This window comes from Eupeodes corollae, chromosome 3 (genome assembly GCF_945859685.1).
Source record: "Eupeodes corollae chromosome 3, idEupCoro1.1, whole genome shotgun sequence".
Taxonomy (NCBI): domain Eukaryota; kingdom Metazoa; phylum Arthropoda; class Insecta; order Diptera; family Syrphidae; genus Eupeodes; species Eupeodes corollae.
In genome coordinates, this window is record NC_079149.1 from 61,002,145 (window position 1) to 61,290,502 (window position 288,358).

The 288,358-nt window shown below is 33.1% G+C and overlaps 15 protein-coding genes, 1 long non-coding RNA gene and 1 other non-coding gene across 18 annotated transcripts; 8 read left to right on the forward strand and 9 right to left on the reverse strand.

Annotated features, from left to right (window-relative positions):
* Positions 1–66,474: 66,474 nt before the first annotated feature.
* LOC129950297 (crossover junction endonuclease MUS81) lies at positions 66,475–67,929 on the forward strand. Its single transcript, XM_056062194.1, has one exon. It carries the CDS (start codon positions 66,550–66,552, stop codon positions 67,813–67,815), a length of 1,266 nt encoding a protein of 421 aa, XP_055918169.1. The 5' UTR covers positions 66,475–66,549; the 3' UTR covers positions 67,816–67,929.
* A 4,727-nt stretch (positions 67,930–72,656) lies between these two features.
* LOC129949168 (patronin) lies at positions 72,657–78,824 on the reverse strand. Its single transcript, XM_056060452.1, has 2 exons — positions 78,302–78,824; positions 72,657–78,203 (listed from the first exon to the last, which is right to left on the reverse strand). The coding sequence occupies exon 2, from the start codon at positions 78,123–78,125 to the stop codon at positions 73,431–73,433; it is 4,695 nt and encodes a 1,564-aa protein (XP_055916427.1). The 5' UTR covers positions 78,126–78,203; positions 78,302–78,824; the 3' UTR covers positions 72,657–73,430.
* A 2,912-nt stretch (positions 78,825–81,736) lies between these two features.
* On the forward strand, positions 81,737–83,299 carry LOC129951948 (serine protease HTRA2, mitochondrial). The gene is made up of 2 exons (XM_056064318.1): positions 81,737–82,948; positions 83,011–83,299. The coding sequence occupies exons 1-2, from the start codon at positions 81,834–81,836 to the stop codon at positions 83,174–83,176; spliced, it is 1,281 nt and encodes a 426-aa protein (XP_055920293.1). The 5' UTR covers positions 81,737–81,833; the 3' UTR covers positions 83,177–83,299.
* A 3,595-nt stretch (positions 83,300–86,894) lies between these two features.
* Positions 86,895–87,503, forward strand: LOC129949575 (39S ribosomal protein L52, mitochondrial). The gene is made up of 3 exons (XM_056061124.1): positions 86,895–87,027; positions 87,086–87,234; positions 87,293–87,503. The coding sequence occupies exons 1-3, from the start codon at positions 86,982–86,984 to the stop codon at positions 87,479–87,481; spliced, it is 384 nt and encodes a 127-aa protein (XP_055917099.1). The 5' UTR covers positions 86,895–86,981; the 3' UTR covers positions 87,482–87,503.
* Positions 87,428–88,860, reverse strand: LOC129949574 (decapping nuclease DXO homolog). Its single transcript, XM_056061123.1, has 2 exons — positions 87,827–88,860; positions 87,428–87,766 (listed from the first exon to the last, which is right to left on the reverse strand). The coding sequence occupies exons 1-2, from the start codon at positions 88,739–88,741 to the stop codon at positions 87,521–87,523; spliced, it is 1,161 nt and encodes a 386-aa protein (XP_055917098.1). The 5' UTR covers positions 88,742–88,860; the 3' UTR covers positions 87,428–87,520.
* A 1,210-nt stretch (positions 88,861–90,070) lies between these two features.
* Positions 90,071–90,782, forward strand: LOC129951784 (mitochondrial inner membrane protease subunit 2). Its single transcript, XM_056064101.1, has 2 exons — positions 90,071–90,247; positions 90,300–90,782. The coding sequence occupies exons 1-2, from the start codon at positions 90,154–90,156 to the stop codon at positions 90,725–90,727; spliced, it is 522 nt and encodes a 173-aa protein (XP_055920076.1). The 5' UTR covers positions 90,071–90,153; the 3' UTR covers positions 90,728–90,782.
* Positions 90,747–91,516, reverse strand: LOC129951783 (threonylcarbamoyl-AMP synthase). Its single transcript, XM_056064100.1, has one exon. It carries the CDS (start codon positions 91,514–91,516, stop codon positions 90,785–90,787), a length of 732 nt encoding a protein of 243 aa, XP_055920075.1. The 3' UTR covers positions 90,747–90,784.
* Positions 91,517–91,519: 3 nt separating this feature from the next.
* Positions 91,520–92,064, reverse strand: LOC129951785 (DNA-directed RNA polymerase III subunit RPC10). The gene is made up of 2 exons (XM_056064102.1): positions 91,778–92,064; positions 91,520–91,721 (listed from the first exon to the last, which is right to left on the reverse strand). Exons 1-2 carry the CDS (start codon positions 91,916–91,918, stop codon positions 91,536–91,538), a joined length of 327 nt encoding a protein of 108 aa, XP_055920077.1. The 5' UTR covers positions 91,919–92,064; the 3' UTR covers positions 91,520–91,535.
* A 942-nt stretch (positions 92,065–93,006) lies between these two features.
* On the forward strand, positions 93,007–94,208 carry LOC129949745 (E3 SUMO-protein ligase NSE2-like). Its single transcript, XM_056061380.1, has 4 exons — positions 93,007–93,466; positions 93,526–93,653; positions 93,713–94,002; positions 94,064–94,208. Exons 1-4 carry the CDS (start codon positions 93,379–93,381, stop codon positions 94,176–94,178), a joined length of 621 nt encoding a protein of 206 aa, XP_055917355.1. The 5' UTR covers positions 93,007–93,378; the 3' UTR covers positions 94,179–94,208.
* LOC129949746 (mediator of RNA polymerase II transcription subunit 29) lies at positions 94,166–94,980 on the reverse strand. The gene has a single exon (XM_056061381.1). The coding sequence runs from the start codon at positions 94,872–94,874 to the stop codon at positions 94,263–94,265; it is 612 nt and encodes a 203-aa protein (XP_055917356.1). The 5' UTR covers positions 94,875–94,980; the 3' UTR covers positions 94,166–94,262.
* Positions 94,981–97,961: 2,981 nt separating this feature from the next.
* LOC129949912 (protein disulfide-isomerase A3) lies at positions 97,962–105,624 on the reverse strand. The gene is made up of 4 exons (XM_056061634.1): positions 105,275–105,624; positions 99,390–99,827; positions 99,212–99,325; positions 97,962–99,150 (listed from the first exon to the last, which is right to left on the reverse strand). The coding sequence occupies exons 1-4, from the start codon at positions 105,424–105,426 to the stop codon at positions 98,385–98,387; spliced, it is 1,470 nt and encodes a 489-aa protein (XP_055917609.1). The 5' UTR covers positions 105,427–105,624; the 3' UTR covers positions 97,962–98,384.
* A 3,146-nt stretch (positions 105,625–108,770) lies between these two features.
* Positions 108,771–109,691, forward strand: LOC129949788 (proteasome assembly chaperone 2). The gene has a single exon (XM_056061437.1). The coding sequence runs from the start codon at positions 108,922–108,924 to the stop codon at positions 109,648–109,650; it is 729 nt and encodes a 242-aa protein (XP_055917412.1). The 5' UTR covers positions 108,771–108,921; the 3' UTR covers positions 109,651–109,691.
* A 4,273-nt stretch (positions 109,692–113,964) lies between these two features.
* LOC129952907 (elongation factor 1-alpha 1) lies at positions 113,965–117,658 on the forward strand. Its single transcript, XM_056065862.1, has 3 exons — positions 113,965–114,100; positions 115,155–115,842; positions 116,251–117,658. The coding sequence occupies exons 2-3, from the start codon at positions 115,170–115,172 to the stop codon at positions 116,967–116,969; spliced, it is 1,392 nt and encodes a 463-aa protein (XP_055921837.1). The 5' UTR covers positions 113,965–114,100; positions 115,155–115,169; the 3' UTR covers positions 116,970–117,658.
* LOC129952908 (uncharacterized) lies at positions 114,223–114,908 on the reverse strand. The gene is made up of 2 exons (XR_008782413.1): positions 114,771–114,908; positions 114,223–114,592 (listed from the first exon to the last, which is right to left on the reverse strand). It is a non-coding gene; the product is annotated as an uncharacterized LOC129952908 (long non-coding RNA).
* On the forward strand, positions 114,996–115,072 carry LOC129952997 (small nucleolar RNA snR61/Z1/Z11). Its single transcript, XR_008782428.1, has one exon. It is a non-coding gene; the product is annotated as a small nucleolar RNA snR61/Z1/Z11 (small nucleolar RNA).
* Positions 117,659–122,332: 4,674 nt separating the features above from the next.
* On the reverse strand, positions 122,333–159,217 carry LOC129949657 (uncharacterized). Of its 2 annotated transcripts, none has more exons than XM_056061242.1 (9): positions 158,690–159,217; positions 158,288–158,492; positions 157,994–158,218; positions 157,737–157,929; positions 141,817–141,960; positions 141,651–141,736; positions 140,073–141,582; positions 122,814–123,032; positions 122,333–122,741 (listed from the first exon to the last, which is right to left on the reverse strand). In XM_056061242.1, exons 1-9 carry the CDS (start codon positions 159,093–159,095, stop codon positions 122,409–122,411), a joined length of 3,321 nt encoding a protein of 1,106 aa, XP_055917217.1. In that variant the 5' UTR covers positions 159,096–159,217; the 3' UTR covers positions 122,333–122,408. The 2 variants fall into 2 exon arrangements, with proteins under 2 accessions (XP_055917217.1, XP_055917218.1); XM_056061243.1 differs by having other exon boundaries at positions 158,621–158,727.
* A 7,044-nt stretch (positions 159,218–166,261) lies between these two features.
* On the reverse strand, positions 166,262–215,472 carry LOC129951421 (uncharacterized). Its single transcript, XM_056063551.1, has 7 exons — positions 214,771–215,472; positions 176,506–176,687; positions 167,978–168,135; positions 167,674–167,914; positions 167,231–167,599; positions 166,800–167,148; positions 166,262–166,730 (listed from the first exon to the last, which is right to left on the reverse strand). Exons 2-7 carry the CDS (start codon positions 176,611–176,613, stop codon positions 166,726–166,728), a joined length of 1,230 nt encoding a protein of 409 aa, XP_055919526.1. The 5' UTR covers positions 176,614–176,687; positions 214,771–215,472; the 3' UTR covers positions 166,262–166,725.
* Positions 215,473–288,358: the final 72,886 nt, after the last annotated feature.

Sequence of the window (288,358 nt, forward strand, 5' to 3'; positions counted from 1 at the left end):
TATGCAAGATGTGTTCATAGTTTATTTATTAAAACACCTTCCATAAAGAGGAAAACTTGACCTGATACCATTACTCGAAAACATCAGGGTACATTTATAAATCTTAAATTTAAAAAATATGATCGGTACGCTACGTGTAACAGATTAAATGCACACATTCATTTAATCTTCTTTTCTTTTTCTTGAAAAACAATTTTCCACTTTAGTGTAATAAGAACCTTTTTTGAATTATTATCCTTTTTCAACAATCATATCGTCAAACTTCCATGCCATGGAAGAAAACAAATATTATGATAAACAATAGGAAATAATGGGGGTAAAACAATTTGCATAGAGAAACTCCTTATAGCCCGCAATCATGTGGAAAAAGGGAAAAAAATATTGTTACAGTTTACTAAGTATATACTCGTAGGACTTTAAAAGTCAATTCAGCATAACAGAGAACACCCATTTGCTGGCTTCAAAATGACACTTTCCGGGAATATTTTTATGCATGACGCTGTTGGGTCTTGAAATAGAAGTAGTAGTAGATTTTATTAATATTATTGTGCTTATTGGTATTCACAGAGGTATACGGAACTTGAAACTTCCTGGATCCAACCAAAATGCAAATCATAGCAGTTGAAATGTCATACTTCTAGAACGTCACCTTCAATTCTCGTCGCCTTTGAGTTTTTTCATTTGTGAAGGATTTAGTTTTACATATTTGAAAAAATTGCATATTCAAATTTGCGATGACAACGAATTTGTTGTTGTTTTTATTTTCCTTTTCTGTCTTTGAAATGTATTCAAGTTTTTTTTTTTTTGCTTTCAAGGATAAAAAGTGTTAGCAATTTGTTTTGCTAATGAGCTTAAAGAAATAGAAGCAATTATAGTTTATGTGTGTTGGACACTGTTTTGAAGGCTCTTCATAAAGGAGAAAATATTACTTTTAATTTTATTCCAGTAACTTTGTCATACGATATACGAATGGGAAAAGACCTTGCGGCAAATCTGACAATTTTAATTTTGTTGCTAAAGTGTTTATAATAATAAAATGTTACATGACCAAAATTTTGACAAAATGGTGATGTTAACACATGTAGATGTTTAAAAACCAGAACTTTAAAAAGTTGATAAAAATGTTTTCCGATACAAATGTCTCGAGAAAAAGTAAATTGTAATTTGACTTGAAATGCATTTAAATTTATACGTTATATTGTTAATTAAAATCGGGTAGATTTTTTGCAAAACATTAATAACTTGTTTAACGATTATTTCGAAAACCACTTATCATTTTGAAGTTTAAAAAGTATATGGCTGGAATTCGACATCTGTCAAACTAAGTTATTGAACCATTTTTTTTCAGTTAAAGGTATAATATTTAAGAAAACGTTTCGCTTAACTATCACACAACGCATACAAATTGTTAAAACCTAATACAAAAATGGTGATTCTGCCACAGTCACATATCATGTTTTAAGAGGAGATTATGGTTTACATAATTGTACAACTACGCAAGCAATTGGAAAAATTGTGAAGAAATTTGAAGAGACTGGATTGACTACAGATATTGTAAGACCTGTGCATTATCGTTTCTCTCGTACCAGTAAAATAATTACTGCTGTAAGTGAAAGTGTTGCCGAAGACCCATATGTGTCGATTCCTCATCGTTCTCAAGAATTAGGACTGTCTTACGTTACTTTATGGTGTATTTTGCATATGGATCTACACCCACATCCACATAAAGTCCAGATTACAAAACAACTGAAGTCGGATGATCATTCAAAACGTCGCGTCGTGGATACGTCAAATGGGTGCTTTAACAATAGGCTGCAACTTTTCGAACAAAGCTTTCTTCAGCGACAAAGCACATTTCTCATTCGGTGGCTATGTTAATAAACAACACTGTCGTATTTGGAGTTCTGAGAATCTTCCAATAATTGAAGAGATGCCATAACATTTACAAAAAGTCACTGAGCGCTCTTTGGTCTGGAGATATGATTGGACCTTACTTCTTCAAAAACGACAATGGAAAGACTTTCTACATCAATTCAGAGCCTTATGGTGATACTTGGTGATACTTACTTTTTTTTTGCCTTATATTGAAGAATACGACTTGGAGAATATGTTGTTTTAAGAAGACGGTGCCAAATGCCACACAACTCAAGCGAATGTGGCCTTATGGCAAGAGACATTTCCTATCCGCGTAATTTCTCGTCGTGGCGATATTAACTGAACACCAAGATCATGCGATTTTACAGTGCTGGACTTGTTTTTTTTTTGGGGGGGGGGCTACGCTAGAGGCCTTGTTTATGCAGATAAACCTTGAACTCTTGAGCACTTAAAAACCAACATTCTGAGATGCCGCTCAATATGTCTTAAAAATTACCTTAAAAGAATCAATGCTTGCAACAATTTAAATGGTGTAGTGTTTCACACATACTCGTAATGCCAACGTTCAAACCTTACAATAAAAAAAAGGCTGGGATGCGACCCACACTGGTTTTCGTGATGGGTTAAGAAAGTTGCCAGTTGAATTATTCTTAAAAATTTTACAATTACCAACAATATTTTTTATATAAAGAAAATAGATAGATAGTTAAATAGATTTTTAGTCGAAAAAATTGTTTTACCAATTTTAGTAGCATTACTTAAATTTTTATAAATTGGATGCATGCAATTAATTTGAGAGTTATTAAGAATCGAACATCAATTTTTACCAAATTAGCGTACTTTTTTTTGTAGATTTTATTTTTTTATGAAAAAACGGACAGTTAGATTTTTATAAAACAAAACTACTGAATATCGAAAACAATATGTTTTGTGATGTAAACAAAAGTGCGAATTTCAGTCAAAAGTAAATTTTTACCAAGTTTCAGTATCATGTTTTTTTTTTTTAAAAAAACTGTCAATTCGATTTTCTTCAAAATTTTACTGAATGTTGAAAACAATATTTTTTAAAAGATAAAAAGAGTTTAAAGCAAATATCTCAAAATTTTGAAAATATAATGGAGTCAAAAATCAATTTTTAATAACTTTTGTTAAATTTTTTTTAGGTTTGTACTTTTTGTAAGAAAAACTGTCAATTCGATTTTTCTCAAAATGTTTTCGAATATTGAAAACAATATTTTTCGAAAGATAAAAGTAGTTCAAAGCCAATATCTCAAAGTCTTGAAAAGAAATTTGAGTCCAAAGTCAATTTTTACCGAAATGTTTTAATTTTTTTTAGGTTTGTATTTTTTGTAAAAAAAAACTGTTAATTCGATTTTCATCGAAGTTCTCCTGAACGTTTAAAATGATATTTCTTATAAGATAAAATTAGTAAGAAGCCATAATCTGAAATTTTTGAAAAGATATTTGAGTTGAAAATCAATTTTTACCAACTTTTAATATTTTTTTATTCAGGTTTTTACTTTTTGTAAAAAAATTTTCGAGGGGACAATTTTTTTCAGTTTTTTTTTTTCAATTTATAAAAAATAGCGTTAGTTGGATTTTTTTTCCACAAATATACTGGTTTGATATCACTTTACAATATGTTATATAAAATTTAATTCAAGTCTCTAACGTCATTGGTTCGTGAGATATTTAGTGGTAACCAAAATGTTCACCTTTTTTTTAACTACTATGGTCAAAAAAAACCATACACATTTTTCTTGAGAGCCCTTTTTGCATCTTTCTGCCTTTTTGTCTGTATAACAAAATTTATTTGAAGTCGATATCTCTTCTGGTTCTTGAGCTATGGACGACGAAAAAAACGTCGCGAACGTACGGACGTACGAACATACGTGCACACGCACGCACAGACATCTTTTCAAATCTAGGAACCTTGAAACGTCGAGAAATGTCAAAATTTTCAATTTGACAAAGCGGACCCATTATAATAATAACTTCCTCTGGAAAGTTAAAATGGATAACCCCGTATATTACAAAAAAATATCATGAATAAATGTTAAAGGACCAGCTATCAGTTTGTGATGCATCCCAGCCTTATTTAGATTTAGAATGCAGTTAAAAGCTTCTGCCTATGCTTATCGATTTGTGTTCAATATTTAATTCATATGTTTTATAACATGTCTAGCATTTCATCGTCACCGTTTTCACACCCAGTAACGTCAAAACACCGTGATGGCAGATAATTCCTATAATTTTACCATTCCCATTTGCTTTCACCGACTCTTAACTGTGCAGCTTAAACAATGGATTGCCAAAGTGTCACCAAACTTAAATCAATGAGTATTATTTTTCAATGCTAACCACTAAATTGATGCAATCGCTTCATACCGCAACTGATTTATAGAGAGATCCAGAATGTACATTTTTAGTTGGATTATTTGAAAGTAGAACAAACCAAAATTCAAACAAATGAAATTATTTTTACTCCTAAATTGATTTTGAAATTAGATGAACATAAAAAGTTGTTGAGTTTGAATGAGCTTTAATTATGTAAGAAAGTTGGTGCATTGATTTCAAAGTATCTATTTTTCAATAATCAAGACATAAGGATATTTTTTCAGAAAAGTTGTGTTGTAGACATCACACAACATTTTGAAGTATCAAAAATAAATAAATTTTTAGCAGTTTTTTTTCGAATATTTATTTCTATAAAAAAAGCTTTCATCATTTTTCATCCTCTTTAAAATTTAAATTATTTCCTAAATTCTCACGTACCATGGTTAAAATTTCCTATTTGAAAGCCTCCACATGTGCGTTACACATCCAAAGTCTTTATTCTTCATTTATTTAAACATTGAGGTAGTTTATTTCGTACGAGAATTGTTAATGTTGATGTTTCTGGAGAACAAAAACGAAAAAAAACCATTTTAGTACCAACCATAAATTATTCTACTGCTAGCTGTTCTTATTACAGCCAAATTTACGAAGTTCTTTGAAAACTTAATAGCCTGTTACGTAGTGCATTCTTGCGTTAAGTGAAATAAAAAAAAGACTACTCGTAAGCACTTTATAAATAAAACAACAATACAGTTTTGTTAGAAAAGTTAATGATTCGAAATTTATATTATTGTAGACTCGTACATGTACATAGATGTATAAATCACAAAACACATTTCCGGTGTGTAGGATATCAAAGGGAAATAAAGGTTATCCTTAAATTTGTGAAATTATATAATGTGAAAAAATGATTTATGGTTTGAAAATTATATTTATCAAAATTGTGTATTTTTTTTAACTCGGAAGAAACAATTGTTTTATGTGTGCCATTAATTAGGCAATTAGTATCAACAAGGAATATATGTGGGAGGGAAGCGCGGACAAAAGACAGTTTTGTTCAGTAAAACTGATTTAAGAGTTTTATTTTAAATACTAAAATATAAGTACAAATTCGGCTTTTTATTGAGTTATGAAAAATTTTATACTACAGTTAAACTTTTAGCAAAATATAAAAAAAGTTCGATGCGTTGAGATGATGTCGAAACCGTAGTGTGTTCGTAATTGTTCTTCTTCCCTGGTCGTTTGTTCTTTTGGTCTCGCTGGTGTTTTGATTGATTATTGTATGATTTAGCAACGGTATTGGCACATCGTTTTCCGGCACACGGACTAGGGGTATTGACAGTAGGCACATCCTACATGTATCAACAAAAAAATAGGACATTGATGTTATATTTGCTTAAGTTGTTTTGAATTTAAAAGTTTTAAGTCAAAGTCTAAGCTGTCATGACGAAAAAAAAATCACAAACTCATCTTAATCTGGGTAAATTAATTTGAAATATCAACAAATTGGGAGTAATATAAATTTGGCAAAATCAAATCGAAGGCCTGTAACTAGATTAATACATAGTGTCTTTAATAATGTCCACACTTCCGTACGTCCGTACGTTTTTTTCGTCGTCTATAGCTCAAGAACCAGAAGATATATCGACTTCAAATACATTTTTTCATACAGATATTAAGGCAGAAAGATGCTGAAAGGGCTCTCAAGAAAATTTCGTGTGGTTTTTTTACTATAGCAGTTTAAAAAACTGGTGAAAATTTTGTTTAAACCTAAATATCTCCCAAATTAATGTCGCTAGAGGCTTGAATTAAATTTTATATTTATATTGTGACGTACCAAACCAGTATATTTTTGGAAACAAATCTAACTAACGGTTTTCTTATAAATTAAAAAAAAAACTGAAAAAAATTGTCACCTCGAAAATTTAACGAATAAAAAAGATTTAATCTCCAAAATAATGTTGTGCAACGAAAAATAACGTTTTTAACATCTGGTAAAATTTTGAGAAAAATCAATTGACAGTTTTATTTATAAAAAATAAAAACCTAAGAAAAACTTTAGGTATTTAAAGTTGGTAAAAATTGAATTTCGACTAAAATATCTTTTCAAAAACTTGAGATTATGGCTTCGAGCTTATTTTATTTTATAAAAAATATTGTTTTCAACATTCGGTAAAATTTTGAGAAAAATCGAATTTACAGAAAAAAACTTAAAAGAAAATTTAACAAAAGTTGGTAAAAATTGATTTTGGACTTAAATATCTTTTCAAAAATTTGAGATTATATCTTCTAACTAATTTTATCTTATGAAAAATATTGTTTTCAACATGTAGACAAATTTTAAGAAAAATCGAATTGACAGTTTTTTTTTGCAAAAAAAAAACATAAACGAAAAGATTATTAAAAGTTGGTAAAAACTGAATTTCGACTCAAATATCTTTTCGAAAATTTGAGATTATGGCTTCAAGCTTATTTTTTTATAAGAAATTTTGTTTTCAACATATAGAAACATTTTGAGAAAAATCGAATTGAGAGTTTTTTTTACACAAAATAAAATCATATTTACAAAAATATTAAAAGTTGGTAAAAATTGAACTTCGACTCAAATATCATTTCAAAAACTTGAGATTATGGCTTCGAGCTTATTTTATTTTATATGAAGTATTGTTTTCAACATTCGGTAAAATTTTGAGAATAATCGAATTGACAGTTTTTTTACAAAGAAAAAAAAACTTAAAAGAAAATTTAACAAAAGTTGGTAAAAATTTACTTTCGACTCAAATAGCTTTTCAAAAATTAAAAATATTTTTTTCAAACTTTTTTATTTCAAAGAAAATATTGTTTTCGACATTCAGTAGTTTTTTTTTATAAAAATTCAACAGTCCGTTTTTTCATAAAAAAAATAAAACCTACAAAAAATAGTTCGAGTAAAAATTAATGTTCGGTTAATTGCATTCATCCAATTTATATTAATTTAATAAATGCTACTAAAATTAGTAAACATTTGTTTTCGACTAAAAATCTATTTAACAAAACCAGATTTTCAAACTTAACTATTTCTTTATCTGAAAAATGTTGTTGGTAATTGTAAAATTTATAAGAATAATTCAACTGACAACTTTTTAACCCATTACGAAAACCTACAATCTTTTAAGTAAGACAAATCGACAGGCGGGATAGGAAGTTATCAGTGTGGGTCGCATCCCAGCCTCTTTATTTGCAATCTGAAAATCTGGGAAGAAGTAAAATAGCAGTTAACTTTTCACCTTCTTTTTTAATAAGAGAACGAAGTATGGAGGAATAATAAAATATACTTTTTAATTACATTACATTCAGAGTTCGATTAATTGAATATTTGTGTGATCTTTACACTTTTTATATTAAACAAGCGGCTCGGTACGTGCTTTGCTACGTACAAGGCATAGTAATACAAAAAATGATTATAAAGTTCATTTATTCAAACAAAAAATATTATAAATTGCTGGCTATTTAAAAGTCCAAAGGACCCAAATGATATATTGTTTATATTATATTTATCATCAAAGGGTAGAAACTATTTGACTATATGGATTTGTCTAAAACAGAATAAATAAATAGTTGGGTGTACCGACTATGGAACAGGCAACATAAAGTTGGCCATGTGATTCCTCCAAATTGACACCACAAATGTGAAGTGTTGCCCTTGGGCCTTATTTATGAACATTGCAAATAATAAAAGCACAGGATATTCTAATCTTTTGAATTCAAATGTCACCTAAGTTGGAATCATAGGGATACGTGGTATCAAAAACACTTTTGCTTTTGATTTACCAGTTAAGAGTGTAGCTTCAATCAAATTTGGCAATAACTTTTTTACTGCCAATCTGGTGCCATTACACAGTTTTGGTGGATTCATATTTCGCAATAATATAATCAATGAACCAATTTTCATATTCAAACAATGCGGTTGCGAACCAGCCGGTTCCAATGAATCTAAAAATTCAATTGGATAATTCATTGCCTCATCTTGATTCATAACACTGTCAATTGATGTATATGCCGTGACTACAACTGGCAGTTTCGCTTGAATTTGAAATTTAATGGCATTGATATAAATGTTTTTCGGTGCTAAAATGGTGCGTTTTCACAACCAATCATGATTTCTCTAATTGTGAAGAATATTCGGAACAACACATTCAATCAATTCAACTATAGATTGCACAATTGTACAGAAATTGTTAGGTAAAGTGATCAATCCGTTGGTACTGTCAATTGGTAGTTTGCTATCACCAATTTCAAACAATTGTTTTGATAACTCATGGGCAGTTGCATCATTATGTAGGTGAATACGCATATTAATGTTCAGTATCAATTTTCGTACATATCTCCAAAGAACTAAGGAATTCAAACAGGCGTTTATTTCATTAGTAAGAGTTGATCGAGGAATGATAGGCAATGTTTGACGAAAGTCCTTACTTACTTACTTAAGGTGGCGCTACAGTCCAGGGCGGACCTGGGCCTCAACCAACAAGTGTCTCCAGCAAGCTCGGTCCCTAGATAGCTGTCTCCAATTTCGCATGCCAAGTTGGTTGAGGTCCTCTCCCACCTGAGTGCGCCACCTGAGTCGTGGTCTTCCTCTTCTGCGCCGTCCCTCTGGATTGGATTCGAAGACCTTTCGGTCTGGAACGTTGATGTCCATCCGCTCTACATGACCTAGCCATCTAAGCCGTTGGACTTTAATTCTGCTAACTAGGTCAGTGTCGCTGTACAGCCCATACAGTTCGTCGTTATATCTTCTCCTCCATTCTCCATTTATGCGTACCGGACCAAAAATCACCCGAAGAATTTTTCTCTCAAGGCATCCTAAGACCCACTCATCTTTCTGAACCGGGATGATGAGTGTCTTATGGATGGTGATTTTAGATGCTCGAGAGAGGGCTGTACTTCTCAATTGCATTCTAAGTCTAAAGAAGCAGCGATTTGCAAGAGTTATTCTTCGTTTCATTTCAGAGCTGGTGTCGTTACCTATTAATTGCGGTGCCTAGGTAGACAAAGTCCTTAACTACCTCAAAGCTATAGCTGTCCATGGTGACGTTTTTTCCAAGACATCGTCGTTCAGTGTCCTTTTTTGATGACAGCATAAAATTGGTCTTGGCCTCATTGATCACTAAACCCATCTTCTTCGCTTCCGTCGCAATGCTCAAAAACGCTCCACTAACATCACGCTTTGATCTTCCAATTATGTCAAATCATCTGCTTATCCGAGTAATTGGATGGACCTTTGGAAGATTGTGCCTATAGTGTTGACAGTTGAGTTTTATACAATTCCAGGACAATGTTGAAGAAGTCGCATGACAGTGCATCGCCTTGTCTAAAACCTTTTTTGACATCAAATGCATCGGTTAGATCTTTTCCGACCTTGATAGAGCAGCGTGCATTCTCCATCGTCATTCTGCACAAACGGATAAGTTTGACAGGGTAGAGCTCTTCCCTATAGATGCTGTCATACGCGTCTTTAAAATCCATAAAGAGATGGTGATTATCGATTTGAAGCTTCTGGGTTTTTTCCAAGATCTGCCGTAGTGTGAATATTTGGTCGATAGTGGACTTTTCTGGTCTGAAGCCACACTGATAAGGACCAATCAGGTTGTTGACGAATGGCTTCAGACGTTCACATAATACGGCAGAGAGGATCTTATACGCAATGTTAAGGAGACTGATGCCTCTGTAGTTGGCGCAGTTTAGAGGGTCTCCTTTCTTATGTATCGGGCACACTATGCTGAGATTCCACTCATCGGGCATGCTTTCTTCCGACCATATTTTGCAGATGAGTTGGTGCATGCTCCCTACCAAGTCATCGCCTGCTGCTTTGAATAGTTCGGCAGCGATGCCGTCAGCTCCAGCAGCTTTGATTGACTTAAGTTTAGATATAACTGTCTTCACTTCGTCAAGGTCGGGTGGGCGGAATTGTTGATCTGCGTCGCTGAGGTTGAGTGGTTCTATCTCCCTTACAGCGGAATTCGATTCGTCATCGCCGTTATATAATTTGGAGAAGTGATCCTTCCATATTCTCAGCATCAACTGCGGTTCTACTACGATGTTCGCCTGATCGTCCTTACAGACTTCGGTTCGTGGCTTGTACCCTTGGGAGGTTTTTTGTACCTTTGGGTAAAATTTACGAACCTCATTCCTGTTGTGACGTCCCTCTATCTTCTCGATCGCGTGCTTCTCATGCTCTCTTTTTTTCCGTCTAAGAAGCCGGTGTTCCCCTCTCCTCTTCTACTCGTAGAGCTCGTGAGCAGCTCTAGTCCTTTTGTGCAGCGCTGTTTTTTATGCCTCTTGTTTTGCTGCGTACGCTTGCCGGCATTCGTCGTCAAACCAGGGGTTTCGTTGTGGTGGCCGTGTGAAACCTAGCACTTCAGAGGCGGCATCTCTGATGGCTGCAAGGCAATGTTGCCACTGGTTTTCAATGCTTAATGCAGGAAGCATAGGACTCCTTAAGAGGTTATTAGAGTCTCGATCGGAAAAGGACATGGCAGTCTCTTGCGATTGTAGCCGTCTAACGTCGAATCTTCTCATAGTACTTCCTTGTTTTGGCTTGGATCGGGATATATGTAGACGTACCTTTTCTACAACGAGGTAGTGGTCCGAGTCAATGTTGGCCACTCGGAATGTTCGGATATCCTGGATACTGGAGAAGTGTCGTGCGTCGATCGCAATGTGGTCAATCTGATTGATCAGGAGTTTTCCATGTCCCCTTGTGGATATTAAGATGCATGAACTGCGTACTAGCTACCAGAACGTCTCGTCCCGCAGCAAAATCGACCAGCCTGAATCCGTTGCCGGAGGTGGTGTCGTGCAGGCTGTATCTCCCGATTATGCCACCAAAGATGTCTTTTCTTCCTAGCTTGGCATTAAAATATCCTAAGACACTTTTAATTTCATAGCCAGGGCACTGTTCATATGTCTTGTCCAAGAGCTCGAAGAATATGTCTTTGGTGTCTTCAACTTTCTCCTCTGTTGGGGCATGCGCGCATATTAGGCTTATGTTGTCGAATTTAGCCTTTTTGCAATTTTAATCAGAGTGTGCGGTCCGACCACCTTCTAATAATATAGCAGCAATTCCCGAATACGCAAGTGCCAATTCAATTTTCTGTTTCGATCGAATAGTCGCTTAAATCAATTATACAACGAAAGTTTTGCCTGTACTACTAGGTCCATCCAAGAAATATAATCCACCTGTATTATTGAAAACGGCTTGCATGATTGTGTCATACACATGTTTTCTTTTAATATTCAATTTTGTTACATTCCATTGTACAAATAAACATAAATCATTAGAATTAAACTCCTTCTCACGTTGCAATTCACGATCAAAAAAATCATGTATCTCACGATTTGGTTCGGTCATACACAATCGTTAGACACATATCCTCAATTATTATTACAACTTCGACAACAACCAAGATAATCAACAAATCGGGATTTCTTTAAGGATTAGTACAAATTGTTTGTATATGGGAGTATAGAATGATGCCGATTTTACACTTTTACAAGATTTTTTTTTAATTTTCTCTACGTACAAACCTTCTCCAGACTTCCACGAATAATTCAAGACCAAAGCCAAATCGGTAAAGGCATTGTTGAGTTATAACAACGAAAAGTGGCATTGATTTGTTTATATATAGATGTATAAATTGTATGGTGGGTTTAAACTAAACTATTAACTAACTGATTTTATGGAAATGCAAACCCTAAAAGTCATTAACATACACAGAAAGACATGTGCATCTCTTAAGGACATTTTGTATATATTCACATAGTTGTACTAGTATGTCATTTAGATGCCTAGAAGTGTAATTATACTTGTTTGTCAGGAATGCTCACTCCTTTTAATGAAGCTTCAATTAAAAAATCATTAAATTTTTATTTTACCGATTGAAATTACATTCCATAAATATTACTTACATTGGGGTGGTCCTTAAATGTGAAACGTGTACTCTTTTAGACAAATAATTTTTTAAAGATTTATTTTGAACCCAATATAATTTGTTTAGGTATGTACAGCTGGAGAGACTAATATGATAAGGAATGTTAGACTCTTTTTGTACTAATTAAGTACAATAATTTCAAATTCGAGGTCTTCCCCAGTTTGACATTTCACTCTTACGTGTCTAGTTTTGTTATTTGTTTCCAAACTTAGAGTTAACAAAATCTATTATATTACCTAAAAATAAAATAATAATATGCACAGATTTACTTTATTGTAAGATATTTTTTGGCAAGGCTTTGCAAAAATCACATCCTGATAAGGCAAATTATTAATATGATAAATTAAGATTTTCTGTCTTAAGGAATTTCCCAAAAATCAATATATAGACCACCGCAATTCCATTTACACTGCACTTGTACGAGTATATACCTATAGGAAATAATTGGATAGCCCCATATGAAAGTCGGATTTATAATCTTCTTCTACGTAAATATGTATATCGTTCTTCTGCTCTAATTAAAAATTGAAGCACCTACTCAGCTACCTTTTTAAGCTTTTAATTGCTTTAAAAGGTATATTTTCGTTGGTTTCACAGTGTGTAATTTTTTTGAAAACCATGTAAATGTTAACGCTATATTTCAGGACGCTGTTTTACAAGATATGGTTAGGGATGATTCTTATTCTTGCCTTTTTTGATAGTACTAGCCATGGTGTCTTGAACCAAGTTCTTCTTTTGCATACCTATAAGTGGGGATAACGAATAATTTAGCGACCAACAGGTGTATAAGCATACAATTTTCATATTTGTTGGCCCTGAAAGCATCTTCAATCGCAGGAGTTAGGCACACACAATATCTAATATTTAAATACATCGTTCTTGGCGTTGATGTATTTTTAATTTTACTTACTTAGTTAATTTTATTAAACAAATACAATTTTATTGTACGTCCCTCTTTGGCATAAGGACGTTCATTTAATTTTCCTTTGTCCCAACTTGAGCTATGCTCACGTAAGAAAATAATATCAGTCTTCAATTTATCATATCCTCAATATAATTTTTTTATTTCAAGGTATTTGCTGTGAATATTTCATAAAGCAAATGTAAATCGTGCAGAAAATTATGAACATCACAAAATATATGTATGAAAATCACTGTAGTAGAAATTTAATGTATGTATACATTGAGATCCTTTGAAAATAAAATAAACATACATTAATGTAGGTATGAAATGTATGTTATGTACATTACATACATATGTAAATACGTATGTATACTGTATATGAGAACATTAATTTCAGCTCAATTCCTTTGGTAAAATGAGTGAGTATGTAAGAATGAAATTTACAATTGCAGCGTACTTCCATTGAATTTAAATTATTTGTTCAACTAAAAATTAATGGTAGATATTTTGTGTTCTGATCCTTTTTGGATTTTTCAAATGCCTAATAGTAATGTTTTAAATGAAAAACTATTGAACTGAACCGGTCATATGAACCCACAGAACTCTAATACATATTTTTGAAAATATCTTTTGAAATAATAAATAAATGAATTCTTAAAAAAATTTGCTTTTATCCAACGAAATTTTAAGCAAATTCTTTTTGAGATCCACAGGTAAAATACTAGCGAAGTGTTATTAAACTGTATTTCAAAATTTTGTATAATAAATAGAGTTTCATCAAAATATTTTGTGTTTTAATTTTGTTGTTTCAAAAATCCTTAACTCGTATTTTGTATTTAAAAAAAGTGTATGTAATCTAGATTTTTTCTTTACTTTGATTTGATTCATATATCTTTTAAACTGTGCAATTAAAATAAAAAAGAGGCTGGGATGCGACTTACACTGATAACTTCCATTCCTGGCTGTCGATTTGTATTGCTAAAATGTTTGTAGGTTTTCGTGCTTTGTTAAGAAAGTTGTTAATTTAATTATTCTAAAAAATTAAATTAATTATGATGAAATAGTTTTATTTCAAAATCTATTTTTGTTAAAGAGATTTTTTTCGTTAACCAATTTTTACCAATTAAAGGTTTGTATTTCGTATATAAACAAATACAAATTGGATGAATGAAATTAATTTAAAGTCAATACCTTTTATTGTTCATACAAGTGAAACACACGGCTGACAAGATATAACTGACTTTATTATGGTAATGTTGATGTCATATAAGCATGTAACTACTTAGTTAGTTTACATGTTGTTATACTGTATAACACTTACTCTAACATCTCCCTTTTAATATATATTTATATAATACTAAGCTTTTTAATATATCTAATCATAATAATGTAAAATATATACCTTCAATAATATATATCATAATTCATAGCAATATATGTAAATTTAAATATTATGTAATATGTGGTACAAGATTAAGTATTTTATAGATTTCGATATTAGTATTAAAAAAGTGTATTTTAGTTATAATATGTTAATCGATCTGGTGGCTTGAGTGGTCTTCCAGATCTAGATGTCATTGATTTATTATTTTTTGAAGCTAAAATATGATCTTCGTTATCACATTCAGGACTCAAAACTGAACCATCACTTGATTGACTACTTTGTGGATCCAACAAAGTTTCAACAATTGGTTTGTTCGGCGGCGAGGGAACCTTTCTAATTTGCTGCCTATTACGATAAATCTGATTATTTTCATCCTGAATTAAATACGATCGAGGCTCTGAACATTTCTCCTTAACAACTCCCGGGTACCAAATCGATTTAGGAGTTTTCTGATATTATATATTTTCCCCATTCTCTAATTCTTTTAAGGGTTTTGTTGTTCGATTATAATATTTTTTCATTGTTTCATTATTAGTTTTAAAGGTCAAATTAACCTTTTGCTCATCTACTCTAACAGGCTTTAAATTTTTAAAATTGGTTGGAATTTTAGTTTTTAGTTTTCTATTCATCAACAATTCTGCGGGTGAGTATGTAGTAAAGTTCGGTGTTGCCCTGTAATTTAAAAGTGCAATATATGGATCGGAATTACTTTCTAAGGTTTTCTTCAACAATCGTTTTATAGTTTGAATTGATCTTTCTGCAAGACCATTTGACCTCGGTGTATAAAGACTAGATGTGACATGTTCAATGTTCCAAGATTTGCAAAAGTGGTTAAATTCTGTAGACGAAAAAGGTGGTCCATTCTCACTTACCACTATTTTCGGAATTCCGTGCCGAGCGAATATAGATTTAAGTTCCAAAATTAGTTTTTTGCTAGCAAAACCACTATTTAAAAGAGCGATTTCAATATATTTATTTATTTATTTATTTATTTATTTATTTATTTATTCAATCTACGATAATTACATCAACAGATTTATGCTTACGGACTAGTTATAAAATTAAGTATTAGTTTTTTGGTATCAATAAAAATTACAATTGAAGCAGATTTAGTAAAAGAGCTTTAAAATGTAATCTAGGCAAAAAGGTATCTAAATCATCATAATATATATTAAACAATTTACAACAGTGAGATATTGGTTCCCGCTGTCCATAGTTAGTAGAATGAGGAATTTCAAAAATAAAATGTCTCATCCTTAGTTGCCGGCTAGGTGTGTAAATATTTATATATGATATTAAATCTTCACAAATTATATCACTACACAAAATATCCCGAATAAACATTACACTGTACATATTGCGCCTCGATTCAAGAGTATGCATTTCAAGCAAAAGGCATCTGCTTTTATAATTCAAATTTAAATTACCAGACATTTGAAATTTTTTCAATGCAAATCTTAAAAAGTTTTTTTGAACACTTTCAATTCTATCAGATAGTTTTTTTACTGTAGGATTCCAAATAATACAATTGTATTCAAGTAACGGACGGACAATCGAACAAAACAAGGCTTTAAGAGTATAAGGGTCTTTAAAATCCAAGGAATTGCGTTTTAGAAAACCAAGCATAGAATTTGCTTTCGAAACAATACGCATCACATGCGGTTCAAAACTTAATTTACTATCGAAAATTATACCTAAATCATTAGATTCAGTTACCCTGGACAATTTCTTGCCACTAAGAGAATAATCAAACAAAACACTACTTAACTTACGAGTAAAAGTTAAAATTGAGCATTTGGTAAGATTAAGTAATAAGTCATTTTTATTACACCATAAGTCAAAATCATTTAAGTCGTTTTGAAAGGTAAGACAATCATTTATATTTTTTATAACTTTAAATATTTTTAAGTCATCAGCAAACATAAGACACTCTGATGTACAAAACACAGATGGAACATCATTTATAAAGAGATCAAAAAGGGGAGGACCCAAATGACTTCCTTCTGGAACCCCCGAAAAAACTAATATCGGAAACGATTCAAAATCGCCTATTTTTACTATTTGTTTCCTGTTACTGACATAAGATGAAAACCATTTGAGTAAAGTACCGTCAAAACCGTATGCTTTTAACTTTTTAATTAAAACCTGGTGATTGACTCTGCTAAACGCTTTAACAAAATCCGTGTAAACTACATCCATTTGGCATTGTTTTTCTACTGTGTCAAAACACAATTTAGAAAAACAAGACAAATTAGTTAAAGTTGATCGGCCACTAAAAAATCCATGTTGACGATTTGAAATATGATTTTTTATAATTTTATAAAATTGAATTTTTACAATCTTATCAAGCAATTTGGGAATGAAAGCAGATTTAGTTATAGGTCGATAGTTTATGATGTTCATTTTATTACCTGACTTATAAACGGGATTGACATAAGAAGTTTTCCAGTCATCCAAAAACTCACCACTTTCTAAAGATTGGTTAAATAAAAACTTCAAAGGTAAACTTAGAGTTTCAGAGCAGCTTTTTAAGACAATTGAGAAAACTCCATGACAATCCGGACTAGTAGATGGCTCTAATTCACGAAGAGCATTTATCACCTCATCATCATCAACATAAATGGAACAACAGTCAGTTATTGGCGATAAACTACTAGCATCAAAGTTATTTCCTACAATTAGATTTGAAGATTTATAAATGCTTTGAAAATTATCGGCGAACCAATCAACAATTACTTTAGGATCACTGGATGAAGTGTCCTTATAGTTCATTTTAGTTGGAAAACCCGCAGATTTCTTCTTAAAATTTATGAAGTTCCAAAAAAAATTAGGATTTTGTTTCAAATTACTTTCAACTGTCTGAACATAGCTACTGAAACAGAACTGTGACAAAAATACATACTCTTTACGAAGGCGAGAATACAAAGAGAAATCTAACTGAGTTTTTGTTAGTTGATATCTTTTAAAAATCTTATTTTTATAATTTTTTAACTTTCGCAACCTAGCATTTGACCAAGGAGGAGGATGTGAACTTTGTTTGATTAACGATCGAGGAACAGCGGAATCCAAAACTCTTTTAAAATTATTTATAAATATATAAAAATTATTTTTTAAACTAAAATTAACATTCATTTGCCAATTTAAATCACGAAATTGATTATTCACAACATTCAAGTTTTGTGCATTAAATTTATATTTAAATTTATCAATCTTATTAAAATTTCTAAAATTTTTGAAACAAATAGATTTAAAAAGAATTGAAAGAGCGACATGGTGTATGGAATTAGAAAACAAAGGTATACACTCCGAAACTTCAGTTTCAATATCATCACTTACGAAAACTAAGTCAAGTAATCTATGTAAGGAGTTATGAACAAAACTTAATTGATTTAAATTTAAAGCAAATAGAGAATCAATGAGCTCAAACTCTTTTTCAGAAGACAGAACAAATGGTAAAACTTTGTTTTCACTTTGCATCCACCGAATATCACCCAAATTAAAATCTCCTATTACACAAAAAGAATTCAAATCATTAGACAAATTGAATACTACGTTTTCAATATTTTTTAAATGGTACAAATAAGTTGAAAGTGAAGATTCAGGTGGAATATAACTTAAAAATATCAAAAATTTACATTCATTATCTCTTACAATACATACACATAATTGTTCAATATCAAAGTCTTCTTCAAAATTGATGGAATAAGCAAGCAAAGGTTTTCGAACTGCAATTAAAACACCACCACCACGTTTGGATCCAGTATTATGGCGACCACGACGAAATATTGAAAATTCATTTGAATTAAGAATTTCATCATTAGCAATATCATGAAAAAGCCAGGTCTCAACAAAAGCAAAAATATCATACTCTGAGAGGTCAACTAAATCAATAAGGCTTTTGAGTTTACTTCTCATTCCACCCATGTTTTGATAATACATGGTCATATTAGTTTTGTTTTTATAGATCAGTTTATTGCTTCCTGTGCTGGATCTGAATCCACAGATCCCGGTAGTTTGGTATTCATCTCGTTTTTTGAATTGTTTTTCGGGATAAATTCCCTAACAATTGTATTTTTAGGCCAATTAGAGTCAATGAATGCTAATTTAAAGCTGTTTGTTGGGATTCCAACTTTAAAATTAACATATTTCAAATCAGTTGCATCTTTCTTAGACAATTTAAAGCATTTAACATCTCGGTCATCTAAGCACATTTTAGTAGCAACATACTTAGTAATATGTTCCACAGACGTAGAGACATCAAACTTAGACACATGTAGCCACTTATGTGTTACAACAACACCCAGGTCATCAGCAGCATCTTTCCCATAAACTTGCATTTTGTTTTTGTTTTGATTTTGATGACGTTTTCTCACTGTACGCCATTCGCTATCAGAAGATGCTTGAGCATGAGCGTGCGCGACAGATGGAAAAGAAAAACCGGTTTTGGATTGATTCTCCCTCCCCATCTCCATTGACACCCCCGCATGTGCATGTGCATCAACTGACATATTCTTTAACTGCATAGAAGATGATTTAGAATTCGAACATGATTCAATTATATTATTTTGAACTTCAAATCCGACGTCCCTCTTCTCCTTCCCCAAAGCAAAATCCTCTTCACAGCCTTTTGCTTGAAGGTTATTTTCTGGCACAACAACAATATCAAGCAACTTTTTTAAATCAGCATGCAAGGCATCAAAAGAATTCATTTTATTAGCAACAACTGCCACAACAGATGATAACTGATCAAATTTATGGAACAGCTCACTCATGGACAATTTAAACTTAGCACACTGAGGGCAGCGAAAAACAATGTTTGAACTCTCATCAAGAACATGATTTAGAAAATTTTCATTCAAGTTAGCACATAGTTTATGAAAAAAATGTCCGCAAAAAAAACCACAAGTAACACCATCATCGTTTATTGGGTTTTTGCAAGAGAAACACTTTCTTTTTGTCTGATTAGCCATTATTAAAACAATATAGAAAGAAATAGAAGCACAACCGCACTCTTCAAGCTCAATGCTCTTGAGGTTATTTAGAGTAATAGTCAACAACTAGCATGTAAACTTTTTTTTTGAAATTCAAAAAGATCAATTCCGATTTTGTGCCAAGGCAAGGGGAAAATTTCATGGACATCAACGGTTCTTTGACGTTTGAAACTCTATACTTTAAACATATTTCACAATTATCGACTATGTTCCTTATATCTGAATTCAAATTTGGCCAATATACCAATGATTTAGCCAGACTGATACATTTTTTAGAGCCCATATGTCCTTCATGTATAAGATTCAAAATTTCTGAACGCGTTGACTTTGGTATAACAATTCTGTTGTTCATAAAAACAATGCCACTGACGACGTGAATTTCATTTTTTATTTTAAAATAGGTCAGTACTAATGGATCTATGTTATTTTTTATCTCTGGCCACCCTTGCCTATTATATTGTTTAAGCTTAACTAAGATTTCATGTACTAATGTTTTTTTACGAATTTGATCTAGTTTTTCATCACTGACTGGCAAGCTTGACGACACGAGATGGCAATGTATTTCCATTTCATTTTCTAATTGAGGTAATACTTTTTCTAATGAGGCTGTCCTTGACAAAGTATCAGCAATGACCATATATTTTCCTGGCTTATAAATTTCTTTTAGATTGTTAGCTTGCAAATTCAGCATCATTCTTTGAAGACGCGTAGGCACCTTATACAAAGGTTTTTCAAACAATGGTATAAGAGGCTTGTGGTCTGTTTCAACCAGAACTTCTCTTCCAAACAAAAATTTGTGAAAGCGACTGCAGCCAAAAAGAATGGCGAACAATTCCTTTTCGATTTGCGCATAATTTCTTTGGCTTAACGTTAAGGTGGCTGATGCATAAGCAATGGGTTTATTTGCCTGCTGTATGACAGCTCCTACAGCTGATTGAGAAGCATCAACAGAAAGTTGTATTGCCTTACCATTGTCAAAGTAAGCTAAAACAGGAGCTTTTGATATTAGGAGCTTAAGATTTAGAAACTCATTTTCATGCCTCTCTTCCCAATGCCACTCAACTTCTTTTTTAAGCAACTGCCTTAAATGCTCATCTTCAATTGCTAGCTCTTTAATAAATGAGCCCAGATAATTAACCATACCTAAAAATCGTTGAAGGTCTTTAACACAACTAGGACGAGGCATTTTCATAATAGCTTCTTCATCGGGTCGGACCCCAAATTCATTGAAAATATGACCAATGTATTTTATCTCTTTAACTCCTATACAAGACTTCTCTCGATTAAATTTTAGACCTATTTCCTGAGCTTTTTTGAGAACAATATTCATATATTTATCGTGCTCCTCTTGCGTGGCACCGTATATTAAAAAATCGTCTATATAAATTACAACATTTGGTATATGAGAAAAATGCTTTATCATTTCTGCATGAAATATTTCAGGAGCCGCATTGACTCTAAATGGTAATCTAATAAACCTGTATCTACCAAAAGGTGTATTAAATGTACATAGCTTAGATGATTCTTCTTCCAAGGGTATCATCCAAAAGCCGCTATTAGCATCCAAACTACTGAAATATTTTGCATTTGAAAGACGAGATTTTACCTCATCAATATCTGAAAAAGGAAAATGGGGACGCATTATTACCTTGTTCAAGTGTCTAGGATCCAAACAAACCCTCAGGTTTCCATTAGCCTTTCTAACTAACACAATTGAGTACCCACTTTGTTGGTTGATTTTCTTGCACTATCACCCCTAAATTTTCCATACGTTTAAGCTCAGTTTTTAGTTCCTTTTGTAAATCAAATGGTATTTTTTGTGGTGGTTCCACTACCGGTAAAACATTTTCTTTTAAAACCAATTTACACTTGTTTTTAGGACAGCCCAGTCCATTGAAAGCCTATTTATATTTTTCCAAAAGCATATTTGAACCTTTTATTCCTTGATCTTTAGCACCACGTACAATATTAATATTTTTCACCAAATTCAATTCAATAGAAGTATCTAAACCTATTACAGTTTTACAATTCATTTCAAGTATATAAAAATCAAGATAAATACCATTGTTCTTAAAAATACAATATAATTTACATTTTCCTTTAACTCTTAATTTTTCTCCCGAAAAGGTTAACAATTTAGTATTAGTTTCTTTAATCAAATTTTTGTCCAAATTTAACATTTCAAATTTCTTTATTGACATTATGTTATGTTTCCCTCTGCTCCGGTATCTACTTGAGCCACCACCACTTGATTGTTGATATCAATGTCTACATTCCATGCCTTGGTGTATGTTGAACTCATTATTTTTCCTATAAAAAGGTCTTCTTCAGATGATTGTGTAGCTGATTCCCCTTCTGCTTCTACGTTACCGATTGTTTTCTTAATTTTATTTGTGTTGCACATTTTCGCATAGTGATTCTTTCCCCTGCACTGCTGACATGTAACTCCCCATGCAGGGCATTTATTGTAAACTGCCGTTGGCCACATCTTCGCATGTATTTAGTTGATTATTTGACCCGCTACGCTCATGCTGAATTTGATTTTTGGTTTTGCGGAAGTTGTTGTTTCTTTTTCCTTGGTTGCTCCATTGCTGTTGTCTCTCTCTTTCTCGAATGCTGCCAATATACTCTACTTTGCTGTTGTCTTCTCCATTACTTCCATGAATAAATTCTTTAGACTGCTGCTTTGCTACTTCTAGAGATTTAGCAATTTGGATTATTTCTTCGAGATTTTTTGATGATTCATTTAATAATTTTTCGCGAATAAATTGATGACTTTGGTTTAGACCATAAATAAATAAGTCTCTAACCAATTCATCTTTAAGAGTGCCAAAATTACATGTTTTGCTTAGATTTTTAAGTGCCGTTAAGAATTCATCAATCGACTCAGATGTACTTTGACGTCGCGAGAAAAAATTAAACCGTTCCATGATAGCATTACATTTTGGAAGGAAATATGCATCAAATTTTGTAATTAAATCGGCATGCTTTATGGTTTCCTCATCCACATCGAAAGAATCAAAGATTTCAAAAGATTCAGGTCCTATGTGGTGAAGAAGTAATGAATTTTTTCTGAAGTCTGAGTCACTGAGAAGATCACTTGCGGCTAGAAATATTTTAAATTGCTTTTTCCAAATTTTTCCAAGCCGCCGCTTAAAACCGTCGGTACTTGAGTAATGCTGTATGGTCCTGTGAACTGCTATTTTGGATATCTTCAGTTTTGTGACGATTTCTCTTTGCGAATAGCCTTCATTAATGAGGGTCATAATCGCAGATCGAGTTTCAATAGTTAATTCCTTAACTTTTCCCATGATGCGCACTTTGTTTACTGGAGAAGATCACAGTCTTAAATAAATTTAAATTGGATCAAACCTAGCATTATATACAAAATCCTGATAATATTACCCCCAAAGAAGCCAAAAACCCAATACTGTTTTTTTTACTTTTTTTCACAAAATTAATCATAATTTACAGAAAAGGATTAATATCTGTGGTTGTTTCACTTGTATCTTTTATGAATGGTCTAAATTAACAATGCAGGTAAAAAAATCCTATGTTCATTCATAAACCCAAGCGCCAGGTCCAAATAAAGCAACCCTTTGAAGGTGGTCTCAAACTTTTGACCGGTAGTGTACACCCGCAGGCACAGACATCTTTCTTAAATCTTGGGACCTTGAAACTTCAAGAAATGTCAAAATTTTCAATTTGACAAATTATATCATAATATTTTTAAAGTGAAATTTCAGGTGATTTAAGTGTCATACTAACTCAAATTATTAAATTCAAAAAATTTGTTTGCAATTGGCTGTTTTAATGAACTTCCTTGAAATTCTTAAGTTTTAAAAATGTTTTTCTATTTTTTTAAAAATATGTTTTTTTTGAAAAACCTTCAAAATTAAGTATGCAGTTTTTGGAACACTACTTTATATTATAAAAATAATTTTTTGTTTGTAGTATATTGAGAGAATTTTGACTTTAAATGGTTCTACCACTTAGCCTTTTGTATTTACAAAAATGTTTGTACAGTGTTTTGACATACAGGTTTTTCAAAAGTATTATACTATATATTATTTTATCAATACAGAGAACCCCCGAAAAAGGAAGTGCTGTTAATTTTCTATTAGAAACAAATATCACTGATTAGAGTAATACTTTTTTTAAATTATTAATATCTCCTAAAATCAAATCTTCCACCTAAATAACATTAGGTTTTTTAAATAAGACCCTTTACAAATGCTAAAAACAATCAAAAACGGTAAGTTAAATCTCAAAATATAGTTTCTGGAAATTCTCATTAGTTGTGATTATTTATTTGACTGAATTTGATTCTTTTATAGTTTTGAAAAATATGTTTTGGACTTAATGGTTTCTGCTGATTTTGAATCGAAACTTTAAGTTTTCTTACTGGTCAAATTTAAAAACAGCCATTTTCAACATTATTTTAATATTCGTTAATATACTTTAAAAACTAAATGTTATAGAATTGTTTAGACAATAGATTCGTTATAAGAACAAAACTTATACTATATCGTTTTAACTTGTTGGTGTTGAAAACCGTTTTAGCATTCTATAAATAGTATAGTAGAAAATTTCCAAGAAAACCCATCGGCAGTAGCCACATTTTTGTATTTAAAAATTGGTACAACTGCAAGAATACCTGTCAGAGTAATAATAAAAAAACACAAATAGAAGAAAGTTTTGTGAAAATTAAAAGTTAAAATTAACTTCAGCAAAAAAAAAAACTAACTAAAACTAAAAAATGGCAATTTTCAAAAAGAAATTGTAAGAAAGCATCTGGAAACTCAGATTCTATAACAAAGTTCATGCAACAATTGCAGCTTTGACATAAAATGAAAACTTCAAGAAAGGGGCTAGTTCGTAGAATACTACATTACAATGTGGTGTTGAAGCGAGCTTGAAGCTCGTCTCAATTCTTTATATAACTGAATCGATTTCAAATGAGCTTGATTCGACTCGATGCCGGTCGTTGATCGAAGTCGATTCAAAATTTATGAAGACCTGTGTGGAAAAGTTGGTTTCACAGATAATGCATTATGGTATGTTTATTTGCATGTTTATGTACAAAAATATAGTTTTGTTTTAATCAAATTTAAAAAAAATAATTCACATGGAGTAAGAAGCATATTATTCTATGGTGCTGAACTATTGAGTTCTTCATCGTATAACACGATTAAAACTATCTCACTTGCACTTCATAAGAAACATCGAAACGTCATTTGCATTTTATAAAGTGCGGTCAAACTTAATCATTTTTAAACTTTCTTCTACGGTGGATTTAGATTTATTTAATCTAAGTTCAGACAAACCTTTGGTGCAAACATAGCAAAACTTAATTATGTTTTCTATTGTTTTCTCTTGCAAAAGAAGCCAAGTTAGTCAATTTTTATTAACAAAACTAAGTAATATCAACAGTAACAGATTGACTTTTTTCCAAAATGGAAAACACATGATTCAAAATACACAAGAACTTAACGAACACAGGAATCGAGATACAAATGCAATGTCAATCATACCAACATTTAAAATCGAAATCACATAAGATTCATTCGAGACTAGCATAAATGTCGAAAACCCATCCGTAGTAAGATTCTACTTTAACTTTTATCATACCATTTATACTGCGGATATTGTTTTTGTTATTTGTGTAAAATTTTACTATGCTATTGATAGATTTTCCAACAAAATACGGGTAATGTTTTAACGTTAGTTTCAGATTTTTGTAAAACAGGTGAAATCCAAAAACTAATGAAGATTTTTCGAATATTACATAAAGATTTGGAAAACCATGTCGGATTTTATTAAAAACAAAAACTATTAACAAATTTAGATGGCCTCAAAAAGATTTATATTCACATGTTTTTTTTCGAATTTTGAAAAGTAATATCTCAAAAACCCGACGTGATACTTTTATACGATTGAAGTAGCATTTGAATTAAGACCATCAAAACCCATTGGAAAAGTGCAATTTTATTTCCGGAAATAAAAAGTTGCCTGCCAGGGCAAACTTAAAATGCTTGAATTTATTTGGTTTAAACAAAAATTAAGCTCGTTTATTTTACACGAACGACTCTCGTCTCTTCATTGCATGTGTTCATTTATGGATAGCTTTGAATCAGGTGGCATATTGTGTGTAGCCATAAACATTAAAGGATTTTAGATGTTAATTTTCGAAAGCAAACGTCATAATAAGTAGGAAGATATGAAAGTTTTATTAAAGCATTAAAAAGTTTTTCACGCCAAGTAATATAATATAAATGAAACCAGCCGTAATCCAGCGTACCTACCCCTACATATCTATAAACCAAAAAAATCACAATAGCACGCAATCAAAACTCTAGGGCTTTTTATACTATTGTTAAGAGAATCTAACTTTTTACATAAAATATTAACGTTTTCAATACAAATGTATTAACAAACATATACACGTGCATACAGTGGATAGTGGATATATATAGTATCCTTAACCCATCATATCATGCAAACGAACTAAAATAGGTTAAATCGATATCTTTGTATCAAGAGGATACACTCGTAGCAACCCCTCTTGCAAAATATTTAATTCACACTGACTATAGTTGTATCCATGTACATTGTACAGTGCCAATCACACCGAATCCCAAACAATTTCATGAATTCTAAAACACTTCCGTTTGCGTTCATATTGTTTGGATTGTGGAAAAAATAATAATTTTCATATTATACCTACATAAGTATAGGTAGACCAATCGCACTACTTCACTTTTCATAGCTATTGTTATTATTTAATCCTCCACATAAAATCATCAAAAAAATAACCTATATTTACTAACTAACGTTTTGTGAAAATGTTTTATGATGACCTTACATGGCAAACATGAGTCGATAGTATTTGCTTTCCATTTTTGTAAAAATTATAAAAATCATTAAAATAATTATTTTTACTTTTTTCCCAATTAAGAGTTTTATTTTGAACAGATCGCTTTTTGGGCTGCCGTGAGTCTTAAAGCTTTCATCTTATGACATTTTACAAGTAAAATCTATACGCCACTGTTTTTAATAAAACGATGAATTGAAATTGTTAAAATTCACTATAAATATGGTAAACTTTTGGATCTTCTTAAACCTTATTCTAGGCAGGCAAAATTGAAGCTGGTAACAAAATTTGAGCTGTTGGGATGATGTATAGTTATGAGACTCCGAATCGTGGGCTTAAGAACAACTATGAGAAAAGCCGTGTTTTTTTTTGTATTCCATATATACAGTGTCAAATTGTCAATCAAGGGGATCGTAATGAAATCCCGCAAAACAAAATCCCACGTAACGAAATCCCGCCAATTAAATTTGATATTTTTTGTGTGGATTACAGTCAATTACTTTTGTTTAAAAAAGTTGTTGACATAGATGCCTGCCTGGCTACTTTACATGCCCTAAGCGAAGCGGAGCAACGGAGTTGCGTGAGCGGGTGTGACCTCGAAAAATCGAGTTTAAACAACATTTGTTCACTCAGATCAGAGTTTATTTAAAAATAATACTAATGCAGGCAATTTCCAAGCAGAGGTATATCCTCATAAGTAATTGGTGGTCTTGAAAAGGACGGACTGTTTCTCTTTAATTTGGAAGGCCAGCTACCTTCTATGCCAGTCTAAGATTGTGAGCAACATTTCTTAAAAACTGGACTTTATTGCCCGACATCCTCCTGTTCAATACCCTCTGCAGCTTTTCGTTCCTCCTTACTGCCTTGGTTATTGGTGGCTCTTCTCCCCGCCGAACTCTCTCAACTGACAGTTTTGCAACAATGTATTCTTTTGTTTGGTCCCATGCCATGCTTCGATACAGTTTTGGGTTCTAGGAAAACTAGTTTCACTAGCAGCAGCACCCGTTGTCTAAAAGTCCGGACGAGAAGTTCCTTTTGAAGCACTTTGCCAGCGTCTTGCTTTCGGCAAATTCCAAGGCCCCGTATGCTGCCTCAAAATAGGCAAGAACCTCGACTGGGGGCACAAAACCCAGTGCTCTAATGATCCGTATTTCCTTTGCGAAATTTTCATTTTGCCCATATTTCACTTGAAAGCCCAAATTTTGGACTTTCCACCAAATTATTTGGCCAAAATGAAATAGACACCCGTTGGTCTGGGTGTTAGGAGAATATGTTTGGGCTGATCATATGATGGGTATTTTGAAGTCCGAAATTATCCTTTCTGGCGCATTTGAGGAGTTGGAGCCAAAAATGTTCATACTCTTCCTTCGATTCCGGCTCATTAGGTAATAGACAAGGGGGACAACAATTCCATCAATATGGCCATGGACGGAAAACAATTGTCCCATTATTGTTGGCACCACTCCAAATGTACCATCCACCAGCCAGCATTTTGCCTCCGACAAAAGCTGGATGCGTATCAAAAATTAGAAAAATTTATAAACTATTGATTATTATTAACCTGTAATATGCATTGAAGGACGAACAATTTTTTGGTTTTAAATAAAAATATTGCACTGACTAATTTTAAATAAAATTATATATTTTATCCATTTGTTTTGGTCCTTGGAATATCTATGTAGCAAAACTTTTCAACTTAGAACAAAAATGTAAAAGAAAAAAACAAATTATGGAATTTACCGAAGCATTCTATGAAGATCTATGGAAAAGGAACATTTTAACACTCCATTTCTGAAATTATAAAAAGCTTAAACGAAATTTTAAGCGTTTTCACTTTTTCACGTATCCGGCCGTCTACTAAATAAAAAATATTCTTATTTAAGTACAATTTTGAAGTGACACATTTTTTTCCTTCTTTCCACAGATTTTCACCATTTGATACACCAAAACCAATACAGTGCTGTCTTTCAAACAATCTAAAAAGTATCCATGATTCTCATCGAAGAGTGTCTTCTTTCCTATGAAAACAGCGGTGTCGAAATAATTGAAAAAGGGAGCGAAACGGCGGCATTTCGTTACGCGGGATTTTGCCAACCCTAAAGTAAATTCTTACCAAGTTTTGGTATTATTTTTTTGTTAGGTTTTAATTTTTTGTAAAAAAAAACTGCAATTCGATTTTCCTCAAAATTTGTCCGAATGTTAAAAATAATATTTCTTGTGAGTTAAATTTAGCTGGAAGCCATAATCTCAAAGTTTTGAAAAGATATTTAAGTCGAAAATCAATTTTTATCAACTTTGTTTTTTTTTTTGGGTTTTTATTTTATCGACAACGAAAAAATAAAGGTCGCGAAAGTACAGACGTACGGACGTACGAACGTACGAACGTACGTACACACGCACGCACAGACATCTTTCTAAAAATCTTTCATTTCTACTCTAGGCACCTTGAAACGTTGAGAAATGTCAAAATTTTCAATTTGACAAATCGGACCCATTACAATAACTTCCTATTCGAAGTTAATAATAACAGTAACAGATTGAATTTTTCCTCAATGGAAAACACATGATTAAAAATGCACAACAACTCAACGAACACAGCCATCGATATACAAATGCAATATCAATCGTACCAACATTTGAGAACGAAATCTCAGAAGATCCATTCGAGACTCGTATAAATGTGAAAAACCCATCCGTAGTAAAATTATACTTTAACTTTTATCGGTAGTATTCATACAGCGGATAATGTTTTTGTTATTCGTGTAAGATCCTATAATACGATTATTTTTCGAATTCAAAATATAAATTGGTGTTCTGAATTTATAAAATAACGCAATGCGAATAAAAAATACTATTTTATATTTATTTTATTAAAAACCACAGGCAAAAATATGAACATAAGAAATTATACTAATTAGGACAAATTATTATAAATTATATAATTGGTTTTCATCATTGAAAATAAACATTGGAATTTTTTTGACAGGTCGTTTATAGCTATCATTAAAAATGTAAGTCATTGAAAAAATGTCCTGATTGAAATCCAAAGAAGTATCAGTTGTTCAGGAAAATTTCCGTCCGGAAAAAAAATAAATTTTTAGAGAAAAATAAATGCGTAGTTACACTTTTTTCTCAAAGAAAATTATTCTTTGTGTGATTACCGATCGATCAATATATAATTTGTATTTCCAATCAAAGGGAAACAGCGTCAAATGTCGATTTAAACATTTCTTCGGATCGATTTCAATGAAGATGAAATTAGTGAAAATATCCAATTGTTCTTAGAAACATTTCTGAAAAGAATATATCACTGTAACCTTATTAAGTCGTGATGGCTATTTAATAGATTTATGTATGTAGTTTTTCATGTTTAATCGAATGATTTACTCTTAAAAATTAAATTAAAAATTCCATCCATTGATTTCTCATAAAAAATCCTCGTTTTTTAATATCACCTTTTATTTAAAACACTGTACATAAACAAATTTAATTAAAAGTTAAATTAACCTCTTTTTTTATCAATACAAAAAATAGGCCCAAAGGGTGTTCTTCACTTTTCAATCCGAATTCAGTGAAATAGAAAAAAATTAACTGATAGTTCACTTAAATTATCCTATTGTTGGAAGTTATATCGATGCTGCTGTGAAATTATTGTAAAACTGTGGTTTTGTTAATAAAATACAATTTTATAATCACTCTTAATGCATATTCCTATAAAACATTTTGACTTAATACTTTTCCGGAGAATAAATTTGTATTTGCACATAGAAGAATTTTACTTGATTTAAAAACGTGTTAAGGCTCTTGCTGAAAATAGTAGAAGCTTGAATTTGAAAAATCATTAACACGGTAAAAGAGATAATTTTAAATAATTTTTTTTTTTTCAAATCCAGGATTTGTCCTAAAAAATATACCGACACATTTAATGAACATTGTAGTATGTAGTTATATGAACAAAATAACAATAATTCAACATTGTATATCGAACGAGCTTACGAGTAAAATACACTGGCACGAAGAATGATATTTAAATGACAGCCAAAGTATAACCAATCCCGTAGTCAAAAAAGGAAACCCATTTTATCAAGGGGAGTATTTTATTATTGAACTTTTAGGGAAATTGGATAGTGCTCATAATTTGGTATATAACATGTACATTTGTATAGTATTGACTCGTCCCAAAAGCAAATGATTTGAAACTATCAAAATCCTTGCTTCCTTTTATACGAAAATCTTATTAATTACTGTTTAATTCTGTAATTCTGTTATCAAAACACTGATTATTCTTACTCCGAAAAACCCCTATCCTGGTCTACGGTTTGGGGAGGAAATCAATTTAATATCTTTTCTATTTTAGTCCTTCAAACGACCAGGCTAATACGGTAATGGTAAGAAACGAGTACATACATACATAGGTACATACAAATGTATATAATATGATAAATTATTATTGAAAATGGCCCAAGTGATGGTTTATAGAAAATTTCCTATATAAATTAAGAACAATGACGTCCTTATTCTTTTGTAGCGATGTTGTTTTTTTATATGTCAACCAGACCATCCATACTTAAGTACATAGATAATAAAGCCTTGTTTTGGTGGTTAAGAGTTTTTTGTATGTATTATAATTTTATTGATTAATTTTGTCCTGATAAGTGGAAATATTATAATATCAGCTTAATATTGAAAACTGTGCATATTTTATATTTTCCCATATTGTAGACCTTTATACCTATGTACATAAATGTGAAAAAGAGTTAATTACTTTGAATGGATGGAATTTTATGTAAATGAATAAACGACACTTGAACATGCAATCAAATATTAATATTAACCTTATAAATTGTGTTATTTTTCGTTGCCTATTTTAACACTGAATTATTTTAATTTTATTTTTGAACTACAAACAAAAAAGATTGTGCATAAATAATTTCATTTTAACTGTACCTATGTACTTTAAAAGATACACCCTTCAGTCAAATCAGGAAAGAGGGTCTATTTTTGGAAACCAATTTTTTAGACTTTGATTTTCTTTTTCTCTTGAAAAATTAAAACAAAATTAATTTCCTGTACAATCGTTAGTATAGTCACATTTAAAATTTAATCTCTTAATCCATATCTTTCACATTTTAAATGTTTTTAAAATATCACAGAAGGTAGGGAGTATCTCTAACAATACCAAAAATACACAAATATAATAGTCCTTATACATTAAATAAAAGCTTAAGAAATTATCTTAATTAATGACCTTTTAATTTATTTTTAAATCACTTAATTTTTCAATTGTTTGCACGGTTCCATAAATATTATTTATAGATTTGTTGTACTTTGACACTGGATTTAACAAAATAAGCTAACAATTAATTTAAATTTTTGATTTCGTAATGGACACATCACTGCTGTCGTTCTTGCTACTACAGTAGTATTTTACTCCTTTCAGAGTCAACTGCTACTCTACTACCCACGGACGAAAACTACTCCCCAAAATAAGAAAAGAAATTTCTATTTGGTTTACAATAAAAACCAAAATTTAAAATTCATCGGTTCTTTAATCAGTTTGCCCCCATCGTAGTGCAACAGCAGAAAGAAGATTTTCAGATGTTAGCCTTATAAAAGATAAAAAAAGGAATTCATTCAAAGTAGAAACGGTGAATGCATTACTAACTGCTAAGGAACTTCTTAAAAACAATTTCACCGAAAAATAGGAGCCATCGAAAACTTTAATCGAGAAGTATACAAAACATTGTATAAGGTGCCAGTTATAGCTATCATTGGTTTTCATCATTGAAACCAAACATTGGAATTTTTTTTGACAGGTCGTTTACAGCTATTCCTAAACATTTCTGTCATTGAAAAAAATTCCCGATTGATATCCACCGACAAAATTTTACTGACAGAAATCTATCATTTGAATTGTGCGAAATTGGAATCAGTGGAACGATTTGTTTCACTTTTTGAACATAAAATATCAGCTGCTCAGGAAAATGAATTTCCGTCCGGAAAATAGATACATAAATTTGTAGAAAAAAATAAATGCGCAATTATATTTTTTTCTGAGTACATAATTTTTATTTTCAATCAAAGGAAAACACCATCAAATATTGATTCAAAATTTTGGTCGGATCGATTTCAATGATATCTACACTACATCAAAAATTGCACGTACAGCAATTAAAAATAAATGGGTTTCCCTTACACTATGAACATCCTACTACAAATCTGAGCTTATTGACTTTATTTGATAAATTTATAATGTATAATAGGAACTGCAACTAAACTGCAACAAAATGTTCGAGCTTTGCCCCATGGTTTTTTTTACTAGGAATGTCGAAAAATTGCTCGTACATCAAAAAAATGTTCGTACATTGCTCTTTTCTCTAACAAAATGGAAATAATGGTTCTTTTTGAAATTTAAATTGTGTATTGTAATGATATTAAGAGATCTAGGCTCAATATGGGGTGGTGTATTGATCAATATTTCAATTGTTTTTTTTTTTTAATTTTGCGAAGTTTATTTTGAAAATGGAGGCTTCTCATAAAAAAGTACCTCTTGAAGTAAGAAAACTGATTTTTAAACCTTGAAACCACATTGAGCATCTTTGGGATTATTTCTCCCTACAAAGATAACCATATTTCATAGCCCATAAGTGATACACATAATTTACACGTCAATTCAACGTAGGTTATCTTTCTAGAGTTAAGAAGAAAGGTCCGAGAATCAAAAATAAGTAATAAAAACAAGCTAAAATCCGGTATATTGGAAGAATGGAACAAAATTTCGCCGGAAGTCACTTCAAAACTAGTTGTCTCTATGAAAAATCACTTTCAGGATGTTATAAAAGCAAAATATTATCACACTCGCTACTAAAACTTACAAATGTATTTATAATTAAGTTATTTATCACTGCACGTGCAATTTGTTGACCTTTGATTTCCTACTTTTCTTAATTTGTTGCATTTTGTTTTCGTCGTGAAGTTTGTACTAATTTATTTTGTTTTGTTTTTAATCCTCATATAATAGACAATACCAAATTTGAAAAAAGAATGGTTAAAAATCTGGTTTTCCTTAAATACCTTAGCTATTATTTTGAAGAATCACCTGTACGACCAATTTTTTGATATAGTGTATAATTGGACCCTTAATGTTTGTAACTGAAAATATGAAACATCGATTTTACAATAATGAATTAAATTTATTCATGAATTCAAAAATGTTAGTTGATGGAAAATATAATTTCAATTGTCAATTTTTTATTTAATAAACAAAAAGTTATGAATTGAAATTATTTATTTTAACTATATTATTTTAAAATGTTGGCCTTTGAGCAGTGAAAGCAAACTTTTGTACGACATTACATCCTTCTATTTGTCTGTTTTCGGAACATTAACCTTCGCAGTAGGCCAATTTACTTCGAATTTGGATATTATTATTTTCAGTTTTTAATTTTGTTCATGGGCCAAGCATGTGTTTGTGGTTTTTTTGTTTCACTCCTCAAGTAAAGAAAATACTCCCCAAAACAATAAAAAAAATAATACTCTTGAAATGTTTAAAACGACAGCACTGGTACTCATACATTTTATATCCATTTTTATCAAAGCTAAATTGATTGATTTAAAAACAGCAAGTATTTAGTTGCTATCAAATTACAAGTAATGACAGAAGTTTAATGCTATTGAAAAATGTAGACTACAAAACTCAACCCTTTTTTGCAACTTCAAGAAAAGATTTTCGTAAAAGAAGTTTTAGACATCATAAATTAGTATCCTCCTTTTTACCAAGGGCCTTTAAGATGTGTGACTGTTTTCGTAATTCTTTAAAATTTCACATTGTTTAGTTTTTTTCTGGCTTTAAATGAAATGCATTTGCACTCTTTTGTTCAATTTCATTTAAAAATATGGTCTCAAGAATAGAACTAAGGTAGTAATGCCCTACACCTGTTGCCCTGGATTGTCTATACTAAGGCTGGCTGGCATTTACTTCATGACCGTGTGAATTTTGCACCTGCATTTGTTTTCAATTATTCGAAACAAAAACGTCATAACAAAACTGTGACAGTACAAAATTAGAAATTTCCTATCCCATGTTCACGGTTGCCAGTTTGGTCGTTTATGACCATATTTTTTCTTACTTGGTTGCATGATCATTTCTTATTCCGTGGTCACTTTTTTAAGAAATTGAAAAAACTCGACTCTATTCTAAAAATACAAGCCTAAAAAAACTATAAATTCGGTTTTTCTTAAAATTGTACCAGATGTCAAAAACGTAATTCTTCATTGCATAGAAATATTGCGAAGATATAACCATTTTTTGTTCGTCAAATATTCGAGGTGACAATTCTTTTTTCTTGTCAGTTTTTTGATTTATAAGAAAAAAACGTAAATTGGATTTTTAAAATACTTGTCTATTATCACATTAAAATATAATATTTTAATATTTATCTCTAATATTTAAAATTCTTCTGTCAAAGTGTTAGTTTCCATACTCCTCCGAAACGGCTTAACCAATTTCAATGAAATTTTGCATGTACATTCAGTATGCCTGAGAATAGGTTTTTATCTATTTTGTATATTCCTAAGTGCTATTGTGTAATTGCATCAACATCGTACACGGTGCAACGATCTTACGCTATGTACAATGAAGCATTCATTGCTATTGAGGACCTTCGCGTTATCATTGCCAACTTAGCACTCAATCATTTCGTTATGCATTCACCAAATCGAAATGCATCTGATTTAATAGACACTGAATTGAATCGTGAACTACAATACAATACTGTAGAAATGGTAGCGATTGTCGCTCGCAATGTCCCACTAATCAATGAAGAACAAAGATAAATTTATGACCACATCATGCTCGCAGTTTCCGCATTACAAGGTGGATTCTTTTTTTTTGATGCGCCAGGTGGAATTGGCAAAAACATTCCATATTTCGTTGATTCTTGCTTAAATACGATCAAATAATGGTGTCGTATTGTCGTATTGGCTGTTGCATCTTCTGAGATTGCGGCAACTTTATTGGATAGAGGCAGAACAAAATATTCAGTATTAAAACTACCACTAAACATTCAAAATAACCCAGATGCGACAGACATTTGCTTCAGACGTTGAACAGGACATTACAAGATATAAAAAACAATGACAGACTCTTTGGCGGCACTCTGCTATTCCTTTCAAGTGTTTTCAGACACTTCCCGTTATTCTGCGTTCAACGTACGTTGATGAGATCAACGCGTGTTTAAAATTATCGCCATTGTGGCGTAATGCTGAAAAAGTACAGCTGAAAGTAAACATGCGTGTTTAAATGCTTCAGCATCCATCCGCTGAAACATTATCAAAACAACTGTTAGATATAAGCGGCGGAAAAGTTACTACAGATGAAACTCGATGCATACAATTACCGGTCGATTTTTGCAGGATTATTGATTAACAAAATGCTCTCATTGACCAAATATTTCCAGATGTATACAGGCAATATACAAATTATAGGTGGCCGGCACTAAGAGCAATTTTGGCAGCAAAAAACGTGGATGTCATACAAATCTATTGTTATAGTTTGTGATGCTACCAAAGCTGTAAATTATCCAACAGCATAATTTACAACTGAATGTTGGTTCTCCAGTCATTTGCAGTCTTTGTGAAACGGCACGCTATTTGATTGACATTTGCAATGATTAAGTCTAAAAGCCAAGCAATGTGGGACTTAGATTTAAGCACTTCATGTTTTTCACACAGACAACTATGAGTGACGTGCTCTTCTAGCAAAATATTCTCTAGAAGTTATTTATATGACAAAACAACGTTTGTCGGGTCAGCTAGTTTTATAATAAAAGAGGCTGGGATGCGACCCACACTGATAACTTTCCATCCCGTCTGTCGGTTTGTCTTGCTTAAAAGTTTATCTATATGTACTCGCATCAATTTTTACCAAATTTGCGTACTATTTCTTGTGGATTTTATTTGTTTATGAAAAAACGGACTGTTGGACTTTTATATAAAAATTACTGAATATCAACAACAATATTTTCTGTGAAATAAAATAAGTTTGAAACCAATATTTTTAATTTTTGAAAAGCTATTTGAGTCAAAAGTAAATTTTTACCAAGTTTTAGTATCGTTTTTTTTAGAGTTTTATTTTTTGTAAAAAAACTGTAAATTCCATGTTTTCAAAATTTTACCAAATGTTGAAAACAATATTTCTTATAAGATAAAATTAGTTTGAAGCCAATATTTCAAATTTTTAAAAAGATATTTGAGTCGAAAATCAATTTTTACCAACTGTTATACATTTTTTTTGGTTTTTATTTTTTGTAAAAAAAACTGTCTATTCGATTTTTCTCAAAATTTGTCTTTGTGTTAAAAACAATATTTCTTGTAAGTAAAATTAGTTAACAGCTATTATCTTAAATTTTTGAAAAGATATTTGAGTCGAAAATCATTTTTTGCGAACTTTTGTTAATTTTGTTTCGGTTTTTAATTTTTTGTAAGAAAACTGTGAACTGGATTTTTTTCAAAATTTTACTGAATGTTAACAACAATATTTTTATAAAGATAAAAGTAAATTAAAGCCAATATCTCAAAGTTTTGAAAAGATATTTGAGTCGAAAATCAATTTTTACCAACTTTTATTAATTTTTTTTTTAGGTTTTTATTTTTTGTAAAAAAAACTGTCAATTCGATTTCTCTCAAAATTTGATTGAATGTTGAAAACAATATTTCTTATAAGATAAATAAGCTTGAAGCCTAAATTTCAAATTTTTGAAAAGATATTTGAATCGATATTTAATTTTTACCAACTTTGAGTAATGTTTTTTTTTAGATTTTTATTTTTTATAAAAAAAAAACTGTTAATTCGATTTTTCTCAAAATTTTATAAGATTTCAAAAACATTATTCCCCGTTGCTTAAAATTATTTTGGAGATGAAATCATGTTTCAATCATAATCATGTTTTGAGGTGACAATTTTTTTTTCAGTTTTTTTGATTTATAAAAAAAAACCGTTATATTGATTTTTTTCAAAAAATATACCTATTTGGTATCACGTTACAATATATTATATGAAATTTAATTCAAGTCTCTAGCGTTTTTGGTTCGTAAGATATTTAGGGTTAACCAAAATTTTCACCTTTTTTTCAAACTGCTATGGTAAAAAAACCACCCACGCAATTTTCTTGAGAGCCCTTTCTGCATCTTTCTACACGCACGCACAGACATCTTTCTACAAATCTTTTATTTCGACTCTAGGGACTTTGAAACGTCGAGAAATGTCAACATTTTCAATTTGACAAATCGGACCCATTACAATAACTTCCTATGGGAAGTTAAAAATTAGTGACAAATTCAATCGAAGCCATAATTCTAAATTATATTATACCCACAGATGTGCAAATACAATTCACACGCCTTCAATTTCCAATTGGATTGAAATTTTCAATGATTATCAATAAGTCTCAAAGCCAAGCGATGTGTATGTGTGGCTTAGATTTAAGCACTTCATGTTTTTCATACAGACAACTATGAGTGACGTGCTCTTCTAGCAAAATATTCTCTATAAGTTATTTATATGACAAAACAACGTTTGTCGGGTCAGCTAGTTTTAAAATATAAAATTTAATTCAAGTCGCTAGCATTATTGGTTCGTTAACTATTTTGGGTTAACCAATTTATTTATTAATTGCTGCGGTATTTTTTTTTCTGTATAACTAAATTTATTTGAAGTCGATATCTATACTGGTTCTTGAGCTATGAATGAGGAAAAAACGTAACGAACGTACGAATGTGCGCACACACTCTCGAAACCTTGAAACGTCGAGACTTGTCAAAATGTTCAATTCTACAAATCGAACCGATTACAAGAACTTCCTATGGGAAGTTAAAAAACCGTTACTGAGAAAAATCATTTTGGTCCTTTTTTGGTACGATTGGTCATTTTTATTTTCACCTTAGGTCATGCACATTTTTTGCAAGTGACAATTGTGATCATGTCATGTGATGTTTTAAATTATTAAATGCTTTTATTATATTAAGCTTGGTGTTTTAAATTTTTTTTTTTTATAGAAAAAATATCATAAAAGTTTATTAGGATGTGTAGAACCCTTACTGGAGAAGCTTTTGTGTACAAATAATCGAATTCAAATTCGGAAAATTTCCCAAAGACAAGAATAAACCCTCCATTGTTCTCATGGTTTAATTAAGTAGAAATTAGACCTCTATAGAGTGCTTAACAGTATACGTATGCTTGAAATAATATAATAATCTCATTGTCTTTAATTTGTTAGCTGAACACATTGATAAGAGAAACCGAATGTTAAACTATTTTACGAGGAACTATTTGCATAATTAGTTTGGTCACCACAATACCAAATTGGAGAACAGATAGGCAATGCATCGTTTCCTACAAATTGATGATAAAATCAGTTTTCTATTCTCGATATTATTGATCTTAAGAAATTTTAAATTAATGTGCTAAAATAGATTACTTATGTATGTTCCAAAATACATTTAAACCAGTTTAAATACGATTTACTGTCAACACTAAGCCTACATATTCTATTTCCGAAAAAAAAAACATTTTATTTGTAGAAGAAGAAGAACGGAAGTTTCAATGACTTCTTGGAATTTCAGTTAAAATATTGGATATAAAATTTCATACATGTTATATACATGTTGATTGTTTTTTAGGCAAGACATTATAAAATATTTATGAATACTGTAGAAAAATCCAAAAGTTAAGTCTACAAGGTATTCGAAATAGCCTTCCATAGGACGAAGATATTGCTTGATACCTACAATACTTTACATTTTGTCGTTTAAAAGCTTTATGAAATAATATACGAGTATTGATTTTTTAACATAACATCTTCAATTAGCACAACTTAATCACTTACATTTATTATTAATAAATACAAAGTGTTAGAAACAGAAGAAATTTTGTGTTCAGTCTTTAATTACTTTTTTTGCTATACGAAATTTGTGATTAAAAATTGTTTTGATAAAAAAGTTAAAAATAAAATTGTTTGTCAGAAAAATGTATGATATAGTTATGATTACTTAAGTTTCTACAGTTTATTTTATATATATAGAAGACAATTTTTTTCCCAACTACCATGTGCTGAGAAATTTTAGATGTCTTTATATTTCTATATCAGTTCACACTCACGTGGATATTGATAGTACTAAAATATGTGGTGAGAAAATAAATAAAATTATACAAGTAACCAGGTTATAAAATAACCAAATTTAAAAGATTACCAAGGTTATTAAAACAACGAAAGCTGTACAAATATCCAAGATTATAAAAATAATCAAGGTTCTGCAAATACTCAATTTATGTATGTTCAAGACATTTAGAAAAATGGAAAAAATATCCACGAAATAGTAAAAACAAATTAAATCGCATAGTGAGGTTATGAAGATATTTTCGAGTATGATATTCAGTAAACTTACTTCGTGGGTGAATGTGAACTTCAAGATCAGTGAGCTGCAAGCTGCATTTTACTCTGGATATTTTTTGGATTTTGTACTACAGATCAGGCATTTCTGTTCCTTGATACATATTGCAAATGTGTACTTAAATCGTGGACATAAACTATATGCCTTTTTTATAGATTTTAAAGCAGCATTTGACAGCATTATCAGTATTTTAAGAGCCCTTTATACTAAAGATTCAATAGCAGTTTGGAATGGAGAATGCCTTTCCGAAGATTTCAGTTCTTCAATGGGGCTAAAACAAGGATGTGCGTTGAGTACTCTATTATTCACTCTATTTATTGAGGATTTAGTGGAGCACACGGGAGGAGCGGTGATCTTTACGAGAAAATGTTCCCGGCTTAAGCTGATGATATCGAATCACCAGAACAACTCCAAGAAATTATCGTCAAACTTGGAAAATACTGCAATACATGGAATTTATCAGTCAACCTTAGCAAAACTAACATAATGGTCTTCAGAAAAGAACATGGAAGATACACTAGTTATGAAAAAAGGAAGTACCAGGATCAGGAAGTTCAAGTTGTTAAGGAATTTAAGTACCTCGGTGTGACCATAACAAGTAACCTTTGTATGAAAAAACATATCAAGTTAAAACTTCATAAAGCGAAGGCTGCCCTCTGCGTGTCCACCACTCAGCAAAATATAAACTGCTTCAAGCAGTGGCAAAATCTATTATGCTTTTCTCGTCGCAAGTGTGAGGAAAAATTAGTATGATTCTTTTTGCTCTCCCACTAACAAAGCCTAATTATTTGTTTCATATCGAAACAGGTTTGCCATCGTTGTTCATCGACACGCTCGATTACGTTATCAAAATACCCCGATTGGATTCATCAAGGCTGGTCAATAGAGTATTCAAATATATCATCATAAATCGGCTTAATTTTGTACAAACTTGGATCGGTCTTGCTAATTTGCAGGTAAATCGACCGAATTTGATTTGGATAATCTAACGGGTTTAACAGAAAGTCTTTAATCCCTTGTTGAAAAATTGGATGAGAAATATCGGCAAAATTTCATTAACCAGGCCAAAGCCTCGCAGTATATAGACTTCTATAGTTAGTTGGAGTTTAATCTAGAAGAATTAAACTAATTCGACGACAAGAACGCAACGGATATGATTTCTTCAATTCTACGAGCCGGACGTGAGATACTTTCTCTGAACTACATACCTCACAGACCAAACCTCCCTATCGAGTGCAACACCCATGAGAGAGAGAATGTCGGACACTTTTTAGGTTTTTGTCTAATTATCCGGAAAATTCGTCGCCCTATGCGCAATGACGTACAGAAAATGAATTCTTACAAAGCATTCAGCTTTTAATTTGTCCAGTGCATCTAGATTTGTTTTTTTTTTTTAGCTGTATCTTTTCATTGAAATTTTAAAATGTTTTTTATATAAACTTGTTTAAAATTAACTTCCATTAATAAAATTTTGTTAATCCATTTAATCCAACTTTTTATCTTTATTGTTTTGTTTGTTTTCGCTATTAGTATTCATATTCTGTCAATCTGACCGACGCGTAGTGTGCGATTTTGCCCATCTAGGTGGGCAAAATTAAATTTTCGAAATGCTTTTTTGGTCCTTATTGTTGATTTTCTATGAGATAGATAATGAGCCTTAAATATTTGAATATAATATAAAGCAAAAAAAAGAAATAAAACTTAACGGTATACTTTCTCAAAGTTACTGTTAATTGTATTGAGAAAGGTAATAATTAAGACTTGTCCGTTATAAACTATGGCTAGTGAAATAACATATAGATCAATTTTTGATGTTTGGTATACAGTCTCAAGTTCAAATAGATTTAATGCAATTAGAGATCATATTTTACGAGAGTGTGGTGATTTAATTTTACCTAATGCAGGACTTTAAGAAATAACCATAAAAATAAGAGGTTTGTGTCAAAAAATTGGTCACCACGGACGGTTTTTGCAGTACAATAGTTTATGACTTCAAAATTGTCTTCAATGTTCTTACACTGTGACTGATGCGATTCCAAGTACATCTCAAAATTATGAAAATAAAAAACCAGGAAGACCACAAAAAGATCTTTATTCATGTAGTTATTGGTCTAAGAGACGTAAGGTTGATGATCTTGTGAAAAACAGAAATCGAGGAGAACTGTCGTTGGCCACCGAAATAAAATTAAGAAGCGAGGGTAAAAATGATTCGGCTTCAATTGTGAGACTACTTTCTGCTGCTTCTCCTCAAAGAGGTACAAATTTTAAAGAAGCATACGAGTCTTCCTTCCAGGAAGAGTGCAAATCAGGCACTTGCCCTTATAGCTGATGCAGATCTTCCAACACACCAGTATAAAATTTTGCGTCAGCAAGCCGAAGCACAACACTTCAAATTCTATCCAGCTTACAATAAAGTTCAGGATGCCAAAAAATTATGTTATCAATCTGGTATTGTTATAACAGAACTAGCAGCCGAAATAAACCTTCAATCTCTACTCGGCCACAATATCATTCGTCTTTGTGAAGTTCAAAAGGAAGTTTTTCAAGCTTTGAACTTAGCGCAACACTCAGCTATAAAAACTATCATAAAGTTGGGATGTGATGGAGCTGAACAATCTAGGTATAGACAAAAATTTCCTGAAGAGCAAAACATGGATGTAAGCTTACTCAGCATATCAATAGTTCCTATATAAATGTACTGTGGCGATGACGATCTAAAAAATATAATTTGGCAAAACCCTTCACCATCTTTGACTAGACATTGTCGTTCTATTAAATTTATATTTGCTAAAGAATAAAAATAATAAATAAATTAGGTGGCGCAACAGTCCATGAAGAACCAGGGCCTAGTGACTTACAACTCTCAACCATTCCTGTGTGCGAGTAATGTTGTCAGAGATGGAATCAGCTGATGTAATAACTAGGGAAGGAACGCTTATTGAAAACCAAGATCTCTCTCCAACAAAAGTGACAATTTTTAATACAGAAGTATCTGTTGAATGCATAATGATATTATGCATGATTGACATGTGCTACAGCATAAAGATGCTATTTGTGTGGTGCAAAGCCCGTGAAATGAATAATCCTAAATGCATTGCAGAAAAGCCCGTGAATACCAACTTCCTCTCTTTTGGACTATCCCCATTTCACTCGTGGATACGATTTTTCGAATGTTCGCTCCACATTTCCTACAAATTAGAAATTGAAAAATTGCAAGTGTGTGACCTAGAGAGCAAGCAAAAATGTTCAGAAAAAAAGAAACTTGTGCAGTACAGGTTTAGAATGGAGTTGGGCCTACTAATCGATATGCGAAAACAGCAAACCGGTAACACGAACGATGGCAACACGGCTCGTAAATTTTGAAGGAATGCTGAAATATCTTCCGATATATAACTGGTGTCAGTTTAGAGGTTATCAAGCGGTTTCATATTGTGCTAGAAAGCCAAACTATGGCTTCAAAATAAATGTAGAAAAATTCCATGAATACTCCAAAAAAACACGTGAACTATATCTTGCAGAATATTCTTGGTATTTAATGCCTGATAGCGTGCACAACGTACTTTTCTATTTAAAAGATATAATAGCATCATCAATTGTTTTGATTGGCCAGCTCTCTGAGGAGGTAGAAGAATAGAGAATCATTCACCAGGAAAACATCATTGGCTTCTTTTTACGTCTGATCCCCTTATAACAAGCTTGCGAGCACTTTCACGGACAAACAAAAAACAGGTTAACTGGAGAAGTACTGCAGCTTTTGGAAGATATCACTGCTCTGCAACAATACAATAACAAACTGTTCAAGGTCAGGCTAACTTTTCGTCAGTTATGTCGAATTCAGATGATTCTGATATCAAATAAAATCAATTTTAAAATGAAAAGTTTGTTGTTTATTATTTTTTTATAAGATCATGATCGTAAAAGACGTTTTCCATATTTTTTATAACGAAAAATAATAGTTGCTCAAATCGCACACTTTGCGACGGTTTTAAACTAGGTCTTAAAAGACTTGTAATCATTTATTGTATAACTGAATTTTATATATAAATAAAGTAATTTCTATTCTATTCTAGTGAGGTTATCCTTAATAATTTCGAAAATTTTAAATTGAAAAAAAAGCCTTAAATCCACTGTAACCTTAAAATTAAAATTTTTATGACAAACAAGTTGATTTTACACTTTTATCTATCCAATATATTGGAACCTAGATTTTATAAAAAAAATAGCAACAAGATGTATTTGTGACTTACCTTTCTCCATCATCGTTAAATGAAAAATCTCCAAGAAGTAAATCACGAAAACGATATCTCGGTGCAATCATCTTTCCAGAAAGTCCAGTTAGTGAATCCTTATCGGCGGTGGCGGCAGCAGCGTTGGTGGTTGTAGTGGCTGGGGTATTAATAATTAAATCATCGGATCCTGTATTTTCAACTACATCTATATTTGATGTACTTGTCAAGAAGTATCCGCCACTAGCCCTATTGGGCCGTGGCGTACGAAGACGAGACCACAGATTGAAAATGTTGAATTATTTTTTCACACTTCTTAATTTTATAATTAGGCAATATTTTTTTTTAAACTATTTTTATTCAAGGGGTAATTAATTTTTTGGTAAATAATCACTTATTATTTTACACATTATTTAAACACTTAAAAAAATTATCAATTTAAATTTAAACTGCTTTTCGTGTATCTGAAATTTTACAAAATTAAAAAAAAAGCGTTAGAAAACAAACAAAATACAAATATAATTACAATGTTTTGGAATTATTTATTTTTAATTGTGTAAACTAAGTTGAAAGTGTTATTTTCCTTGCCTATTGTTACACAATTCCTTTTAATTTGTATACTTATACTTGGCCATGGAATGAGTTAGTTAGTTAGTTTAGTTATTGAAACTTTATTTATAATATTTCAATTATATCTACAATAAATTTCATAGTTTAATATGGTTTGGCTTAAAGCCGTCTACCAGAATGACATTATAACAATATACATTTCTTACTAAAATAGAAAAATAAAATAAAATTTAAAAGTCGCCTTCGACTATTCGGGTTCTATAATTCAGTGCCATCGTTGTGTATTTATACAATTTCTTCCAACCAAGACTTCCATTAAAAATACATAAAACTTCGCTCATAGTCATTATGGATTTACCGAAGAATCTGACTCGAAATTCACTTAGAATCGGGCATCTGGCAATAAAATGATAAATATCGTCTCTTTCCTTGAGATTGCAAATATCGCACAAAATAGGTAGGTCCGGACGATGTGGAATGTAGTTAAGGTTGATCATTTCCCCTTTTACTTTAAATATCGTACTTATCATTGAAAGCGGTAATCTGTTTAAGAAGAAGGAGCTTCCTTGTAAGTTGTAGTCGAGCTGGCTATATATCGTCCTATACTGAGAAGTTTGAGCTTCCAAGGTATAACCACTGTGAGCTGAGCGCGCTACACCATCCAGTAAATTTTGAAACATGTTTCTCAGAATAGTGGGTCCGATACCTGGTTGAATCTGTAACCTTTCTCCACACTCAACGCCTATTTCTTCCCACTTTTTGACGAGGTTGCCTCTTAAAGTAATTATCGACTTGAGGATCAATTTGGGTAGTCTTGTTTCATCCATCTCCAGCAGCTTTATTATATAATCGAAGTGTAATTTTAGCGTATTTAAGAATAACGGTGGCATTGTAGTTTCAAGGTGGACCATGTAATTTGGAGAACAGGCCGGCACCGAAAAATGCGTTTAAGACAATATCTTTGAAACTTTTCAACAACATTAAACTGCCAGCAACCCCACACTTGAGCACCATACAACATGATGGAAGAAGCAGTGGCATGAAATAACTGGATCTTTGCGCTGTGGTCCACAAACCTACTCTCTATACAACGTCCCCAGATTGAAGAAATATCTCTCTTTGCCTCAGCTAATTTAGTTTCGAAATGTTTTTTAAAGATAAGGTTAGCACAGATCAATACACCGAGATACTTATACTCTCGAACAATTTCCAAATTCTGACCCTTGTAGGTCCACCTTTCGTTTCTCGAGTATCTTCCACCTCCATCCCTGAAGATCATTATTTTAGACTTTCCAAGGTTAACAGTCAGGTTCCAAAGATCACAGTAGCGCTCCAGACGGTTGATCATGAGCTGCATTCCGTCAACTGATTTCGCCAGAAAAACTATGTCGTCAGCGAAAATGAGGCACGGTATTCGTAAACTTCCGAACTCAATACCCCCTCCCACTTCCTCGACAATGTTATTTATAAAGAAAATGAATAGCAAAGTATTCAACACACATCCTTGCCTTACTCCCATTTCCGCTTCAAAGTCCGCTGATGTAAATTGTCCGTCCCAAACATAAGACACATTGTTTTCATACATTGCTTTCAGCAGATTCACAACTTTGCTTGAGATACCCAAGGTATAGAGCTTATAGAATAACGCTGCACGGGCAATGGAGTCAAAAGCAGCTCTGAAATCTACGAAGAAAGCATATAGCTTCTTCTTTTTGCTTTTAAAGTAATCGGCAATGTGAAATAAGGTGAAAATCTGATCTACAGTCGAGTGGTTTTTCCTAAAACCAGCTTGGAACATGTTGAGTATGTTTCTGTCGTTAACCCACTCTGTTAGCCTTTTAAAAATAAGTGCACTGAATAACTTCACTGAAGAATTCAAAAAAGAAATGCCCCTGTAATTCTCGGGATTATCGTACGCACCTTTCTTATGCAGCGGATAGATAATTGCTTTTTTAAACCAGGCTGGCACCTCTGCGGTTTCGAAAATGGAATGATAGATCTTATAAATTAAAATTAATCTAATAGTAAAATTTGGAATTTGTTTCAATATTCAGCTTAAGCTATAACTTTTAAATGATATTGATCCTTTAAAAAAAAAACTTCCCCTCGCGTCTGTCGATTTGTCTTGCTTAAAATGTTTGTAAGTTTTCGTGCTTTGTTAAAAAAGTTGTCAATTAAATTATTCTAAAAAATTGAAAAATTTTGCATACGATTTAATAGTCTGGTTTCAAAATCTATTTTTTTAGTCGCGAACCAATTTTTACCAATTTTTCATTTTTCATTTCTTAAATTTTTTTATTTCGTATATAAACAAATACAGATTGGATGAATGAAATTAATATGAAGTCAATACCTTCTATTGTTCACGTGATATAAAGAACCGAACATCATTTTTACCTAATGCTCGTACTGTTTTTTGTAGATTTTAATTTTGTATGAAAAAAAAAAAAAACATAATTTACTGAAGGTCGAAAACAATATTTTCTGTGAGATAAAATAATTTTGAAGCAAATGTTTTTAATCTTGCAAAAGACATACTTTTTCTAGGTTTTTATTTTTTGTTAAAAAACTTTCAATTCGATTTTTCAAAAAATTGTATCGAATGTTCAAAACAATATTTTTCATAAGACAAAATTAGATACAAGCCACAATCTCAAAGTTTTGAAAAGATATTTAAGTTACTCAAGAACAATATTTTTGAAGAAATAAAATTAGCTTAAAGCCAATGTCTCAAAGTTTTGAAAAGTTTTTTGAGTCGAAAATCAATTTTTACCAACTTTTATTAATTTGTTTAAGGTTTTTATTTTTTGTAAGAAAACTGTCAATACGATTTTTCTCTAAATTTGACTAAATGTTAAAAAAGTAATTTTTTTCCTTCAAAATTGTTTTGGAGATAAAATCTTTTTTTATTCGTAAAATTTGCGAGGTGAAAAATTTTTGTTTTTTATAATAAAAACCGTTAATTTTATTTTTTTTTTTTCAAAAATATACTTGTTTGGTATCACTTTACAATATATTTTATACAATTTAATTCAAATATCTAGCGTTTTTGGTTCGTGAGATTTTTAGTGTTAACCAAAATGTTCACTTTTTTTACTTGCGACATATAGGAACAATATGGCAAGTTTTGCATTCGTGCAAAATTTCGAACTCGAGATTTTAATCAAACATTATATTACGATGGTATAGAAGTCGAAAAAAGTGGGTCCCGCGATTCCGTCCGGTCTGTTTTGTCTGTCTGTCCATGCTCCTACAGCCTAAGCCGTTGGGCCGATTGAGTTCAAACCTGAAAGTTAAGGTTTTGAGCAGATTCGCGTTAGGCATTTTTTTTTTCTTAAGATCAAAACCATACAATTTCGTTGGTCAAAAAACGAAAATTCGAATTTTCTCAAAAACAAACCAACAGATTTTTTTTTAATTTTCTCTAAAATTTTATTTTTTAACTTGGCTTCATAATGGCTACTTTTGCAGATGATACCGCAATTTTGGTACCCGACAAATGTGTCTCTAAGGCAGCAGTAAAACTACAAAATGCCATCAATACAGTGAGAGCTTGGACCGAAAAATGGCGTATCAAACTCAATGAAACAAATTCTTCACATATAAACTTTACAAATAAAATGATAAACAGTATTCCAATAATCATTAATAATCAAGCTGTACCTTACGCCAATACGGCGAAATACCTTGGAATGACTTTAGATGCAAAGCTTAAGTGGAAAGAGCACATCAAAAATAAAAGAGAAGAACTAAACTTGAAATATAGAAAAATGTACTGGTTGCTTGGTAACACCTCTGATTTATCAATCCAAAACAAAATAATGCTGTATAATCAAGTACTAAAGCCTGTTTGGACCTATGGAATCCAATTATGGGGCTGTACAAAGAAAACAAATACCGAAATCATCCAAAAATTCTAAAACAAAGTCCTTCGTGGAATAGTTAATGCACCTTGGTACATAAGAAATACCGATCTACATCGTGACTTATAAATAGAAATGGTTACAGAAGTTGTTAAAAAATTCGCTGTATCGCACAACCAGAGACTGCAAAGTCATACTAATTCTGAAATGGAGTCCGTCTTGAATATAAGAAACCATGTTCGGAGATTAAGAAGAACCAAGCCTCATGAGCTTATGGTCTAAAAAAACATGGGAAAGTATTAAAAGTTTAAACTTCCCCCAAAGTGATTGTACAAAATTAAGAAAGAAAGAAAGAAAAGTCGATCCTTCAAGATTGGTCCTGATGAAGAGGTGGTTTTAGTGGTTAAAAGTCCCACACTACTTGGTGTCGAATACTGACAAGTGTCTTTTGAAGATTTCCTCCTGTCAAAAAAAAAAAAAACTTGGCTTCTTCCAATAAAAATAAAACATATTTTTGTATTGCTCACTAAAGGTACCGCTCATAGAACCGTTATTTTTTTTTTTTTTAATTTTCAATAATTTTTTTGAATAAGCTCTTGTACTGCTTTGACAATATTTAATTATCAAAAGTGAAATTTTTTTATTTTTGAATTTTTAAAAAAATATTGAATTTTTTTTAAAAATTCTATACCTCAAAAACGGGTCAACAGTTTTTTACGAAATTCAAATGTAATATATTTACAATCACTTAACAACTGAATACCAAAAATATTTTTAGAACAAAATTGAAAAATTTTATATATAAAAAATTAATCTAAAAAAAAACGCTCTATCGATTTTCATAAAAAAATTGAAAAATTAAGGTTTTTTTGATTAATAAAATGGAATGGAGGACACACTTATTTTTTTGGTAAAATTTTGAATCTTAAAATTGTTTTTTTTTAATTATTTTAACAGTGCATGAGCCCGAAAGAGTGCAATATTTTGCCAAAATTTTAATTACATTCCTGTCTTTTATCCAAATTAATGCATTTGGTTCATATTTATGTATTTTTATAACTATTACTATTGTAAATACCAACGATGGCTGTGTAGCGCCACTGCATCGGATTAACGAATATGATATATTTAATCAACAATCTATTTTAAAGTGTTTATCAAGAAGTATTATCTGGGTACCTTTGTATCTATGATTTTAAAATTAAGGTTGTTTCACACATATTTGACTTGCCTTCGCTTATATAAAAGAATAAATAACTTGTACAGGTTAAAGAAACGGGCCAGAAAGAGTATATGTATTTTCTATTGGAATCACTTTTCAATGTATATACATAATATCTATATAGGTATTACCTACAACCTCTATAACTACTGCTTACTTGTCACTTCGTTACTAAAATCCAAAACGCACAAGAGCCTGCCTGCAAACAACACATGAATCGCAATTTCTTGTACTTGTTCGTATGCTTGTTTCTTTTAAACTTTAACGAACAAAATAAACTGAACATAATAACTTCATGTTTGGGCTGAAAACTTGTAGGAAAGAACGAATATGATTGGATTGTAGTAAGTACCTTCTATTTGCATACCAATAATCATTATCATCATAAACAATTTTGTATCTATCTATCTACATAAAGCTGAGAACGCCGATTTAGACACCTACCTAACTACACAACCAATAAGCGATCGCTTTACTATTTAAACATACATGTTCTGCCTCTTTCTTATCTTCAGATAAATTACTTTCCATCCTGGTTCTTCAAATATAAAATTTAAATGAAGCTATCCAAAGGAAAAAGCTTTGAACGAAATAGTTGAATACACAAACAATTGTTTTCGTTAAGTATGCTTACAAGTATTTTTCGTTTCCGGGATCAAATGTCCTAGGATGAGTCTAAAAATCTTTTATTTCCACTCCAGGGTCCTTGAAACGTTGATAAATTTCAAAATTTTCAATTTGATAAATCGGACCCATCACAACAACTTCCTATGCGAAGTTAAAAAAAAAATTAGAATCAGCAACAAAACAAAAATTGTGTTTCCTTAAAAAAATATCTGCTAAGAGCTTATTTTCCTAGCACACTAAAGGTAGCTAGCTTCAGCGTTTAAATTTGAGTAAAGCTGTAATTTTTTTATAATTATCGAATAAATTAGGCCATAAAACTTAAGATTTTTACTTAATGTTTTCAAACACAGTAAATCTGGTGAAGTAAGTACCCTTGATTACTGGATTAAATACGTATTACCTTTTGTTAGAATCTTTGGCTCTCCGCAGCAGCCACATACAGAATTTCGAATTTCTGTTCTTTAAATATTGTATTATCCCTTTTAACAGCAGAGGTAAGATAGCTTATCGGAAAATCACCTCTTTGGGCTTATAATACTTGATTACAAAATTAACAACTTTAGTTCCTAAAAGCAAAACACAGGGGTCTACTCCAATGAAATTTTGAATGCATTTAATAAGTAAAATTACTTCAAAATTCTATGAAACATTAATACAGAGAATGTTGTCCTCATTCAATATTCATTATAATTTGATGAAAAACACAAAATTGTTTTATATAAATTAATACATTGTTCCTTCTTTATAATAATATAATATTCTATCGTTCACATGCAAACCCTCAAAATTTAAACAACAGGACATACAAAAAGGTGACAGAGAAGATTAAAATAGATAATACTAAAAAGTAATAGCTAACCTGTAACTTCACCCATATCTGTAAGCAGGGGATGATACTCGTATAATTGGAAAAGCCACATTGTGTGGAAATTGTTAAAGCTAAAATAAAAATACTACAATTCAAATACAAAGTGGATTTTCTTAGCTCTGCGTGTTGCGGACAGCTTTTAAATTGGTTCAAAACAATACACAAAAAATGATATTGAGATTGTATTTAATAATGAATCAGAAGATATTTCTTTCTTATTTAGTTAGTAATGCTTATACAAAACTATTAGAACCTCCTATCATTGATGTACCAAATAAATGGCTTGGCTTTATACTTTTCCGGTTTAAAAAGATGAGCTATGTTCAATTTTTCTATGTGAAATATTAATTCATTTGATTGTAGAAATTAAAAAAAAAAAAAAAAATCGTGTACAAAATCATTTTCTTGGAAAATTCATTCATGACTTTATTACTTAGGAAGTCATACAAGACATCAATAACCTCGGGTTTGACACCAGTGGATAGGATCCAGTAGTTGTTCATCTATTGCTGGACAGAATGGACAAGTATACCCGAATGTTATTCGAAAAACCCTACAATAATCAAAAAGCAGTCCAACTCTAAAGCAGCTACTTGAATTAACGGAGTGTAGATTCCAAGCTCTTGAGGCGGTGAAGCCAGACGAAAAGAAGATAGAAAGCTTAGAACCAGTGTTCCGCTATCGTAAACGTCTTTATTTTGTTTGTACTGTAATAATTTATGTTAAATGTTAATTATGTTTTGTATAATTGTATTATTTTCTTACTAACAACTAACACATGCACTTATGATGAGCCTCTGATCGTTGTTTGACGCTTGCTAAAAGCTAAAGTCTTTCTAAAAATTCTGAAATGTAAAAAAAGCTGCAACCATAGCTTCTGATAGTTCTATTGTAGTTTTTTGTCAATTTTGTTAATCTAATAGTCATACGATCTTTAATTTGCAAACATTTCATTTCTCTTAAGTCAATAAGAAAGTCCGGAAACTTAAAATACGCACCAACTTTAAGCAGCATCGCAGGTGTTAAAAGTGCTACGTTAAACACAACACCTTACTGCATTATTCCGCCAAAAAGTTTAATCCAGCTTCCGGTAAGTGTGATCGGGTGGGTGAGTCTCCGTCAGGATCATTTTTTTAATACATCGTTGGGAGTTGTATCAAAAGGTCGTGAGATCATTTTTAGGTACTGTAATCGTGAAAATTCTATGTTCAAACGATACGCCTTTTCCTTGTCGTGCTCATTTTGACTCAGGCTTACTAAATTGTATTACTACTTCTTTAACTCAGCAATTAGGTTACCCAAAAAGAAGATAGGACATTCCAATTTCGTAATTGGAGGCAAGGAAAGTCAGGCTTATTATCAAAAAAAAAAAATGTTTCAGTTGATTCTAAAACCTCTTCATTCCAAAGGATAGCCGAGGCTAGTATAATGCCAAAAATAAGTAGTGCCTATCTTGCAGCTACACCTTTAGACACTCAAACTTGGGATTTGCCCTCCAACATTCTACTTTGCCCTGGCTGATCCTTATTTGATTAATTCTTATCGCCCAGACCTTCTAATCGGAGCAGAAATATTTTTCGAGCTTCTTTTGCCAGGAGAATTTGAAATTTCAAGTAACTTTTTACTATAGAGAAATACAAGGCTAGGTCGGGTTTTAGCAGTGTAGATTTTAATCATAATTCCTTCTGTCTTCATATATCAAAACATAGTCTGAGCTTTCAAGATAAATTGGTTCAGTCTTTATTAAAAGTTTACAGTGCGAAGAAGAATTTAAATGTGAAGAACACTTTAATAAGTACGTGGAAACGAACGTGGTCAGTACATAGTACGACTCCCCTTTGAAAGGGTACCAAATCAAACATTGGGAAGTTTAAAAAAGTTTTTTTATTAATTCGAAAGAAAGCTTGTGAAGAAAGTTGAAAGAAAGCTAAATATATAAGTTTCATGGAAAAATATGAACGTCTAGGTCATAGGACTCCGCATCCCATATCATTGTCCTTCCATATCATTGTGTAATTGAACCTGATAGTTCATCTAGGAAGCTCTGAGTAGTTGTCGATGCGTCTGCAAAGACGACATCTGGGTATTCACTTAATGATACCCTCATGGTTGATCCTAGGGGCACTTTAAAAGCATACAAGCTGAATACAGTTACGTATGGAACGGCTTCTGCTTCCTACTTATCGACTAGATGCTTGGTAAAATTAGCAAACGACTTTCAACATCCTATATCCTAAATATCCTAATGCATCAAAAGAAGAAATGTATATGGATGACCTTGCCAGGGCGAATTCAATCGACAAAGTATCTTAACAATAATTTAAAACCAAAAATACTAATTGGGTTTGTTAAGTGCTTCGAAAAAACAATCTTAAAGTAGCTTGAAATTTAGTACCATAAGTCCATATTCCTCTAGTGTCGTTCAAGAAAAAGCCTTCATGTAAACCACTCACCAAGAATTTATACATAGTTATCCATTTTGTGGTTTCAAAAGTTATTTTGGGGCAATATTCGACCACTTTATGATACATATTGGGTGGTATCTCAGCCATAACTTCACGAATGTTAGTTTTTAAGTGCTCAAGAGTTAAAGCTTTATCTACATAAAGCGGTCATTCGCGTAGCCCCACGAAAAGATTCCAGATGCCACGACGAGAAATTACGCGTCCAGGAAATATCTCTTGCAATCTATATTTGATCTTTTTGTGTGGCATGTGTCGCACATATTCTTCAAGTTGTATTCTTCAATAGCAAACAAAAAAGTCTGTAATCATATGACGATAACGCTCCGAATTGTCGTTCCATCGTCGGTCGTTTTCGAAAACGTAATCACACCTCCCGATCAAAGAGCGCACCAAACCGTGACTTTTTGTGGATGTAATTGTCTCTCTTCAAGTACATCAATATGCTCAGAACCCCAAAACGATAATTTGGTTAATTATCATACCCACTGAGTAAGAATTGCGTTTCGAAGCTGATGGAAATTGTGTTCGAAAAATTGCCGTCCACCGCCTGTTGTTCAAGCACCCAATCGACGTATCTGCGACCTATACATGTCGTGAATGTTCACCTGGCTTAAGTTGTTGTGTGAGTTGGACTTTATATACGCCATAATGTGCCGCAAGACAGTCCTAATTCCTGAGGACGATAAGGAATCGACACATTCAATCCGGGCAGCAAAACGATAATGCACAGGCCTTAAAATATCTGTAACCTATCCAGTCTTTTCAAATTCCTTACAATTTTGCTAATTGCTTGCGTAGTTGGAGGATGATGTATCCATAATCTCGTGGCTGTGCAGAATCACCATTTTTGTAGTAGGTTTTAAAAATTTGTATGTGTTGTGCGATTGTTAATTGATCCATTTTCGTAAATGTCAGACTTTCAACTGAAAAAAAAGGTTTCACTACTTAGTTTGACAGATATCGAATTCCACCCGTATACTTTTGAAAACGCAAAATTAATAACCCGTTATGTAGTTTGTAGTTGGACTGTCCCTGACCCCTTGCATGGGTCTTGGGTTCAATTCCTGCCTGTGTCACCTAAGTTTTTTCACGGGTACTGCCTCTTGCGAGGAATTGACAAATCCTCCAAAAAAATATTCACTCCTGGAAAAACCCAAGAACATCAAATCGACACACACCATCTTTTCATCAATTTCAAGGTGGCATATGACAGCATCTACAGGGACGAGCTGTATAGAGCCATGTCTAGTTTCGGCATACCTGCCAAACTCGTCCGTTTTTGCAGAATGACAATGGAGAATTCACGCTGCTCCATAAAGGTTGGAAACAACTTAACAGACCCTTCGATGTCAAAAAAGGTTTTAGCCATGCGATTTTTTTAATATCGTACTTGAAAGAATAGTGCAGAGCTCACACGTCAACACAAGAGGCACTATCTTTCAAAAGTCTCTCCAATTACTGGCATATGCTGACATAATCGGAAGAACTCAACGTGATATCAATGGAGCTTTTGCGAGTATTGAGGCAGAGGCGGCAAAAATGGGTTTGACGGTTAATGAGGGCAAAACAAAGTACATGCTGTCGTAAACAACGAACCTCTTGGTAAAAATGTCAGCATCGACAAACGTAACTTTGCGGTAGTCAAGGACTTCGTCTACCTAGGCTCCGCTGTAAAGGCAGAAAACAACACCAGCGCTGAGATCAAACGAAGAATAGCTCTCACTAACCGCTGTTTCTTTGGGCTAAGAAAGCAATGCAATGGAAAAGTCTTCTCTCTGAGCACCAAAGTGTTGCTATATAAGACCCTTATCATCCCCGTCCTGATATACGGTGCAGAAAAGTTCTTCGTGTGAAGGGGAGTAAAGGAGAAGATTGAACGATGAGCTGTACGGGCTGTACAGCGACGTACACTTAGCCAGAAGGGTAAAAGTCCAACGACTAAGACGGCCGGGTCACGTAGAGCGCATGGAAACCAATACTCCGGCCCGGAAAGTCTTCGAATCCACACCCACAGGATAACGCAGTAGAGGAAGACCGCGAATCAGGTGGCGCGCACAAGTGGAAATAGACCTCACCCAATTTAGAGCGTGAAACTGGAGACATCTGTAGCGCCACCTTAAGTAAGTGAGTAATTGATTTTATAATATTCCTTATAACAATTTTCATCTGTCAGTTTGACGAATGTGTTTATAATTTGTGAAGTTTAATTCGTTTATGAAAACTGTGTTCAAAATATTTAAAACAAAAAACCTTCTTTTTCAAATAAGTAAGGAATTTGGAATTAACTAGTTGGATTTAGAATATCAAGTTGACACGTTCAAGTAACTCAGTAGCAATGACCTTAAAAAACGTCAATAAAGTAACAAAGATAAATTGTTTTTCCATCGTTTTCCATATTCACCCAAAAAATATTAATTTTTGTATATATCTAAGCTTACCAATGGAAAATCCCATGAAAAACTGCCCTTAGAGTCACAAAAATCTGCAGTCATTCCATAAAGCTTAAACAACATTTCCTGAATAGCCTCAATCAAGTTTAGACAGATATTTTGTATGATTTAAAAAAAGAAGTACCTTAGGGAAATTGATTTAAATAGATTGTATTTCAACATATCCAAATAAACAGTCAAACACTGAATTTCGGGACTTATTTTTATGCTACAATATATAAATCGATTTTTAGTTTTAAATAAAATAAAACTTGAGTTTCAGTATTAATACATAGCAAGTAAGAAAAATATAGAAATACCGTCGACCCACTCTACTAAAGATTGATTTTTCGATAGTTGATATTTTTATGTACCGACTTATGCATATAGAACTCCTATGGGGCAAAAGAAAAACGACAAATATGAGAAAATACACTCTCCCTTGATTGAAATGTGCTGAAACTTAAGGCCTAATATTTGATTAAGCCACTTAGGGGAGCAAGAGGAGCCAAAAGAGTATACCTAAGTATAAAGGGTAAGCATTGAAAATGAAAGTGAAAGTGACGTTTCAAAAGACCATGACAAGCTTATAAATTTCTCGTGTGTGTAAATATACTGAAAGTTGAAAACAGACAAAATTTAATACCATTTATTTTTTTAAATAAAGCGAATATAATGGAAAGGTAATGGGCACCAAGGGTATTGAATATTTGATGAAATCCCAGTAAATAACCAATGTTAAATCACACCCAGTGGAAATTAGTCTTTTGTCCCTGTTATATTTTCGAAGTGAAATATTTTGGATTGACGTTTTTGTAGGGTATTCCATTCTATAGACGTAAAGTCAAATTATAACGATTTCTGTTACAGATACATTTTCAAACATATTCAACAAAAAATTCCTTATTATTAAAATAGAAGTAAAGACCACCAGTGGAGCGACGACAATGTGAAGACGATGTTGACCCTGATGATGTCCTGAAAAGCATTATGTATCGATGTACCTATACCTAACCTACTTAAAACAAACTCTCAAAATGATTGAATATCATTTTTCGAGGTAGTTGAATTTTGGCCCTCAAGCTTTCTACCATTTTAATGGTTTTATAAAATTCTGTGGTCTGGATGGTAAAAAATTCTCATTCAACATGAAATGTTTTAAAAGGATATTAAAACGGGGGACGTATGCAAAGCAGATACACCACGTACGCAACATTGTATTTGTTTATGTTCGTTTTTAAATTTACAATAAAGGTGGGTGGAATATGGAATTCTTTTTGTCTACCCTTAGGCATATATTGAATAAATGGTTTTCGTATTTGGTATCTGACATAATATTATTGTTGGACACCAACCTATAGATTTGTATCTTCTTGGACCTTTTTTTATTTGTTGATGGTAGCTCAAATTTAAGGTTTTCAATTAAAGCTTCCTCGGCCTTGTTTTCTTTTGTTCGAATCAATAACACAACCTCCACCCGGTAGCTGGTAACCGGTACCATATTAATATGTGTGAAGCTGTTACTCTACAATTGATTTATTTTACTTAAGGTTAAGGGAGGCTACAATAACTGATACTGAGACTGACATATTTCGAAGTTTCGTATGGGCTTTCGTTCAATTAGGACCGGAAGTTATGTTGGTTTGGTTTGTTCGTGAGGTAATTGAAATAACGAATTGTATCTACCTACTGCACATGATTATACTTATTATATACAATACATATTACACAATATAAATTCAAAAGAAAATATGGACATCCTGAGGCGTAACGCCGAAATAAAAGCAATCCCATGTAAGGTTTACATACGTTATACGTATCTTTTGTGTGCTTGTTTTATATTTCTTTTTTGAATTTATTGTTGTTATATTTTAATGATGAGTTACATATAAATTTGTAACATTTAAATAGTCTTAAATTATTGAAACTTTGAACATCTATTCCTACTTATTAAAACGAAACGAACTTTTTAAGATTTCGTGTACAAAGACTTTAAACTCAAACTTAATAAGATTGTGGAGAAGATGGAAAAAGATTATTTTATCATCGATAATGTGCTTTATTTCTTTTTTGGAATATATAAATATCTTCTGTGCTGAGTAAAGTGGCTTTAAAGGGAAAAAATATTGTTTGGTAAGAAAATTAAAGTCTTATTTATGAAAGACTTTTGGCAGCTCCACTTAAGATGGAAGGGCTGTATTTTATTCGGCTTAAAAATATGCCTTCAAGTTGAAAATAAGATTGTTTTTATAACTAATATATGAAGTTAAGCATCCAAATAAATATCCTGGATGAATTTAAATAAAATAAAATAGGTGGCTCAACAGTCCGTAGAGAACTTGGGCCTAGTGGCTTATAACTCTCAACAATTTCTTTATTCGAGTATAATGTCAGGGATGAAGGGAACTTATAGTTTATATGCACTTTTTATGACAGAGATTACTTTTGGAGGATTTTTCAATACCTCACCAGAGGAAGAATACCCGTCAACAAAACTTAAGGAACAGGGAGGATAAGACCTAAGACCTCCTACGCACTTACCATCACGTCACGGATACTAAATCTTTTTGTTGTCAATTATGAAATTTTTCTCTGTTTCCCATACCGAATAAATTTATTGGTTTCCCAGACATTCACATAGGTAGAAAATGCGTTACTGGTTTTAATATAAAATGTCCAATTGATAAAAATGTATAAAAAACTTGACGAACATTTTAAAAAAACAACCAAAAATAGGAAACAAGGACATTTCATAACTGTTTGAAAGCATTCACCCAAAAAACAAAACAGAAAAAAAGAGGCTGGGATGCGACCCACACTGATAACCTGTCTGTTGATTTGTCTTGCTTAAAAGGCATGTAGATTTTCGTGTTTTGTTAAAAAAGTTGTCAATTGAATTATTCTAAAAAAAATTAAAATTACCAAAAATATTTTGCATATCATGAAATACGTACGTACACACGCACTCACAGACATCTTTCTAGAGATCTTTTATTTCAACTCTAGGACCTTGAAAAGTCGCGAAATGTGAAATTTTCAATTTGACAAATTGGAACCATTGCAATAACTTAATAGAGGAAGTTAATAATTCTGAAATATTTCTGCAAAATTTTTTCATATTTTTTTTTTTAAACTAAACGAAAAGTAAACATTTTAGAAAGGTTTCAGTAGTGGACACAGCCTTAGAATTGAAATTTCTAAATGGCTTTACAAGAACTAATTTTCAAAATTTGCCTTCTTTTGAAATTCTCTTAATTATTGTAAAATATAGTTTTGGTAAATATGTTTTTTGAGAGTTAAAAAAATTATCATTTATTTAGAAAATATGCTTTCAATATTTCAAAAACATCATATTTTGAGTATTATCATTTGAAGAATTTTGAAGAATGATTAATTAATGTAATCTTTTTTGAAGCTTAAGTTTTTTTTCATCGTGATTATCGGAAAGTTAAGTGAACCGATAATAAAAACTGTAGATTTAATTTTTCTTTTGCAAAATTTAACAAAAACTTTTTTTACAGAATGAAATATAAGTTTGCGAAGTTAATCCTTTTCTTTGTTTCAAAGATTTGGGAGTGGATAATTAATTTTTAATTATTTTGAGTTCTTTATTTTATACAGAAATGTTGATTGAATTTTTCTGACAATCTCACCAAATTTTTGTATATGAACAAACAATTTTGCAGTCAATAAAATACTTTGTTCTTAAGATTTGAGGTCAAAAATCAATCTTCAACATTTTTTGGTATTTTTTTTTTATGTTTTTTTATGTGGAAAAAAGATTTTTCTAAATTTTTACGAAATGTGAAAAACAATATTTATAAGATGAAATAAGGCAAAAACCCCAGTAGTACCCGTGGCATAATGGTTAACGCGATGGACTCCGTTGGCTAGGGCCACGAGGGATACGTGTAAGAATTGGCGCAAGATGGTCATCGTTGATCTTCACGGGCAGCCATTGGCGAGCAAAAGTGTAGTGAAGTACCTTGGTATCTGGTTAGATCAGTATTTATATTTCGACAGACATATAAATGCTGCTCTGACCAGGCCCAGAGGAGCCTTCGCTCTGACGAAACGAATGTTTTTTAGCAGTCGGCTTGACCCCAGAGTGAAGGTAATTTGCTACATGGCCCTCATACGGCCAATGATCGTTTATGGTTGTCCTGTGTGGTTCAACGTTGCCCCTTCCCAGATGGAGAAGTTTCGGGTGTTCGAGCGGCAGTGTTTAAGACGCTGTACCGGCTTATATCGAACAGCCGAATCTTCTTATGTGCATTACTATTCAAACGAGGTCCTATACAACGGGGCTCGAATCAACAGAATTGACAATTTCGTGATAAAACTCGTTCGAGGTCACATTGCAAGAGCTATGTCTTCGACCAACAATTTAATTTTCGGGGCGTTCTATCCGAACGACGAGTATTTTGAGAGTGCACGCTTGAGCGGCTTCATTCCCCCAGAGGCATTCCTCTTTTTAGATAGATGCGGTGTGATACAGGATAGATTGGCAGTTCCGCTAATCTACCACGTCAGATGACGAACTGTGGATAAGCAACTCCTGTACAATCGGGACGTCATGGCAAAAGGCGGAGCAGAGCTCCTTTGGTTCAGTAGAGCTGTGTCCGAACGGGACCGAACTGATAGGTTAAAGCAGGAGAACCTGTTTTGGTGGCTTCAATCGGCACTTGACAGTGGGTAGTCGGGATTTGGTTTTAAGCCTTAACCAGCTTACGTACTTGTTTTATACAAAAAAAAAATACAATACATACAAATATTTAAAAAAAATTAATTAAAAATAATTAAAAAAAACATGATATAAGAAAAAACAAAGTATGAAAACAAAAAAGTTATATAGTTTTGAGTAGTTTATAGGTAGTTTAAGTTAGTTTAAGTTTTCTTTTAAGGACCTTATTTTAAGTAGTTCTTAAGTAAAAATGAAAAAAGATATTGAAATTAGCTTTTTTTAGAATAATAATAAATAAAAAATAATTAAAATTAATTACAGTAACATAGATCTTAGGGCCGAAAGGCATTAGAATTAAGTATTATTGTTTAACTTAAAGTGTCCGTATGGGACCAGTAATTAAGTTAATTAGACTAGTTATGGTTTTTCGTCTATAGCTTTAAGATAGTTTTAAGAATTAATGAATAAAAATGAATTTAAAAAAGAGTATGTTGACCTGTCATGCCAGAGGTCTTGGGCTTCCAATAATATTTTGAATATATGTAATGAAATAGATCGATTTCGAAATAATTTTTTTTGTTAACAAGGTTTTTAGTCGAAACCCAATGATTACCAATTTTAGTAGCATTTTTTAAAAAAAATTATTTCGTATATAAAGAAATACAAATTGGATGAATGAAATTCATTTGAAGTAAATATCTTCTATTTTTCACAAGATATCGAAAACCGAACATCAATTTTTACCAATTTTGCGTACTATTTTTTGAAGATTTTAATTTTTTTATGAAAAAAACTGACTGTTGGATTTTTATCAAAAATGTACTGAACGCCGAAAACAATATTTTCTGTGTGATAAAATAAATTTGAAGTCAATATTTTTAATATTTGAAAAGATATTTGAGTTGAAAATCAATTTTTACCAACTTTTAGTAATGTTTTTTAAGGTTTTTATTTTTGGGTAAAAAACTGTCAATTAGATTTTTCTCAAAATTTTACTGAATATTGATAACAATATTTTTAAAATTATAACATTAGTTTAAGGCTAATAACTCAAAGTTTTGAAAAGATATTTGAGTTGAAAGTAAATTCGTACTTAGTTTTAGTATTGTTTTTTAAAGTTTTTATTTTTTTATAAAAATAACTGTCAATTGCATTTTTCTTGAAATTTTACCAGATGTTAAAAACATTATTCTTCGTTGCACAAAATCGTTTTGGAGATAAAATCGTTGTTTTGTTTGTCCTTTTTTCGAGATAAATAATATTTTTTTCAGTTTTTTTTGTATTTATAAAAAAAACGTTAATTGGAATTTTTCTAAAAAATATACTAGTTTGTTATCACGTTACAATATACATACATATAATATAAAATTTAATTTAAGTCTCTAGCGTTATTCTAGGGACCTTGAAACGTCACGAAATGTTAAAATTTTCAATTCGAAAAATCGGAACTATTACAATAACTTTCTATGGGAAGTTAACAAATACATTATTAACAAAAATCATGTAGAAAACTTTTAATTTATATGGGACTAGATTTTGTATTCTATATTCCCACAAGTACACTCTTTTCGCGTAAGGATACTCAAGGCCATATAATGTCAATGTTGAATAGTGTCTTTGAGGATAGCTGACAATTTATAAACACAATTCTAAAATTTTGTACTGATAAACAATTTATTTGCTTCAGTATCTGTTTTCACTTCATACTATTTAAAAATGAACTCTCAATATTTCAAGCGATATGAATTTATTTTTTTTTTTGTATTAAATTTTATAATCCTCAGTTTTTTTTAACTTTTAATCATTTTTTCGTTGGAAGGATTCATTAAGCTTTCAAGTGGTGGTAGATATAGTTACTTTCTTGGACCTTGAAAACAAAATAAAGTGAAAACTAATAGAAAAACTTAAAAACCAACAATCACGTATCATTTGTTGATTTTATGGAATTTAATAAATTGACTAGAGAACTTTTTGATCTTGAACATTTAAATAAATAATTTATTTTCAAATAAATCACAATTGGAGGACTAAAACGAACAAACCTTATCTGAAAATTATATCACAATTTGTTTATGAACATTTCTTTTTCAAACTTTAATACAAAACTAATACACACGTATTTTTTTAAAAATAGTATGGAAGAAGTCAACAAATTGTAAATTATAGTAAAATTTTAAACACACCAACAAATTATAATTTATTAGAAAACAAATAGCGCCAAAATTTAACTTCATTAATCCCCAATTTGTCGAATATATACTAACTTACTTTTTTTGCTAAGTTAAAAGTTCCCAATCAGCTTTGAGTTTTGTTTTAACGATATCCTTTATTATGATTTTTTTAAATTTAAATTTTGAATAGATTATATTCCAGAGAGGTACACTCGATTTAAAGTCAAATTTCAAAGAAAACTTCAACAATTCAAGTATCGAATTTTATTCCACTATCGTTGTTATGAGGCTGCATTTTTAATCTTATTTTTTTCTTTATTCAAAAGTTCCTTGGGTAATCTTTTATTCTTGCATAACAACACTATTAACAACAACACATATTCCTATCCTTTAGATTTACGCTTGTAAGACTTATGCAGCGTTGTCACTTAACTGGCCCTTGACCCGATTTCGCTTCAAATTTAGCATTCGCATTGGACTGTATCACAAAGGGTATAAGGCAGGCTTGCATAACATTTTTGACACCGGCGGCGACGTCACAAGTACCACTTCAAACAAGAGCGCTCTTAAGGAAATTGCAAAAATAAACAGAACTTCTTTTCTTTTTTATTTTATTTACAATGCAAATAAAAAACCCTAAGGTGAACGTTAGAAATAATTCTCTGCAGTTTTACTGCAATCGGATAAGTAGAATTCAAATTATAGGATTTTTAAAGAACTTTCATTTTAGGACAGATTCCAAAACCAAAAAAAACGTCAATAATTACTCGTATTTAGAATAATTATATCAGTTATAATTAATTCTTAATTTTTTATCACGATCGAGAATTTTATTCCAATAGGTACGAAGTTCACGCGTAGACGGTTAAGATACAACTGAAGGCTGAAGGCAAAGAATTCAACCATGACGGCTGCCAGTTCTTCGGCGGTGGGTGGTTTGGTTATTTAGAGTTCTGTTTCTTTTTTGTTTCGAAGAGTAAAAAAGCCTGTTGGGGTTGGTGTGGTACAATATTAGGATGTGCCAGACAGGAAGTTTAACCGCTTTTATTGTGAAAGGAGCTTTCAATCCAATTTAGATGGATGGTATTTACAATAACAAAGAAACCGGCAACGGCAATTGGACTTGTAACACTTGTTTTATTGGAATTTAATCAGCTGTTTTTGTTTTTGATTTCAAAGACAAACATTTATTTAAATCGAAAAAGCACAAGGTCATTGAGAGTGGAACTTAAGTTTAAAAAAAGCTTTTATTTATTTTGAGCTTCTTTATTAAGCTTAACAAACTGTAATTATTGTGGACGACATTAAAAAGTTGAATTGAGCAAATAACAGTTAGTGCGCATTTTTTTAAACGTCCTGCATAAAACTACGCTACTTCGTAAAATCGCTTAATTTCGATCACTAATTGATATCGCCAAAACGTGCAATTACGCTACTGGGAAACTTTTGAAGCAATAAAGACATAGGGCAGGTTCAGACGACATAAGGGACTTGAAATGCAGTTACGCCTGAGCCTTCAGCTGTGCCCCAAAACCCGTTACCCCGGACACTCCCCTTTGCCTAACGACTTTGCATTAACGGTTTCAAATGCCATTTTTACAAAACATATCCAAACCGGATACACCCCCTTTTCCCTCTACACAACACACGCGCGCATCCCGTTACATTTAAAACTATAAAATCCTGGGAAAGTTAATTTTACATATTTTGCAAGATCAACATTTACTTTGATAGTAAAGTAAGAATTAGTTCTAAGTTAGTTGTAATCCTCCTCTTGACACTAGAAGTGCAGCCTTGCTAAAGACAGCAGCTTCTCTTGTCAAATAATTAATAAAATAATCATGTAAATAAAGAAATTAAATAAATAAACAAAGAAAAAGAAACAGTTAAGTTTTTTTTTTTAAAACTAATCGCGAGGATCACGTCAAAACTATGCAAAGAAATTGCCTTTCAATTGAGGCAACTTTATTGGAACTATCAAGTCAATGGGCAGGTTCAGACAACATAAGGGACTTCATTTGCATTCAACTGCGTTTTTCGAACGCAAATTTAAACCAAGTCAAGAAGTTAGTTTCTCAAGTGTCATAGACTTCAACTCAGAACTTTACTTCACCAGCCTATACCTTCAGTGGACCGTGCAAAAATTACCAAAAACATAATTGTCTACAAAACACCTCTCAAGCATGCTACAATTCCATCTCGACCTGAATTATGAATTCTAAGGAAAAGAACTCTTTTCCATAAAACATCGAATAGAATCGTGCAGAAAAGGAAGATTTTTGTTGACTTACATACTCTCCAGTCAACTTTCCAAAAAAGTTGCCTTAATTGGAACGCAATTTTTTGGCAGCTGACCAATCAGATGCTAGAAACTTGCCTTACTTTTAAGTCTATTATGTATGTCGCCTGCCAATTCCACTTATGTCAAAATGACAGGTAATCATAATTTTTAAATCAACTAAAAGCTGAAATCGTTTATGTTGTCTGAACCTGCGCGAAGTTATTCATGGTGAGTGGAAGGACTTATTGCTCAAGTTTTAATCATGAAGAGCCGGCAAACACGTTTTGCGAACGGCAGAAAATTGTTAAATTAGTTTATAAGTTTTTTTCTTCAGCAACACTTTGTTTTGAAGAAGCAATGTTTTTGCCTGATCCTGCATTTCGATGATGAACAGGCCTTACTATATGGGAAACGGTTCCATTCTCTTACAAGTTCTTCACAAATTCACCGCTATCGTAAATAGCAACCATTGAACTACGAAATGAAACTTTCAAAATTTTCTCAGTCATCAAAGAATATATTAGATGTAAATGGTGATAAGAAATAAGTTTGACTAGAACTGTCCAGTTTTTGCAAAATTAAAACATCAATGTCAAATTCCAGACAATGTATAAATTATTGTATTGGTTTCTTGAAAGTTAATTTCTATTTGTCTAAGATATCATAGAAAACATTTATTTATCAAAGAGCATAATTAACCTTATAGAACTGATAACTTGGACCTCGAGTAACTGACACATTAAAACTTTTTGCAATTCTAAGCCTTTACCGCAGATAATTTTTCTTTAAAGAGTTTAATTTGAATTTCTAAAGGAGTATACGGGCTTTACTTTCATTTGCCGCACCTAATTGTTTGTTTTATTTGTTAGATATGCGAAAATAAATTATAGTTATCGCAATTTTAGGGTGGTTTCTATTTTTATTTTATTTTCAAAGATTACATTTGCATAATTTATTTTGACATTTTGATTTTGCCTTGGTCATTTTATTGAAAATTGTGCATGTTTTAAGTTTTTATTTTCAAGTTATTCATAATTTTTATTAAATCAAAACAGAAAAATACTGTATGTCTTCTGGTATTCATGCAATAAAATGTGTTCTATTTTTGTAACTTCAAAAAACTTACTTTAGAAAAATTTAAAATCAAGAATCCTTTTGTAGTATGATGCAGCGCATCTACAATTATTACTGTAGAAACTATTGCAGATTACGTTACAAAACATAATCACCCTGTGCGAAAAAATACTTTTGTATGTAAACCCATTGCCATGATGGTTGATTGACGTTTGTTTGTTTATTTTTTGCGATTTCAAAAGATGTTTTTATTTCAAAAAATCTTATCAAATAACTCGCTAATAAATGGACGATCAACGACGAATAGAAATAACTCTCAAGAATCCTAATCCCACATTTGAAAAATGGCTAGAGCGTTGGCTGCAAGAAGCCATCACCAAACGCCACAAATCTGAGCAGAAAATTCGCGAAGCTCTGGAATCCCTCCGGCAATTCCCGCTGCCGCTGGCTACAGGCAGAGATTGTGCAATTTTACGAGGATTCGGTCCAAAACTATGCGATCTAATTGACCAGGAACTACAGCAACTACGCAAAACTAATCCTGATTCGATATTACACACAACTGCTAGCACTTATTCAAATGACATCAAAACCGTTGTAAAATCTGTTCAAAAATCTAAAAATGCATCGAAGGAAAAGAAGAAGAGAGAACAAACCGCCAAGCAAAAAGCCAAACAACTAGAATTCGAAGAATCTCAGGAACAAATCATAGCAAGTCCCGGTACTTTTCGCATACTTCTACTTGTAGACATTCAGGAAACAAATGGAAAAACGAAGAAGACTTTCGACAAAACTCGGGCTTACATTGAAAAACTTGAGATCCCACACGAAGTTCGACGGCTCACAATTGGAGATTTCACTTGGATATGTCGTGATGAGCGAGGCAGGGAACTAGTTCTACCCTACATAGTTGAACGAAAGCGAATGGACGATTTTGCAAGCAGCATTCGCGATGGACGTTTCCACGAACAAAAATTTCGACTCAAGAGCAGCAAAATTCAGAATTTGATCTATTTAATAGAAAACTATGGGAACAATGAGCATGTTGGTCTTCCAGTGCCAACACTTCTTCAATCTGCGGTCAATACCCAAGTTCATGGTGATTTTCAAATCAAATACACAAACAATCATTGGGAATCGATATTGTACTTAAAAGCGATGACTAATTCTCTTATCCGGCACTACAAAGACAAACTACTCATAAGTACAGCCAAAGAGGACATCCAACCCTGCACTCCATACGACTCAACCGTGGGTTTATTGAAATTTAAGGATTTCTATGATGATTCCTCACGCAACAGTGGTCTAACTGTTCGTGATGTCTTCATAAAACAATTATTGCAATTGCGAACACTCTCATTGGATCGAGCGATGGCTATTGTAAGCAAATATCCTACTCCCAGAAGTCTCCTGTTAGCCTACGATTTGTGCTCCACGCAGGATGAAGCCGAACTGTTGCTAGCTGCACTTCCTTGTGGTCAGCTGGGCAGACCACTAGGTGTTACAATAAGTAAAATTATCTATGATTTTTATACAAGTGCTTTTGAATAGATTAAGAATTAAGTCTAAATAAACATTAAGAACAAGGACCGTGTGCATTTTTTAAATACATTTTGTTTTGTATAGATCTTAAATTCATGTCGATTTGATCTCAAATACCTGAGAGTTTTTTTGCACCTACATTACCAAAAATTATTATCTTTCGTTTGAATACTTCTGTTTTATATCTGCACGGAATTTGATAAAGAAAATAATTTAAACTTATTTCAAAAAAATAAATATAATCATTGTTCGATTAAAAATTTGTATTCTTTATGCATTTTTTCATGACAAAGATAAGGAACTAAAGTGGAAGAACTGTACGAATTGTATACGAATACAAGGAGATATGTTCCAAAATTGTGGCTATCTGGCATTTAAATATTCTGAAAGATTAGTCATTTGAAAACTTATCGAAATATTTGTGTACACACCCTTTTGCTCTTTCAAAATTCGAGTATTCCACAAACGGATCTTGCGATATATTCTGAATATACAGTTTCAACCATTGGAAAAATTAACTTTTTTCTTAATACATTTCACTGGAAAACGCCAAGAAAACGACAGGTTTGAAAAATAGCATAGTTTTGTTCTGAATTCAACAGAATTCTTCCAATTTTTGAAAAGCTTTAGAAGTAACATTTTAAGAACAGGCCAAAAATAGTATTGAATCCAGGTTAACGAGGTTATGTGCAATATTTCATGGAATCTGGATTTCTGAAAGTGTTATACGAAAAGCTGATCACACAAACTGCAAAAAAAACCTTAACATCAAATCGGAGAGGCATATCAATCTTACTTACTTATTTACCTAAGGTGGCGCTACAGTCTGGGTCGGACCTGGGCCTCAACCAACATGCGTCTCCAGCTAGCTCGGTGGCTAGCTAGCTGCACCAGTTTCGCACGCCAAGTTGGTTGAGGTCTTCACCCACCTGAGCGAGCCACCTGAGTCGCGGTCTTCCTCTACTGCGCCGTCCCTCGGAATCAGATTCGAAGACGTTCCGGGTGATCTCCATTGGCTCTACATGACCCAGCCATCTTAGCCGTTCGACTTTAATTCTGCAATGTCGCTGTACAGCCCGTACAGTTCGTCGTTATATCTTCTCCTCCATTCTCCATCTATGCGTACGGGACCAAAAATCATCCGAAGAATTTTTCTCTCGAAGCATCCTAAGACGTTCTTATCTTTCTTTGACTGGGTCCAGGCCTCAGCGCCACTTTACTTCTCAATTTCCTTCTAAGTCAAAAGAAGCAGCGATTTGCAAGAGTTATTTTTCGTTTGTCTGTGTTAATAGCGGTGCCTAGGTATACAAAGTCCTTAACTATATCGAAGTTATAGCTGTCCATGGTGACGTTTTGTCCAAGACGTCTTTGTTCAGTGTTCTTTTTTAATGACAGCATATACTTGGTCTCATTGACCACTAAAACCATCTTTTCCGCTTTCCACTAACATCACGCTTTGATCTTCCAATTATGTCAATGGGCAGGTTCATGCGACATAAGGGACTTGAAAGTAAGGAAAGTTTCTAGTATGTATCTGATTGGCCAGCTTCCAAAATATGCTTTCCAATGAATTCACCTTTATTGGAAAGTTGTCTGGAAAGTTAGTCAAGAAAAATCTACCTAACTATCAAGTCAACACAGCTTATCTCAAAATGACAACTGATCATCTTTTTTCATTCAAGTGAAAGCTGAGCTTTACTACTCTATAATTTATTTATTTTCAGCACAATTCCATTAAATGTTTTTTGTAAAAAGGTTTCTTGTCAATTTAAAAAAAGAAATAAGTAATATTCCTTTACAATACAAAAGACAAATTGTAATCGACTTGTAGCTTGTTTGAGAAGTGTTTTTTAGACAATAATGTGTTTGGTAGTTTTTGTACTATGAACTTAAGTAAAAATTTGTGAAGTAAAGTTCTGAATTTGAAATTCATGACAGTTGGAAAACTAACTAGTTACCTTGGTCAAAATGTACGTTCAAAGAATGAAGTTGACTGTAAATGAAGTCCCTTATGTTACCTGAACCTGCCCAGAATCATCTGCGTATCCGAGTAATTGGATGGGCCTTTGGAAGATTATGACTCTAGTGTTGACGGTTGAGTTTTGCACAATTCTTTCCAGAACAATATTAAAATAGTCGCATGACAGTGCATCGCCATGTTTAAAACCTTTTTCGACATCAAATGCATCGGTGAGATCTTTTCCTACCTTGATTCAGTGCATTCTCCATCGTCATTCTGCACAAACGGATAAGTTTGACAGGGATGCCAAAACTAGACATTGCTCTGTAGAGCTCTTCCCTATAGAAGCTGTCGTACACGGCTTTAAAATCGGTAAAGAGATGGTGGGTATCGATTTGAAGTTCCTGGGTTTTTTCCAAGATCTTCCGTAGTGTTAATATTTGATCGATAGTGGACTTTCCTGGTCTGAAGCCACTCTGATAAGCACCTATCAGGTTGTTGACGAACGGCTTCAGACGTTCACATAATACGGCAGAAAGGATCTTATATGCAATGTTAAGGAGGCTGATGCCTCTGTAGTTGGCGGAATTTAGAGGGTCTTCTTTTTTATGTATCGGACAAACTGTGCTGAGATTCCACTCATCGGGCATGCTTTCTTCAGACCATATTTTGATGATGAGTTGGTGCATGCTTCCTACCAAGTAATCGCCTGCTGCTTTAAATAGTTCGGCAGCGATGCCGTCAGCTCCAGCGGCTTTGTTTGACTTCAGTTAGATATAGCTATCTTCACTTCATCTAGGTCGGGTAGGCGGAATTTGATTCGTCATCGCCGTTATATAATTTGGAGAAGTGGTCTTTCTATATTCTCAACATAGACTGCGGTTCCACTACGATGTTCCCCTGACCGTCCTTACAGGCTTCGGTTCGTGGCTTGTACCCTTGGGAGGTTTTTTTTAAACATTGTGTAAAATTTACGAACCTCATTCCTGTTGTGACATCCCTCTATCTCCTCGATCCATCTAAGAAGCCGGTGTTCCTCACGGTTTCGGAAAGGAAAATCATCAAATGAGTGGGATCCAAAAATCTGATGATTTTGGAAGCTTCTCGTTCTATGGAAACTACTACTTTTTTTCTTTTAAAATGAAAGCTGTTTCTTGTCTCGATTAGATACGATGTCTTTTCAAATTTTTGTACCCATTTTCAAAAATTGTCGTAAATAAAATAGCAAGGCAATGGGCAGGTTCAGGCGACACAAGGGACTTGAAAGTAAGCAAAGTTTCTAGCATATGATTGGCCAACTGCCAAAAAAAAATTGCCTGCCGATTAAGGCAACTTTGTTGCAAAGTTAACTTTAAAGTTAGTCAAGAAAAATCTACCTAACTATCAAGTCAAGTCTACTAATGTCAAAATAACAGAAATTATGTTTTTTTCATTCAACTGAATGCTGAACTTTATTACTCTATTACTTATTTATTTTCTGCACAACTTCATTTAATCCTTTTTGTAAAATGGTTCTTTGTCAATTTTGAAAACAAATAACTTATATTTCTTTAGAATACAATATATAAATCGTGAATGAAGACTGCAAATAAAGTCGCTTATGTTGTCTGAATCTGCCCATCGTCCTTAGAATGATGTTTGTGTGAAACAAATACTACCACTGGAAAGAAAACTTAACTTGTACTTCTTTTACTGGATTCATTTTAGCTAACGCGAGTTTAAATATATTTTGTACTACCATATAAATATTTCTATTTTTTCAATAACTTAAATGATTTTAAAAATTGAAACATTTAAAAATTTGCTAAATTGTTTTATTATAAAATTTCATTTTTTTTCAGATTTGATAATAAAATTATTTTTAAGGACATTTTAAAATAAAGTGGCTTTTAGATTTTTATGTATTATATTTTGTCTAAGGCGCTAGCGGCTTCGACTATAAAAGCAATTTTACACGTCCCAGTCATGTAATTTAATTCTCATGTATTATTCTTTTCATCTAACTAAAATAAATAAATTAGGTGGTGCAACGCCTCGTAGAGAACCAGGGTCTAGTGACTTACAACTCTTAACCACTATTGTTTACGAGCCATTTCAAGGATCGAGGGGACCCTGGCTAATTTGAGGAAACACTTCTTATGATATGAATTAGAATTTTAAAATTCCTCGCAAGAGGCAGTGCCCGTGAACAAAACTTTAGGCACAGGCAGGAATTAAACAAGGAGCTCGGCCATAACATTCCTATGCACAAACCATCTCGGATAATATATCAAATTACTTTTCGTTACATCGTGTATGGGTCAACATATTTTACATTAAAAAAAGCTTATAATTACAATGAGAATAAACAACGAATCCCTGTGTTTTTGAGTTTACTTCATCACGCAAAAGATGAACTTTGTACTTTATTTGTGCTTCTGGAATCAAGCAAAATACAAAAAAATTCCACCATCAATTAAAAAAATAATGTATTTAGGAAACGGTAAGATTTCTACAAATAATTTTATTTCTCTCTTTTTTTTAACAAAGAATTACTCCTGAATATTAAAAATAATAATAATACTAATTGCCTTTTGTCATGAGAATGATTCACTTCTACATACACCTTGGGTTTACGCCCAAAATGTGTACCTACTAGAATTCTCAAAGCTTACACTAACTTTGTAACAGTAACATTGTATTCATTTGGTTTGGAATTCAAAATCGATTTCAACTTAACTTAAAAATTCAAAACACTTGAACATTAAGTATGCTGCGGGACACTTGTTGTCCATAAGAACTGTTGGCATTGCTGCCATACCACCCCCCCTCCCCTTGAGAATCAAAGTAAACTCAATGAAAAAAAAACTACTACCATTGATGCTATTCAGTACCAGTAAAAAAAAAGACATTTTAATATTTTATTAATATTAATATTTGTTATTTATTAATATTTCAATAACTTTGAAATACAAAAATTATAATTTGATTTACCAAATAACGTAAGTTGTTTTTTTTTTTGTTTTGTTTTTGTTTTAAATAATGTCATATTATATATCATTGTTAAATTTGTATTCAATATTTCTTCTATTGTGTTTTTGTGCCATTTCATAAAAATATGATCCCAGCGAAGGAAGACGCGCAAGCAATCCCTGAATCCAAACGTCATGTATCACATACAGATGTTGTTGTGAGTGGGATATCCTGTGTTTCATTGCCAATTTTAGGGACCATAGAAGCCGAAGAGGAACCACATTCGTCGAATAACACAAAACATAGAAATCAACTTGGCCAAAAAAGAAATTATTATTATTATTTATATTTATATTATATTCATTAAACGACAGTCCTGTTAGTTTTTAATAATAATTATTATTTTTTTTTAAAATATGTTTTCTGTTGTTGTTGTTTATTACAATATAAATCATAGTCTGTTAAAAAAAAAGAAAAGTAAAAACAAAATAATAATAATTTACGATCGGCATAGGCAGCAAATATTTCTGAAGAATGCGTATTAATTTTCAAAGCTTATTAAAAGAAACTAAACATTCTTTTTCTTTCTTTTGTTTTGCTGTGTTTTTGTTATTTTTCTTTGTTTTTTGAATATCGTACTTCACTTTATGTTTATTATGAATTCCACATTGATGAAAAATGTCTTTTTTTTCTATTTTTATGTAGGTATTGTTTATATTACGAGTGCCATGTCCTTTTTACTTGGTAACTGGACTTTCTTTCCTTGCCAAAGTGAATTATGTATTGTAAATGCATCGATTGTGACTGTCAGATGCTTTGTATGAATTTGGGAGAAACATTTACCGCCTGAGTTATATTTAAAAAACTTATCAAACATGACTTCGTCGACATGACTAGGCCCAGTACCATACAATTTCAAAACTTGTTCCAATTCTGGCACAAAACTGTATAAAGCTCTAAATTGACAACCAGCATCGCGGAACAAAATTAAAAAGTGTTTTGCCTCGGATCTGGCAATCTTTTCGAGAACTTTTTGTTTGGAATCGCGATTTACAGCGCCAGGAAAGATGCAGTATTCGACGGCATTTAGAATGATGCCGCGATTCGATTTAGCCGCTGGTTGTTTATAGAGCTTCGGACCCGAGTATTCCATAATGGAATTTGGGTTCGATGAAGATATATCACTTGAACTATCCTCGATGCCACGACGTTTGGACACCAATCCGGGAGGAAGTGAACCTGGTCCTGTCGGCGAAGGCATGTGTCTACCCGATGAGCCCATTCCGGGCGAGGGTGCACGTCGTGGGGGTGTTGCTCGACCCGCACCAGTGTTTTTCATTGCCAAAGAGTCTTGTGAGCCTCTATATAGATCTCTAGTTAGTTTCGAGCGCTGACTGTAGTCGGCAAGATTTGTTATAGAGCCTTTCTTGCCGCGACTGGAAGTTAAAGTTGAGGAGCCTTCAGTCAGATCCACCGAACTAGTTTCGACATGGATGGTTTTCGGACGTGGACGAGACGGTTTTTGCATGCGAATGCGTGCTTGATTCTGTGATGGCAAATCCGAACGATCAATGACCTTGCCCTCCCGTTCGGCTTCCTCAATTGCCTTTTTCAGTCTATGTTGTTCGAGAATTGCTGCCCGTCGTGCCGCCTGTTCCTCTTTCTTTCGCATGCGTTCTTCCTCTTTCTCTTGCTCTTTTTCTCGGCGCTGCATTGCCTCAATTTCTTTTCGTGCTTTAGCTTCCTCCTGCAATTGACGCCGCTGCAGCGAAAGCAACATGATTTTCTCCTTTTTACGCTCCATTTCATCCACAGATTCTGGGTTCAAGTTGGAAATCTCTGTTTCGATCAACAACGCTTTGTTCTCTTTTGGCTCGTTCAATTGCATCGAGCTGAATGACTTTTGCAATTGATGCTGCTGCTGCTGCTGTGATGAATTTTGCATTTGCTGCTGTTTCTTTGTAACATCTTCTAAATGGCGTCGATCGAGAGCTTTCGAATCGTGACTTTCGACAATCTGTCGCAACTGAATGGGTGCATCTTTGTATTTGTTGTAAGTGGCATTGTTGTTTTCGAAGTTACTATTGCGCTGAATCTCAGATTTATCATAGATATTTGGCAGCTTTTGCCCCCTGTCAATTGTGTCCGTGCTCTTTTCGACCTTGGGCGAGCGCTTAGCCCGCAATGGAGGCTTCGGTCTTTTTGGCTGGTCATTGTCGAAGGAAATGTAGAACCCTTTCTCAATTGTAGCATCTTCTTGGGGATCTTGAAAACTGTTTGCATTTAGACTTGGTCTTGATGGCGATGGTATTCTATAGGTAAGACTTCCACTCGTTATATTCAGACCCCTCTGAGGACGCATGCTTTGATTAAAGTCAGCCATCTTTCGCATAGACATCGTTTCGATGTTCATTTCTATCTGGTCGGAGTTATCATCCTCATCGCCAATGAAGCATATACTCTGGGGTGCCATCTCGTCATACGGGACCGGCACAGGCGAAGACTTCATTTGACGGCTCTCCATATGATTGGCCATCATTGCTCTGGGGGGTGTCTGTCGGTTTTGAGTATTCTGGTGAACCTGGAACAAGTTTTGATAGGACTTCTCCTGATGACAATAATCGTTATCTTCGTTTTGATGCAACATAAATCCACTGCCACTGCTGTTAGTCTGATGGTTCGATGGAGAATTCCATGTAGCAGGCTCGTTGCTATTGACCTTTGGCGAAATAGTTTGGGACTGCCATGCGTTTATGTCGATTAGCTGTATCGGCTGTGGTTGATAGTGGGTCTGCTGGAGATGCACCTGCTCGGGCTGACCCCAGGTTTTTCGGTGTGTTGGCTGCGGCGACGATTCGTATAAGTAATATGGATTTGGCGGCTGTGGCGAGTTGTGATCGCGCACATTTTGTGGTTGGGGAGAATAATGATCGTACTCTGGTGGACGGCTGATGTATTGTTGTTGGTGTGATTGATATTGAGTATGCTCGACTGGGTATTGTATGTGGTGTAGTTGCTGGCTCCCGTGCTTATTATAGCCACCGTTTTCCAGTTGACCGTCGCCGCCGCCACGATTGAACATCATAGCCTGCTGCTGACTGTTTTGAGGCTTCTGCATGAATGGCGACTGGTTCTGCATGGACATTGACACTGGACGTTGACTAATATATTGGCCATTCTCGTTTATATACTGAATATGTTGTTGCTGTTGTTGTTGTTGTTGTTGCTGTGGCTGTTGTGGATTAAGTTGCTGTGGATGCTGTAGTTGATGTTGCTGTTGTTGTTGTTGATGAAGTTGTTGAATTTGATGTTGTTGTTGTTGTGGATGAGGTTGATGTTGTACATAGGGCTCGGAATTGGTTGGCTGGGAATTATAATTTGGGGTTGAATTGAAAGCGTGTGGAATTTGGGGAGTCGATCCAAAGGCCTGCTGTACAGGTTGACGACTAAATTGATCAGGAATATGCTGCTGCGACCCGTAAGGTTGTTTTATAGCTTGCAGGAAAGCAGCTTTGCCCACCTTTTCTTGGTGTTTTGAAAGGGCAACTTCTATCTTACGTTTTTCTTGTTCGATTCGGCGGCGTTTTTCTTCGAGTTTCAATCGAATCGTAGTCAATTTCGAAGCATCAACTACCGATCGGCTTTCGTCTTCGGGATACATTTCATTGTCGTCGGACTGTTGCTGCAAAGCGGACTGTTGATGCCAAGTTGTGGTGTTGGATGGTAGTTCTGCGAAGGAGGTCTTTCGCTTGGGTGTTGTTTCCTCCACCGAATTACTATTGTAAATATTTGTTTTCGAACTATTCAAACCGCTGTGCGATGACAAATCCCCATCGGAAAGCTCTTTCTTGTTGGAATGTTTGTTGTTGCGGGGCGATATATTATCAACGCTTCCTTGACGTCTAATCGAAGTCTTTTCGGTTTCCCGGTCCTGTTTTTCTGAACCGGAATCGGTATCATAGCCAAGTTGTAGAGTGCCCCTGGCATCGGCGATAGAAGATCTGACTGCTACAGCCGGTTCGATACTTGCATTGGAAAGTGTTCGCTCGCGCTCTCTTTCACGTTCCCGATCACGATCTCTTTCGATTCCTCGACCTATCAAGTTCAATTGATCCTGGGAACCGCCAAAGTTCTCAATGGTCAGCTGTGAATCCTCACTAGAAGAGTTGCGTCTTGATCTTCGTCCCGCATAACTGGGACGTCGCTGATCTTCCCAGTTGCTGGGTCGACCAGCCGGTACGAAGTCACCCCTTTCGTCCGCTTTAGTTTCCAAATTGATCTTTTCTTTGGCCTGGCGCAGCCGGGCGGGCACCAGTGGCTCTTGATTCTGCACCGATGAGAGAGTTGCTATGCCGCGGCTTTTGTGAACCACAAAACCCTCGTCGTTGTTGCTCGGAAGAGGATAGTTATTCTCCTCGACCGAACGGAAGTCTCTGGGTGGAGTCGGCCTGCGTTGAATAAAACTCTCAGATGCTGAACGTGTGACTTGGGCATCCATTCCAGGATAGCATACGCACTTAGCCGGATGAATCTCGAACAAATTGAACAGATCCGCAAGGAGGACAATCAAATTTGGCCTCATCGAGCCACGCATGTAGGTTATGTCCTCCGGTGTCATGTGAAAAACAGAGTATGGCAAATGTTTTTGAGAAAAATTACTTACTAATAAAACGTTGTGAATGGAATCTGCAACAGCTGGCAAATAATTTATCCTCACACTTGTCCAGGGAACGACTTTGGGGCAATAGTACGAAATTAGAAGAGCCAAACTAACGCCATCGCAGAGGTCTTGAAAATCGCGGATAGGAGGAATGTCTGGTACTTGGAGGCGGACACCATTTTCATCAGTTGCACCGCGTTCGACTTCTTGGGCTATGCGCTTCTTCAAAGAAGCACAAACGTGCGATATCCAAGCCAAAAGATATTGCTCGCAACCCTGACCGCTAGCCATCTGAAAACTACCGCCACCACTAACTCTCTTTATGGCGTTTGGTATTCTATCGCCAGATGTAATCTCTTTTGCATACAAAATCATCAATGATTCTATCACAGATATGTGGGCGTTGATTCGTAATGGATTTGTTTGAATTAATATGGTTTCGGTTATTGGCATATCTGGAGATTCTCTAACTGGTACTCCTTTGCGTGCTAATGTTTGCAATATCGAGCAGTGATTCAGACTTTGATAATTCGGGTCCAAGTACAAGTTCGATAGCGTTTGGCAATACAGTGTTGAATTGCCCATTTCGACCGTGATCTGGGGTTTGAGTCGCTCTTGGTTCTCATTGTCGCGATAGAAGGGTTCTTTCAGGTTGTCTGGCACACGGTTGTTGAATGCTTTCGAGAGAAGCCACTTCACAGATGCTCTTTGTCGGGCCAGACGAATTTCTTGCGTTTCGATGTCCATAATTTTTTCTTTCTATTTTCCTTTCATACAATTTTGTATCCAGTTTTTTCCCAATTGGTTTTTTTTTGTCGAACAAAACTAAAGCGGAATGAAAATGAAAAATCCGATAAGATTTTGATTTTGATCAAAAACGCAGAATCATAATTTTAAATTTAATGCAAAACAAAAGAGTTTACTTGATTTCTTGCTGCTACTGCTGCTGCTGTTGCTGCTGGTTTTCGTTTTAAAGATTTTTTTCTTTTCCATAAATTTTTAGGTCATTCGTCACACAATGCGTCGGCGGGTGCTGCTGCTTCTACTGCTGCTGCTGCTGCTGATCATTATTTCCTCAAAATCATTTTTCTATTCAATTAAAATGGAAAATGTTTTGTTTCTAATGGTTATGTTTTTGATAAAAATATTATTTAATCAAAACTGTGTTTTGATTTTTTTTTTTCAATGATAAAAGAATAATAAAAAGTTTTCTCCCCGATGAATCAATTTTTTTTTTCTCTTCCGTATGAATTTTTAGTGCACTTTTTTCGGGTTACTCTTTGAGAGTTGTGTGGGGAAAATATCTGAATCGTATAAAAGAACACTTAAATTTATTAGTAAAATGAAAATTAAGATTAAATAGTGAGGTTTATGGAGGAAATTTGCGACACTTTCTCGTTTTAATTACTGATATCTATATATAAATGGATGGCGTATCCCTTGAAAAAATTGCAGTGATGGTTAACGTCATTGAAAATTTGTAGCTGTCATTTTGTTGACATTTTTGGGTGTGGGGACAGTGTTGTTATGAGAAAATGTTAAGTAGATTTTCTTCAGTCCGCGGAATCCAGATCGAATTTGGAATGCAAAACAAGTTTTCCTACACAAGGAGACGGCCACACTAGCAGGTAAAGGTTGTTAAAAAAAAAACATTGTATGGTGCATGTAGCCATCTCGCTCTGGCGCAATTCTGTTTCAACTTGAGGTCACACAACAAATAAGCCATAATTATATAAGTTGGATAATAGTTATTGAAATAACGCCGAGCTCAAAAAGAATTTATTATTGTTTGAAAGAAGAAACGGGATAAATAAAAATGACAAGTTTAAAAATGTTTTTTTATTTTTAATATGTTTTGTGATCAAAATGATGTTTCTTAATGTCTTAAAAAATGAAGGAGAATGTGTACAACAAAATTTTTGATAGTCAAATTGACTAGTTTTTGATAGTCAAATTGACCTAGTTTTCCTTCTGTGTAAAGCATCTTGCACATGAGCTACGAACTGCGAACTGTGGATGTTCCCATACTTTGACTTTTCTTTTTACACTTCAGAATTTAAGAAAGTAGTAAGCTTATAGCAAGCGTCAAACTACGATCAGAGGCTCATCATAAGTGCATGTGTTAGTTGTTAGTAAAAAATAATACAAATATAGCCTAACACACGCACAAAATACAAACCAAAATTAGCATTTAACTATTACAGGACAATAAATTACGATAGTGGAGCACTGGTTCTAAACAATGATTTTAATCCCACCTTATTTAAATTTAAATCTATCGATGAACTGTTTAAGTTATATAAAATGCTCATTCGACTTAAAGCTTCATTCTTGCCATAGTTAGTTCTATGGAAGTCAATATGTATAAAATCAAACGTGCGCAAGTGATGAGTTCCGCCCCGGTAATTCAAATGTACACAAGATAGCAAATAAGGTGCATCAATTTCACCATTAATGAGTTGATGAAAAAATACTAAGTCATTATTAACACGCCTTTGATGGAGAGATTGCATTTGAAGAAGTAGAATACGATGTTCATAGGGAGGCAGATCATAGGGATCTTCCCAAGGAAGACCTTTTAGAGCAAAGCGAATGAAATTATGTTGAATTGATTCAATAAGTTTTCTATGAATTTCGTAATAGGGAGTCCATACCTGCGATGCATATTCAAGATGAGGACGAACATGGCAATTATACAAAGAAAGGGTAACATAGGGATCATTGAACTCCTTTGCCCAGCTCACATGAGCTTTATTTCTATTCGCAGACAGCGACGAATTGCCAATTTATAATAACCCTTTTCAACAAAAAAAAACAAAAGTGGTATAAATATAAAAAGTTTAGCGCGAACAATTTATTCGTTGCAGTGTGGATGGTATGTGGAACGCGAATAGAGTTTTGACAGTTCGTAGCAACCAAACGGCATTCGATACTACCAAATTGTTTTTATAAAATTGTCTTGTTTTAATTGGTTTCTTATAATTTAAATGTGTTTTTGTTTGAAATTGACTTTTTAAAATGTGTACAATCACGTTTGTTAGTTCATTCGTTGTTCGCTCTCATGTGCAAGGCACTTAAGATTATTCAACTCAATTCAATTCGATAGAACAATTTCAAATAAGAATTGTTACAATTTATAGTTGCTATGGTGAAATGTTTAAATAATTCCTAATAAATATCTAAATAAAAGTTTAAAATTGGCTGTGTTAATAACATTCTTACTACTAAGATCAAATTTGATTATTTTGACTGTCATTTATCAACAATCACCTTAGCCGATTTCAATCTAGAGGTAAAATTCACAATAGCGTTTTATAGTAGCTGGGTCTAACTAGAAGTTTATTTGTCAAGTAAATTATTGGGAGGATAAAGTGCCCAATAAAGTAGACAACTGACATTTAATAGAACTAAATCCAATCAAAAGCCACGACATTCGTTATTTTCCTTTGATTGATAGATGCTATCGGCTTTACCTAAATGCCTATCAAATCTCCAATTAAGTTTGGTTGTTTTATAAATAGCTTAAATTAAATTCGTCATTTATCAGGTGGAGATATTGCTGCAGATCTTAGAAACCGAAAATCGCAATTTCATTTCACCTATGAGAGACAATGTTATATTTTTGTTTCAGGTCTGGTAATTAGTTATTGAAAAGCAAAAACCAAGTTGGACTTAACCTCAAATCACACAAAACGTTTAATTTTAACTTTGATTAAATGCGAAATAAATATCCGACCAATTGACAAGTGATAATGTATGATAATCCTGGGAATTATAGAATGGAAATAAGAAGACAAATTTAAAGTTACGTCAATATGCACACAAAAATAACCAACAAAATATCGAAAAACACTTGATTTGAATGGAAAAAGGTACAAGTTTTATGATCTCTGAGCAAAATAATTATGTTTAAAGTACATAAATAATATAATATATATAATAAAATTAATTAACTAAAAGTAATAATTATTTACTAGGTCTTACAAAATAATGGGTTATATAATTGTGTTGTTGAATTTTACACTCATTTAATTTAAAATGGCGAGATATGACATTCCATAAGACATATTTGTATATAAAACCTTTAGTACTGTCTGCCTGGATTTTTACTGGGGCAGTACCAAATGGCTGCGGTGATATAAGCTATAGCATTTTGCAATTTTTTGATTTAACTTTGTATATTTAACTTCAAGCGCCACATTGAATCTAAGGTGAAAGTAACATAAAACCTGTCCATGTTTCCATAATGCTATTGATTCATATTCATATACAAAGACGACATCCCTGGCCTAAGAACATTAAAACTATCGATACTCGAGTCGATAGTTTTTTATAACTATCGATATTTAACCAACATTAGTTGTCATCACACATCATATTTTATTTTTTAGTTTTTTTTTAAGGACTTCTTATATACGTCAATATTTATTCACAATTCCAATAAAACGATGCGAAATGAATTTTAACAACTTGGATCGTCTAGCTTTCGGTTTTAGTTTTTCAAGAAAACTTTTAACTCATCGACTAGTAAATTACAACTACAATGCAAACTCAAAACTGCACAAAATGTATAGCGGCCAAAATATGAAAAGGGATCGTCTCCAGCAACTTGTTTTATCGAATGCAAGGAACTATAATTTCCACTATTTAATACCGAGTATAGGAATCCTTGCCGCGGTTTTCGGTTACCAAGTCTATAAACAAAATAATATACCTCTCAAAATTCTACCCACCATACAAGCAAAGACACTGCCTTCAATAAATGGTCATCGAATCAAATATAATTTTATTGCCGACGTCGTAGATGAGTGTGCCAACTCTGTAGTCTACATAGAAATTAAAGATAAAAATTGCATAGATTACTATACTAGACAACCAGTTACGGCTTCAAATGGGTCTGGGTTTATAATTGAATCAGATGGACTGATTTTAACAAATGCCCACGTTGTGATCAACAAACCACATACCACCGTTCAAGTGCGGCTCGCCGACGGGCGCACATTCCCTGGTGTAGTTGAAAATGTCGACCAATCCTCTGATTTAGCCACTGTTCGTATTCAATGTAAGAAGTTACCAGTAATGAAATTAGGACAATCATCTTCACTGCGAACCGGGGAATGGGTTGTGGCATTGGGAAGCCCATTATCCCTTAGCAATACAGTGACAGCTGGTGTGATCAGCAACACACAAAGGGCATCCCAAGAATTGGGGTTGCAAGGTTCGAATATCAATTACATTCAAACAGACGCTGCAATTACGTTCGGCAATTCGGGAGGACCACTTGTAAATCTTGATGGAGAGGCTATAGGTGTAAACAGTATGAAAGTTACATCTGGAATAAGCTTTGCGATTCCAATTGACTATGTAAAACAATTCCTTATTCGAAACGCAGACCGTAAAAATAAGACGGGTGACCAAGGATATCCTATTCGACGTTACATGGGAATAACAATGTTAACACTGACGGATGATTTGATGTATGAACTCAAGACTCGTAGTCGAACTGTTCCCAGTGATCTGCAACATGGTGTACTTGTGTGGAAAGTGGTCATAAATTCCCCTGCTCACACGTACTAAAAACAAATGATTTCAGCTAAGAATAATTTATTTTAATAATTTTATATTTTTACAGTGCCGGTTTGTGTCCGGGTGATATTGTTACTCACATTAATGGCAAAGAAGTAAAGAATTCTAGTGACATCTACAAGGCTTTAGCAGAAAACACAAAAGGTCTTGAGATGATAGTGTTCAGAGGATTTGAAAAAATGAAAATAACTGTGATACCAGAAGATCCTTAAGAAATGTACGTTTCTTCCCCGAAAAATAAATAACAAATTTTATTTAGTTCTTATCTTTTTAAAATCACTTTTGTAAAATCATAAGAAACTTGAAAGAATTTAATAGAAGTGACACATTTTTAACTCAAAGCGTTTTTGTTGACCTGAATATAAATAAATGAGACCTTAAAAGAAGAAATTGCTACTGCAAAATTATGCTAATTAGTATTCTATCCAGAATAACTTCGGTTTACTGACAAGTACAGAGAATGCTTTACAAACTATTTCTTTCACTGTAACTGCAATATTCAGGAATTCCAAACGAATGTTTAAAGACAAGTTGTCTCGTGCGCTCTTTCTTTGCTAAAACTAGTAATAAGTTGTTTGCATTAAAAGAGTACTAACAAAAACATTTTTTTTTATAATAAATGAATAAAATGCTGTTTTTTTATTGATTTTTTTAGATTAATCTCAATTTAAAATTGAGAGTAAACTATTTATTTATTGCGTTCGTTAAACAAACTAACGTTAGAACTTAAGACTAATATTACATTTATTCTTAGATTGATAGATTTACAATGCTTTAAGCAATTTGCAAAAAAAAGCTTAACTGAAGTATTGAAAAACTTTACTTAAAAGTTTTAAAATAATCGCTTACGTAATATACCAAAAAGTAATACTTGTTGTAAACTGAAATCATTTGGTTGAGGGGACTGTTTTTACCATAGTTCGATCTGCTTGATAGAGGACGTAAGGGAATTTGTCCTCTACTAATTGAACGGCTATAAATAAAGTTTAATTGTTCCAAAATTGATGGTGATACGACTGACCCATTGAAATATTTTATAATAAAGCACAGCTGAATGTACTCTCTCTGTTTAGAAAGCGATGGAAGATTTATGAGCGTGAGCCTATGATTGTACGGTGGAAGTTCGAGCGTATTGGACCATGGGAAGAAACGGAGGCAGAAACGCATGAATCATCTTTGTACTCCTACTTTTCTGTTTATATGAATAAAATGGAGCCCATATTATGCAGCCATATTCCAATATTGGTCTTACAAATGATATATAAGGAAGTTTAAGAATATTAAGGTCGCGAAAATCATGTGAAAACCGTTTTATAAATCCGAGTGTCTTATTTGCTTTTTTAATAATGTAGTCATAATGATTTGTAAAAGTTAATTTTGAGTCAAGAATTATACCTAGGTCAGAGAAAGTAGAGAGTTTAATCAAATAAGAGTCTTATTGATAATTGAAAGTCAAAACATTTTGTTTGTGTGTAAAACACATTTATCTATGTTTAGTAAAAGGTTATTTTTAAAACACCATTCGGGAAAACTATTTAATCTTATAGAAGTAAATAGTCGTCAAATGAGTAAAACAGATGAGCGCTTTATAATAAAAGGTAAGTCGTTAACGTACAAAATAAACAGTAAAGGTCCTAAGTGGCTACCTTGTGCTACGCCAGAGTTGGTATAAAAATATGATGACCGCTCATTTCCAAAAACTACACAGTATGATCTATTATATAAGTACGACGAAACCCAACTAACAAATTCATCGTTAAAGCCTTTTGATTTAAGTTTGGAAGTTAATGTGTTATACCTCAATTTATCAAAGGCCTTACTAAAGTCTATGAAGACACCGTCAACTTGATTCCGTTTTTCAAACGAATCCAAACAAAAAGAACTGAAATGATAGAGGTTAGTAACTGTAACTGACTTATTTTAAACAAAACCATGTTGACTTACACAAATTATAGGCTTACAATTAAATGAGGGAAGTTTTGTAAGAAGGCCAATGACTCAGGCGTTTGACAGGAGTTCGCTACTTCGAAAGCATCTTTGAAAAAAATTTGAAATTTTTTCAGCGTCATGTCAAACGCCTGAGTTAAGTTTGTTGTTGAAAGACATGCTGTTTGGATATCTGTCAGTATTTCTCTTACTTTTAACACAGCTCCAAAAGTTTTTTGGGTTGTTTTTTAATACGGTTTCAGTATTTAAAATACACTCATTATAACGTCACACCACTTTACTAAAACAATTTGTTTCATTTAAATTACTTTTCTTCAAAATTCCAAGAATAAACCCATTCTTCTCGCCAATTTGATGTGAACTATGTGCATATTAAATAAACAAATTTTATTTAATGAACAAATTTTAATTATATTATCACTTTTACTATCGTCTCTAGTTTGTTATACTCCTCAGGTAAGCTAAAAGTCCAATGCGATTTGTATTTTATGTTGTAAAGATATAACACTTACATATTTCTTTTCCAATTAACAAGAAACGCTTTTTCACAAAACATCAAATAGAATCGGGGAAACTTTCTATTACCGCAGCACAAATTTCCTTCTGATTTTACAGTTCTTAGGGGTCCCTATAGAACATGTTTTAAATATTAAGGCCAGGAAGCACCTTTAAGTCATAAAAAAAATGTCTTTTTCGGACTTAACCCTACTTTTTCTGTATTTCGTTTTTTGAGCCTAAAACAAGTTTCTTTTTTAATTGATAGCACTGCGCTGCGTACTAACAGCTAGATATGTAACCCACCCTGCTTGGGATCACTATAAGACTCGGGGTGGGTGCGAGTTTGGGTATATACAAAGTAGAAAACCCAAGCAAAAAATCAAATATGGCAATACTGAAAAAAAAAACAGGAAGAAATGTCAAAATCAACCATTTTTGCGTGTGTTGTATGTGAAAAAGTGAACTTTGAAAATTAATTTAAAAGGGAAATAAATGTTTCCCAGGGCTAAAATGTCTACCAATTACAAAAAACGCGGTACGAAATTCGTGCTGAGCTATTGGAAAGCTGAGCCCTTCATTCTTATATCAAATCAAATGGGGTGGCGCAACAGTCCGTTGTGAACCAGGGCCTAGTGACTTACAACTCTCAACCATTCCTGTGTGCGAGTACTGTTGTCAGGAATGGAATGGAAGGGACCTACAATTTAAGGCCGAATCCGAACGGCTAATTTGAGAAAGCACTTTTTCATGACAAGAATTAATCTTGAAGAAATTGTCAATTCCTCGCAAGAGGCAGTACCCGCGAAAATTAATTTTTTAAATTAAGGTGGCACAGGCAGGGATTGAACCCAAGCCCCTTGCATGATAGTCCAACGCACTAACCATCATGCCACGGGCACTACCTTCATTCTTATAACTTAACTTAATTATGAAGTCTCCCTCTGATACCATATTAAAAATTTCATTTCATAAACCTTTGAATTTAAAAAAATGCAATGGATATTTTTGTTTTTGTATATTATTTTGTATTGTCTGAATGTTTAACGGATATCATTTTTTTTTTAGAACGAAATTGTTTGGGCCAGTTATAGCTAACATTGGATTTTATCACTAAAATCAATCATTAGACATTTTTTGCCAGGTCGTTTATAGCAATCATTCAAAATTTTTGTTTAGTAAGCTGCAGAGGGAATTAACTGGTATTTTGACATTTGTTCTTGAGTTGAAGTGTCAAAAACTTACTTCATAGGATTCTGAATCAGTTTGAATAAGTGAAATAAAAACAAATGTAGAATTCAGGAAGTTGCCCATTGGTGCTGTTGAGTAACTTCGGTTGATTTATGTCTTCGGCAAGACTGTCCTTTGGATGGAAGATGCAATGTTATTCTCCTCGGTGGTGTATTACCCGCCTTAAATCGGGGTGTAAATGTAACCTTCCATTTTACCATCACTGCTCGAAATTCGAATTGGCAGCACTTCATAATTAAACAGCTGATTTCTGTTCATGTCATAATTTTGAATTTTTGCTTTCAGGTTAACTCTGATATTGGTGAATAGTCTTATAATTGAAAAATGTTGAAAATAATTGGTTATTCTAAAGTTATACTCAATACTGGCGGTAAAATAAGAACATAAAACCTATTCCATATAAATAATCATCTATGCCATATATCTAGTTATTTCCAGAAGTTTGTCAACCACTCCTGCATTGTCAGATCAACATTGGCGAGAAGAGAATGGTTTGCCCCTCAACCCAAACTCATATGGGCCGCTAACAAACCTACCCGATTATTCCTACGTTGATGGACGACCTACACCATTAGGGGTTTGTTATATCACACACATTTATTTAAACCCATTTTAATTCCAATTTAACTTAATAGACAAACCAAAAGAAGCGAGTACAACACCAGCAGGAAATTGCCAGAAAAATGGTTTCTGCCCTTAAAGAGCTGGACTATGCAAAACAGCGCTTTGTAGATATGAAATCTAGCAAAGAGGCCGAAAAGAAGAGAATCATAGATAATAAGCTCAAGCCCAAAGGTCATTTATTGTTGAAAAAGAATAAATAAAAAAATTGATTTCAAAAGCCAACCAATGTACTGAACTAATTACATATTGGAAACAGTTCTTGTCAGCCCTAAGTTGGATCGCTGTTGCAACATCATCACATACCAATCTGGTAATATGGTGTGCAGAGACCTTCCCCGGTAGATCCGATAGCCAATTGCCTTAGATCGAGGATCGAAATTGAATTCGTAAACTGTGTGGGGGCAGTTTACATCTCTTAATACATTTTTGACCATTTGGAGGAACCTCACAAGGAAATCAGCACATTGCGAAGGAGTCCAAAAATTCTAGAAACAAAATATTTTTTTAAAGATTTTTATTTCATATACTCATATGAATTGACTTACGGAAGACATCTTTGGTAATGAACGTACTTCCATATGTTTTATTTCGTCTACAAACCCCTTATCATTCCGATAGCCAACCATGAGATCCTGAATTCCAACCAGAAAACTCTGGCACCACCAATTCCTACACTTGAAGCGGTAAAAGTTTTGCTGCTGTCTTTCATTGGACGGTCTCAATGAGCACTTGAGTTCTACCAGCTTCAAAGAGTTCAGTACATCTTTGTTTTCGATATTCTTGCAAACAGTGCTGCTTATCGCACCATCTATTTCAGCCCCAAACAGCAGTTCCATACCTTGAATCTTGGTCTTGTACATACAGCAGAACTCTTCACATTCATCTACAGGAGCACTTGTGTTGGGTTCTTCAGACGGGTTATACGTCATGCAATATTGCTCAAATTTGAAACCATATGCGCAGAATTTTTTCTGATTCTCATTTTGATTGAGCCGGTCATGCCTTTTTTGCTCCGTCTCCTTCTGACTCAAGTATATATTACCCTTGTAGCGGGTAGCATGCACACACCAATCTTCTTTCCATTCATATGGCGTGCACATCAGCAAACGGAGAAGCCCGCGAAAGCAAATAAAGTCAAATTCCCCAACTCCCCTGCTGCTTGGCAGGTCTGATTTCGACACAAGCTCATCCTTATGGCTGTTTATGAATTGCAGAATATTGTCAAGTCGCTCATCTTGCATCAGCTCTTGTTTGGATTTCGCCAATCCATAACCAATGTTAAGATCCAAAGGGAATTTGTGTGGCATACGAAAGTAACGGAAGTTTTCCGCTGATTTTTCATAGTCGCGGTTTGTGTTGATGCTGAAGCATCCAAGTATCTGGGGTTTCTCTATTTTAGGAAAAGGTATATTATCGTCTGGGTTAAGTCGCCCACTTAGGCCGGTATCTACCAGTGTCATTTTTGTATTTTTATTTCTAATTTTGTCTTATTGTTTTTATTTATAATCAAAGAATGGACGTGTGATATAAAAACACAGCAGTTTGAATCTGGGTTTAATTCAAGTTCGAGTTCTTGTTGATGGGTTGTATTGTAGATGTGTTGAATAAAAGACTCGTTTGATTTGAAATATGAACAGATCTGTTCGTTTGTAAATCGAAAATATCGTCGAGAAAGGCGTAAGGCGATTAGTAGTAGTAGTAGTAGTAAAGTTAATTGAGTATTATTTTTTTATTTACATTTGACACTTAGAATTATTATATAAACATATTATATAAACATATTGCCGACTTAGATTTGGCCAAGCTAAACAATTCAATTAATTTTTGTTATTTATGAACAAACAGAAAGATATTAAAGAACAATGTCTTGATTTATTTTAGAAATACGTTCACTCAACAAGACGACAAACTATTAAAGATAAAAGTAGGATAGAAATAGAGGAAAGAGATAACAATGTTTAAAAATAAAAAGAAAGTGAGATAGAAACAAAATTGCCGCATCTATCTCAGACACAGAAACTGTGTGCACAAAGAGGGCAGAAAGCCTAGCATAGAGGAAATACATTATATATAACCAACGAATGAACGAATATTCGTCGATTTTGACATTTCTTTCACATGACAGTTTTTAATTCGTCGCGAATAAAGTTTGACTTTGACCACCGAAACCACAACAAGAATGATTCTTTTAGGTTAAGTACGTGCGATTATTTTATTCGTTGCGAGTGTGGATAATGTGGAACGCGAATAAAGTTTGACAGTTCGTATCAACTTCAATTTTTTAAAATTTTTTCTTAAATTTATTAATATATGATGTTGAAAAGTAAAAGTATGCATCATAAATCAAATAGAAGCTATATTAAATATTAAATTGGGTGGCGCAACAGGCCGTCGTGAACCAGGGCCTAGTGACTTACAACTCTCAACCATTCCTGTGTGCGAGTACTGTTGTCAGGAATGGAAGGGACCTACAATTTTGATCCGAATCCGAACGGCTAATTTGAGAAAGCACTTTTTCCTCGCAAGAGGCAGTACCCGCGAAAATTATTTTTTTTTAAATTAGGGTGGCACAGGCAGGGGTTGAACCCAAGACCCCATGCATAACAATCGTTTTGTTAAGAATTTGTGTGGAAATATGTCTTCAAACGTATATAACCTCACATTTTATAAGTCATTCGTCGTTCTTGGTCGCGCTCATGTGAATGCTGCTTTAAATCAAAAATTTCACCAATCAGAGTACAAAAGTACATTCGCTTAAAATTCTCCCAAAAAGTAAACAAACATACCTCTTAGATAACATGTCAAAATTGTTCTTTTTTTTAAGTTCGTGTCCTCTACATATTTTGTATATAATTTAATTGAACGAAATTAAATGAATTTAACAGCGTTTGTTAAATCAGTCCTAGTCGGAATACCAGTAGGAATTACATTTTTCGATTGCGTCGGCTATGTTGCCAAAGTAGAGGGTACCTAAATTGTTTGCAATCTAAAATAATTCAATTAACAATTCATCAACAGGGATTTCTATGCAGCCAACCTTAAATCCTGACACCAGTAAATCGGACTACGTATTTTTATCCCGATGGGCTGTACGAAATTATGATGTGGAACGCGGTGACATCGTCTCACTCATGTCGCCCAAGAACCCGGACCAAAAAATAATAAAGAGAATCGTTGGTTTAGAAGGAGACGTTATCTCCACATTAGGATATAAGACTGATGTTGTTCGGATACCGGACGGACACTGTTGGATTGAAGGTGATCACATGGGCAACTCATTGGATAGCAATACTTTTGGGCCAGTCTCACTGGGCTTGATGACAGCCAGAGCGACTTATATTGTCTGGCCACCATCGCGATGGCAAAGTCTGCAGGCAGATTTTCCAAAACCAACACGGATTCTATCATCGTCAACAAAACAATATTCACATTTTCAAGCCCATTAGTGTTCATAAAAATTTAAAGTTGTTTTAGGAAAAATATACAGAAATTTAGAATTTATTTCATAACAAAGGCTTAATATTGAAGTTATCCATAATACTAAGGGTTTTCTTAAGAGCTACTCCTTCTCTCACTACTTTATACCTTCCCGGAATAGAGAGATCGATCACTGTTGAAGCAGAACGGCACTCTTCGGTCACACCAAGCTGCCCGCCATCAAAAACTCCCCCCAACTGTGACCAAAGACATTCGAATTCGTGAATGTTCAAACTGCTTTGTTCGGCTGATTTATTTGCACTGGTAAGCGCCAAAGGCTGATCAAACTTTTCGCATAGATTTTTTATGAAATCGAAGTCGGGAATTCTTATTCCAATTTTTGAAGTACTAGGGTTAAGGAATCTATTATTTAAATTTGCGGAGCGTTCTATAACTATAGTTATGGGTCCGGGAAGCAATTGCTCAAGTAGCATGTCATCTATGTGTTCTGCTTTTCCCCAGTTTCGCAAGGAATCGATATCTCTTACACATATCGCTACCGGTTTACGAAAGTCTCGGCCTTTTATTGCGTACAACTTTTGGATGGCTTTCTCGTTGTTGGCACTACACGCAAGGCCATACACGGTATCTGTAGGAAGAGCTATCACATCCCCTTTGTCTAGATAATATTTAGCTGAATCCAACGCAGTTGGAATATTAGTTTGGTAAATTTTGTCTACCATTTTTCCAGCTATGTTGTGCAATTGCCTTAATGATTTTGAGATTTTGTTTATACGAAGAAGTTTGATAAAAGTCATGAATAAGTTTTGCTAGGATTTAATCCCTCCACGTATGAGAACACAATTGATTACAACATCTGTAGAAAGTGGTCATAGGTTCGTCGGCAGAACGTGTCTGCATTTGCATGAAGTAGGCGCGCTTGTGATAGCAAGCCGGGCACTCGGCGTCTGTTGAATCTACGTTTTCCCAAGCAGCAGCTCCTCCCATTACATGGTCCACCTCCTGAAAAAAAATAAAGATTGTTATCTACTGAAGAACCTTGATGGGCTAAGACTAACCTTTAAGTGTGGATAAGTTCTCGTTGAGATTTTTTTATTTATATTACAAATATAGGGGCATGTGTTGCATGAAAATCGGAGGCCGTTTGTGTCTTCTTCGACCATTAAAATGTTTCCACACGTTGGACAAAATAGTAGCATATTAAAAATAGGACTAATTCATTTAACTGGTTTCGCTGTTATTTCAAAAACCCGTGATGAATTTAATTTAAACGCAAAAATAAAAGAGCAAATCCACATTACTTTACATCAAATACAAGTTGAGCTAGCCTAGCCTGTGACAGTGACGGAACGTGTGTGAAATGTCATTGTCAAGTTGACAGAAATCATAATTTATTTTGAATTTTTGTAAACATGGGTTGAGTCGAAATGAGCCTTGTTCGATGAGCTTGTTATTGAGAAATTTCGAAATTTTCTAAATAACGTCAATCTGAAACAATTGAATTTCGATATTTTTATTTGTTTCCATTTGCGTTAGTTTTTCATTTTTATATTTTGCTCACTTCCGTTTGCCCAAGAACTCACATTTTACTCTTTTTCAGGCAACGCTTCGTTAACCATAATTTTATCCTCTAATATATTTTTCAAACGATATAATAAAATACATAATAAGACACGGAACATCAAAATAAGTTGTTTGGAAATATTTTAATGTAACACTAGTGCTACGTCTTTTGTAACATCACAGCTTTTTTCTGATAGCACTTTTATTGCTTCGATGCCCAACAAATTTTTTGTAAGACATATATAAGAATGCATCCATTTACCTATTAATTTAAACAACTCTTTCTTCAGCTCGTATATATTAATTTACAACATATTTTATGGATTAACCTAATCAGCTGATTTCAAACAGTTTTTTTTTAAGCTGTATTCAGTATTCATGAGCGCAACCAACGAACGACGAATGAATTACAAAATGTCAGTTTATATACGTTTGAAGACATATCTCCACACAAATTCTTAACAAAACGATAGCAATATAGTTTCTATTTGATTTATGATGTATACTTTTACTTTTCAATATATTAATAAATTTAGTAAAACAAATTTGTTCGTCGCGAACAAAATTGTAGTTTACTGTCAAACTTTATTCGAGTTCTACATTATCCACACTCGCAACGAAATAATAATAATCGCGCGTACTTAACATAAAAAAATCATTCTTGTTTTGGTTTCGGTGGTGAATGGTGTTCGGCTGTGGCTCCTTGTTCCTTGACAATTTAAAACTCTCATGTGAAAGAAATGTCAAAATCGACGAATATTCGTTCATTTGTTGGTCGTGTCATGTTAATAATGCTTTAAGGCAGTTTCCGTCATACTGTTTTTTGTATATTTATTGCGTTCCCAGTACTATGTTGAACAACCTATCATAAATTCGATTTAACCCTCCGCGAAGTCCGATCGAGTTGAACCAAGCCCTTTTGAACTTGATGCAGATTTACAAACGTCAGAGTCAATCTTTAGTCTAGCTTGAATACCTACTAACTTACATTTGAATTTGAAAGCAATGTGAATGCACTTCGATAAATTCCAAGTCATTTTAATAAAGTGTTAATGTTAATTTCGCATTTTGAATAAAATTAAAATCTCTTGCAATAATGGCTCAGCTAGTTAACTTACAAGTTGATGATGCTATTCAAAGTTTAATAAAAACAGCGGAACTAGTTGCGCAGTATGGTGGCGATGGTATGTAAAGTTTCTTTTTGCTCAAAACAAAACGATTCAATTTGATGGTTTATTTCAAGAACAAAAAAATATAGAAAAATTTGGCAAAATGTTAGAGCAACTCATATGCATAAAAAACGATGCTAAAAAAGCCGACAAAGCTTTCGAATTATCTAAAGACAAGGAAACAATCGCAGAATACGATAAAGTAAATAATAAAGATTCATTTAGTAGATAACTAATTTTAAATAACCAACTGCTTCCCAGACATTTTCCCACGAACTGAGCAAACAACCAAAGTGCAAACCTAAGAGCACCGATGAATACAAACGTGTGATGGAAGAAATTGGAACTCTTCTATCAATGAACATGGAAGTTGTAGCTTCTGGCAGCACCAGTGTAGTACAGGATGATGACTTTGAAATGGAAATTGAGATATCGGATATAGACCCTCTAACCAAGCGCCGAATGACACATCCCGTTAAAAACTCTATTTGTGGACATTACTATGATAAATCTACAATTCTAGAGTCTATTAAAGTGAATCCGAGGCTGCGGTGAGTTAAACATAAATCGTGGTGTCCTTGATTTATATCAAATTAACTCTCCCCGAATCAGATGCCCTATAGCAGGATGTGGAAACAACCAGTTTGTACAGAAAGCTCACCTTGTTGAAGACCCAGTTTTCAGAATGAAGCTCCAAAGAAGAAACGAGATGAATGAGAATAATTAGTTTTTTAATAAACTCTCAAAAAAAAAAAAAAAAATACATGTACATTGTGTCTAAATCTAGTAAGAGTTAGACGGTCTACTTTTATCAGTCACTCGGCGAAATATTTTGGGCTGCGCTAATGAGTGTATCATGAATATCCTTGGCAGATTGAACGTGACCACGAACCGTTGTTAAGTACTGAGGGTAAGACATAGGGCCATTGGTATTGTCTGGGGGCATGCAGGGATCAACTCGGACAGCAGTTACTGCTCCCGGGAGATAGTGCTGAGCCGAAGATAGTTGCTGAACACACTGAATAGCTGTTTTAAGATGCAATTCTATTTGATCACAGTAAGAGTAGAAATCTTCAAGATGTTTGTCAAATCGTGCTGGGTTGCTGGTGTCTCTCTTAAGTGTATCCGCCAAATTGTTCTGTTGTAGTGATACAGCTCCATGCTTGAACGTAAGTGATAGTGATTCCCTCAAAGGACCGAAGAGGCTCTTGACTTTCGATATATTGTCAATTTTCTCGGCTTGTTGTTGCTGCTGCTGCTGTTGTTGCTGTTGAGGATTTGCTTGCTGCATCTGTTGTGGAGCCATGACGCCTTGCATTTGCTGAGCTTGTTGTGGTGAAGCTTGTTGCATCATTACTGGTGATACTCCAGCGGGCATCATTTGTCCACCCATTCCAGGTTGAGGCATTCCGTGCATATTCATTTTTGGACACAAAATTCAAATAAAATATTAAAAGGATCTGCTCAAATAATTTGTTCCTTTCTCAAATTTAGAAATTTGCAAAGCGATGATGACAGATAAGTTTAAGTGATACCAATTTTTTTTTCGGCAACATACACAAAGACATGTTTAATAACCTGACATTTTTGAAAACCTGTTGTCGAAAATTGTTACTCTGAAAATTGATATCTTCTAGGATGATTTCGGTATCTTTTTCAATAATTTACCTGCTCTTAACTTATGATTAAAAAAAGATAGGGAACTGATACAGACATTTGTTCAGTAAAATGTCGGAAACGTGATAAAATCATGAAACGTCAAATTGAGTCCCCTCAAAGAGACCAATATGACTAACGTTTTGCTTATGTTAAAGATGTAGTATATTTTAACAAAAATCTCAAAGAATCAATTATAACTACACTCACCGAAATAATTATAAAGGCAGTATGATTTTTCGAAGTAAAAAAAGAAAATATAACACTTTTTAAAAAAATTTTAATGAAAAACGTAACAAAAACACTTATTCTAACAAAATAAACACTTTTGATTTTTTTTTTTTTAGTTTAGAGGAACAAATTAACTAAAAATTAAAATTTCGCTACGAAATAATTATAAAGGCACTTGTTTTTTTCGTGTTTAACAATTCTAATACGAAGTATGGTTGCCTTTTTTGGCTATAACTTCTTCCATTCGTCTAGGCATTGAGTTAATTAGGGTTTGAACATAAGAATTATCTATGTTTTTCCACTCCTCTTGGATTGATTGCTATAATTCCTTTACATCCTTAAACTGGCGGCCATGATGGAAAACTTTTGATGATAAAAGTGACCACAGGTTCTCAATTGGGTTTAAGTCGGGACTTAATGCTGGCCAATCAAAAGTGGGGATATTTCGGGACGACAGGAACTCTTTTGTGGCTCTTGATCTGTGGATTGCAGCGTTGTCTTGCTGAAAAATGAACTCTGGTGTGGCTATTTCATCTCCAAAATTGATTAAAACATCATCGAGGAGTTGAATGTAGTAAACAGAATCCATTCTCGTGCTCACGAAGCAAATGGGAGTAGTTCCATTGTACCCTATACCCCCCAAACCATAAGGGATCCTCCACCAAAGTTCGCCGTTTGCGCACTATTTTGGGGTCGTTTTTAGAGCGCCAATATTTGTGTCCGCCGTCTGGACCATCTAAGTTAAACTTCTTCTCGTCTGTAAAAATCACTGTTCTCCACTCCTCTCTCCAGAACCGGTGTTTTTCAGCAAATCGAAGCCGGGCTAGTTTGTGTCGTGGCAATAGCTCTGGTTTAGCACATTTGGTTTCGTATGAAAGCTTCAAATCTTTTTTTATTATTTGTTGGACTCGTCGCACTCCCACTCCTAAGTCCATTTTTGCCATTAACTCCTTAGCACACAAGTTATCTCTAATAAGGAGTCTTTTCATTTCTCTTTTGGCACGATTGGTGACGAGCGGCGTCCTTCCTGGTCGTTTTTTTGTCCCATATTGCGGACCTTTGTTGATGAAATTGTCAATGACGCAGCTCGACCTTTCCAAACGTCGTGAAATTTCGCGATTGGATAGGCCTATCTCATGGTATACCTTGATTTTTCCTTTTTCTTCGCCGGTCAACGACTTTCCACGCGGCATTGTTTAGAAACCACCAAAAAGCTTTTTAAATTCAATAAAAAAAAACAAAAATTAAATAAAAAATTACTGTTAAAACCATAATAATAACTTTAACCCACTTGCGCTCTCATTGAAGGTCAAATTAGATGTGTAAATCATAAATGCCTTTATATTTATTTCGCAGGAAAAACGGTAAAAACGGCTGTTTCATTTTAAAACAATAAATATACATGTTTTTATATACATAGGAATTGAGGGTTGCCAAGTACTCAAAACCATGTATAATTTGTTTTCTGAAAAATAACTCCTTTCATATTAAAAATAATAAAATCAGCCTGCCTTTATAAATATTTCGGTGAGTGTATGAAATGTAGCATTTGGTTACATTTTCAAAAATAAACGCATTTCATTTTCTTTTTGACAAATTATAGATAAAGAAACTACAAAAACTTACTGTACCTATCCGATTTGTTAATAACTATTTAAAAATTATGTTTTAGGTATGTTGCAACAGAGGGGTTATTATTAAAAACGATCGGAGTATTTGTGAAATTGCGATTACGAAAAACGATTGCAGAAGCGCTAATTTGTAAAATTGCGATTACAAATCGTAAAAAAACAATACTCGTATTTTTATTTATGAGTGCCTTCAAGCACTCGCTCAGCTTTTGTTTTGGCTGGTTACTGTCAAGTGTCAAACATTATTCTGTTTTGGTTTTTTTTTTGGTTTGGTTTTCATTTTGATGAGGGAAAAAAAATGTAAGTTAAATAATAAATATAATGGTGAAAAATATAAAAATAAGATATTTCTAATATTCAGGCCTACAACGAATGCTAAACAAAGACTTGATAGTAGCTTTCAATGAAAGTAAATGTGTGAAGTTAGTTGCGTTTAAAAAATTTTTGGCTGGTGACATTTTCTTGATTCCATTTTCGTTTCTCATAATCGCTCTACGCCATGAGTTTCGTATTTCATAAGGGCCGAGTACAGGTTTTAGCATTACTCGAGGTCCTAGAAGGCAGTATGACTCTACTCTAAATGTTGAATGTGATTACTTTTAAAAGAATAAAATAAAACGTATTTTTCTTTGAAAGAATTATTCCATATTCCTTTTTATTGTTATTTTTTACTCTGATCAAATAAAAAAACATGGCGATCATTGGGCTACGTAATAGTAGTTTTGTCGATAACTTTCTCCATATTTTGGCCTACGTATAATTGGGCTACGTAATAGTAGTTTTGTCGATAACTTTCTCCATATTTTGGCCATTTTTCCAACTTTCACTCTAAAAAAGAAAGTATATATTCTCTCATAATATTTTAAATCACATTATCCACCCCATTAACCTTTTTTTCTTTGAAATGGTGGTCTCTTCTAAGCAATGGGTCCAAGCACCTTTTCTTATAAACGTTGACAAAATTTAATAAATTGAAAATAAAAATAAAGTCATAATTTCCAATTTGTTTTATTATAAAAGATTTTATTGTTTTTTATTCTAAATATCTGTTTTATCACTATTCATTATCCAGAAAAAAAAACTAACTGATAAAATGGAAAAGTGTTAAGATAATTTAACATTTTACAAATAAGATTAAATTAGATGTAAAAAAGTTATTTCAAGTCTGTTTCGATAGATGGAATTTTTTTAATGATAACACAAACATCGACTTTTAACGACAATTAAAAGCAAAAAAAGAAACTAAATGAAAACTGACTTGACTATACGTTTTTAAAATGAGCGGTTTAATAAAAAACCAGTGTCCAACAATGATTAACATATGCTATTTCACTCGATTTGTGGAACTTAGTGTTTATGAAACTTAACTGAAAATACAATTGATTGGATGTTTTATTTTTCGAGCGCCAATCTTCTTACAACTCGGTCTTTTTCGGCTTTCCGCTACGATCGTAGGCCTTCAGTTCTGTGGTGGCGTGCTTGGCAATGTATTTAATGAAGTCATTGACTTCTCGGCCTTCATTGTATGAAACTGGTTTGTCTTTGGCGTCTTTGGGCAGCCAGAACAGAGTTGGGAAACCACGGACATTGAATGTTGGTGGGACATCGTTAGCGGTGGCATCCATCTTTACAATGGCGACTTCTTCGCCTTGCAGTTTGTCGGCAAGTTCTTCGTAGATGGGAGTGAGCTTCTTGCAGTGGCCACACCATGGTGCATAGAACTCAATGAGTGTATCTTTGTTGTTATTGATTACGAGTTCGTCAAAGTTCTTTGCTACGGCAACCTTAACTGGGGCATCATTGCTCTCTGGGATTGGCTCTGACTTAATGTAGGGTTCCAACTCTCCGTCAATCAATTTCTGGGCAAACGTTTGCAAGTTCTCAACAGAGAACTCATCCTTCATGGTGTATTTCAAGCCCTTTTCGTCACGAGCCAAAAGCACTGGCTTATCTCCAACAAAGTCATAGCCGTACTCGTTCAATTCGTGTTGGAATTCATCCTTAGCGGCAATGGCAAAGTTAAGCTGTCCAACAAACTCCTTGGCAACCTTGAGAACACGATTCCTCCAGTAGTTGGTTCCCTTGGGGTTCTTGGCGTAGTCGACAGAATAGTAGGCAGTGATAATGGGGTTCTTGAAGTCACTGGCAACATCTTGGGTCTTGTGGCCAACCAAACCGTGGCTGTAAAAATATTTGTTTATCAAATTTTGCTTATTAATTGTGTATAAATTATCAAACTTACAAGTTAGCTTTGATAAAGTTTGTCAGGTCCAATTCAGAAGATCCATCGAATTTAACAAAAGATGGTTCAAATTTGTTTGCCAAGTGTGGTGCACGGAACAAAATGATGGCATCACTGTTGAAAAATTAAATTTTTTTAGAAAACAAAATAATAAGAGTGAAAATCAAAGTATAATTACGTTTCGCCTTGTTTTTCTAAAACAGTCTTTGCACTGGAATGTCCAAAGCGGTACTTCTCCCTCATTTTGTCAGCAAATTTAGTGAAAATGTTCTTCACCTTTGAATCTGTTTCGAAGAAACCAAATATCGCGGCTTCCTTTGCGGCTAAGAATTTGTCGAATTCTTCAACGCTAATGATTTCCTTTGATGCTGGGCCAACTTGTGCTCGCATGAACTTAGCAATACCAGCTGCTTCACGTGGACCATTATAATCTTGAGAAACTTCTCCATTGCGGAATATCTTCAGAGTTGGATATCCACTAACCGAGAACTTATTACAAGATTCCTTTCCACCTTCGGTACAATCGACTTTAGCAAGAGCAACTGGTGGATCGTCACCACGAAGAAGCTCAGCAGCTTTGGCATATTCGGGTTTCAGTCTTTTACAGTGGCCACACCTGTAAACAAAAAAATAAAGTTAAGAGTTAGAAAGTTTTGCAACGATTTCTATTTTTTTTTAAAGTCCAGTTAATGACTAGTTTTGACGCTTTTAAAAGCTAATGCTAAATTTTTTAGAAGTGTTAATCTGCTCTCTTAATTTGTATCTCTCATCCTTTGTTCAATATTGCATAAGTCCCGACGGTCGCATTTCAGTAGCAGTATTTTTTTGTTAGAAAGATAAGATAGATAAGCAATTTAACTTGGAAACATACTCCAAATTTTTATTTGCACTACCCTTTTTTCTACCCTATTTATCTTTTTCTTACTTATTTTCAAAGGCAATTATGTATCAAGGTATCAAGTCTGATGTGACTTCTTCTGGGTAACTTGTGCCTGTTTTAATATAGCTACCAATTTATGTGTATACTTTTTATTGGCAAAAAATAGTAAGCTTAGCTATGGGCGCATTCACAAAGCTTGTTTTGTGAATGCAAAATTGCACTACAAAGCTAGTCAATCCGGAACTGTCATATTAATTACAAATACAAATATATAAGATAAGAAACATTTGTGTTTTCAGAACGTTAAATAATTTTTTGTATTTCTAAATTCAGTAAAACCAAATAGAAGATATAATACAAATGATTTATATTTGTATTTAATTACCGAAAAATTCATTTCATTTTGAATTCTTGTGTCCTCGTCAAAACCACTGTGCACTAACTATGTAGCCGAAATTTGTACACTACGTGGGGGGGGGGGGGGTAAATTTCAACTACTTTTGTAGTTAGATGTAGTACCCGTGGCATGATGGTTAGTGCGATGGACTGCCATGCGAGAGGTCTTGGGTTCGATCCCTGCCTATGCGACCTAGTTCTTTTCACGGGTACTGCCTCTTGTGAGGAATTGACAAATTCTCCAAGAGTAATTCTTGTCATGAAAAGTGCTTTCTCAAATTTGCCGTTCGGATACGCCTTAAAACTGTAGGTCCCTTCCATCCCTGACAACATTAATCGCACACAGGAATGGTTAGAGTTGTCAGTCACTAGGCCCTAGTTCTCAAACGGACTGTTGCGCCACCCAATTTATTTATTTATTTTTGTAGTTAGATTTAGCCAATCAGAATTCCTTGACTCCTGGTTGCTCTTTTGATTTACCCTCAACTCGGCTTCCAGCGTGTAATTCTTTTCCTTGAGAGTACCATTGATTTTTGATGCAATGCCTTAGGGTAAGCTAGCAAAACTCGAGCCTAAGCTACCTAGAAGTAAAATTTAATTGTCTCCTAGATGATAAACCCTTAATCAGGAAATTGAAAGCTAAATGAAATCAGATTGGGATCTGGTATGAATGTTTAGAGAAAAACTTTTTGAATACTTAACTTCTTAAGTTAGTTTCACATGGGAAGGTAGGTAGGACTTACAATTATTGCTAAAAGAATGAAACATTTCTTACTTTTGAGTTTAAACTATTTTTTTTTTAATTTAAGTAAAGCTAACACGTCCTAAAAAACTAAATAATAAGCTCATTGTGTGGTCAAATTATAATTAATTATCAATTTCATGAGTTCCCAAAGGATATATTTCATAGAGTGCATTTGGTTTTTAGAGATTTACAATTTATCTCGAAGAATAATATTGTTTTGTTAACATTCATATTTTTTGATTGACCAATTTCAGATTAGAATTGTCAAAATTTATTGTTTCTATGGTGAAACTTTAAAGTGGTTACTAAAAACTATCTAAATAAAAGTATAAAATTGGCTGTGTTTTAATAACATTCTTTGGTGTTGCAATAATGTTTTTTTTATGAAAAGCTAACTGAGAAAATGTTTTAGTCGTTTCTGAAAGCGTCTAGTAGCTCTATTCATAAATGTTTGTTGGAAAATGCCATTTTTGTTGGTATAGCTTCAATTTGACTATCACTTTTCATAGTTGAAATTCGTTCATTTAGATTGTCATTAATCAAAAATCACCTTAACCGATTCCACCCCTGGAATTTAAAGGATGAAAAGAAAAAATACAGACACAGTTTATCCCGAACTCATAAATCCAAAACTTGGAGTTGACTATAATAGTAAAGGATTATTTCTCTTGGGTGACCTATTTTAAAATATTTTGGAAAAGTAGTTTACGATGACGTACTATAGAATATGTTCAGCAGGATAACGAGACTCCAAATAAATGGAATAATATTAGTGCTTTTGGAAAGTATTCTCAATAATTTAACATAAATCTTATAAGAGACACATTCCATTGAGAGTAAAATTAAAGATAGTAGGGATAAGCTTTCTAACAAAACGAATCTTTAGAAAATTATTACTAAAATGTTGCACTCCACTCGTCAAGAAAAATATAAAAAATAAAAATATATATGAAAAAAATAATGAAAGTTAAAATAAGGATTTTCAAATAATTAAAACACTTTTGATCGAAATGTTTGTACAGTCAATCAAATTCATATTCGTACACTCTATTCTATTTAATACAAACTTAATTTTTATTCAAAATTGCATTTTCATTCAATAAATTTGAATTGCCAATTTTTCTTAAGCATTAACTTCATGTATGCAATTCATAAAAAAATAAGTATGTAATGCATTACCAACGTTATTCTTCATCTAAAAATATTTTACTAAGAACTCACAACAAAATCATCGATATTGTGTCTTAAATTTATAAAAAAAAAAGTAAAAATTAAAAAAATGGGGAGAAAACAGTGCGAAACATCGGTTGAGCAAAATGATAATAAAGTACCCTAATGATGGTAAATCATTGAAAGTATCCGACCTTGTTGGCAGATCAAGATCAACTATCCAATCAATCTCAAAAAGGTATCGTTCGGAAAATCAAAGGATTTCGACTATTGGAAAAACGTAATGAGTAAAGTTCAATATATCTGGCTCAGATGGACGACAAATGGTTTGGCGGAAACCCAATACGGACCTACTTCCGGAAAATACTGTCGCAACTGTCAAGCATGGGGGCGGATCAGTGATGGTTTGGGGTTGTTTTTCTGCGAAAATTACATGTAATTGAAGGAATTATGGACCATAAAGAAATATATGAGATTTTAAAACTTAATTTGGGTGAAAATGCACGTAAATTGGGTCTGAAAAACCAGTTCTCTTTTTACCAGGACAATAATCCCAAACATAAGGCACATAATACCTAATTGTGGCTGCTTTATAATTGTCCTAAGGTCATGGAAGCTCCACCCCAACCACTGGATAATGGATATTAACCCTATCGAAAATTTATGGGACAATTTGGACCAGGAACTGAGGAAACTGACAATAAGGAAAGCAAGAGAGCTTAAAGAACAGATTCTGCAAGAATGGGACAAAATATCTAACGAAACAACGAAAAAACTTGTCCAGTCCATGCCTAATCGACTCAAGCATGTTAATAAGAACAAGTTTTATGCTATAAAATGTTAAAATTTGCTTATATTTATGTTTTTTTACTGCGCTTATTGAAATGTACGGAATATGAAATTGTTACTTTGTTTGTTGAAATATGGCGTTTTTCTTGTAGACAATAGATGGTATTCAAATCTTTAATATAAGAAATAAATTAAAATATGATCATGAGTGGTTCTTGACAAATCCGAAAAAAAGGAAGTTGTTAGCTGCTGCACGAATATGAGTTTGATTGACTGTAGGTTTTGTTTTTTTTGAAGTGTTCATCAAATGGACTATAAAATCTTGACAGATAATATTACTTTCTATTTCTAAAAGTCACAAATTAAGAAACATTAAAAAATATTTACCATTGAAAATAAATAAATATATTTTATTAGCAAAAAATGCTAATGAAATAATTCTTAAAAACTACTAAAAAACCTATTTAAATATAATATATTCTTAAAATTATCCTTTGGTGAACTAATAAGAAATTAAAATCGTTCGATCTGCTAAAAATGGTATTTCATGGTCTTTCGTAGTGGATCGACCAAAACTAAAGTTGAAACGAATAAAAACCGGTGGTGATGATATTGTTTCTGTTATTGATTCAGCAAAACAAAATTGTTAATATTTTATATGTTTTATCAATAAAGGAAGATCTAAAAGTAAGCCTTTGAAAAAGAGGAGGCAGAATATTTCCACCACTAACCCAAGGAAGTAAACTGCGACCATAACCTTTTCGAAACGCTTTATTTCTTATTTGATGTACAGAATAATAAGGTGTACATTCCAGAATTGGCTGTGCAAATTAATGAAAAAAAATTACCTTAAAAACATAAGGATCACGGATATCGATACCAAATGCCAAGGAATGTAATTGTTTTTTTTTAACAACAATATGCTTAGTAAGTTTCGAGTCTAAGACTACAACAATATTGCAGTACTGCTAATATTTTGTTTGACATAACATGGTAAATATACGTAGCTGCATCCTAAGATCTGTCATCTCATAAGGTTTCAAGAAGTTGTTGAACAAAACATTTATTTCAGAATAAACCGTCTCATCTTATTTTTCTAAACCTTTAGTTTAGTTAGCAATGAATAAATATCAATTTTCTTTCAATTTCGCTCCTGATAAAATGGACCGGTTCGAAATAATTTCAAGAGCAGTAGACAGCCCAAAACGTATAGACGCTTTGCCACATTTGTAAGCTTATGAAAGCAGTACGGGAAATAATACTGCTTAAGCAACTTCGGGTGTAAGGTACAGTTGACCTAAGTAGTATCAAAAATATCAATAGAAAGACGCACCGCGTCACTATAGGTCAATGGCCACAACGTTTAAAGGGTGGCATAAAAGCAGGACCGTCATTTTGAAACTATTTAAATTTAATTTAATAAATGAAATAACAAAGAAAAATTTTAATTTCTTAACATAGGTATCGTTTCATAGCTAAAAATTAAGAAAACGATAAAAAAAAAGAACGAAATTGTTTTTGACTTGGCAACTAATGGTTCAAACGAGTATGAATATGAATCATTAATGGTCATAAAACTCTTCACTAAAGAACAAATATGAGTGAATAGTGCTGCTATGGAAATTAAACTGTTGCGTTTCAATAACAATGCAAAACTTTATGTGGCATTATACCTACTTTCTATATTATCTACTTGGGATTCAAAAACGCTTTATCTTATCTTGTTAAAACAACTTCCATGTTCACTCAAAAAACCGGCAATAAAGAAAAAAATGAATGTAAAAAATTGATGTTTTTTTTATCTAGAACATCATCTATCGATTTTTCTTCCAAAATTTTTAATTGAATTCCTTTGGGTGTTGTTAAGAAAAAAAAAAATTGTTGGATAAAATTCCACAGGAAATAATTTAGTAGAAAGGTTATCGATGGTCATACGTGGCGTTGGCGATTACACTTAATTCCGAATTACATTTCGGCTTTTTGTGTGTATAACGATGCGGTGTTAAGGGAAATGCTTTTCATTTTCATTTGATTATCCAATAAAATCTTTGTATAAAATTTAATTATTAGAAAAAAAACTTACCATGGTGCATAGAACATGACCAACGTTGTTTCGTGTTGTGCCAATGTTGAATCAAAGGTGTCATCAGTAAGTTCCAGAACATCTTCTTCAGCGCCGTTTACCGATGCAAAAACGCAAAGGAGTGCCACCACGACGGCTAATTTCAGGGACATTTTGTGTTAAAATTACAATTCGAGTAATATTTTTTGAAAATAAACTAAACCGCTGAAACACAAATCAATTGTGTTATTTTCTTTTACCAAACGCTCTTGTGGCACTTAAGCTGAGGAGCAGGAAACTTCTAACAAAATTCACCGGCCAAAATAATCTCAGCGGAACGAAGCAACGAAGTACGAAGACGGGATGTGAACTTTTTTATTTTAATGGTTTTTGTTCATTTCACCACGTCGTTTTCCAGTCATCTTCCAGTGTGCGACGTTTTTGTGTTGGCTGAATTTGATTGGCTAGAATGTTCTATGTTTCGATTTGGTGTTTTTGTCAGTGAAGCCAAGTCGAAAGTTCAATAGCTTCGCTTACACTTCTCCCATTTCATTTGGCTTGATAGCCAGTTTTAAAATTAAACAAAGCGGAGACTTAAGCGAGATATCAATGTTATGTAAATCACAGGAAATAAATTTTCAGCTCATATTTTTTCAGGATAACTTCGTGTAAATAAAGTAGGCAATCATTTTTTAATGTTCGTAGGAATGCAAAACATGTGCTCCTGTAAAATTTTGCTATTGTGTTAAGTTGTTAATAGGAAACATTGGCTGCGACAGAGAGGGTATCTGGTGTCAGTCAGTGTTTTACGTGTGAAATAAAAGCTGATCAAAAACAACTGAGATGTCAAAATAGGAATCCAAGGGTATCCAAGAATTGTTGGTGTATGTAGGTATCTGACACAACAGCCGATTTAACACATGGTTGAATTTCAAAAACTTGAAAATTAATTTTTGTATTTGTTTTTTAAACAAAATGGAATAAAATGTTACTTGAAGTGTATTTGAGGATGTTCTGTACATAATAGACGAAGAAAAAGCTATTTAACTCCGAATTTTAGAAGGAAATTATGATCTATTTTTTAAAATTGACTTATTTGTTTTGTAGATGACCAATCCGACGAATCAGTTAAATTATCCATTAAATGTTTTATTTTACAGCAATTATGACTTCGAAACTTAAATGTTTCTCTGCTCTTTGTAAGCAGCTGAAAGTTCTTTTTTTATTTTTTGACAGCTATCTCAATACAGCTATCCAACTCGTTCAACGAGGTACCTACAAATTTCCCTATCCAAGATACCCTATCCAACACGAGATTGAACGCAGCCATTAAGGTCACATACATTTTAAGTGTAATAAGGCGCTCATGCTTGGTATATTGGTAGCAAGGAATCAAATCATATAATATAATTTCGCACGTATGTATGTATTAAATAGAATGGGGCATATACACAGATGTCTGGTTACTTGTAACTAAGCAAGTCCAGAGTTTATAAATAAATTTAAACCTAATTTTAGGTCTTAATTTGCAATCTAACTATAAACATAGGAAATGCTGTTTTTAAGTAGTTATTATCACAACCAAATGTCATATTTCATCTTTGTATTGAACTCTAAAAATGGAAATCATAACAAATAAATGTAACGTAAATTTGCTCTCCAGAAAAATGTAGATTGATACCGCAATTAAAGAATATATATATAGATATCTTAGAGGAGTGTGAGTTATGTAGTGATCTGCAAAATATGGCGCCAAGAAAAAGAAAAATACAAAAAAACACGGTTCAATCCATTTATATTAAGCGAGAAGGATTTCTACAAAATATATCATTTGCATATAAAACAGTCACTACGAAGTGAAAGGGGGTAAGACGTTTCTGACAATCTCCAGGTTTTAACAGCATCTATTATAGCCAGCAGCCCTCATTTTGAACCAAGATCCTTTTTTTATTATAATCATAACATCATTTCCCCTATCGTGGACAATGTTGATGTGTCGACATTCAATTTGAGAAACGACAGCACAAAATAACAAGTTTGGAAATATAACTGTTAATATTGTAATTTGAAGTATAATTGTAGTAGAGCACAACCTTAACCTGGGGTTTTAATTAACGCAGCAAGGAAATTGACTATGAATAAGAGCTGTGTTTATTTAACCAATAAGCCTTAAACTATAGATCAAGAAACTTTAGTTACTCTCTATGAATACGCCTCAATTAAGTCATAAAGACAGGTAAGAAAAAAATTTGATTGCAATAAATAGAAATATTCAAGCTAAGTGACAACAAATTATCAGAACAAACAATTTCAAGACTGTCAGAAATTTGTTCAAAAGTACTTACAATCATGGGAACTAAAGCTAGCCATACATGACAAAGCCAAAGATCTAAATGGATCCAAAACGATCCAAAATCAACCGTGTTTGGGAAACTGAGGTGGCTCGATTTGGCTCTGCCGATTTATTTGGGTTATTAGAAAGTCAAAAATCAAAAAGACAACTAGCCAAGGCTGAGCTCCTTCGTATATAGGGAAACAACGACCAAAGTAGACATGCTTATTTAATCAATCTTATCTCGCCACCTAACAACTATCTAACTTTCTCAGTCCAACCCACACAAAATTAAACAAATCCAACTGTGAGACCAGATAATTTTGATTGGGGAAGTTGGATATTGAAAGCTTTTTGCTAGCTGGAGCACTGACTGATGTTACTTAGTATAGATCGTACAATATTATCACATCTGCCAGTAAAAAACATTCTTGCAAACAGTGTGGGAATCTACAGGAAATGTATCAGACACTAAATTGTGAGTACTCCTACAATCATGCTGATTGATTATAAGATGATTAAATTGTTAGTTGGTAAGTTAAATGGTAATAGTAATGTCATGCAAGGGGTCTTGGGTTCAATCCCTGCCTGTGCCAGCTTAATTTAAAAAAAATAATTTTCGCGAGGAATTGACAAATCCTTCAAGAGTAATTCTTGTCATGAAAAAGTGCTTTCTCAAACTAGCCGTTCGGATTCGGCCTTAAATTGTAGGTCCCTTCCATTCCTGACAACAGTACTCGCACACAGGAATGGTTGAGAGTTGTAAGTCACTAGGCCCTGGTTCACAACGGACTGTTGCGCCACCCCATTTGATTTTGATTTTTGAGTTGGTAATAGTCTGACAATATTGTGAGACCTATACCAATCTGGATAGGTGTGGGTTAGAACTATACTAATTTACATAACAAATAAATAAACTAAACTAAATAAATACTTCTATCTTGAAATAATTAGCAAGTTCGAAATAAATTTTTGAAAATCGGAGAAAAAAGATAATTTCTTGAAGTGGCACATTTTTTACCAAAAAGTGCTGAGTTGCCTTAACATATAATTTAGACGTGTTTCTTGTCTCTTACTCGGAAGGAAAATGTGTACAGCACTTAAAGACAGAACTAAATGAGAATAAACTAAAAACGAACAGATCGATTGTTTTTTTACTGTGTATTGTTTTTGCTGTCAACAAATTTATTTTTTTTAATCGAACACACCCCATTACTTGTAGTTTTGTAGATTAAGAATTGTTTATGCAAATAAATTTTAATTTTTTTTCGAATTGACGAAGCTAAAGTTCACCTTCATACATTGCTTCAAAATATAAATAAATATTATCTACAAAATGCTATTACTAAAAGGCGAAGCCGATTCGATAAACTTAGAAGGATATACGGCAATTGTACCGAGTATCGGAGTGGGAAATGCCGGCCAGCTTGCATGTGATCTAATTATCTCGACGTTGAAGTTGAAAAGAATTGGTAATATTTGGCATGAAGCTCTGATTCCAATAACTGGACCCTCTGCCTTTCAACACGAACCCAATACAAAGGCTGCCTCATGCGAGGTCTACGTCGATGACTCAAAAAAAGTGCTCGCTATCCAATTACGTTCACCGCTCATATCAATGCACCTGAACGACTTCCATGAAGAGTTAGTGGGATTGCTTCAAAAATGTTCCAGAGTGATTATACTTACCAGTAGTTTTGGCTACGAGAAACACACAATAGAAGCCAGTTCATTTGAATACATTGCCAATAAAGAATTCAAACAAAATCATGCCGACCGGCTCGGAGCCTTACAATGGACTGAATTTTCTGGAGAAGTAGTACATGGGGGAGGCAACGCACTTAAGCTTTACAAAGCCTTAGAAGCCAGCAATGTGCCGGCGCTATTGCTGTTTAAATATGTTTTGGAAGGAGATAACACGATGGATGCTTCGCAATTAGTAAAAGAATTGGACGATTTACTCGAAGAAGAAATCAAAATGAAGTCTGGAAGTTCTTTGAAGTTAACAGCACCAGTTTCATGGAAGCTCATGTATGGCAACGAAGTTGGAGATTTGATTTTCTAGGATAAATTTTGAAAGTGTAATAAAAGAGGGTGCAAAGTTAATGTGTTTTTTTTATTTATAAGGGCAAGAACTGCAATTGAATCACTCAAAACAATAGATACATATGAAAACAAAACCAACAAAATTTCAGACCTATTAATTAAATCGAAAAATAAAATAAGATAACTATAATTTTGATTTACATATTACGATGGTTGTTACTACATAATTTCGGCATGAGTGAAATGGAAATTGCTTGGTGCGCTATTTATACTCAATTGGATATTTTAATTTTTGAAAATCCAATCATTCTGCCGGACTCAATCAAATGTACGACGGCTCAGCCAAGCCACTGATCCGAAATGGCTCTTGAGGCTGGACTAAGTTTACACAATAGTGTTTACATGCGATCTTTTTCCCCAAGGCCATAAGCGCGTAAAACAAAAACCGTCGTTCGATAAATTAACCCTGTAGTCGTCGCGCGGATTACTATTGTAATCCACTCAAACAAAATGGAGTATTCCTAAGAAACTAGTGGTTAGAATTTTTCATCTCTTTTGAAATTTGAAAAAATTAAAGCATTTTGGTTTTATTCTAATTTTAAAATACATTACATATGTAATCCACTCGACACGACTGGTGTAACATTTTGTTGCGCGACGACTGCAGGGTTAATAGTAACTTTGACGATCGCCGTATCTAATATATTTATAAAGAATAATAATCAAATCAACTGTCAACAAATTCGCAACCTTAGCCGACTGTCAAAGTGTTATAAATATTTAAGTTATTTATCTTAAAATTCTTACTTACTTCTGTTATTTCAAATGTAGCCTTTACATCATGCTGACTTTTTTATTAAGTACAAATTCAGAATGCATAGATAACATATTTTCTCTATGGTGTTTTCTTTAGTTCAAATAAGTTGTAATTTGTATATTTCATACGTCATCACAACATGAGTAAAAATGTTGAGCTCCTATATGTATATCTGAGGTTAGAAAACAACTGTTTGTTTTGACAGTTCCGTGATCTGTTAAACAGACGTAAATTATTTCTTAAGTGTCAAAAATGGATCAAAATATCAAGAAAGTTGTGTTTTATAATCGATGCGTGGTTCAAAAACTTAATTTTACCAAATTCGTTTTATTAACTGAGATAAGATTCAGATGATGTGTAATTACACAAATTAATTTTAACTTCATGTGTACACATCTTGAACCGTACTTAATCCATAAAAATCGGTTGGTTTCAGCAAGAAATACATCTCAGAGTACAATTGCCTTATGTTCAATGTTTTATTTATAACAATTCTTTACAGCTAATAATTTGCTCGTTTCAAAGGGTTTCATAAAGCATGAAATCAGTTAATTTAAATTTCAGAAGCATTTTGTCTAACTGAAAGTATTAAGAAAATAAAAAATCCACGAACTACATCAAATGAAAAATCTGCGGATTAAATCAAATGCCAATTTTGACATTTTCGTCGTATAGGAAACGTCAACAAATTATAGGATTCTGTAATCGGCATTTATAAAGCCATCGGCCATGCACGACACAAGCCCAATATACAAAAAACATCGCAAATTGGAATTTCCGTATTTATTAACTGAGATGTTGGGAATGGGATAGTCTCTGCTGTTTGCGCAATTGACTGTGTAAAAATTAAGTCAATTTGCGCAGCTAATTTGTATTATCCCTATTCCAGCCTAATTATATTCCAATATTTAAATAAGTAGAAATTATAAATATATGTTGATAGGTTATTTGTCTTTAAGGTCTCATTGTATGAATATCTCTAAAAAGAAAATGATTATGCAAGAAATAAAAAAAATGCTTTCGTAGACAAGGCACACAAATTTGTAAAGAATAACAATTAAAAAGTATAAGAAGTTCTGCTTTTCCTTATATACATTTTTTTGAAAGAATGTTTGAACATCGTGCAGTCACAAATCTGAAAAATCCATCATATAAGGTAGGTAGGTAGAGATGGCGATCTCAAGGCAACCTAGCCTGTGATCCAATTAGCGCTGTAGTGCGCCGTTTTGATACCAAAAACTCGTTTGACCTGTAATAGAAAGGGGAAGATTTATAGAGAAGCTTCATAGCGATTATGTTAGAGCTATTTTGTCGCATTGAGAAAAAAGATTAAGTATCTTATCTGTGTCTCAGATAGATCATCAAGTTCGTGAAAGAATGCTTTTCCAAAGTATTTCAATCTAGGATATTTGCAGAGGAAATTGAATATCGTTTTACTTTCTATTTGGTCACTACAACTACGGCAAAAGGTGTTGTAGGAGATACCCAACTTCTCCGCATGAACTCCTATAGGCCAATGTCGGGTACAAACCGCAACATTCCTGCCTATGTCTTGCCTTGGCCTGCATAGAAGATCGTTTGTATGGGTTTTATTATATGTGGGCCATATCATCGTAGATATAATGCAGTTGGGTAAATTGCTCCACCTTCGGTTTGATTCAGTTTGGTAGATATAAAAGATTTTACCCTTCATAGCACCAAGAGGAATGTTAACCATTTCCGCAAGTGAGCTATGAAGGGCCAATCCTTGCCTGGCTAGCTCATCAGCCCGTTCATTTCCCACGATACCACTATGACCCGGAACCCAGATCAGGGTGACACCGAGGTTAATATTTAGGCTCGCAAGCTCATCGCGACATTGCTAGACCAATTTAGATGAGGATGTGGCCGAGTTAATGGCTTTGACAGCTGCCTGACTGTCTGTTAAGATAGCCGCATTTCGGTTTTGGTTTGGGCTTTGTTTAAGTATCTTACATGCCTCCTTTATTGCCAGCAGTTCAGCCTGAAAAACACTAGCAAAGTCAGGAAGCCAAAAGGATTTAGCTAACCAACTCCGCACTCCATCTTTGAGCCGTCAGTAAAGATGGTTGTGTCGAAACCTATCGACGCGATGTCATCCTCACAATCTTCTCCGGATGAGAAAATAACATTAAAACCCTTACTATGGCTCAAAGTAGGAGTGCAGTAGTCAGTGTCTACCGAGATAATATCTGAGGGAATCAAATTAGTTGTGTTGCTGTGACCATAAGGTTTTGACAACCAGCTGTTTGATTCCTTCAGTCTAATAGCGCTGCAGGAAACTATGTATTTAATAAAAATGTCGATTGGTAGAAGATCCAAAATAACGTTTAAGTCGTCCGTTGGGCAAAGAATCTTTCGTACGTTTTACCCTCCAACACCCAATTGTTTATATTGTTGTATTTGTTATTTTGACATTACGTCCATTTTGAAATGTGAAATCCAACAACAATTCGATGAGGTGTACTTACTTGTGTGAGAATTTTAGATTTGATTTTAGCTATCAAATGACAAAATGAATTCCAATGTTTGCATTTTTAAACATTTTTGATAGGAAAATACGAACATTAGAACTCAATTGGACGTGTTCTTATAAGTTCTTTGGATTTTTACTAAAAAAGTGTGAACGCAACGTTTTTACTCACACTTCAAATATTCCAGGAAGGTATAAACCATTCCTGTAGGTACATTATTGTACCAAGGACACCACCAAATGAATTCCAATGTTTGCATTTTTAAACATTTTTGATAGGAAAATACAAACATTGGAATTCATTTGGACGTGTAAGACGTGAGACGTGATATTAGACTTAAGGGTGCGTGAGAATTGACGTTTAAGCTTGTAGGCAAACAAGAATGCGTAAAGAGCTTTTAATAGCTACCACAACCAAAGTCTTTGTAGAGACCGCTCACACATGTGCTTTTAACCAATAGACTGCTTTTTGAAGATGAATAAAAGAAAAATCATTATGACTTTTAGAACTTGGCCGCAAGCAACAAGTGTTTCCAAAAAATACATTTAGAATCAAATTTTGAAATTTTTGTGAATGTATTGAGAAGAAAAAATCGCTTCCGACAACAACAACAACACCAAAATATACTGTTTCAAATTTTACTAAACACTAACCTTTACAAAGTTTTACAAAACAGGCATTCAATTGTGTAAACTTTGTCTTGTGTCTTGTACCTTCTGTCGTTTCTTTTATTTCTACTTCCTAGTTGCTTTAGATACAAGCAATTTTTTAATAACAAGAAATAACAACTGACAACCAATAAGATTAAAAGATTCAAAAGTGGTTGAATAATCCACTTAATCTTATTAACATTATTGAGTTAAGCTGACCATATTGGATTAAATCAAATTACATCATGATGAAATATAGCAAAACTTCGTGTAAAAGGGGTCTAATTAGATTTTAACATTACATATACCGAACGGGAACAAACCCAAAGTTCCTTTTCGATATCGATAACAACCGGAAATTACTGCGAACATGTCCAAAACGTGGCATCCGCTAGACCATCTTCGATATAGGTATATCGTCGACCAACAACGGATTTCTCGTTCACTTTGTTCGGGTCTGTTGCCGAAATAGCATAGTCTTTTGATTTTTCTTTCATTCAATTGCAATAAGTAAGTGTTAATAAAAGTGATTCACCTGTAAAATCTTAAATATGTATATATTTTATCTCTTATTGGCCTATATTGCAAACAATTTTTCAAGTTAATTTATTTGTGATTTAAAAGAGTTATCAAATATTTATCAGGTTCTTCAAAGTTTTATTCAAAAATCAACAAAATGTGACAGTGAAATTCAAATGAAAATTATTCTGAAAATGAATTTTTTCTCCAGTAATGTGGTTCTTCATTGCACGTGGCAGTTTTCCTTGATCGTGGATAAGACAACTAAGCCATCTAGAACTGCATGAGCTAGCAAAAGTGCATTTTCAAAACGATCAATCTTGTTTTCAGTGTTCAAAAATGGAATTTACCAAACTTTTTCTGCTAAATTTTGTGTATAACTGTTCGGTAGAAAGTTCCAGAACACGTTTTTCCATCTCCATCTGTTCCTTGCCATCTCATATCTAATTAGAAAGTGGCAGCCATATTTGGTTGCGGTAATATCTACAAATATTTCCTATTAATTTGTGGTAATTTACTGTTACTTATATATTGGGGACGGCTGGAGTTATGGTTTTCCTTAATTCTATTTCCCCATAATTGGGTTTTTATCTCGATAAAACCGGTTGCTAACTGCACATATGCGTTTTTCAATTAAACGATAACGAAACAAGATGGCTACCTCTTTCTTTGACTTGGAATTTTGCCAAGCCTCGATTTTGTGTATTCCAAAATGGCGAAATTCAATATGGCGACACTACGGCCACACCGAACCGGCTGAGATTTTGACTGGAGCCACGCTGTTCTTGATATATTTTAGCTTTTTCCAATTTGTTTCAATTTTAATTTACATTTAAAATCGTTTAAGTAGTAGGTAATTGTTTGCAATTAAGTTAGGTGTTTCTTTACTAAATGATGATCAAATCAGTTCTGCTACAGAATCACATTTCGTGACGAAAGCAAAAATACCAAACCCACTGAAAAAAAATAATCTTGCATTTTTTTACTTGCATACAAATTTTTTAGACAAAAGCCTAACCAAATGTATTTTTGTTTTGTCTTGTAGCTCTTTAATACCAGAATGGGTAAAGAAAAGGTTCATATTAACATCGTCGTCATTGGACACGTCGATTCCGGTAAATCTACCACCACCGGTCACTTGATCTACAAGTGCGGTGGTATCGACAAACGTACCATTGAGAAGTTCGAGAAGGAAGCCCAGGAAATGGGTAAGGGATCCTTCAAATACGCATGGGTGTTGGACAAATTGAAGGCTGAACGTGAGCGTGGTATTACCATCGATATCGCCTTGTGGAAATTCGAAACAGCAAAGTACTATGTTACCATTATTGATGCCCCTGGCCATCGTGATTTCATCAAGAACATGATCACTGGTACTTCTCAAGCTGATTGTGCTGTGTTGATTGTTGCCGCTGGTACTGGTGAATTCGAAGCCGGTATCTCTAAGAACGGTCAGACCCGTGAACACGCTCTTCTTGCTTTCACCTTGGGTGTCAAGCAATTGATTGTTGGTGTTAACAAGATGGATTCATCTGAGCCACCATACAGCGAGAACCGTTACGAGGAAATCAAGAAGGAAGTCTCCTCATACATCAAGAAGATTGGTTACAATCCAGCTGCCGTTGCATTCGTACCAATCTCAGGATGGCACGGTGATAACATGTTGGAACCATCATCCAACATGCCATGGTTCAAGGGATGGAAGGTTGAACGCAAGGAAGGAAATGCTGAAGGTAATTATAATTCATATTCTATTCAAAACCACATTTTAAACTAAACCACGTTGCGGAAGCACGTTTTTTTTTCAATACTAGTTTCTAATTCTATATTCTTTTGTGTAATAATTAAATTTAAAGAAAAAATATTTACACGCATGCTCTGCCATTTTGTATGGCATAGCGGTTGACGGGCATTCCAAAGCTCTGACGTTGCAAAAATTCATTCCTGTGAAAATCAATTTCATCACATATTAGTCATTTAGTATAGACACTAAAGATTAAGTTACTTCCGCTTTAAATGAAAATGCGCATGTCAAAGCATACACATTTTAGAATGCAAATTTATTTTTCATACACCATAAATCATACACCGCCCACGTGAATCTAATTAATTTTGTTTTTTCTGTTTGTGTTCTCTTTTAGGCAAGTGCTTGATTGAAGCTTTGGATGCTATCCTTCCCCCATCCCGCCCAACAGACAAGGCTCTCCGTCTGCCACTCCAGGATGTCTACAAAATCGGTGGTATTGGAACAGTACCAGTCGGTCGTGTGGAAACCGGTGTGTTGAAGCCAGGTTGTGTTGTTGTGTTCGCCCCAGCTAACATCACCACTGAAGTTAAGTCCGTTGAAATGCATCACGAAGCTTTAGTGGAGGCCGTTCCCGGAGACAACGTTGGTTTCAACGTTAAGAACGTTTCCGTCAAGGAATTGCGTCGTGGTTACGTCGCCGGTGATTCCAAGAGCAACCCACCCAAGGGAGCTGCTGACTTCACCGCTCAGGTCATCGTGTTGAACCACCCTGGCCAGATCTCGAACGGTTACACTCCAGTGTTGGATTGCCACACCGCTCACATTGCTTGCAAGTTCGCCGAAATCAAGGAGAAGGTTGATCGTCGTTCTGGTAAGACAACTGAAGCCAACCCCAAGGCTATCAAGTCTGGAGATGCTGCCATCGTTACATTGGTGCCAAGCAAACCATTGTGCGTTGAATCTTTCTCCGAATTCCCACCTTTGGGACGTTTTGCCGTACGTGATATGAGGCAAACTGTTGCCGTCGGTGTCATTAAGTCTGTGAACTTCAAGGATGCCAGCGGTGGCAAGGTGACCAAGGCCGCCGAAAAGGCTGTCAAGGGCAAGAAATAGCTGCAACCAATGCAGATACTTCAGCAGCATCATCAATGCACCAACTCAACCAACAGCAGCAACATGAGCGACGCTTCCAGCAATAACACCAGCTCAACAACAACAACAACAGCATCAACAACAACAACACTAAAAAAAGATAGAAAATATCATTGCTTCCATCGTAAAGAGTTTCGCAGGAAAGGAGGAGACGGGTCTCCGTATTCATTCCATCTACTACTACTACATTTAAAAATAACTATTTAAAACTATTTTTTACTCATTTATTTTTTTTATGAAGAGAAAAATACAACAAACATTACCCACACACTACTCAAGCATTTATATAAATAATATTAATAATATAAATATTATATATAGTTTATATAATGATGAAATATTTGAAAGTATATATTTACATGTCATAGTTTTCTACTCTTGATTTAAAGATAAAAATATTCCTTTTCGTACAAACAAAAAACAAACGAGTGGGGTGGAAAATGTGCGTGTGCGTTTTGGCTCCATATTGCATTCCCCAGCAACAACAACAACAATATAACGAAAAAGCACAATGTCTAGACTCAAAAGGAAAGTGTTTGGGCCAAATACTATTTTTTTTTTTTGAATAATAAATGAAAAAGAATTGTAGTTCAAGAAAACAAAAAAAAAAGAAACAAGGTAAAATACATGCGATTTGGAAGCTTTAAAAATTTGTCTTTATTTCATTGCTTGGAAATTTCGTTTTTCTTTTGGTTTGTTGTGGTTCAGGTTCAAAAGGGAAGTTCACCTAGAAATGCATTTGATTACTTAAATTTGGCAAGATGCCACGTTTAAGCGTGCGTATCATAGGTTTTTGCCAAGTAGGCGAACGCGCAATTGTAGCATTTCATAATTTTGGTTCTTGAGAGAATACTTATTTTTACGTATACTTATACAGTGCATTAACACGGCTTCAGAAGGCGTTTATTTTGTGCTATCGTCATCTGTTGCAGAAGTTGGCACGTGGTACTCTCATTTCGAAGTTTTATTGAGACCATTTATGCTTTTCAATAAACAAACACTTGCGCAATCCGAAAAATAAAGACGTGTGATTTAAATCCCTTCGTAAATTACTCTACCTACTAAATTGTTCACTAGGTTTATCACTCGATTGATAGATACCATTATAGTGCATAAACATAGCTTCAGAAGGTGTTTATTTCGTGCTAGTTTTATTCAGACCATTCATGAACTTTACTATACAAACATCTACACAATCAATGATAAAAAAGTATCCGTTCGTAAATTGTAAAGAGAATTCATGTTATTGCTGAGAATTCATGTTATTGCTTTGAGTTTTTTAGGTTGTTTACTTTTTTCATTCGAACGATAAACATTTACCAAGTACCAACATTTTCCAATAAAAACATTTTTTTTTAAAATATGCCAAAGACAGTGTGAGCATAAGGAAAAGAGGGAAGGGTGGAATATTGCAATGATAGGGATAGAGATGAGAGTTATATTCAAGTTTCGGACGTATGTATATATACATAGGTTTTGTAGATTGTAGCCAAATCAGACGGAGAGACAAATTTCTTCAATCGTCTCAAACCTAGATATCTTGCGGCATCGCGTAAGTGATTGCTCCACAATTATTTGTAGAATGGATGTGCATAGTAGAGCCCCTGAACTAGTTTAAATAGATAATTTGTTGTAGGCTCGATAATTGGGGTCTGTTCCTGGCCTCCTTCAACAAGTTTCTCAAAGTTCCTTGATCGTCTTGAGAAGACATGTTAATACATAGTTGATTGTGCAAAAAAATACATAGCTCAATAAATCGTTGTTTTCAACGTTTTCTGTTGTACTCTGGTGCCTGGTAAGAAAGGCGTTCAGTTAGAAGGAGCACACCCCAAACAATAATTTTAAAGGCTGAATTTAAAATTTCTCAAGTGCAAGGTTATTAAAAAATATACCTTTAAAAATATTTTTAAAAAAAACACAACGTATTTCTTAATAATTGACTAGTTTGTTAAGTTCAAATGTTGGCCTTGTCGATTCTCTCATTTAATATGAGTTCTTATTTGACTACATAAAATGTATGTATGTAAGTATGAGAGTATTGAGAAATAGGTTTTGGAGTTAATGTTGTGATTTTGAATCCAAACTTCGATTTTAGGTATTTGATCTCATTGAAAAAAAGCGTTATCATTATAATTTTTACATTTTTTCAAATATATTTGAATGTCTTGATCTGATAGCCTTGTTTGGACGATAGATTCGTTATAAGACCATAAATTACTTTTAAACTATTTTGCTTTTTTTTGCTGGTAACATCCATATTTAAGGGTAAATGAGCTACTGAAAATATTGGAACTGAGTTTTAAAGGAAGATACATATGTATATACAGTGGTGGACACGAAAAGAGTACAAGTATTTTTCTACTTTCAATTATTTATTACTTGCAAGTAATGGTTCATTTTTATTTTGTTACTATGACTACCTTATATGGTAATAAAAATTTGTAAATAATTGAAAAGTAAAATACCGTTTTGGAAAAAATGAAGATTGTTTGTGATTTGCGTAGTTTTTAGCTGGACATTAATTTAGCCCGTTTTGCAATCAAAGAGTGTATTTTTAATTTTTGTGTTTTTTTTTGAAAAAGAAAATAATAATTTTTGAGGTAATTCAATATTCCTTTATTGATCTATATTAAAAAAAACAATTAGCTTCGGCAAAAGATATATGGTGCTCAAAGGAAAAAAGAAATCTGATCTTGAAAATGAAGTCAAAAGGACGGACGGTAACAGAAATTTCTAAGTTGTTAGAATGCTCCAGGAAGCTGGTTTAAAATGCCCTTCGTCATTTCAAAAAGTTTGGATTGATTGAGAACGTTAAACAAAACCCCCAGGCAAGAAAGACAACTACAAATGAAGATAGAATTATTTATAGGTTATCGACCAAGGATCCGTTTAAGACCTCCAGTGCCATTCGAAGCGAACTTTAAACGAACTATCGATTAAAAGTTTCCTCAAGGACCATAAGACGCCGATTAAATAAAAATAATCTACATGGGTGCGTTGCTCAGAGAAACCCGCTTGCATCAAAAAAAAATATGAAATCTAGGTTACAGTTGGCCAAAGCTCACCTGGACAAACCAATTCGTTATTGGAAAAACGTGTTCTAAAGCGATGAATCCATATTCTACCGGTTCAAACAGGGAATATGATCCAAGGTACGCAATTAAGATGGTGAAACACGGTGGAGGCAACGTTATGGTCTGGGTTGGTTTTTCATGGCACTGCGCGGCGTTGGCCCCATCGTAAAAATTGACACCAAAATGGACCAGAACATGTGCAGAGATATCCTGTTGGATCATATGATACCCTACGCAGAAGACAATTTTCCGTTATTATGGTGCTTCATGCACGACAACGATCCTAAACACACTTCAAAGATAGTGACGTGTTCCTTAGAGGTGAATAAAATCGACGTTTTGATGTAGCCAGTACAATCACCCGATCTTAACCCGATCGAGAGTTTGCGGAATGATGTTGAACATCACATTGAGCAAAAAAAACAACCAATTTAACATAATTGTGGCAGGAGATTCAAAATGCTTGGTATGCAATTCCAAAGTCACGATGTGAGGCTTTGGTTGAACGTTTACCAAGAACAGTTGCTTCTGTACTGCAAAATAAAGGGTTCCCTACCAAATGCTTAGAAAAACTTAGAATTGATAACGGTAAGGAAAAATTTATCAAGAAACTGTTGGATGTGTTAAATTCGTGTCCAGGCGAAAAATTGATGTTTCTACATTCCATACTTTTTTCTTCTTCCAGATGTTAAATATATTTGATGAAGTACTATGAAAACATAGTGCTGTGTATATGTAATGTAAATAAAATATAACTAATTTCATAATAAGAAAACAAATTGAAAACTAAATTGTTTTTATTTTCTTTAACAAGTGTGCTAAATTCTTGTCCACCACTGTAGGTTCGTCGAAAATTCGCAAAGAATTTTACCATCTTCGATTCGAAACTCTCCAACTTTTCGGCACCATTCCATACCGCTACCTTATTTTCGTCATAGATGCTTTCTAGTAACTTCCCAAATTTGTCTGTCATCCCATAATTGTAAAGCTTGAAGAATAGTGGTCGGCGTTCAACGGTATCAAAAGCTGCCTTTTAATCGACAAAAAATACGTAGGGCTTTTATTTTTGTTCAATAGAGGTTGCCGCTATGCTGTGCGGTACAAAAATATTGAGGTTGAGGAAGGATACCCCACGGTAGTTGGATGGATTACCAATGTTGCCTTTTTTATGTATAGGAAAAATTAAGAAATTTGTCAACTGTTCTGGTAGTATTCCCGTATCCAGAATTGTATTAAAAGCCCCTATGTTAAATTTAAAGTTAGCCTTTCTGTTCCATATTTCAAGAATTTCAGTGTTGTACCATCAGGTCCTGAAGCTTTTCCGTCCTTCAATTTCACTAATACGGTTTTAACTTCATCATGAGTCATGACACTATCCAAAATATCATTCGAGTACGAAGGTTTAGCGTATTGGGTAGGAGCGTAAGACTCTCAGGGTTCAAAAGTAACTTGAAGTGATATTTAGTTTCAAACCGATTTTTGGTTTTGCTCCATTTAATTGGTTAATCGCCCTCCAGAATTCCTTGGAATACTTCCAGTTTGTAAGTTTAAGAGCCTCGGTTTCTTAAAACTTTGTTTTTTTTTCCTTGTATGTTTCTTTGAATTCTGGGTTTGTTACTAAATACATTTTTTTGAAGGAATGGCAGCTGAATTTTCTAAAAGCTTTTAACAATCCGAATAACTTTTGGCGCGTTTTTTGCAACCTTTTTTCTTTACTTTTAAGAATTTTTCAAGTTTTATAATTTATTCAATGTCGCCTATTGGTTGCACCGATACTCGTGCGCTCTGTCTTCTTTCCAATTTAATTTTGGTGGCAGCTTTAAAACCATTATATTGTCTTTGTCTATTAAGTTAGTTCGGAATTCAACTAATAATGGCAAGAGATCGGAAAACGGGACACTTGACCATGAAATCTGAAATTACAGGAATCCAATTTCCCTTTATTAGACAGTAGTGAAGCTCTGAACTACCTTACTGGCAAGGTATACCTGCAAGAATAAACCTACAACCCTACATTGCAATACACAGGATGGAACACTGATTTATTTTTGAAAGTTGATACTTCTAACAGGGAATCTTCACAAATTCTATTTCCGTATAGAGTGACACCCGATAGTAAAAGTACGTTCTATTCTTAGCTAAACCATTTTGGAGAAAACAAGAATATGTAAATTCTTTTTTTATTTTCTGCTTTGGTTGCTTTATGCCCGTTTTTATGTTTAAATTGTTGTAACGTTCAAAAGAAAACCATTCAATTAAAGAAATTAAATTTTATTACAAAATTTATAAGAAAGGCCTTTTTGCAATTTTGCACTACTTATTATATCTAATTATTATCTTCGCTTTTCTTCTCTTGTTCAGTCGATATATTTACAATATATTTATTTATCCTTTGAATTGAATTATTACTTATACTATCTAATATCCATTGTGGTTGGAGATAAATTTTGTCTGTTAATGTGGGATTGGGACTAGAATCTCCGATAATGTATTTAGCTCGTTTACGGGTCTCTACTACACGACCTGCGCACAGTGTTACTAATTCCGCTAGATTGTTCTTTGGAATATTACTCTTCGATGAAATGAAAATCGGACCTAGAGCTGAGAATATATCCATTTTATAGTGATTTCCAAAAGCTTGTCTTTGTGAACGACAAATCTATAAAAAATAAAACAAAATTGTATATCTATGTAGATTATGTTGCTGAAAAATATATAAGATTACTCTTACCTCAACTGCTGTGGAAAAATCTTGCATTTCATATTTTTCTTCATTTAACCATTGGCCAGCTTTAACAGAATCAATAACCCAATTATAATTTAATATCCATAAGCCACGAACAAGGCCTCGAAGTAGATTGAATGTGCGTCGTGGCTCATAACTGACTACGTGTGTCGTATTTTCGCTTACATTGCTTTCAAGTTGAAATCCTTGAAGTTTTGAAATTGCCTAGGAAAAAAATAAATAAAATTAATATTATTTTGAAATAATTTGAGTAATCTTTTGGTGAGCAACAAAAAATATCTGTTTATTGACTAAGAAGATGATTTAATAGTCTTGTAGAAGGTTTAACTCTAAAGACACTTAAACATTTTTAAAAATAAAAAAAATAAGTGGCTCTAGTCCGTTGAGAACTAGGGTCTAGCGACTTACAACTCTCAACCATTGCTGTGTGCGAGTAATGTTGTCTAATTTGAGAAAACACTTTTTATGACAAGAAACACTCTTGGAGGAATTCCTCGCAAGAGGCAGTACGAGAGTAACGTATATTGACCCTACCAAGAAAAGTGATGAGTCTATAAATCAAGACAATATTAATAAATTGCAACCACTTTCATGGTAAGGTAAACACCTCACTTCCGTTGCTTTATTTCAACGTTGAAGCAATATTACTCAGCATAAATAAGTTTGTAATTAATAATATGAATTGTACCTACATGAAAAGCATTAATTTTAGATATGTACTATGTACATATATAAAATAATTTTCTTTAATTTAATTTGGCTATAAAGAATTGAGTTGAGTTTGGAACTCTAAACAATACGGTCGTTTTTTATTCTACTTAAATATATAACTCGCGTGAAAAAACTTTAGATGGCACACGAAGAGATTAAAGCCAAACCCTCTGGTATGACATTCCTACACAATAACCAGCACGCCACTGGTACTACTAGAGTTGATTAATCCTGCAAATAAAAAAATGAGCAGATATCTAAAAAAGACTTTTTCTAGTGGAATACGGAAGAGCCTTTAAATAAAACATCAAACTTCCAACAGTTTGAATTAACTTGGGTTTATTTTGACCACTACAAAACTGCCTTGGGGCGTTGCTATTTGGATTTGCTTTCAATCTCTTGGATCGTTTAATTTTTAACGAAAGAAACAAATTGAGCCATGGAAAAGAGACCACATTCGTGTTTGTTTACAAAGATTTTTCAAATTATTAATTTTTCGACACAGCAGCGGAATGAACTAAACTACCGTAGGTCGCTACATTACCTTCCCTGTAGAAAATCATCTCGAAAAGCATGCATACTTATTAGACAATGTTTAGTTATAATGGAGGAAATTAATCTTTTCTTAATAGAGAAATGATTTGCTTTTGAACATCATCATAGTTTTGTTAACAGTTAAGCAGTGGTGTTAGTCCATCCGCTTTATTTATGGTGACATGCTCAAGCTTAAGTAAAAAAAGTACATTTAAAAAGTGGGACTAAGATCCCTTTCAAACTAAATAAAACTGAACAACAGGACAAATTTTATATTTAAGAGTGGCTTTGACCATTTTATTCTATCTAATTTAAATACCTAACTAACATCTAATAAAGCATCTAACTGATGAGCCCAACTATTGTATCAGGGCGGAACGTACAGACAAAGTCCACAACAACAATACAAGAATATTTGCTCTTTTATTTTTGTTTTATTCTTATCTTCGGCCAGACTCAGGCTTACACTTAATTTAACTAGAATATTATATACAGTGGCTCACAGCTTATTTGACCCACCCCTTATTAATACATTCAGTATACTTCCTTAACAATAAAATTTATTAAAAAAGTACAAACGCAGGAACTTTAATACGGATTTAAAACAACAATTTCACAAACGTATTTTATTTTGAAATCTTAAATTTTACCTAAGAAGAACGATATAATTAGATTTTTCAACGCCACAGCTTAATTGACTCACTGTGTATAAGGAGCAACTGCTCAATCAAAAACATGGGAATATCGGTGTTTATTATGTCAGTCTCTTAGTTGTTATATTTCCAAATAAAATTATAAGTTTCAGTTATTTTTCATAAAAGCAGCACGTTTTTTAAACATGGGAAAGCGAAAAACTATTGAACAACGTGAAATTGTCCTGTTTCATCACAAGAATGGACTTTCTCGGAGGAAAATAGCGGAAATTGTCAATATTCCAGACGGTACGGTCAAGGCCATAATACACATTGGAAAATAAGGGAAGAAATGCTCCCAAAAAAATATTTACTGCGTCAGATGAAAGATACATTGTACATTGTGCGTGTACCCCCAGCACACTTTCCAAATTTAAATGTTATGGAAAACCTGTGGTCCATTTTGGATACAAACATTCGAAAACGCTACATTTCAAACAAAAATGACTTCAAAAATGCATTGACTGCAGAATGGGCAAGAATCCCTCCAGAAACTTGATGGATTCTTATCAAAATCGGCGTAAGGCAGTATTAGAAGAAAAGTGTGGACGTACAATATATTAAAATTAACATTAATTTACGTAATCCTTTGTATTAAGTGTTTATTAGAAATGGGTCACATAAGCTGTGACGCTGTATAATTGAATTAATTTTGTTATGTGAAGAGATTTTGTTTACGTTATAAACCTACTGGACCTTTCTGCGTTTTTATTTTTCTGATACCTTTCTTCGCTTAAGAACTATTCTCTCATAAACTTGTTAATATACGATGGGTCAAATAAGCTAAGAGCCACTATATGTACATAATTTACAGCTCGTCAATGTTGTTAATTTTATACAGTTTCGATAGCCATAGACTAAAGCGTGCGCCTTAGGAAGTTTTGTCAGCATCTTACTGATGGTTCCAACTGCGAAACGCTTTGGACTAAAATGCAAATTGCGTACAAATTAAATAGAAACCTGACAATCCAGTTCATTCAAAGCAAAGGGAACAATAAAGGCTAAATCGGAAAAAGGCGAAAAGTGTGAAAATCAAACTTAGATTTGATATTTTTTATTTTAACTACAGAAATAATTTATACTTTCCAAAACTGTCAGAAAGTCTAAAATCGGTTGAAAAATTAATAAAAACCGTTAAAATTACCTGATAAATATACAAAAATACAATTCTTGAAAATAAAAATGTTAAAATCTAAGTAAATTCGTTAACACGTTGGAAAAGATTCAGGCAGTTATTTGTTGAATTAAGCTCTTGTAATAAATGTCAGGATATTCCAAGGAATCTGGAGCCTAGTTTCGTTGTATTATAAAATTTCAAAAAGGACAAGTATTATAGATTGTTAATAAAGGGTTGTTAGTTGTAGATAAAAACGATTGAGCCGGGCTTTAAGATTATTTAAAGCTTTTCATTCAAACTCATTTCGGCCAATTTTTGATTTTGGGCTCTTCCATATGAGTGGATTCGTTAACAACCAGTGTTGCAGCATTTGGGAAAATGAGAATCCACGATTCATTGTGTGAAGGCAGTGTATTCATAAACTGAGTGCTGTTTTTGGGCCGGCATGGCGAAGGCCGGTGTCATCGGGCCATACTTCTTTTAAAATGAGATCGACCGTGAACAACGAAATCCTAGATACGGACATTAATTTTCAATAATTAACACTAGGATCTCTTAAAAATGGAAAAGCGGCGGGTGCATGGATTATTTGAGGGGTATGTTTCCGTAAATGAATTTCGAGATGCTATAATCTTCCCGATACATAAAAACAGGATTCTTGTTGAATGCAGCAAACTATTGTGGAAATTTCCTTTCTTAATTCGACTTATAAGATTTTTACAACTCTGTTTCAGAAGAGACTCACAACGTGGGTTGCAGATCTGAACCTGTTAAAAAGGACTCAGGCGGGCTTTAGATCAGGGCACTTTACCTTAAATAAAGTTTTGTCAGGAGGCTAGCTGAAAGCAGGGAAGAAAATTGTATGCATTCTTTATTGACTTCAAAGCAGCATTCGACTCAATCAACCGAGGTGCTTTATTCTACAAGCTATATGGTCTGGGCTTGTCTCTGAAGTTCGGACGCGTTCTCGAAGAAGGAGCGGAGCTGAACTTTCTGATTGGTTCACAACAACCTCGGGAGTAAGACAGGCGTGTACATTGAGTACCATCCTGTTTTCGCTCTTCATAGATGCCCCTGTAGATTACCTTCCAGGTGGTGTTGATTTAGCAGAATTTCGTATTAAGGCATTAATGTTTGCAGATGATATAGTCATTTTTGCGTATTCCCCAGAAACACTATAACTTATGATTAATAGAGTATACCACTATTGCTACCTTTGGAACCTTACAGTCAATGCTCAAAAATCTAAGGTGATGATATTTAAGAAGGGTGGCGGACCAAATGCATCGAATGAAAAGTGGAATTTCAACAGAGAAGATATAGAATGTTTTAACGAACGTAAATACCTAGGAGTAATTTGTTCAAGAAACCTGAATTTGAAGAAATATTTTAGCGAGAAACTCCAAAAGGCAAAAACTGCAATTAATATTTCATGGAAAAGATGCTTTATGAACGAAAACATAGCTCACAGTAGTAAATATATGGCATTTAATCAGTTGCAAAAAGTATCCTTTTGTATGGCTTGCAAGTATGGGGATGCAAAAAGTTTCACAAGGTGGAAAAACTCTTACCACATTAGGTGAAGAGAATATTTTGTCTGCCAAAAAATACAACAAATTACGTGATTATGCTGGAAACCGAACTATCATCTCTATTTATAAAGACCCTAAAGATGCAAGCGGATTATCTCCTGCATGTTTTTAGTATGAACGAATACCGACTTGTTAGAAAATTAGTAGTAAAATCTGTAGAACACCAAAATCACTGGTACAGTGAGTGGGCGAGTCTCGCAGAAGGACGCAACTTACATTTAAATTTAAATGTGGAAAATGTATCGCACAGTAAAGATCTGTATGTACAAGGTTATAGCAGCGGTAGATAAGAAGTGTACAGCAGAATATACAGCTGAAGTAGTGGGGTCCTTGTTCAAAAAAACTTACATTAGGAATGATCATTGCATTTTTTTTGTGGGTATGTTGCTTACTGCAACTGACATGACTAAAGAGTCATATTTAAAACGTCAACTATAGCCTTATGTTGTTGGTAGTTTAGAACATTCTACTTTACATTAATCAAAGAAAGATGAGACCGTCTTAGGATGATTCGAGAGAAAAATTGTTCGGGTGATTTTTGGTCCCGTATGCATAGATTGAGAATGGAGGAGAAGATATAACGACGAACTGTACGGGCTATACAGCGACACTGACCTAGTTAACAGATTTAAAGTCCAACGACGTCATGTCGAGCGGAAAATGGTCTATAATGCTTTAAATTCGGTGAAAACCGATCTAGAACTCAGAATTAAAAATAAAATTTAGCAGAAAGTGTAAGTCGGATCGATTCGTCAGAAAGGGTGAGTCCGATACATTTAAATCCTCCCGCATCATTACGGCCGAAATTAATGAAAAATTGGATGTTAAAGTATCCAGCAGACTAGTAAGAAGACGGCACAACGATGCTTAATTAAAGAGCGCTATGGAGTGATGAGACAAACTGTAACCGCATCGGATCAGGTGGAAAAACTTCAAAACGAAAGAAGGTCAGGCTTACAACACAAAATACACTTTAAAAACTGTGAAACATGGTGGAGGAAGTGTGATGGTCTGGTGTTCTTTTTCTTGGCATGGGTGTTTTTTTAACATATTAAAAAAACACAATGGAACCATTCGTATTCGAGACAATGCCAGGCAACTGGATTTTCATGCATGACAATGATTCAAAACATGCAGCCAAGGTGGTCAAGGATTGGTTTACCCACGAAAATATTATGGTTTTAAGCTGGTCTACCCGAAGTCCCGATATTAACCCAATTGAAAACTTGTGATGTTATAGTTAACAAATGTAGGATTATAGTGGAGAGTTTAACAAGAAGATGCCAAGCTACTTTAAAAAAACCGTTTCTGTTTTCCATAAAGTAATATAAATGTTAAAGTTGTTTATTAGGAAATAAACTATGCTGTTACAAAAAAAGGCTTGAGTGTACTATTTGTCTGTCCATAACTGTATGTAATACTAAACAACAAAAATCTCCATTTTTTTAAATCCCAAACGCACACAAATTTTGGACTAAACAAAAATCTAGAATTGCATAATCTTAAAAAAATTGTTTAATCCAGATTTTCTGTATTAAATTATGTTAAATTTTAATTATGTTTTGTATTTTTGTGCGTGTGTAAGGCTTTAATTGTATTATTATCTTTCTAACAACTAACACATGCACTTACGTCGAGCCTTTGATCTTAGTTTGAAGCTTGCTATAAGCTAACTACTTTCTGAATTTCTGAAGTGTTAACATTTTGTTTTTACCTTTTTGATGATTATGTTCAATGATAAAAAACAATTAAAACATAAGAAAGTATTCTTGTATATAAAAGAATAAAATAACCTAGAAATATAACGATTGAAGCAAACAAGAACAAACAAAACTACAAGTTATAGTTTAAGGTAAGTCCCGATTGATCCTTGTTTCTCCGCCTTTATGAATTTTTTAAAGATCCTTAACCTTAATGTTCAATTTATATTTAAAAGTCTTTCTACTAAAATTCTTCTCTGCTATTAATCAACTTTGTTTTTGTGTTCTGATTAAATTTAGTTTAATTTGATCAGGATAATAATATGACATTGATATTTTTGCATTCTAGATTTTTGCTTTCATTGTTATGGTTTTGTAGATTTTGAGCCTCAAATTATTGAGTTTCTTCGAAACAAGTTTTGTTAAAAAACTACTTTTAAAGGGGTTTTGAGTTGTAAGTTGCTTTTCAGGATATTTTGTTTACGATAGTTATAATATCAAACTTCTACAAATTCGGGTGTAATTATTTATTGAATTCGTTAAACAAACTAACATAAGACTAATATTACATTTATTCTTATATTTATAGATTTACAATGCTTTAAGCAATTCGCTGTAGATAACTTCGAAAAAACAACAAATCAATAACAACTAACGAACAATCCACCACAACAAATGCTAAAAGTCAACCCCAGCGAGTCAATTATTAATAACGAAGACAATTTTATAATGGATAAACTGAAGAATAAACCTCCAACCCGGTCGGCCACCGTGGAGGATTTCGGCCAACACCCCCCCTTTTATAAATTTGCGGAAAGCATCTCACTAAACAAAAAACATACAAACAAAAACTACTATACTAATAAAAGCAATACAGGTACGAAACCCTTATACGTAGCAACTCTTAAACACACTAAGTCTCCAATCAAAAGAAAAATTTGTTGAACTAGAAAACGCGCTTAATAAGATACACTGGGATATAATCGGTTTAGCAGAAGTAAGACGACAAGGCGAAAGCATACAAGAACTCAACAACGGAAATATATTTGCTTACTTCGGAACTAAACAAGGCCTTTATGGCGTCGGTTTCCTTATAAACAAAGAGTTAAAAAAGAATATTCAAGAAATTAAAGGATTTAACGATAGGATAATAGGAATGAAAGTCAAAGTAGAGAATTGTAACATATCCATCATACAAGTCTATGCACCAACTGAGAAAGCAACTGATGACGAGATGAATCGCTTTTACAAGACACTGGAAATAGCAACAGCACACTTTAAAACAGAGATTTCACTGATAATCGGTGATTTCAATGCTAAATTAGGTTTCAGGAAAAATGGTGAAGAAACCATTATGGGAGAATATGGCTACGGTAATCGAAATGAAAGAGGTAGTCGTCTTATCCAATATATTTGGCAACAAAAACTTATAGTTGGAAACTCGTTATTTAAAAAGAAACCGCAAAATCAATGGACCTGGAATTCACCAGGCCAAAAGTACAAAAACCAAATAGATTTTATTCTTTGCAATAAAAGATCAATCCTTAAAGATGTGTCCGTACTTAATAACTTTCAATTCGAATCAGATCATCGGATAGTACGCGCGGAGTTGTTAATCAACCATAAAACTAGGCAACTACATAAAACTACAAGAAAAGTATTAACAAAATCGATAAATACAGATATAATCAAAAGTTATAATGCTGATCTTCAACAACGATATAACATCATATCAAGGTTAAATGAACCTACTCAAATAGCATATAACAAAATGGAAAAAACTATAAAAGAATCTGCAGCCAGGTATATTCTCACTGCTGTATCTCAAAAACAGCAAAAACTATCGAGTGAAACTTTAAATATGATAGCACTTCGTGATAGTATTAGAAAAAAGACTAATCTAAATGCCCAAGAAAAACAAGATTTGAAAAATATAAGGAAGAACATCAAAAAACGTTGTCAAGAAGACATCCAAAAATTCAATGACAACCTCTTAAAGACAGTAATCGAAGAAACGAGATCAATAAAAAAGGCAAAGTGTGCAATCCAAGATTATAAAGAGTGGATAACAGCAATGGCGGATAATAATAAAAGAATTCACGAAAGGAAGAATATTAACCAAATAGCTACAAACTTCTACATTGATCTATACAAAACACGCATAGCAGACACTGATGATATATTTCTAGAGCGACAAAACCAGGAAGAAGATTTTCCACTATTTCTTAAAAGTGAAATAGAGCGAGCAATAAATAGTTTAAAGAATGAAAAAAGCAAAGGAAACGATGGGATATTAGCTGAATACCTAAAGTTCGGCAACTTTTCACTGGCCAACTGGTTGACTACTATTTTCAATCAGGTTTTGGTCACCGAGGAAGTCCCAGAGCAATGGACGAAATCGGAAATAATTCTCATACATAAAAAAGGGAACAGGGACGATATCAACAATTATCGCCCGATAAGCATAATATCATCGATATACAAGGTTTTTGCGAAGTGTTTATTTGAGAGAATGAAAACCACTCTTAATTTAAATCAACCTTTTGAACAAGCCGGTTTTAGATCAGGTTTTTCAACAATAGACCATCTACAAACCGTTAATCAAATAATAGAAAAATGCAAAGAGTATAACATCACAATATACTTTGCCTTCATCGATTTTGCAAAAGCGTTTGACACAGTAGAGCAAAGATTTATTTGGAAGGCGCTTCTCAATCAAGGTGTAGACGAAAAAATAGTTCGAATCCTAAAGAAAATGTATGACAGGAGCACATCCCACATAAAAACGGAATGCATCGGATCAGATTTTAAAATATCGCGAGGTGTTAGGCAAGGAGATCCAATTTCACCAGCACTGTTTTCCGCAGCCTTAGAAGGAGTATTTAGAAAGCTAGACTGGGAAGACAAAGGATTGAAGATTAATGGCAAATGTCTCTCAAACCTCCGATTTGCCGATGACATTATAATTATCGCAAACAGCAGTGAAGAACTTCAAACGATGCTAAACGAACTATGCTCGGAATGCGAAAATATTGGGTTGTCAACAAATCAACAGAAAACTAAAATTATGACAAATGGTGCTTATGATCCAGTTAGTTGTAATAACAATATACTAGAATACGTTGAAGACTACACATACCTTGGTCAGATTATCTCATTCAAAGATAAAGAAAAAAAGGATATAGAGCAGCGAATGACGAACGCTTGGAGGCAGTTCTGGAACGTTAAGCATCTTCTTACATTGAATATTTCTAATAAAACAAGGAAATATGTGTTTGACTCAACAGTTCTTCCAGTCCTCACCTATGGGTGCCAAACTTGGCAAGTCACGAAAAACACTGAAATGAAACTCCAATCATGTCAGAGAGCAATGGAGAGAGCTATTTTGAGCGTTCATATTGCCCAGCAAATTAACCATCAGAATATAAGAAGTCAAACTAATTTTGAAGACGTTAGACACAGGCTTAAGAAACTCAAATGGGAATGGGCAGGACATGTAATACGTACACCTGATAATCGATGGACAAAATTAGTAACCGAATGGATACCCTTAGAAAGCAAAAGAAGCGTAGGTGGACAACATAAACGCTGGAAGGATGACATCCGAAAAATATGCCCACTTTATTGGAGAGAAGCACTAGATAGAAGAAGATGGAGAAGTCTGGGGGAGGCTTATGCTCAGATAACCTAAAATTATACCTCTCTTTTCAAATTATGTATATATTTAAATTAGTTTTAAACCTTCATTGAATTTTTTTTTTCTTGTAATTTAATTAATTTTACGTACACATACTTGTTTAAATGTAATGTAAATATATTCAATCAAATGGTAATTATAAAATTATTGTAAATTTCAAAGTATTAATGAGTGAATAAAGCTTGGAATAATAATAATAATAATAATAATAATAATAATAAGCAATTCGCAAAAAAAAGTTAAACTGAATTATTGAAAAAATGTACTTTAAATGTTTTACTTTTAAAATCATCGCTTACGGAATATACCAAAAAATAATACTTGTTGTAAACTGAAATCAATTGGTTGAGGGGACTGTTTTTAACATAGTTCGATCTGCTTGATATAGGACGTAAAGGAACTTGTCTTCTAATACTTGAACGGCTATAAATAAAGTTTAATTGTTCCAAAATGAATGGTGATATGACTGACCCATTGATTAATTTTATAATAAAGCACTGCTGAAAGTACTCTCTGTGTTAAGAAAGCGATGGAAGATTTATGAGCGTGAGCATATGATTGTACGGTGTAAGTTCGAGCCCATTGGACCATGGGAAGAAATGGAGGCAGAAGCGCATGAATCTTCTTTGTACTCCTTCTATTCTGTATATATGGACTGAATAAAAGGAAGCCTATATTATGCAGCCATATTCCAATATTGCTCTTAAAAATGATGTATAAAGAAGTTTAAGAATATAAGGTCGCGAAAATCATGTGAAACCCGTTTTATAAATCCGAGTGTATTATTGGCTTTTTTAATAATATAGACGTAATGATTTGTAAAAGTTAATTTTGAGTCAAGAATAATACCTAGGTCAGAGAAAGTAGAGAGTTTAGTCAAATAAGAAGAGTCTGATTGATAATTGAAAGTCAAAACATCTTGTTTGCGTGTAAAGCACATTGATTTACATTTGTTTATGTTTAGTAAAAGCTTATTTATTAAACATCATTCGCGAAAACTATTTAGATCATCTTGTAGGAGTAAACAATCGTCAAGTGAAAATGAAAGAGGTTAATAACTGTTGACTTATTGTTAACAAAACCATGTTGACTGTCAAAATTATAGATTTACAATTAAATAATATGACTTTACAAATAATGGACTCAAATATCTTAGGGATTTCTGACAGTTTTGCAATTGGACGATCATTTTCTATTTCATTTTTACTACCCTTTTTATGTATCGGTGTACGAACTCTTCCAAATTTCAGGAAAAATTGAAAATTTGAGCCATTCATTAAAAAGAATATGAAGAGGATAGGATAAATAGGATGCGCAATTTTTCAAAATATAAGAAGGTACAACATCTGTACCAGGGCAAACAAATGTAAACTGATTAATATATTTACCCCTATTAACAATGTCGTAAACGACAGCAAAATATACGACACGACAAAATCTGCATTCCATAAGTCGTTGTCAACTTTTGCCACTCGTTTTTTTGTCGTGTGTAAACGGCCAAGTGTGTTGAACGCTTTAATTAAGTATTCTGTAAGACGAAAGGAAACGATGACAGTGAAAAAAAAACGACGGTATATCTTGTTTGACAATGTGCTCACGACGAAGAAATGGAAGTTCGCAAAACTATAAGTTTCCTTGTTAAATCATTTATTTTATGTAATTTATAAGTATACTTTTATTGCGATATTAAAATTAACGAACCAAAACCAATACGAGGGGCTTGTCCAACTGATGAAAAGCAACGAGCAGTTGGCTAGGGGATTTTTGAAATGTATGAACAAAGCCGAGCAAAGGTCCTCCAATAAGAGAAGGTGATGGTTGTCAAAAGTTTTGAATCAGTTTATTCTATTTACATTAACACATTTTTAATATTTGCTTTTTCTGGATTAAATTTAAAGTTAAAAAAAAATTGTTCAGAACAAAAAAGAAGTGAAAGCAAATAAAGGAGGACAAACCAATCGCACATCCTATCTGCGCTTGAGGATGTTGTTGCAAATCTACTTAAATATAAACAGATGGTTAAGTTCGAGTAGAAATGCAATAGGTTTATCGCAGCTCCCAACCACTTTAACGTCTTCATGATCAGGACATACATAAATCAAAGCAAATTCAGGCTACAAATGCAGATGCCGATGCTTCACTGTCCTATTTGTACCTTGTCTATAGTCTGGAAGATAGGAGCACTTACTTGCACCTCCACTCGGTGGCCCCTGGGCACAAGTAAGAGAAATAAGTGTAGTTTAATGATGATTGATACTGTGCAATTAATAATAATTAAAAAAGGCACGGCGGAGAACTGCACCGATTAAATTCTCTACTTGTGAGCGAACGCAAAAAGTTATGTTTATCTTCCTTCCTAAGATTAAAAACCTTAAGATCTATGATAACGAGGGACCGTGCGTCGTCATGGGTTCGAGGTTGACTTGCTGATATGAATTATAAAAAAATCCATACAAATTAGCAAATATACAAATCGGCAATTAAGCCGGTATTTATATATGATAAAAAGTCTGGAGTGGAAGTAAAAATCATTTTATAGTAGAATGATGTAAATGTAGATAAAGCTCGGTGGATTTAATCTCACATGAAATCGGGCGGCCACTTCTAGGGTTATATTCCCTAGATGGCACCACATCAAAGACCTAAATTAACACACCATTATAGATATGATACCACGGGATATGTTACAGCCCCATGCTTAATTCCATGAACATATATGGGATGGCCTCCTTGTGAGAAAGGGTATTATTTTCTTCAACCCTAGAAAAATCATTATTTAGATGGAATATACCAAGACCAAAGGTTAACAAATTGGTGTATTTGTTAAGTCGTGGTAGCTTAGAAAGAGGAATTCACTCGAAACATTTCGCCAAAGAAAAGAGGGTAAATCTTGTGAAATACTTTTAGTGAATTTCAAAAACTAAGCGACAAAGCAATGCAAGGGGCAGCAAGTTTAAAAGCTTGCAGACAAATAAGGGCTTATAACAATGTGTTGTTGTTGCGAGTAATTATCTTAAAATGTCCTATTTGTACAATTAATTGTGCCTTTGCAATATTTCGCTCTCTACCTTCTTCATCACTATCGCTGCTTGTGTTGTAATACATTTCAACACTTATCATTTTAATAATTTATTTATTTGGTAATAATTTAATAAGAACACATTTGTTGAATATTGAGTAATGAAATGATTTAGAATTTGATATCAGTTTGACAGATCTCTGATACATTTTCATCGTTTAAAAAACTGCTACAAAATAGTCGCGAAGAAAAAGTTATAGAATGCCACTTAAAAACCAAACGACAAGAAAATGAGAGTCGTCGAAAAAAGGAGATGACATCGGTAATAGGTATGGTTGTTCCAAATCGGGCCAGTCACTTTTTTGAGTACATTGCTATATATGTACAAATTTCAAAATTAGATGCCAGGGGACTGACGAGGTAACACATACATACAAATACATGTTATACACAGTTTTGAAAGTATTATAATGAAATTTAATACAAATTAGTAAAAGTCTCTTAGGATTTAATAAGGATCGCTTAAAATCACTTAGCGACAATTAAAAATAATTATTAATATATAGTACTGGGAGAAAATACTATATCAGTTTTCAAAACAGACTTTTGACATTTAACGTAACGTTATTCACTTATCTTTTACTACTTTAACATAGATTTACTTAATATTTCTAAGTAATCAACAAACAATATAAACAAAATCAAACAATATGCATCTCAAAAGTACTAATGATCATGAAATGAAGAACAATAACAATATACCTAAAACAGGACTGACGCCATAGGACTGACGAAAAAGACGAAATTTGAGATTATAATCAGGACTAATGTTTTTTTTTGTAATTTCGAATATCAACGAACTACATTTTAACAAATCAAAGTCTAATATAAATAAATAAAAATTAAATAAAATTGACTAAAAAACAACGACTCACCATAGGACTGACGTGTTGACTGGCTTAGTACGTATATAGACAACAAATATAACCCAAACTCCGGTACCATTATGGTGGCCATCAAATTGTTATTAACTTTATTAGCAACATTGAACTTCAAAGTAGGATTTGACGTTGAAGATATTTCGTACTAATTTTAAATTTAAATAACATACAACTGACTACGAATGAAACTGAACACAACATTTCTTATTTTTTTTAAAATAAAGTGAACACTGCATTATAAAAGTTGTAGTATATATTAAACTATATACATCACAGATTGTATTAAACTGATAAGTTTTCTCAAATCAATGATAATGTTTAATAAACAGTCACTTAATTGTTGGTTTTCGGGGTTGTGACATGCCAAAGGACTGACGTTTTAAGAATTAATAGTGTTTTTTGTTTAATAAATCGTATTCAAAATGAAGAACTGAAATTGGGTGACTAAATAAAGGTCTTTCCATTTTTTTAAAATAAATTGTAATCTCAATAAAATATAATAAGACTTTCTATAATTATATTGGTTGATGACATCGAGTTACCCAACTTTTGTATAATCACCCTTATTTATTTATTTGATTTGAATGACATCCAAATTTAATTCATCAAAAACTTAGAACTCGCTTGGTACTTGTTTTGACGTACAACTAATTTGAACAGTGTATTTGAATTAAATGACAAAATATCATTTGAAAATTATACAAATTTAATAAAGATAAACGAATCTCTTTGTAGTGGTGTGTTTCCTAGTTCCTGGAAAGAATCAATCGTATAAATCAATATCGGTCAACATGCTTATGACGGAGAGTAAGATTCTTGAAAAAGTTGTACATAATCAGCTGCAGAATTATAAGGAACTGGTATGCTTTCGGAGACCTGTCACCAACAACAGCCGCTGTAGATCGGCGGCAGTGGCCCGTAACCTTGTTCTGACGTTCCCGGATGGAACCCTCACTCGAAGGCTGTGATAACAAAAGCCAACATCGCACTCCATCGAGTTCATCCCCTCTTGAAGAAGAAAACTGGATTAAGTAAACCAACGAAAATGTCCGGTTATCACCTACGGTTTTCCGATATGGTTCAACATATCAAAAACTGCAATGGAAAGACTTAAAGTCTTCGAGAGGAAGATACTAAGGATATGCACCGATCTACAATTCGACCGTCAACGACAGAAGCACTATAGTAATCGTAGAGTCTACGAAGAAGCTGCAATCAAGCCACTTGACCAATTCCTTGCACAGGCAGCAAGGAAGATAATCACCAAAGTTGCCAGCCACCCTAACCAATTAATGAGAAGGATGACCAATCAGGAACGACACCCGGACCCGAGATACCTTTGTGGTATGGATATCTTGGACAAATTCCCCACTGACGACGGCGTCTCCTTCTATGCTGGACTGGAGTCAACATACTACCGCGGCTGAACACCGCCACCCCAACCAACCTCCATCAGGACAACCGGGACTGAACAGCCCGAGATGAACCTCGCCAACGACACTCTTTTTTTTTCACGACAAGAGATTTACTGTTGCTGTTTTTCTGAATCTATAAAGGGCTTTTGAGACAATTGATCGAGATATAATGCTAAAAAAAAATAAAGCGATGTGGTATTGAAGGAGTGGAACTACAATGGTTTACAAGCTATTTATCAAACAGAACTCAGAGAACCAATGTGTCAAGTAAATTATCAGAAGTTTTGGATGTAACGCTGGGTGTACCTCAAGGAGCTGTGTTGGGGACACTTCTTTTTATAATTTACATAAACGACGTGGAAAATGTATTAAGACATGCGATGGCTAGGCTGTTTGCGGATAATACCTTGTTATATGTGTCTGGAAGATCTGGACGAGTTCAGAGGAATGTAGATGAGTGTAGAGTGGAGATCAAAATAGTTTTTCAAAATGAATAAATTAAAGCTTAACACTTCAAAAACAAAAGCTATTATAATTAATGGAGAATCTTTGCAAAATATTATTATTAATGAAGTGACAATTGAAAGAGTTGAAGAAATTAAGTATTTAGGAGTGATTATTGATACAAAATTAAGTTTCGAAAATCACATTAACAATATATGTAATCAAATTGCTAAGAAAATAGGATTTTTCCAAAGAATAAGAGGTAAAGTATCTATGAATTAAAATTTATAATGTAAAGATCAAACCACATTTTGAATATTGTTCAACAATACTGTTTCTGGGTTCTAGACAAATGTCAGAAAGGTTACAAACAATGCAAAATAGGGGAATGCGCTGTATTCTCATGTGTATCAGGTTAACACCAATACAACTTATGTTAGATACTCTAAAATGGCTTAACTTTAACCAAAGAACATTAATGAATGTACTAATTTTTATCTTCAAAATAAAAAATAATATGTTACCTAATTATCTTTATAATGAAATAGTTTATGTATCTGATGTGCAAACACATAATTTAAGAAATGGTGGTGAATTCAGGCTACAATTTTTACAACAAGTAGGTCGCAGAATATGTTGTATCATAAACGTTTTAAATTATTTGATGACTTGCCTTTTGACTTAAAGTCAGATAATAATTTTATTGTTTTTAAAAGAAAAATGATATTATATGAAAAAATTAATTATATTTAATTAAAAATATTAGTTTTTTTTCCTTAAATTAGTTTTAAGTTAAAGATTGTAAAAAATAGCGGAAGCTAAATAAAGAATTAAATCAAATGATATTCAAAAACGGTTTCCTATCTCTATCTTTTGTTTAAAGACCATTAATAAAGATCAAGTTGAGATTGAAAGGGAATTAAGGAGAATACAATTTAAGATTACGTCAATAATTTGTATACTTTTTTAAATGTTTGTGTGGTTTTCCATTTTGAGATGACTAAATCAAATTCTTGTTTCAGCAGAATTTTTGCATTTTTGTTATCAAGTACCCCTCCTACCTTCATCCCTTGCCAAAAGAACAACACGAACAAAGAAGAAAAACAATGCTCATTGTTGGTTTTTCATAATGAAAATTCAATGATATTTAATGGTAAAATTCAAAGAATACAATAAAATAGTAATAAAAATCAATAATTCAATTAATAATGAGAAGATAAAATAAAAAAAAAAATAATAATAAAAAGATACAATTTACATAAACAAATGTTTAAAATACTCAAACAGATCAACAAGAACTAATGAAAAAATAAAAGTTTATAGTATAATATTGAAAACAACAGGATATACCAGAATAATTGTTGTTATCTAAGCGTACCAACCTCTTTGATAAAATCAATCTGCTCTGTGTGCATGTTCGTGTAGACTAGAAACGGATAGGGTTTAGGTTTGCTAGCAGTGGTTGTGCTTGTTGCGGTATTTGATTGATTCGTTGCACCTGAAGACTTATTGATCACAGACTTTGCTTTTTTGATTGCCTCAAAGTCCATTGTACTTCGTCGGTTTGAGCGAGCGCCGCCGATGCCGCCACCGTTTACTTTCAGGCTAGTTTTCTTTTGTTCTGTCTTTGGTGGCTGCGTCAAGGATGGCATGATTGTTTTGCGACGTTTCTGCGTGGCTGGTGTAGATATTGTCGTTGCAGCTGGACTAAGTATTCTCTTGGTCAAAGCCGAGGTGTCTTCTTGGGATGAGGTTGGTGTGAGGAGAATATCGTTGGGTACAAAGAGCTTTCTCTTCTTTTTCGTTACAACTGCTTCGATGGGTGTAGTTGGAAATGGTTCGACAGCTGCCTGAGAAGGTGTTGGAGCATTGGGAATTTGCTTTTGAACAGATGCTTCTTTTTCAGCGAACAGCTCCTTCCGTATGATTCTGTTATTGTTCTCCGTTGGTGTGAGGAGTGCTGCAATGGTATCAGGATCGTCTTGGGAACTTCGTCGATCGACGTTCTGCAGTTCATCTAATCGACCACCACGCACCGACTTAGCAGACTGATTTATGTTCTGTAAACGTTGACTAATAATGTCCATTGAAACATCAAACAGTGTGCGACGACGAGCGTTAGCTGGGGTTTTTGCAGAGTTGAAAATCGTAGCACTAGCGTGTTCCTCCAACAAAGACGGATATTGCACCGGCGTTTTGGCTAAATCGTCTCTTATTAATGTTGAGCACGGTACACCACTGCCAATGGGAGTAATTGGAGCAAATCCTGATAGGCTGCTGTCGTCTGACGCTTTATAAGTTGAAGTGGCAAAAACAGTTCGTCTCTTGTTTGCCGAAGGTTCATGTCTAATTGACTCTGGTTTACTTTCTTCCATTGGCTTTGGGGTGTATAAAGTGCGTCTGCGATTTTTCTGTGTACTTAATGGCGGAGGAGCTTCACTCGTTTTGGATATTTCTACAGATTTTTCTGTGAATGTTGTTTGCCGTTTTTCAACTTCAACATTTGTATTATCAGCTATTTCTTCGCTGATGCTGGCAAAAGTGGTTTTCGCAGATGTTTGTTTGTCCTTTTCGGAGGCGACGACGCTCATATTTGCTGGAATGTGAAGGGAACTGCGTCGTCGAGTTCGAACGCCTGGTGTTTCTGGGATAATTACATTATCCGCGTTATTGTTTGCCACCTCCACAACTTTATTATTTTTTTGGGGAGTTGGTGTTGCTAAAATTGAATTGCGGCGACCTGGAGTTTTCTTTGTAGATGGTGTAGCAGTTTTGTTGTCTTCGTTAACAAAATCAAGCACTTTTTTTGCACCAACATTATTCGTTGACTGTTCCTTAGTATCAGACAAACTTGATACTGTGTCAAGGTATGCCAATTTCTTTAGAGAGTCGCTAATAAGGAGGTAATAAGGGTTTTCATTTTCTGCTCTACAGAAGAATATATGATTAATTGTGCTTACCTATTAAACATGGGTGATTCCATTGCACTTTTTGGAGTTGTGATTTTCTTTGAGTCCAATTGCGAAAAGAAGCGAGTTATATCAGTCTGTCGGGGAAAGAAAAAATAGAGTTTTTTGTATGGATTGAAATAAGGGAATATATTCAAGAGCTGTTTTAAATGCGTACCTTTTTCTTTGCTGAACTTAATGTGGGTGTGATTGCAGGGGCAGTCGCCGGGATTGCCTTGGATTTTAATCCGTTTTCTTTCGCAGGAGCCTTTGTTTTTGCTCTTCGATTTTCTTCAGCATCAGGTTGCATAGATTTGTAACGCTACAAATTAAAAGCATATAATTAAGTTATTTTGTTATCAAATTTTATGGTATGTCAAAAATAGAGAGATGTGTATGTGCAGAATTTATTTTGGGTATAAACTAAACTATTCAAGGCTTTGAGAATAGGATGACTTGAAAATACACGATTTCGTATGTAGGACGCTATTATAGTGCTCATTTATTTGAGAATGATGGTATCATATGTCCGATACTTCCGAAACCGCTAATACTTTCATCGGAAAAATATGAGTTTGTCAAATTTAACAACTGATTAGATCTCTAGACTTGCTTTGGAAAAATGTTAAGGGTTTTGCCGTCTTGCTTACATACAACCTATTTATTGACTTTAAGGCAGACTACGATAGCACGTCCATGGTAGAACTATAAATATTTCAGCATCACAAGTAAATTAACATAATTATTTTTTTTTAAATTAAGGTGGCACAGGCAGGGATTGAACCAAGACCCCTTGCATGACAGTCGAACGCACTTTTTTTTTTTTTTTTAATTCATTTTTATTAATTCTTTCTTAAACCTATCTTAAAGCTAGACAAAAATTCATAAAACTAGCCTAATTATCCATAACTTACAACTAACTTAATGGTCCCATACGGACACTCTAAGTTAAACTATAACACTTAAAACTAATGCCTTTCGGCCCTAAGATCTATTTTACTTCATTTAAATTTTATTTATTTTTGTATTTATTAGAAAATTTGAAAAAAACTAATATCAATATCCTTTTTTATTTTTACTTACAAACTACTTAAAGTTAGGTCCTTAAATAAAACTTAAAGCTAACTTAAACTACCTATTCTACCTATAAACTACTTAAAACTAGAACAACCACAGCAGCAAATCTAACGTTTTTTGTTTTTATATTTGACTGTGTTTTTTGTGTATGTTTTTTTTTGTTTATATTCCATGTTTTTTTTTGTTTTTTTTTTTAATTTTAATTTTTTGCATTTTTTTTTGTGCCACCCTAAAACTATAAAACAAGTATGTAAGCCGGCCAAGGCTTAAAACCCCATCTCGACTATCCACTATCAAGTGCCGATTGAAGCCACCAAAACTGGTTCTCCTGCTTCACCCTATCAGTTCGGTCCCGCTCGGACACAGCCCTACTAAACCGAAGGAGCTCTGCTCCGCCTTGTGCCATGACGTCCCGATTGTACAGGAGTCGCCTATCCACGGTTCGTCGTCTGACGTGGTAGATTAACGGAACTGCTAATCTATCCTGTATCAGACCGCATTTGTCTAAAAAGAGGAATGCCTCTGGTGGAATGAAGCCGTTCAAGTGTTCACTTTCAAAATACTCGTCGTTCGGATAGAACGCCCCGAAAATTAAATTGTTGGTCGAAGACATAGCTCTTGCAATGTGACCTCGAACGAGTTTTATCACGAAATTGTCAATTCTGTTGATTCGAGCCCCGTTGTATAGGACCTCGTTGGAAAAGTAATGCACATAAGAAGACTCGGCTGTTCGATATAAGCCGGTACAGCGTCGTAAACACTGCCGCTCGAACACCCGAAACTTCTCCATCTGGGAAGGGGCAACGTTGAACCACACAGGACAACCATACACGATCATTGGCCGTATGAGGGCCATGGGGTCAAGCCGACTGCTAAAAAACAGCCGTTTCGTCAGAGCGAAGGCTCCTCTGGCCCTGGTCAGAGCAGCATTTATATGTCTGTCGAAATATAAATACTGATCTAACCAGATACCGAGGTACTTCACTACACTTTTGCTCGCTTATGGCTGCCCATGAAGATCAACGATGACCATCTTGCGCCAATTCTTGCACGTATCCCTCGTGGCCCTAGCCAACGGAGTCCGGAACAGAATTGTCTCCGCTTTCAGCTTCCAGTCGTCGCAATATCGCTGAATCTTGTAGAAATCACGCTGCAAGAGAATTCTAATAACCTCAACCTTTCGGGCCGTTCTGTACGCAATTAGATCGTCGGCGTACGCAATTGCCTTTGTAAGACTACCTACCAGATCGCTGGTGTAAATGCTGAAGATAATCGGCGAATTCACCGCTCCCTGTTGAAGACCATTTCTAATTGAGAATGTTGTGGTAGACGTTATATTGCCACTTTTGACAACAAACTTTCTACCGTTAAGCATATCATAAAGTATATACAACAATGGCTTGCTTATGCCAAGCCTGCTCAGTTTTAGGTAAAGACCCTCTAACCATACGGTGTCAAAGGCCTTTTCCAAATCAACCAGAACAGCACCTGTGCATTGTTGTTTTGATTTATTCCATTGGATATCAGAAACGAGTTTAGACGCAGCATGAATTGTGTCATGACCCGCCTTGAACCCGAACAGTGCCCTATTAATGATTTTTTCGAAAACTTTGCTGATGCTCGGAAGAAGACTTATCGACCGAAGATTTGACGGGTTGGGGGAGAGGATGAACCACAGCAGTCTTCCAATGCACTGGATAATATGCATTATTCAGTGCATTGTTGAAGAGTGTGGTGTAAATGTCAATTGCTTCCGTCGGTAAATGTCTTAGTACAACGTTGGATATACCATCGACACCTGCTGACTTTTTGTTTTTTATTAAATTGGAGATGAGCTGAAGCTCAGTCGAACGCACTAACCATCATGCCACCGGTATTTAGTTTACTTTTTATAAATTCATATTATAAATTGTGTTGGAAATTTGTATATTAATATTTTTAGGAAAACATAATTTAAAAAAAATTAAAAGGTTGAAAAGCTTCTGCGATAATTAAGGCAAGACCAACATGGTGTACAAAAACATTAACAATCTTCCTCACGATATCATATTATTGACGGAAACATGGCTCAACAACTCTATCTCGGACTCGGAGCTTTTTGACTCCTCTTATCAAGGCTTTAGACGTGATCGTCATAACTCAGACGATTCAAACGCTGTTGGTGGCGGAATTCTTGTCGCTATCAACAATACTCTCAGTAGTTACCTGATTAACGACTTTCGATCAACAGACATCGAAATATTATGCTTAAAAATTAAAATGGCAACATGACATTTATTTATTGTATCAAGCTCCTCTAAGCTCCAAGAACGAGGTTTATGAAAAACAAAACAACTGTATAGAAAGTATTTATATCGTTTTGGAGCCTGAAGACGAAGTACTGGTTGTTTGTGATTTTAATTCACCCAATCTCAATTGGATTCAAATTGACGACGATAACTTCTACGTTCGAATAAAGTCATCATCTTCAAACGAGTTTTTATTAACAGATGGTATGTCTTCATGTGGTTTAAGTCAACTAAACGGCGTGAAGAACCGTTTTGGAAAAACACTCGACCTGGTATTTTTCTCCGAAACCATATGCTCTGAAGCAGCTGTGATTTCTTCTGCTGTCAAAATTGTGGACGAAGATCGCCAGCATCCTGCATTAGACAATAGACATACATAACACTGAATTTAAACATGGCTTCACCTCATACGATATCTAATAATAACAAACTAGGTTTTAACTTTAGTAGGTGTAATTTTCATAACATTTTTAACTAATTATGTACGATCAATTGGGATCACTTATTTTGTAACTTAAATATTGACGATATGTGTAACATTTTTTATTTAACTCTTTTTACTGTTTCTACAAAACGGTTCCTTTAAAAAGATTCGAAATAAATTGAGTGTTCCACCATGGTTTGATTCTCACGTTAAAAACTTAAAAAACAAAAGAAACAAAGCTTCGATAAAGTAGAAAACAAATGAGAACTGATGATGATTATACTTTCTCTCGTAAATCTTCCTTCTTTGACAAATCCTAGGAAGAACTTGCAGTTTTGTTTTATTGTTGGAATATTAAACGGACAAATTTCATCACCATCAGTTGTTGGTAATTTAAACTTTAATTTTAGTCGTTCAAGTATAAGACTCCAGAAACCATTAAATACCTATTTTAGCAGATCAAACTATGGTATACATAGCCCCTTAAATCAATTAATTGAAATCTATAATACATTTTTTACTCTTGTATTAATTAACCAAATGACAATATAAAATGCATATTAAAATTTTTCAACAGCCTATTTTAAGTTTTTAGATTTTAAGTATATATTAAGAATTGTTAGCGTTAGTATTTCAAATCAAATGGGGTGGCGCAACAGTCCGTTGTGAACCAGGGCCTAGTGACTTACAACTCTCAACCATTCCTGTGTGCGAGTACTGTTGTCAGGAATGGAAGGGACCTACAATTTTGGGCCGAATCCAAACGGCTAGTTTTGAGAAAGCACTTTTTCATGACAAGAATTACTCTTAAAGGATTTGTCAATTCCTCGCAAGAGGCAGTACCCGCGAAAATTATTTTTTTTTTAAATTAAGGTGGCACAGGCAGGGCTTGAACCCAGACCCCTTGCATGACAGTCCAACGCACTAACCATCATGCTACGGGTACTTGCGTTAGTATTTAACGAATTATAAATAAATAGATGTTAAAAAAAGGCATGGTCACAGAACATGAAGAGATTCGTTAGCACAACGGATCCGTTTATTACACCAAACATTTGTTCTCTAGAGAGGACACTTTGTTGAAAATAGAGCCTTCGAAGTTCTGGTAGTATCGGACAAATAGCTATGAAATGGTAAATATTGTTACGCTCATTTCTGTTACAATAATTGCTTAGATATGACCGATTCGGAATATAATTCAAGTTCAATATTTCAACCATTGCTCTGAAAATTGTACCTATAGCTCTATTTAGAAAAAAAGGAGGTATCATTCTATAGTTGAAAACTAGAAGCTAATGAATTATATCAGGAAATTCAAAGCATATGCATAAAACAAATGAATATTTGGGATACTTTGTTAAATGATGGCAAAAAGTGAAAAAAAAAAATAATAATTATTAAATGAAGTAAAACAAAAATTCGAAAAAAGTAAAGTATAAAGCTACAAATGTATGCTATACTTAAAAACAGATTTTTGACCATCGAACTGTTCATTTCAAAGAGCCATTTTTCACTGATCTCAAAAATAAATTATTCAGCCCTATCATGAATTCCATCGTAATCGGAAATTTTTACGAATCCCGAAAATCTGTATCATGAAATCCGTTCGTAGTGGAAAATCTTATACAATTTTGCATTACGAACGGATTTCATGATACAGTTTTTCGGGATTCGTAAAAATTTCCGATTACGATGGAATTCTGAAAAAGGGCTGATTATATTGAAGTTTTTTAGTTTCAAAAGGCAATTGATTAAAAAGTTTAGGTGCTGTTGCAGTGTAAAACTTTAAGAATTGAGTTCTATTACTCATTGGAATATTAACTAAAAATAGGGTATTCATTCTTAAGCTATGTGTATTTGAGTTTCTGAGTACCTGACTGTATCGACTTCTAATGAAATAAACTTTAAGAACTTTTTATACATAAAGGTGTTTCAACGGCAAGATACGACGATCTTGAAATAAAGGCCAACTACTTGTTAACATTGATTTCTTACAAATGATTCGGACAATATGTTTCTGCGATGTAATTATGGGATCAAGCGTGTTTTGATATCCACCTCCCCAACTAGTTATTCCATACTGTAGCTTAGAATGAACGAGCCCAAAGTATAGTGTTGTTAATAGATTTTTTGTACAAGTTCATTTTAATAAGAACATTTTAAGTATTACAGATATTAAGTATTTTTTTAATTCCCCAGTATGTTGTTTCCAATTAAAATTTGTGTCAATTGTAACTCCTAAATATTTAAAACTATTAACGAATTCGATTTCAAAACAACCATTGGAACAAGCTGTCATATGTTCAAAGCTGGATTATCCACAAGAATGTGTAGATAAGCTAAGTTTCTTACATGTTCCTGAATGGAATATAACATTACAGTCCAAGATTGGAGCTGTTTTTTTTTTTTAAATTGCAGACCATTATTTTTATTTTCACTTGCTTACAAAACCATTGCCTTAGTACATTTAAATCTTTTTGTAACATAGCGATCAATTCAAATAGCGAATTGCTAGCATATTTCAGAGCGATATCATCAGCGAACGCTGTTATTTTGCTAATTGATTATTGTTTGAAGACAGAGTTTATGTATATCAAAAACAATATTGAACCTTACACAGATCCTTGAGGAACACCGGTAGAATCGATTCTAACTCTTTGATGTCTTGCGGATAAATAGAAAACAAACCAATCGAAAACCGGACCTCTAAATCGAGCTGTATAAAATTTTTCCTAAAAGGATCTGATGATTGAAAAAAATCAAATGTTTTAGTCAGATCAATAAACAACGCTAGAACACTCTTATTGTTGTTAAGACTTTCACTCACCTCACTGCAAAACTTTAATATGGCATCGTCAATACCCCTAACTTCACGAAAACCAAATCGGTCGTTGCTAAAAAACTCATTTTTGTCTAAAAAAACACCATACGATCCTTTATGAGTCTTTCATAAAGCTTAGAGAACGTTGTTAATATGAAGAATGGCCGGTATTGACTCATAAAACTACGTATTTAAGGAGTGGCTTAGATTTCTATAAATTTCTCTTGTTGACGATGATGATGCTCTATTTAGATGTTGGAGATATATATTTTCATCAATTATCTATGTTAAGCTCAGTAAGTTCAAGAGAAACATTATGCAACCGATCAAGTTGAGTCCATTCCTTAAATGGCGATGCTTCTGTTCGCAAAAGAACCTTCCGGATAGATGTGTGAAGAATCGAAATTAGTTTACTCATGACTCTTGTTAGAAAATCTGCCTGCAATTTAAAATTTTTAACATAAATCGGCGCAATTCCGGACTCAACAAGAATTGGAGTCGAACTAGGTAACCGCAATAATCTTTTTGAATTCAAATTCTTGAATATAGGCGTGAACAAAAATTGAATACTGCAAGAAAAGCAAGTGTTAATGGTTGCTTGGAAAACTCGGTATTTAGATTCGAAGTCTATGTTTTTATTTGAGAGAAAAGTTGGCCACATTATGTTGAGAGCTACTTTAGCTTATTTACTCTTATGTTGAACATGTTTATTGAAGCTACCGTTAGCAGACATCAACATTCCCAAATATTTGTATTATTTCAATAGGTTGGATGCTAAATAACCACCTTCAACAACTACGTGCCTTAAATACCAATATCTTTGTTTTCTCTGAGTTTATTTTATTCTAGAAGATGGCTCCTCATTAATGAGTGAAAAACAAAGATAATGGCAGCGTCGACTCCGAAAATCTGGTAAGAGGAGTATAAATTTGCAGTAGTGCAATTTTCAGTCATCTTAAACCAATAGAATAAATCGAAAGCAATATAGAAGCAGTAATACGCGGACGGCTACGAACCCAATGCATCTCTCTCCGTCACCCAATAAAATATAAATACACGTACAGAGAATTGTTGTATCACAATTTACATCTAAATAGACTTCCTTTGTAAAACATTCTACGAGAGGCGACATACTATGATTGAGCTTGATAAATGGCATATAACAGGACTCCTTGGAGACACCTTTTGGTTTTCAAATTCATGATGATGATAGAAAAAAATAAAATATACACTATTTATCCCTCGAACTTGCTTTAAAAGTTGAAATTGAATTATAGATAGAACATATATTATAAGGTAATTGTCCGAATTTGTGTTTTACTAGTTTTGTACATTAGAATGTTGGGTGAATTCAAGGGTGGAATCGGCTAAGGTGATTGTTGATAAATGACATTCAAAATGATCGAATTTGATCTACATAAGGTGATAGTCAAATTGATACCTAAAAAGCTATCCCAAAAAAATATGATAGTCGTTTTCAAACAAATTTGTTTACTCCGAATAGATCTACTTTGTTTCTTTTAAAAAACACATTCCTGGAACCGAAAAAGCTTACGACATTCGAAAAAAAGCAAGAAAAGTAAGAATTTTATTCAAAATCAGCCAATTTGAAACTTTTATTTAGATATTTTATAAGAATCAATTTAAAATTTCACCAAGGCAACAACGAATTTTGACAATTTGAATCTGAAATTGTTCAATCGAATTGAATTGAGTTGAATCATCTTACACAGATGAAATGAAAATGATATTCAATTTGACTATCAAAAAATTGATAGTCAACAATCACCTTAGCCGGTTGACTATAATAACATTCGTAGTTTAAGAAAGAACTGCTATTACACAAATGTCCTTACTGTATCAAACAGGCCAGTTGTTTTGGCATTGAGTGAAACTCAAATAGGTGAAGCTTCCGATCATTTGGAATTCAATCTAAATGGGTACAACTTAGTGCTTTCCTCATCATGGATTAGCCGTGTATATAAGAAATGATGTTGCATGCCAACTTCAGCCACAATATGGTTTGTGCTCTAACACAAACTTTAACTTCATGTGGTTAAAATTCACGGTAAATAATCTCATCATCCACTCGTGTTTTTTATACCGAAGTCCAAATCTGGTCAGAAATTTAACTTTTAAAGAATTTGATGCTCTGTCTGACTCCATTAAAAAAATTGTTGCCCATTATCCTCACACTGAAATCGTCATTGGGGGCGATTTTAATGTAGACAATTGTTCTTGGCTTAGCTATTCTGGCCAGTCAACAGCCGAAGGAAGGTATGTTGCGGTCTTTGCTCAGTTAAAGAAAAAACTCCTATGACAACCGTTTGGCAATATGAGAATGCCTACTGGGTTGTTCCCAATGAATTCTTCAGGAACTTTAACTGGTCACTATGATTCCTCGATAGTGACGTTGATTCAAGCGCAGATATGATTACAAATTTAATTCTTTATGGAATGAGAAATTGTTTACCGAATAAGGTGAAATCTATCAAACCCAAAGAGAACTCATGGTTTGATTCGAGCTGTAAAGAAGTTATTAGCTCACAGATGTATGATCAGAAATTAAGAAAAAAAATACTACCAGATGTAGTAAAAATGTCTGGTCATTTCTAAAAAACGTACAAAACAGCACGTCATCCTGGTTTCAACGCTCGTCCACAATGACACTCCTTATGGAAGCTCGAACGATAAAGCCAATTTGCTTGCAGTACAGTTTGCTGTTAATTCGACGCAACCTGAAAGTGTCATGAGTCCTCTTGTTCTTGAGAGCGTAAACGATTCTTTCGCGCTCGTGCAGTTGCATCAATACTGAAAGACCTTGACATACACAAATCCGCTGGGTCGGATAGTATCTCCCCAATTGTTCTGAAGAGGTATTCCGCAACGCTGTCAAAACTACTGCGTAAACTTTTCCATCTTTCATACTCTACAGGTCTCTTTCCGAGGGGATGGAAAATAGCATTTGTCCAGCCTGCCGTTAGAGAAGGCGAATCCTCTTTTCCCTCCAACTATCGTCCAATAGCACTCACGTTCCTTCTTATCAACGTCATTGAAACGCTGAATAATTATCAGCTTAATTAATATTTCAAAGAACGGAAGCTTCGTAATGACCGACAGTATAGCTTTCGTAGCAATATATCCACTGATGATCTCAAGGTTTATCTCAATTAACATTGGAACAAAACTTTAAATCGTTTTGAAGGAAGTAAGATTATTGCACCTGATTTTTCTAAAGCATTTGATAAGGTTTGGCATCAGGCTCTCTTATCGAAAATGTGTAATTTTGGTTTTCATGAATCCCTGCTTCATTGGATTAGAAATTATCTTTCGGATCGTTGAATAAAATAAATGCTGGTGTGCCCCAGCGCTCTGTTTATCTCCAACACTCTTTCTCATTTTTATTAAAAATTTTCTTGCCTGCAACTTCTAATCCAATACATTGTTTCGCTGACGATAGTACTCTTAGTTTTTCATATTCGTTTCCAGACTCACATCCCTCTTCATCGGATGTGGAACTGCAATGACTAAATATGATAAACTCATTAAAATCTGATCTTAACAGCATTGTCGTCCAATAGGGAATCAAAAACCGTGTAGAGTTTAATGCTTGGAAAACTCAATGCTGTCTCCTGTCGTTAAAGCGAAACACACTCCCATGAAGCAATCTTTGAGTGGCACTTGCATCCAGCAAACTAATCAATTGTCAGTACTCGATATGTGTATCACAGATCATATATCTGATATTGCCAAGGTGCTTAGGATTTCTCCGACCGACGGTGTAAGAAATCGTGTACCCCTTCTAATCATCCGTCCAAGGCTTGAATATAATTCGCATATCTGGGCAAGTGCCCCTAAAACATAGTTAAATCTCTTGCATTAAATTCAGAAAAGGGCTTTAAAAATGACAGGCGATAGAACTATAATCGAAACATTTACATCGCTAGAATTCCGCAATGTTTCATGCCTTTCCTTGTTTTATCGATATTTTTAAAAACAATGTTTTGTCGAACAAGACAGTTGCATTCTACCTCTTAAACAATTCAGCCGCAATACTCGCACTTCTAGGAATGCTCATCAGTTTACTCTGAGCTCAATTTCGGACGTACTGTCAAGTAAGGAGATTCTTTCTTAAATCGCACATCGAGAATGTGTAATGCTTTTGGCCAACTCTGTTTTTTCCTCCCATTTTGATGTTCAGAACTTTAAGACCAAAGTGCATCGGTATTTCCTCTTAAATTCTTCCCTGATTTCCTAACGCTCGCACTGTGTTTAAATATTAACATATTAAGGGTACTAATAACCCCTTGAGTGAATGTAAATTATATTGTCATCAAGCCATATTTTTTTTATCATTTTTCATTACTTTTATAATCTTTTGCTTATTAGTTATTAAATCGTAAATTTCATTTTCCACTTGTTCAAAATGCCGAATGTAAGAAAGAGTTGCAGTTCTCCCAGTTGCCGGAAAGAAGATGATGAATTCATGGTAAGTTGTGAAAAGTAAAATCGTTGGTGGCACTATACTTGCCATGAGTTTGATCCCAATATGTACGATACGAATACTCTATGGTATTGTGAAGAAAAAGACTGCATGTCGAGGAAAGACATTGAAGCTGCGTCTGGGTATAAGAAGGTTGCAAAGTCTCAAGATCGCCATCGCTGCTGTTGTAGCTCAAGTTGCAGTTTCTCAGCGTGATCAAGAACTCGTGGCTTTACGAGCTGAGCTGGAAAATGTAAAGCTTAAGCTGTCTGAAGCTAAGCATACCAGAGAAGTTGCTACAAATATTCAACAGGATGTTAAAGTTGGGGGTGATATTTATGATAAATGGGAGATTATTAAGAAAATTCAAAATAATCTTATTAAGTTATTATCCTCAGCCACTTCATTGCACGCCTATCGCATTTTTGCCCGAACCTAGCAGAGAAAAGTTGCCAACTTCTATTCAAGAAAATGATATAGCAAACCTGCTTACAATTCTCGACCGGAATAATGTGCAATTGTGCATTGTTTTCTGAGCGATTGGCCCTTTTTTGAAGAAGTTTTCAAATCAACAACAATCAAAGGAAGAATCAGCAACAAGGAGAATGTTGCTCGTCTTTGGAAGGCTTTGAAAGGGGAAGAATACCAGCTTGTGTGTAAGCGGTTTAAATATTTTTCGGATGCTGACGCATTAATTGATTCCCTTCGTGTAATTTTTGGTCCTTATTCATTATTCATGATACAGATCTAATGAATCTCCCAAAGTTGGCGTCAAATTGTGATCCCAAGATGATGTCAGATCCATGAACAGGGTAGCTGACCTAACAAACGCGTATGTGATGACCAATCTTGCACCAAAATTGGTGCAGGTTTATACCAAGAGTGGCAAAAAAAGAAGTCAAGCGTTCTGGACGATAAATTTGGTGATTTTGCTAATTTTTTAACGGAAAAAGTTATTGATTTGATTCCAGATCTAATTATGCCACTAGCTTCTCTTTATTTTGAATTAAAAAGGTGTGATGCTCTTTCCAAATTTTCTCGACAAGTTTTTACTCATCAAACACAAACTTTAGAAACTCCCCGGCCTTGTGTAAGAAGTGTAATAAAAAGCAACATCATTTACATCAGTGTGCTCAGTTGCGTTGCGAGAGGATCAAAGACTTTCATTTGTAAAAGAGAATTCTATATGCTTCACTTGTTTGGATTCCTCTAAACACGATTGGAGAGTTTGTGCCAAGAAGAAAACTTGTGTTATCAACGGTTGTCCAAGACGACATTATCCTTTGCTGCACCAATCCAGTTTGGATCACCCAGTGGTAAATGCAGTGGTTCCGGAGTCTCATATTCGCTCTTCTCATATTGTCACTAATAATTCCGTAATGTTTAAGATTATCCCGATTAGACTTCATGGATGAGAGAATAAATTTGTTGATACGTTCGCTTTCCTTGACGATGGTTCGTCCATGACAATGCTAGAAAAAGAATTGTTGGATGATCTTGGCCTAGAATGATTTCCAGAAAATTTGACTCTGCAATGGACTAAAGGTGTGACTCGTTTGGAAAATTCTTTTCGAACAACTCTGGCAGTGTCGGGTATTAACAAGTCAAAGCGACATTTTTTGAAAAACGTGTATGCAGTGAATGATTTGTATCTACCTAGTCAATCTGTTGATGTCTCCAGCTTAAAGTTGAAGTATTCTCACCTTCGTGGTTTACCATTGGTAGATTTGGTAAATGCTAGGCCAAAGATTTTAATTGGACAAGCTAAATTTCTCTTGGGTCATGAACAACGTCACGGAAAAGATTCACATGATTTGGTAAAACCTCACTATTTCACTTAAGAGCTTAGTGTTTCGCCTCCAAGCAGTGTTTTGGCAAGTCGAGAAGTCAGTCGGGCAATTGATATGTAAAAATTCTCTTATGTTAGTGGGCCAACAGTATTAAATTGGTCTTCTTTGGTGTGCTCATGATGTCAAACTTCCAGTCAGTTATTCAATGTCACTTAACATACTCGTGGGTTTAGAAAAATCATTGAAGAAAAAACACCATCTTTTTGAATGGAAAATAAATTATGATCATGGTCTGTTAACCAAAGGGTATGCTAGAATCGCATCAGCAGAACAATTGACAAAGTCATGGCTTCGTTTTTGGTACTATTCAATTTTCATTGTTAATAATACAAATAAGGTGCCAGTGAAACCAAGATGCGTTGCTGATGTTGCTGATAAGAAAGGTACAGACAACCTTGTGCCATTACATGATGGCTTGTTTAAATTTCGTGATAGAATGATAGCTGTAATAGCTTAATGGATTTGGTGACCACCAGAATACCGACTTCCATGTGAAGATTAAGCAGAATAAGTTGGTACCTAATAGCTTAACTACAATCACGCGTTCAATCGTATTGTGAAAATCAATTGACAAAATATTGTGCTATTGTGAATGCCTTCAAAATTATTTTATTATTCTTGCAACTGACAGAAGTTTTGAAAGCAAATAAAAAAAAATTAAAAACAAAATAAAAAATGGCTTCGACTGAATTATTTTTTGATGATGATGAGGATTCAAATGATTCTGAACTCATTGAAATGGCGAGAATGCGAAGGAGTTTGAGAGATGCATCCAATTTGGAACTGAATAGCCAAATGTGAGTATAAAGGTTTTGATTTTCAGACACAAATAACTTAATCTGTACCTGCTCTCCTCCGTTTTCAGTTATTTAAAAAACTTTCGGCTATCCAAGGATGCATTTCATGATCTTATCCAAGAAATAGAGGACATGTTGAAGCCCTGCAAAAGTATTCGAGCCGTGCCGAATATTTTAAAACTAGCGACAGTGCTAAGATTTTGTGCACATGGGAACTACCAATTGAGTTTGGGAAACGACTTTAATCTTGGTATTGCCCAATCAACTACATCCCTTGTCCTAAAGGAAGTCCTTGGTGTAATTGAAAACTATGTGTGCCCAAAATGGATAAAGTTTCATTGCACTGAGGATGGAGAAAGGAGGAAAAAGTTTATTATTTTGAGAAAAGTGGCATTATTAACGTGGTAGGATGCTTGCATGGTACACACATTAAGATCATAGGCCCAGACAAAAATATTCGACACTTGTATTACAACCGAAAAGGATTCCATAGCCTTAATGATTTGATCGTAAGTATTTTAAAATATGTAGATACATTTTTTAATTAAAGAAAAACTTAAATTGCATTTTAAAGGTGTGTGATCATTTAATGTGTATTAAATATGTTGATGCTAAACATCCAGGAGCATCCCACGACTCGAACATATGGAATATGTCCGCACTGAAAGCAAAAATCGCAACAGATTGCCGAAATGGACGCAACGACTTTCGGCTTCTTGGTATGTACTCAGCTTATAGTGTCGTCTGAGAATTACAAAGTCGAATGTGAAAAAAAAATCTTGAATCTCTGCTGACGGTAAATTAACTAGGTAACATAAATGTAGATGTGCATTCACATTCGACATTTATGTAGGATTTGTTGATTGACTTATTATGATTTGAATTTTTTAAGGAGATGGTGGATATCCCTTAGCAACGTATCTTCTGACTCCATATAGAAATATTGAGGAAGGTTCAGTGGAAGCAAGATTCAATAAAAAGCATGCTCAGGGAAGAAATGTAATTGAAAGAACTATCGGGGTCTTGAAAGGAAGATTCAGATGCCTGCTACGGGCAAGGAATCTTCATTACAAACCGAAAAAAGCAATACAAATCACAAATGTTTGTGCAGCACTGCATAACATATGTATTAAATATCGTATTGTTCCACAAGAGGTAAACATTGAGTATGTACCGGATTATATTATTCCCAACCGTGATAAAGATGAATCATTCGACCGTACTCTTTGCCACTTCTCTGAAGTACGTTCTGGCGGCCCTAAGCTATTCAGCTCTACTGAGATTTTTTCCCATTTTGAATGTGCTCCAGCTTTTGTGCAGAATCCCTTAGCGAGTTCAATATTTTGTTACATCAACTGGACTAATCTGCATATCTGTTTTTTGTTACTAATAACTTTTTGAGACCTTTAAAATACAAAATTAACGATTTTATAGATTTTTATAATTCGAATCTCACATTTTTTTGTTATTTTTTCAGCAAACACGAACTCATCAACTACAAATTTACGATTGAAAAAAAAATTGCCAGTTGACAAAAAAGTCGATGAATTTTTTTTTTTCGCAATACTAATTTTTTCCATTCACAATAGGTTATTGATACAAATCCACAATGTATCAATAATTCATTGACAGTTGACATCAATTATTCAATTGTTAATTCAATTATTAATTGATAGTTGATCTTCACAATAAGGGTAAATATTTTACAAATTCTTAGGTCGTGCTTTATGACCCATAATATCGTAAGTCGGTGAGAAGCCTATTAAAAGTAGACCTATTGCGTGTTTGTGGTATAGCTATAAAATACACGTAACGTGTTTAAACTCATTTGTTCACCAAAAAAGTACTGACACAGTTTGAAAATTGTATCTCACATCTAACTCATTTATCTAAACTATCCAATGAAATTTATTATCTTCAACAATAGAATCACCTTCTGAGCACGCACTTTCGACCGCTAAAGGCCTTTGGCTTCGTTGTGGTTAATGCATTTTAAATATATCTATATCACACTTAAAGACTTTAGTTAAAACAAAATGTGTTTAACTGGATTCACATTAGCGATACACTGTTTTCCCGAATTTACTAAAGAGTTGTAAATTTTACTTTCTAAAAACTTAATAAGATGTTTTACCAACAACAAAATACCTTAACCAAAACCTCGTGCGACATAAAATTTACAAAACTAAGATAAATTTTAAGCAATTTATCATATTCATCCCATTTAAATTCTTTATGCCAAAAAACATATCGATCTTGAGTAAAATACTCAACTAATGCGCACAAAAAAATGATCATAAGTCGAATATAACCTCACTTCTCAAATTAAAAAAGAAAATAACAAAATTGCATTTTTACCTTCATTTTATCATAGAGTTCTGGATTCTCATAGCGATCTGCATTCGAAATGGGGAAATCCTTGGGAGACATAAGCCTCATCTGTTTTTTACACGCCTCAATCCAAAGAATCGACACTATGGGAATATTCCACTTCTTGGCCTTGTTATATGTCGACAAAAGGCCATCCTTGAATACCACATGAGTTGTGTCTCTGTGGAGAATACAAATGTTTAACAATGTAATCCGCGCTCTAAACAATCGATAATAAATTCTACCTCAACAGTTTATCATTTACTTTAGCTCCCAGAGCTGAGATCACTTTTTTCACCCCCGACGATCGGTTATCTTCGCCAGTTCGCACTTCAACATACACAACAACATCCTTCATCAGTTCTTGGATGCTGCTCACTTTCACCGGAGACTTGCGTTCCTCGTCGGTGATTATGTCCTGTTCCTCATGAGGTATATCGAAATTGCCATACGCTGACTTAGTTGGGCTCCTGAGAACACACAGACAAAAATAAAATAATGAAATGCTTACGTGTCAGTTACATTGCCATAGCGCTTACCTCAAAGCTTTAATCGCACGAACCCTGGTCGCAGCCGACGGACTGTTCAAGTCCCTCTGGATTCGAGCCATCAGCGGGTTGTTTTTTGGTGTGCCTGAAGCCATATTTGCTGGTATCATATTGCTGATTGGAGTTGACGGTCGTGAACCGTTCTTCCCGCCGCCACTATTACTGTACAGAACATCCAGCTCCGGCTGGTCCTTAACTAATTCAATTGAAAATGTTAAAATGTTTTTAAGGAACAATTGTACATAATTTCAGAGAGAAGCGTTTTGTGCAAAATGCAGATAAACAAAGCAAAGTGAAATTTATTATAAATAAATATATATGCACCTATGTACTATTACTAATATGATTTTTTTTGTACATCTTCTGTCAGTTTTGACTTTTGACAATACTCACAGGTGATACGCGCATTTGGAGGCGGGGTGTTCTCGTCGTTGATGGGAATGAGACAGACGGTGTTCTTGTCGCTGACAGTAGGAAAAGCAGCAGCAGCAGCAGCAGAAGCACCGACACCAAAGCTACAATTGATACGGGTTGTAATTGGCGATAATGCTTGTTGGGTTTGGGTCGTAGTTGGAACGACCATCAGAGGCTCATCGGCTTGGCCGGTGAAGATTTTCAATAGATGTTCATCTCGAATGCTCAGTCTTTTGTTTGCTGTCGATTGCAGTTTTGAAACTTTGGATTTGTCTTCTTTGGGTGTGGATTTCTTGCCAGTGAGCGATACATTGGCGAAGCTGCGTGAAAACGAAGACATTTCCAGGGTTTTCCATGTTGGTGCCCGTGTAACAAAACGATCCATGATGTTTTTTTACACGAACTTCATTCACTTTTAATACTTAAACTACTTGCATCAAATAAAGGGTTTTAATTAACTTGTAATTGATAAAAAATGGAGTGACTTTTTTCTTTCTATTTCAGACCAAACAAGAATCCAACGGAACACAAAAATTATTTTGAATAATCAAGGGTGTGTTCGCGAGGTTGGGTTGAAAATAATTGACAGTTGCCTGAACGTTTTCGAAAAATTTAAATGAACGCATTCAGAAGTACATTAATATCTAAATTCAATTTTTTTTTTAAGCAGCATTCACATGAGCGCGACCAACGAACGACGAATGACTTACAAAATGTGAGTTTATATACGTTTGAAGACATATTTCCACACAAATTCTTAACAAAACGATAGCAATATAGTTTCTATTTGATTTATGATGCATACTTTTACTTTTCAATATCATATATTAATAAATTTAAGAAAACAAATTTATTCGTCGCGAAAAATATTAAGTTGATACGAACTGTCAAACTTTATTCGCGTTCTACATTTGCCACACTCCCAAAGAATAAAATAATCGTGCGTACTTGACCAAAAAAAAATCGTTCTTGTTTTGGTTTCGGTGGTCAAAGTCAAACTTTATACGCGACGAATCAAAAAACTCTCATGTGAAAGAAATGTCAAAATCGACGAATATTCGTTCATTCGTTGGTCGTGCTCATGTGAATAATGCTTAAGACCTGCCACCCTTGGGCATCTTAGTTGCGGGCAACTTAACATTTTATAATTTAATTATTAGAAGGAAATAATTTTCATTGATTAAAAGGAACAAAGGAAGCCATTTTAACGTCTTCATTAGCCATGGCAAACTTAAATTCCACAATTTTGTCTTTCTTTAAAATGTGTTCGGTCGACCTGTGCTTTCTATATAAATTGGAAGAATTGTTTACAAAGGACAGGTGAAATCACTAAAAGTTTCTAAGGTTTGAAGGCGAATTTCTTCACATACATCACAAGTTGAATGTAAATGTTGTGAGAAAAATTCTTCCCACTTAAAGGATGGTCCTAAGAAGTTAGAAGACAAGTGAAGCAAATTCAATCATAGAAACTTGTGTCGTTATAACTAAACACATGACTAAAACTGAACTGTCATTTGTCTTCACATAATGAATGAGACGGAAATAGAGAATTATTGATATGTATATTGAAATAAAAATTTACTTCTCAAAAGAATTTATCTGTTTTTATTTCTGAGAATACGGATATCTCTGAGATCTTAAGCTGGCCACACACGAAAGAGTCAAAGATCCAAATTGACCCCACCCGATCCAAAATCGACTGTGTCTGGGAAACTGAGGTGACTCGGTTTGTCTCTGGCAATCCCTTTGGATATTCGGTAAGTCAAAAATCAAGGAGTCAAGGTTCGACTCTGTCGTGTGTCGAGAATCAACGAGCCAAGTAGTTATGCACCTTTACACTACCTCAGTCTATCTGATACAAACAAGGAAACGAATATTTCATGTTTCTTTTTATTTTCTAGATTAGTTTACAACTATTATTGAACTTGCCTATCATTTTTGGCCATGTTTTTCTGCCTACAAGTTTCGTAATTTTACGATATTTGTTTCCCTTTTTTTTATAGAAATATTTGCTTGTTCTCGAAATGAAAAACATAAAAACAATCAATCTGTCAAAGTGGCTGTGGCTCGTTCGTGTAATATTTGGATCGTGTCCAAGTAGTTCTGAGCCGATTGGCTCGGTTAAGTCTGTCCAGCTTTAAAAATATAAACTGGTCAATTAAAAAAAAAATTTCTGCATGAACATTTCGTAAGAGACTCAGGGGAAAATAACGCTACGCTTTGAATTATTTTGCTGATTTGTTTGCTCAACACTATAGCCGGTTGCTGGAATCATAATTATATGTATGATATACGCCGAAGGTTTTCAAATAATGGACAACGTACAACAGTTTTCTAAATATGCTATATTTAAGAGCTCAAACACAACACGATTTCGTGCATTTCATGCGTAAATGTTAAAAATCATGTTGAAAAGTAGGCTTTTTCCAAAAATAATACGAGTATGTTTCGTACTTTACAAAAAACACACATTCAAAAAGACTGAAAAATTTGATCTTTTTTTTTGCTTACTTTCTTCTGACACAGTTTCTAGGAGTTTATTGTTGCTATCATTTTAAGTCTCGTACGATTGGAAATAATGCTAGAAGACAAATTTTCAAAAATTACTGTTTTGAGTGACCATTTTTCAAATGTCTTCATCAAAAATTAGTCAACAATACTTAAAAATTGGAGAGAAAAAATGTTTGTTTCATAAAAGCCATATATATTCTTGAAATTTATGTTTAAATCTTAATTCAAGTTCATTCAAAGCAAATTCCCTTCAAAAAGTAGATTTCTTCAACTTATTAAGATCTTAAAAACACTTTGGAAAAGCTTAATAGCCTTTTCACACCAAACCCAAAACCGAGTTTTCGTCAGAAGGTTTTCGAAAACGCAAAAATCGTTCACACTGAACACTTACACGTTTTCGTTTGACATTACAATTTTTGCAACACCGACTGTCAAATTTTGTATTGATTCAAAATTTCTAAGTAAAAGTTTAGTACTACAATTACTATTTGTGTAAATTAATTAAATTCTGACCATTTGAAATTGAATTTCATAAATTTAATTGAGTGCTGAAAGTGGGTGAATGTTTTGAAAGATTTGTTTGCTTAGTGGCCGGTTATAGCTATAAGTAAAATCCATCAGTAAAATTTGAAACAGGAGGAATCTGAAATGTTTTACTAATGAGAGTTTATAGAAATCAGAAAATTTACGTCATTGGGCCTAACCAATAATATAAACGGACAGTTAAATTAAACTCCATGGTTTGCACTGTCATTTTGACAGCACACGCAAAAATACTTTTCAGGTCACAAGAGTTGAGATTTGTTGTGATTGTTGTTTGCTGATTGTTCGTGGCAATATTTTACAAAAAAGTAAGTCGAATAATATTTGTTTTAATATAAAATCGTGATTATGTTCTTATAAATATCCATCATTTTAGAAATGGCTGCAAACAAAATTTATAACGGATCGTCAATGAAGATGGTAATGAAGGAGCTACTGGTCGAAGCAGCTAGACCACTTGCGCATGCTAAAGATTCTATATCTAAAAATTCTATAGGCGAAATATTGCTCCAACGTTTCTGGAAAATGGCTTTGAATTGGCGCCGAAACAAGTAAGGGACCGATGGAACCGCTACAAGCAGGAAGCGCGGACCAATTTAAGTCAATTTAATCGATCTTAGAGGGAGACCGGGATCTGGTTAGATCAGTATTTATATTTCGACAGACATATAAATGCTGCTCTGACCAGGGCCAGAGGAGCCTTCGCTCTGACAAAACAGCTGTTTTTTAGCAGGCGGCTTGACCCCAGAGTGAATGTAATTTGCTACAAGGCCCTCATATGGCCAATGATCGTTTATGGTTGTCCTATGTGGTTCAACGTTGCCCTTTCCCAGATGGAGAAGTTTCGGGTGTTCGAGCGGCAGTGTTTACGACGCTGTACCGGCTTATATCGAACAGCCGAATCTTCTTATGTGTATTACTATTCCAACGAGGTCCTATACAACGGGGCTCGAATTAACAAAATTGACAATTTCGTGATAAAACTCGTTCGAGGTCACATTGCAAGAGCTATGTCTTCGACCAACAATTTAATTTTGGGGCCGTTCTATCCGAAGGACGAGTATTTTGAGAGTACACGCTTGAGCGGCTCATTTCATTCCCCAGAGGCATTCCTCTTTTTAGATAGATGCGGTCGGATACAGGATAGATCGGCAGTTCCGTTAATCTACCACGTCAGACGACGAACCGTGGATAGGCAACTCTTGTACAATCGGGACGTCATGGCACAAGGCGGAGCAGAGCTCCTTCGGTTCAGTAGGGCTGTGTCCGAACGGGACCGAACTGATAGGGTGAAGCAGGAGAACCAGTTTTGGTGGCTTCAATCGGCACTTGATAATGGGTAGTCGGGATTGGGTTTAAGCCTTGGCCGGCTTACATACTTGTTTTATAGTTTAAGGGTTTAGTTTTAAGTAGAATAGACATGGTGGCACAAAAAAAAAAATAAAAAAAATTTAAAAAATAAAAAGAAAAAAAAACACAAAAAAAATCAAAGAAAAAAAAAACATACAAAAAAGACAGTAAAATATAAAAACAAAAAACATTAGATTTGCTGCTGTGGTTGTTCTAGTTTTAAGTAGTTTATAGGTAGAATAGGTAGTTTAAGTTAGTTTTAAGTTTTATTTAAGGACACCTTATTTTAAGTAGTTTGTAAGTAAAAATAAATAAAAAATGTTATTGATATTAGTTTTTTTCAAAATTTTCTAATAAAAACAAAACAAATAAAATTTAAATTGAAGTAAAATAGATCTTAAGGCCGAAAGGCATTACTAATTAGTGTTATAGTTTAGCTTAGAGTGTCCGTATTGGACCTTTAAGTTAGTTGTAAGTTATGGATAATTAGGCTAGTTTTATGAATTTTTTCTAGCTTAAGAATGAATTAATAAAAATTAATTAAAAAAAAAAAAACTTATTCAATGCTGTTTTTTAACAGAGAATGTAGCAGATATTTTGGTAGACATGATGGTTAGTGCGTTGGACTGTCATGCAAGGGGTCTTGGGTTCAATCCCTGACCGTGCCATATTAATTTAAAACAAAATATAATTTTCGCGGGTACTGCCTCTTGCGAGGAATTGACAAATCCTTCAAGAGTAATTTTTGTCATGAAAAAGTGCTTTCTCAAATTAGCCGTTCGGATTCGGCCTAAAATTGTAGGTCCCTTTCATTCCTGACAACAGTACTCGCACACAGGAATGGTTGAGAGTTGTAAGCTACAGCGAAACGAAATGGATTTTTTTTTTGGTTTTGGCAGTCAGCTGTTCAGTAAAATGAAATTTCATCATTAAAACAAAATTAAAATGGATTTATAAATTAAATAAAACTTTAAATGCATTGTTTCTTTTTGAAAAAAAAAAAATTTAATATTTGATTTATCTTATTGCTTCAATATTTTGCTAGAAAATCTGTAATATGTTCAAAAACTAAAAATTAATATTATATTGATGGATTTTACTGATACATGTTCGTGAAAAAAAAATAAGATGGAATTGAAGACAGGTTTTAGGACTTTAAAAGCTTGTGTTAGAAAATAATGGTTAATCCGCCATTGATTGATCATCACTTTATTTAAATAGCGGAAGGTGGACGTACACAAATAATGTTCGGTATTTTCGTTTAAGATATTGCTATGAATTTGGAGACTAAGGCTAAGAATACACGATTGGAAGATCTTCAAATATTGGCCGAACTGCCAAAAGCCTTTCAATTAGCTGACACTTATCAATTGTTTACAAGTTAAAATTGTCCGTTTATACGGTTGGTTGATTTTATCCAAATATTAGATAATTTTTTGGTCAATAACCGCTATCGTGTAAAACTTGTTCATGCGTATATCCTTTTATACCTCTTTTACGTCTTTTTCGTTATTTTGCAAAAACGGTAATTTTTTTCGATTTTCTAAGTTTTTTTTTTTAATCTTGTTTATTTTTTTGTTGTTGTTTCCTGCTCAAAAACTTTGTGCCAACTAAAAGTTGAATGATGTTGTTTAGAAATAACACAATCCAATATCCAATTAGTGGACAATCCAACTATTTCAAAATACAAAAAAGAGGCTGGGATGCGACCCACACTGATAACTTCCCATCTATCTCTTGCTTAAGTTTGTAGGTTTTCGTTTTGGGTTAAAAAATTATTGAATTATTCTTACAAATTTTAAAATTACCAACAACATTTTTCAGATAAAGAAATAGCTTAGTTTGAAAATCTAGTTTTGTAAAATAGATTTTTAGTCGAAGACAAAATTTCACCAATTTTAGTACCATTTCTTACATTTTTACAAATTGGATGAATGAAATTAATTTGAGAGATATCAAGAACCGAACATCAGTTTTTACCAACTTTGCGTACTATTTCTTGTAGATTTTATTTTTTGTATGAACAAACGGACTTTTGGTATTTTATAAAAAAAAACTTCTGAATATCGAAAACAATATTTTTTGTGAAATAAAAAATGTTTGAAGACAACATTTTAAATTTTTGAAAAGCTATTTGAGTGGAAAGTACATTTTTACCAAGTTTTAGTATTGTGTTTTTGTTAGGTTTTTAGTTTTTTGTAAAAAAAATGTCAATTCGTTTTTTTTCAAAATTTAACAGAATGTTGACAGCAACGTTTTTTAAAAGATGTAAGTAGTTTAAAGCCCATATCTCAAATTTTTGAAAAGATATTTGAGTCGAAAATCAATTTTTACCAAGTTTTATTTTTTTTAAATATACTGGTTTGGTATCACGTATCATTATATTATATAAAATTTAATTCAAGTCTCTAGCGTTTTTGGTTCGTAAGATATTAAGGGTTATCCAAACTGTTCACCTTTTTTTTAAACTTCTATGGTAAAAAAAACCAACCACACATTTTTTCAATTTTCTTGAGAGCTCTTTCTGCATTATCATATGTATAACAAAATTTATTTGAATTCGATATCTCTTATGGTTCTTGAGCTATGGACAACGAAGAAGTGTTTGGATGAGTACAAACGATTGAAAGAAGTCGGTCAATTGTTTGATAGAAAATTTGATGACGATTGACTGTCAATTTTTGTTCACTTTTGACAGATGAAATTGTATGTTCTTATGGTTGATTGAAAATTGGTTGAAATGTTTGCTAGAAATCTGGCAACATTGGAAAATCTTCCCATCGTGAAGACTTAGCTTAACCCAAAGTAATTTACCTCATCAGAGTATTAGTCAGGCCTTATTTCCGTAAAAACAAACTTTAAAAACCCAGTATATATGAAATGAACAAAAGAAAAACTGCTCCAATGCTATTTTCTGCATAAAAAAAAACAAACTAGTTTCGTAATATTTATAATGTAATAAACTATAGGTTCGTTATGACCTATTTCGCATATTGTACAATCTTAACAGTAATGCATAACGAAAATTGGAACAAACCTTTTCTTCTAGTCCTTTCAGGTTTAATTTTTTTTGTTATAAATTTAAATAAAACCATACAGAACATTATTTTGTATCTTAAATTAAATTTATTTCAAGTTTTATTTAAATATTTATATTTATATGTGTATAAAAAATAAGTTTTCTATAAATATTTACAAAAAAAAATATTATAATAATTATATATGTACACTAGAAACACAAGCATACAATGTAATTGATAAAAACAATTAATTATAAAATTAAACAAGGCAGTTTTTTGATTTATTACATTACTTAATTATAATAATCATTTAATATAAAATAATAAAAAAACAAAATTGTCGCACGACTTAATTTTAACTAAAAAAAAGATCAGAAACATTTCTGCCGTTGGCCTACATAACAAAATGTTGCTCTCCATTTTTGTTATAGGACGTATTTCAGTCTTAAGCGGTTTTATGGCAAAGGACCTCACTCACTATGCGATACGAATTCCTTTCATGGTTTACCTCGTCTCTATTTTTTTTAATTTGATTTTGATAAAAAAATATTCTAATTAAAATTCTAATGAGTAATGTCTACGAGTCCATTTTTATTCTGAAATAAAAACGGTAATTGATTAAGAACAAAATTAGGACACAAATATGTAAGCTATATATTTCTTACCAACTCCACTGACTAAGCTACGTGCATCCCACAAGGACATTTGAGATTGTGAAATTCGGTGATGTTGCGGATGCAACTTAAAAGGATAGTAAGATGCTTGAGGATGCTGATGAAACGCTGGAAACGGAACTGGATGCGTAGGCAGATTATGTAGGTGTTGAGCAGAGATTTTGCGAGCTGTTTTCGAATCCTTCTTTTTGTTATTCGATGACTTGTTGGACTTGATAAAATTTGGAATTCGTGCTAAGAGACCACAGTAGTAAGGATCATCTTGTTTTTTGCGTTGGACCGTTTTGTTTTTCGGGGTCATTATTGGAGAAATGGTCTGATTGTAGATTTCATAATCAGGCTGAAAAAAAAAACAAAAAACAAACACAAACAATAATTCATTAGTGCTGAAATATATTTCCAATCGTATTTTCGTATTTTACCTTAGGAACATAGGGGTTATCATCGTAGGTATGGTATTCCTTAAGTTTTGCATTCATTTTGGCATCTTCGGCCAGAATGAGCTCAGCTTGACTTTCGATTGTCGAATAAGGATCTTCACTACCGGAAGTTGTTGGAGAAATTCGATGACCACTATCGATGCTTCTTCCTATTGTTGTGATTCGACTCTTAAGCATATCAATGGCAACAATATTTATGACCAGAATCCAAAGTGGACTGTGAATGAGATTATTGCTGGATTTCACTACAGAAATGGCAGATAAACATTGACGTTCAAGGCGGCTACATTCGGGCGCAGTTCGAGATATTTCTCGGTTTATATTCGTTGTGAACTTACGCATGTCAAAGAGCTATTTCGACAAAAAAGTTTAGGTTTCATTGAAAACGTTTTCTCTTTGACAATGTATAAAAGTATTAGTTTTACCTTGGCAGAAGTTCCAATATTAATGGCTTGTTGTGGCAATTGTAATATATCTGCCCCAATGACTGTTTCTTCATTCGACAATTTTGACGTGCTATGAACGTAAACATTGGATTTTCCATAGCGTTTGATCAGAATATTTCCCGTCTCGTCCATTTTCAATTTGAAACCTTCACCAATGGCTTTTTTGACTTCATTTGTTTGAGGATCACGCATTGGATTATGAAAACCGTTTAAACCGATTCTTTAATGTAAACAAAAAAAAATTATAATTTATACTAGAATGTTAGTAACGTTAAATTCATACCGAACTCCATCGAAACCATGTTTGGATCCATTGATAGAAATGACAGATGATCGAGCATAAGCTTTTGCTACGCGTCGATTTTTCTCAAAAACAACAATTTTTGCCCAAATTTCATCGTCAATTTGTTCCCATTTAGAGAGAACTTCATCAATGTGATCCTGAAATAATTTAAATGAAAATTATTACTAAATTGTTTTCTTTAATTCAAATATTTTTATATTGATTCTTATGTTTGAGATTGGATTAATTAAAATTGTGTTTCTTACAAAATCCACCGAATACCACACCCACTTTTCTTATATTATTGTTAAATCTTTGTATCTACTTGTGTTTCTTTCCAATAATTTTTGAAACAATTTTCTGGTGTTCGTAGACAAAAGACACGTTACAAAGTCAATTTATTTCAAGCTGTGCTCAAGGGCGGATCCAGATTTTTAATCAGGGGGGGGGGGGTTCACGTACTTAACATATAGACGAGTTTTTACTTACTGCTTACAAATGTTCTTTAAAGAAGGCTAACGGAATTTAAATACCATAATGTGCAACCTAAAATGTACACATTTCAAGGGCTAAAGGGACAACTTTAGTTATTAAATTATTTTAGAACGCTATTGTCTAGCAAGGTATAGTCTAACTATTTAATTTAATAGACTTTTTTCATATAAAAGCATTCCAAGATTCCAACAGTTTTCTAAATATGCCATATTTAAGAGCAAAACACAATAGTTAAGAGGGTTTTCAATGCTTTCATCGAGAAAGGTGCGAAATTGTTTTGAAACTTTGTTTTCTTCAAAAAAAAAAGTTATTCTTTTTTGTTGCCATTTATATATTAATGCGAAAAACGCTACCAAAATTCAAAAATCTAGAAAATGAGAAAGAATCTGATATCAAGAATTTTCTGTTCTTTTTTGACGTACTTTTTTCGGACTTAATTTTTGGGAGTCTATTATTACTATCGCTACCAATCTGCTTACTCAAAGATTGGAGCTGATGCTAGAAAATATTTTGGTCTTAAGGCAGTCAACAAAACTTTAAAATTGTTGAGAGAAAAATGTTTGGTTCTTGAATTCAAGGAAATAAGTGCATTTAAGGACACAATTGCTCTGAATATAAAATAAAAACAAACTAAGAAAAATAAATAAGCTGGGAAGAAACTTTTTTGTGGCAGTCACTAATTACACGTTTCAGAATCTCTTTTACTTCAGTTCTCAAGAGATTTAAAGCTTTTATATTAACAGATATGAAACGTGCATTATGTGTTTCAATTAGTCATTAGTTTAACAAAAGTGTCCCTTTTGCTGTTTTTGGAACATTTACATTCTTGAAATTCGTGTTTAAATCTTAGTTCTGGAACATCTTAAGCAAATTCCTTCCAAAATATAGATTTATTTAATTTGTTACGACCTTAAAAAAAACTTACAAATTTAAATGCCATTAAAAAAAATATATGACATTTTCGATCATCAAAAATCATCATCGATTTGAAAATTTGACCATCGACAAGAGTTTGCATTGAAAGACAAGATTATTGAAATCTGATTAAGTTTTTGAGATAATTTGAAAACTAAATAACGGCTTAATGAGAGACACCCTTCTGGAGCAATACCAAAATATGTTTTTCTTGTAAAAAGAAGCCGAATTAAGAAAAAAATTAGAGAAAGTTCTAAAAACATCGATCGGCCCATTTCTGAAAAAAATTCGAATTTTCGAATTTACACCAAAAAAATTGTAAGGGGACTGCTGATATTTTCAGTATTAAAACATGAAAAAACGCCTTAAACTAATCGGCTTAGTTTCAATCGGCAGGGTTTGTGCTTTAGGGGCCAGGACAGACAAATAGACGAATGGAATTGGGGACCAACTTTTTTGACTTTTCTAACATCGTAATGTCATGTTTGATTCGAAATTTGTTTACGAATTCAATACTTGCCATATACATAGTTCCCATGTGTGGCAAGTAAAAATCACTTTAAACGTGATTTTCACTATTTATGTATATGCATACAAAAATAAGATGGAACTGAAGGCTAGTTTCAGGAATTTAAAGGGACCTTAATATAAAATTGAAGATGTCTTATTTAAGGTTTCTTCTTAAAAACTCGAATCTTTGCTCTTTTTCTTGGAATCGAATTTTATGAAAATAATTTTAAGCATTACACCACTTTTGTTGAATGTCGTTCAGTTACTAACAGAACTTTCCTTACACAACTTAACTGCCTAAGCGTAATGGCTCATATGACCCCCCCCCTCCTAAATCGTCCATTGGTCAAAATTTGATGAATTTGTGCTAAGTTTTTGGAATAGGGCTGAATGTCAGATTCTGGCCCCTACGACCCTCCTCTGGATTCGCCATTGGCTGTGCTAAAGTTTTTAATGAATAATTGTTTTTTGTATTGTTAATATAACAACTATTTTTCCAATTGCACATAATTTAGTTGTATGTTAGCACTGTGCGTATTTTATTGGCAGCAATTAAATATCTCACTCATAGGTAATTATCTTCTAAAAGATCAGAGTTCAAATCTATTTACGGAAATAAATATAATTGTAAAGCTTAAGAATTGATTCATTGTACTTTACCTATAATTATATTAAATATAAAAGACTAAAATCATAATTACTGTTTGTTCATTAAAAATAGTTCGACATAACCAAGGTCGATAATTTATTAATTGTTTTTATTCTTCTAAAACAAAGAAAAAAAAAGTCCGTTCGAACAAAATTACATTCAAGATATATTTTAGTCTATACTTTCTTGACATGATGTTTAAAATAATTTATTTAACAACAGGATTTTTTAAATTTTATATGCATAGGCATACGTGATTTTCATGCACAATATTCCTAATACAGGTCTTTGAATTTAAATTAATAATTCTTAGAGATGACATCATTTTAGGACCGATTCAATCAATCGGTCATTTATGATTTGATGAGAAAGCGATGCGACATGATCCGATGCGACGGGTTATTCCCTGAATGGCCTCCGGAGTAATTTATTTCCAACTGCATAAATTTATTAATTAAAACGTATGTATATGAATCTAAAATAACCACACTCCATTGATTGCATGTTCCCAATTTGATGAATGATTTTATCAACATTTTGACACTGTGATGTTGGTAGAATTAAGAAAATTGATGAACGACTAAAAATTTAATTTTAAAACTGGTGTCAGTTAAATTAGTCCACTCCTAAGAATGTATTTTTTTTTCTGAATTTGAATTTTTTAAATGACATAAAGAGCTCTCGGAATATATTAAAATTTCTCACAGGGGGAAAGTGGCGCTTTTTCTCATTTTGATTTTGAATAGCCCAATACTTGGGCAGATGTCATTTTTGAAGCTGTCAACTTTTGACATTTTACTACTACTCAAACTATTCCACAACTAAATATTTAATAACGAATAATTAGAAACTTATATAAACATGTTCACTTCGCAGGCTATACGTAAATAAGCAGACTTGTTGCAGTTTTAACTTGAAAAATGTAAGTCAAAATTTGGTGATGTCAATGTTTGTTTTTGTTTTTTGATTTTAAGACTCGCAGTGTGATTGAATCTCATTTATTGGAAAATGAGGATGGTGCCATTGCTACGGTAAATGGATTGCGCTAGCGAGCTTTTATTTTTATAGTCGTAATTTAAATGTTAAGACGTGGATGACGTTTATTTTCAAGTAGATGGCGCTACGAATCAAACAACACATAACAAGCATGAATTCCATCGTTATCGGAAATTATCCCCGAATCCCGAAAAATCGATCACAAAATTCATTTGAAGTGGAAAATCTGCTACGAATTTTGAAGTTCTTTAAAAGGCTTTATCAATTATTAAATGAGGGACCTGACATAGCTCAAGGATATACTAAAGCTCTAAAAGAAGATGTGAAGCTTTTCTGGGAAAAAGTAAAATCGGAACTGAATGCTCTTCGGCCACTTTCCAAAGAAGCTTCAGTTTGGAGAAAACTAAATACGTCAAAGATTTTGCAAAAAACAAATATTTTCAAATTGATACTTGATTTCAATTGATACTGCGAACCTCTTAAGGAAGCAAATTGAATTGCAAAACGAGCAACAAATAAAATTAACGGAAGATATTGCTGTCAACACAAAAAGAATAATAATAATAATAATAGCTTTACTTATTGAACCTTAAACAAATTTTTGCAATTCAACAAAAAGATAAATAAAATGATGGCCTTGGTTTAGAAACCGCCTGCAAAATGCCACCTCTATTTTTACTGTTAAGAATTACAAAATATATTTTCCATATTAATATTTCAAGTATGCTTTTTGGTGTGTTTTACTTTTATTTTTACATTGTTTATTTAACAATTAGTAATTTTTTTTATTAATAGAAGAAAAAAGATATATACAAAAAATTAAATAAATTGCCATACAAAAATGGGTTTTATTTTGTACAATATGTAGATACGTCAAAATACTTAACAGATACATTTTTGGGTTCAAATCTTTTATACAAATCTTATTTCTTTTAGAATAGGGCACTAATAAAAAGTGATAAGAGTTTTCTTGTTCTTGCAAATTACATAGAGCAATAACGTCATTAAAATAAGGTTTGTAATTTAAGTTAAGAAGCTCTCCCCTAATGCGACAAATGATAGAAATTTCAAATAAGCTAATTTTGTCTGTAAAATAATTGAGCTCATTCAGATTATAATTGAGCTTTGGATATAGAGATCTACGTGAGTAGCCTTTTGCTTCCTCAACTAGATCTAGTCTTATTTTGTCATCTAGCTTTTCAAAAATACAATTGATATTTTCTCTCATACTCCCATCTTCCATCTCCCAAGGATGCACCGAAATACTGCTCAATATTGTTATATCTTCCCATTTCCTGAACCAACTTATATTTTTTTGTATACTGTGTTTTGCTAATAATTTGGTAATCGATTATCACCATAAAAAAGTATTTTGGCTACATCACAGTCCATTTTCCAGGTGAAATTTCAAGCAGCAGCATATAATTAGGTGTTGATTTTTGTAATCTAAATAGTTTTTTTAAGAAGAGCCGTTGCAGTTTTTTAACCTCATCATACTGCTGATATCATACCTGACATCCATATGTCATTATAGTTCTCAGAGCCGCATCAAATACTCTAAATTTGACACCATGTGCAACATTTGTGTTCCTAAACAAGTTTTGCCAGGTTGAGTTTATAGCAGATAAAGATTTCTTCAGTTTACTTTGAAAGTGTTTCTTAGGGATGAGTTGGGGTGTGAGAATCATTGAGTAAGTAAATTCATTTACAACTTCAATATTTTCACCATTTAGAAACCACCTTTCATTTCTACTGTTTTGATATAAATGGTGATTTTTTAAGAGCTTGAGAACTTTTTAAAAAAAAAAACGCATAAAATTTACAAAATCTCATCGACTCTTTATTTGTAACGTTATATTGGTCCATGACATCTACTTTTTGAAGATAATTTCATTTAAATGTGACTTAGGTGGTCCATTCGGAAAGTCCAATTTTGGGTAACTTTTTCGAGCATTTCGGCCGGAATAGCCCGAATTTCTTCGGAAATGTTGTCTTCCAAAGCTGGAATAGTTGCTGGCTTATTTGTGTAGACTTTAGACTTGACGTAGCCCCACAAAAAATAGTCTAAAGGCGTCAAATCGCATGATCTTGGTGGCCAACTTACCGGTCCATTCCTTGAGATGAATTGTTCTCCGAAGTTTTCCCTCAAAATGGCCATAGAATCGCGAGATGTGTGGCATGTAGCGCCATCTTGTTGAAACCACATGTCAACCAAGTTCAGTTCTTCCATTTTTGGCAACAAAAAGTTTGTTAGCATTGAACGATAGCGATCGCCATTCACCGTAACGTTGCGTCCAACAGCATCTTTGAAAAAATACGGTCCAATGATTCCACCAGCGTACAAACCACACCAAACAGTGCATTTTTCGGGATGCATGGGCAGTTCTTGAACGGCTTCTGGTTGCTCTTCACTCCAAATGCGGCAATTTTGCTTATTTACGTAGCCATTCAACCAGAAATGAGCCTCATCGCTGAACAAAATTTATCGATAAAAAAGCGGATTTTCAGCCAACTTTTCTAGGCCCCATTCACTGAAAATTCGACTTTGTGGCAGATCGTTCGGCTTCAGTTCTTGCACGAGCTGTATTTTATACGGTTTTACACCAAGATCTTTGCGTAAAATCTTCCATGTGGTCGAATAACACAAACCCAATTGCTGCGAACGGCGACGAATCGACATTTCACGGTCTTCAGCAACACTCTCAGAAACAGACGCAATATTCTCTTCTGTACGCACTGTACGCATTCGTGTGGTTGGTTTAATGTCCAATAAAGTAAACTGAGTGCGAAACTTGGTCAAAATCGCATTAATTGTTTGCTCACTTGGTCGATTATGTAGACCATAAATCGGACGTAAAGCGCGAAACACATTTCGAACCGAACACTGATTTTGGTAATAAAATTCAATGATTTGCAAGCGTTGCTCGTTAGTAAGTCTATTCATGATGTAATGTCAAAGCATACTGAGCATCTTTCTCTTTGACACCATGTCTGAAATCCTGCGTGATCTGTCAAATACTAATGCATGAAAATCCTAACCTCAAAAAAATCACCCGATATTTATTACCAGATTCCACATTTTACAGTACTTATCTAGCCTATTTATCATGAGCTGAAGACTTTCTGGGGAGTCTGCAAACAAAACGACATCATCAGCATATAGGAGGCATTTACAATTCCTGCCATTTTAATATCGATTGGCAAAGCGTCAACTATGTCGTTGATAAAAAAGAGAAAATAACAGGGGGGATAAAAGACAACCTTGACGTACTCCACTTTTGGTTTCAAACCATTCTGATATTTGTTCACCGTTCCATACAGCTGATGTACTTTAGAAATCTTAAAGGATAACCCCAGTAGATTTAATTTATAAAACAATGCTCCTCGATCAATGCTATCGAAAGCAGCTTTGAAATCAATAAATATTGAATACAGCTTTTCCCATTTTCTGCGTAATAATCTACGATATTTTGGATGGAGGAAATGTGATCCGTTGTTGAATAACCTGCTCTGAAACCTGCTTGAAATTCGTTCAATAATTTTGTTTTGGGTTAAAACTCAAGCCTTTTCAGTATAATTCCTGTAAATATCTTCGAAATCGTATTTAGGAAAAATATGCCCCTATAATTTTCCACATTATTTATGACCCCTTTTTTGTGTATTGGAAATACAATTGACTTTCTAAAAGTTTCAGGTACTTCAGCCGTGTGCAATATATTTGAATAGGTAATTGCTAAATTTTTCAAAAAATCGTTTGGAGCGTTTTTGAAAAATTCATAAGGAACTATATCATACCCTGAGGCTTTGCTATTCTTAGCTTTATGTTTTACACTGTGCACTTCTTATAAGGTTATATTAGAGATTGGTTCTTCAATCTCTAATGGATTAAGTAGATTTTTAAAATGATTTGCCAAAATATGAGCATACAAATTGTTACTAATTTTGAATTTTTTCCCATTCAGTTCCTTCACTACTTTCCAAAATTCAGAAGAATTCTTGGCATTATTTAAAGTATTCGCTATTCCGACATCGCGACATGAACAAAAACATAAATTGAAGAAACAAAACAAAACACAAGAAGAGTTTCTGCTCTTCTGCTAGAAATTTAAGAAGAGAAGCTAAGTAGCCACAACTTGGATTAGTTCATTATTTAAAAAAAAACGAACGTGATCCATTTAAAAAATGGATTTCCTATTGTCTTGCTGTGAAAGCTTCAAAATAAGATAAGATTTAAGATTCTGTGGATTGTGAAAGTAATTTTTTATTTTAAGTAAATTTTCTTTTTTTACACAAATGTGTTCCGAATATTATCCCTCATTGAAAAAGCAACTGAATCCATTTTTAAGCACTTTATATTTAATTTGCTTACACTTAAAAAAAAACTTGTTTAAAAACTGGAAATTGATTCAAAATTTATTCGGGTAATCTTCGCAAATGACAATGTTTTACACGAAACAGCTAATTTCGAAAATGAAATCGGCAATGCCTATTTTTGAAATTCATTTGGATACTATTCGGAGATTTTCTACGAATGGATTTTGTGATAGAGCTGAACTTGTTATTTCTTGAAGAGGTGATCAGATATGATCGATACCTGTGAAGTTATCGTTAGACCCGGAATATTGCAAATATCAAAATTAAACTCCGTTTTAGAAAACCTTAAACGATATAATTATTGTTATTATTTGTAGCTTTTATGCATACTTTTTTTTTAATTTAATCAAAACATGTTTTTTGTTTTGTTTTAACATTAATCATCACCAAATCATTTATGCCAAACAAAACTGTCAAGACATTCAACAAAACTATCATCTACAAAGGTCTCTTACACCCCGATATCCAAAACCCTATTCGTGTTCGGTTAATTGCTATCATTAGGTTCCATGTCACACCAACTTATTTGATCATTAATTTTATTTCTGCCCATAATAACATGAAAAACACTTTGTTTTGTTACACTTACCTTGCACAGTTTGTCCTTGTCATACCACATATCTTCTTCATCGTCATTTGGTCCTATTGAATCTAGATTGTCCAAAGACCGTGATATTATTTTCCTTCTTGAAATCATTTTGCGTCGTCTATCAATAAGATTTATAATGCCGCAAACAAATAGACAGGCAGAGTAAAGTATCTCGTCACTTTCTGAAATTAAGATAAATTATAAAAATAGATTATTTAGTAATCAACATTTAATTACTGTAGAATGTAGATGCATAAAAAGAAAATGTTTAAACTATATAGAAATACAAATTTTAATTTTATACTTTGTTTCAATTGGCATTCTCATATCCATCAACATTCGTTGATCTGTCATATGTTCAGTTGGTAATTAAAAAAGAATATGCATCTTTAAGATACTTGATAGCTATGTCATAATCGTATCATTGAATATCCAATAAAGATGCCTTACCAACGCCATCATCAGCTACAGCAACATGCGACTATACTATCAGATATCAGCCTGCCTGCAATGGGCTACTTTAGCAAGTGGTGTAATTAAGTTTTTCTTAATGCCATGCCCCACACTCACTTAATGCAATCAACTTCAACAACTTTTGCTTTGACGCTCAAGCTCATGGCCGGACTTGAGACTCTTCTTACGTGTAAATTTTAAATGTATTTAAGAAGACCTGAGAGGAGATCTTACTGAGGTTTTAATACCTCGATGTCTGAAATGATCGTTAAGTTAATCAAAGTTAAAAGGTTTTAAATATTTGATCGTCATATTTTGTTCTATAGTTACAATATTATTAATTTTAGTGGTCATTTAGAACATTTTGATCTTTGGAACCAAATTGAATTGTAAAATCTTACAGGCCCTATGTGAGGCCCATATGCAATAATGTATGCACAATCCAGCCCTGTATGGTATCGCTTACTGGATCAGTATTACCAGTTTCCATGGTGGCGGCAATTTTGATGAAATAAAAAGAATGTCGGAGACTTATTATTTTCTTGGCTTGAAGGTCGTCTTGTTTGACGGTTCTTTTTGTATGGTTTCAATACACTTTGTAGATTTTTACCCCCCTAACTTGTTTAACATGAAACAAAAGCAAAAGCAAAAGCAAAAGCAAAAGCTTTAGATGCAAAAGTACACAATAGTATCTAGATGAAGTATCTGGTACTGGTTGATACTTTGACTTAATTTTATCTATAATATGTGACATTCTGTTTCGGCTAGTTTATTTTTGTGTATGTATTTATTTATATACACATTCTATTTGTACGAACACATGTTTATCAATTTGTTAATTTAGATCCGTGATTTATAAAATTGGATCACAATGGCGTCAATTACGGATTTATAATTTAAAAAAGAAGGTGTGGGCTGCGGTAAAGTTTCAATACCAAATGAGCATCCGTTTAGATATGTTATTATAAGGCGACCGATATGCTGGCCATCAGCGTCGATGCCTTAAGGCTGAACTTAATTTTGTAAATTGTAGTATAGTATATTTCAAACTTTAAAAAATGAGTGATGAACCTAGAATTATTTTTGTTGGGCATTTTAATAAAACGGGTGTAAGTTTTGTAGGCTGAAAAATGTAATACATATTTATGTAATTAGGAATCGAAACCTATTTATATATGTTGGTATAACTCGAGGCATGTTTTGGCAATAAAAGTTAAATATTCAATGATGTTAACGGTTTTGTTTAATAAGATAGTTTAATATAAACAGAACAAGAACTAGAATGGAAAAAAATTCGACACATAATATTAAAAACTTTAAATTCCAGAAGCTAGAGAATGATTAATTTATTTTTTAATCACCGGTAATTAGTAGTTTAAGGCCTATCCTCTTAAATTATTATTATATTTTATTAAAAATTACGAAAGATTGTGAAAAGTATTCATCTATTCACAGACCTACAAAAAAGGAACTTTAAAAATTCAGGTTAGGATCTTATACATTGACGTAATTTATGCAATGGGCTAGAACCTCGCTGATTCTCCAATCTCTCTTATTTCATAAACTGTTGTAGCCGAATCATATTTATGGTTAAAAAGAACCAAATGATCATTATTTTACAATGTCGACAAATATTTAAATTTGATAGAAAGTGTTTCGCTCTTCTTAAACTTTTTAGAAGGAACAATTCCGCGTTTTTCAAAACACTTTACTTAGATGGGAACAAACAATATAAACAGCTTTTAGTTCAAAAACGGAAACTTTATTTTAATGGTGTAGCAACCGGTCTCTCATCATGTAAGGACTCAAACACATTTTGGTCAAAGGTGAGGTTGTTAGGTGGATGTAAAAATGTGTCATCTTCGGTGTTGGCAGTTAAAAAACTGGCTGATCACTTCAAAGTTCTTCTGAACCCTTTATCGGTTAAAAAATAGTTTGAATATGCATTACCTTTCGTGAAAATTCCGGAACTTCCGGAAAGAGTTACAAGATACTTTGAAATCAATGAGATATGATAAGTCTGCGGAATCGACGGTATTCCCGTTGAATTTTACAAAAACTCATCAGTAAATTTGTTGGCTCATATTAATTTATTCTTTAACAGACTTCTTGAGGAAGAATATATTCTGAAATTATTTTTAAGAATAAGGATTAGCGCAATATTTAAAAAAGGTGAGCCCAGACAACTACAGGGGCATATCGATTTTACGGTGCCTTCGGAACCGGTGCTTCTTATAACCGATATCTCTGCTGCTGTATGAAATGAAAGTAGAATGTCTAATTTCTCCGATACAAGTGCTGGTGTTGCACAAGGTTGTGGATTAAGTCCATTAATGTTTGCACTTTATATTGATGACGTATCGAAAGATGTAACTGGTGGTATTAATGTTGGTGAAACATTAATAAAATTGCTCCTATACGCGGATGACATTGTACTGTTGGCGGATTATCCCATAGCTTTGCAGTTACAAATAAACAAGCTCAAGCGTTTTTGTGATTTATGGGGTTTAAGTACAAATGTTTGCAAAGTCAAAAATCATAGTTTTTGGAAATACTCATCAAAGAACAACTTCCCAAGCGAAATGGTTTTTGGAACGTGAACCAATAGAAATAGTAAATCAGTTCAAATACTTATGTTTCTATGTGGAGTAATTTATTTTGCAACAAATATGTGGATGCAACTGATGAATTTAGAGTGTTTGATGCAACCATTAAAACATGCCTGTGCTATGCAAATCAAGTGTTTGGCTATCAAAAATCTTAGAAGGGTTTGAAGTATTTCAACGCTTATTTTTCAAGTGCAACTTAAAACTGGATAACTCAACACCTACATATGCAATCCATACTGAATCCGGTAAGCTGATTATATAATAAAAGTTATGGAAAGGCCTGACTCAAATCTTCAAAAACAGATATTAAAATATGCTCTTAGACGTCAAATATCGCGTTTCAAAGAATGGAATGATCTAGTCTTTAGACACAGTGTAGACTTTGACCTCAATAATACAGCCCATACCAATTGGCAGGACTTATTCTACATTTGTATAGATAAAATAGATGATTCCTTCCCTGTGTTTGAAATGTCTGAAGAGCGCAAACATCGACAACTAGGCTTATATATAAAGAATTAACCCACACACTTTTTATTCGAAATTATTTTAACGAAAAACTCACTCTTAATCAAATGAGTGTTATCTTTTAAGCAAGGACTGAAATGCTTTGTTTAAGTTATAGACCTCATAGAACTGACCTTCGCCCGATATGCAGTTTGTGCAATCACAATGAAACCGAAAAAGTGTATCATTTTATAGCTGTGTGCCCAATCTTACAAGAAATCCGCAGGCTTTACCTTTCAAAGAATATTCAATGCCTTAGATTACTGTAACAGTTTCATCGATTGCATTTTAAACTAATTTAAATGATGATTAAACAAAATGTAAATATCTTTTTTTGTTAAAACATGTTCTTCATTTTTTTTATTTTTTTTTTATTTAAAATTATTTAAATCTAATATAATAATTTAATACATACTTGTATATTTTCGTTAATGTTATTTTATTTTGTATATGCATTTATAACTTTAAACTTTTCTTTCCTTTTACTAAAACCTCGAAATAAGTCAATTAGACAAACATCAAAATTTTTGTCAAGCTTTACAATTCCTTTATCAACAAAATGTGAAAAAAGTTATGGAGAAATAAAGAATGTATTAATAATAATAATAATAAATGATAGTTTTATTGGATTTATTCGAAAGAACACCTCTAAAAGCCGTCGAGCATTTAAGTATTTTAAACTTTTGCTATTAGTTAAAGCGGAATTTGCAATATATAATAGCGCGTGGGAACTTTAATAATAAAACCAAAAAAACGTAACGCAACATATATTTGGGTTAACTAATAATAATAATAATAAAAATGTACGAATAATACTTCTGCAAAATCATTCTACAAAATACGTGAATTGAATTCAATCATAGACTTTCAATATATACTTTTTTACTATACTACCTATACAAATTGATTAAATCCCAAGGTAGTACGCACCTTCACTTCTTCAAACTTTATAAGGTTTTAGGTTTTTTTAGTTTTATAAACTGTGAGAAACCTATGAATGAATTTACCAAATTGTAAGTCTATGCGGAATACTTAATAGTTTCAATAGAAAACTTTGCAAATCAATCAAAATGTCTTGTTTTTCCGTCTTGTGTTTATACAATGCATTTCCTCATGTGAGAACTAAAATAATTCAATATATACGATAGACGATGGAACGTTGACAAAACTTGCTGTTTGGTGTTTTATTATGCGAAGAACAAACGAATTGTTAAGAATCTAATTCTTTTGTAATTCATTCAGTTACAGTATAGGTACAAACTTGTATCAGATATGGCGATTGGTAAAGCAGTAGCCATTTTCTTTTTTAATTGTTTTAATTTAAATTTAAAATCAATAAACCTTAAATGGTAAAGTGGTATGCACACCTTTGCTTTAGGGTGGTAGTAAAGAGCGAATGGTCGAAGTGAATTGTAGAGCATTAATTAGCAGAATTAAGTACCGCATAAAGTTATACGCTCAAGAAGTACAATGTGTATAATTTAATTGTGGAAATACACATAGCAAGTTTAATACTTTATAGCGAAATACTTAAATTGAGCTTTAGGTCGATTTATGAGCAGATTAATAGAAAATAGAGGTCATTTGGTTGTCAAACTTTTAAAAACAATTGGAATGTTTTTTTGTGTGTGTTTTTTTAATACCTTTTCCATTGCCACTAAATAAGAAATGAAATATGATTAATACAAAATAACTTCGAAATATTAAACTACGTGTTATCTTAGTTAGGTATTGGAATTGAAAAATGAGAGGAAATCAATCATAATGTACATTCAAAACGAATATGTGTACACCGATTTGCGTGTTTATATGAAAACATGAAAGTGTTTTGTATTTTTTTTTAACAGATGGTTGCTCTCAAGGTTGCAGTGTTACAATTTCGACAATCACTCTCTTTCTCTTTCTCGCTATGGGTTTATAGCTTCTCTTGGTAATGAATTTGAAATATAAGTTAAAAGTAAGTAAGTTAAAAGTAAGCGTGACCTTAAGCTAAAACTAATTGAAAGCCTTGTTTAAGTTAAGGGTCAGTCTAGACATGTTAACATATGAAAATTCATTGAAAATATAGATTATATCAATTGCTAGCAATTTTTTGAAATACCTTTTAAGGTAAGTGGCAATCCTGTAGTTTTTGCCAATTTCAACATTGAACTGTATGATAACCTGAGAGATGTTCTAACAAAATGCACTATAAATGATCCATGTCACTGAAGTTAGAAGGGCAACTCATTAAATACACATTTTTTCTCAAACAGATATGTCTGCAGTGAAATCAACATCTCTAACCTCATCTGATAAACCATTTCTATACTTACGAATATTTTTAAGGATTTAAAAATACATATAATGTTTTTTATAAATCATAATGCTAAATTAATTAATAATATTTGTTTGCATTAAATTCGGGTTCGCACATCAACTCTTTCGTTTAATTAAACAACATGAAAGAATGGTTGTACAACATTTATTTAAAAGTTTCACTTAAGTTGAGTACATATTCATTTAACTTCATATTTATATGCATGCAGGTACTTTCACATAAAGATTGAACTTTAACCCTTTTGTATCGTTTTGAAGGCAGACTTTAAGTTGAAAATTCAATTATTTTTTGACGTTTTTAGTTACAAATATAAAACCAACCAATTTGCAATTTACTTTCAAGCTAATATTACACAAGATGATAACCTTCTTAATAAAATTTTGAAAATATAAAATTGTTAACAATAAAAGCCAATCAACTTTAATCCATAGTTCCCAACATAAAACATTAGGATGATGTAAATAATATTTATCAAAAGAATCAAATAAATTGATTAATGACACTAAAAAGCCCATACGAAATTTTTCATAACCTTATAATTAATAAACAATCAATAAAGTTTTGGTTGTGCATGCGCATGTGACATAAATATTCGCCCCGCACCGCAACCGACAGCTCCAGACAATGACGGCGGCGCGCTGTCAAACCAGTTAGATACAAATACATAGCTTTGAGGCACCAGCAGCTCATAAATCAATACGAGTAGGTACGTATATATTTATAACTCCACACAAATAGGCAGTTTGAATTAATTTGTCTCACTATTAGTGTTGCACCTTGTTTCTAAGATCACTCAATTATTGCTCTTTTCGAATTGAGGTAACTAGATTAAAAAAACACGACGATCCAATGAGTAGAATTCTAATTCTAAGCCACGGAATAGTAATTACAAGGGAAGTTTATAGTGTTTTTTATACTCGTATACGAGTAATTTGCATTTCAATGCCCTATTTCGAGAATTCTCAAACCCAATCGGTTCAAATTCAAGCTCGGAATGAAGACGATGCAATGAGTTAAAAGTAAAGTTTAAATTGGTGTAAGAAAATGTTTGAACCTTCTGCTTTTCAGACAGTATCACTAAAGACCAATTAACCATGGTCTTGATGAGGCACGAAACTGAGGCCGAACAAAAAAATAAATAAAAACGTTTAAGCCATAAAACGAAGGTTGATTACATCGTTTTTTTTGGTTTACTTTGTACATTTTTGTTGTTGGGAAAAATTGACCAAATAACAACAATCTTCATGCTGACTCAGATTCATAGCGTGTACAGATTTCGTGGCTCCGATTTAAAACGGTAGCCTTATGGTAATTTGCACGACGAAATGCTGCTGCCTGTCGAGCTTATCTACGCTACCATAGGGAGCGTTTCGTTACATTTTCTGGTGTGTATGTTGTGTAAAAAGCGTTGACCGAGCTTGGCATATCAATTGATCTTGAAACTTCGAACTAAACAATAATTTATTGGTTGACTTAGCTTATTAATTCAGAGCACATGTATGCTTCAAGTCGAGTTAGCCCTCTACCCTACTTCCCCCTCCTACTTAAGCGTTTGTGTGGGTATGTATGAATAAATGTATGTCAAGTAGCAATGGAATCAAATTGGAAGTAACAGCTAATTACAGTGACGTACTCGCATAACAGAATAGCGTTAGAATCAAGTTTTCCGATAAATAGAATAGAAATAGGTCGAAGAGAGGAAAAGAGGAGACGTTCACACAATGGGCGGGATGGTTTTTATATTTTTTTTTGTCATTTCCATTGCTCCAAATAATGTCACGTTCACATCAAAAGCGATTGTGTATCTGTGCTTTGATGACCAAGATGGAAATGCATGGGCGTTTAAATCTGGTAGATTCCTATTTAGACAAGTTCGATGGCCCAAATTTGGACAGTTTTTATTATTCGACTTCGTCGTGGTTAAAATAAAGCAATTGTAGGTGGTTAATTGACATAGAATTTAAAAAAAATAAAGCGCACGCCTTAAGGATTGATTTTGATTACTTTCAGTTTTGGATTAATTTGGGAGGCAGTGTTGTTTCGCCGAAAAAAAAAAACAATATATTAACCCCAATTTTGTTGGTTGAATGTTTTAATGTCAATTTTTAGTTGTAATATTTTATGATAAGTTTTTAAACATAACTTATTAATTAATTCTATATGTTCGTTAGTAGTATTTTTGTATGTATGTAATTTCCATATTTTATGCACACTTGCTTTTTAATTTGTATTCATTGGATTTACGCAAATGAAAAATTTACATAATTTTTCACATTTTCTTATCATTACCTGCCTGATTTTATCTCGAAAAAAAAACAAACAAACAAGTTGAATTTACGACCAATGTTACCGTGTAAATCATGTGTTGACGTTGACACCATTTTGCCAACAATAAACAAACCACAACTGTAAGAAAAGAATGAATGAACTTCCTTATTCTTTTCTGGCAATGAGCCATTATTTTATACAGATATGGTAAACAGTACAATGTTCAATGTGTAAATGCATCGTATGTCATTTATCAATGGATTTGATCTAAATATTATTTTGACAGTTAGTTTATACTCAAAAACAAGGACAAGTACAAGCTCTTACACAAATAAAGTGTTATCAGCTGTAAAATTACAAGTTGGCAGAACAAATTGGCGACACAAACGATTGAAATCACAAATATTTTGTTTAATTTGGATTTTAATATAAAATTGACCATTTTTTCGTGGTGACAAAATTTGACAGCTACTAACAGCACAGAAAAAGAAAACAATTAAACAAATCTCCTGATTTTGTAGAACTATAAATAATTTATTAACACGAATAAATCTATTTTTTTTAATTTCTCAGAGAAGTGTGAACATATAAGAGATGTCGATGATTAGAAAATGTGCTTGACGTTTGATTGAATTAATTTCAAAGTAAACATTTGTAATGTTTATTTTAGTATATTAAAACTTTAAGTTCGAACAAAATATATCATTTCCTAATGGGAAATGGATTCCCACTTAACTTCAAGTTAAAAATGAATCCAAACAATTTATTAGTTCACACTCAACTTATATCAAATTTGCTAAATTCAACTTTTAGTTGTTTCTTTCCGCTTAGTGCACATAATTCTGCTGCCAAATTTATCATAAACAGGATGTCAAAATGGGTGTTTCCTATTGTTTTTAAATGTCACTTCGCTATGGATCGCTATGGATAAATATTATTTAAAAGTGGAAATTCAAACATTAATTTCGGATTTGATGTGAGCTGACATTGTGATAGAAAAATATTTCGCCTTCTGTCATTTTTCGTATCAATGGTCTTTATTTTTCTTTTCCAATATCTTCCGACACTTAATACGCTCAACAACATTGTCAATAAATAAAATCAAGTCACGCTTTCATGAAGTGGAATTCCAAATTATTCCGTCCATTTTTATGCAATATTTTTTTTCTCCCAAAATGAAACAAAAAAAATAAACTTAAAACGAACAATATTTTGAGAAAGTCCATGTTTTCAACTGATTTTTTCGATTGAATAACACGCTAATTTTTATGAAAAATTCAGATAATGTTTCATGTGGTTTATTTTGCCTTCCTGTGCAAACAAAAAGAGAACATATAGTAAGTACCAACTCTATGTGTTGCATTTTCAATTTTGAATTTACTTCAAAAGGTTATATGAGATGCATACTAAGGAGATTGAATATAATATGCGAATATTATATAAACGGGCATAGTTCAGACAAAATACAAAAATAGATGTTAAATAAAATACAATAATCTATTATGAAAAACAATAAGTTTTCGAGATTTAAAATATACAAAGCTTAATCTAGTCAAAGTATATATTTCGACTAAAATAAAAAGATCGAACTTAGAACTTAGCATTTGTTGTTTGATTAGACAGTTCAGTTCCAAGAAAAACTTGGTTCAATTTTTGACGAAGGTTATCAAAAAAAACTGTTAACATGATGTTGACATTATGTAATAGTTTGGTAGCAAATTTCTTAAAATGAAATTTTTCACAACGAGAATAACTATCATTTTTTAAAGCAAGAAGCTCGATTGCTGAGACAGAAATTTAAGCCCCTATTTCATCAAAGCCTCGAATGAAGAGGTAGCACTAAAAAAACTTGAAATTTTGGCACAGTACACGTCTGTACCATCTCCGGTATACACTTTCAAACAATTTCTGGAACCTGCTCGTTATTTGTTGAAATTTAAATAAATTATCTGCTGTCATAAAAAAGTTTTATTTTTATTTGCAAATTGCTAAACAGTCTCCAAGCCAAAAATAAAATTTTACTTAAAACAAGAATTATAACTTAAAACCGTTTATGGAAATATTTGAAAAAAAAAAAAATAGTACCCAAACATAAAAAAACAAACGTGTATAGTAAGAACAACAATTTACGTTGTTAGATAATAAATTAATTCAAATTCGAAATAATATTTAAAAAATGTTGATGCAATTTAAAAAAAAACTTGTTTAATATTCTTAAAGTAATTAATGTCATTTCAATACCTGATATTTTTAACGGTAAATATTGTTATTATTTATAATTTAATACCAAAAAAAAACAAAAATTGACATTTAAAACTTTGTATGGAGCCAACGTGACGGCAAGCTTCAGAACAACCAGTTATCCCACTTTATGAAAGATATTCACCACCTCAAATTGACTCTGTCAAATTGCATTTTAAGTTTGGTGTTTCCAATTTCAATTACTAAAAGCTTCTTTAACCTTTACAAAAACATAATGAATATGAATAAATCAACTGTTATTTTAGTACTGTGCTTAAAATATTTTATAAGAATTTGAAAAGATGATGGTTTGAGTGTTTGACAAGTAAAAGAATCTCGTAGGAGACATTTTTATGAATACGAGTATAGCCATAAGTCAAAAAAGCTATTTTTAACGATGAAATTATTAACAAATACAGTTTGGCGCACTTTAACTGATTAATGTACATAAATATACAAAGATATGAAGCATACAAAAATGGCTAGCCGCCAAAGGTCTCCATCTCCGTTTCTAGTGAAAAAAAAAAAAAAAACAAAACAAAAGAATAAAATGCTACAACGCAAAATCAAAGAAAAACGAAATTTAAAAAGGCCATCGGGTTAATTAAGTTGATGTGTGATATCATCACAATAAATTTACAAAAATTGGCTAACAAACAATGGACAGACTTCAAATCTCAGACCCAGAAACAGAGACTGACCGACAGGCACCAACCGATATGATGGCGAATATCCATGAAGTGTGAAATGTTTTTCTTTGATTTTCAAAATTCCATTTAATAAATGAAATAATTCTTCTTTCTCATACCAGTAGGTATAAATCAATCAAACAAATTAATTTACCAAATTTTATTACCAAATCAGAGCATTATTAATTGAAATTACAAAAAAAAAAAAAAAACAAAATTGTTTTGCTGAAGGGATAAGATATTCAGTTTTTTGTTTTCAACATTCTTGTCAAAGTTTAGTGAACTTCGTATATGTAATTAGCTGACACGTGTGATGTGTTAAGTATATGAACATATTTCATTAGTAATAGATATTTTTTTTATAAAATATAAAATAAACATTACATTGAAAGTGTAAGTGATGTATTTAAAGCTCATTAACAATTCGAAAAAGTCGATTTGTTTGCTGAGCGACTTCTCTACAACTTTATCCAGCAATCGCGATCGATTTCAATCAAGGTCATTTCGACTCGATGCACGTAAATGTACGTATAGGTAAAGAGGGAGGTCGAAATAAGCTTCAAGCTCGTTATATTTGTTGATTTGTTATAGGATTAAAATTAAAAAAAGTTAATTGTAGCGGGATTTTGTTTAATAGAGAGTGTTAATTTAAAAACATCAGGTTTAATTATTTTTTTTTTAAATCGGCAAATTAATGTGTTGCGCTTGTCAAACATGTTTGACGTGTCTTCCCAAGATGTGAAGATTATTCTTTGATTTGGATTTGAGTTTTAATACCAATTTGCTGTATGTTAAATTTAAATTTAATACTTTATTGAAACTTAATATCAAGCTATAAGTTGGACAAGTAAGGCACTTACTTAAATTTAGAAGGTCAGTTTAAATTTTAACTACACATAACTTAATTCGTTAATGTATAATACAAATTAGAGTTATGAAACTGGTAAAAATGTTCATAACTAATGTTCGCTATATTTATCTATTCTCGAAGGTATATGTTACATTTAAGACATAAAAAGTCTTTTAAATATTAAAATCTATTTAAAACAAATGTATATCTTTTTAATTTTGCGCTTTTTATTAATATTTTAAACATCCCATTGGAATCAGTAATCAGATGTTGACACTTTTTCGACGTTTCAAGGTCCCTAAAATCTTAATAAAAGTTTTTAGACAAGTGGCTGTTTGTGCGTGTGTACGTAGGACTCGGAAAGCTTTTTTCTTCGTCAATATCTCAAGAACCAGTAGAGATATCGACTTGAAATACATTGTATTATACAGATAACAACACAGAAAAATGTAGACAGGACTATCAAAAATTACCAGTGTTTTGTTGAAAAATCTATCAATAGTATAGTACGATTTATACGAATAACAAAAACAATATCCGGAGTATGAATACTACTGATAAAAGTAAAAGCAGAATCTTACTACTGATGGGTTTTTTACATTTATACGAGTCTCTAATGGAGCTTATGTGATTTCATTCTCAAATGTTGGTACGATTGATATTGTATTTGTACCTTGATGGCTGTGTTCGTTGAGTAGTTGTGCATTTGGAATCATGTGTTTCCATGGGGACAAAATCAATCTGTTACTGTTTATATTATTTAGTTTTGTTAATAAAAATGGACTAACTGGGCTTATTTTTCAAGAGAAAACAATAGAAAAGATAATTAAGTTCGTACGTCCGTACGTTCGCGACGTTTTTTTCGTCTTCCATAGCTCAAGAACCAGAAGAGATATCGACTTCAAATAAATTTTGTTATACAGATAATAAGGCAGAAAGATGCAGAAAGGGCTCTCAAGAAAATTGCTTTTGTGGTTTTTTTACCATAGTAGTTTAAAAAAAGGTGACCATTTTGGTTAACCCTAAATATCTTACGAACCAAAAACGCTAGAAACTTGAATTAAATTTTATATAATAAATTGTAACGTGATCTCAAAGAAGTATATTTTTTGAAAAAAATCTATCTAACGGTTTTTTTTATAAATCAAAAAAACTGAAAAAAAATTTGTCACCTCCAAAATTTAACGACTAAAATATGATTTCATCTCCAAAACAGTTTTGTGCAACGAAGAATAATGTTTTTGCAATTTGATAAAATTTTGAGAAAAATCGAATTGACAGCTTTTTTTATAAAAAATAAAAATCTAAAAAAAACATTACTCAAAGTTTGTAAAAATTGAATATCGATTCAAATATCTTTTCAAAAACTTGAAATTAAGACTTCGAACTTATTTTATCTTATAACAAATATTGTTTTCAACATTCGATAAAATTTTGAAAAAAATCAAATTGTCAGTTTTTATTACAAAAAAAAAAATTAATAAAAGTTGGTAAAAATTAATTTTCGACTCAAATAGCTTTTCAAAACTTTGAGATATTGGCTTTAATTTACTTTTATTTTTCAAAAAATATTGTTGTCAACATTTAGTAAAATTTTGAACAAAATCGAATTGACAGTTTTTTTACAAAAAATTAAAAACCAAGAAAACTTAACAAAAGTTGGTAAAAATTGAATATCGATTCAAATATCTTTTCAAAAACTTGAAATATTGGCTTCAAACTAATTTGATCTTATAAGAAATATTGTTTTCAACATTCGATACAATTTTGAAAAAAATCGAATTGACAGTTTTCTTACAAAAATTAAAAACCGAAAAAAATTAACAAAAGTTGTTAAAAATTCATTTTCGACTCAAATAACTTTTCAAAACTTTGAGATATTGGCTTTAATTTACTTTCATCTTTCAAAACATTTTGTTGTCAACATTCAGTAAAATTTTGAACAAAATCGAATTGACAGTTTCTTTCACAAGAAATTAAAAACCGAAAAAAATTAACAAAAGTTGGTAAAAATTGATTTTCGACTAAAATATCTTTTCAAAACTTTGAAATATTGGCTTCAAACTAATTTGATCTTATAAGAAATATTGTTTTCAACATTCGATACAATTTTGAAAAAAATCGAATTGACAGTTTTCTTACAAAAAATTAAAAACCGAAAAAAATTAACAAAAGTTGGTAAAAATTGATTTTCGACTCAAATATCTTTTCAAAAATTGTAGATATTGGCTTTTAACTACTTTTATCTTTCAAAAAATATTGTTGTTAACATTTAGTAAAATTTTGAACTAAATTCAAATTGATAGTTTTTGTAAAAAAAATAAAAATACTGGCTAAAAAATTATTTTATTTTACAGAAAATATTATTTTCGATATTTAGTGATTTTTATATAAAAATCCAACAGTCCGTATTTTCATAAAAAACAAAACCTACAAAAAATAGTACCTACGCAAATTTGGTAAAATTGATACGAGTACATATAGACAAACTTTGAAGCAAGACAAATCTACAGACGGGATGGGAAGTTATCAGTGTGGGTCGCATCCCAGCCTCTTTTTTTTTTAATTTAATTTAAATAAAACTATATTTTTTGTACACAAACATGCAAATACACAGAAAAAAAATCCGTTATCTGTAAAACCAACTCCTCCACACAGGTTTTTTCACAAATTTTGACTCGATTCCGGTCGGAGAATCATTCTTATTTCTTATCGATTCAGATATATAAAGTATTGAGGCGAGCTACAAACTCGCTTCAACACCACATGTTAATTTAGTAGCTTACGAACAAACCCCCTTCTTGAAGGTTTATATTTTATGTCAAAGCTGCAATTGTTAAATGAATTTTCTTAATAGAATCTCAATTTCAACATGTTTTCTTACCATTTCTTCTTGAAAATTGTCCATTTTATTAGTTTTTTTTTGGTAAGTTAATTTTAACTTTTGATTTTCACAAAACTTTTTTCTATTTGTGTGCTTTTTTTCTTATTACTCTGATAGGAACTTTAGGAACTTGAATGACATTTTATATTGTTGCGAAAATGACTTAGTCCACTATAAAAATAATCTCATCAGAAACAACGTTGCTGCGAAGTATCAGATGAAGGAGAACATTAGTTGAGATAGAAAGAGACACCTGTTTATTGCAAAGAAGACTACAGGATTCAAAAGGGAATTTTCGTGGAGACTTTGGAAGGCATAAAAGGCGCGCGTCTTTTTCTTTTAGGCAGATCCCTAAGCAGCTAGCACACTTCCGTAACATCAACCCTACAAACGAATATCACTATTTATCCATACAAAAATATACCTCTCGGGAACCAGAGGCTTTGAAATAAAATTTATTTTAAGGCTACAAATTGTTTTATTTATTCTCAAGGGCTCTTTCTTTCGTCGATTCTTACGTTCTCGGCGATTTTTGCTACAATATTATAAAATGTGACGTGATACTGAACTAATATAAATATTTTTTAATTCAACTAAATGTTTTTATAAATAAAAAAAAAACTCAGAAATATACATAATGATGGCTTTAAATATCTGACAAACGAAAATAATGTTATGCAACGAAAAATATCTTTTTTGACGTCTAGTCAAATTTTGACAAAAATCAAATTGACAAATTTTTTTACAAAAAATAAAACCTTAAAAAAGCATTATTAAAATTGTTAAAAATTAATTTTCGACTCAAATATCTTTTCAGAAACTAAAAATATTGGCTTCATAATAATTCCATGCTATAGAAAATATTGTTTTCAAAATTCAGTAAAATGTTTATAAAAATCCAACAGTCAGTTCAAAAAATTGGTAAAAATTGATGTTCGGTTGTCGATAGCTCGTAAATAAAGGTTTTGACTTCAAAATGATTTTATTTTGTGCTAAATTTTCTTAGAAAAATTCAATCTGTATTTGTTTATAAAAGAAATACAAAATTTTACAAAATACTGCTTAAATTGGTTAAAATTGATTTTCGACAAATAATCTCGTTAGGAAAAATAGATTTTGAAAATCAAACTATTTTATCAAAATAGCAAAATATTGTTGGCAATTTTTCAGCAATTTTCTTAGAAAATTCTACTGCCAACTTTTTTCATCAAAACACGAAAAACAACAAACAACTGATAAGAATTGGTTTTTTACTCAAGTTTTAGGTGAAAGATATTAAGTGTGGGTCCCAGCCTCTTTGTACTGGATTCGAAAATGTCTTTAATGTTATTATTATTATAAAAATTATAAATAAAAATAAGTTGGTTTAACTATTCCTTTATAATAAACCACATAAATACTGGCATATTAACCATGATTTTGACAATTAAATTCATGTTCAACATTTTTAACACTTTACTAGTAATTGTTTCCTATTAGCGGAAGCAAAATAATAATACAAAAAAAAACATCATAATCAAAGGCATCAGTGATACATTTAAGACCTCGAACCCAACTTGCGAACAAGAAACATAAAAACAAACTATACAAACCAAAAAAAAGAAACATTTTTTCGGTGTTGGATGTTTGTTTAACTTCCTATCGTGTATTACAATTATTACACTATTATCTATCTTCTACACCCACAACAAAGCAACAGCAGACAAAATTAATAGAGTTTCATCTTTCTGACATATACGAGTATGTAGGAAAACAGATAAATAGTATAGGTAATTATTGAATACCATAAAACAATGCAATTAAACGTCAAACACCGCATATAACAATGGTTTTCAGATCGTTGGCGGTAACAAACAACAAAAAAATAAACTTAACGTCTAAATATGGAAAAGTCGTACCGAGCTGATGACAACACCGTTATGGATCTCTTCCGCTTACTGCTATAGTGGGTTTGAAGGTACATATCTGCAAACTTATCATTCAATTCCGTCAAGCTAAGGCAAATTTATCACTCAATATTGATTGACAGTTGCTTTTAGCCTATTAGCTCATATCGATCGTTTGACACTTCAAAAGTTAGGCACCATATACACTACACAACCAAAAATAAAATCATTGTGTTCATCGAACCGTGATTTGCTTATATTTGACATTTGAAGTGGGTTCATTCAAAAGAGTGTTTGTCTAGTGATTAATGAACTCGAACTCGAACTCATTCACTATATCTGACGAATAATAATTTTTGATTGACAGTTCAATTGAAAACTCTGCACCACTCTTAAATAAATGCACGCCATTTTGCATTAAAGGCGTGAGTAATATTAGAATATTGCATTAAAATTAGGCGCACAACACACTGCACAAACTTGATTCAAACATACTTGTATCCAGCCATCAAAACGACCTTGCATCATTCACTTTTCTTTCCAGAGCTTGCAGTGTGCAAAAGATATTATGTAGCTGGTAGTGATTGTGAATGCATGATCATCGTTATAGAACGATGGACCGCTGCGCTGCGCTATGCCAACCCAACAGCAGCAGCATCAGAAACAGCAGGCGAGGTACAATAATTATTTATTGCTAACAGCCTTGAAAGACTTACATAATATAACGACAATTAAATAGGTGCGAGTCATGAATGATGTCTCAAATGTCAGAGTTTCTTCGTTAAGTTTTGTTTTTGTTGTTTTTTTGTGTGTTGTGTGAATCATTTTAGTAGCGCAAAAGAATGAAATTGAATTTTTTATTTTTCACATGCTTCTCATATAAAATATATTTTTTAATGTCTTTGCAGTTTTATGGAATAGAGCTACTGAAATATGGGAAGTGATTGTTATACCTCATTCCTAACCTAACAACATCACCATGGAAGCTTTTTTAAGGTTTTGAATGCAAATTTTAGCAAAGAAGAGCATAAATTTTGCGAGTCTGAATAAAATTATTATTATATTCAAATTCAAAATAAACAAAAGATAAAGGTGCATTGTTTATTCAGTGAGATTTGGTATACGAAAAAATAAAATTGATTTTTATCAGAAGTCGGTTAAATAGTTTATTTTCATCTCAAATAAATGTTTATACTTTTTTTCGCTGTTGAAAGAATTAAATATAAAAATAGTAATATCTATTTTATTATCAAGGTTATGTGTTTAATTATGTATATTGCTTAATATATTTGGAATGCTCCAAATAGTAAATAAAATCGAAGTTCAGTTTCAAGGTCGTGCAGACATTAATGCAAATACACAAGTTCCTGGCGGCTTTTTATTGCTCCAGTATAACTTTAAAAGGTATAGCTTTACCTAAATCAGAAGTCTTTAAATAATTTAAAAGGAAAGCCATACAAAGTATATTAATTTAAATGCTATCTTTGTATATTTGATATTGATTTTCGGAATTAAATTAGTAATAAAATACTGCCCATATACGAATTGATTTAGCGAGAGAAATGCATTGTATTTAGATGGTAAAGGAATGTTTGATATTTTTGTTTGTTTTAAATAAATATAAGACGGGAATAGACAGTTCCTCCAACAAGTGAAAGGTGCTTTCTTAAATAAGCCATTTGAATTCGGATTTAAACTGTAGGTCCCCTAAATCCCTGGGTTCATATGGAAAATAAGATGCTACACAATTGATTTAAGACCCCTAATAAATATAAGATTAGTAGAGTACGATTCTGAAAAAAAGGAGACCCCCTAAACTGCACCAAATATAGAGGCATAAGTCTACTTAACATCGGTTGCAAGATATTCTATGCCGTAATATGTGAATGTATAAAGTCCATCATCAACAACCTAATAGGTCCTTGACAGTGTGGTTTTAAACCTGGAAAATCCACAGTCGATCAAATACAGGGTCCGGCAAAAAGATCTTCCATATTTTAAAAGGCAATGACAAATAAATAAACACTTTAACAAACACATTTACTTAAATTTTTTAAATCAAATACTAGTTACTTAGTTTTAAATATTATATCCGTTAAATATTGTCCTCTATGGTGTAATGGCTGTCACTTCCTGAGAGATTGACTCCTTAAGTGCTTTCAAAGATGCTGGGCAATGAGTGTATACTTGGGCCTTTAAATGTCACTAAAAAATAATCACAGGGTGGTAAATCGGATGACGTTGGTGGTCAGGTAATGTCTCCTCGTAAAGATATAAGATGTCCTGGAAACATCTCTCTCAAAATGGTTAGTGAACGCCGTGAAGTGCTGTGGCTCCATCTTGTTGGAACCAGACTTCTTTGTGGTTCCTATTAAACTGATTTAAGGAGGTTAGAGGAAAGCCTCCAGCATGTTACAGTAGCGATCCACATTAACTGTACATTTTTGCCCATTTTCATCGAAAAAATACGTACGGACCAAATTCAGCAACAGCACACCAAACTGTCACATAAGGTCTGTGAATTGGTTGTTGATGAATTTCTTGAGGGTTTTCTGCTGCCCAGTATCGGAAATTTTGTTTATTTACTGTACACGATAAATGGGAATGGGCCTCGTCAGACGAAATTAAAACTGCACCAAAGGCAATGTTGTTGTTGTTGTTGAATGCCTTCACAAACAGCTCTGCGAGTTTCAAAATCTCTCTGACTTAATTCTTGTGCTATCATCATTTTGTAGGGATGCATCTAAAGATGTGTGTGCAGCATTCTTCTTACACTCCTATCAGACAATCTAAGGGCAGCTGCATGTTTAAGTGCTGAACGTCTCGGGGATTTCTGGATAGACGCACTTACACGTGCCACATTATCCGGCGTTGTTGCGGTTAAAGGTCGGCCAGACGATTTTCTCTTTAGCTCAGAACCCTTTGCTTTAGTCAAAGTTTGAATAGTTTTTCTATCCGGGACAGGATCATGTCATCCAAGTTGAAATCGAATGCGAAATGCTCGCTAAGTAGTAATCGCATAACCATCATTACGGATATATTCCTCTACGACAAATGCGCGTCGCTCACAGTGCCACGCCATTATGATTACTAAGAACGGCACGTGAATAGACATCTATCTATCTATACCCGGAATACTATTTTATCTTTAAATAGCTTTAAATATAAACTTCTAAAAATACGGGAGGTTTTTTTTGCCGAACTTGTATTTAGATTACGGCAGTTTCTATGAAAACTCCAAGAACACGTCAAATCGACATCCACCATCTCTTCATCAATTTCAAGGCCGCAAATGACAGCATCTATAGGAACAAGCTGTATGGAGCCATGTCTAGTTTCGTTTCGTTTAAGCATGATGACCATGCAGAAGTCGGCTTCTCCATTAAGGTTGGAAACAACTTAACAGAAACTTTCGATGTCAAAAAAGGCTTTGGACAAGGTAATGCGCCGTCATGCCATTTGTTTAACATCGTCCTTAAAAGAATAGTACAGAGCTCCCCCGTCAGCACAAGAGGCAAAAGTCTATACAATTACTAGCATATGCTGATGACAATGACGCGTTATCTGAAGAACTTAGCCTGACGTCAATGGGGCTTTTGTGTTTATTGAGGTAAAATAAAGGTAAGGTGGCGCAATAGTCCATGAAGAGCCAGAGCCTAATGACTTACAACTCTCAACCGTTCCTGTGTGCGAGTAATGTTGTATTGAGGTCGAGGCTGCAAAAATTGGCTTAAGAGTTAATGAGGGCAAAACAAAGTACATGCTGTCGTCAAGAAAGGACCTACAACACCGACGTCTTGGTCAAAACTTCACCTTCGACACATGTAACTGTGAGGTAGTTAACGACTTTGTCTACCTAGGTTCCGCTACGCAGAAAACAACAACCTGTTTCTTTCGGCCAAGAAAGCAATTGAGTAGCAAAGCCCTCTCTGCCGCCATATAAGATCGGTATAAATAGAAGGTGAGTGGAGGTGATGATGGAACACCGAGCTATATGGGATGTACAGCGATTTATAGACAAACCCAGAAGGGCAAAGGTCCAACGACTGAAATGTCTGGGCCAAGTACAGAGCATGGAAAGTTATGTTCCCGCGCGGAAAGTCTTCGAATCCACACCCACCGGGCAGCGCAGTAGAGAAAGAGGGCTGATCAGGTGGGGCACGAGTGGAAAGGACTTCACCCAATTTAGAAATCGAAGCTGGAGACATCTATGTAGCTAAGGACCGAGCTAGGTGGAGAAGTTTTTGGCGTGAGGCCTTAGTTCACAAAGGACTGGAAGATCGTTTTTTTAAGTTAATGACATAACTTTAGCTTTATAATAAAATAAACATTAAAAACATTAACCTCATTTCTTAAATGTCAAAGTAAAACCAAATATTGAAAAACCCCTGTGTATCATTTATGATTTATTTTTGGTTATTTGGGTTATTGCCTATAAATTTTATTGGAGTGATTTGAAGCCTACAAACATTTTGGAAGAACGAAGCCTTCTTAAAGCGTCTTGAAAACGAGGAACCCTATAGAGTGCAGCACACTTAAAAATCAATGCAAATTTTATTTTATGATCAAAATCTAAAGAGTACTTGAAAAAATAATGCATCTGGATAAAATGCATATGAGTATTAAAAGAGCAATAAACAAATCGTGAGATATATTATCGGAATAGTCTATTAACATTAAGTCTAACATTTAACAATCAAATAAAAATGTATCCCTGTTTTCGGTTTTCTAATTGGACAAATTGTTGATTTTTAAAAAAAAAAATGTAACATCAGAAATAACGAGTCAGGCCTTTAAGTTCGTATGCTTATGTATGAAACGAAGGCTTAACTTCAACTTTCAAAAAACATAAAATGTGAAAAATAAAAAAACCTTTTTGTTCCTTCAGTGAACTAGATTTCCCAATTAAAATACAAAAAGTAAAATAAAATCACTCATTCGCCTGGTGGTACAATTTTGCTTGCATTACATCACTCAAAAGCCAAACTGTAACAACCTTGTAGCACGATTTTTTACAATAATCTTAAACATTTTCCTTTTATTTTGATTCAACTTAAAATTATTTTAATCAAGCATAAAGCATATTTCTTCTCCTTTGATCGAGCAGCTACCGTCATGAGTTGTGGCACGTTCAACATAACCAAACCATAGCACAACACAACCTAACCACACCAATTTATGTGTGACACACTCAATGCACCTAGTTACATTTCGTTATAATGCCTTATTGTATGTTGTGTACTACTACGACTTACTATAGACGTTACGTACCTTTTCCAATTCCTATAAATAAGATAAAATTATTAAATGTATCTGAGAGGTGAACGGGTGGCAACCTTCAACATTACCACCATCATCGGTGGGTATGTAATATTTGTAAGGTGAAGCTTTTCCATCTAAACCTCTGTTTAGTACTGCCATAATTTTGTGCCTGGTTTAGCCGCCACATAGAGTACAACTTGTGTGTACAAGTACAAGTGACGCGAAGCAAAGTACACGCGAGTATATTGAATTTGTTTTCAAATGTCTCAATTATTGCTCACAGTCGGTGGTGAATATGGTATATCCAATAAATATTGGGCAAATAAAACATGACCAGAATTTGCATGCGCAAGAAAACGTTTTGATGGTTCATGCAATCGACTTTTGGATAGAGTCAGCGGATAAGTCAAGGCCGTTACTAATATCATACGTCAAAAATTGGCATGTTGTAGGTATGAACTTTATTTTGCACGCCTAAAAAAAGTTGGAGTGTCAAACTTTATGTATGTAGATGTTATAAAATGGCTATAGGTACCTGTGACTCTCCTCAAAAGCTTCACCCTATGAATAAATGTATTTCAATCAAAATTTTACTACCAAGATGGTGTTACAAACGTGAAAAAGTTGTGAGGTAAATATTTTCTCGGTTGAGGGCTGATCAGGTCAAATTGTGATGTTAAGCATCTTGCACATGAGCTACGAACTGTGAACTTCGAACTGTGGATGTTCGCATATTTGACTTGTGTTTCACATGAGTTTTATTTCTATTCGCAGACAGCGACAAATTGTCAATTTACCCTTTTAACAAGCAAAAAAAGAGAGGTATAATTTTAAGGTCAAGTTGAGCGCGAACAATTTATTCACGGCCGTGTGGATGGTATGTGGAACGAGAATATAGTTTGACAGTTCGTAGCAACAACACTGCAATTCGTTACTAAAAAATTGTTTTTACAAAAATGTCTTGTTTTAGAAAACAAAATACAGATTTTATTATCCTAACATAAGTGTTTCTTATAATTTAAATGTATTTTTGTTTGAAATTCACTTTTTGAAATGTGTAAATCACGTTTGTTCGTCAATTCGTTCATTTTTTGTTCGCTCTTATGTGCAAGACCCTTTAGATAGCATAATGATTTTTTAAGTGATGTACATTTTGTGGTTGTGGTACAGCCTCTCCCGAAAAAGGGAGTATCAGTAAGGTTATAAATAGAGCTCTGTCCAAGTGGGCTGAGAACAACAAAATTATTCCGAATAATCAATTCGGCTTAAAGGCGGGACATGACACTATTCATGCTGCTTCTAAGCTTGTTTCTGATATCCAGTTGAACAAATCTAATAGGCAATGTACGGGTGCTTGTCTGGTTGACATGGAGAAGTCCTTTGACACCGTTAGATAGACTGTATCTAAAATTAAACAGACTTGGAGTGAGTAAAGTAATGATAGACGGTTTATTGTCAAAATTGGCAATGTAACCAAAATCTTTGATATTAAAAATGGTCTTCAACAGGAAGCAGTTAACTCGCCGATCTTATTCAGCATTTACACCAGTGATCTGATAGCAAGTCTGACTGAGGCATAGCGTACCGCGACGACCTAATTGCGTACAAAACGGCCCCAAAAATTGAGGTTATCAAGACACTTCGTGACTTCGGCAAGATTCAACAATATTGCGATGACTGGAAGTTGAAAATCAACATTCAGAAATGCAAAACTATTCTGTTCTGGACTCAGCTGTATGGAGCCTCATAGGATACGGGAAAGAACTGGAAACATCTAGTGATCGTTGGACCAAATCAACAGCCACTGGTGAATAAAAGTGTAGTAAAGTACCTTGGCATCTGGTTGGATCAGTAATTGTATTTCGACAGACTTATGAGTGCTGCTCTGCCCAGAGCTAGGGGAGCCTTTTCCCTGACAAAACGATTGTTTTTTAGCAGTCGTCTTGACAGCAGGGTGTAGGTGATATGCTACATGGCCCTTAACCGGCCGATAATCCTTTATGGTTGTCCTGTATGGTTCAACGTTGTCCTTCCCAAATGGAGAAGTTTCGGGTGTTCGGCGGCAGTGCTTACGACGCTGTACCGGCTTATATCGAACAGCCGAATCTTCTTTCGTGCATTACTATTCCAACGGGGTTCTGTACAACAAGGCTAAAATCAACATAATTGACAATTTCGTGATAAAAACTCATTCAAGGTCACATTGCAAAGCTATGTCCTCGACCAACAATTTAATTTTCGGGGCGTTCTATCCGAAGGACGAGTATTTTGAGAGAGCGGCTTCATTCCACCAGGAGCATTCCTCTTCTTAGATAGATCTACCACGTCAGATGAAGAACGGTGGATAGGGGACTCATGTACAATCGGGACATTCGTGGTACAAGACGGAGCAGAGCTCCCTTGGTTTGGTAGGGCTGTGTCCAAACAGGACCAAACTGATAGGGTGAAGCAGGAGAACCAGTTTTGGAGGCTTCAATCGTCACTTGATAGTGGGTAGTCGGGATGGGGTTTCAAGCCTTGGCCGGCTTACATACTTGTTTCATAGTTAATTATTATAAAAATTTGCTTAAAATTTTCTATATAGGTTTGTTTGTAAATCTTTACATAGTCTCTAGAACATTACTTATAAAAGTCTTCAGAATTTTGTTTAACTGAAATTCGCATCAGTTTTTAATGAAATAATTGTAAAAGGTACCGTTATTTATTCAATACACACAAATAAAATTAAATTAAAATAAATTAAAGTTTTAAGAAATCACTGCATTCTCTGTCATCATTAAGGCAGATCTGATTAAAATATCGACTTTGATGTTCTCTATGCGATTGCAAAACTTTATTTAAAGTCCTAAAATAACAATTAGCTAATTTTTAACTATGGGTATTTTAGTGAAGAATAAGTAAAAGGTTGAACTAATATCACGAACTACAATTGAATATGCCAAAGTATTACAAATAACTATATTCACAAATTGAACGGTAGGTTAAAATACGATATATCTAGATACTCTTCGATTCACTTTTATGATTTAATTACAAAAATCACGATCCATCAATCAGACAATCATCATGTGAATAGTGCTGCTGTTTTTTTTTTTTTTGTTTTAAACTTGACTGGCGCAAGCACTAATGATCGATAAATTATAAGATTAAAAACCTTACAATAATCAAGTACGAGTATAAAGGAAACATTTATTATTTTATTCAAAGAACAATCCATTTTGAACTTTATGTCTTGAAAGTGGAGGAGTGTACAGTACCATGTAGCAATATAGTATATTTTTGTTAGTTGGCAAGATATAATATACAGGCTTGCCTCAAAGTGATGCACAATGGCGGGGCTGTCGGTTTGACGGGCGGCGCGGCGACGATGGTAATGGAGGCGGCAGCAGTGGTGAATGTTGATGGTGCGGGCGATAATTGAAATTGTGTTGGCATGCAAGCGAATTCCAAAGCATTTTGTATTTTTGTTCAAGTAAAGTGCAAGGGTGATGAAGAAATAACTTTTGAAGATTGATGCTGGAAAAATAGGTCAACGGTTTTTGTTTTGTTTTATTGTTTCTTATGATGATGATTGAGCGTATTTACTTTTGTACCTTCTTTATTTTTGGAAAGAATTTGTTTCTTGTATGCAAATACTAAGATCGAATTGGAAGACAACGTTTAATGTTTGTCACATTCTGGAGAGGCAGGTTCTTTTGACAATGAAATGAAGATTTTGTTAACTGTTATGTCCTTATTGAGGTGTTTGAGAGGATTTTTTTTAACTAACCACAAAAAAACGATATCCATAAGAACTACTTTTCACAACTGGGTTAAAACACATAATGACGCAGGGATTACACCTTTATATCTTTTCTGAAATTGTAACAAGTGTTGAGGCAATAATACTCCGCATAACCACAAAATCTATACTTTGATTAATGACAAGATATTTAATATGTATAAGCAGTACCTTAAATTTGTTTTCATTAATTTTAAAGCCCTTCAACGAAGTTATGCAATTAATGAAGCCAATTTTAGTTAATGTCTTCATGTCTTTATTTAAATTTTAACAAAACAAGCACTACAAATAGCTTACACCAAAACTACTATACTTCAAAACTTCAAATGTCATCAGCAAATAATAAAATATGGAGGCAGCAAAAGAGTTGCGTCGTCGTCGATTAAAAGATTAATTGCTATAAATGTTGTGTCGTAAATTTTCAAGAGATTATTGTTTTCTTTCATATTTAAATTTGTCTATACATTTAACTATAATAGAAAAACAAATGTTATTGAATAATGCGTTATTGAATTTCTGTGAAGAAGTTACCATGAGTGTAACACACATACATACTTATGTAGTTCGCTGTATATGGGCTTATTTTAAAAACGAGTGTAATTCAAAGTAATACAAATATTTAAAAACTAAAATAAAAAGAGGCTGGGATGCGACCCACACTGATAACTTCCCATCCCGTCTGTCGATTTGTCTTGCTTAAAAGTTTGTCTATATCTACTCGTATCAATTTTTACCAAATTTGCGTACTATTTTTTGTGGATTTTATTTTTTATGAAAAAACGGACTGTTGGGTTTTTATATAAAAATCACTGAATATTGAAAACAATATTTTCTGTAAAATAAAATAAGTTTGAAGCCAATATTTTGAATTTTTGAAAAGCTATTTGAGTCGAAAGTAAATGTTTACCAAGTTTTAGTATTGTTTTTTTTTAGAGTTTTATTTTTTGTAAAAAAACCGTCAATTCGATTTTCTTTAAAATTCTATCAAATGTTGTTTTAGATGTTTTTATAGATTTGAAAAGATATTTGAGTCGAAAATCAATTTTTAATAACTTTTGTTAAATTTTTTTTAGGTATTTAATTTTTTGTACAAAAACTATCAATTCGATTTTTTTTAAATTTTACTAAATATTAACCACAATATTTTTTGAAAGATTAAAGTAGTTAAAAGCCAATATCTACAATTTTTGAAAAGATATTTGAGTCGAAAATCAATTTTTACCAACTTTTATAAATTTTGTTTTAAGGTTTTTATTTTTTGTAAAAAAACTGTCAATTCGATTTTTCTCAACATCTTTCAGAATGCTTAAAACAATATTTCTTATAAGATAAAATAAGTTTAAAGTCTAACTTTCAAGTTTTTGAAAAGATATTTGAATCCATATTCAATTTTTACCAACTTTTGTTAATTTTTGTTCGGTTTTTAATTTTTTATAAAAAAAAAAACTTTCAATTCGATTTTGTTCAAAATTTTACTGAATGTTGACAATAATATTTTTTGAAAGATAAAAGTAAATTAAAGCCAATATCTCAAAGTTTTGAAAAGATATTTGAGTCGAAAATCAATGTTTACCAACTTTTATTAATTTTTTTTTTAGGTTTTTATTTTTTGTAAAAAAACTGTCAATTCGATTTTTTTCAAAGTTTTATTAAATGTTGAAAACAATATTTCTTATAAGATAAAATAAGCTTAAAGCCTAAATTTCAAGTTTTTGAAAAGATATTTGAATCGATATTTAATTTTTACGAACGTTGAGTAATATTTTTTTAGATTTTTATTTTTTATAAAAAAAACTGTCAATTCGATTTTTCTCAAAATTGTATCACATTTTTAAAACATATTCTCCGTTGCTCAAAATTGTTTTGGAGATGAAATCATATGTTAGTCGTTAAATTTAGGAGGTGACAATTTTTTTTTTCAGTTTTTTTGATTTAGAAAAAAACCGTTAGATAGATTTTTTTCAAAAAATATATCTGTTTGGTATCACGTTACAATATATTATATAAAATTTAATTCAAGTCTCTAGCGTTTTTGGTTCGTAAGATATTTAGGGTTAACCAAAATTTTCATCATTTTTTCAAACTGCTATAGTAAAAAAACCACCCACGCAATTTTCTTGAGAGCCCTTTCTGCATCTTTCTGCCTTATTATCTGTATAACAAAATTTATTTGAAGTCGATATCTCTTCTGGTTCTTGAGCTATGGACAACGAAAAAAACGTCGCGAACGTACGGACGTACAAACGTACGTACACACGCACGCACAGACATCTTTCTAAAAATCTTTTATTTCGACTCTAGGGACCTTGAAACGTCGAGAAATGTCAAAATTTTCAATTTGACAAATCGGACCCATTACAATAACTTCCTATGGGAAGTTAATAAGGACTATAGATGTTGAGATAACGTTTTCTTCAAGCCAGGACAAGACTTCTTCTTCTTTATCGTCAAAAGTGCCGCCTGAAAAACGCTACAATGATGGGAAGGTGGAATGAGAGCCTTAATTTAAGTGGTTCATAGTACACACCTCAACCAACCCTTCCATTTGTTTTTGATCCATCTGTGTAAAAGTGGGCTGAATCATCTTCCAGAAATGCCTTATCCTTTCAGAAAGATCTGGAAGATATACAAATCTGGATTTGCAGTATAGTGTAGTCTGTTTGCTTGGAATTGATTCTAAATACTTAAGAAAGTATTACAAAGTCGTTGGTAACCCACTGCGATGATACTTTGAGGCGAATAGCATAGCTTTAAAATGTTTGTTTTGCTAAGTATATCAAGAGATCAAGAATGAAAAGCCAAATTAAAAAATACTGAGGCCTTTCAAGCATCTTACTAGCTCTAAAAGACACTTTGACGTTGAAAATTTCAAAAAGTTATGAATTCCTTAAAAGTAGTTACATTACTATATTGCTTCCGAATTGGGTCTTCTATTTCCATTTCCATTTAATTTTAAATTATATCCTAAAAAGGGTTTTCCAAAATTTGAATAGTCCGTTGTTTGGGCAGCTTTAGATTTTGAAGTCGTCATTCAAAGATTTTGACATTTGACAATACAAGACAAAACGCCAATATTAAACATGGAATTTTAGACGCTTTGTTAAAATTTACAACAAAAAGTGAGAAGAACAATTCGCAGAACTAAGCATCTTCTTGGACGACAATAATGAAGGTGGTGGAAACATCTTTGGAAAAATACATTGATGAACAATCTAAACCTGGTACGTCGTCGTTCAATAAAGCTAAAATTATTGGAACTCTTAACCCGTAGTTTATCGAAAACCCAGTTTTGCGTAAAGATTTGAATGGAAAGTTAATACAAGAGCTCAAGCTCAACAGCCAACAGCAAATGATCGGTATTTTTATAATTTTTAAGTAGCAAAGAAAAATTGTCCCATCGGGTACTTTGAAAATCTAAGAACAATTTTTGAAAAGCCTTTCCTCACAAGCAATGATAAATCACAAGTTTAATGACTGAGTTAGTTCTCGAAAAAGTAAGAAGAATACATTTTACTCCATGAAAATAAAATGGATACAAATGTTCCACAGTAAAACCTTTAATAATCAGATCCAGATTCCTTAATTTAGAATAATTTAGTTATACTTTTAAAATATAAGGCACGAAGGGGTTAAACATGTTAAATTTAATATATGTAATAGTGTTCCAATATAGTGTATTTTAGTCGATAGTATTGTACAATTTTACTGTTAAAAAACATTACTATTACCTTATCTAATAAATTCTTTAACCAACGCATAAAAGCTCATTAAAACATAACAACTAAAAGTGAGTTCAATTAGCAATTTTATTTTGTACCAATTGTACCCAAAAAAAGGTACAATAATTTATTGCTACACATATTTTGTTCCGGCTAAGTGTTAAGTGTTAACAAACTCTAATGGTAGACTTTTTATTATTTATTATTCATAAAAAGCCTCAAGGTTGTTAAAAGAGTCTATAAAAATTAATTCATCTTTGTTGTGATCTAGTATCTAAGATCTGTAACAAAACTACCAGGTCATTGTCTACTGAAGATTTTTCTTCTTTATTTTTTAAGTGATTAGTCATTTATCATAACGATTTTATACCTTTAGCATGTTACCAACTATCATACACAATCACGGCCATATTGTTATGATTTGTTGATTTGAATACGAAAAAAAGTTTATTTTTCCTGGTTAATGTTCTTATAAGATTTTTCTGTAAATGATATAAGTAAGTACATACATAAAATATTTTATTGGATAGCGTGAAGTGCTCTTCCAAGAATAAAATTTACTCAAATTAAAATAGTACCACACATGTAGTGTGTAAAATATTCTATTATTTAAAATACAAAAAAAGTAAAACTTCAAGAAAAAAATTAATCCCTCAATCTCTACACAAATCAAATGAAAACAAAAGTTCTAAGCTTTTATTTTAAATTAAAAGTGAATAATTCATTTCACTAGCATGTCCTGGTAGATTGACCTTTTTCATCAACTTGACCGCATTTTATAGAGGTTTTTCTTTACAAGAACGTGTTCAAATAATAATAATAAAAAAATGAATATAAATAAAGAGTTAACTTTAGAAAAAGTTCAAAGAAGAACAAAAATTGTGCATAATCATAGAGTCTACAAGTATTTGACAGGTGTTCTACAAGGTGGTCACGTAGGTACCTTACCTACATTATAGTGCATAATGATTTGTTTCTTATATGCATGCGTAACGCACATTTGTTGTGGGCTTAGCTTACTGCTGCACATAGCCTTACTCAAAGTTTATTTATTTATAGACATAGATTTTGGTCTTTCATAGAAAAATGTTTATATTCGAATAACTTTAGCTGTGTTCTTGTTGGCTAGTAAGTGTTGGAATTCCATGAAAACAAGACGTGCAATGTAACATAATTTGTCGTCATAAAAACTACTCTAGGCCTACAAAAGCTTGGGTGATTTTTTTTCTTAAGTTTCAATTAGTAAAAGTTGGAGTTTATGCATCCAGATTCTAGAACGTGTGAGTACTTGCAGTTTGTATGCCATAAGACTTCACGTATAATAAATAAACTTTGACGCATGAAACATAACATTAGTTGTTGCTTTCTAAGAACAAAATTCAAGACTTAATGCCCTCGTTTTCACTTTTTAAAAATTGATGGTATGAATGTAGTGAAGGAAAGTCAAATTTGTCCCATTTTTTTAAAATGAAGTTGAAGAAGAGAAGAAAATGACATATTTTTGTATTCCATTTTTTAAAAAGAAGTTGAAAGAGGGAAAGAGACTGAAAGATTTTTGATTAAACTTTAAACTTATTTTCAATCCCACGTTCGGTGAAAATATCGATAAAAATGAAAACAAAAACATTTGATTTTGTATTTTATTTCATAAAATAATCATGGAGCTCAGAATTCTGATAAATGGGTACGAAATTATTTTGTCAACATTTAACTTTTCAAAGTTTTTCTAATTTTTTGTACGATAATTTTTGAAAAAATCAAACAGTTTTGTTATCGCCGTTTATAATATTTAAAACTATTTGTGTTGCTACTCAGCTTATGATTTGTCGACGGCTTAGTGGGATATGTTGGGTTTGTGGGGTTGTGAAAATCTTCAAACTATCAATATGTTTTATTATTATTTTTCTAATTTCATAACTAATCTTTTGTAGCTTTAAGTTGAATCACCCTGCAAATTTGATATATTTTGCTAAGCCGCTTTATAACTGAAGCGATGTACAAAAATCTTTATAATTTACCTAGCTTTCAACATAAAGAAATTGCGGTAAGAAGTCAGTCGATAAATCACGGGTTGGGTACCAACACAAATAATTTTAAAGCGCCATAAAAAACTTTGAATTTCAATAAATTTGTTCGCTATTAAAAATTGTGTCGGCTTTACTTGTTTTTGGGAATTTCGACTCCAACAAGTTTATTTTATGAATATTTGTTTGACTATTTAAAAAATATGTCTGTGTATCTATTTTCATCCTACATATCTTAAGAATATGCACAAAAATTAAGTAGACTTACTTTCATAGATAGGTTTTCCATTGTACAGAAAGAAATTTCCAAAAAAAATGTCCCAAGTGTTCTTTTTGTTGGCAATTTAAAAAAGTAAAAAAGAGGCTGCGATGGAACCCCACTCATGACATTTCATCCCGTCTGTCGATTTGTCTAGCTTGAAAGTTTGTAGGTTTTCGTGTTGGATTACAAAATTTTTAAAATTAAACAAACAACGTTTAAGGAAATAGTTTAGTTTGATTTTTAGTCGCAAGTCGGATTAATGAAATTAATTTGAGAGATATCAAGATCCGAACATCAATTTTTAATAAAATTTTGAGTACTATTTCTTGAAGATTTTATTTTCTTATGAAAAACGGACGTTTGGAATCTTATGAAAAACTATTGAATATCAAAAATAATATTTTCGGTGAAATAAAAAGAGTTTGAAGACAATATTCTTAATTTCTTAAAAGCTATTTGAGTCGTTAGTAAATTTTTACCAAGTTTTAGTATTGTTTTTTGTTAGGTTTTAATTTTTTTTAAAAAAAACCTGCCAATTAAATTTTTCTCAAAACTGTACTGAATGTTGACAATAATATTTTTTAAAAGATAGAAGTCGTTAAAAGCCAATGAGATCAAAGTTTTGAAAAGATATTTGAGTCGAAAATCAATTTTTAACAACTTTTATTAACTTTTTTGTTTAGGTTTTTAGTTTTTTTTTGTAAAAAAACAGTCAATTGGATTTTTCTCAAAATTTTTTAAAACGTTATTTTTCGTTGCACAAATTTGTTTTGGTGATAAAATCATTTTGTATTCGTAAAATTTTAGACGTAACAAATTTTTTTTCAGTTTTCTTAATATACAAAAAAAACGTGAACTGCATTTTTTTTTCAAAAAATATATTTGTTCGGTATACAATATATTATAAAACATTTATTTTAAGTCTCTAGCGTTTTTGGTTAGTAAGATATTTAGGGTTAACCAAAAGTTTCACCTTTTTTTTTCTTTTTCTTTTTTCTTGAGAGCCTGCTTATATTCCTGCTTTATTATCTGATTGACAAAATTTATTTAATGTCGTTATCTCTTCTGGTTCTTGAGCTATGGACGACGAAAAAAAACGTCGTGAACGTACGGATGCACGAACGTACGTACACACGCACGCACAGCAATCTTTCTCAAAATCATTTAAATGTCAAAATTTTTAATTTGACAAATCAGACCCTTTACAATAACTTCCTATGGGAAGTTAATAAAAAGATCTTAATGTTAAATATTTTACAAGGAAAAAGTGATATTTTCTTCAGAAAAAATTTTAAACTACGTTTTTAACATTTGGCTAAATTCTTAGAAATATCCAAATACATTTTTTTTTACAAAAAATAACCTAGTAATCTTGACAGAAAACATCTTGAATTTAAACTGCATTTATAAATTTTTAAAAGTTCTTTAAGTGACAATTTGGCTTAAATAAATTAGGTGGTGCAACATTCCGTTGAAAATTAGGGCTTAGTGATTTACAACTCTCAACCATTTCTGTGTACGAGTGATGTTTACAGGGATGGAGGAGACCGACAGTTTTAAGCCCAACCCAAACGGATAATTTAAGAAAGTACTTTTCATGGGAAAAATTACTCTTTGAGAATTTGTCAATTCCACGCAAGAGGCAGTACTCGTGAAAAAAAAACTTTAGGTGGCATAGGCAGGGATCAAACGCAAGACCTCTGGCATGACAGTCTTACGCACTAACTATAAATTTGACGTATAACACAAAATTTGACTTTTAAGATCATCAATAGAAAGCTATCAAAGTGGCTAGCATCCCAGTCTTCTTTTTAATTGTCAACATTTTAGAATTATGAAGCTAGAATTGGAAACTGACTTTAAAATGTCCTTTAAAAACCAACCATTTTTACCTTAGTGTAATAATTTCTTTTTGTAATTTGTATTTTACTCTGCAATACAAAATTCTGTTTGGCAATCAGCTTCTTTCTATTGAAAAGCTCAGTAAACAAAAATTCCCTGTACTGAGTTAAAAATCGTATAAACTATAACTATTTTTGAATTCCTGCCCTGAATCCATTCTTTACAAAAACATTCATATCGTCTAACAAAATTTAGTCATTTTCTGTGCCCTTCACTTAAAATAAGAGCAAAACTTATTTAAAACTATTATAAATTGCCCTAACTACTGTCTTATTTAACTTCGTGTAGTTCAGGGAAAATTACATCGTTGCCCTTTATTTAGTGATAAAAATTAAATTCGTTGGTACCTTACTTCACCTTATTATTTTCACACATTATTTTTATGTTTAACGGTCGTTGATTTCAATCATTAAATTGCATGAACATCTTATTTGTTCCCATCATCATCATCACCTTTAAAAAGTCAAGTTCATTATCAAAACAAAATGAACACTAAAGTAAAATTATTATTTTATTGTACCAGTCTGACATTCAAAACTTAGAGATAAATTCAAAAACTAAAAACATAGCTTACATCATCATTTTGAATTAATCTGTTATCTATTTGTACTAATTTAATTTTCAAATTTAAATTTAAATTCTTGAATAATTTTTTGAGAAAACAACATATTATATAAACTCGCGTTTTAAATAACAAAATTTCTTCAAAACAATAGAACGTTCCTTATTAAAAGTTGTTCCTTTTTTTTTTGTTAAATTGTGTGTTGCCAATGAATATGCATCGAAGAACTTGTTAAAATAATCTCAAAGTCAAATAAACAAGTTTCGCATATACTCATAAAAATGTTGAATGGGAAATCTTAGACCTCAAAAATATAAAAATTTTGATGAAGAATACAAAAAAGAGAACAACTTCAAGAAATGGTAAGAAGGTATCTATGAGATCTTTTGGTGTTTTTTTTGGCAGTATGAGTCACAAATAATTCTTATACGTGACACACAAGATAAAGATTCCCATTTGAAGTAATTTACATGTGAAGTGTGTGTACAAACAGACATCTTATCAAATCAAAAATCATTTGATGACAATAATTTACTCTTAAAAATATACAAACTTCTACAAAAAAGAGGAATCATGATACATGTGAGTATTTTTTTATTTAGGTACATTATATCTGATGTATAGCGGAGGGCGGTGAACTTCTAACGATTACGACTCTAATTTATAGTCTAGGAGAATTATTTGTTTAAAAAACATGTCTGCGATTCTGATGTGAATTAGTTGGATTATCTAATTTTGAACTTTTGTGTTCTTTGTTTTTCAATAACTAGAACTAGATGTTACATACTTATAAATAAATATGACCATATCCTTCTTATGATGAATAACATTTTTATCGAAACAAAAATATTGATAATGTGTTTTAAAAATAAAAACAGAATTCATTTAAATTCTTGCATTTCTTCAAAATTATTGTTATTAATGTACTCGTAGGTCTTTCAGTCTTGAACAAATGATCATTGATATTGCGAAAAGTATCATTATGCAAGACGCTAAGTTCAATCAATTTCTAACGATTGAAATTGACATTAAAAACAAGCTTTCTTTTTTAATAGTACTCAAATTCAAAGTTTTGTTTGCAGGTTAATCATTTACTTAAGTTTAATTAATTTCCTTAAAAAATTGCACGAACAAAGTTTAAGTGATAAGTTATGATTTAAATGTATCTTAAAACTTTTGGAACTAGCCAGATTTTAAAACAGCAAATGACTGCTGAGGATCTTTTATGAGTTTTTTGAAATACTAACAAAACTAGTCAAAGATACTTTCCGAATTCAAATTATTGTAAAGCTTTTAAAAAACTTAAAAAAAGTGTTATTCAGAAATATGTGCTCTTATGTTTTTTGTTCAGGAGATCGATGTCGAATGTTTTTTTTTTTGTTAACCGGGTGAGTACATATTTTGATTAAGAAATTCACACATTTTTGGTACTTATACATAAAATATTTTTAACTTCCCATAGGAAGTTATTGTGATGGGTCTGATTTGTCAAATTGAAAATTTTTACATTTCTCGACGTTTTAAGGTCCTTAGAGTCAAAATAAAAGAGTTTTAGAAAGATGTATGTGCGTAAGTCCGTACGTCTGTACGTCAGTACGTTCGCGACGTTTTTCCGTCGTCCATGGCTCAAGAACCAATAGACTTCAAATAAATTTTGGTTATATAGAAAATAATGTAAAAAGATGAAGAAAGGGATCTCAAGAAAATTGCGTGGGTGGTATATTTTACCATAGCAGCGTAAATACAATGTGAAAATTTAGGTTAACCCCAAATATCTCACGAACCAAAAGTCTCTAGACTTGAATCAAATTTTATATAATATATTGGAACATGATACCAAATAAGTATATTTAAAGAAAAATCCAATTAATGGTTTTTTTATAAATCAAATAATCTGAAAAGAAAATTGGTAACCTCGAGAATTTTACGAATAAGAAATTATTTTATCTCCAAAACAATTTCGTGCAACGAAAAATAACGTTTTTAACATCTGGTAAAATTTTGAGAAAAATCGAATTGACACAAAAAACTAAAAACCTAAACAAAAAAATTAATAAAAATTGGTAAAAATTGATTTTCGACTCAAATATCTTTTCAAAACTTTGAGAAATTGGCTTTAAAATACTTTTTTCTTTAAAAAATATTGTTGTCAATAATCATTGATTTTATTTTTTATATGAAAAATATTGTTGGTAATGTTAAAATTTTTAAGAATAATACAACTGACAACTCGAAAACCTATAAACTTTTAAGCAAGACAAATCGACGGACGGGATGGGAAGTTATAAGTGTGGGTCGCATCCCAGCCTCTTTTTGTTATCAATTTAGGCATTTCAGTCTTGAACAAATGGTCATGGAATTTGATACGATTGAACCTGATATTGAAAAGGAGCTCTCTTTTTGAACAATACCTTAATTCATAGTTTTGTTTGCAGGCTAATCATTAACCTATGTTCAAGTGGTTTCCTTGGGTTATGATTTATACCGGATCTCATAACTTATGGAAGAAGCCAGTTTTTAAAACAGTAAACAACTGCTGAAGATCTGTTTGAAGTTTGTTTAAAAAGTGTTATTTGGAAATATGCGCGGTACGTTCGCAAACACTTTTCCTTTTCGAAATCCAAAGTTTATCTAAAATATTCTAAAACTTAAGTTATGCCTTTATATTCTTTGATCACAATATCGATGCAAAATAGTTTTTTCTTTAACCGGGTTTGTGAATATTTTTACTAAGAAATTCCCCCATTTTTAGTACGTATTTATTTGAAATTCGTTCGTAATGCAAATGATTTCCATTCAAAACTTAGTTTACTATCATTAAATTATAATAAAAAAAAAAACAAAATATCGTTTATTTTAATTTTGAATATATTTATGATTTTATTTCTTCGTATAGATACTTCATTTTTGCATCAAATAAAATCAAATTCATTTTATTATTCATCTAAACTTTTATTCATTAATGGTTATTTTAAGTCCTCCAAAAAGTTAATATGAAGTAGTAAAACGTGCGTCGTCGTTAGAATATAGAAACAGATTAATTTAATTAAGACAAAGTAAAGGTTAATATTAAGAATGCAAACAATTAAAATTGAAGCATTCTTAATGTTTATTTGAATTCAGTTCAGTTAATTAAAAGTTTCATTTAAATGTTGTATCAAGTACAAATATATAATCTAAGTTATGCTAATTAAAGAGGTTTTAGTTAAGGTGGTTTGAGTGCATGAAAGTCTCACTTTTATTAAGGATTTTGTACATTAATTCAAAAAAAGTAATAAGTTTTTAAATGTTACATTTTTAAATCCGCAAGTCTAAGTTTTGCTCTAGTTTAGGTAAATTTTGTTACAATTTAAGTTATGGTCCTAAATTTAAAACTTTTTTTGTATAAACATCAATATTTTTTTTTAGAATTTCATAAAATGCATTTAGTTTTGTAGAAATAATTTATAAGCTATTCTTTGATTGATTTAAATATTAGTGTTTGTCAAAAATCTAAATTTTAAAATAAAAGTAAGGTTTGAATATATTTGTATAGTATAATGTAAAAGCAATTTTTCAAGTCATTTAAAAATCGAACTGATTTATTCTAATAGACCACTTTTATTATAAAAATTATCATAAGTTTTCATTCTTATGCATACATCAAAAACAGGGTTTTCTGATTAAAATATCGCTTTTATTTTTTGATGTAACTATTTTTATACACAAAATGTATTTTAGCCTTACAGATTTAAATAAGGTAAGACTACACAAAATTTATTTCAAAATTATGGTGACTATTGAAAATTTCAAAAACAACAAAAAAATGTTTTAAAAAAACGACATTTTATAAAAAAAAAAATAAGTTGAATATGAATTCTGAGCTTATAGTATAAAAACGAAATTTTAAAACTGCATTTTATTTAAGATGCAACCTTGGCCGACCTTGATATTAAAAATAAATTTAACAAAAAATAAATAAAGTTCACTCCATAGCAACTACAAACATCATTTCACTGAATGCCATAGTAGAAGTAATAATATACACAATTTATCTATAAACTCACCTTAATTAAAAAACTTGCTGGTATGGTTTATAAGAACAGTTGAAAATCCGGTATATTGGTTTTTGAAAAAGCTTCGCTAATTTTTGCTTAAAATGTATAAACTTGTTTTTGATCTTTTTTTTGTGTTGAAATTTTTGAATTATTAAAGAGTGCAACTTTTTTTGTAAATCCTTTTTGTTTTTAAAGAAAGTTCTCGACTTTTCACACACGATAATCACTTTTTTTATGATATTAACTATTTGATTTGTTTTTTAAAAACTTAAACAGTCCATATAAGTTTTTAACATTAAGGTTTTTTTTTTTTTTTTTTTTAATGCACAATAACAATTTTTTGAGATTTTTTTTATAGTTTACCACGGTTATACTTATGCAATATTATATCCAATTCTTGTCCAAATGCCTTAAACGCCCGCTGCGTGCTTAAGTAAACTTTAAGGTAATCGCTGTAAGCCGTTTTGAGAACCAATAAAATCACTATATGGCTTCAAAATTAAATAAACCGACACTCTGGTGATGTTGGCTTTGCTGCGTGTTACAATACAATGGACACGACCAACAGAGATAGAGAGAGAGAGTCTTTAATGCATTAGTTAAAATGTACTATAAAAGCGACATTAGCATATAAAGAGATCACCAGTTAACCTACGGTCTACGAAATTCGCAGCTTAGCGTCCGCACTCGACAAGGTTGAAAATAAAACTAACTAACGGAAGATACGACCAAAAGACACCTAACATAGGTTTTAAGAAGGTACGAGTATACCTAGTCACTTATAAAAAAAATAACAACAAAGCAAGTCAAGTATTCAAGAGATACAAAACAAACGTCATAGTTTTTAAGGCTTAGCTTAAAATCGACATCCAAAGAGAGTATATACTCTGAGAAACGAAGTATGATGTATATCGTATATTTTGGTGGCTTAACAATGCAGAGTTAAAAGCTTGCAAAGGGGCTTTTTTTTGGGTGATACCTGATACATTCTGCGAGTAGGTATGGTGCTTTTTACTTCTTGATATACCAAGCAAGCTAACCGCTGATCTTAAAGTCGGCTTTATGTTTTTTTTTATTTTGGAAACAAGTGATCTTTAAACACACACATCACTGCTTCATGGAATTGTGTCATGTTTTGATGGGTGTTTGGAAACGAGGGTTGAAACTTGAAAGTTAACACGAAATGTTAGTGTTGCCGTGTGGGTTTTGTACTGTTGAACCTTTATTTTGAATGTTTTGTGTGATTTTTATATAACTCTGCTTAGAGATTTTTGTATTTAATTAAATGGATCCACAGAAACATATGGTAGAAAGAAAATGTTTGGATAACTACAAATTCATACAAATATATGAATTAATTTTTGTATCATAGGTTCGCTGAAAATGTTATAGTATAAAGATGAAGATGAGGATGAAGACACAAGATTGTATACAAATATTAACTTAAAAGGGATCATTTTCTTGGTTAGATAAGGTATAGGTTGAGACATTTCAAGTTGAAAGATAAGATTTTATACAAAATAAGGTGTGTGTATGAATCCAATGAGATATTCTCCAATAAGGGGTTTCATTTTAATAATTTGGAAAAAAGGCTGGGATGCAACCCACACTGATTACTTCCCATCCGGACCCGTCTGTTGATTTGTCTATAACTTTAACAAAATGTTAAGTGCAATATTATTATCTTTCTATGTTCTCCGAATACTTGATTAATCAGTTTCTTATCAGTTTTTGTTGTTTTTAAGGTTTTCGTGTCTTCTTTAAAAAGTTGTCAGTTGAATTGTTCTAAAAATTAACTTAAAATTACCAATATTTTGCAAATGATGAGGACAGCAATACCAACAAATTTATTTATTTATTTACTTCATCTATCGAGTTAACTCTTACAGATTGCTTTTAACTACATACTAATTAATTAATTTATCATTTAAATATTGCTTAATAACATTCCTTTCTAGGCTTATATCTAAATATAATTCAAATTAATTAAATGATTTCATGCATCTTGAAATTGGTTCATTTAAACCATAATTAAATCTATGATATGGTATATAAAACAATTGTCTTGATCTTATATATCTTTGAGGAACATACAAATTAAATAGATTAAGTAAATCGGAGCATTTTATATGGTAAGACAATATATCATGAACAAACATTACACAATTAACAATTCGCCGATTTTCTAAAGAGTTAAGACCAATTAAAGCGCATCTTGTAGAATAACAAGGCATTGAATCTAAATTCCATTTAAGTTGTCGAACTACAAATTTTGTAAAAGACTTTTGAACTTTCTCAATACGATTTTTTGAAACTGTATAATGAGGATCCCATACAACTGAAGCATATTCCAAATGAGGACGTACCAGAGACATATAGACGGATTTTATTGCATATGGATTCGAAAATTCGGCACAATTTCTTTTAAGAAAACCAAACATTGAATTCGCTTTAGCAATAACATCATCCATATGCCCGGAGAAATTTAATTTGTCATTGAATATTACACCGAGGTCCTTAATCTCCGAAACTCTACCTAAGACGACGTTTGAAATATTATAATTATAATTAATAATGGTATGACATCGGGAAAAAGACATACAACTACATTTATTGATGTTAAGCGAAAGATGATTAGAAATATCTAAGTATGTTGGAAAAACTTACAGTGCGTGACAACAAATTCAAGCTTCTCTATAAAAATTCTTTTGATTTTGTTGAAAAAGGAAGCAATTTAAAACTAAGTCAAAATGATGTTTTAAGGTCTCGTTTGATGAAGTTTCATTGTTCACTAACATGAGATTCTAAACTTTTGTCTTAAGAAAACAATTTTCTTCGATACAAAAACAAATAACAAACAAATTTTTGTGATATCAATGGGCAACCCACACGATTTACGAGTAGATGAATGTTTAAATAACATTGAAGAAAACCCTGCTTTCATAGCAAAATATGTTGACGACATATTTGCAATAATGGATAAAAGAAACATAGACGAAGTGCTAAAAATTCTAAACGGATTCCAGCCAAGAATTGAATTCACAATTTTAAATGAGTTTAACAAAACAATATCGTTCTTAGATGTAAAAATCTACCGTGAAGAAAATAGTTTGCTTTTCGACTGATATCAAAATCCAACAGCATCTGGAAGAATAGTTAATTTCAGATCAAACCAAGCAAGGCATATTATCATCAATACTGCGTCCAAAATCGTGAATAAATTTTTAAAATAAGTGATGTACGATTCCATGCCAACGAGAAAAAAGTCATCAAAATCTTAACCATAATTAGAAATCTCCTTTTCAAACACAAAGTGCAAATTCCACGAGAACTATATTTACTAATCACAATAATTACACAAATTGGTCAACGACAAGATTTTTAGTCGAAAATAATTTTTTTCCAATTTTAATTGAATTTCTAGAAAGTTTATATTTCTTATATAAACAAATACAGATTTGATTTTTTTAAGAATATTTCATTTATTCCGAGATATAAAGAATCGAACATCAATTTTTACCAATTGTGTGGAGTTTTTATTAGTAGATTTTCTTTTTTTTTTATAAAAAAACACCGACTGTTGGCTGAACGCCGAAAACTATATTTTCTATAAGATTAAATTAGTTTGAAGCCAATATATTAAATTTTTAAAAGATATTTGAGTAGAAAATACATTTTTAACAAGTTTTACTAATTTAAAGGTTTCTATTATTTTTTTGTATTCGATTTTCGTCAAAAAATTTATCAGGTATGAAAAACGTTGTTGTTCGTTGTATAAAATTATTCAGGCGATAAAATATTGTTTTGTTTGTAAAATATTCGGGGTCACAAGTATTTTTTTTTTTTCAGTTTTTTAATTTGGACCTTAAAACGTCGTGAAATGTCAAATTTTCAATTAAATCAGACCGGTTACAATAACTTCTTATTTGATATTAAAAACAGTATTTTTCAAGAGAAAGAAGAAGTAGAACAATATACTTATTAGCCATTTGCCGTCCAGGCTGTAGTTGCAATATCATATCCTTTACATTAAAATAGAACTTATCTTTTGAGTGACCTCAAAGAAAAAAGTCTTAAGGTGGATCGTGGACCATTGTGATCACTTTTTCCAGAAACAATGTTCAGAAGAATTTTTATATTTATTATCGCCATCAGTATCTTTTAATTCTACAAGAAAATAATTAATTATTACTTTATTTTCAAAATAATTAAGGTCCAACTTAAATGCCTATTCTGCCCAAAAATCGCACCAAACAGTTACCGGTTGATTACGAAAATACGTTTTCAGCAATGGTTCCTGGTTTTTTTTACGCAAAATACTACAATCCAGCTTAAATGAAAGTAGTTTCTGAGGGCCTCATAACTAAATATGACTTTTTGATGAAAATTCGTCTTATTTATTTGGATACATTTTTCTGAACGAAGTATGTAGTATTTTGTAAAAATTAATTAATACAAATGTATGCTAAATACCAAATTTAAAAAAGAGGCTGGAATGCGACCCACACTGATAATTTCCCATCCTGTCTGTCGATTTATCTTGCTTAAAAGGTTTGTAGGTTTTCGTGTTTTGTGTTTAACAATTAATAACAATATTTTAGATATGATGGAATAGGTTGATTTCAAAATGTATTTTTGTTAAAGAGATTTTTTAGTAGTTAGCCAATTTTTACCAATTTTAGAAGCATTTCTTAAAAGTTTTTATTTCTTATATAAACAAGTACAAATTGGATGAATGAAATTAATTTGAAGTCAATTCTTTCTTTTGTTCACGTGACATCCAGAACCATTAATTTTAACCAAATGTTCTTACTGTTTTTTGTAGATTTTGTTTTTTTTTTGTGAAAAAACGGACAGTTGTATTTTTATAAGAAATTACTGAATTTCGAAAGCAATATTTTAAGTGATATAAAATAAGTTTGAAACCAAACGAAATTAGTTTAAAGCCGATATCTCAAAGTTTTGAAAAGATACTTGAGTCGAAAATCATTTTTTACCAACTTTTCTTAAATTTTGTTTAGGTTTTTAATTTTCTGTAAGAAAACCGTCAATTCGATTTCTCAAAAAATGTTACCAAATTTTTAAAACAGTATTTCTCATAAGATAAAATTAGACCTAAGCCAAAATCTCAAAGTTTTGAAAAGATATTGAAGTAGAAAATCAATTCTTACCTACTTTTGTTAACTGTTTATTTGATTTTCTCAACATTTTAGCAATTGTTAAAAACGTTATTTTTCGTTGCACAAAATTGTTTTGAAACCATTTTTTGTTCGTAAAATTGTCGAGGTGACAAATTTTTTCAGATTTTTTGATTTATAAAAAAACCCTAAAAAACCCTGGATTTGTTTTTAAAAATATAGTTGTTTGGCATCACGTTTCAATATATGATATAAATTTTAATTCAAGTCTCCAGCATCATTGGTTCGTGAGATATTTAGGGTTAAACAAAATTTTAACCAATTTTTTAAACTGTTATGGTAAAAAAACACCCACGCATTCTTCTTTAGAGCCCTTTCTGCATCTCACTGTATTATTATCTGCATAACGAAATGTATTTGAAGTCGATGTTTCTTTTGGTTCTTGAGCTATGCACAATGAAAAAAACGTCGCGAACGTACGAACGTACGTAAACACGCGTGCATCGACATCTTTCTAAAAATCTTTCATTTCGACTCTAGGGACCTTGAAACATCCAGAAATGTCAAAATTTTCAATTTGAAAAATAGGACCCATTATAATAATTTCCTATGGGAAAATAATAAAAGCCTCTTAAGTCCAATGTCAAAACGTTTATGAATTTGTTATAACATTTTTTCTGTCAGCTTTAAAAATCTAATTCCGAATCAAAGAGCTCTGGCACAAGTGGCAAAAATCAATTAAATGCGGGTACTTACATTTAGTTTCTGACAATTTTTGTTTCCTCTTGAATTTCTTGGAATCAATGAAAATAATATATATGTACCTACATTTCTTGACAAGCACTTTTTCTTCTACGTATTTTATTTACCTACCACTTGTAAACGTACAAAACGCAGCAGAAAATTACTTTTAAAAAGTCACCAGGTGTTCACCGGAAATAAGAAAAGACCATACTTCACGGAGCTGCAACATAACTAAGGGCTTTATTTATTACGCAAAGTAATGTGCCATACAAAAAGAATTACAATTATTCAAAATTTGACAAATACAGTTTTGATGAATTAATCTTTTTTTCTTCTTTTTCTATAATAATATATTAAGTTGTTCTTAAATCTGAATATACCTAAAAATATTGGTTCCAACCGAAAACAAACAACATTTAAAACACGAATGAACAAAAACTAAAACAAGATCTATTTTTGTTCCTGAAAATATATCCTGATATAATTAAGTTGGTATTCCCAGCAATTTAAGCTTTCGACAAATAAATAAAGATCATTTTGCTAATCGGAACAATTTATGCAGGCATGTTTGTAGATTTGTATAGCTGTCTTATCTGTTTTTAGTTTTGTCTATAAGCATTAAAATAAGATGACTGGTTAGTTCAAATAAAAAATTAATATATACAAATAAAAATAAAAATCTTGTTTTAACCAGAACCGTGAATTTAAGTGGTATTTCAACTTAAAAACAATACAAAGAAAAACAAACTCACACAAAATACTCGAACAAATCGATAATCTCATCCAAATGGTTTTCATCAATATTTTTTTTTTATTTTAGTCCAAAGAGGTGATCTAAGATTGTCCAGTGATGTAATGAGTTTGGCTTGGCACGGTTGTTTTGCTAACATTATATTTATGTTGATGGTGTGCCCCAAAGCAGTCTTTGTCATCGAAAAAAGAATTGTATATAGAATCTTTCTCCTCCAAAAGACAGGTTTTAAAATGTAGATATTTTAAATTGTGTTAAATGAAAACGAAATTTATGTGTCAGGAATCCTAAGTTATTATATGTTGTTTAATTTATAATTTTAATCAAAACTTTGTAAACTTCGCAAAACCCATGGACAACCAAGCAGAAACAACATTTTCACTTTTTTCCTTAAACTTAACCATGACCATTTATCTATCTATACATATGTTTAAATTTTGAGAAACTTTTGTTAAGAATAAAATTTTATTTACGTTTTCGAAAATATTGTTATTCATAATTTGTTGTTGATAATCCACCAAAAATAATTTCGATGTCAACACGTCATATCTCCATCGCGTTGCTGCTGGACTGGACAATAAATCGCAATTTTTTCCTTGGATGAAAACACAGCGATAATCTTGTCAAATTAAAGTTTAATTTGTGTAATTTATTACACATCTCCTTGGCTTTAAAGGTGAACATACGCTTTCTTGAACAAACCAAGAAAACTGGTTGCACTAAAACCACGAAAAAAACGATGAATAATTTTATTCTACAAATCTATAAAATGCGTGACTTTGCAAACCAATAACCCCACATACGGATCTTGTCATTAATAGCCCAATTCTTATCGTTGGATGTTTTGGTATTTCCGATGGTTTATTTTATATCCAATGACAGTTCATTGATTCATTCATGAAGTGGAAGCTCCCTCGTGGTTCAACAACAAAATATAATATAAAAGCTATTCACCTCTTTGGTCAGTCAGACACAAATTGACCTTCTCAATGTTCACATTTGGATTTTAATAACATCACCCATTGCGAAAGGGCATCACTGTGTAAATGGTATCCATCATTTCGTATCGTCTACGTCTACGTCTCTCACAAGCATCAGAAGCCGATGTTGATGCTATCGAAATCGATAACAATGACGTTTAACAAAATATGTATCTAAAGTCATTCATTTGGACGATCATCTTGTAGCCTTAACGGTTGTGATTTTAAGAGATTTGGATATTGTACATATAGTTGCAGATTACCTTCCACCATTTCTGTCGTTGCGTCCGCGTCGTCGTCGTAGAATGAGTAATGACACTATAGACGTTACTAGCCTCAGCTTGTCTTTTGCTGATAAGTTTTCTTAAATGGCACGTCTGTCAGACAAAAAAGTCTTAGTGTAATTCGGAGGGTATTTTGATTTTCAGAAATTGGTGAAATGCTTCTTTGGTTTCGTAGGTGACATTCCATCACGGTAAGTTGATGGAGGCTTGGCTCCGTGACATTTATAAAGAGAATATCTTTGCGAATGTCAGTTGATGAAATTAAATTTGTAAAAATAATAAATTTGTCGATTGATTTGATTAAATAAGCTAAGATAAATGCTATTGATTTAATCTGATGGAATAGAGTTCCATAGGTATTTATTATTAAATACAAGTTAACCAGCAAGACGTTGTTCTTTCTTTTCAAATAAATGAAGAAAAAAAACAAGTGTACGTCCTGCTGCATCACACTGAAAACAAATTTTAAAAAATAATCACCATTTAGATGATATTGCGTTCGAATTAAAAAAAAATACAAACATCAGACGTATTCAGAAGAAGATTAATCTAAAAAATCAATTTGTCAAATGTTTAAATTTGTTACTAAAATGTTCTAAGCCAAGAAAGTAATAACAAAATAAGGTTATTTTTGAAAAAAAAAATAAGAAAACTGACATCGGAACAAAATTGTTTTTTTTTCTTTTTTAATTTTTGTAAGAGCTTGGGTGGAGTACCTTATACAACATACATAAAAGCATCAATCAATTTTTTTTTAGAAAATTGAAATCTTCTTGTAAATTTGTTTGAGTTCATATAAGTTTAACGGCAAAAAATGTAGGATCAGATTCTTAAACTTGCTTATTTGAGTGTTTATGTCTTGGTCCTGATGGTGTGCCATCCTTTTTTTTTGTTCAAAAAAGCGTTTTTCATCTTTAACAAATCTTTAAAAAGCTTGCGTTTTCCAATTACCTCGTTTATAAATCTAGTGCTAAAAAAAGGTCTTAAAAAATACCAACCTATTCATACACTTTCGGTGATACCTAAATGGTTTGTGTCAATCGTATGTAGTGTCCTTTCCTTTCATTGTAGTTCAATTATTTGTGATAACCAGCATGACTTTGATAAAACATAAACTGTTTCGTCAGCCTATTAACTAACATTTCTTGAATTGGATATCATCATACTTAGAAAATAGAAAATATAGTGTGAGCTCTGGTGTGCCTCAGGGCAGCCATCTAGGATCAATCTTATTTATTTTATTTATAAATTAATTGGTTTTGATCAATAAAAAACTCATCAGTCCTTATATCTGCTGATAACAAGAAGACTTAATATTATTTAAGGAATGGTACAACAAAAATCTTCTCGTTTTAAATGTTGACAAATGTAAAACCATGAGTATTACACGCAAGAAAGTTCGTATTGTTTTTGATTACATGTTCGATTTTTGTTTCTTAGGTAAAGTATTTTGGTGTAGTTTTAGACTTGAAACTTTCATTTATTGAGCATATTTTTTTTTTTTTAAAGCAAATAGAGTCCTTGGATTCATTAAGAGATTTGCTAGCTATTTCTGTGATCTTTATGTTCTCAAATTACTTTTTGTTTTATTTGTATGGCAATTTCTGGAATATGTAGTATTGTGGGCACCAAGTGTAAGTTCACCAGATTAGAATTTTAAAGTCCAAACAACATTTTATAACAATTTAGATTGAAAATAGATGTTAAGTAGTTTTTATGCATTTATTAATAAATATTTTTGACGTTAGCATTTAACGAATAGAAATAAATAAATTGTATTCCAAGTTCGCTTTTGGGAATAACGTTTTTAAAATGATCCGTCACACTTTCTGAAACAGATCTGATGGCTATAATTTATAAAGCCTATACTCGTTCGAAACGTGAGTACAATTCTTATGTCTGTTGCAGGTGTTCCAATAATGCCATTGAGTCTCTCGGACAGAATTTAAAAGAGAGCTTTAAATGTTAGATTACCATTGGCTAATTGAAACAATTGTTTCTCTTATCGTTATTTTAAAAGGAAATAGGAATGCAAAATCAGCCCCTTAAACAATTGAATCGTGATAAATGTACTTTTGGGAATGCTAATCAGTTTTTCTTTGAGTCCAATTTTGACGTACTGCCAAGTACAGGGATTTTTTTATTAGCCGCACTACACGAATATTGGACTAATTGGAGGCAGACGAGCTGAAAATATTCTTGTAGATATACGATAAAGAACAAATTAAAACTGATTAAGGTAAACAACTCTTTACTATGTAAGGTAGCTAGAAATCAGCTATAAAAATCCATTATGGCAGGGTTCATTGAGGTAGACTTTTCTTTATGATAAATAATATCAAAAAAAATTATAAGGATAGGTTCAAAAATGCTATATTTTACGGAAATCAAAACACCCGAATTATAAAAGTCTACCCAAATTTGTTTCTTCCCTTCTTTTTAGCAATTATGCTACCACCTATCATTTAGGTTCAATAATAAGAGTTAAATGTTTTGATTTTGGTACTCGAATCTGAACTTACAGGTGAGGTTTTTGACACATTTGACCTGGAAAATATGGAAATTAAATTTTTCTTAAAGCTAAAATAAAAGTTTATGACAAAAAATTCTGTGGCAGTATAATAAAGTACCTTACATAAGCGATGTTTCAGTTTGTCAATTGATAATATACTACAGTTTAGTAGTGGTTTTTAGGAAGTAACTATTCTGTCTTACTTCCATATAAAAATCCGATAGAAAAATATTGTACCTTGCTTAACCACTTATGTACCATATGTTTGAATTGCTATAATTTCTTTCAACAGGAAAAACAAACACATATATGTACGTACATACTGTGCCGAAAAATTTTCTTAAGTTGGAAACAAAAATCAAGTTATAAACTTTAGCTGAAAATATTACCAATTTTTTAAAAAAAAATATTTTATAAGGCAGTTTTTCGTAAATCTTTTGTTTATTGAACGATATTTATCACAAGTATTATCGTAATACTTATTAACTTCCCATAGGAAGTTATTGTAATAGATCCGATTTGAAAAATTGAAAATTTTGACATTTCTCGATGTTTCAAGGTCCCTAGGGTCGAAATAAAAGATTTTTAGAAAAATGTCTGTGCGTGCGTGTGTACGTACGTTCGTACATTCATACGTCTGTACGTTCGCGAAGTTTTTTTCGTCGTCCATAGCTCAAGAATCAGAAGAGATATCGACTTCAAATAAATTTTGTTATATAGATAATAAGGCAAAAAGATGCAGAAAAGGCTCCCAGGACAAATTTGGTTAAACTCAAATGTCTTATGAACAAATAAAGCTAGATACTTGAATTAAATTTTATATAATATATTGTAACGTGATACCAAAGAAATATATTTTTTGAGAAAAATCCGATTAACGGTTATTTTTATTACTCAAAAAAATTTTTAAAAAAATTTGTCACGTCGAAAATTTTACGAATACAAATTGATTTTATCTCCAAAACAATTTTGTGCAACGAAAAATAACGTTTCATACATCTGGTAAAATTTAAAAAAAAATCGAATTCACAGTTTTTTTATAAAAAATAAAAACCTAAAAAAAATTACTCAAAGTTGATAAAAATTGAATTTCCACTCAAATATCTTTTCAAAAAATTGTGATTATGGCTTCCAACTAATGTTTTCCTTTGAGAACAATGGAATTGACAGTTTTCTTACAAAAAAATAAAAATCTCAACAAAAAAATCAATAAAAGTTGGTTAAAATTGATTTCCGACTTAAGTAACTTTTCAAATCTTTGAGACATGCGCTTAAAACTAGTTTTTTTTTTTTTTTTAAAACATAGGTTGTTAACATATAGTAACTTTTTGAGAAAAATCGAATTGAGAGTTTTTTTTATAAGAAATAAAAATCTAAAAATATCTTTTCAAAAACTAGAATTGTAGCTTCAAACTTATCTTATCTTATCTTATCTTATCTTATAAAAAATATTGTGCTGAACATTCAATATAATTTTGAGAAAAACCGAACTGACAGTTTTATTAACAAAAATAAATACCTAAAAATAAATTACTTAAAGTTCTTAAAAATTGATTTTCGACACAAATATCTTTTCAAAAATTTGAGATATAGGCTTCAAATTAATTTTATTTTATAAAAAATATAATTTCAACATTCAGTAATTTTGTATAAAAATCTTACCGTGAGTTTTTTCATAAAAAATTAAAATCTACAAAAAATAGTACGCAAAATTGGTAAACATTGATATTCGGTTTTCGATACCTCTAATAATAAAAGATACTTACTTCAAATTAATTGCATTCATCCAATTTGTTTTCGTTTATATTAGAAAGAAAAACTTTTAAAAAATGCTACTAAAATTGGTAAAAATTGGTTTTCGAATGAAAATCTCATAACCAAAATAGATTTTGAAATCAAATTCTTTTATGATATGCGTAGAATATGGTCAGTAACTTTTAATTTTTTTAAAATAACACAAAACCACAAAAACTTACAAACCTTTTAAGCAAGACAAATCGACAGACGCGGTGGGAAGTTATAAGTGTGGGTCGCATCCCAGCCTCTTTATCTTTTTTTTAAACTATAAACATTTATTGTCACATCACATTTTTGTACATAACATTTACTTGAAGTCGCTATAGTTATTGGTTCTTGAGAATCTTTAGAATCTAGGAACCTTGAAACACTGCAAAATTTCAACATTTTGAATCCAATTAATCAGACCGATATAATATCTTCCTATGGAAACTATGGGAAATTAATAATTCTACCAATATTGAAAAATCAGGAGGGTTTTTTAATAAACGATACCTAATTCATGAAAAATGTACTACCTAGATCGTCATTATTCTACAAAAATTTTAATTGTTATTAAGTTTTAATTTTAGTTCATATCGTTTATAAGAAAGTTGGTGGATACCACGCCCTCTAAATGAAAAACCGCTTTTTCAAGTTTGTTTCCTCTTGTTGCACCACAAGGTCTACAGTGCGTTGTAGTCTCAAAGTATCAGAAAGTGCTTTAAAATGTTGATGATCAGAAAGTCAGTCAGGAAACTTGTTTCTAAAAACATCAAAAAGCCGAAACCGTATTTATCTTTTGTTAGTAAGTGTTAGGCATGTTGCTCTTTCTTTATATTCCTCTGAATCATTTTTTTTTCTCAGAACCTTATATATTTTTGGAAAAAGGGAAACAATTTGGTATAATAAAACCGAATTAAATTATGAAAATTTAAAACAGAGTGAGCTTGCACTCTGTACAGTCAACGACAAGTCATCACACCCATTCAGAGTTCATGACTCTGAATTAAAGCTATTATGTGGATGATGGATGTCATAATATTGCAATAACGCCTAGTTGCCTTGCAACTGTCAATGTTCAAAACGACCTCCTAGATGGATTTCATCGTGAAGTGGTGAACAGGTCTTTAAAATGAGTAAAAGCACAAAGGAGAAAACTTAAATTCAAATCAATTTTTTAAATGTTGAGTATTTTTCAATTTTAAAAACAAAAATCTTGATTAAAACTAAACAATTCAATAAACTAAATTTAACAAGCTTCAAAGTTGTAGGTATATGGTTACGGAGTCATAACCACAAATAAAAAATGATAAAACAATACTGAAAATCTAAAGACTGACAAGTGACGTTTCACATAATTGTATTTTGTTCAAACTTTGTAAGGTCGGCTGCGTGGGTAGGGGCTTATGTATACAAAACTATACTTCCGAAGTTCAACAATATTTTAAGTATTTTTTTTGCGGAAGCACTTACATCACAAACTGACGCGGACGATGAGAGCTGAAATTTTTGCGTCAATTTCTATGTTAATGGCTTCAGCTGACTAATATAATAATATGCGCCATAGGTTCTTGTATTATGATGTTTTGATTTCGATTAAAAGTTAAATTAGCTTGAAAGAATATACAAATACAAGAAACAACTATTGCAATAGTTTAGTTTCAGTATTAGGTTGGTATGAGACTAGTTTATGTTTATAACCTTCAGCAGCAGTCAGATGCGGAAAAGATTGAAATGGAATTTGTTTTGTTTATTTTTTGAAATAGTGTTGGTTTCTAGCTTTTATGTCATTGTAGTCACAGTGGGGATCCCTGGGAACCATAAGAATTTTCCCATTTTTATTTTCAATTTTTCTTGTTACATTTTCAATTAGATTCACTTTAAAAGCTGATGGTTAATTTGATTAATGAATGAGAAAAATAAGTTAGGTACCTATTCTATTCATTTGTTTTGTATATGTAAATGTTATGGCGTTGAAATACCTTCCAACACTCTAGGTGTTCCATAATGATGCAAGCTTTATAATGATTTTGAAAGATTTTGCAAAATAAATTTAATTGCAGACCACTTTGATTGGCTTTGGCAGTGATTAACAAACCCGCATTTGTTTAAAAGTCTTTATATGAAGTCACTTAACAAAGCCGGCTTTACGATCGAAGTGATAAATTAGGGTTTAAAATAAATAAGAACAACAACAAAAGTTGATCTAGGCAATTAGATTGGTCAAAAAAACTATATTAAAATGATTCTTGGGTAATAACTTCCATCATCACTTTCATTGTCTATAAAGGAATAAATATTATATTCTAAAAAATAAAAGTGTGAGTTAATGTGTTCAATCTTCTACATATGTATATAATTTAAAACTGGGCTCATGTTTTCTTATAATGGATGTTTCAATCGTTATTTATAGATATATAGAGCTTGGGGTGGATATAATGCTTTTAATGTGCTTAAAAGTAAAATTGGTCTTTGTTTAACTGAAGATAATTTGGTGTGAAAGAAAATCTAGTTTTACGCACTATATCAGGAAGTAATTTGACTAATTTTAAATAACATTTTGCTTATTTCTTATGAAAACCATTCTACAAAAACCACTCAGCAATTATAAAAAGTTCTATGAAAGTTTTTTATTTCGTAATCACCTGAAAAATTCGAAATACAAAATAAACATTATTCTTGTTGATTTCGAACATCACACGGAATCACCTGGAATTCTAGAAATCTACAAGAACTTAAAATTAAGAAAAATAAAAGGGACAATCTGTTTGTCGCTATCGTAACTGCTACCATAACCATTGTTACTATCAGGTTTTCCTAACACTATAGTTACATTTATAGAGTCAAAATCGTTGTTGTTTTGATGATCACTGTCAATAAGGCTGTTCCCTATGACAGTTGCTAAAGTTCTCACAATTTCTATCTTCTGTTTTCATTGACTATCAGTTACTACGACCCTCACTACTTGCTATCGCTGTGACAATCTACGTCGCTGTTACTTTTTTTTTTGTTTTAATTTTTATTAATTAATTTTTCTTATAACTCTCTTAAAGCTAGACAAAAATTCTTAAAATAATAGTATATGTGTTTTGAAAAAAGACTGACCTGACTGATTTGTTAAAAGATTTTATTTATTAAACAAAGAAATATACAAATTGGAAGAATGAATCTAAGTTAAATTCAATATCTTCTATTGTTCACGAGATATCGAAAACCGAACATCATTTTTTCCAAATTTGCGTACTATTGCAAATTTTATTTTTTATTATCTTATGAAAAAACGATGTGTTTCATTTTTATAAAAAACTACTGAATATCAAAAACAATATTTTCTGTGAAATAAAAAAAGTTTGAAGACAATATTTTTTGTTTTTGAAAAGCTATTTTGAAGTTAATTTTTACTAAGTTTTAGTGTTATTTTTTTTTTTTAAACTGTCAATTACATTTTTCTCAACATTTTACTGAATGTTGAAACCATATTTCTTATAAGTGAAAATTAGTAGGAAGCCATAATCTCAAGTGTTTTTGAAAAGATATTTAAGTCAAAAATCAATTTTTACCTACTACGATATTTAAAATAAATTAAAATTAGTTTAAGGCTAATGTCTCAAAGTTTTGAAAAGTTATTTGAGTCTAAAATCAATTTTTACTAACTTCTATTCTTTTTTTTTAGGTTTTAATTTTTTTTTAAACAGTCAATTCGATTTTTCTCAAAATTGTACCCGATGTTAAAAACGTCATTCTTCGTTGCACAAAATTGTTTTGGAGATAAAACCATTTCTTATTCGTAAAATTTTCGAAGTGACAATTTTTTGATTTATAAAAAACCGTTAATCGGATTTTTTTCCAAAAATATATTTGTTTGGTATCAAATTACAATAGGTAAGGTCAGGTTATAGTGCTACTGTTCAAGATGGAAACAGACACACTTAGGCCAGTTTAATGGCCCATTGTGATACCACATGAATCTTGAGGCTTCCTCCTAAGCTCAATGCAACAGTTTGAGTCCCTTACGTAACGTGAGAGGCTGATTACACTGATATGATTTAGATCGTTGAAGAAAATTTCTCCTAGGCAATTCTTGCATTTTTGAGCCAGAGCAGGGCATGCACAGAGAAGTTAAAGAATTGTTTCCTCCTCTTCCTCGTCCATGCAGCTTCTGCAAAAGTCGTTTGAGAATACGTCTTAGTCATTTGTCGTTCTTTCCTATTAGACAGTGTCCGGTTATGACACCTATTATCGAGCTTATATGCAATCTGTTTAGCGAGAGCAAGCACCTTGAACGTTTTTAATCAGTATTGGCCAGATGTTTTTTGTGACCTGACACGTGGTGATGTTGTTCCACCTGGTGCCTGCCCTCCTCACAGCGTCTTGCATTAGCAGCAGTTTACAAGTAGAGATTGGTATGCCAGAACTTGCCAAACGTGGTAGGATGGGCTGTACTGTAACGTTTCTGGCGAGTTCATCTGCCTTACAGTTACCTGGAATGTCTCTATGGCCCGGCACCCAGTAAAGGTGAATATTAAATTGTTGTGCCATCTCCATTAGAGATGATCGACAATTATGGATTATAGAGTCTGTAGAGACAGAGTAAAGAGATTTGATAGCGGCCTGGCTATCTGAGAAAATTCGGATATCAGATGTTGGTATCACGTTTTCTTTGAGCCAAGACAAGACTTCTATTATCGCCAAAAGTTCCGCCTGGAAGGCGGAATGAGAGACTTAATTTCAGTCGTTCAGAGTACACACCTCCACCAACCCCTTCTTTTGCTTTTGACCCATCTGTGTAAAAATGGATTGACTTATCCTCCAAGAATGTCCTATTCTCCCAAAAAGATCTGGTAGGTATAGAAATCTGGAAGTTTCTGTCGAATTGTAGTTGGGGGATGGTGTAGTCTGTGTGCTTTGGAATTGATTCTAAGTACCTTAGAATTACGGAGTGGCCAATGTTGTTCTTAGTCCACTGCGACGAAGCATTAAGGCGAATAGCAGAGCTTGCAGCTATTTGTTTGCTAAATATGTCAAGAGGTGTAAGGTAGAGCAAGGTGCCCAGTGCCGCAGACGGGGTCGTGCCAAGCGATCCGCTTATACATAGGCAAGCTGAACGTTGAATTTTATTTAGCTTGTCCCTGTTTATACCTTTCTCTAAAGCAGTCCATCATACTGCCACACCGTACATTAAAATCGGTCTGATTACCGATGCGTATAGCCAACGCGTGATTCTGGGTTGTAAGACTCATTTATTACCTATAGCTTTTTTCCAAGAAATGTTGACTCTTTCCTGTACGTTGCGTTTCCAATTTAGTGTTTTATCTAAGAAAACTTTACTGCAACTGCTATAGCAACGTCGTCCGCATAGGCAATCACTCAGAAGCTCTCCGCATCCAGACTAGTTAGGATTTCATTAACCACTAGGTTCCAGAGGACAGGCGATAGAACACCACTTTCTGGTGTCCCTCTACTACTATCGTCTAAAAGAAGAGTTGCCCAGTTTTGAGTTAATTATTCTGCTAGAAAGCATTAAATAAATTAACTCCCGAATCGAACTCTACATTTAGAGATATTAGTGCAGATGTGTCCACGTTGTTAAAGGCACCTTCTATGTCAAGGAAAGCAACCATAGTGAACTTTTTATGATAGAGAGAACGGTGCGTATTAAAGTGTGTAACGCTTTTTCCACCGATTAAACTTAACAGTAGGCACGTTGAGACGAAGACAGAAGTCTTGCCCTTAAATGGATATCAATCAATCTTTTCAAGGTCTTAAGAAGGAATGATGATAGACTTATAGGTCGTAGATCCTTAGGATTAACTTGCGAGCATTTATCTGCTTTGGGTATTAGAACAACTTTAACTTCTCTCCATGCCGAAGGAACATGGACCAGGTAAAGACAGCTTGTAAAAATTGCCTCAAGGATTGGTGCAATTATGTCAGAAGTCTTTTGTAACCCGACTGGTATTATTCCATCTGATAATGCAGATTTAAATGGTTCGAAGCTGTTGAGAGCCCATTGTCCCTTGTAATCAGACCTTGTGGATATGATGTATTGGTACTTAAACGCATATAAGTGTTGCAAGTTTCGATAAGAGCACTACCAGGAAAATGAGTATCCAATAGAAAGTTCAGCGATTCATTACTTGAATTTGTCCATTAGCCGACTGCATTTTTTAAGCAGCTTGGCATCGCTGGACAAGTTAAAAGAATTTTTCGTAACCTAGAGGCTTCAGAAGTTTCCTCTATCGTGCCACAGAAGGATCACCAAGAAGATCGCTTAGATTTCCTTAGTGCCTTCTTGTAGATTCTTAGAGATTCTTTGTGAGAGTCCCAGTGAGAGGCTAGTCTCGCGGCTTTGGCCCGGTTGAACAGTTTTCTGCATTATTTCCTGAGTGTTAAAATATGTAATATAAAATTTTATTCAAGGCTCTAGCGTTATTTAGATATTTTGGGTTAACAAAAATGTTAACTTTTTTTAAACTGCTATGGTAAATAAAAAAACACTCTCGCAATTTTCTGGATCTTTCAGCATTATTATCTGTATAACAACATTTATTTAAAGTCGATATCTCTTTTGGTTCTAAAGCTATGGACGACGAAAAAAACGTAGCGAACTTACGGAAGTCCGAACGTACGTACACACGCACGCACAGACATCTTTCCAAAAATCTTTTAGCGACCTTGAAACGACTAGAAATGTCAAAATTTTCAATGCGACAAATCGGACCCATTACAATAACTTCCTTTGGGAAGTTAACAAGCATTTGACTTTTAATTTTAAAGAAATTTTCAAAAAATAAAAACAAGTATTAAGTCGAAAAATTAGTTTCAAGTGTGTTTATAAAGCCATATATTTTTTCAATAAAAATTCGTTATTCTCAATAATTCCAAAAATTTTAAACTATAAGACTTTAAATTGAAAACTATCAACGCGAAAAAAAAATAAATAAGATAACATTACGACTTATACAGCTGCATTGGATCAATTTCAATTCTTTTGCCATTAAAAAAAAATAATACAAATTGTATTTATGAAGTTTAATTTTCAAATTGTATTGAAATAAAAATTCAATGTGACTTCTTAATCATGTAATTGCATTCTTTGTTTGTTTAAAAATAGACTTTATTTTCATTATCTTGGTGTAGCATTATTGACTTTTATTTTGATAGGAATTAAAATGGAATCTCCGCCCCAAAAAAAACCATATACAACAGTGGTTTACTTATGGCAAGTCTGGTCAGCTTTATATACAGGCCCTTTAACCATATTCTATCGAATGCTTTCTCCACATACCAGCACCCGTACATTCCTTTTAAATTTGTTCTCCTGCATAGCAGAAAAAAGCTTAGACGCGGCGTGAATAGTATCATGTCCCGACCTATGGTTAAACTGATTATCTGAGATGACTTTATTGTCGTCAGCCCCCGCTGTTACTATTGGTATAACTGTTATCATATCTTGTTATCACTGTTATTTATGAATCGTTGCGGTCTTAACGACCACGGTATCGGTGGTTAACATTTAAAGTTAAACCGACGTAAAAATCGAACATTGAAAAAACAAAACGAAAATAGTTTTTAAGTAAGTGTTAATTATTCCGAAAGACCTCCCTATAAAAAGCGGTTTTTTATTCTAAAATGTTATTAATCTACGTCTACACCTAGCCCAATCTTACTCACTTATTTTATTTTAAGCTTTTTCAATCTTAAAATACAAGTTCAGATAAGACTCATCTAACTATAAATAACAAGTCAACTAAACAGTTATAATTATTTACTGATATCTACAAAGTTATAAATTTTAAGCCATTGACAACAAATATAAATTTTAAAAGTTTAAAATAAACCTCAAGTTGACTGGTATTTCACCTTGCATTGAAATTTAACATTAAGAACAAATTAAAAAATACTTTTGCTTTTAAGCTTACCAATTATAGATTTACTGCACCCACCTTAACTTATTTCGAGAACAAAAACAATAAACCTACAAAACCAGTACCTATACTTATCCACTCAGCAACCAACAGCAACATGCCTATATACGAGAAAGATGATAAGAATATAATCAAAAAACCTTGAACCTTTTGACCAAGAGCTATTGCTAGGCTTGTTTTCTTTTTTTTTTTAAAGGATCCAGGGATTGCTTCTACTCAGCCAAGTGTCACACAGTTTTTATTAATTATACAGTTTCATCAGTGACAGTCATATTCAGAGTGCTACCAGCTTCCAACGCAATAGGCATAAAGGCAGCAAGCAAGCCTAAGCTCTAAACATCAATTATTTATCACCAACTTCGTCCTATGTTATAAATTTGCACTGGAGACATTTTTAAGAGATTTTTATGGAGTAGTGCTTCATATGGCTGTGATGGGGGACTCATAGACACAAAGTGTCAGGTTGCTCACTTTCTGTTCACTCTAGCTTAAGCCGACTTAAAAAGTAATCTTCGCTGGCGATTGTTTGGTTAGGACAGGAGCAAGAGCAAGAACCCCTATGTCAGCTACTGGCACTAATAATGTCGTCATTAATTGTGCTACAATGCGAATTATTTTGATTTTATCTGACAAGCTAGAGGCGACCGTCGTCATCGTAGACAACCGACCGGCGGCGGCAGCGCGGTGAACGACGACACACGGACGCACGCGTGTTTGCTGTGATAGTGGCGCCCAACGAGGGATCGTGAAGACGACGACGAGGAACACACGGTCATAGGACAACACAATTAGCTCGTTTCGCTGATCATAGATTGTAACAGCTCTGACTAATTGAGGATATTCAGACACAATACAAACTTATCTTTTTGTGTTGCGTCGGAATTCTATTAATCCGTTCAGGTGTCAGAATCAGAAGTGTAGAAAACTCGATGGATACGAGTATTATATTATTTTATTACACAGTGACTTTATGAATTTTACGCATTTTATGCGAAAGGGATAACTTACAAGTTAAGAGTTACAACCGAGAGACAGAGTGTTGAAGGTTATTTTCAGCAAAGGATACATATGTGCTATTTTCGGATTTTAAATTTAATTTTTCATTGGGAATTTAATTAATCACAGCTGACAAAACTCGATGCAAAGACTTGTATCAGATTGAGATGGACATCGAATAGAGTGAAATTAATTGGATTTTCATAATGAATTTTAGATTAACTACATTCTTTGAATTGGATCTACTGTAGATACATTCTGTATATGCTTTAACTTTAGTTTAAATATACATGCATTAATTTTTTGTTTTGCAGATGAAGTTGAGTATGATTAAAAGAAGAAAATAATTGATTTTGAACAAAAATGCGCACAAGATGTTTTTTTTTTTAATATAATTTTTGCATTGGTATCTAAAGTTAAAAGGACCGAAGTCCTTGTATCAAAATAGTTTATACCTATTCCCATGTTATTCGGAATATACGAATACGAACTATAAGATAACAAAAACTAGAAACGAGTACTTATTTTTATTATAAATAATTTAGGTGACGCAAAAGTCTGTAGAGAAGTAGGGCCTGGTGACTTTTACAACTCTTAAACTTGAACAACGCTGGGAAATATTGCGACATTACTTTGAAAAAATTGCGTACGAATTTTGGAAGAAGAAAAGTACCCTCAGCTCTGTATATTCGTTATCTTGTGAAAAAAGTGAAAGAACCTGGCAGCCTCATCGATAAACCAAAGCTTGAAAAGCCAAAAACAGTGGCAGAAGGTGTGCGTGAAGCGCCATTAACATCAATTCATCGTCGCGTCGGTCTCAACAATTGAATATTTTGGAAACATCATTGAGAAGAATTTTGAATGAAGACCTTGATATGACGCCATGTAAAGTCCAATTGGTCCAGGAGTTGAATTCAACTGACCATCCAATAAGTTTTCGCTTCGCTAAGTGGGCCTGCAATCGACCTAGAAAAAATGCTGTTTTTTTTATCTTGATCTTGATCTTAAAAACCCGCAACCATTCAATGAAAAGCCGATACGCACCAAAAACAAGTCACTGTTTGGTGCGAATTTCGGTCCAGAGGCATAATTGGGCTAATTTTCTTCGAAAATGAGCAAGGAGTGGTCGTTACAGTTAAAGTTGATCGTTATAGGGCCATGTTGAACGAATTTGAAGAGGAGGATATTGGCAACATTTGGTTTCAACAGGACGTGCGTGCGACACCGATGAAGCTACACTCGATGTTTTGTACCCTGTTTTTGAAGATCGCATTATCAGCCGCAGAGCTGATATCGTTTGGCCACCGTGGAGCTGCGATTTGACCGCTGACAAGCCAGAGACAATTGACGCTTTAAAGGACAATATTCGTGAAGCCTTTTTTTATAATAAGCGCACACTCAAGGGGATAATACTACCCTTATTATGTAGACACAGTGTGAGCACAATAGAAAAGGGAGAGAGGGGTCGAAAAGAGGTGTCGGTACACATTGGTTTTTAATTCCTGAATATTGCAAATCAATCGTCGTGAAGCCATTGGTGAAATACAGCTGCACACAATCTATAGTGTGCTTAAAAATGAACCGATCGTGTAGGCTACTGCATGACCAGCCGAGGCAGCCATTTGAATGAATTTAGTCTTCATTAATAACCGGAAGGATTGTTCTTTCAAACGTTTTCCCTAAGCCAGGACAAGACTTCTTTCATCGCCAAAAGTTCCACCTGGAATACGCTTTAATGATTGGAAAGCCGAAATGAGAGACTTAATTTCAGTCGTTTGGAGTACACATCTCACAAACTCTACAACTCCTTCCTTTGTTTTTGAGCCATCTATGTAAAAGTGGTCTGTCTCGCAGGGCCAGATTGAGGAGAGGGCAAACGGAGCGGAAGCCCCGGGGCCTGAGTGAAATATCAAGATTTCAAATGGCCCTGATAAGAAGCACTTCAGATTCACTACCAATCTTGAGGGATTACCCCAATCGCTTGAAAAAAGGTTCCACATAACTTCAAAATTGCGATCAAGTATCTCTGGAAAATTCAGTTCATCAATATCAACCGCGGGATAATTCTAACTTAGTTCGCAAATGTACGAAAAACTAGTTTACACGCTTCAATCAAAATCAAGAGACCATCAATTGATTCTGGCTTTCCTTTTCTCCAACTACGGGGAAAATATATTGTTATGCGTGAAATTGATGTCCACTCAAAACAACAAACTTAGTGGAAAAGGTTTCATGGAACATGAGATTTCGAAAACTCATTTGGAATCAGTAATGAGTTTAGTGCAAGAGGGTCAACAAATCGAGTATTGGCGAAAAATCCTGAGAATTATTGTCAGTACCATTAAATTCATTGCTGAACGTGGATTAGCCTTTCGAGGTGACAATGAAATTGTTAGCTCACCAAGAAATGGAAATTTCCTGGGCATTTTGGAATTTTTAGCCAAGTATGAACCAATAATGGCAACCCATTTGAAACAGCATGCAAACAAAGGGAGAGGTCATGTCATCCACGATTTGCGAAGAATTGATCGGTTCTATCATTGATAAGGTCCTTACTGAAATAGTATCCAGAATTAAAAAATTTAAATCCTATTCCGTATCAGTTGATTCTACTCCCGAAGAAGCTCACATCGGTTAACTAACTATATTTGTTCAATATATATGAAAGGATAGACGTCAAAAGAAAAGTATCTCACCTTTTTACCAAACTGCGGTCATAATGGCGAAGCCAAAGCAAACTTTCTGATAGACATCATGGGTTGCCGCAGCCAATCATATGACAATGCTGCAAACATGAGTGGCAAACACAAAGGGGATGCAGGCTCTTATTTTTGGAGAAAAATCATTTATCGCCGTTCGTACCTTGTTGTGGTCATTCTCAGAATTTAGTGGGAAAGGCAGCTGCTAACTCTTGTCCATCGGCTGTTCAATTCTTTGATTTCGTGCAGAATTTTCACACGTTTTTCACAGCCAGTACATAATGGCACAGAATTTTGATTGAGAAGTTAACGGAGAAGAAAAGCGGCCAGTTTTTAATCTTGAAAAGGCTCAGCGACACTCGTTGGTCTTGTCGGGCTGAAGCAACGAAACCCTTAGTTAACGGCTCGAAACCGCTTTGTTTGCAACATTTTGGAACGATATCTTGGAGCGATTCAACGCTACAAACAAGATGTTGCAAATGATTTTGATAAATACGAGGAAGCAGCCAAACAAATATCCCATACTTATGAATGTGTACAATCACGCACCCGCACCAGAACGAGAAATGTGCGGTTGAATCCGCTCGATTACGGGGAAGCACAAGACGCAAAGTGTCACCCAAGGAAAAATAATAAGTATCTTTCTTCATCCCAGTGATTGACCAGCTATCCGTTTCTCTTAATGAAAGATTGCATGCCTATGAAGCTGGATGGATTCCTGAATCACGTCTAGAAGATGGATGCTGAAAATGAGTTGGTTCAATTTGTGTCTTTGATTGACTCATACAAAAAGGAAAAGGACTATGGAACAGATCAATCACCGGAACTACTACCAAGTTCTCGAAAATCAAAATTTCAGAGCTACATTCCGAAACCTCGAAACTGTATTGAGAATGTATTTGGTTTTGATGGTAACAAATTGCATTGGAGAACTCTCATTTTAAAAAATGAAAATTATAAAAAAAAAGTTTTGAACAACGATGGGACAAAATCGTCTATCGAAGTTTTCTCTCCTGAGTATTGAAGCATTGAAAGCTCCACATTGATTTACTCCGAGAACTGGATTTCAACGAAATCATTAAAGATTTTTCAGCGAAAAAAGCTCGAAAGATTCCGTTCGTTAACCTTAAAATCTTATTTCAGATAATTCTTTTTTCTTAGTCTCGTCTGGGAACTTTAATTGGATTCCTTTATCCCTTATTATGGGTAGAAATGGCGATCTCAAGGCAACCTAGTCTGAGATCCAATTAGCGCTGTAGTGCGCCGTTTTGATATTCCTTTATTATAGGGAGGGTTAGCAATTTGGTATTTTCTCGAAAATAGGTCTAATCCGGTTTTGTGTGGGTTAAAACCCAGCCCACACCGATCAGACCAAAGTATCAGTCTGTATAAGCCATTTTGTAAGAATTCTTTTAAGGTGTAAATATGCTTTACTGAAACCGCTATAGCGTAATCTGCATATGCAATCACTCTGAAACCCACCGTATCCAGACTAGTTGAGATTTCATTTACCACTAGGTTCCGGAGGTGAGAGGATATTTGCTGTCCCTTTTAAGTATTCGCATGTATGAAAACACATTAAACAGATTTTCCATGTTAGGTACAGACACAAGATGGGCTGCAAATGTGACCCGGCATTCACGTTTACGGGTCCATATCAAGTTTCGTTAAAGCTAGATATACGCCCCTTGAAATTATCCATACATGGCACCTGGATCGAGGAGACTGAAAATCTCGATATTCGCGGTATGTGTATCACCAACCACCTTTTTGTGGAACGATCACATACGCTATGTCGCCAAAAATGCCGCAAGGCTTCCTTAGGCGATGTAAGAAATATTTCAACCCTTCTGATCTGGCTGTTATCTATAAGACTTATATACGTCCAAAGCTTAAATATAACTCCCATATCTGGGCTGGTGCTCCTGCAAGTTACTTAAGCCTCTTGGACAGTATTGAAAAAAGAGCATTTAAATTAATTGGTGATATTACCATAATAAGATCATTTACGTCGCTTGAACAACGTCGAAATTTGTTTTTGTCTCCCCCTCTTTTACCGTTATTTTAATGGTTTATGCTCTAGCGAAATAGCCAGTTGCATTCCTCCTCTTAAACAGTTCAACCATAATATTCGCGCTTCTAGGAATGCTTATCAATATACTCTGGAGCCCAATTTAGTTCGTACTGTCAAGTACAGAGATTCGTTCTTTAGCCGAACTATGCCAATGTGGAATGCCTTGCCACACTCTGTCTTTCCCAGACATTACAATATTCAGAAATTCAAAACCAGTGTGCACCGACACCTTCTTTCAACCCCTCTCTCTGTTTTCTAGTGCTCACACTGTGGCTACATAATAAGGGTAGTAAATTATCCCCTAGAGATAAAAAGAGATTGATTTTGAAAACATCATTTTAAATGCTTCATTTTGAATACAAAAATATCTGTTGAAAACAATGATTACGTTATTTTAAGACTTTGAAGTATTTAACAAGGATTAATCTAAAAATAAAATTTAAAATACATGCATGTTTGTTTTGATTATACCTAAACCGCTAAATCAACTGTCATTTCAAGCCGGATACAATACCTTACCCATATCATCTTGTATCTTCTACTTAATCTTTTCAAATGGACTAATAAAACTTGTGGCAAACATTATACATAGGTATATACTAAGGAGTGTAGAATTTTACGAGCTGATGTGAATTAATAAAATTCTGTCCTAACATTTCGCACGATCAATATGAGTCCAGCTCTTGGCCTAAAAGGTAGCTACGCCTTATTTAATTTCAAACATCTTCTAACGCATGTCTTTCAAGAAGTCTGAAAAAAAAACCTTTGAATTAGTATAAGAACATTCCTACTGAGCCATTATCTATTTTAGGTTAAGATATTCACGGGTGCGATCGAATTAACTAACTAACAACAACTAACTAGTTTTGATATGGTTCTAAGCTTTCTGGTTTTTCGTGATTTAGATAAATTCTATATAAAAAAATAGGCTTTTGAATAAATTAGTTTTTAATTTATTAAAAAAAAAACTATAAATGTGACATTTTTATGAAAAAAATCTCAAGGCAAAATTATTAAACTCTCGTTTTTTTTTCTTTCAATTTGTCCGAAAAAATTAAAAATTAACAACAATGATTCTTGTTTCTTGAGAACACCTCTGAGTGTGTGCTAATTTCTGTCACTCCCATCAGTATGGATTCATCTTCAATTAAATTATACACAGAAAAAAATAATTCTCATTTTTATAGATGTTCATGATTAAAAATTCAAGGTCATCGAGTGTTTGAGCGTTTCGTGCCAATAGTTAGTATGCTGATTTTGGCACAGCTCACATGTGTGTCTTGTCTTTGCTTAGCAAAAGTCGAAGCTTAAGTATTGGAGAACTTATTTAAGTCGCAGTTTAGACTCGGTTGGTTCTCATTTGAATAGTGGATCGATTAAAACAAAAATAAATAAATAAAACACAAACAAAATATTCAATTCATTTCTGCATTTCTGAATATTAAATTAGCTTTTGATGGCTGAGAAAAGAAATTAAAACTGCGGGCAGACTTTAGGTACAAAATCTTTTACAAACACACGATGATGATGATGATGATGAACTTTTGAACGTACCTTATTTTGTATGATGATCAATTGAGTTTTAATGATATGTTCCGAGTTATTCCAATAGACCACCAATCACGCAAGAAAAGAATTTCTCAGTTCTCTTCGCATAATAAAAAAAAATAACATAACACGCAAACGCACCACGCACCACACAGTGAGTTGCTGAGTTGTGTCTTGTGTTGTGACTTGAGAGTGAAGAAGGCTTTGATTTGACTTCAGTGAATAAGGGTCATGGGAAATCCTACAAATGTACATTATGCATTTCTGAACATTTTTATAATGGATTCCTAAACAACCTTAGCTGACAAGTGGCGCCTTGAGGCGGTTGAAATATAAAATAATACATAATAATATAAACATAAATATACTCGTCTCGTATGAACACTTAGTGCGAGAAAATATTTTTCATTTTAGTTGATCAGTGGCTGGCAGAGAGTCACAACAGTCAAGACAACATACTTTAGTTAGATCTGAGACATTGAGACCGATCAGTGGAAAGATAAAAAGGAACTCACTTAAGTTCTACAACTCGGGTCAGACCTAGGTCACCACCAACATGCGTCTCCAGCCAGGTTGTCCCTAGTTAGCTGTCTCCAATTTCGTACATCAAGTTGGTTGAGGTCTTCTGCCTCCTGAGCTGCGGTCTTCTTTAAATACGCTGTCCCTCTGGATTCAAAGACTTTCCGACATGGAATGTTGATGCCGTTCTAAATGGCTCAGCCATCTTGGACTTTAATTCCTTTGACTAAAACACTGTCGCTCTTCATTCTCCATCTGCAGACGGCATAGATCTCTCATTCATCTTCTTTGTTTTGACAAGCATCACTTTTTGTTTGGACAAGCTCCAAGCCCCAGCGAGAATAATGAGAACCTAGATGATGAGCGCTTATAGAGGGTGGCTTTAGTTCATTAAGAGAGGACTTTCCTGCTGAACTCCCTTCTATGTCCAAGGAAACAGCGGTTTGCACTATTCATTCTCCGTTTAATAGATCGATACGTTATTTTTTCATAGATTAAGTCTTTACACAAATTTACGTAGTACGCAGCTTGCACAAAGATTTGATATTTGAAATATATCTTACAACTGAAAAAAGTTAATAAATACATTTAAATCAAGAAAAACTACATTTGAAGGAAAACTATGATAAAAAATCTTTATTCGATATATTTTATTTCAGCGATGTTGTCGTTGCCTAAATTTATAGCGCTACCTAGGTAGATAAAGTTCTCAACTATCTAAAGTTTATTAAATCAGGCTTTGAACTTCTTATTATGTCAATATCATCGGCGTATCTGAGTAATTGTACTGACTTTTGGAAGAACGTGCCTCTAGTGTTTACTCTCTAGTGTTTAGTATTGATAGTGTATCGCCTTGTCTAAGACCTTTTTCTTATACGATCTTGATAGATCAACGTGCCATCTCCATTTTCATGTTGCACAAACTGACAACTTTGACAGTAATGCCAAAACTATTCATTGCTCTGTAAAGTTTTTTTTACAATATCATACGCGGCTTTGAAATCGATATTTGGTCAATGATGGATAATTCTGTATTGAGGACGGCTGAGAGGGTCTTCTTTCTGGAAGATTGGGCAACTTATGCTGAGATTCCACTCATCGGGCATGCTTTCCTTCGCCCATATTCCACAGATGAGTGGATGCATACCCCTAACTAAGTCATCACCTGATGCTTTGAATAGTTCGGCATCATTGAAATCAGCTCCAGGAGCGTTGTTGAACTACAAGTGAAATATAGGAATCTTCACTTCGTCAAGGCCGGATTTTCGAAACTGGTGTTCTGCGTCGCCTAAGTTGAAATGGTGCTGTGTCCCTTAAAGCAGAGTATGATTCATCATCGTCGTTATAATACAGTTTGGAGAAGTAGTCTAGGTATTTTCTCAGCATGGACTGCAGTTGTACTACGATTTTCCCCTGATCGTCTTTACAGGCTGGTACCCTTGTGAGGTTTTTTTAACCTTTGCTAAGACTTATAAACTTCATTCATGCTGTGACAAATCTCTATCTTCTTGATCGCGCTCTTCTCATCCTAACTTTTTTCCTTCTAAAAATCCGGTGTTCCTCTCTCCTCTTCTGCTCGCAGATCAGCTCTGGTCCTTCTGTGGCACACCGTCGATTTTAGCTGTCCAAATATGACTTCTCTCCTAGCTTGGCGTTAAAATCATATTTTTTAGTCTAGAAGTTCGCACGATTTGTCTTTGGTTTATTGGTTTATTATATTGGCAAATTTAGACTTGATACGAATTGTTGTGATGAAATCGCTCACATTGTTGGACCTGAAGTCTTTTCGTCTGAGTTTAGTTCCAACCTTATTTGGTTTCCTTGGTTCGGCATCAGTAAATCTGTCCGAATCCAAAGCTTGTTGGTGCTTCAATTCTAAAAAAGAACACAATACAAATAAAACAGGAGCTTTTGAGATCCTGACAAAGCATTTCACATTCGAGTAGTGCGGCTAAGAATAGAATCTCTGTACTTAACAGTACGTCCGAAATTGTGCTCCAGGGTAAACTGACGGGCATTCCTAGCAGTACGTGTATATTACGGATGAATTGTTTAAGGGAAGGAATGCAACTGGCTATTTCAATAGAACATTGTTTATAAAAATAACTTTAAAACAATGACAGGCATTAGACCTTGCGGCGGTTTTCCAGAGAAACAAATGTCCCTGTAAGAAAACGATGTCCAATCATTTTTAGAGCTTTTTTCAATTCTATCCAGAAGACTCAAGGACGTTATTGGAGTACCAACCTAAATATGAGAGTTATATTCAAGTTTTGGATGAATAATAGCTTTGTAAATTATAGCCAGATCAAAAGGGGTAAAAAACTTCTTGCAGCGTCGGAGAAAACCTAAACACTTGGCAGCATTTTTGGCGATGTCAAATTTGTAATCACTCCACAACAAGTGGTTTGTGATGCACAATCTTCTCGATGCAAGTACCACCAATGGATAGTGTAATTGGGGGGGGGGGGGGTGTTACGCTTTTGTGGCAATAGACAACATTGAGTTTTCGAAGGATAAAATTCTACACGGTTTTTGAATCCCTATTGAACAATGCTTTTTTTGATCACAGACGTAAAATTCATGTTCCAACTGAATATAGCGTAAGTTTAATATTAAAAATTACAATACAAATCATTTGGAGACGGTGATGTGATTTTTAAGTTTAACAACATTTTTCTTTCGAATCATTTTAAGTGTTGCTATTGGGCATTTGCCCTTTTTCAATATCACCTTATAAAAAGTTTTCGAGCCATGACGCACTATTTGAATTGTGAATCAGACCTTAACCTACACTTTTTAGCCAACTTTATATAAAATTGTATTGGTTCAGTCTTTGAAAAAATAAACCATAGAGAGGTACACAACTGAACGTTTTATCAACATTCGTTAAAATCAAAATACATTGTACTTCGTGAATTTTTCGGTTGCCAAAATCCACCACACTTGTCCATAACTGCAATCACGAAGTTGTAAAAGAGCTTTTACCACATAAACGAATTGAAAAAAAACTTTCGAAAAAACAAAAAAACAAATTCGGCACCACTGTGTGGTGTCTGCTGCTTTGGCTTTGCCACAAACCTTCTTTGCACTATTGAAAGTGATATTTTAGAATTCACAGTGCAGATTCACTTTCTGCTATTAGGCGCTTCAGTGAATTGATGCTGCAGTGCTGCTTATTACGGCGGCGCGGCGGTCGGTTGTGGTGGCTGATGGGACGTCTACAGACCGCGTATCCATATGTCCACATAGATAGTGGTGCAAGACATGACGCGCTCTGTAAATACAGACGGACAAAGTCTCACAGTAACGAGCGCCAACCGGCAACCAACAACCAACAACCAGCAACTGCCAACAGGCTAGGCTGATCCCGGCACGAGTTAGAAACCAATTTTCCCATTATGAAGACACCATGCTGTTAGCAGTGATTTGCATGCTCCTTGACTTCATAATTTACCCCAACGAACGGTGGCTGTTGGCTGCCGCTGGTGGCAGGGCAGTATAAGCTACGCGTAGGCTACTATCCTGGAATGGATGGTATTTTAAGGCACCACTTCGTCGTGACAATGGACATATTTTCAATTTTCCATTACCTGACAGTTTGTTTCTTTACTTATTCTGATTCACTTGGGTTTTCGTTTTTGTCGAATACGCAAAGACGACGACGACGACGACGAAGAAGACGCAATGCATTGCAAATGGATTTTTTGATTAATTGTCATACAGTTGTCATAATCTCGGAGGTCCTGATCCTGACCAGGGATGTTTTTTTTATTGTGTGTGTTTGTTGGTTGTTGATGTTATATTGTTGTTTTGTTAAGGGAAATGTGTTTTGTTCGTCTATGCGATTGAACATGACAATATATCATTGGGATTTATTTTTAAGAATATGTGTGGCAATTATCATTTTTTTGCACTACAAAAGCAATCGAAGTGTCAGATAAAGGAGACATTCCTAGCTGCCATCATGGGTCATAAATTGGTGCTCTCCAGATGAATTCTTTAGGGCGTCTGATCAACTGTAAGTAGTGTCCTCTGCCCACACTTAAGAAGATTTATGCTAAATATAGAATATAAAATTTAATTTCCAAGCTCTAGACAAGCATAATGTATGTATGTGGACCTATCTAAAGTCTCATCCCTAGGTAGGGGTTTATTGGGCTTTTGAGAAGACCTTGAAATGGAACTGAGGGCGAATAGATGATGCGAATGTTAGTCTTGGACCTAAAGTGTAGTTGATAAAATGTAATTATCATGTTGGCTACAGTTTTGAAGAAATGTTGTCATATATCATAGGCCTGACGCCTACGCCTACGTCTTGTGTCGTTTTATTTAATTGTTTGTTGCGGACTTGTTCGAGGTTGGATGAATCTTCCAAAAGGTTGTTGGTTTTGTCTGCATTTGTATATCTATATGGGGAGAATTTATTTGCGTCATTGTATACTTTTCGTGAGACATCGAAGTCTTAATGACTTTAAGCCTATATGAGCATCGTCATAAGACGTTAAGTGATGGCCTTGAATAGTGGGTATCCGAATATATTGATTCAACGGGGGAATCCAAATTGATTAAAAATTGTCATGCATAGTTTTGAAGTGCATCATATCCTAAATGGACAACAAAAGACTCTTGTATTTTGTACTTTTTGTTTTGTTTAATCGGTACGTGTATCAATTAGAACGGACTTCATTAAGGCATTTGACAAACTAAGCCAAACTGTGCTTTTAAGAAAGTTGTAGGAAATTGAAATTAAAGAAAAGATTATTTCTTGTATTTCATCATACTTAAATGAATGATGTTACTATGTTGTTTTTGAAAATAGTCGTTCAAGTACATTCTTAGTCAACTCTGGCGTTCTACAGGGAAGCCATCTTGATCCATTGTTTTTCGTTTTATTTATATATGATTCTCCTTCCATTTTACAGAATTCATTGACATTAATTCTCGCTAATGACGTTCACATATTTGGAACAATAATATTCTTAACTGATAGTGAACAATTTCAAAACGACCTTAAAAATCTATGGGAATGTTGCAATACTAATTGTTTATTATTAAACATTGGCAAGAATGTAAGACAATGAGTTTTACATGCAAATAAAACTTAATGGATCATGAATATCTTCTTTATTCGCCGAAAATAGAAAAGTTTAATATATTTTGAGACCTTTTTATTTCACTAAAATTAACATTTACTAAAAAAACCTAATACAATTTTAGGTTTTATTGAACTTTTAAATCAAGAATCGAAAGATCCTTATGTTATAAAAACACTTATGTACCTATCATTAATTTGTTAGGTCTGTCCTTTAATATGATTGATGGAGAGGCTATTTTTTTTAATAACCATTCTTCAATTTCTCGAGACCAAAAAGCTACAATTCAGTTTGTAAACATGGTAATGACTGAAGATGATTATTTGAAAATCCCTATCATTTTGCTGCATTTCAAAAACCCAATAATGATAGATACGGTGTTGCTGGTGATCGACAAGCCTTTATGTCAAATACGGTTTCATGTCGTTTTTTTTTTTGTCATATCTCAAAGATCAACAAAGGATCGACAATACTACATTCTAGAGGAAAAATATACTCTGTTGCTTCTGAGCGAAGTTGAAAAACTAACAGCCGCGAAGATTTTTTACTAATGAAGTTTCTAAGGATGACAGCTGTCCAAATATGAAACCTATTATTGCTAGCATCCAATGGTGAATTCAGACTTTTAATGAGACACATAAAGAGGAGTTTTTAAAAACCACTTAAAAATGTTCTGTAAAGGAGGCTGACAAAATTTGAATAACATAATGTTTAACTTTATATTCCATTTAAATATTTAAAGGGCTAAAGTTACAACTTTTATTTTTGGATTATTTTAGCACACTGTTGCACACTTACAGCATATCAAGATTTCAAAAGATTTCTAAATTGCCATAATTAAGGGTAAAATTACAATATTTTAGAGAGTTCTAGATGCATTTTACGCAGAAATGTTAGAAATTGTGTTGAAACTACGCTTTTACTATAGATGAGAAGAACGATCTAAAATATTATATATGCAAACAAAAATAAGAAAACGAGAAAGTTTTCCAGAAAAATTTTGATTTTTTTTTCTTAGGAGAATAAAACGGAATCTTATGTATAAAAGAACTTGTGTGTCTTTTTTTTGTACATATTTTTTCCAGACTCAGTTTTTGGTTGTCTGATATTACTATTGTTGTGAGTCTTCTTGATCATAGATTGGAGCTGATACTAGAAGACAAATTATAAAAAATTATTGTTAAGCTTGGAACCTTAAACCCTAAAGGTGTGTTCATAATTTTTCTAACAATTAAATAAAAACAAATTAATTTTAGTAAACAAATTGGGAAGAAACTTTAGTGTGGCACGCACTAATTACACGTTGCAGAATCCCTTTTTACTTCAGTTCTTCGGAGTTTCAAAATCCTTATATTAAACTGGCTGACCCGAGCACGCGTTGCCTTTTTACATAGATGATATATGTAAAGAAAACATGGTGACGTTCATGACTGATTTACTACTACCCTTAATACAGTGAAATTATCATTTACGAACGAAGACAGAAACGTAAAAGCTGGTATACAAATTTAGTGGTTTGGGATTTGAAGGGTAAGGACTTTGACCACAATTTGATCAAAATGTTTATAAAGATGATATAAACCAACAATCAATACAAAAGAATTAAATTTAAAAAGTATTATTATTATCATTCAAGTTTGTAACCAACTCATAAATGAGGTAGGTAGGGCGGATAGTTAAAAAACTTCTAACAATAATATTTATTATTTTGAATTATAAATACAAAAATTGCAAAATATTTTTGGTTAACCAGTTTTTCGCTAACACAAATACGTAGTAGGTTGACGGTTTTCTTACACGTAAACATGCAACATATAACAAATGGACTAATGGACATTATTTTGCCTTGAGACTCATTATAGACATGGCAAAAGCCAAATGAATTATAAACTGAAGCTTTCTGAAAGGTATGGTTGAATCTGACGGTACCATTAGGATATATAGCAGCAGGACCACTCTTCCTTTAAACTTTCCAGTTAAAATGGTTGTTTCAAGAATATTTCCGTTGATCTTTTTGATGACTTACCGTGTACCGTTGCGATTAGGGTTGATTCAAATTAAGCGGGGGATAAAAGGTGAACCAATCTTTAATCGCAGATTATATGGTGTGATGGAAAATTTACTTTAATTTAATTTTATTAACAACAGTATCGCTTATTTTAAAATAAATCAGATCGCCTAGTAACAACAACTATTGTGTCTAGAATTTTATTTCGTCAACATCAACATTTCTGGCTGCCAAAATATCCTGATCCAGTTATGATTCAATAATTTACTATGTATATTCGGAAAATACTCTGAATCAATTCTTTTTTTTTTCCTGAAGAACAATGCGGAAATCGTCTGGCAGTTTAATGCATTTCGCAGTTTTATTTTACCGTTTAAAATATCTTGTTGTTTTTCGGAAAATATTTGTGCTGGTGAATCATTTTGAAATCGATTTAATTTGACTTATTCTTTAGCCTCAGCAACATGTGATGGTTATGCTTTTAAATAACTTAAATAGCTTATATGAAATGCTTGGAAGTTTGACATAGTGCCATTTTCTGAATATTTACTCAATCAATTCAACAGATGTCACCAAATGTTAGAATCGTTTGGAACTAACAGATAATTGTGAATGTCCAATAATAGAAAAATTATTTACAATAAAATAATAATGCGATCATAAATTGGGATGTAAGCTATCCTATTTTTCAAGTTGGATTAAACTGCATACCGTGTACAAATTTGATTTAAATCGGTTAAGTAGTTTAGAAGTCCATCGCAGACAAAACAACGTGACACGTAATTTATATATATTAAGACGAAGAAGATTTATATAAATAGATATGAAACGTTCATATTGTTTTTCAATTAGCCAATAGTTTAACGGAAGTGTCACTTTTTCTGTTTTTGCGACATTTATATAATTGAAATTCGTGTTTAAATTTGAGTCGCTAGAGCTTGGTAATTTCTTCCAAAAAGTCTGTTTATAAATATTTCCTATATTTTAAAATGCAAAATAAGTTTTGAAAAAATTTAAATGCAATTTTATTTCTTAACAAATCTAGATTAACAACTTATTTCTTTTCGAAAATATTTTCAATTTTGTCTTAAAAATAATTTTGGTAAGCACTAAATAAAGTGCTTATAAATAAGCATTTTACATTTAAATTTCCTTACAAAATGTTGAACCATTTCTAAGATATCGAATTAGAAATAAAAATGAAATTTTTGATCATCAAAAATCATCATCAATTTGATCATTGACAAGAGCTTTCGCAGAAAGAGAATATTATTGAAATCGGGCCATTAATTCAGATTAAGCCAGAATATGTTTTTCTTTTAGAAACAACACAATTGTTTGGACTGTAGAGTCCAGGAAAGGCAGAAAGATGAACGGTACCCATTTTTTTCGACTTCCCTAAAGTTGTAATGTCATGTTTGATTAAAAGTTCTTGTACGAAATTTTTTAATAATGCAAAAATTGATTTATAGTTCTTAGGCAAGTTTTAGGAATTTAAAGGCAACTTAATATAAAATTGATGATCTCTTATTTAAGATTTCTTCTTAACAATCTGAATATTACGTAAATAATATAAAGCAATACTAGAGTTTTTCAAAATTAAACATTATGTGAAAACAAAGATTTTAGTTGTTTATGACAAGAAACCGCTTTGTGGTAAATATCGTTAAATTAGTAACAGATCCTTAGATAAAATCTTTACTTATACAACTTGACTGTATAAGCTTTATGGCTCATATGGATCGTTCATTGGTCAAAAGTTGATGATTTTGTGCTGTGCGATTGGAATAAGATGGATTTCCAGTTAGTCCAGTCCTCAGTTAAAAATATTACTTTAAGCAACAATGTTTAAAGCAGTACAAAACAATTTTTATTCTCACATATAAAAATAAAAAAGGAGACTGGGATGCGACTCACACTGATAACTTCTCATCCCGTAGGTTGATTTGTCTTGCTTAAAAGTTTGTAGTTTTTCATGTTGGGTTAAAAAGGTTGTCAGTTGAATTATTCTTTAAAATTTTAAAATGCAACAATATTTTTCATATCAAAAAATAGTTTGGTTTGAAAATCTAGTTTTTTTAGATTTTTAGTCGAAAACAAATTATTAAGAATTTAAGTAGATTTCTTAAATTTGTACAAATTGGATGAATGTAGTTAATTTGAGAGATATCAAGAACGGAACATTTGATTTAATGAATTCGTAAAACAAACTAACGTTGGAACTTAAGACTAATATTACATTTTATTATTAGATTTATAGATTTACAATGCTTTGAGCAATTTGCAAAAAGAAAGCTGAACTGAAGTATTGACAAAATTTACTTACAATGTTTTACTTTAAAAATCATCCCTCACGGAATATACCAAAAAGTAATACTTGTTGTAAACTGAAATCAATTGGTTGAGGGACTGTTTTTATCATAGTTCGATCTGCTTGATATACATAGGACGTAAAGAAACTTGTCTTCTAATACTTGAAAGGCTATAAATAAAGTTTAACTGTTCCAAAATTGATGGTGATATGACTGACCCATTGATTAATTTTATAAAAAAGCACAACTGTATGTATTCTCTGTGTTTAGAAAGCGATGGAAGATTTATGAGCTTAAGCCTATGATTGTACGTTGGAAGTTCGAGCCTATTGGACCATGGGAAGAAACGGGGCAGAAGCGCATGAATTTTCTTTGTGCTCCTTCTATTCTTCTTATATGGACTTGGGAGCCCGTATTATGCAGCCATATTCCAATATTGTTCTTGCAAATAATATATATAAAGAAGTTTAAGAATATTAAGGTCGCGAAAATCATGTGAAAGTCGTTTTATAAATCCGAGTGTCTTATTTACTTTTTTAATAATATAGTCATAATGATTTGTAACAGCTAATTTTGAGTCAAGAATACTACCTAGGTCAGAGAAATTAGAGAGTTTAGTCTAATAAGAATAGTCTGATTGATAATTGAAAGTTAAAACCTTTTGTTTGCGTGTAAAACACATAGATTTACATTTGTCTACGTTCAATAAAAGCTTATTTATAAAACACCTTGCGCGAAAACTATTTAGATCATCTTGTAGGAATGAGCAGTCGTCTATTGAGTCAATACGTTTGAAAATTTTAATGTCATCAGCATAAATTAAAACAGATGAGTGTTTTATAATAGAAGGTAAGTCGTTAACGTACAAAATAAACAGTAAAGGTCCTAAGTGGCTACCTTGTGGTACACCAGAGTTGGTGTAAAAATGATGACGGCTCATTCCTAAAAACTACGCTGTATGATCTATTATATAAGTACGACAAAACCCAACTAACAAATTTATCGTTAAAGCTTTGGGATTTAAGTTTGGAAGTTAATGTTTTATGGCACTATTTATCAAAGGCCTTACTGAAGTCTGTGAGGACACAGTCAACTTGTTTTCGTTTTTTAAACGAATCTAAACAAAAAGAACTGAAATGAAAGAGGTTAGTAACTATTGACTTATTTTGAACATAATCATGTTGACTATCACTAATTATAGACTTACAATTAAACGATATGACTTTACAAATAATGGATTCAAATAGCTTAGGGATGACGGATAGTTTTGCAATGGGACGATATTTTTTAATTTCATGTTGACTAACCTTTTTATGTGTCGGTGTTATGTACGAACTCTTCCAAATTTGAAAATGAAGAGGATAGGATAAATAGGATGCACATTTTTTCACAATATTAGAAGGTACACCATCATCAGACAAGGGTTATAACAAACGTTAAATTTCATCTTCAGAGATCTAAAGACTGAATTCAAATAAGGAAATTTTGTGAGAGGGCAAATGACTCAGGCGTTCATCAATTGTTACCAAATTTGCGTACTATTTTTTGTAGATTTATTTTTGTATGAAAAACGGACTGATTTTTATAAAAAAAAACTACTGAATATGGACAACAATATTTTCTGTCAAATAAAAAAAGTTATAAGACAATACTTTTAATTTTTAAAAAACTATTTGAGTCTATAGTAAATTTGTACCAATTTTTTGTATTTTTGTTTAGGTTGTAAAAAAACTGTCAATTCGATTTTTCTCAAAATTTTTCCGAATGGTGAAAAGAATATTTTTTATAAGCTTTAATTAGTCGGAAGCCATAATCTCAAATTTTTGAAAACGTATTTGAGTCGAAAATCAATTTTTACCAACTTTTATTGATTTTTTTGTTTAGATTCTATTTTTTGTAAAAAAAAATTTTCGAGGTGACAATTTTTTTTTGTATTTATAAAAAAACCTTTAGTTGATTTTTTAAAAAAAAACCTAGTTTAGTATTGCGTTACAATATATTATATAATATTTAATTAAAGTCTCTAGCGTTTTTGGTTCGTAAGATATTTAGGGTTAACCAAAATTTTCAATATTTTTTTTTAAACTGCTATGGTAAAAAATCCGTCTGTGCAATTTTCTTGCAAGCTCTTACTGCATCTTTTTGCGCTACTATCTGTGTAACACAGTTTATTTCAAGTTGATATCTCTTCTGGTTTTTGAGATATGGACGACGAAAAAAACGTCGCAAACGTACGGACGTACACACACACTCAAGCACAAAAATCTTTTATGTTGACTGGACCTTGAAACGTCGAGAAATGTCAAAATTTTCGATTCGATAAAATCAAACCCATTACAATAACTTCCTGTGGGAAGTTAATAAAAATGTAAGGTGGGTCATATCCCTTAACGGAAAACGATAATTTTTGAATTCAAGGGAATTTCCATTAAAATTAAAAAAATCAATAATCTATATTCCCAGCCTTTGCTAGCAGAAAACTGCATCCGAATTCTTTCAATTTATTTATTTAAGTTCATAAAATTTAATTTATATTTCAAACGGTTGTCTGCACAAATTAGCCTTCAACTGCCGTTAGATCAAAAACATTTCACCAGAACTTGAACAAATTCAAATTTAAAAAAAGCGCATATTTAAACAAACTCTAAAGTTTGACACAAGAAGTTTAACTAAATTTAACATTACTGCTGTATTTTAAAAACGTGTTTTGTTTTTATTTTTAACACTAGTTATTCTCAATTTGAATTTTTAATTTTTATATGAAACTGCAAAAAGTATTGTTAATCAAGTTATAACTTAAAGAAGGCAATATTGGAATCAAATTACCTGGGAATAACTTTTAACTGGCCATAAATAATCATATACAAGGATTTATTTATTTTTTATGAACTTTGGCACATTTCTATCATAAATTGCGAAAAAAGAAAACAACAACAACAATATCAAATTTCGGTAGGCTTATGATAAACTGAATAAAATTGTGTATGTTCTTAAACAAGTTCTTTTAATAGTTTTCATAAAGAGGATTAAAACAAGTAACAATGAAATGCTATTAATTAAGTTAAGTGGTTTTTTGTTTTTGTTTTGTTTGTTTTAATTGCTTTTCCATTATCTGTTTCTTAATATCTCAATAAGTAACAATATAATTCATATTTATGCATATTTAAAGCTTTTTCGAAGAAAAAAAAAAAGCTTACATTCCAACGATTTGGTTGTTACTCATTATCATTATAATGACTTACTCAACAACCAAAACATTGCCCCTCACTTATTTTTATGAAAAACAAAAAATCAAAACAAAGAAAAGTTCATCGAACTAATGTATACCTACTGAAATGTCTTATTGAGGACTCCTCATATCAAACAACAAAAACTAAAAATATCTATATCAATAAAGATACATTAATGTAACCTTAAATTAAACTAAACTTGATGCATGTCGAACGGAAAATCCAAAGAATAAAACAAGAATTGAGAAACCAGTCTTCTTTCGCCCTGCCTAAACGTGATTTGAATAAATTAATAAGTGATTCCGAAGTGCATATATGTATGAAGAATTGTAGATATTACCATCACCAATCATCATGTATTTAATCGGCATTTATAGCAACCTTCTATAACTGGCCGATAACGTAGGTAGGTAGGTCTAAGCAATTAGTTAACACGTCACAGGTACGAATATTACATCATTTTGGTTGGTATATTCAATGGTAATTGCGACTTCTGGGCTTGTTTAATATGTATTTCCCATGAGAATGCTCTTCGAATGCTATTCTTTGCGTGACGACTACAACCAACTCCAAGAAGAAGTTGCGTAAATTCACATGACTATCATGACGAACCATAAAATGAATGTGTAGATATCTGCAAGATAATTTTTGGTAACCATACGTTCTTGAATGGACCGAAAAAAGACATAAGTGATATGAATATAATTTAAATGGAAATACCAGACAGTTGAGCTTGAACGGCCTTGAACTTCTGAACAAAAAAAAAAACACACACAAATTTAAAGCATATCTGCAGAAATGTATCTCAATCCTCAGACGGAAATGAATGATTAACATCCGCAAGCGTTTTTGATATGAGCACTCGTATCTTCTTGGCCAAAAAGGGGGAATTATGGTTTAAAGACTTTAAGCCGTTTCTGTTACGAAATCTTTAATGAATGAAAATCTTACTCACGCCAGTGTTTGTTGACACTAATGCAATGATGCGTGCTTTGTCAAACGTGAAGCTGCGTACATTCGTAGACCAACAAAAGAAAACTACTTTATTCACAATGGGAACCAAGATATCGCAGATGTGTACTGATAGGTAATTGAGCAATTATATATTATGTTAGTTTGGGAAATTAATTGTGACAATTTAATGAAGTGACCGATATGAGTGGTGTTAGAATAAATATACATCAAGATTTTTGAAATCATAGATGCTTTAATTGGTTCTGTCAGTCTGGGAATGTTTTAAATTTTAACTCCAAATATGGAGCTATGTACATTAATTTATTCGGAATTCAACGGAATCATTATTAAACATTAAACTTTTTCCTCAAAGATTGTGGTTGGTATTTGTTTAATTAACTTTTGATCTTTCAGCGAGCAGGCAGAAAATATAAAGACTTATAGTAAATAAAAGAATAGCATTCTTTTCCCATAATAATAAAATATATAGTATAGATATGAATGTAGGTATGTACAATGTTGTGTCATATTTTATTATTATGATGATGATGATGAAGCTCAACCAAAATAACATTGGTGACCACACAACTTGTACCAGAAAGCGGTTATTACTGCAAAAAGCCTTGAAGTTGATTTGCAATCATTAAGAAAACAAACCTTTTGTTGGTTGGCTTGGAAAAAAATATTTTATGTTATCCATTTCTAGATGACTTGAGTTCTTAGATCCAGGTAGGAAATTTAATATTTTTGAATGTATTACATTATTGTGCTTAATTAATGTTCGTATAGAAGTACAAAAATAATAAGACTATTTTATTAGTTTACTTGAAAGAATAGTTGAAACGATGATGGCTTTATATTAAACTTAACTTACAAGAACTATTTGATTCGATAAAACTATTGATAGCTGTAACGCTTCACCAACCAATTTCCGGTAATTAGCTGTAGTAATATCCCTGTGCTGAAGAGTAGGGTCCTTGATCTTCTATTCTTGTTGAATGATGATTGATCAGACGGTACCGACGGTATTCCCCCGATAGTTCTAAAATTGTGTAGTTTAGTTGATCCCTTTACGTTTATATTCAAACTTTCGTACACCAAATTAAATAAACATGGGATCCTGGTCCATTGTGGAATGAGACATTTTAACCTGAATAAGGTAAAATCTATGAAAATCAAAGTAAAACTCATGGTTCAAGCTGTAAAGTGGTTATTAGGATCAAAAATGTAAGTTTCCGGAATTACAAAGCCAGCCCAATTGACAAACAAGCTGGAAAGACCTGTAATGGACACCTACCTAGCATTTAATTTTGGCATGACCATAAATTACGCCAAGAAATACTTCATTGTCGTAACAGTATTAAAAAATGTCTAGTCATTTATACAAAATACACTACGTCCCCGTCGGTTTCGATACTCGTTTCCAATGACACTCCCTATGCAAGCTCGATTCATAAAGCCAATATGCTTGCGGCACAGTTTGCTGTTAATTAGATGCTGCCAATGAGTGACATGACTCCACCTGTACTTGAAAGCGTAAACGATTTTATCGGACGAATCTTCTTTCGCACTTGTGCACTTCAAATAGTACTAAAAGACCTTGACATACGCAAATCAGCTGGCCCGGATATTATCCCCACTATTGTTCTGAAGAGGTGTTCTACAACACTGGCAAAACCACTAAGAATCTTTCATATTCTACAGGTTTCTTTTAGAGTGGATAGAAAACTGCATTTGTCCATCCTGTCTCTAAAATAGGCGAATCCTCCTCACCATCGAACTATCGGCCAATTCCACTTACGTCCCTTCTTTCCAAGGTCATGGAAACGCTGATTAATTATCAGCTTAAGAAATATTTTGAAGAACAGAAGCTTCTTAATGACCGGTGGTTTGGCTTTAGTTGGACTAGGTCCACTGGTGATCTCGTGGTTTATCTCACCGTGGAACAAATCTTTACATCGTTTTGGAGAAAATAAGATTATTGCACTTGATATTTGAAAGGCATTTTATAAAGTTTGGCACCAGGCTCTCTTATCGTGCATTTGTTATTTTGAATCTCTTCTTTGTTGGATTAGAAATTTCCTTTCGGAAAGTTCAATTCATGTAGTTTTGGAAGGGTTCAAAACTGATATTCACAAAATAAACGCTTGAGTACCCCAGGGCTCCGTTTAGTCTCTGACACCTTCCTTATTTTTATAAATGATCTTTTGTCTGTAACTTCAAAGCTCAGCTTTTCATATTCGTTTTTTATTCCCATCTTTGTCCTTTGCTTGCGAGCTATCAATGATAAGCTTATTAAATTCTGATCTTGACATCATTGTCCAATGGGGATTCAAAAACCGTGTAGAATTTAATGCTTCAAAACTTAATGTTGCCTACTGCCACAAAAGCGTAACTCCCCACAATGCCACTTTTTATGGATGATACTTGCTTCAAGGAGACTGAACGGCTTCAAACTATTTGCTGTGGAGTGATCACACAAGTGTTACAATTTTTTCTGTGGATGTAAGAAGTTTTTTACCCTTTCTGACCTGGCTGCCCGATCCTGAAAAAAGGAGACCCTCTAAACTGCACCAACTATAGAGGAATCAGTCTACTTAACATCGCCTATAAAATCTTCTCTGCAGTAATATGTGAACGTCTAAAGCCCATCATCAACAACCTGATAGGTCCTTATCAGTGTGGTTTTAGACCAGGAAAGTCCACAGTTTATCAAATATTCACTTTAAGGCAGATCCTGGAAAAAACCCAAGAAAACCAAATCGACAACCACCATCTTTTCATCGATTTCAAGGCCGCATATAACAGTATCTACAGGGACAAGCTGTATAGATCCATGTCTAGTTTTGGCATCCCTGCCAAACCCGTCCGTTTGTGCAGGATGACCATGGAGAATTCACGCTGCTCCATAAAGGTTGGAAACAACTTAACAGAAAATTTCGATGTCAAAAAAGGTTTTAGGCAAGGTGATGCGCTGTCATGTGATTTTTTTAATATCGTGCTTGAAAGAGTAGTGCAGAGCTCACACGTCAACACTAGTGGCACTAACTTTCAAAAGTCTATCCAATTACTGGCATATGCTGATGACATTGACATAATCGGAAGAACTCAGCGTGATGTCAATAGGGCTTTTGTGAGTATTAAGGCAGAGGCTGCAAAAATGGGTTTAACGGTTAATGAGGGTAAAACAAAGTACATGCTTTGGTCTAGAAAGGACATACAACGTCTTGGTCAAAACGTCACAATCGACAGACGTAACTTTGAAGTAGTTAAGGACTTCGTCTACCTAGACTCCGCTGTAAACGCAGGAAACATCACAATTCCCGTATCTAGGCGGGTGCTCCAAACCCACACTTGGGCCTCTTGGACAGAATTCAAAAATGAGCACCGCTAAGGTTTCATGTTTGTCATTATGTTATCGCTATTTTCATAAGTAACGTCATGTCTACGCTCTGAAGTTCTAATTTTTGCTGATGGCTATTCTTTTACAAGCCGACATTGATAGTATTACATTTTGGTGTGGAAAAAAATAGTCTTGTCCTCAACCCTTTAAAATAGCAAATGATAACTTTTACTAAAAAAAACAGATCGGTAGTGTATTTGATTACTCTTTTTCACAGCAAAAACTCTGTCGTGTCGTCTCTTTTAAAGATTTATGTATTTATTTCTGTTTCAACTTAGAATTTATGCACCGCATTAATTTTATTATTAATAAAGCAAGTTCTATGCTTGGTTTTATAAAACGCTGAGAAAAGGAGTTCGATGATCCCTATGTTACCCTTTCTTTGCTTCGCAAGTATAGACTCCGTATTTCGAATTTCATAGAAAATGTATTGAATCAAATCAAAATAATTTCTTCCTTGGGATAATCCGTATAATCTGCCTCTCTATGAACATCGTATTCAAATGCAATTTTTGTACAATCATGCCAGAGGTCTTGGGTTAAACCCCTGCCTGTGCCATTTAAAGTTTTTTTTTCACGGGTACTGCCTTTTGTGAGGAATTAAAAGATCCTCCAAGAGTAATTCTTGTCATGATAAGTGCTTTTTCAAATTAGCGATTCGGCTTAAAACTGTTGATCCCCTACATCCTTGACAACATTACTCGATCGAAGGAATGGTAGAAAGTTGTAAGTCACTAGGCCCTAGATCTCAACGGACGAATAACGAGTTCTTAATATTTTACTAAAGGCAAAAGTCACAAAATAGTTCCTTTAACTTAAAGAAATTTGATAATTTATATGACTTCTGAGTATCTGAAATTTAAAAAAATTCCCTTAGATTCGGGTTTGTTTTCTACATTTCTTTTCAGAACTTTGACAGTTTAGATGCGTTCAAATTAACTAAGTTTAATAAAGTGGAATTAGCATTTTACTAGTGTTATCAAAGGATTTACAATTTTCTAATAGTAAGTAAAGTGTTAAAGGCTATTTAGTACAACCATTTTAAAAAAAACCTACAAAGAAACTTATAAGAAATGGTTTTCGAAGTATTAGGAAAATAAAGAATGATATTGACTTCAAATTTCCTAACACTCATATTGATAATTATATTTTGTTAAAGCTTTAGATAAATCGACGAGAATGAATGGACTTAGCTTAGGGTAAGAATATACTGCAAAAGTCTATCCTGGCTGCAAAAGTAAATAGCTTTAATATTTTGTACCGCTCCAACATGGTTTTGTTGCGGAAAGCCCACCAACTACAAGTCTTGAAGGTGAAAATTAAATTCAAGCACCTTGAAAGAGTAAGTCACTCTATTTTAATAAATAAATTTCAAAAAATTGGTTTTCATTTTAAGTTTTTTAAAAGGTTGGCGTTTCATCTCAAGGGTTGAATTCAATATATTTACATTGGCGAAGTTCTCTGAAAACCAGTTTTGGTTTCATCTGGTGTGCCCAAGGTAGATGACTGGTATTTTTTACAAGACGATTTTTCGAAATCATCCCACATTGTCTTGTTGCGCCTGCGACTTAAATCTAATATTGACCTGTGTAATAGGTGATTTAAATTTAGGCCACATTAAGTTTTATTTGTTTTAGAGAATATGTCAGAACATGGATTATGAACTCTGAACCCTAAGGGCTATGTACATTTTTGAAAGTTCTATACATATTCCTCTTTAAGCTAAAAATCAAAGAAAGAACCTACAAAAGAAGGTTTATTTCCTACAACTACATTTTACATATAATAATAATGTAGGTACACTTTTAACTCAGCAAATCCTATTTATAATTTCAAGACCATTTAAACAGCCAAAGACAATATCCAAGTATTATCTTCTTTGTAAATAAAATAGTTTTGTCACGATAAGGTCATAAACTACATAGAATCCACGCCATTGGCAATAATTTTACTTCATGACATTTCAGTCAATCTGAGGTTGAATTTGCGGAGACTTAATTGGATCAATCGTGATCTTCGACTATCGATACCGAATGATCCTCGCCATAGAATCATTGCCATCACGTCCTCGCTTTTCCATCGTCATTCCCATACCATCGTAGCACCATGACCCACTCCAAAGTCAATGTTAACCTTATTTTCGTGACTTGGACACACTAGACTATGAAGTTGCTTTATTATCAATCGATCGATGCTTAAAAAACTCTTTGACTACTTAATAATTCCAAAATCTCGTGCTCTGCTCCAATTTCCAAAGTCTGGAACATTTTTCTTGGAAATCCATTAAAGGAGCATTTTCAAGTGTATGAAACAAATCGTGCGTTAATTAAGGGACCCATCATCATCATCATCATCTAGTGTACCTAGATAGTATTTTGTAAGTTCCTACACTAGAAGCTAGAAATTGTCCCTTTGTTGCTATCCACATGCCATAAGTCTTATGGGGTCCTTATCAAGGCGGCGAACATTGCTAAACAACGAAATCGGACAATTTATTGTTTTAAGTGCCAGCAAACATCTTCTCTGGTGTGCTCTGTACAGTTCAGCCCGCGTTTGATTTAAACAAATGAAGTAACGCGCACTACAAAATGTATCCACTAAGTCGCCCTCTGCACCTTGTCCAGCTGAGTAATACCCTATCCTCGATGATACCCTGACAATGACACTACCTGCCGCTTCCCGCTAACCGATAGCCGCCTGCCTGCAAAGTAACTGGCATTGATGCAGTCAACTTCTTGTGGCCTATAGGACGGACAATCTGACGGTTGACTGTTGGCACGGCACACTGGTTGTTCGATTGTGGAACAAAAAATTCAATTAACATATTTTATAGAACAGTGGGCTGTGTTACATTTGACATCTGCAAACTATGGCGGCGAACAAATAAAAACAGGGCACGGCCTCTGAGATTCTGGACTTGAGAATGTCCGGTTCAATCCGTCCGAGAGTGTCCGGCAGCACGGTTCCACCTTCAACAATGGATCGAACGTCATGAAGGGCCACCTACTCTTACTCCCCGCGCGATGGGATAAGTCAAGATGATAAAATTCGAGCAATGGATCGCCTTCGCCTTAATGATGCTCTAGATACATTTTGGTCTTTTTTTGCATTTGGTTTCTAGCTTAACTTTGATTTCTCGAATTGAAACTGAAAGACTGATACAGTTTTTCTTTGGATGCTGTCAATCTTTGTTGTGCTCGTATTGTCTTCAGTTTTAAATTTTCTGGTAAGTGTGTAGAATGTTTGATAGTTGTCTGTTTTACTTTCGGTTTAGTTCATCCGTCTATCTGTCTATCTATTCGTTTTTTATTTTGGATGTTTCGCTTCTTCGTAAGACTATAAAAATAATATTGGTCTTATATTGGGGGAGAACACTAAAGATGTATAAAGTTGTAGACGTATGGCAGGAAGACTGCACTTTTTGTAAAGTGGCAAAGAGTCTGACAAACAAGAAACTATCCACAGCTTCAAATTGTTATACAAAATTTTTAAATAAAGATTTAATGAGTTATCATAAAAAAACGACTGTCTGCTTGGATTTATTCATCATTAAGCATTTTTGTCTCTTCCTTGAAAATATTTCGTTTTTGGAACCCCACAAATGTGATGTTTTTTTTAACCAACATTTATTTTGATAAGTTTATAGATTCAAACTGAAGCGTTCGAAAACTTCTTTCCACTCTGTTAAATTAGCTGATGGAGGTTTTTTAAGTGTACATTGAATATCCTAAAGGCCTAAGCAAGTAGCAGCTTAGTTTTGATCGGGATGAAATTTCGAGTGACTTGAAGAAGGCGAAGACTTCCATAGACTTTACCAATGGCACTATTAAGGTGGGCATTCCAAGTGAGAATCTGATTGAATACTAATGATAGGTTTTTAGCAGTGCTAACATATTCAATGATTTTGTCGTCAATTTTCAACGGGTTTAAATTTAAATCCGATAGATCAAAGTTTTTGCGAAAGATGAGGAGGGATGTTGATTTAACAGGGATAAGGCGGAGATCGTTCTTTTTTGACAACTGTGAAATGCGGAGCAGATCTTCGTTCATTAAAGCTACGGCATCATTTTTAGCCCCAAAAGGTTGGCTTATCAGGAGCTGCACATCATCAGCGTAAAGATAAACTAAACAATGTTTAGAAACATGTGGTAAGTCATTAGTTCGAAAACCAGATTGACCAATGCTTATTTAAAAGAAAAACTGGCTGCAGCCAAGCCAGCAGTTAATTGAATGTAGGCACAACATTTGTTAAAGTCTTTTGTGAACGAAATACCCAATTTTAAGGGTTCAACTAAAAAATTAATATTTGTCTCTGCTATGGTAACAAAGTCTATGGATATCAATGAAGGGAGGATATTAAAAACTCTACATATAATTATTCAGAAGAGTGTTTAAATTACCCTTGAATACTCCAATCTAAACTATTTACGTTGAACCGGGTTAACTTAAAATTTGTAGGTATACAAAGTTTGAAGGATAATCCTGACTTTTTAATCAAAATCATAAAAAGAACTGATAACAACCTTCATAAAAGAATACTACTGTTTTGGAGTATTTTCAAGAAACTCGCAGACTTCATTTTAATTAAAGTTATCTTTCGTATGACGAATTTTTCCATATTCTCGATGGAAAGTAAGGGTGGTTCAATATTTGTATTTCTGATGAAAATAGTTACAGGAGGCAATATTTGAACTTTTAGTGAGTAATACACACCTTCTACAAAAAACTAAAAGTTATTGTTTTAGCTAAAATAAAAGCCCTATATTAAAGATCTTGCAAATTATCCTCCATTTAAACATAATTTCTGATTTTTTTTTAAATTGTAACAAAATATTAAAAAAGTAAATTTTTTTAAATATTTGTTTCATATGTATAAAAATATCAATAAGTGGATTCAAAGTGTACTTTTTTTCATTACAATTTATAATTTATAAAAAGAATTTCAAGTAAAATCACTTCTCACTGCCTTACATCAAAGCTTTGTAAGTTTTTAAGTTACATTCTTGTCAAACACACTGTTGTTGTTGAACTGATGTTATTGAAATGGAAATGTCGTTGTTGTCTTGAACTCCATGTGTCACTTTGCATATATGGGCATAAAACAAGAGTCCATACAAGAAGGATCAAAACAAGGATAATTTTTATCAGATTACCGTAAGGTGAACCAAACAATGTTATACACGAGTCCAACTAATATTGGGATTATTTAACCCCTCTTGACAACATCCACAAGACCTATACTCACCATGAGTATAATATTGTATGGGTCTATGAAGCCCTCAACAATAGCAGACAACAAAACATAGGACAGATCGATGGAGTTCCGTGATATCTCTCCGGAACATCATGACACATTTTCAACCTCCTTGGTCGTATTTCGATTAATTTTTTTGTTGTTTTATTTATTTGCAACAGAATTTAATGGATTTAACGATGACATTTTTCAGTGACGAATAAAATTCTGTAAAAGGCAAAGAGGGTGACTCTGGCTGTAAAGTATTCGTAGCTTCTGCTGATGTAGTCACTAATGCAAACACCATGTTACATGTAATGTAGGTAAAGGTACTTTGACTGACATGGTGTGGCGTCGAAACAAACAAGGTTGGATTTGGATGAAAGTTGAAGGTCGTTTTTGTGACAGCAAACAAGAACCCAACAAAAATTAACTAGGTACGAGATTTCTTAAGACGCAGTGTAGGACTATAGAAAGTCTAGAGCCAAATTTGAGAGATTGGTGGTATAAGCGTTTTCAAGTGAAGGAATTGAATGAAAACAATGAAAATGTGTAGAAAGGTGATGCTATAGATCTTACCTTCAAATTGCTCAGGGCAATTGAAGTGCTGCTGAGAAGTTTGTACAGTTTCAAATTGCTTGAGACACTAAGGATTTTACAATTGGAGAACAAAACAATTTCCGAAGAAAAAATTGCTGAAACAAGTCCATACGAATAGAGCCGTTGCAAAAAATTAAAGCTTGAAAAATGTGTTATCATTGGATTCCAGCATTTAAAAATGTGATGAAATTTCTTCTGTATTACTCTTTGAGAAATAATTCCACAAAGATTAAAGGTTAACCAATTCTCTGACTCAATGGAATCAATTCAATTTTAGAAAATGGAAATAGGTTACACTTACTTACTTACTTACTGTCTCCAGTTTCGCACGCCAAGTTGGTTGAGGTCCTCTCCCACCTGGGTGCGCCACCTGAGTCGCGGTCTTCATCTACTGCGCCGTCCCTCGGGATTGGATTCGAAGACCTTCCGGGCTGGAGCGTTGATGTCCATCCGCTCTACATGACCTAGCCATCTAAGCCGTTGGACTTTGATTCTGCTAACTAGGTCAGTGTCGCTGTACAGCCCGTACAGCTCGTCGTTATATCTTCTCCTCCATTCTCCATCTATGCGTACGGGACCAAAAATCGCCCGAAGAATTTTTCTCTCGAAGCATCCTAAGACGCTCTCATCTTTCTTTGACAGGGTCCAGGCCTCAGCGCCATAAATGAGAACCGGGATGATGAGTGTCTTATAGATGGTGATTTTACATGCTCGAGAGAGGACTTTACTTCTCAATTGCCTTCTAAGTCCAAAGAAGCAGCGATTTGCAAGAGTTATTCTTCATTTGATTACACTTTGCCTAGATTTATTTTCCTAAATTACGTGCATTGATTTTCTATAAAATTTTTGAAGATTCACGGTATTTATATAAACTCGAAAGTTCAACTTAAATATGTTACTAAATTTCGATGTTATTTATTTAAATCACCGACAGTCAAGTAGTCTTTTTCACCTAAATACTAACAATGTTTTCAAGATGACATTTCTTGCATCTTACCGACGCACGACGACAGACGCACGTTGACATATTGCCCTACTACACCATTCCATAAATTATATCATTTACTTGTTTCCTTGATTGTATCTCATAACTTTTTCTCACCATAAAACCCACAATATAATGCTGCTTTGCGGTGATAGAGATCATAACTCCACAGCTGATTCCCGGATTTGTTATACCAACAACAATCTTATCCTCCTCAAGTTACTCCTACGCATATGTCACCAGCGAGCGGTAAAAAGCGCATAGCTACGCTACAAGAATAGCACATGACGCAATTACGAATTTGTGCGCCGCCACGCCATACCATAACGCCTAATTTAGAAACTACCATCCAAGTCGCGCGTTGCAAGTTAACCAAGCTAATTTACAGCTGACAGGATTATAAGAACATTAAGTTGTATAGTATCATATCTAACTATACATTCACATATTTGAAGACGCCAGCCCCAGCCGAGTCGGCCATCTAAGTCTAGTTGGTCTTTAAGAACCATGCGGAGCAGTATTGAGATTTATTTCACTTAAGTGCATCATAAATGCAAAGTGTACCTTGGCGAAAAGGCGTATTTTGTGGCATTATGTGTCCTTATTTAAGCGTGAAATATGGGTCATTTGGTTTTTGGTAAATGACCTGGAAATGAATTTGTTGCTGCAACATGTTGCATTGTTACTTTTTCCCGGTGTCGGTGTACAACATTAAACCAATTTAAGTCAACACACGACCAAGGAGACGGACGCACATTCCTTAGTCTTTGAAAAGTTTATCTTGACTGTTAATTATGTTGCAGTTTTAAAGATGTTCTTCAGCCCACCTGTTAAATGATTGGAATGTGTAGTGCAACCTTCTATTGATTTATGTTGCCCGATAGTGATGACATCGTTAGTTAAAGGAGCAAACCAGTATTAATTAGAGAAGCCCTTTGGCGCACACACTGGAGGTCGTTTGATACGGGCATCTTTCAATAGATAAAGACCATCATCGTGTGTATAGAGTGATTGAAGTCTTTCGATATAGATACAGAAATGATTATATTATATTTCTTCTAATGCAGTTAAATTGAAGCAGGTCAGTTGTGCCGCTAAGAATATAAGTGGTTAGCCAAGAACAAAGAATCAAACGATAGTTCTTAAGGTTCAAGGATTTGTCATGAGTCTTACAATATATTTGGAAAATGGAAGAGTGGGCCACATATGTACGCATTTTTAAGAAGTTCTTAACTAAGATCCCGCTTATAATCTAATATGAAAGAAAGAGATAACGGCAGAAAAGTTCTTAGAGTTGTTTATTTAGTTGAAAGCAACAAACACAAATAACGTTAGATTTTTTCGAAATATTAACAACAAGAAAAAATATGGGGCTCTAGGTCGTATACGCATTGTTGTTTTTATTTATTATTGTCGAGTCAGGTAGTACATTTATTTATTAACTTCCCATTGGAAGTTATTTTAATTGGTTTGTCCAATTGGAAATTTTGACATTTCTCGACATTTTAGGGTCCCTAGAGTTGAAATAAAATATTTTTAGAAAGATTTCTGTGCGTGCGTGCGTGTGTACGTACGTTCGAACGTCCATAATTCCGTACGTCCGTGCGTTCGCTACGTTTTTTCGTCGTCCATAGCTCAAGAACCAGAAGAGATATCCACATCAAATAAATTTTGTTATACAGATAATAATGCAGAAAGGGCTCTAAAGAAAATTGCGTGGTTGTTTTTTTTACCAAAGTAGTTTTAAAAAAGGTGAACATTTTGGTTAACCCTAAATATCTCACGAACCATTGCTGCAAGATACTTGAATTAAATTGTATTAAGTGTCGGTGTATCACCACCTTTGCCCTCACCCTGCAGGGAATCGTTGCTGAAGAGGAACGGCGAAGGATCCACCTAATTATTGGGAGCGATGTTAACGCTCATCATACTGTATGGGGAAGTTCGAATATAAAGGACAGAGGTGAGTCTCTTTTTGATTATATTCTTGGTACTAACCTCTTAGTAAGTAATGTTGGAAATGAACCAACCTTCATAACTAAAACTCGACAAGAAGTCTTGTCTCAGATACTAGGTGGGTTTCAGAGCTAGACTAGCTCAGTATAGAATGCAGGAAGCTCTTCAACTGAGCCAAAGCTGTAAGACATTCTTACAAAGAATCCCTAAGAATTTACAAGAAGTCACTAAGGAAATCTAAGCTATCTTCCTGGCGATCCTTATGTGGCACGATAGAAGAAACTTCGGAAGCCTCTTGGTAACGGTTCACCAATCAAGCGATGCCAGGCTGCTTGGAAAATGCAGACGGCCCCTGGACAAATTCAAGTAATGAATCGCTGAATTTACTACTGGAGTTTCACTTTCTGGTAGTTCTCTTACCGAAACTTGGAACAATCACATACGTTCAAGTTCCAATACAACATATCCCCTCTCCTCTAGAACCTAGTGGTGAATGAAATCCTAACTAGTCAGGATGCGGAGGGTTTCAGAGTGATAGCTTATGCGGACGACGTTCCTATAGCAGTTTCAGGAAAGGATCTTAATGCCTTAAAGGAACTCTAACAAAGTGACTCAAATCAAATCAAATGGGGTGGCGCAACAGTCCGTTGTGAACCAGGGCCTAGTGACTTACAACTCTCAACCATTCCTGTGTGCGAGTAGTGTTGTCAGGAATGGAGGGGACCTACAATTTTATGCCGAATCCGAACGGCTAGTTTGAGAAAGCACTTTTTCATGACAAGAATTACTCTTGAAGGATTTGTCAATTCCTCGCAAGAGGCAGTACCCGCGAAAATTATTATTATTTTTTTTTTTTTTAATTAAGGTGGCACAGGCAGGGATTGAACCCAAGACCCCTTGCATGACAGTCCAACGCACTAACCATCATGCCACGGGTACTACAAAGTGACTCAGGCAGGCTAATACTTTGGGCTGATCGATGTGTACTGGGTGTTAACTCACACAAATCTCATTTAGTCTTATTTCCGAGGAGATACAAAATTCCATTTGTTAAAGGAATCCTATTAAATTCTTAGACGAATCTAAATACCTGGGTCTTGTCTTAGACAAAAAACTAAATTGGAAACGCAACGTACAGAAAAGAGTCAAAAAAGCTACTGTAGCTCTCTTTTCTTGAAAAAAAGCTATTGGTAATAATACAGCTATACACATCGATAATAAGGCCGATTTTAATGTACGGTGTGGCAGTATGGTGGACTGTTTTAGAGAAAGGTATAAACAGGGATAAGTTAAATAAAGTTCGCAGTTCAGCTTGCCTATGTATAAGCGGATCGCTTCGCACGACCCCGTCTGCGGAACAGGACACCTAACTGTACCTAAGACCTCTTGACATATTTAGCAAACAAATAGCTGCAAGCTTCGTCGTAGTGGACTAACAACAAAATTTGCCACTTCGTAATTCTTAGGTATATAGAATCAATTCCAAAGCACACCATCCTCCAACTGCAGTTCGACAGAAACTTCCAGATTTCTGTACCTTCCAGATGTTTCTGGGAGGATAGAGAATTCCTGGAAGACGAGTCAATCCATTTTTATACAGATGGTTCAAAAATAAAAGAAGGGGTTGGTGAAGGTGTGTACTCTGAATGACTGAAATTGATTCTCTCATTTTGCCTTCCCACATTGAAGCATGTTTCAGGTGGAACTATTGGCGATAAAAGAAGCCTTGTCTCTGATAAAAACATTCGATATGCGTATTTTAGCAGGTAGTCAGGCGGCGATCAAATTTCTGGACTCTGTCTTGAATTCAAATGCCATGTTAGTTGGAATCATAGGGATACTTGGTACAAAAAACACTTCTCCTTTTGATTTACCAGTTAAGATTGTAGCTTCAATCAAATTTAGCGATTACTTTTTCACTGCCAATCTGGTGTCATTACACAGTTTTGGTGGATTAATATTTCACAATAATATAATCAAAGAACCAATTTTCAGATTCAAGCAATGCCGTGGTATACCAGCCGCTTCCAATGAATTTAAAAATTCAATTGGATAAATTATTGCCTCATCTTGATTCATAACACTGTCAATTGATTTAAATGTCTTGACTACACCTGGCAGTTTCCCTTGAATTTGAAAATTAATGTCATTGATATGAATGTTTTTCGGTGCTAAAATGGTGCGTTCTCTCAACCAATCATGATTTCTGTAATTCTGAAGAATATTCGAAAAACACATTCAATTAACTCATCTATAGATTGCGCAATTGTACAAAAATTGTTCGGTAAAGTGATCAATCCGTTGGTACTGTCGATTGGTATTTTTCCATCACCAATTTCTAACAATTGTTTTGATAACTCACAGGCTGTTACATCGTTATGTATGTGAATTCGTATAGTAATGTTCAGAGTCAATTTTCGTACACATCTCCAAGGAACTGATGACTTCAAACAGGGGTTTATTTCATCAGTGGGAGTTGATCGAGAAATGGCAGGCAATGTTTGACGAAAGTCCCCTGACAGAAATAATAGAGCACTACCAAAACAGCTGTTGATTACCGCGAAAATCTTAAATTGTTCGATTAAATGCTTCTATTGATTTTTTATTCGCCATTGTGCACTCGTCCCATAAAATAATTGACGTTAATCGCAGAACTTTTGGCGTAGCAGAATTTTTCGAAATATTGCAAGTTGGAGTTTCAATCACCAGTACATTCAATAGCAATTTTAATGCAGACTGTGCGGTCCGACCAACTTGTAATAATGTAGCAGCAATTCCCGAAGATGAAAGTGCTTATTAAATTGTCTGTTCCCATCGAATAGTCGCTAAAATCAATGATACAACGAAAGTTTTACCTGTGCTACCAGGTGCATCCAAGAAATATAATCCACCTGTATTATTGGAAACGGTTTGCATAATTGTGACATAAAAATGTGTTTGATGAATATTCAATTTGGTTATATTTGATTGTTCAAATAAACGTAAAACATTAATTGAAATCCAGCTAAAAAAGTGATGTATTTTACGATTTGGTGCGGTCATACCCAATTGTGCTAATGCTTTTTTAACAATCGTTAGACACATATCTTCAATTATTATTAGAGCTTCGTTGTACATTTCCAAGGTAATCAAACAGCATTGTCTATAGCCATGAACTTTGAGCTCCTGGGTCAGTTGGATCTTGTACGGCTGTAGACCCAAGTCCCAACGTAAAATTCGCAAAGTTTAAGTCTGCGAATAGCTGAGTTCTTGTGCACTGCAAGGAATAGACAGCCTTGGGTTCTGCTGTACATTCTCACGGACGACGGCCATTTCTCAGCCGATCTTGCGTTTCTTGAACGGGAAGATTATTTTTGCAACGTCTATTACTTTGGCACAATCGTAGACAAGGTATTTGATGGTGATTGTTTAGTTCGTGTTGCACAGATGGCAATTTGGAGCATCAGTGCTTGACATTAGACTGTTGTGTTTAGTGAAGGTTTGTCCCAATCGAACATGAGGGTATATTTTGTTTCTTTTTTTACCTCCAGAGCATTGTGTTGGAAAAGTAATCCTTTCGGCGAGCGTTTAGATTAAAATAGGAGTACTGATGTCTACATTGCACCCAATCGTCCAATAATTTCACGATCCAAAAATGATTCATTTTTCTTCTGGTGGGCATGTTATGATTGTGAGATATCAAAGAAATAATCCAAGTCTTCAAATATGCAATTTAATGTAAAACTAAACTTGGAAGTAGTCTTTCTCTTTGCTCTGCTCCAAAATTTAAAGCACTTTTAAGGTAGGACATACAAACAAAGCCCAAACAACTTCTGATTTGTCGACTTTTTTTTTGAAGTAAGATAATGTATTAGTCTATTTTTGGAAGCGATAACGGCCTCATTTTGTTAATTCTCATATAACTATGACATCCAGCAGACATTTTATTAAACGTTATTTCTCACTCTACAAAAATACGATTTAAGCTTTTTCTTATAAAGTCTTTAGAATCTGAACTGAGGTATTGTCTCTAAAGACACGTACTTAACATTCCACCCCACTGTTATGCCAGGCCTTGAGATTGATTTCTTGAAATTGATAAAGAATCACTTTCCATCTGTTGAAGTATAAATTTATTTGCCCATCAGCACAATGTATCACTTGACAAAGTCAATAAAAAACCATAATTGCAATGTAAATCCGTAGACATTTCGTCGTTAGACCTCAGGGACTTCGATTCAGCTCAGGATGTTGGATTTCTAAGGGCCTTTTTTTTAATTCAAAATTGTGTTTGTTGCTGTTGTTGTTTGTTTGACAATCTTTCGTTCTCACTCAGTCTTTGTGGTTGTTGTCGTTGTCGTCGTCATCGTAGCTGTGGTCGTTCTAACTGAGTGACTGACTTAGGATCACTCTGATCGCTTGTCTATGTCCACAACACATCACGCAGCTATCATGACCAAAGAAATACCAGCTAATACGCTTAAGAACAATAAATTCTACAGCAATTGTGAAATAAAAAGGTCCTCTCTGAAGTACCTTCGCTATCTTTAAAGCCAAGTCCTACACTCTACACTGCATCATCAGCATCAGCAACAGAGAGCCGCCTATCTTTGAAAACAAAACCTAAAACTAAAAACAAAAAACTCTTTAGCAAGAAACAAAAATATTACTAACATAAACTTAAGCCAAGGTATGCCAAACCCAAGGAGTTATTGAAAGGTTTCCCGGACATGGGGGCAAATGCGTTTGTCCAAAGGGATAGATACGAGTACTTATGTTATTTTTTGTATCGTACTTTTGCATTCTAACCTAGAACTCTGTTTTTATGCGCAGTTCTATAAAGTTCTAGTGGTGTTGGTGGTATTGGTGATATGGTGGGCTAAGGCCCACAACCATGATGCCAACACAGCCGGATGGGCATTCTTTCGCTCGTCTATGTCTAGACGACCGATCAGAGTTCGTCTAAGATGACGACGACGTTTATGTGTAATCTGTGTGCTTTTGCAGGAGAGAAACATTAGGTTGGCAAAATTTATTTGCGGTTAACATGTCAAATGGAAATTCACAGGGCCGCATTTGTTGCATCTAGTTTTTGGTTAAAAAATTTAGCTTAAATTGTTAAATCACTAAAACTAAGTCAATTGTCTATAGCCTATAGAAACAGATGTTAGCAATAGATATTCTTCGATTAATCCCAGCAATGGTGTTGTTTTCTGTGTTCATAGCGGAGCGTAGGAAGGCAAAGTCCTTTACTACCTCAAATTTACGTCTGTCGATGGTAACGTTTTTGCCAAAACGTCGTCGGTGATTGTAGGTTCTTTCTTGATCATACCATGTACTTTGTTTTGCCAAAATTAACCGTTGAACATATTTTTGTCGACTCTGCCTCAATGCTCGCAAAAGCCTCATTGACATTGTCAATGTCATCAGCATTTGCAAGTAATTGGACAGTCAAAGCATGTTTTGACATCGAAAAGTTCTATTAAGTTGTTTCCATCCTTCATAGAGCAGCAAGAATTCTCCATGATCATTATGCACTAAAACCTGAGTTTGCCAGGGATGCCAAAACTAGACATGGCTGTATGCAGCTCGTCCCTGTAGATACTGCCATATGTGGCCTTGAAGTCAATGAAGAGATGTTGTGTGTCGTTCCGTAATGTGAATATTTGATCTACTGTAGACTTTTCGGTTCTTAAACCACCTATCAGGTTGTTGATAATCGGCTATAGACGTTCACATATTGATTTTGTAAGCGGTGTTGAGTAGATTTGACGCCTCTATAGTTGGTGTTTAGAGGGTCTCCTTTTCTTTTTTTCTTAGTTTAAAATTTATTCCAATAAGACTTAGACCAAGAGCATTCAGGTTTAAAACAGTGTGGGATTTAGAAGGAGGCATCGGTGCTCATTGTAAATTCTTAAATTCTTACAATAACTGAAAAAACAGGGTGTTGTTAAGAACTTCACATTCGTTCTCAGAATACGGCTGAATAACGAATTGACAGTTTGACCGAAGTTGAACAAGAGGGAATACTGATGGGTATACCAGCAGACACGAGGAATAAGGCTACATGTTTTGATGGGAGAAATTGAACTGTCTATTTCCTAGAGATCCGTCAGAAGAATGGTAAAAAGAGTGAGACAAGAAACTTTATTACGGTGTTCAAGCGACGTATATGATATAAGTTTAGTAAAGTAAAGTATTTATTTATTTATTTAGTTTATCTATCAAGTACATTAACTTTCTTAGATTTAGCATATGTGAGTATAGAATGATGGGTTTGATATAGATATACATACATACAAGATACTTACAATAAATTAAGACAGGAAGGTAAATTAAGTTAGTTAATAAAAAATATGTATATAATGATAATTTTACATGTTATTTAATATGATACTTTTACAAATATTCCGACTCATATTAAAATCGATTACGTGGTCATATTTATTATAATTAATAGAAGCCATAGTTATTGGGTCATTAAAACCGTAGTTAGTCCTATGTGAGGGTATAAAAAGTAAATCACCTCCTCTAGGTCTAATACGTCGATCCGGGACATACAAACTAAACTTAGAGAGCAATTGTGAACATTGAATATGCCCACATAAAACATCTCGTGCAAAAAGAACAGAAAAATATTCACGTCTTATACTTAGTGGCTTAAGATTAATCAAAGCACATCTGGCATCATATGATGGACTATAGGACCAATTTAATTTTCTTATAGCAAATTTAGTGAATCTTCTTTGAATTTTCTCAATGCGTAGCCGGGTATTAGCATAATACGGATTCCACACAACAGAACAGTACTCTAGAGATGAACGTATCAATGCAATGTAAATTGACTTGAGAGTATAAGGATCTTGAAAATCTTTAGCATTACGAAATAAGAAACCTAACATTGAGTTTGCCTTTGATATCATATAGTCGTAATGCCAGGAGAATTTAAATTGTTCGTCAAAAATCACGCCTAGATCTTTTTGTTTGGATACTCTCTTTAGGCTTATATTGGCAATTTTATAGTCAAATAAGATGGGGTTAAAAATTTTGAATATAGTCAAGACAGAACACTTACTAATATTAAAAAATAGTCCATTGCGATCACACCAAACAGAAATATTATTTAAGTCATACTGTAGTTCAAAAACATCGGATTCGGTCCTAACTTCCTTGAATATTTTAAGGTCATCAGCATATAATAAGCAATTTGAGTGAATAACATGTGTTGGCAAATCATTTATGAACAATAAAAATAAAAGTGGACCAAGATGGCTGCCTTGTGGAACACCTGAAGAATTTGTGATCTCTGAATAAATTTCAGATCCAAGTTTTACAAATTGTTTTCTTCCAATCAAGTAGCTTCTCAACCACAATAGTAATTTCGAGTGAAAACCCAGAAATTCTAGTTTCTTAATCAGAATGTTGTGTTGGACGCTGTCAAAAGCTTTGGAAAAATCAGTAAAAATTGAGTCAACTTGATATCTATTCTCTAAGGCAGGCAGGCAGGCATTAGAAAAAATTACCAAGTTCGTAGTTGTGGATTTACCGCTCACAAAACCATGCTGAAAATCAGATATATTATTACAAACCGCAGCATACAACTTATTTTTGACAATAGCTTCAAAGATTTTTGGAACTATCTGAAGCTTTGCAATGGGCCTATAATTTGTAATTACTTTTTTCGAGCCGGATTTATGAATAGGAGTAATAAAAGACCACTTCCAAGTTTCAAGGAACTCACCATAACATAAAGATTTATTAAATAGAATACGAAGTGGCTTGAGAAGTCCAAGCTTACAAATTTTTAAGAAAATTGGTGGAATATAATCAGGTGCAAGAGAATAACTCGATTCAAGAGAAGATAATTCCTTTAGAATATCCTCTTCCGTTATAGTAAGATGACCAATATCAGTTATAGCATCACATAACGGTACACTTGTACATTCAATATCAAGATTCACAAAATTTGACTGGAAAAAAGAAGCAAACATGTTGCTTATAACATTTAAGTTATCACTTAAAACACCATTTAGCTCCATTTCAGATGGAATGCCAAGTGATTTTCTCTTTGTATTAATAAAAGTCCAGAATGCTTTAGAATTGTGCTTGATTTTTGACTCAAGCGACCAAAGATATTGATTGTGAAGAAATTTCTTCAAATACTCATATTCTTTTCTTAATTGACAAAATTTACTTCGAAGTGAGACATCTTTTCTGCTCTTTTTGTACATGTTTGTCATTGCAAGTTTTAAATTTAAAAGATGTTTATTAAACCAAATAGGTCGATTCTGCTTTTTTATTAATTTGGCCGGTACAAACTTAGAAAAAGCGGTTTCTATCACCTCACAGAAAACATTATAGGTAAGTTCAAGACTAGGATCTGAAAGAATATTTTCCCATGGAACTGAGTAAATATAGTTATTTAGCGACACGTAATCGGCTTTAGAAAAGTCATATACATACTTATTACAATTTGAAACAGAAATTTGATTTAAAATGGCAAAATTAAAAGATATATGTAATGCTTTGTGATGAACACTATTATTCAAGAGTGAAAATTCAGCTTCAGCAACGGAACATTCAATATCTTGATGGACAAAAACTAGATCTAACATTCTTCCAATGGAATTATAAATACAATTTGTTTGCTGAAGATTCATAGCATACATAGAATCAGTTACGTTATATTCGAAATCCTTACTAACATTGAAGGGAAAAATACATTTATCTTCTTCAGAATACATCCATTTGATATTTGTTAAATTAAAGTCACCTAAGACTACAATAAAAGAATTTGTATCTAAGTTATTAGCAAGAAATTGTACATTATTGACATGATTTTCATACATTTGAGCATCTGAATTTGGTGGAATATATGAGACAAAAAAATATACATTAATTTTGTTATTATTATTTTTAAACAATCAGTTTTAGAAAAATCAGTAAAAAAAAATATAACGATGATACCATCACCAATCAATTTGAATGCTCTACGTTCAATATTGTCCAAGAGACTTAAGTAAGTTGCAAAAGCACCATCTCCAAGGTGGGAATAGTACCCAAGCTTTCAACGAGTATTAGTTTTATAGATTATAGCCAAATAAAAAATGTCTTAACCTACTGAGCATGCTGCGCCTTCTTAAGCGATACTCCAAACAGGCCCTGTTCAAATACCAGCGTCACTCTTTATCGACTGATGTGATAGTGTAGGTATGGCGCTGTCCTCAAGTCCATGTCATTTGCTGTCATCGTTGAATATTATCATGGAGTTCAGATTTGGGGTCCAGAGGTTCTAGAACCTTAAGAAATGTGGTGGAAATTCAAAAAACAAACAATGCAACAAAAAAGGGAAACTCAAATTCGCTTTCTTTCGTTTTATTGGAAAATGCGTGTTTTTAGCGAATATTTATTTGGATTGTTGTTGTTGATTTTTTCTGTTTTAAGGTTATGTCTCCAAACTCAAGAGTCTAAACAACCACACAGTAATATCCTTGCTGGGCCAAGTTGTCAAAGGGCAGAGATGGTGTTGACACAAGAAGATATGCCACACTTTGTATACATAAAAATATACTCGCAAGAAGAATAATATGTTGGTCTTATGTTAAATCGGAACAAGACAGTGTGTTTTGTGATGTTTTGTGTGGCGCAAAATGGCGGTTGTGGGTTAAGGAACGTAACCAATTGAGATCTTCCGATCAGAGTGGGCCGACACCGACACGGCTTGTTCGAACATTCTAATCAAAGTGTTTGTTGCATTAAATCGACCAACAAGCAAGACTATGAAGGTTTGTGCCTTTTAATAGATTGGGAAAAAAGGTAAAACAGACAAACGTTGTATCTGGAGTTATCTGTGGTAATACATTGATGTTAATTAATAGGAATAAAATGTTTTTGTTTCTAAGTAATGGCCATGTGGACTATTTAGCAGGGCTAAGTGCTTTTGTAGATTATTTGTCAGCCAACCTACAAACACACCAATAATCTAAAGGTTTATTTCTATTGAAATTAAATGTAATGTATTACACAGGTTCTCAATAAATAGAACTTTATCGTTGTGTCCTTGCCCGTAGGTCATATGTAATATAGAATCATGGATAAAAAGAAAAAGGCTTGTATAGAAGTTGAAGGTCTGTTACTAAAATTTTAAATCAATGAAAATGAAGGGCAATACTTTTTTGCAGAATTCTGTATGATACTGCTTGATCATAATATTCAGGTAGTAAGTTCGGTTTGAAATATAAATATAAAAAGAGGATGGGATGCAACCCACACTGATAACTTCTCATTGCGTCTGTCGATTTGTCTTGCTTAAAAGTTTGTAGGTTTTCGTATTGTGTTAAACATTTTAAAATTACCAACAATATTTTTGATATAAACAAATAGTTAAGTTTGAAAATCTAATTTTGTGAGATAGATTTTTAGTCGAAAACAAATTTTTAAAAATTTTTAGGAGCATTTCTTAAATTTTTAAAAATTGGATGAATGCAATTAATTTTAGGGACCGAACATCAAATTTTACCAAATTTTCGTACTATTTTTTGTAGATTTTATTGTATTATGAAAAAACGCTCTGTTGCATGTTTATAAAAAAAACTACTGAATGTCGAAAACAATATTTTTTGTGAAATAAAAAAAGTTTAAAAAGACAATATTTTTAAATTTTGAAAAGATTTTTCTCAAATTTTTTACAAAACAATATTTGTTATAAGTTTAAATTATTTGGAAGCCATAATCTCAAATTTTTGAAAAGATGTTTGACTCGAAAATCAATTTTTACCAACTTTTATAGTTTTTGTGTAGGTTTTTATTTTTTTTGAATAAAAAATGCTAATTCGATTTTTCTCAAAATTTTACTGTGTGTTGACAACAATATTTAAAAAAAAATTAAATCAGTCTAAAGCCATTATCTCAAAGTTTTAAAAAGATATCTGGGTCGAAATTCAATTTTTAGTAAGGTTTTTATTTTTGTTAAAAAACTGTCAATTCAATTTTTTGCAAAACGTTAATGAATGTTGAAAACTGTATTTCTTATAAGACAAAATTAGTTTGAAGTAATTATCTAATATTTCTGAAAAAGATATTTGTTCCTCAAATCAATTTTAACCAACTTTGAGTAATGTTGTCAGAGATGGAGGGGACCTTCAGTTTAAAGCTGAATCTGAACGGCTAATTAAGAAATAATTGTACATGACAAGAATTACTCTTGGAGGATTTGTCAATTCTAAGCGAGAGGTATGATATCACTTCACACAACGGGTAATGAGTACTTGTAAAGTATTTAAATGACCAGATGTAGCCGGCACAGTAGACTTTATTCGTAGCAAATTCAGCTTACGTTCAAGGGCGGATCCAGACTTTTCATCAGGGGAGGGGGTCACACACTAAGATGAGTTTTTACTCACCGCTTAAAAATGTTCTTTAGTGTTTTGTAAAGGAGATAAACAAAATTTAATAATTGCTAAAATGACAACTTTAGTTATCAAATTATTTAGAACACTATTGTCCAGCAAGGTATGATCTAACTATTTAATTTGGATGACTCATATGAAAGCATTCCAAGATTTCAACAGTTTTCTAAATATGCCATATTTAAGAGCTAAAATACAAAAGCTTAGAGGGTTTTTGGTGCATTTCTCGCAGAAATGTAGGAAATTGGTTTGAAACGTCGATTTTTCTAAAAGAAAAAACGCTTTTCTTGTTTTTATTTCTATTAATGTGAAGAACGCTGCAAAAATTAAAAAAATCCAGAAAATGAGAGAGGATCTGATATGCAAAAAAGGCGGGCTTTTTTTGACGTAGTTTTTTCGAACTCAATTTACGGCAGTCTCTTATTCCTATGGTTATCAATCTGCTTACTCGTATTTTGATCTTATTAAGGTAAGTAACAAATAAGTTGGTAAGAAAAGTTTTTGCAGTACTCACAATTTAAAAAAAAAAATAAATTGGGTGGCGCAACAGTCCGTTGAGAACCAGGGCCTAGTTACTTACAACTCTTAACCATTCCTGTGTGCGAGTAATGTTGTCAGGAATGGAAGGGACCTACAGTTTATATGCCGAATCCGAACTGCTAATTCGAGAAGCACTTTTTCATGACAGAGAGTATTCTTGGAGAATTTGTCAAATCCTCGCAAGAGGCAGTACCCGTGAAAAGACTTTTGGTGGCATAGGCAGGGATCGAACCAAAGACCTCTGGCATGACAGTCCAACGCACTAACCATCATGCCACGGGTACTACTCACAATTTACACGTTTCAAAGTTTTTATATAAATAGATATGCAACGTTTGTTATGGTTTTAATAAAAGTGTCACTTGATTTTTTTGGGACATTTGTATTATTAAAATCCGTGTATAAATCTCAGTTCAATTCAAAAGTAGATTTATTTAATTTTTTAAGATCTTTTGTATTCAATAGAAAACCAATTTTGAAAGAAAGGAAATGCACGACTAGGTCGCTATTACTTGATAATTTCTTCTAAAAAGTCTGTTTACAAATATTTCCTATATTTTAAGATTTAAAAATATGCCTGCAAAATAAGTTTTTCTCAAAAATTTAAATGCCATTTTATTTGTCAAACAACAAAAACAATTTTATTTCGTCAAAAAATGTTGTCAAACTAAAGGTTTTTGAGGGCTACCCTTCTGGAGCAATAAGGAAATATGCTTTTCTTGTAGAAAGAAGCCAAATTAAGAACACAAAATTTAGAGAAAGTTTTAGAAAAATCAAATGTTTGAACCAAAAAAATTGTGTGGGAACTGCTATTATTTTTCGTATTAATAACATGAAAAAAAAACCTTACACTAATCGGCTGAAAATCTTTATTTCCATCAACACAATTGTTTGTACTGCAGGAGCCAGGAAAGACAGACAGACGGAAGGATTCGGGGTACCCAGTTTTTTTCGACTTCTCTATCGTCGTAATGTCATATTTGATTAAGAGCTCTAGTTTGAAATTGTTTACTAATGTAAAACTTGCTATATAGTTCCTATATGTCGCAGTTAAAATTACTTCAATAAACACTATTTATGTGTTTTAAAACAAAATAATAATAAAATTGACAACTTAATATAAAATTGATGATCTCTTATTCAAGGTTTCTTCTTAAGAACCTGAATATTTGTTCTTTTTCTTAGAAACAATTTTTATGAAAATAATTTAAGCATGACTAAATTTTTTTCAAATTCTAAATTGAGTAAAAACATAAGTTTTAGTTGTTTTTGACAGCAATCCACTTTTTGGTGAATGTCGTTTAATTACTAATAAATTTTTAGATGAAATCTTTACTGATACAAGTTAACTGTATAAGCTTTTTGGTTCATATGACACCCCCTGGATCCATAATTGGTCGAATGTCAATAAATTTATGCTGTGTTTTTCGAATAGGGCTGAATATCCGATTCATATTATGTTCTTGGTCCAATCGTCAGTCAAAAGTAGTTCTTTTAGCTACAAAGTTTAAGAAAGTGAAATATAAATGTTGTTTTCATATACAAAACATAAATAATTCAAAATTTAATGGGGGTCATATCTATTAACGCAATACCTTTAGTTTTGAATTGAAGGGAATTCCTACGAAAAAGCAAACAAATTATCTCCCAGGGGGGGGGGCATGACCCCTACGACCCCCTCTCCCTGGATTCGACATTGCTTACGTTGCCCAATAAAAAGCAACCAGTTTGTGTTCTCCCACCCTCCGAATAAAAATTCATTTGTCAGCGTGAGAATTCGCATATCTAGCATAACTTAATTAAAAAAATGGTATGCACAAACTGATGTAAAAATTGGTTTTACTTGGAGCCTATACCTTATACTTACCGATTTGGAAAAAATTGTTATGCAGGAGTGATGTAGAACGAATATAACTGATGTCAAAGTTGCAACTAGTCAATTTTTCGGTGGCAATTGGCCAGTGAAGGTGGCTTAGGTCTTTTTTTTTGTGAGTGAGTGAGTGGTTCAGTTTTTAATGAAACTTTTGCTTTTATTTCATTAACAGGATATCAGAGAATTGAAAAGAAAGTGAAATTTTAAATTTATGTGGTGTTTAAATATATTTTTTGGAGGATGGGGTACGAAAAAAAGCGTTTTCATTTTCGAACTGGCCTTCAGGAAAGAATGAATGTCAAAACAATAGTTATTTTATTTATGTATATAATCATGAAGTGCTACATTGACAAGATTTGGTTTTGAGTATGTGTAGGGGAGCTTAATGTGAGCATAATTTTAGACTTTTAGCTAAAATTATATGTAAACTATTATTAGATTAATCCATCGATTTTGCAGATTGGTCAACTTAGCGCAAGTAGATAAGAACAAAGAAAACAGCAATTATCGTCAGCTATTTCCGAGAAAAACTTCGTTGTAGGAAACAATTTGTAAAAAACATGAGGAATTCTTCCTCTTCTTTGGTTCCTACGCTCGTTGATAATGACACTCCTTTTGTTAGCTCTTTAGAGAAAGCTAATCTCTTTGCTAGGCAGTTCGCCGCCAATTCTACGCTGCCAGTGAGTGTTATGACTCCGCCTGTACGGAGCGAGTTAGTGATTCTATGGGACCAATCTTTTTTCGCACTCGTACTGTGGCAAGAGTCCTAAGAGATCTAAACACACATAAATCCGCTGGTCCGGATGGTATCCCCGCTATTGTTCTAAAGAGGTGTTCTTCAACGCCGGCAAAACCACTGCGTAAGCTTTTTCATCTGTCCTACTCCTCAGGTCTCGTTCCGAGCGGATGGAAAACGGCATTTGTCCAGCCTATTCCCAAAAAAGGCGAATCTTCCTCACCCTCTAACTACCGACCGATTGCACTTACGTCCCTTGTTTCCAAGGTCATGGAAACGCTGATTAATTATCAGCTCAAGAAATATCTTGAAGATCGAAAGCTTCTTAATGACCGGCAATACGGCTTTCGTAGCAAAATGTCCACTGGTGATCTCATGGTTCATCTCACCGAACAGTGGAGCAAATCTTTACATCGTTTTGGAGAAAGTAAGATTATTACACTTGATATTTCAAAAGCATTTGATAGGGTTTGGCATCAGGCTCTCTTATATCGAAAATGCGTGCATTCGGTTTTCATTAATCCCTGCTTCATTGAATTAGTAATTACCTTTCGGATCGTTCAATACAAGTAGTATTGGATGGATTCAAGTCTGAAAACCATAAAATAAATGCTGGTGTGCCCCAGGGCTCTGTTTTATCTCCAACACTCTTTCTCATTTTTATTAATGATCTTCTGTCTGCAACATCTAATCCAATACATTGTTTCGCTGACGATAGTACTCTTAGCTTTTCATATTCGTATTCAGACTCACATCCCTCTTCTTCGGATGTGGAACTGCAACGACAAAATATGATACGTTCATTAAATTCCGATCTAAACAGCATTGTTCAATGGGGATTAAAAAACCGCGTGGAATTTAATGCTTCGAAAACCCAATGCTGTCTTGTATCGTTAAAGCGAGATATACCCCCATTGCCATTATCCATGGATGGCACTTGCATCAATGAGACTGAACACCTCGATATTCTCGGTATGTGTGTCACCAACCACCTCTTATGGAATGATCACATACGCGATGTCGCCAAAAATGCCGCAAGGTGTTTGGGTTTTCTTAGGCGATGCAAGAAATATTTCACCCCTTCTGATCTGGCTGTTATCTACAAGACTTACATACGTCCAAAGCTTGAGTATAACTCCTGGGCTGGTGCTCCTGCAACTTACTTAAGCCTCTTGGATAGTATTGAACGTAGAGCATTTAAATTGATAGGTGATAATATCATCATAAGTTCATTTACTTCGCTTGAACATCGTCGTAAGGTCTCTTGTCTGACCCCTTTTTTACCGTTATTTTAACGGCTTATGCTCTAGTGAAATAGCCAGTTGCATTCCTCCCCTTAAACAGTTCAACCGTAATACTCGCGCTTCTAGGAATGCTCATCAGTATACCCTCGAGCCCAACTTCGGTTGTACTGTCAAATACAGAGATTCATTCTTTAGCCGTACTACGCGAATGTGGAATGCCTTACCACACTCTGTCTTTCCTAGTCATTGCAATATTCAGGAATTCAAAACCAATGTGCACCGACATCTCCTTTTAAACCCTCTCTCCTCTTCCTAGTGCTCACACTGTGCATCTGCATAATAAGGGTTGTAATATCCCCTTGAGTGTGTGTTTATTATAAAAAAAAAGGATCTTTTAAATAAGCTATTGATAATATCGGATCTTTTAATAGAGAGTATTAGGTGCATTCCGAAAAGGAAAAAAATGCTATCGAGCATGAAGTCTCAGTGCATAAAACATGTAGTTTCAGAACTTCGTTCATTAAGAACTTGGCTAAGTATATACAAAATTCTATTTTAATTTCATATTGGTGTATAATAGTTATAAATAGAATCAACAAATAAGAATAAGCTTTTTTCTAACGAAATTGATTTGCTAAGAAAGGTCTATAAAACTGCAAAAAGCGAGTACTTTTAAAGCTCTGTAAAAATAAAAATTAGCAAAATATTTTAATAATTGTTGTTAAGTTTTATTATTCACATATTTTAGAATTGGTGTCGAGTCGTTAAGCTTTCGTTTAACATGATTGGTTAATCAGAAACAGATAGATTGACCTTAAATTCTTTATTCTGCTTGTTTATATTAAAAATGTATAATGTACTTTAATGTTTCAATAAATATCAATAAATCATCATTTAACAAAATATATATGTATTTTAAAACTTTACGACGCTATTTCTTAACTTCAATAATCTTGATGTCTCCATAAACCGTGGTGAACCTTCCTTAAGTGACATTTAAATTATTACAACATCTCTCATAGATACATTGAATTTGTTCCAGCTCAAAACAATAAAGCACGCCAGGGTTCCCAACCCTTTCCACTTTGCTTCTAGCTATAAGACAATCAATGGTATATTGGCTCGTACAAGAAAAAGAAACCATAACCACAAGAAGCCCCCAAATAATCCGCACAAAATGACAACAAAAGACACATGACAACAATAAGAACAGCTGAAATGTTCCGTATCCAATTGAATTATGCATTTCAAGGTGTGACCACATGCCATCTGATCCAAGGAGTTAGGCTTGTTTAAGCTTTGCTTAAAAAAAATAACACAAAACAAAACTGCAAGAAAAGCTGTTTTGGTCTCATTTCAAGACTCATAGTTGCCTATTTGTCACAATCACCAAGTGCGCAAGTAACTCTAGCGGTGGAGGGTAGGGCCAGTCTAGTGGATATACAGGAACTTGGTGTCTGACTTGTGGCATATCCGACAAATGCGCCTTTAAAACACAATAGCTTGAATGGGAATTATTCAATTTTCCATCTATACGTCTGGACCATGGAGCAAAGGTACACAATCGACCATAATCCATGGTAATTGAACTCTATATAATAAGAAGCCCGCGATGGATCTCGTGTTGTTTTTCTTGCTTTAAAAAGTGAAGATGTGGATTATTCACGCCTCTGCGAGATCACAAACCACCTTTCAAGAAATGAAACATAGGTTGAGGGATGATATTGATGCAAGGACCAACCGACGACGCGACGAAGCGATGGTTAAGTAGATAGGTTCCTACACTATCCAGAAAATCAACAAAACTCTTGTAAGAAATGTCAACACGTATGGAAAACGTTGTTATGCTCACTCGAGAATCCCAAAACACCAAAATGAGGGCTGCATCGGAGATTTATTGTTCCTCCAGTTGTAGTTGTAGCAGGAGCAACAATTCTGTCCTAAATGATTCATCTTCCTCTATAAGATAAACACATGTACAGTACGCGCATCGCATCGCATCGTTTCGAATGAGAAAAGAACCAAAATGTAAATAATTGAAGGACAACTACTTCGTTCTAAGTTGGATTAGTTAGTCTCAAAGTATCTGAGAAGTTGAGGAGTTTATTGATACTGCGCGATGCGACTGGAGTTGTTCCCTGCCTGATGTATCTTATGGTTGAAAGCATTCTAGTTGCATAGGTATAGAGGAGAAGAGTACGAGTAATTTCTGTTTTCGTGTCATGCCTGTCCTCTTTGTGGAAAAGCATGATTTCTGTGGTTCTAGATAAATTAATAAATTATACCGAGTATGACTTCTATATGACAACAACAACAACAAAAAAAGATACCAGTGCAACAGATATGAGAATGTTTTCGCTCGTGAGTGGTAGTATTGTTGATAATTTATATATAGGAAGCAGGTTCACAATGTAGTCTTCCTTCACTTAAGAGGACATTCATATTCCCAAAGGGTTATTCTTCTTAATTTATGAGATGCAGTGGGGTCTAAAACGATGATGGATGCAACTTGAAAATTTGTTCACGTTTGAAATCCATATTAAAAATAATTGAGTCGTTTATCTTTTTGGGGGATCGATCGACTGTTTCCTGGAATATTTAGTCTTCCCAGAAAAAAATTGTGCAAACGGGTTGGTTTGATTATGATATTGCTGTGGGGGCTATGTTGTTTTTGAGCAGTCATTATACAAAATTATTGATCATTTTTTGCGGAAAATAATGCAACTTTCTTATCCAACATGCTATCAAGAACTGAACATAAATTTTTACCAAATTTGCGTACTAGTTTTTGTAGAATGTTGGTTAAAAAAAACATCTGAATATCGAAAACAATATTTTCTGTGAAATAAAAAAAAGTTTGAATACAATATTTTTAATAATTGAAAAGTTATTAGAGTCAAAAGTACATTTTTACCAAGTTTTAGTATTTTTTTTTTGATAACAATATGTTTTAGAAGATATAAGTAGTTTTAAGCCAATATCTCAAAGTTTTGAAAAGATATTTGAGTCGAAAGTCAATTTTTACAAACTTTTATTAATTTTTTGGTTTAAGGTTTTTTTTTTTGTAAACAAACTATCAATTCGATTTTTCTCAAAATTTTACTGAATGGTGAAACAATATTTCTTATAAGATAAAATTAGTTTAAAGCCAATATCTCAAAGTTTGAAAAAGATATTTGAGTCGAAAATCAATTTATAAGTAAACCTTAAGTTGGATTTTTTTTTTCAAATAAATATGTTTTTTCAAGTAACAATAACAAATATAAAATTTAACTCAAGTCCTTAGCGTTTTTGGTTTGTAAGATATTTAGGGTTAACCAAAATGTTCACCTTTTTTTAAATTGCTATAGTAAAAAAACCACCCACGCAATTTTTTTGAGAGCCCTTTCTGCATCTTTCTGCACTATTATCTGTATAACAAAATTTATTTGAAGTTGATATCTCTTCTTGTTCTTGAGCTATGGACGACGAAAAAAAGGTCGCAATCGTGCGGACGTACGAACGTACACACACGCACGTACAGACATCTTTCTAAAAATCTTTTATTTCGACTCTAGGGACCTTGAAACGTGGAGAAATATCAAAAATTTCAATTCGAAAATTTGGACCCATTACAATAACTTAATACGGGAAGTTAATAAAAATGTTTAAGAAATGCTTCTAAGATTTTTAAAAATTGTTTTCGACTAAAAATCTTAATTACAAAAATAGATTTCGAAATAAACTATTTCATTATATGCAAAATAAAGTGTTGTTGGTAATTTTTTAACTAACAATTTCTTAAGAAAACACGAAAACCTACAAACTTTTAAGCAAGACAAATCGACAAGCGGGATGGGAAGTTATCAGTGTGGTCGCTTCCAAGCATTTTTTTTTCTATCGTTCTACCACTGAAAGGCCTCACAGTTTTTTTTTTATTTTTTTCTTTCCCTTACATCCATCAGACTTAAGTCTCATGCGGGAATAAAGAAAGAACTGTTCTTAAGTACCTACATGAAAGCACATCACTAGCACCAATTGTTTGCTTTTTGGCCTTTTTAAACCTGCGCGTCCCCATGTTGTTGGCCCGTCTAACTCGCTATGATATA

Excerpts from the sequence above, each read along its gene's own strand:
- LOC129950297 (XM_056062194.1), top strand. The coding sequence starts at position 66,550 with ATGGACGATCAACGACGAATAGAAATAACTCTCAAGAATCCTAATCCC.
- LOC129949168 (XM_056060452.1), bottom strand. The coding sequence starts at position 78,125 with ATGGACATCGAAACGCAAGAAATTCGTCTGGCCCGACAAAGAGCATCT.
- LOC129951948 (XM_056064318.1), top strand. The coding sequence starts at position 81,834 with ATGAATTTTAACAACTTGGATCGTCTAGCTTTCGGTTTTAGTTTTTCA. Across the intron at positions 82,949-83,010 it reads ATAAATTCCCCTGCTCACAC|TGCCGGTTTGTGTCCGGGTG; the intron begins GTACTAAAAACA and ends ATATTTTTACAG.
- LOC129949575 (XM_056061124.1), top strand. The coding sequence starts at position 86,982 with ATGTTGAAAATAATTGGTTATTCTAAAGTTATACTCAATACTGGCG. Across the intron at positions 87,028-87,085 it reads AGTTATACTCAATACTGGCG|TTATTTCCAGAAGTTTGTCA; the intron begins GTAAAATAAGAA and ends CCATATATCTAG. Across the intron at positions 87,235-87,292 it reads GACGACCTACACCATTAGGG|ACAAACCAAAAGAAGCGAGT; the intron begins GTTTGTTATATC and ends TTAACTTAATAG.
- LOC129949574 (XM_056061123.1), bottom strand. The coding sequence starts at position 88,741 with ATGACACTGGTAGATACCGGCCTAAGTGGGCGACTTAACCCAGACGAT. Across the intron at positions 87,767-87,826 it reads CATTACCAAAGATGTCTTCC|AATTTTTGGACTCCTTCGCA; the intron begins GTAAGTCAATTC and ends TTTTGTTTCTAG.
- LOC129951784 (XM_056064101.1), top strand. The coding sequence starts at position 90,154 with ATGAATTTAACAGCGTTTGTTAAATCAGTCCTAGTCGGAATACCAGTA. Across the intron at positions 90,248-90,299 it reads CTATGTTGCCAAAGTAGAGG|GGATTTCTATGCAGCCAACC; the intron begins GTACCTAAATTG and ends ATTCATCAACAG.
- LOC129951783 (XM_056064100.1), bottom strand. The coding sequence starts at position 91,516 with ATGACTTTTATCAAACTTCTTCGTATAAACAAAATCTCAAAATCATTA.
- LOC129951785 (XM_056064102.1), bottom strand. The coding sequence starts at position 91,918 with ATGCTACTATTTTGTCCAACGTGTGGAAACATTTTAATGGTCGAAGAA. Across the intron at positions 91,722-91,777 it reads GAACTTATCCACACTTAAAG|GAGGTGGACCATGTAATGGG; the intron begins GTTAGTCTTAGC and ends ATTTTTTTTCAG.
- LOC129949745 (XM_056061380.1), top strand. The coding sequence starts at position 93,379 with ATGGCTCAGCTAGTTAACTTACAAGTTGATGATGCTATTCAAAGTTTA. Across the intron at positions 93,654-93,712 it reads CAATCGCAGAATACGATAAA|ACATTTTCCCACGAACTGAG; the intron begins GTAAATAATAAA and ends ACTGCTTCCCAG. Across the intron at positions 94,003-94,063 it reads AAAGTGAATCCGAGGCTGCG|ATGCCCTATAGCAGGATGTG; the intron begins GTGAGTTAAACA and ends TCCCCGAATCAG.
- LOC129949746 (XM_056061381.1), bottom strand. The coding sequence starts at position 94,874 with ATGAATATGCACGGAATGCCTCAACCTGGAATGGGTGGACAAATGATG.
- LOC129949912 (XM_056061634.1), bottom strand. The coding sequence starts at position 105,426 with ATGTCCCTGAAATTAGCCGTCGTGGTGGCACTCCTTTGCGTTTTTGCA. Across the intron at positions 99,828-105,274 it reads GTCATGTTCTATGCACCATG|GTGTGGCCACTGTAAAAGAC; the intron begins GTAAGTTTTTTT and ends TTTTGTTTACAG. Across the intron at positions 99,151-99,211 it reads AACTTTATCAAAGCTAACTT|CCACGGTTTGGTTGGCCACA; the intron begins GTAAGTTTGATA and ends ATATTTTTACAG.
- LOC129949788 (XM_056061437.1), top strand. The coding sequence starts at position 108,922 with ATGCTATTACTAAAAGGCGAAGCCGATTCGATAAACTTAGAAGGATAT.
- LOC129952907 (XM_056065862.1), top strand. The coding sequence starts at position 115,170 with ATGGGTAAAGAAAAGGTTCATATTAACATCGTCGTCATTGGACACGTC. Across the intron at positions 115,843-116,250 it reads CAAGGAAGGAAATGCTGAAG|GCAAGTGCTTGATTGAAGCT; the intron begins GTAATTATAATT and ends GTTCTCTTTTAG.
- LOC129949657 (XM_056061242.1), bottom strand. The coding sequence starts at position 159,095 with ATGGATCGTTTTGTTACACGGGCACCAACATGGAAAACCCTGGAAATG. Across the intron at positions 141,737-141,816 it reads TAAGTTCAGCAAAGAAAAAG|ACTGATATAACTCGCTTCTT; the intron begins GTACGCATTTAA and ends TTTCCCCGACAG. Across the intron at positions 141,583-141,650 it reads GAATCACCCATGTTTAATAG|CGACTCTCTAAAGAAATTGG; the intron begins GTAAGCACAATT and ends CCTCCTTATTAG.
- LOC129951421 (XM_056063551.1), bottom strand. The coding sequence starts at position 176,613 with ATGATTTCAAGAAGGAAAATAATATCACGGTCTTTGGACAATCTAGAT. Across the intron at positions 168,136-176,505 it reads ACAAGGACAAACTGTGCAAG|GATCACATTGATGAAGTTCT; the intron begins GTAAGTGTAACA and ends AAATTATTTCAG. Across the intron at positions 167,600-167,673 it reads ATATTGGAACTTCTGCCAAG|CTCTTTGACATGCGTAAGTT; the intron begins GTAAAACTAATA and ends TTGTCGAAATAG.